The 285,060-nt window shown below is 31.0% G+C and overlaps 10 protein-coding genes, 1 long non-coding RNA gene and 1 other non-coding gene across 16 annotated transcripts; 6 read left to right on the forward strand and 6 right to left on the reverse strand.

The window, feature by feature from the left end:
• Window positions 1-15,985: 15,985 nt before the first annotated feature.
• LOC135139388 (E3 ubiquitin-protein ligase CBL-B) lies at window positions 15,986-63,362 on the forward strand. Its single transcript, XM_064069600.1, has 7 exons — window positions 15,986-17,022; window positions 48,211-48,357; window positions 48,434-48,703; window positions 48,760-48,982; window positions 55,634-55,798; window positions 56,643-56,717; window positions 61,888-63,362. The coding sequence occupies exons 1-7, from the start codon at window positions 16,481-16,483 to the stop codon at window positions 62,626-62,628; spliced, it is 2,163 nt and encodes a 720-aa protein (XP_063925670.1). The 5' UTR covers window positions 15,986-16,480; the 3' UTR covers window positions 62,629-63,362.
• A 7,753-nt stretch (window positions 63,363-71,115) lies between these two features.
• Window positions 71,116-90,230, reverse strand: LOC135139191 (glycerol kinase-like). Of its 2 annotated transcripts, none has more exons than XM_064069325.1 (11): window positions 90,010-90,230; window positions 89,352-89,586; window positions 89,205-89,300; window positions 88,930-89,147; window positions 88,661-88,879; window positions 72,378-72,488; window positions 72,245-72,323; window positions 72,010-72,187; window positions 71,605-71,954; window positions 71,466-71,552; window positions 71,116-71,407 (listed from the first exon to the last, which is right to left on the reverse strand). In XM_064069325.1, exons 2-11 carry the CDS (start codon window positions 89,581-89,583, stop codon window positions 71,298-71,300), a joined length of 1,680 nt encoding a protein of 559 aa, XP_063925395.1. In that variant the 5' UTR covers window positions 89,584-89,586; window positions 90,010-90,230; the 3' UTR covers window positions 71,116-71,297. The 2 variants fall into 2 exon arrangements, with proteins under 2 accessions (XP_063925395.1, XP_063925396.1); XM_064069326.1 differs by having other exon boundaries at window positions 89,352-89,602.
• Window positions 90,231-96,808: 6,578 nt separating this feature from the next.
• LOC135139279 (solute carrier family 53 member 1) lies at window positions 96,809-106,459 on the reverse strand. Of its 2 annotated transcripts, none has more exons than XM_064069460.1 (8): window positions 106,292-106,459; window positions 105,933-106,110; window positions 98,906-99,298; window positions 98,595-98,856; window positions 98,177-98,547; window positions 97,972-98,122; window positions 97,555-97,919; window positions 96,809-97,503 (listed from the first exon to the last, which is right to left on the reverse strand). In XM_064069460.1, exons 2-8 carry the CDS (start codon window positions 105,999-106,001, stop codon window positions 97,105-97,107), a joined length of 2,010 nt encoding a protein of 669 aa, XP_063925530.1. In that variant the 5' UTR covers window positions 106,002-106,110; window positions 106,292-106,459; the 3' UTR covers window positions 96,809-97,104. The 2 variants fall into 2 exon arrangements, with proteins under 2 accessions (XP_063925530.1, XP_063925529.1); XM_064069459.1 differs by having other exon boundaries at window positions 106,167-106,459.
• A 7,115-nt stretch (window positions 106,460-113,574) lies between these two features.
• On the reverse strand, window positions 113,575-197,721 carry LOC135139189 (uncharacterized). Its single transcript, XM_064069324.1, has 7 exons — window positions 197,463-197,721; window positions 188,205-188,325; window positions 182,725-182,845; window positions 117,930-117,998; window positions 117,542-117,684; window positions 117,144-117,488; window positions 113,575-117,091 (listed from the first exon to the last, which is right to left on the reverse strand). Exons 2-7 carry the CDS (start codon window positions 188,277-188,279, stop codon window positions 113,825-113,827), a joined length of 4,020 nt encoding a protein of 1,339 aa, XP_063925394.1. The 5' UTR covers window positions 188,280-188,325; window positions 197,463-197,721; the 3' UTR covers window positions 113,575-113,824.
• A 6,029-nt stretch (window positions 197,722-203,750) lies between these two features.
• Window positions 203,751-203,857, reverse strand: LOC135139686 (U6 spliceosomal RNA). The gene has a single exon (XR_010282187.1). It is a non-coding gene; the product is annotated as a U6 spliceosomal RNA (small nuclear RNA).
• A 504-nt stretch (window positions 203,858-204,361) lies between these two features.
• LOC135139192 (tubulin-specific chaperone E) lies at window positions 204,362-206,400 on the forward strand. Its single transcript, XM_064069327.1, has 5 exons — window positions 204,362-204,541; window positions 204,617-204,812; window positions 204,861-205,647; window positions 205,702-205,987; window positions 206,038-206,400. The coding sequence occupies exons 2-5, from the start codon at window positions 204,625-204,627 to the stop codon at window positions 206,331-206,333; spliced, it is 1,557 nt and encodes a 518-aa protein (XP_063925397.1). The 5' UTR covers window positions 204,362-204,541; window positions 204,617-204,624; the 3' UTR covers window positions 206,334-206,400.
• A 10,242-nt stretch (window positions 206,401-216,642) lies between these two features.
• LOC135139389 (fatty acyl-CoA reductase wat-like) lies at window positions 216,643-218,694 on the forward strand. Its single transcript, XM_064069601.1, has 6 exons — window positions 216,643-217,095; window positions 217,147-217,386; window positions 217,503-217,651; window positions 217,763-217,872; window positions 217,926-218,225; window positions 218,272-218,694. The coding sequence occupies exons 1-5, from the start codon at window positions 216,904-216,906 to the stop codon at window positions 217,958-217,960; spliced, it is 726 nt and encodes a 241-aa protein (XP_063925671.1). The 5' UTR covers window positions 216,643-216,903; the 3' UTR covers window positions 217,961-218,225; window positions 218,272-218,694.
• A 5,550-nt stretch (window positions 218,695-224,244) lies between these two features.
• On the forward strand, window positions 224,245-225,716 carry LOC135139409 (uncharacterized). 2 transcript variants are annotated; one of them, XR_010282152.1, is made up of 4 exons: window positions 224,245-224,366; window positions 224,419-224,574; window positions 224,715-225,095; window positions 225,154-225,716. It is a non-coding gene; the product is annotated as an uncharacterized LOC135139409 (long non-coding RNA). The 2 variants fall into 2 exon arrangements; XR_010282151.1 differs by having other exon boundaries at window positions 224,246-224,574.
• A 1,668-nt stretch (window positions 225,717-227,384) lies between these two features.
• On the forward strand, window positions 227,385-237,298 carry Xpd (Xeroderma pigmentosum D). Its single transcript, XM_064069465.1, has 10 exons — window positions 227,385-227,715; window positions 227,763-227,862; window positions 227,916-228,170; window positions 228,220-228,453; window positions 228,504-228,724; window positions 228,778-228,911; window positions 228,981-229,510; window positions 229,569-229,847; window positions 236,688-237,074; window positions 237,129-237,298. Exons 1-10 carry the CDS (start codon window positions 227,711-227,713, stop codon window positions 237,261-237,263), a joined length of 2,280 nt encoding a protein of 759 aa, XP_063925535.1. The 5' UTR covers window positions 227,385-227,710; the 3' UTR covers window positions 237,264-237,298.
• On the reverse strand, window positions 237,292-239,466 carry LOC135139284 (glutamyl-tRNA(Gln) amidotransferase subunit B, mitochondrial). The gene is made up of 7 exons (XM_064069466.1): window positions 239,189-239,466; window positions 238,871-239,132; window positions 238,435-238,750; window positions 238,150-238,385; window positions 237,785-238,098; window positions 237,605-237,728; window positions 237,292-237,544 (listed from the first exon to the last, which is right to left on the reverse strand). The coding sequence occupies exons 1-7, from the start codon at window positions 239,269-239,271 to the stop codon at window positions 237,326-237,328; spliced, it is 1,554 nt and encodes a 517-aa protein (XP_063925536.1). The 5' UTR covers window positions 239,272-239,466; the 3' UTR covers window positions 237,292-237,325.
• A 100-nt stretch (window positions 239,467-239,566) lies between these two features.
• LOC135139540 (importin-7) lies at window positions 239,567-271,893 on the forward strand. Its single transcript, XM_064069813.1, has 10 exons — window positions 239,567-239,770; window positions 239,827-240,138; window positions 246,516-246,821; window positions 246,881-247,319; window positions 253,196-253,596; window positions 253,660-254,148; window positions 264,427-265,060; window positions 270,975-271,235; window positions 271,289-271,432; window positions 271,479-271,893. Exons 1-10 carry the CDS (start codon window positions 239,687-239,689, stop codon window positions 271,541-271,543), a joined length of 3,135 nt encoding a protein of 1,044 aa, XP_063925883.1. The 5' UTR covers window positions 239,567-239,686; the 3' UTR covers window positions 271,544-271,893.
• Window positions 270,407-280,512, reverse strand: LOC135139541 (NEDD8-conjugating enzyme Ubc12). 2 transcript variants are annotated; one of them, XM_064069815.1, is made up of 4 exons: window positions 280,242-280,512; window positions 280,094-280,188; window positions 279,737-280,044; window positions 270,407-270,726 (listed from the first exon to the last, which is right to left on the reverse strand). In XM_064069815.1, exons 1-4 carry the CDS (start codon window positions 280,345-280,347, stop codon window positions 270,699-270,701), a joined length of 537 nt encoding a protein of 178 aa, XP_063925885.1. In that variant the 5' UTR covers window positions 280,348-280,512; the 3' UTR covers window positions 270,407-270,698. The 2 variants fall into 2 exon arrangements, with proteins under 2 accessions (XP_063925885.1, XP_063925884.1); XM_064069814.1 differs by lacking the exon at window positions 270,407-270,726 and having other exon boundaries at window positions 279,416-280,044; window positions 280,242-280,511.
• Window positions 280,513-285,060: the final 4,548 nt, after the last annotated feature.

Below are 285,060 nucleotides of genomic sequence, written 5' to 3' on the forward strand. Positions count from 1 at the left end.
TTTACTAGTTTTTGCGTAAATACGGGTACTAGAAATTTCTTCCGCGTTTTATGACGGCTATTTCAGATTGCGTTAGGAGCATCAACTCGGCTTGAGGAAATAGTTGGCATTCTTGTAATTGTTTCAAATTAGCATAGAATTGGTTCTGCGACGTCAAAATGTGTAATTTTCCTAAAACTACCGAAGTAGTAATCATAAAAAGCCGACATTGTTTGGAAAGCTGGAAGCATTCCCAACATTAGTCGAGGAAATTTATTGCCGTGTGTAATAATACGTGGATAAATGTACTACGACAATTTACAAGATCTATACGTTTTCCAGTATGTTTTCACAAGTAAGAGCTTGTTTATGTTTGCCGATATCGGCGATTGACATACTGTGAAAATTGCTTTAAAAACAACGAGTAAGCTTGGAGTTGAAAAAGCTCGAAGTGGGACAAATTAGTTATTCTCACTACGTGCTGCACAGGGATTTTTCTTTTTTTTTAGTTCCTGTGTTGTTTAGAAATGCTAATTAAGTAAATTTAGATATCTTTGTGACACGATTACGACATAGCCTTTCCACTTCCTAATTTCTGAGAATATTTTTCCCTAGATAGACTAGAATATCATATGATCGAAACAAAATTCTCTTAGGACATTTATTTTTATAATAATGATGTTGGCACTGTAACTATTTGACACTTTATTTGACAGTTATTTGAACCATAACTGTCAAACTAAATAAGAAAGGCGTTGGCGTTCCAACACCATTATTTTAAAAATAAATTTGATGACCTACTAGAGAACTGTTTTCTTTCGATCACATGGGAGACAACGATTTTTAGTTTACGACTTTTTTTTCCGTCATTGTTTTCATCTACCCCTATACACTAAGCAAAAAAATACTATTTGAAAAAATATTGTCACCCAGTATATTGTTATGCAAATTTCCACCCTATTTCAACCATTTTCGAAATTTAACTAAATACATTTTCTTGTAGATTTCGGGACCTAGAACTCAGTTCCGATTTCTTTTATTTGATAATTCCAACCATTTTCCCACAATCGGCCTTTGAAATATCGAAATTTTTGGAATTTTAAAAAATCTGTCATTAACATAAATCAAAAACAATAATAATATGGAAACGAGAAATAGAAAATGAGATATGAGAAACGAGAAATGGGAAACCAGAACTGGAAAATGAGAAATGGAAAGTGGGAAATGCGAAACTAGAAATGCGAAATGGAAATCAAAAGTGCGCAATGAGAAATTAGAAATGTGAAACGAAATACCAGAAACGAATAATGGGAAATGGGAATGAGAAATTCGGAATGAGAAACTAAAAATGCGAAATTAGAAACGCAAAATGAAAAATCAGAAATGATAAATGAGAATTGTGAAATGAGAAATTAAAAATGATAACTCAAATATTAGAAAGAGAAATGGAAAATGCGAAGTGGGAAATGCGAAATGAAAAACGGGAGATGAGAAATACGAAATGAGAAAAGTGAAATGACAAATGAGAAGTTCTGAGTGAGAAACTAGAAATGCGAATTGAGAAATCAGAAATGAAGAATGCGAAACGAAATATTAGAAATGAGCAGTGGGACGTGAGAAATAGGAAATGAGAAATTCTTAGTGAGAAACTAGAAATGCGAAATGAAATAGAAATGAACAGTGGGACGTGAGAAGTAGGAAATGAGAAATTCTGAGCGAGAAACTAAAAATGCGAAATGAAATATCAGAAATGAGAAATGGGAAATCGGAAACTCGGAATGAGAAACTAAAAATTCGAAATGAGAAATTACAAATGGGAAACGAGAAGTGGGAAACGAGAAATAGGAAATGAAACATAAGACGTGGGAAATGAGAAATGGGAATGAAAAATGCGAAATGGGAAATTAGATGTATGAAATAAGAAATTAAAAATGCGAAATGACATATCAGAAATGAAAAAGGGGAAATGGGGAAGATAAATTCGGAATGAGAAACTAGAAATGCGCAATGAGAAAAGCAAAATCAAAAATGCGAAATGGAAATAAAAAGTGCGAAATGAGAAATTAGAAATGTGAAACGAAATCTTAGAAATGAAAAATGGGAAATGGCCAATGAGAAATTCGCAATGAGAAACTAAAAATGCGAAATGAGAAACGCGAAATGAAAAATCAGAAATGAGAAATGAGAATTGTGAAATGAGAAATTAAAAATGATAAATCAAATATTAGAAATAGACATGGAAAATACGAAATGGGAAATGCGAAAAGAAAAATGGGAGATGAGAAATACGAAATGAGAAAAGTGAAATGACAAATGAGAAGTTCTGAGTGCGAATTGAGAAATCAGAAATGAAGAATGCGAAATGAAATATTAGAAATTAGCAGTGGGTCGTGAGAAATAGGAAATGAGAAATTCTGAGTGAGAAACTAGAAATGCGAAATGAAATATTAGAAATGAGCAGTGGGACGTGAGAAATAGGAAATGAGAAATTCTGAGCGAGAAACTAGAAATGCGAAATGAAATATCAGAAATAAGAAATGGAAAATCGGAAACTCGGAATGAGAAACTAAAAATTCTAAATGAGAAATTACAAATGGGAAACGAGAAGTGGGAAACGAGAAATAGGAAATGAAACATTAGAAGTGGGAAATGAGAAATGGGAATGAAAAATGCGAAATGATATATCAGAAATGAAAAATGGGAAATGGGGAAAGAGAAATTCGAAATGAGAAACTAGAAATGCGCAATGAGAAAAGCAAAATCAGATATGCGAAATGGAAATAAAAAGTGCGAAATGAGAAATCAGAAATGTGAAACGAAAAACAAGAAATGAAAAATGGGAAATGGGGAATGAGAAATTCGGAATGAGAAACTAAAAATGCGAAATAGAAATGAAAACTGCTAAATGGGAAATTATATATGCAAAATGAGAAATTAAAAATGCGAAATGAAATATCAAAAATGAAAAATGGGAAATGGAAATTTCTGAATGAGAAACCAAAAATGCGAAATGAGAAAACCAAAATCAAAAATGTGAAATAGAAATGAAAAATGCGAAATGACAAATTAGAAATATGAAACGAAATATCAGATATGAAAAATGAGAAATGGGGAATGAGAAATTCGGAATGAGAAACTAAAAATACGAAATAGAAATGAAAAGTGCTAAATGGTAAATTATATGTGCAAAATGAGAAATTAAAAATGCGAAATGAAATATTAAAAATGAAAAATGGGAAATGGGAATTTCGGAATTAGAAACCAAAAATGCGAAATGAGAAGAGCAAAATCAAAAATGCTAAAAGGAAATGAAAAGTGCGAAATGAGAAATTAGAAATGTGAAACGAAAAACAAGAAATGAAAAATGGGAAATGGGGAATGAGAAATTCGGAATGAGAAACTAAAAATGCGAAATAGAAATGAAAACTGCTAAATGGGAAATTATATATGCAAAATGAGAAATTAAAAATGCGAAATGAAATATCAAAAATGAAAAATGGGAAATGGAAATTTCTGAATGAGAAACCAAAAATGCGAAATGAGAAAACCAAAATCAAAAATGTGAAATAGAAATAAAAAATGCGAAATGACAAATTAGAAATATGAAACGAAATATCAGAAATGAAAAATGGGAAAAGGAGAAAGAGGAGTTCGGAATGAGAAACTAGAAATGCGCAATGAGAAAAGCAAAATCAGAAATGCGAAATGGAAATAAAAAGTGCAAAATGAGAAATTATAAATGTGAAACGAAAAACCAGAGGTGAAAAATGGGAAATGGGGAATGAGAAATTCGGAATGAAAAACTAAAAATGCGAAATAGAAATGAAAACTGCTAAATGGGAAATTATATGTGCAAAATGAGAAATTAAAAATGCGAAATGAAATATCAAAAATGAAAAATGGGGAATGGAAATTTCTGAATGAGAAACCAAAAATGCGAAATGAGAAGAGCAAAATCAAAAATGTGAAATAGAAATGAAAAGTGCGAAATGAGAAATTAGAAAGGTGAAACGAAAAATCAGATATGAAAAATGAGAAATGGGGAATGAGAAATTCGGAATGAGAAACTAAAAATACGAAATAGAAATGAAAAGTGCTAAATGGTAAATTATATGTGCAAAATGAGAAATTAAAAATGCGAAATGAAATATTAAAAATGAAAAATGGGAAATGGGAATTTCGGAATTAGAAACCAAAAATGCGAAATGAGAAGAGCAAAATCAAAAATGCTAAAAGGAAATGAAAAGTGCGAAATGAGAAATTAGAAATGTGAAACGAAAAATCAGAAAAAAAAATGGGAAATGAGAATTTCGGAATGAGAAACCAAAAATGCGCAATGAGAAAAGCAAAATCAGAAATGCAAAATGGAAATGAAAAGTGCGAAATGAAACATTAGAAATGTGAAACGAACAATCAGAAATGCAAAATGGGAAATGGGGAATGAGAAATTCGGAATGAGCAACTAAAAATGCGAAATGGAAATGAAAAATGTTAAATGGGAAATTAGATGTGCAAAATGAGAAATTAAAAATGTGCAATGAAGTATCAAAAATGAAAAATGGGAAATGGGAATTTCAGAATGAGAAACCAGAAATGCGAAATAAGAAAAGCAAAATCAGAAATGCAAAATGGAAATGAAAAGTGCGAAATGAAACATTAGAAATGTGAAACGAACAATCAGAAATGCAAAATGGGAAATGGGGAATGAGAAATTCGGAATGAGCAACTAAAAATGCGAAATGGAAATGAAAAATGTTAAATGGGAAATTAGATGTGCAAAATGAGAAATTAAAAATGTGCAATGAAGTATCAAAAATGAAAAATGGGAAATGGGAATTTCAGAATGAGAAACCAGAAATGCGAAATAAGAAAAGCAAGATCAAAAATGCGAAATGGAAATGAAAAGTGCGAAATGAGAAATTAGAAATGTGAAACGATATATCCGAAATGAAAAATGGGAAATGGGGAATGAGAAATTCGGAATGAGAAACTAAAAGTGCGAAATGGAAATGAAAAGTGCTAAATGGGAAATTAGATGTGCAAAATGAGAAATTAAAAATGCGAAATGAAATATCAAAAATGAAAAATGGGAAATGGGAATTTCGGAATGAGAAACCAAAAATTCCAAATGAGAAAAGCAAGATCAAAAATGTGAAATGGAAATGAAAATTGCGAAATAAGAAATAAGAAATTAGAAATCTGAAACGAAATATCAGAAATGAAAAAGGGGAAATGGGGAAAGAGAAATTCGGAATAAGAAACTAGAAATGCGCAATGAGAAAAGCAAAACCAAAAAATGCAAAATGGAAATGAAAAGTGCGAAATGAAAAATTAGAAATGTAAAACGAACAATCAGAAATGAAAAATGGGAAATGGGGAATGAGAAATTCGGAATGGGAAACTAAAAATGCGAAATGGAAATGAAAAGTGTTAAATGGGAAATTAGATGTGCAAAATGAGAAATTAAAAATGCGAAATAAAATATCAAAAATGAAAAATGGGAAATGGGAATTTCGGAATGAGAAACCAAAAATGCGAAATGAGAAAACCAAAATCAAAAATGTGAAATAGAAATGAAAAATGCGAAATGACAAATTAGAAATGTGAAACGAAATATCAGAAATGAAAAATGGGAAAAGAAGAAAGAGGAGTTCGGAATGAGAAACTAGAAATGCGCAATGAGAAAAGCAAAATCAGAAATGCGAAATGGAAACGAAAAGTGCGAAATGAGAAATTGGAAATTCGAATTGAGAAACTAAAAATGCGAAATGAGAAAAGTGAATGACAAATGAGAAATTTTAAGTGACAAACTAGAAATGGGAATTGAGAAATTAGTAGTACGCAAGAATTGTGAATGAGAAATTAGAAATGCGAAATGAAATATCAGAAATGAGAAATGGGAAATCGGAAACTCGGAATGAGAAACAAAAAATTCGAAATAAGAAATACGAAATGAGAAATGCAAAATGAGAAATTACAAATGGGAAACGAGAAATAGGAAATGAGAAATAAGAAGTGGGAAATAAGAAATGGGAATGAAAAATGCGAAATGGGAAATTAGATGTATGAAATTAGAAATTAAAAATGCGAAATGACATATCAGAAATGAAAAATGGGAAATGGGGAAAGAGAAATTCGGAATGAGAAACTACAAATGCGTAATGAGAAAAGAAAAATCAGAAATGCGAAATGGAAATAAAAAGTGCAAAATGAGAAATTATAAATGTGAAACGAAAAACCAGAAATGAAAAATGGGAAATGGGGAATGAGAAACTAAAAATGCGAAATAGAAATGAAAACTGCTAAATGGGAAATTATATATGCAAAATGAGACATTAAAAATGCGAAATGAAATATCAAAAATGAAAAATGGGGAATGGAAATTTCTGAATGAGAAACCAAAAATGCGAAATGAGAAAAGCAAAATCAAAAATGTGAAATAGAGATAAAAAGTACGAAATGAGAAATTAGAAGGGTGAAACGAAAAATCAGAAATGAAAAATGGGAAATGTGGAATGAGAAATTCGGAATGAGAAACTAAAAATGCGGAATAGAAATGAAAACTGCTAAATGGGAAATTATATGTGCAAAATGAGAAATTAAAAATGCGAAATGAAATATCAAAAATGAAAAATGGAGAATGGAAATTTCTGAATGAGAAACCAAGAATGCGAAATGAGAAAAGCAAAATCAAAAATATGAAATAGAAATGAAAAGTGCGAAATGAGAAATTAGAAAGGTGAAACGAAAAATCAGAAATGAAAAATGGGAAATGGGGAATGAGAAATTCGGAATGAGAAACTAAAAATGCGAAATAGAAATGAAAACTGCTAAATGGGAAATTATATGTGCAAAATGAGAAATTAAAAATGCGAAATGAAATATCAAAAATGAAAAATGGGAAATGGGAATTTCGGAATGAGAAACCAAAAATTCCAAATGAGAAAAGCAAGATCAAAAATGCGAAATGGAAATTAAAAGTGCGAAATAAGAAATTAGAAATCTGAAACGAAATATCAGAAATGAAAAACGGGAAATGGGGAAAGAGAAATTCGGAATAAGAAACTAGAAATGCGCAATGAGAAAAGCAAAACCAAAAAATGCAAAATGGAAATGAAAAGTGCGAAATGAAAAATTAGAAATATGAAACGAACAATCAGAAATGAAAAATCCGAAATGGAAATGAAAAGTGCTAAATGGGAAATTAAATGTGCAAAATCAGAAATTAAAAATGCGAAATAACATATCAGAAATGAAAAATGAGAAATTCGGAACGAGAAACTACTAAATGCGAAATGAGAAACGCGAAATGAAAAATCAGAAATGAGAAATGACAAATTAAAAATGATAAATCAAATATTAGAAATAGAAATGTAAAATGCGAAATGAAAAATGCGAGATGAGAAATACGAAATGCGAGATGAGAAATACGAAATGAGAAAAGTGAAATGACAAACGAGAAACTCTGAGTGAGAAACTAAAAATGCGAATTGAGAAATCAGAAACGAAGAATGCGAAATGAAATATCAGAAATGAGCAGTGGGACGTGAGAAATAGGAAATGAGAAATTCTGAGTGAGAAACTAGAAATGCGAAATGAAATATCAGAAATGAGAAATGAAAAATCAGAAATGAGAAATGGGAAACGAGAAATGGAAAAGGAGAAACGGGAAACAAAAAAAACGTTAATCGAGAAATAGGAAATGACAAATTCTGAATGAGATACTAGAAATTTGAAATGAGAAATTAGTAGTACGCAAAAATTCTGATTGAGAAATTATAAATGCGAAATGAAATATCAAAAATGAGAAATGGGAATGAAAAATGCGAAATGGAAAATTAGATGTACGAAATAAGAAATTAAAAATATGAAATGAAATATCAGAAATGAAAAATGAAGAATGAGAAATTTAGAATGTGAACTGTCAGAAATGGGAAATGGAAAATGAGAAATTAGAAATTAAAAATGCCTAATGAAATGTCAGAAATAGGAAATGAAAATGAGGGATGAGATGTGAAAACTGGGGTGCTCGAAATTAGAAATGGGGTGAGCGAATTAAGAAATGAAGTGTGTGAAATGAAAATTGAGGTTCTCAGTTTTCATTTTGACCACGAATGAGACCTGAGATGTACAAAACGAGGCGAAAACAGAAATGAGGTGTGCGAAATGAACAATAAACTCTGCGAAATGGATATGGGTTGTAGGAAATGAAAAATGGAGTATGGTGTGTGCGAAACGAGAAATTTAATGTGCGAAATAGGAAATGAGATGTGTGAAATGAGACTTGGGGTGTGCGAAATGGGAAATCGAGTTTTCCCACAATCAGACATCGAAATTTTTGGAATTTAAAAAAAAATTATTTTAAACCCGAACACTTTAAAATGTTGCGCGATGAGCATAAGCATAATAATCAAAAATTTTAAAACCCAAAGTAAAAAATAAACTATATTTCAGATCGCTTCTAAGTGAGATTTACACAATAACATTCTCAGACCACAACTGCAATCATGAACGTGAAACTTACCTTTTCGTATTCTTCAACCTGTAAAACCCCAAAGAAATGTGACATTCATTAAAATAACCTCCCTCATAGAAGTAAATCAGCTGTATTTTATGCTTCATTAGTTTTCTAAAAATACTTATAGTTCAGTGAAAATCTTGGGACCGTAACATAAACGTTTTTAAATTTATCTTCACTACACTTTTTTTCCTAAACTCACGTTATTGATTATGCTGTTTTTGGATTAGAGAAACGAAAGAATCGACACCAATTTTAAGCCATTATGACTTACCATTGGCGAAAACCGCATTCAGTGCAAAACGAAAATGGACCTAAGATCGGTCGTGTCAGCTAAGATAGCAAAAAGGGTGTGAATCTAATTTATGTTGGGATTCATGGGGACTTACTTACTTAGTGTGCTACTATATTTGGCAAATCCTTAAAAACAAACAGGAAATAAAACTAAGCTATGTAGACATCAACGATCATTTTCGCTTAAACCTCAAGCTGTCACTTCTATTATACTCTCTCTGTTATCAAATAATAATCCCTTGATCACTGACAATTATACATCAACTTTTTTGTAGCTGCTGCCAAAAGTGGCATCAGAAAATGCAACAGGTGACAATTGTTTAATTTGTAAACTGACAAAAACAACGAATTTTACCCTAAAAATACACAAAGTTTTAAAAGCAAAACCACGTCTAAATCGCCTGTTATCGGTAGCTGTATTTGATAACAATGAATTAATGAAACGATCTCAACCCTTAAAAACAACTCGACTGTTTTTTCTAAAAAGAATTAACCCCGGTGGGCATATTTATGTTCTTATAATATTCAAAATCTGAAGAAATAAATCCACCTACGTATCTCAAATTTCAACTTTGGACGCATTTACTGTTCCAAAAACCATAAAACAAAGCGTCGCGACAGCCTGACCTAGAACTGTGTTTTTTAATCAAAGGATCGCTCTTGATACAGTCGAGAAACATTGCTTTAGCAAACCAAAATTCCTCTATTTTCTTTATTTATCCGTACAAATCCGATAGACATTAGTTTGAAAGATGCAGCTGTCACAACCATCGTTCCAACTCGATGACAGCCAAACGTACATTTTTAAGCGTTTTGATAGCCCATGCAGAAAATGAGTTAGTCATGTGGAATCTAGAAGAACACAGATTGGAGCACATTAAAACCCGGCTCGTTTCACTCGCTTGAATCCATTATCTGTTCATGTGTATCTACGCAACTAACTTTCAAGCGTTTTGACCTTACATGTAGCAATAAAGTTTTTTTATTTTAAATGTTAACCGCTTTTAAATTAACAATTTAAATGTAAAATGCGCTTTATCGAGGCTACAAAAACCGTAAAAAGCACAATTTTACACTCGCAAATTTAAATTTTTGCATAGATATCATTAATCAGTCAGTTATGCGGTCGATTACGAGGCGTGGAAACCCGCTTGGAATCACTCAGAGGAATCTATAGAGGCAACCCTGGAGTTCACACTTCGATCGCACTTGAACTTGCTTGAAAGCTCGTCGTAAAAAGCGTCATTATTTGGGAATTTATTAGTATTTAATATCATGCTGCAAACACGGATATCTAAACACCTTTGATAAAATCGTTGCCTAAAATTAAAATTTAAAATCGATAAAGCTGTTTCGAGTTTCGAGCAAAAGGGTAGGTGTATCGCGATAAGTCATGCACTTTGGGTTTACTCGGGAATATTTACACGTAAAACTATCTATAATAGTCTTTTGTTATTCTGAAAGGGCTATTAATAACATACAGGGTGTGTCAAGGTTCAGGGACTGATATAAACTTTTTGATGAATGTTAATGGTGGGTTGATGATGATGGCACTCGTGGATGTGTCGCACAAGTTTTGCGAAAGGAAGCTGCAACGTGTTAAAGAAATATTTTTAAGGGTGATTGCTTCCATTAAGAAGACACAGTGAATTATTTTATAAACTTTCGTCAGTTGGTATCAACAAATCTTGCTTGCGATCGGTAGAATAACGTATATACATGGTGCTTCATAAAAAAACTAGCTATATGTTACTCTACAAAAACAGAACAGAATATTTGAAAATAATTTTAGTACTCAAGGAATTACATAACTTTACAGTCTTTAACTTTTTTTTCTATCTGTCACAATTAATGACATCGTGCACTTAGTGACTCACCCTGTAAGTATATTACACATATTATTCATATTTTATTTTTTTAGAATTCGTTTTAATTTTTAATTATAGAGGGAGACATATTTTCGTATTCCACAAGTTGTAATGAAACGTCAAGAAAACATGAAATGAGACATTCATTAAAATGACCCTAATGTACTAGTTGCATAAGCTACCACTTAAGAAGGAAAAAGTATTAATTTAAAGAAATGTAACTGAAGTAACAGAATTTATATACCGAGTAAACATGTTAAAATCCTTTTTTTATTTCATGGGTTTGTTTTTTTTTTTGTTTTTTTGTTGTTATATTTAACAGTTTTAACTCAATAAATAGTTAAATATACTTTTTTCCGTAAATTAGCAAGTATTTGTTATTAATAAATTCATTTGATTAATTTGTATACTGATCTAAAATTTCAAAATTTCTGCTCACATCTCATTTTTAAAACAAAAAACAAACATGTAAAAATTGTCACCTGTAAATTGACATACTAACATTGCTGCCAATAATTCAGAATTGCCAACATAACAATTTGTTTCAGTGATTAACAGTTTCCCAGTCTTATATTAGTAATATAAATTGTAAACTAAACTAAAATAAACAACAGTGTTACTAACAAAACGACTTTATGCCCCGTAAGTTCTAAATCACAAAACTTAGCACAAAAATATGCACGCATATTATGTAGTTTTCTTATTCAGTTATTCAAGAATCTTCTTGGTATCTTAGAAAACAAATATAAATTTCCAAAGTCCTGAGAAAGTCTAAGAATCTTTCTAAATCAATGTAGGATTCAATGAGGGAGCTGCAACAATAATAATATAACGAATGCCAGGTATTTTTACTTCCCGAGCGTAAGCTAAGGAAGTATAGTAATCGAGTCCATCGGACGAATGGCCACTTTTATATTTTCTCGACGTTTCATGCCCCCTAGCACGTTAAGTGCCAAAGCAGACACCGGTGTCCGACCATTGGATTCTGAATGGGGCCAGAGCGGTCACCTTTACTTCATATTTTCTACTCTAGGGCCATGAATGACAAATAATTAGACATTATAGAGTGAATATCTCAGATTAATTTTATAGAGTGTGTCCGCTATGTGTGTCTGCTGTGGCGGCGGACACCATTATTGCAAGTAATAAACTCTAAATGTTCTAAGTAGCATAAGCACCAATTTCAAGCAAGAAATAACTGAAGTTGCATCAAATGTGATTAAAACCTAAAGGGGAATCAACGGGTCTGCCGTAAATAAATTGTCCGCTGTTGTGTCCGCCACGGCCTCTTCATATCCTAGACTGTGTCTGCTCTATTAAACCGCTGTGGTCCAGTCATATAAAAACTGCATAAGATATAATGAAGAGCCAAAGCAGACACCGGTGTCCGTTTTGGTTTTTTTGAAAAATATTTGTCAAAATTTTCGAATTTTAACAAGTAACCTATGCAACTATATATAAAATTTTATGTAGAATACGTATTTCTACCAATGGCCCTATGATTATACATGCATGATTTTGGCTTAACAGTTAACGTGCTAGAGTACGAAAAAAGTAGTTTCCCGTTTCCGTCTGTCTGTCTGTCTGTCTATCTGCTTGGCTATTAATGTCTATATACACTTTTATTAGTTTATTACACACGTAATCTCCGAAACTGCTGGACCGATTGTCGTCAATTGTTGTATGTATATTAGAAATATCATGTAAATGGCTAAATACTAACCAAAATGTTGCTGATCATCCCCACCAACAATTTGATGACGTCATTCCAAAGAATTCTATGTTTACTTGATTTAACTGTTATACGACAATATAGTCCTATAAGTGTGGTGTACGAATTCGCTTTGAGTATTTCTCTAACCGTCCAAATTTTTGCAAAAACATAATGCATGGCATAATAACAGCTTACCATTAAAGTAACGCATCCCGGTCGTGGTCTAGTGGTTACGAGTCAGGAATGCGGACCGGACCGGACGTCGCGCGTTCGATTCCATACTTGGCCTTACGTTTTTTTTTTCTCTCATTGTGTATTGTCTATGTTTATGGCTTCATAACAAATTTTTTATTGATGAAATTACCCCACTTTTCCGGAAAGCGAGAATACGCCCCTGTTTGCTTGAAAATGAAAAAACTTCTCGGGGGCCCCAAATGTCCTTTTTTTAAGAATGTGAAACCTTCTCGTTGGCCCCAAATGTCTTTTTTTAAGAATGTGAAACCTTCTCGTGGGTCCCAACTGTATTTTTTTAAAATGTAAAACCTTCTCAGGGGTCCCAAATAATGTGAAACCTTCTCGGGGGCCCCAAATGTCCTTTTTTAAAAATGTAAAACCTTCTCGGGGGCGCCAAAACTTTTTTTATGTGCAACCTTCTCGGGAGTCCCAACTGTCTTTTTTAAACATGTAAAACCTTCTCAGGGGCCCCAAATGTATTTTTTTAAGAATGTGAAATCTTCTCGGGGACCCCAACTGTTTTTTTTTTTAATTTAAAATCTTCTCGTGGGCGCCTAATATTTTTTTTTTCACAATGTAAAACCTTCCCGGGACCCCAAATGTCTTTTTTTTTAATGTGAAACCTTCTCGGGGGTCCCAACTGTCTTTTCAAAAATGCAAAACCTTCTCGGGGGCCCCAAATGCCTTTTTTCAAGAATGAGAAAAACTCTCGGGGGTCCCAACTGTGTTTTTTAAAAATGTAAAACCTTCTCGTAGGTTCTAAATAATGTGAAACCTTCTCGGGGGTCCCAAATGTCTTTTTTAAAAATGTAAAACCTTCTCGGGACCCCAAATGTCTTCTTTTTTAATATGAAACCTTCTGGGAGATCTCAACTGTCCTTTCAAAAATGCAAAAACTTCTCGGGGGCCTCAAATGTTTTTTTTTTAAGAATGTGAAACCTTCTCGGGGGCACCAAATATTTTTTTTAGAATGTGAAACCTCGGGTGCGCCAAACCTTTTTTTTATGTGCAACCTTCACGGGGGTCCCAACTGTCTTTTTTAAACATGTAAAACCATCTCAGGGTCCCCAAATGTCATTTTTTAAGAATGTGAAACCTTCTCGGGGGCCCCAACTGTCTTTTCAAAAATGCTAAACCTTCTCGGGGGCCCCAAATGTCTTTTTTTATGTGCAACCTTCTCGGGGGTCCCAACTGTCTTTTTTAAACATGTAAAACCTTCTCAGGGTCCCCAAATGTAATTTTTTTAAAATGTGAAACCTTCTCGGGGGCCCCAACTGTCTTTTTTAAAAATATAAAACCTTCCCGGGCACCCAAATGTCTTTTTTTTTTAATGTAAAACCTTCTCGGGGATCCAACTGTCCTTTCAAAAATGCAAAATCTTCTCGGAGGCCCCAAATGTCTTTTTTAAGAATGTGAAACCTTGTCGGGGGTCCCAACTGTGTTTTTTAAATATGTAAAAACTTCTCGGGGGATCCAAATAGTGTAACATTCTCGGGGGCTGCAAATATCCTTTTTTAAAGGATGTGAAACACTTGCGGGGGTCCCAACTGCCTTTTTTAAAAATGTAAAACCTTCTCGGGGGCGCCAAATATTTTTTTTTAGAATGTGACACCTTCTCGGGGGTCCCAACTGTGTTTTTTAAAAATGCAAAACCTTCTCGGGGGTCCAAATGTCCTTTTTCTAAGAATGTGAAACCTTCTCGGGCGCGCCAAATGTCTTTTTTTTTAATGTGAAGCCTTCTCGGGGATCTCAACTGACTTTTTCAAAAATGCAAAACCTTCTCGGGGGTCCCAACTGTCTTTTTTAAAAATGTAAAACCTTCTTGGGGGCGCCAAATATTTTTTTTTAGAATGTGAAACCTTCTCGGGGGTCCCAACTGTGTTTTTAAAAAAAGCAAAACCTTCTCGGTGGTCCCAAATGTTCTTTTTCTAAGAATGTGAAACCTTCTCGGGGGTCCCAACTGTCGTTTTTAAAAATGTAAAACCTTCTCGGGGCGCCAAATGTCTTTTTTTTAATGTGAAGCCTTCTCGGGGATCTCAACTGACTTTTTCAAAAATGCAAAACCTTCTCGGGGGTTCCAACTGTCTTTTTTAAAAATGTAAAACCTTCTCGGGGGCGCCAAATATTTTTTTTTTAGAATGTGAAACCTTCTCGGGGGTCCCCAATGTGTTTTTTAAAAATGTAAAACCTTTTCGGGGGTCCCAAATGTCTTGTTTTAATGTGAACCCTTCTCGGGGATCCCAACTGTCTTTCTTAAAAATGTAAAATCTTCTCGGGGGTCCAAACTGTCTTTTTTTAATGTAAAACCTACTCGGAAGCACCGAATGTCTTTTTTAAGAATGTGAAACCTTCGCGGGGGTCCCAACTGTCTTTTTTAAAGACGTCGAAACCTTCTCGGGGGGCCAAGTGTTTTTTTTTTAGAATATTAATTCTTCTCGGGGCCCCTAAACTGTGTTTTTTTAAGAAGATGAAACCGTCTTGTTTTCTATTACACCGTATACTTAGTACCTTTTATATTGTTTTTACTCCATAGAGGTTATCACGAAAAAGTAAAATTCCGCAAAATCTAATTTTAGAATTTTTCAGAGAAACAGTATTTGTTGAACTGTACTGAACTGTTCTGTCGAAATAACTTTCACCCAATTTTTTTTAATAACATTAAAAACCTTAAAAGTATACAATTTAATCTTTTCGTTGTTTTTGTTGGTTTAAAATTAAAGACTTAAAATATTAAAGTCATTATATTATGTTGTCCGGTGTATAATCGCTCATCAATACCCAATAACTAAGATTAGCTTCACTGCCACTGGGTGATTTTCTAACGAATTGTACTCGGATACAGTTACGTTTATTACATACCTAAGTACTAATTCTTCTTATTTTCTCTAGGGTGTACAACAAGGGAAAATAACTGTTATTTGTTTTAGACAGAAAACCGATTATATCCGGTCGTCGGTGGTATAATCACACGACAATGCATTCCTTATTTTCTTAAAATTGTAGGAATTCCATACGTCGTTCTAAATTTTAAGTTATTTGGTCGACGATTTTACTTACAAAATACGAAGTTGGATATCCAGCTTAACTTATTTAGAATAGCTTTTATCAATTTTTTATTGTTTTTGGTGGTAAGATGGTGATATTATACGCCCTAAGTAGGGTATTTAAATTTGTGAAAAAAGTCTAATCTTTAATATAGGCAACCAACAATATTAAGTTTCCGGGAAGCTTGGTTGTATAAATTATACGTTGGCCACTCAGCACAATTTCCGGTGCTATCAGGTTGGTACTACACGAAAGTTAGCTGATCGCTTCGTGTATGTTCGTGAGGGACACACCGTTCGTTAAGAACGAGCGACAGAGACGGACTTTTCAGTCGTGTCCGAATAAATACTAAAAAAAATTACCGAATTTAACGTTATCGCCCAGTGATAACATATCAACTTATCACAAAATTAGCACTTTTTTTTGGGAGAAATGAAAACACTATTCTAAACTTTTTTTAAGTTTAGAAAAGATTTCCGTTTTCTTTACTTCATACTGTTTAATACGTGATGTAATTTTTAAGTTCGATGGACGCGAAAATGTATTTTTTCCCCGATAATTACGCAATGTCGGTGTTCATGGTGCGGCGTTTTTGATAAATTTGTGTTATCCGGTCCTGTGCGCGCGTTGTCGCTTGTTGCCAACTTCCGACCGGTTCGAGCGCAAGAATGTCAACGATGTGTGTCGACAGTAGTTGTGAATGTTTACTGTTCAAGTTAATTAATTAAGTGTTTTAAATTAACAATAAGTAATAAAATGTTTGTTATAAAACCTTGTGTGCGATAGTGCTTTAAAATCTGGGGTGTGAGGTCACCGTCACATTTCAAAATGGCAGGCCGAAATCGTCCAGTCCAGCATAAGAACTTTTCTACAATATTTTCCAAGCTACAGGGTGCTTTTTCCGATGCCGTGACCCACCAGAAATACGCCACCGACAAAAGGACTTTGGAAAAAACTTCGAAACTAATGGACAAAGTAGTGAAACTGTGCCAACATCAAAAAATGAACTTGAAAAATTCGCCCCCCTTTATTTTAGATATTTTACCAGACACTTATCAAAGATTAAGATTTATTTGTTCGAAATACGAAGACAATATGATTGCGTTGCATAATAACGAACATTTTCACATATTTATTATAAACCTGATGCGGAAGTGTAAGCAAGCAATCAAATTGTTCAAGGAGGGTAAAGAGAAGATGTTCGATGAGAATTCGCATTACAGGAGGAATTTAACGAAGCTTAGTTTAGTGTTTAGTCATATGTTAAGTGAATTAAAGGCCTTGTTTCCAAACGGAGTGTTCGCAGGCGATCAGTTTCGTATCACTAAGTCGGATGCTGCAGACTTCTGGAAAACCAATTTTGGAAACAGGTAATTTCTATTTTTCATGAATTAGTTAGCAATTACGATAATATTTTACTCGAGTGTTGCGTTGAGAAATTGTCGGAATTGTAAATCTCAACACAACACTTGAAAGATAAGTATTTATTGCAATTCAGTTTATGAATTCCTTGTATGTGCAAAACACTACTTAACTGGCGTCAATGAGTCATGAAAATGAACTTTCCTCCGCCTCCTTCTGAAAAAAACATGCGACTTTAATCCTTTGACCTCCTATTGAAAATTAGTCATTTTCTGGCTGCTTTTAAACTTTGTTGTTTAAATTTACAATGGACTAGGAATGCGAATTTTGCAGCACTTGTTATTTAAATTAAGTCAGCAATCTTTAATTCAAATTTTATAGACGTTTTTCTTTCATTTTATAATAATAAAATCAATCAGTTTAATTGCTTTGCACGCCCATGCTGGTATTTGTAATTGCTTTTTCCTGATAACGGAAATTGTTACGTGAATTTTATCACATACTCGAGTCGGAAAATTAAATTCTTATTAAATGAGGGCTCGACACATACAAAATGTTCATAACAGATTTAAGTTAAGAGTACTTAAATCTACATTTTAAGTATCATATGATCGAGAAAGAAGCGGTCAAGCAACTTTTGAAATTTACTTACTTCCTCTAAATATTTTCTAAAACACATATCTGAGATTCTTCCGAGTATTAAATGTGTAAATATTTTTAGAAATGCGGACTTAAATTCCAAACAATTTCATATTATTTGTAAGTTCTGCACAAAAACACGCACAACGAAAATATTTTTATCAAGTGAAACAGAATTCCAACAAAATCATTAAAGATTTTATTGATTTTAATCAATTTTTGCCCACGTTGTATCAGCTTTATAATAAAACATATCGTCCTTATAAATATATGATTAAATCACTTATTACTTATATCAGATTTTTAGAACAATTGCTCCATTATCTATATTTTAAAATTGTTCTATATCTTGCATGAAATAATTATGTCGTGCTCATGTGACAGCATGTAACTTCGAATGACCGTTGCCATACGGAAACCGCCGCTTTTTACACTATGAGAATCAATACACCTGCAACAGCAGGCAAGAACTTTCCCGTGTGTAATAAAAAGAAGGAAGCTTTGTTTGTGAATAAAAGTAGTAATTTTATGTGAATAAAGTACCCACCGACATAAACACTCAACACAGGTGAATAAACCTGAGTCAATACGTTTCCAACAATTGTCGTAACGGGTCTCCGACGAAAGTTCCCATGTTCCATTGTATCGACCTCGGCCGTAATTATTGTTATTTTAAAAATTGGAAGACGGGCGAAATTAAAACGCTAATGGGAGCATTAATGATCCGAAGAGGGATATTTTTGCTTTCTGTACAAATAACCAGCTTTTGTATGAATTTTTTTGTATCGGGGGCTTTGTTGGCGGCGGCGTGGGGGCAGAGAAAGGGCACAAATTGCGAGCTTAAAATATCGCTAATTGTGTAAGAGTGGGTTTCGAATTTTTTCAAAAGGGACCGCCTGATGGCAAGAATTGCGACCTCCTGTTGTACTAACTACGTTTAACCAAGAAACGCGATTTTTTTGTTCGATCTGTGAGAATGCTAGATGGAACTTTGAGTTGTTTTTAACAAGACGGGGCTACAGCGCAGTCGGTAAGGAACACAATAACGAAGTTTTATGAACGCCACTTTAGTCACGAGTTTATTTAATAACAAAAGAGCAACTTCTGAATTTTTAAATTATTCAGTTTTTCGATTTGCAATTTTTCCGTCTTACAATTTTTGGATTTTTACTTTTTCGATCTTACGATTTTTCGGCTTTACAATTTTTCGAAGAAACAGCGTGTTATGATGATGTTCATGCGCCAAAGTTGCTCGATTTTTAATTTTTCAGTTTCCCGACTTTGAATTTTGTTGATTTTAGCTTGCACTTTTAAATTTTTAGTTTTTTTCATTTTTCAACTTCTCGATCTGCCAGTTTTTCGTTTATCGATATTTAATTTTTAAACAAAAAAAAAACAAATTGAAAAAGTTGAAAATTCGAAAAGCTAAAGAAACCTGAAATTGTAAAGTGAAAAATCGAAAAATTTAAGTTTGAAAACTCACATAAAACTGAAAAATTCAATGTCGAGAAATTGAAAAATGAAAAAATTTAAAAAAGAAAAATTAATAACCCCAAAATGTGAAGACACGAAAAATTAAAAGTTGGAAAAGTGAAAAATTTAAGCAACGAAAAAAGTTGAAAATTTGAAGATATGAAGACCTGAAAAATTGAAAAATTAAAAATCAAGAAACTGATCAATGAAAAACTGAAAAATTACAAAAAAAATTGTAAATTCGAGAAACTGTAAAACTGAAAACTCGAAAACATAAAATCGAAGAATTGTTAATCGAGAAACTGAAGAAAAGGCAAACTAAAAATTTGAAGGAACGAAAAATTAAAAATTTGGAAAATTTAAAATTTCAAACTGGAAAATCGAAACAACGAAAAATTTAAAAATTAAAAATCAAAAAATTGGAAATTCGAAAAATTGTAAAATTGAAAACTTGAAATTGAAGAATTACACATCGAAAAACTGAAGAAGTCAAATTAAAAATCGAGAAAGTGAAAAATTACAAAATCGAAAAATTTTAACTTCAAAACTCCAAAAATTATAAAACTGGAAAACTTAACATCGAAAAACTGAAAAATCGGAGGATTGGAGAAAAAGGAAAAGTTGAAGTATCAAAAAATTGGTAACTACAAAAATATGAAGACACGAAAAATTCAAAAATTAAGAAGTTGCAAAAGCGGAAAATTTAAGTAACAAAATCAAGATTAGAAAAATTCTAAATTGAAAACTCGAAAGCTTAAATTCCAAGAATTGCGAATCCGAAAACAACAGAAATCACAACTGAAAAATGGAAACATTAATAATCGAAAAATGAAAAATTCGAAAAATAAAAGTAAAATTCAAAAAATGGGATAACTAAAAACAACAAAAACTTGAGAAACCGAAGAATTGTAAGATCGTAAAATTGAAGAAACGGAAAATTGACAAAATTAAAAACCAAGAAACTGAAAAATTACAAAATCAAAAAATTTTAAATTTGAAAAATTGTAAAATTCAAACCTAAAATCTAAGATTTGGCATTCAGAAAACTGAAGACGACAAACTGAAAAGTCGAAAAATTAAAAATCGAGAAACTGAAAAACGGAAACTGGAATAATTGAAAAACGGAAAACTTTCAAACATCGAAAATGAAAATTTCGAAAAATTACAAAATCTAAAAATGAAAAAGTTGAAAACTCGAAAAATTAAAATCGAAGTTGTACAAAGCGGAAAACTAAAGAAATCACAACTGAAAAGTGGAAAAATTAATAATGAAAAAGTGAATAATTCGGAAAATTATAAAATCGAAAAATGAAAAGTAAAAATCGAAAAATGGGAAAACTAAAACAACGAAAACTTGAAAAACCGAAAAATTGTAAGGTCGTAAAATTGAAGAAATGCAAAATTGAAAAAGTAAAAATCAAGAAACTGAAAAATTACTAAATAAAATTTGGGAATTCGAAAAATTGTAAAACTTAAAACCCGAAAACTTGAATTTACAGAACTACAAATCAAAAACTGAAGGGGACAAGTTAAAAATTGAGAAAATGAAAAGTTACAAAATCGAAAAATTTCAATTTCAAAAATTCAAAGATTGAAGAAAAAAGACCAAAATATCTAAAAATTTATAATTAGAAAATATGAAGACACGAACAATTCAAAAATTAAAAAGTTGCAAAAGCGGAAAATTTAAGCACCGAATTGAAAAGTTACAAAGTCAAGATTAGAAAAATTTTAAAATTGAAAACTCGAAAGCTTAAATTCCAAGAATTGCGAATCCGAAAACAACGGAAATCACAACTGAAAACTGGAAAAATTAATAATCGAAAAACGAAAAATTCGAAAAATAAAAAGTAAAAATCAAAATATGGGAAAACTAAAACAACAAACACTTGAGAAACCGAAGAATTGTATGTAAGATCGTAAAATTGAAAAACGCAAAATTGAGAAAATTAAAAACCAAGAAACTGAAAAATTACAAAATCAAAAAACTTGAAATTCGAAACATTGTAAAATTCGAACCTCTAAAATCTAAGAATTGTCATTCAGAAAACTGAAGACTTGACAAACTGAAAAGTCGAAAAATTAAAAATCGAGAAACTGAAAAACGGAAACTGGAATAATTGAAAAAACGGAAAACTTTCAAACATCGAAAATGAAAATTTCGAAAAATTATAAAATCTAAAAATTGAAAATTGCAAATGGAAAATTGAAACAATGAAAAATTTAAAAATCAAAATTCAAGGAACTGAAAAATTTCAAAATCAAAAGATTGGAAATTCTAAAAGTTGTAAAATTCGAAACTCGAGGACTTGAAATTAAAGAAACAAGTCGAAAAACTGAAGAATTCAAATTAAAAGTCGAGAAAATGAAAAATTACAAAAACGAAAAATTTTAATTTCCAAACTCAAATTATAAAACTGAAAAATTTAGCATCGAAAAACTGAAAAATGCAATGATTGAAGACAAAAGAAAAATTAAAGTATCTAAAAATTGGTAACTTCAAACGAACAATTCAAAAATTAAAATGTAGCAAAACCGAAAAATTTAACCAACGAACTGAAAAGTTAGAAAAATTGAAAACTCGAAAAATTAAAATCGAAGTATTGCGAAGTGGAAAACTAAAGAAATCACAACTGAAAAATGAAAAAATTAAAAATCAAAAAATCGGAAAACCAAAACAACGAAAACTTGAAAAACCGAAAAGATTTTAAATTGGAAATGCAAAAATTGTAAAACTCAAAACTCGAAAACTTGAAATTGAAGAACTACATATGGAAAAACTGAAGAAGACGAGTTAAAAATCGAAAATATCAAAAATTACAAAATTAAATTTTTTTTTACAAAACTCCAAAAATTATAAAACTGAAAAATTTAGCATCGAAAAATCGAATGATTGAAGCAAAACAAATTGATAACTCGAAACTATGAAAACACGAAAAATTCCGAAATTAAAAAGTTGCAAATGCGAAAAATTTAAGCAACGAACTGAAAAGTTACAAAATCAAAGATTAGAAAAATTCGAAATATTATAAAATTGAAAACTCGAAAACTTAAAATTCACGAATTGCGAATTGGGAAACTACAGAAATGGCAATTGAAAAATCGAAAAATTAATAACCAAAAAATAAAAAAATTGGGAATTCGAAAAATTGTAAAATTCAAACCTCGAAAATCGAAGAATGCAGATCAGAAAATTGAAGAAATGAGACACTGAAAAGTGGAAAGATTAAAAATCAAGAATCTGAAAAATTAAAAAATTACGAAACCAAGAAATTGAAAATTGAGGAGATAAATTAAATAATCGAAAAATTAAAGAAAGGAGACAAAATAAAAAATCGAGGAACTGAAAAATGAAAACTCCAAAAATTTAAGTAACGCATTCTTCAAAATTTAAAAATTAAGCAACGAATACTTCAAAAATCGAAAAATTGACGATATGGAAAATTAAAAATCAGGAAATTGGAAATTCGAGACATTGTGAAATTGAAAACCCAAAAACATGAAATCGAAAAATTAAAATTCGAGAAACTGAAACACGAAAACTTGAAATATTAAAGAAACGAGAACTTCAAAAATCAAAAAATGAAAAATTCGGAAAATTACAAAATCGAAAAATGTAAGATTATAAATGGGAAAATTGAAAGAACAAAAACTTGAAAACCCGAAAAACTGTAAGGTCCTAAAATTGAACAAACGAAAAATTGAAGAATTAAAAATCAAGAAAGTGTAAAAGTCAAAAATCACAAAATCAAAAAAATGAAAAATCGAGAAATTATAAAACTGAAAAAATGACTACTGAAAATCGTTCAAATTAAAAAAAAAAAATATGCAAGATTGTAAATTTCAAGAAACTGAAAAACTGAAAATGGGAAAATTCATCAACGAAAACTTGAAAAAATGAAAAATTATAAAATTGAAAAAACATAAATAAAGCAACTGAAAAATTACAAATAAAAAAATTTGAAATTCAAAAAGTTGTAAAATTGGAAACTCAAAAACATAAAATCGAAAAATTAAAATTTGAGAAATTGAAAAACGAAAACTTGAAAAATTAAAGAAACCAGAACTTCAAAATTCAAAAAATTGGAAATTCGAGAAATTGTAAAACTGAAAACTCGAAATATTGTAAAATTGAAAACTTGAAAACTTAAAAATCGAAGAATTGCAAAACGGAAAACTGAAGAAATGACTACTGAAAAATCGAAAACTTCAAATTCAAGAAATCGAAAACGAAAACTAGAAAGATTGAAGAAACGAAAACTTCAAAAATCCAAAAATTTGCAAAATTGGAAATTCGAGAAATTGTAATATTGAAAACTCGAAAACAAAATTAAATTATTGCAAATCGGGGAAGGAGGAGACGAATAAAAAAACCGAAAAATTAAAAATCCAGAAAATTGGGAAACTGAACAACGAAAACTTGAAAAACCAAAAAATTATAAAATCATAAAATTGAAGGAACGGAAAATTGAAAAAACAAAGCAACTGAAAAATTACAAAAAAAAATTAATTTCGAAAAATTGTAAAATTGAATACTCAAAAATATAAAATCGAAAAATTAAAATTTGGAAAATCGGAAAGCGAAAGCTTGAAAAATAAAAAAAAATAAAATTCGGAAAAATACATAATCCAAAAATTTAAATTTGCAAATGGGAAAATTGAAGCAACGCAAACTTGAAAACCCGAAAAATTGTAAGGTCTTAAAATCGAAAAAACGAAAAATTGAAAAATTAAAAATCAAAAAATTGGAAATTCGAAGTGCAATCGGAAAACTGAAGAAATAATAAACTGAAAAATACAGAAAATGAAAAACGAAAACTTAAAAATTGAACTTTCCAGAAGTGAAAAATTGAAAATTTTGAAATTGAAAACTCGAAAAAAGTGAAAAATTGGAATACTTTGAATACTAGTCTGCAAAGCAGCGATGTAATACTGCGTTTACCGAACAGATGGAGTGTGTTCACCTGTATTTTTTTGTGTTTTAATTTTTATAGTCTTTATGTTTTCTCGACGTTTCATGACCTGTAGAGTGCGAAAAAATAACCTTTCCGTTTCTGTCTGTGTGTATATCGTCTGTGTCAATTTTTATTAGACATTATCTTCAAAACCACTGGACGATTGTTGTCAATTTTTTATGTACGTTAGGACTATCGTATACATGGTAAAACCCTAACCAAAATTGTGTAATTAACCCCACCAACAATGTGATGACGTCCCCTCAGAACTTTTCGTAGTAAGTAGGATTTAAGTTTTATAAAATGGCATACTCCTGTATTTGTGGTTTATGATTCTGCCTTGCGGTATGAACGTAGATGGTGAAACTATTTTCTTTAAGACTTTTAGTGACTAAAGCTCAAATTCCAGACAGACAATTGTTGCGAATCCACTCTCTCTCCAAGTTTCCCCAGCGACTTTATTGGCATTTTTCTCCCAAAATCCTCTCGCCACCCCAGGGGCTCCCGACCCACACTTCGGTAACCGCTGGTTTACGAGAAATTTTAATTATTCCTCATCGCCCGGCTTAATAAACAGCATTTCCCTCGACGCGTCCGCTTATTTTTATTTATTTTCGTACCACTTTTGTTTTCCCCCTATAAGGAGGATTTCATTACGTTCTCAAGTAACAGAAAGGGAAAACGACAACAACAAAAAAGCAATTTCCAAGGACGTTCCATTCATTTTTTCGACGCTGTCTTGCGCAACCAGACGGATGCATGCGTGAAAGAGACCGACTCGACGTGGCGTGGGCATCAATGAAATATTGATTACGTGCACAGACCAAAAATACAATTTCGCTTGAATTTCATATTTAGCAGGGCCGCTGTCTTCGTACGCGATTACTTATTCATGTTGAACACGAAAGGCTGGAGTTTTTCCACGTTCGACGATAAATGAGTCACCTGTTTCGAAGAATGGGGAGGAATTTAATAAAAGCGATTCGAGAAATGGGCCGTGTTCGGGGATTTGTATTTGTAGTTTTTGCGGTGTTGCAGCACGGTTTGTTGCTAAATTTACGGAGAGGGATCGGTTGATTTTTACGCGCTGGGAGTGTGGATTTCGACGTGGCTGCGGCAGCGTAGGGAACGGCGGACGGCGGTGGAAGGCCGGAAGTGTCCCTTGAAGTCATCGACAAATGGGGAATTGTGTATTGATTTTGGAAACGTAGACGGATTACCGAGAAGCTAATTATGTTCACACGTTAAATTTATTATGGTTGATATCTGAGCTGGGATCTCGTATGCTACTAATTATTTTGGTATTCACTAAAATTTGATTATGTTATTATGAGGGGTTGGAGGACACAGTTACCCATTTTCAGAACATTTTGCTCCATTGTAGCTTTATTGAATATAATTCGGCCTTTCTTCCGTTTTGAGGAGACAAAATCAATCAAATTTCTTTTTCTTTTAACATAAATGCATATTTATGCTTAATAGTCGAATTCTTGCGATGTTGATCTACCTTAAATATAGATATGTATTTAATATTGTCCGTAATCGTGCCGACTACGCCATTGATAGCAACACAAAACATGGAACTCTGTGAGGGAGTACAAATCGTCTAAAAACTCTCTAAATAAAGAAAATCCTGCCTCGGAATTTAGATTTATGTATTTCAAAAAATTACATTACTTTAATTTCCAAAGTATTGAATTTTTCAGTCTTTAAATTTTGCAATTTTCGGTTTGAGTCAATTTTTCCATTTGCAATTTTTCGGTTTTTATTTTCTTTATTTTTTAGTTTTTTCTTTCTTAAATTTTTAGATTTTGCATTTTTTCGATTTTTCACTACTTCAAAATTTTCGATTTTCAATTTTTCGTTTCGGTTTTTTATTTTCTTTATTTTTACAGTTTTTGTGATATAAAAATCGGGAAAATGAAATTAAAAAATTGGAAAACGAAAAATAAAAATCAAGAATTTGGAAAAGTGAAAAATCGAGAAAGGGAAAATTGGGAAAATCTAAAAATTAGAAATTGTAATACATATCGAAAAATTGCTAATTTTTGATTTTTTAATTTTTCGAATTCTCGGTTTTACATTTTTCAGTTATTCAGTTTTTCCATTTTTTACGTTTCGATATTTCGATTGTTCAATTTCCTGATTTTTCAATTTTTAGATTTATCGATTTCTGTATTTTCAATTTTTTTGGTTCTTCAACTTTTCGACCTTTTTCAAATTTTGGCGTTTCTAAGTTTTCCTTTTATCGATTTTTCGCCTTTTCGATATTTGAGTTTTGGGATTTTGCAGTATTTCCATTCTTCAATGAAATTCGAATTTTTAAATTTTACACCTTCGATTGTATAGATTTTTGATTTCCTGATTTTTCTATTTTTCAGTTTTTCCATATTTTTATGTTTCGATATTTCGATTATTCAATTTCCCATTTTTTCAATTTCTGGGTTCTTTCATTTTTAGATTTATCGATTTCTCAATTTATCAGTGTCTGTATTTAAAATTTTTTGGTTCTTCATTTTTTTGACTTTTTTCAAATTGTTTTTATCGATTTTGCGACTTTTCCGTATTTCAGTTTCGGGATTTCGCATATTTCCATTCTTCAATTTTTCGAATTTTTAAATTTTCGATTTTCAATTTTGTAGATTTTTGATTTGTCGATTTTTCAAATCTTCGATTTTTCAATTTTTCGAATTTGTTAATTTTAGATTTTTCAATTCTTTGATGTTCCAATTTCTCAATTTTTCTATTATTCGACATCTCGGTTTTACATTTTTTTAGTTATTCAGTTTTTCCATTATTTATAATTCGATATTTCGATTGCTCAATTTACCCAATTTTCAATTTTTGGATTCTTTAATTTTTCAATTTCTGTATTTTCAATTTTTTGGTTCTTTAATTTTTCGACTTTTCGATATGTCAGGTTTGGTATTTGGTAATTCCATTTTTCAATTTTTCTAGTTTTCGACTTCTTCAGTTATTCAGTTTTACATTTTTTTTTTGTTTCGATATTTCGATTGTTCAATTTCCAAGTTTTTCAATTTTTGGATTCTTTAATTTTTAGTTTTATGGATTTCTCAATTTTTTAAAGTCTGTATTATCAATTTTTTGACTTTCCAAATTTTGGCGTTTCTAAGTTTTGTTTTATCGATTTTTCGACTTTCCATTATTTCAGTTTTGGGATTTCGCCATATTTCCATTCCTCAATTTTTAGAATATTTAAATTTTCGTTTTTCAATTTTGTAAATTTTTGATTACTCGATTTTTCAAATCATCGATGTTTCAATTTTCCGAATTTGTTAATTCTAAATTTTGCAATTCTTTGATGTTCCGATTTCTCAATTTTTTTGTTTTTCGACTTCTCGGTTTTACATTTTTTAGTTATTCAATTATTGTTTTGAATTTTGATTGTTCAATTCACCACCTTTTTTCAATTTTTTGATGTCCCGGTTTCTCAAGTTTGCTCTTCAGTTTTTTGACTTTTTTCAAATTAAGGCGTTTCTAAGTTTTATTTTTATGGATTTTTCGACTTTTCGGCTTTACATTTTTCAGTTGTTCCATTTTTCCATTTTTTTTATGTTTGCATATTTCGATTGTTTAATTTCCCAATTTTTCAATTTTTGGATTCTTCAATTTTTAGATTTATCGATTTCTCAATTTTTCAATTTCTGTATTTTCATTTTTTTAGTCCCTCAATTTTTCGACTTTTTTCAAATTAAGGCGTTTCTAAGTTTTATTTTCATCGATTTTTCGACTTTTCGGTATTTCAGTTTTGGGATTTTGCAATTCCATTTTTCAATTTTTCGAATTTTTAAATTTTCACTTTTGATTTTATAGATTTTTGATTTCGCGATTTTTCATTTTTTCGAATTTGTTAATTTTAGATTTTTCAATTTTTTGATGTTCCAATTTCTCAAGTTTGCTCTTTTTCGACATCTCGGCTTTACATTTTTGAGTTATTTAATTTTTCCATTTTTTTATGTTTCGATATTTCGATTGTTCGTTTCCCAATTTTTCAATTTTTGGATTCTTCAATTTTTAGATTTATCGATTTCTCAATTTTTCAATTTCTGTATTTTCAATTTTTTCGTTCTTCAATTTTTCGACGTTTTTCAAATTAAGGCGTTTCTAAGTTTTATTTTCATCGATTTTTCGACTTTTCGGTATTCCAGGTTTGGGTTTTTGCAATTCCATTTTTCAATTTTTCGAATTTTTAAATTTTCGACTTTCGATTTTATAGATTTTTGATTTCTCGATTTTTCATTTTTTCGAATTTGTTAATTTTAGATGTTTCCATTTTTTGATGTTCGAATTTCTCAAGTTTGCTCTTCTTCGACATCTCGGCTTTACATTTTTCAGTTATTCAATTTTTCCATTTTTTTATGTTTCCATATTTCGATTGTTCAGTTTCCCAATTTTTCGATTTTTCAATTTCTGTGTTTTCATTTATGTAGTTCTTCCATTTTTCGACTTTTTTCAAATTAAGGCGTTTCTAAGTTTTATTTTCATCGATTTTTCGACTTTTCGGTATTTCAGTTTTGGGATTTTATAATTCCATTTTTCAATTTTTCGATTTTTTAAATTTTAGATTTTTCAATTCTCTGATGTTTTGATTTCTCAATTTTTCTCTTTTCGACCAATTATTTCAATTTTCCATTTTTTTATATTTCGATTGTTTAATTTTTCAATTTCTATATTTTCAATTATTTGATTCTCCAATTTTTAGACTTTTTTCAAATTCCAACTTTTCTAAGTTTCTGTTTATCGATTTTTCCACTTTTCGATATTTCTATTTTGGAATTTTGTTATTCCATTTTTCAATTTTTCGAATTTTTAAATTTTCGACTTTCGATTTTATAGATTTTTGATTTCCCGATTTTTCAATTCTTTGGTTTTTTAGCTTTTCGAATTTGTTAATTTTAGATTTTTAATTTTTATGCTGTTCCGATTTCCATTTTTTCTGCTTTTGACTTCTCGATTTTACATTTTTCAGTTATTCAATTTTTGTTTTGAAATTTCGATTGTTCAATTCCCCACCTTTTTAGTTTTTGGATTCTTCAATATTTAGATTCATCGATTTCTACATTTTTCAATTTCTGTATTTTTAATTTTTTGGTTCCCCAATTTTTCGACTTTTCGATATTACAGTTTTCGGATTTTGCAATATTTCCATTCTTCAATTTTTCGAATTTTTAAATTTTCAGGCTTCGATTTTACAGATTTTTGATTTCTCGATTTTTCAATTTTTCGAATTCGTTGATTCTAGATTTTTCAATTGTTTGATGTTCCGATTTTTCAATTTTTTTTATTTTTCGACTTCTAGGTTTTCCATTTTTCGTTACTCAGTTTTTCAGTTTCCCGATTTTTGGATTAATTTATTTTTATAAATTTTCGATTTTTAGATTTATTTTCCGTATTTCAGTTTTGGAAATTTTCAGGTTTTGGATTTGTCAGTTTTTCGATTACTCAATTTTTTGATAGTTCCGCAATTTCTTGATTTTTAAATTCTTAAATTTCTTGGTTTTTCAAATTTTCGATTTCCCAATTTTTTTTAATTTTTCATTTTCTCGATTTTCCGATATTTCAGTTTTACCATTTTTCAATTGTTCGATTTTCCAATGTCCCGATTTTATAATTTTTTGGTTTATTCAATTTTTCGTTTCGTCAATTTTTCGATTTGGAATTTTTCAGTTTTTCGATTTTTTATTTTTCAATTTCTAGATATTTGATTTCAGTTTTACGATTTTAGAATTTTTCCATTTTGCAGTTATGCATTTTAAAAAATTTTCATTTATTCGATTTTTTAAGTTTTCGATTTTTAATCTTTTCAATGTTACAGACACAGTTTTTCGATTTCACAGTTTTTGGTTTTCCAATTTTTCGATTCGATTCGTTTTTTCTTGTTTCCAATTGTTCGATCAACTTTTTGTGTCTGCAGTTCTTCGATTTGCAATTTTTCGATTTTTCAACGTTTCGAATAAAAAAAAAGTAAAATTGAAAAATCAAAAAACGAAGAAGTATAAATTATAAAATGAAAACTTTGAAAAATCTGAAAATTGGAAATCAAGAACTTAAAAAATTGTAGAAACGAAAAATTGAAATACTGTAAAAGCGAGATATTGAAAATTAAGAAATCAGAAAATCGGAAAATTGGAAAATCGAGGAACTGAAAGATCAAAGATTGAAAATTTGAAGAATTGAATAACGAAAAATTATAAAACCGAAAGAAACATTTCATTGGAAAAATAAAGGAAATGAAAAAATAAAAATTGTGATACAAAATTGGAAAAATGAAAAACACAAATCAAAAACTGGTAAATGCAAAAATTAAAAATCGTAATATCGAAAAATTGTGACACCAAAAAATTGGTCGAAGGTAAATAAATCCAAATTTTTCGAAAAATTTTAAATTATACACACTTCTTGCTTTCCGAGCGTACGCTAAAGAAGTATGCAAATAGGGACCATCGAGGAACGGCTACTTTCATGTTTTTTTTTTTTTTCAATAAAACCTATAATATGAAAAAATAGCCATCCCATTTGAATTGGTTCTGTCTGTCTGTGTCGATATGTACTACACAGACAATCTCCGAAACTACTAGACTGATCGTTGTCAAATTTCATAGGTATTTTAAGAATATTGCGTAGATAGTAAAAGTCTAACCAAAATTTGTGTGATAATCCCCACCAACAATTTGATGACGTCACCTCCAAATTTTGCACTATTAATGCTATTTTAATTTAATAAAATAACGGACTCGTGATGCTTGTGATTTATGAATCAGCTTTGAGTTTTTGTCTTGAGCATCCAGAGTTTCGCAAAAAAATCCAAATTGTGTGCCGTAAAAAGGTCACTTTTTTTTTCATTCATCTATTCTATATAATTTATTTTTAGGAGACAACTTGGTACTGCTTAATAAACGCGTTCTTTCAATATTTAAACAAACAATCGATGTTGAATATTTTTTCCTCGTCGTCGGTGTCTGTACCAAAATTGTTTTTTTTTTATTATTAATTTTGGATGTTTTGCGACCAATAGTTGCTATCCATTAATTTTCACGATTCTAATTATCAACTAAGTTTGTCGATTCTTTGGCACATTCTGGTTTAGTCGTAGCCACATGAGCTACAGTTCCGTAAGTTGAAACTAATACAGGATTTTTTATTTTTCCAAGTAAAACCTCTTTCCATTTTCTTATTTCTTTGCATTTTATCTTTGCTGATTATGTTAAAAATTTCAAGAAAAAATATTTGTCATAACAGTTCTCACTATGTAAAGTTAGTGGTTTAGTTTATGTTAGTTTGTAATGTTTCTAATGTGCGGTTATGGTAATCTCACCATCACTAAAAATTAAAAACAGACATATTTTAAGTCTTTATTGGCGTTAAGGCAGCTTGAAACTGCCACTAATAAATTTTATTAGACACGCAATCTCCAAAGCTATGACCTCGATTTCCGTGGAAATTCACACTCATGCTTGTATATTTGTAGTTTATTAATCCGCCCGTCGAGATTCTTGGAAAAACACACAAAATTCTCCAAGAAAATTTGACATTTCAAAATTTGTCTGCTCTAAAACTTTATAAATGGATTAAGATTACCATGATTATAGTATATCGCTAATCGCAATCGTTCAAAAACCTCCGTGAAAAAACTTGATTGACGTTATCTCAAAATTTTACTAGATAAACCTTATCAAAAAAGTGACAGATTTATCAATGCATCCACATTTTTAACTCTACATTTCAAATTTTTTCCAAGAAAAATTTAAAATTGTACACTAAAATTTTACAGCTTATCTTAGAAATCATAAACAAGTTGATAAATCCACAGGTAAACTTTGTCTATCCGTCCCCACCACAATTTTGATGGCGCCACCTCAAAATTATCCTATTTAAAATGTGTGCAATAAAAAAAAATAATTTCACCCAAATTATTATTTAAAAAATATATATCATGAGCTAAAATTACACTAGATAAAAAAGGCTTCCCACAATTGAATCAGCGCGTCACAAACTGTGGTTTGCTTTGCCACAGCCTCAACCCACATTCTTACGGTTTATTTTAAATATATGGAAGTAGTGATTAATTATACCTCAATAAATTAAATAAACACCGCGTACGAGGATTGATTACTAAATTCTTGGAACGCGTTTCTTATGCTTTTATTATATATGTATATTTTTTATCTATTCTGGACCCCTTTGATATTGTGGATTAAATTCGGCCCCTACTTATTTAAAATTATATTACGCTGCTGAATTTTGATTTTGACCAGAGTTTCCCTTCTACACTTGACCTGATTAATTTCAAAATGAACGTAATTAATTTTATAATAGCGATTTTCAAGCTTCTTCATCCTCATGAAAAAGTTGATTACATGATTCCGAAAAAAATATTAATTAAACCCAAAACAAAGGATATTTTATACACATATAAGTTAATATTGATTTTAACAAAAAACCCCTTCATTAGTTGTTTCTTTTGTTGGTGCTTTGGAGTCTACGGAAAATATAGGTATTCCAAAATAATTCGCCAATTTTAAAATACGTTCCGCTTGAATTTGTACAAAAATAACACCGATTAATTCGATAGTTAACTAGGACCGATATCCTTCTGATATCCTTTATTGTTCCGTCGATCACTCGCTGCGTCATTCAAGAACACTCCTGGAAAGGCGAAACACTCATTCAATCCGCCTATAAAAGGCAGCAAAAACTAGCCGAAGTGAAAATCCTTCAGGACTTAATAATGATAGATCGACGTTTGCGCACTTTCCTTTGAAAAATCTCGCACAAAATCAGATAAAATAAAACACATGTCGATTATTCGAATCAAGATAACTCGAACAAGTGGGTGTTGATGTTGTAAACCGCAGAATTTTTGCTCAAGGCTTAATCAATAATTTGGAGGTAAAAGGATGAGTGTAACTTTAACAAGGGCAATTTTCAATTAATCAATTAGGCACCCCGGCACTCCGTGACTGCTATCGACCTAACTGCATCGTGGATTAAATAAATTTAAACGCCCACGAGTATCGAGGGCCTCGGTATCAATTAAAACGGACGGAGGTTTCGTCGTCGTCGTTTTTTAATTGTTAATATGCGAGGGTCACGGATATGAGTAATTCGATATCGAAATCTTGACGGATATCGACGTTCTTCGGTTTCTGGGAAGCCGTGTAATGACCACTGTGTGCGTGTCGGTGTGCGGGTGTTTTCCGGAAACTCAAAATTTAATTGATCTACCATGAATTCGGTAGGAGGATTTTAGTTTTCGACGATTAAATATTAAGTGGGGCGGTTCTGGAGCGCTGCGAAGGCGGCTTTTAATTCAATTAAAAAACGCTAATTATGTTCAATTTGCCGCGGGGCGAAATTAATCATCTAGGTGCGTTTTCGAATTTTCAACATAAAATTAGGTAGCTCGAGGCCTACAATTCTTGAGGATGTTTTTTATTTACATCTAAATGACGTTAAAATGATGTTTGGACAAAGTTTCAAAATATTTTTTAAAAAGTTATGTAGCAACCCGTCAAATTTAATATTAAAAAAAATATGTTGCCAACACTAAAACAATCCTTGTTCATGTTAATCAACTTGATTTTTACTGGAAAATAAAGTGTCAAATAACTGCAATCCGGACATTATTATTTTACAAATAAATTTCATTTTTGTAGTAAAAGACCGAAACTAATTAATTACTTACTTAAACCTATTTGTTAAATAGTAAAATTCCAAAATTTTTAAAAATCTGCGAATTCAACAAATGTTGAAATTTACAGGATTATTTACTTGAAGTTCTCAATAAATGATCTGATAGAATTGTACTCCTGTACCTGTGGTTTATGAAACCGTGTTGAGTTTTTTACCCTAACCATCTCTATTTTTGGAAAAAAAATTAAAATTGTATATCAACGTTTTACAATTTTACTTTGGAATTGGAAACTCGAATGCTTTGAAATCCCGTAAACGTTTTAAGGTTATGGGAAACATGGTAAACCGTTAATCAAAATTTATCCGTTCTTTTCCCCCAGGAATTGATGTCATCTTACAATTTTGTCCAGTAAATGTTTTTTAAATGTAAAAAGTAACGTGAAAATAAAGCAAATGTGATGTTAAAAGGAACTATTGTTTTATGAAATCGTGTTGAATTTTTATCCTAGAACATCGAGATTTTCGGGAAAAAATCCAAATTGTAAGTTTTGGATGGTTCAGTTTTTCAATTTTTGGATGTTTCAGTTTTGGTATTTTTCAGTTCTACAATTTCTCGATTTTTAAAATTTTTGATTTCTCAGTTGTATTTCCGATTTTTCGATTTTCCGAAATTCGAGTTTTACGATTTTTCAAATTTTTGGCGTTTCTAAGTCTTGGATTTGTCGATTTTTCAATTTTTCGCTTTTTCAATTTATAGAACTATCATTCTTCATTATTTCAGTTTTGGGATTTTGCAATATTTCCACTTTTCGATTTTTCTTTTTCCATTTTTTTAAATTTTCTATTTTCGGTTTTTCAGTTTTTCGGTTCTTATTTTAAATTTAAGATTTTTGGATTTGTCGGTTTTTGAAATCAATTTCTGGATTCGGTTGTTAAATTTCTCGATTTTTGGATTTTTCAATTTTTGATTTTAAATTTTCGATTTTTTAATTTTTATTTTCGGTATTTCAGTTTTGGAATTTTCAGTTTTTTATTCTTCAGTTTTTAGAATCATCAATTTTTCGTGATTTGAGTTTTGGGATTTTTCAATTTCTTGATTTTTCAAATTTTCGATTTCTCATTTTTTTTTATTTTTCGATTTCCCAAGTTTCCGATATTTCAATTTTACGATTTTTAAATTTTTCAAATTTTGGCGTTTCTAAGTTTTCGATTTGCCGTCTTTCGACTCCAATTTTTTGCTTTTTCATTTTATCGATCTATCAATTTTTCGATATTTCTGTTTTGGAATTTTTCAATATTCTCTTCCATTCTCCGATTTTTCAACTTTTCGATTTTTCAATTTCTCACCCAATTTTTCAATTTTTCGAGGATTTAATAGTTCTTTTTTTTAATTATAGATTTTTTAATTTTTATTTTCGGTATTTCAGTTTTGGATTTTTCTGTTTTTCAGTTCGAAATTTTCGACTTTTGAATTTTCGATTTCTCTTACATTTTGGTTTTTTCGATTTTAAATTTTTCAATTATTCAATTTTTCGATGTTTCAATTTCACGACTTCAATTTTTCGCTTCTGCAGTTTTTCGATATTTTAAATTTTAGATTTTTGGAATTCTCGATTTTTGAGATCTTCGATTTTTCATTTTCTGGATTTTTGGATTGTTCAGTTTCCGTATTTTTGGATTTTTCGATTTATTGATTTTAAATTTTCGATTTTTAATTTTTTTATTTTTCAGTATTTATTTTATTTTTAGATTTATCAATTTCTCGATTTTTCGATTTCTCAATCGCTGGATTTTCAGTTTTTCCATTACTCAATTTTTCTATATTTCAACTTTGGGATTTTTCAATTCTTCAATTTCTTGATTTTTCAAATTTTCATTTTTTTGTTTCGATTTCCCGATTTTCCAATAATTTAGTTTTACGATTTTTCAATTTGGTTCTTCATTTTTGCAACTTTTACATTTTTCAAATTTTGACGTTTCTAAGTTTTTGATTTGCCGACTTTTCAATTTTAAGCTTTTTCATTTTTCGATATTTTAAATTTTTGGGACCTTCGGTTTTTTAATTTCTGGATTTTCCGATATTTCAGTTTTGGGATTTTACAATATTTTCATTTTCCTATTTTTCAATTTTTCAATATCGCCCTTTCTCGATTTTTCAAATTTACGAATTTTCAATTTTTTGGTTCATTTTTGCGACTTTTAAATATTTCAAATTTTGGCGTTTCTAAGTTGTCGATTTGCTCTTTCAACTTTTCAATATTTTCTTCCATTTTCCGATTTTTCGATTTTTCAATTTCTCACCCGATTTTTCAAGTTTTCGATAATTTAATAGTTCTTTTTTTTTAATTATAAATTTTTCTATTTCTGGATTTTTCCTGGATTTTTCTGTTTCTCAGTTCGAAATTTTCGACTTTTGAATTTTCGATTTCTCTTACATTTCAGTTTTTCGATTTTAAATTTTTCAATTTTTCCATGTTTCAATTTCACGACTTCAATTTTTCGCTTCTGCAGTTTTTCGATATTTTAAATTTTAGATTTTTGGAATTCTCGATTTTTGAGATCTTCGATTTTTCAATTTCTGGGTTTTTGGATTGTTCAGTTTCTGGATTTTTGGATTTTTCGATTTATTGATTTTTAATTATTTTATTTTTCAGTATTTCAGTTTTGGAATTATTCGGTTCTTGGATTCTTCAATTTTTAGATTTATCAATTTCTCGATTTTTCGATGTTTCAGTCACTGGATTTTCAATTTATCCATTACTCAATTTTTCTATATTTCAGTTTTGAGATTTTTCAACTCTTCAATTTCTTGATTTTTCAAATTTCCATTTTTTTTTCGATTTCCCGATTTTCCAATAATTCAGTTTTACGATTTTTAAATTTTTTGGCCTTCATTTTTGCGACTTTTAAATATTTCAAATTTTGGCTTTTCTAAGTTTTCGATTTGCCGATTCTTCGACATTTCAATTTTTTGCTTTTTCATTTTATCGAGTTTTTCGATATTTTTATTTTCTAATTTTTCAAGATTTTCTTCCATTCTTCGATTTTTCAACTTTTCGATTTTTAATTTTTTTTATTTTTCATTATTTCAGTTTTGGAATTTTTGGGTTTTTGGATTTTCAGTTTTTCTATATTTTAGTTTTGGGATTTTTCAATTCTTCAATTTCTTCGATTTTTCAATTTTTCGGTTCTGCAGTTTCTCGATATTTTAAATTTTAGATTGTTGGATTTCTCAATTTGTCAATACTGAATTTTTCGAATGTTGAATTTCCCGATTTTTGGATTTTTCGTTTTATTGATTTTGAATTTTCGATTTTTAATATTTTTTGTTTTCGTTATTTCAGTTTTGGAATCATTTCAGTTTCTCGATTGTTGATGTTTCAGTTACTACATTTTCAGTTTTGGCATTTTTCAATTCTTCAATTTCTTGATTTACATATTTCAATGTTAGGATTTTTCAATTTTTTGGATCTTTATTTTTGCGACCTTTAAATTTTTCAAATTTTGGGGTTTCTAAGTTTTCGATTTGCCGATTTTTCGACATCTGAATTTTTTGCTTTTTCAATTTATCGATTTATCAATTTTTCGATATTTCAGTTTTGGGATTTTGTAGTGTTTCCATTCTCCCATTTTCGACTTGTCGATTTTTCATCTTTTCGGTTCTGCAGTTTCTCGATTTTTCAAATTTTAGATTTTTGGATTTTCCGATTTTTTAATTACTGGATTTTTCGATTGCCAATTTCCCGGATTTTCGATTTTTCGATTCATTGATTTTAAATTTTTTATTTTAATTTCTTTTATTTACGGTATTTGAATTTTGGAGTTTTTCAATTTTTGATTTCTTCAATTTCTAGATTTATCAATTTTTCGATATTTCAGTTTTGGGATTTTTCAATTTTTCATTTTGTTGATTTTTCAAATTTTTAATTTTTCAATTTTTTAAAATTTTTCGATTTCCAGATTTTCCGATATTTCAGTTTCACGATTTTTTTTTTAATTTCAATTGGTTCTTCATTTTTGCGACTTTTAAATTTTTCAAATTTTGGTGTTTCTAAGTTTTCAATTTGTCGATTTTTTGATATTTCCGTTTTGGGATTTTTCAATATTTTCATTTTTCGACTTTTCAATTTTTCAGTTTCTCACTCGATTTTTTTATTTTTTTTTTTTAATTATAGATGTTTCTATTTCTCGAATTGAAAAACAGAAATTCAATTTTTCGAAATTTAGGTTCTCGACTTTCGAATTTTCGATTCTCGATTTTTCAGTTTTCGAAATTTTAGTTTTTTCGATTTTAAATTTTCCAATTTTTCGGATTTTTTAATTTGGGGTATTTCAATTTTTTGATGTTTCGATTTGTCGAGATTTCGATGCTTTGATTTTTAGATTTTTAATTTTTCAAATTTTTGATTATTCGACGTCCCGGTTTCTCCATTTTCACATTTTTTTCTTTTGAATTTCGGATTTCGATTTTTCGCTTTTCCAATTTTTCAATTCTTAATATATTTAATTTTTGGATTTTTAAATTTATAAATTTATCAGATTTTCGATTTTTCAATTTTTCGATTCTTAAAATCTTTTGATTTCTGTATTTCTTCGCCCTTCAATCAAACAAATCCCGCTTTGCACAATTATAAAATTTGTTCGATGACGTAATCAATTTGGGGGGAGGAGAATGAAAAAGTCTCATTATCGAGTTACCATGCTTACAATGATCTTAAAACTTTTTGCGAGATTTCAAACCATTTAGTTTCTGAATTTCAAGTTAAATTGAATGTTTTTATAGAATTTTGATTTTTTTTCCAAAAATTTGGAACGTCTATGATAAAAACAGAACACGGATTCAAAACCATGAGAGCAGGAGTTTACATGGATTCAAAACCATAAGGGGTTTATTTAAAAAAAATAAATAACATTTAATCATCATCAGTTTTTGGGAGGGCTAGGAACTGATTAATTTTCGTTAACGGTTTTGCTCATTTACGATAATTTCAAAACATTTGCAAGATTTCATAGCATTCGATTCTGCAATTTCAAAGTTTGTTATAATTTTTTTCTTTTTTTTTTTGCAAAAATCTGGTTGTCTACGGTAAATTCTCAACCCAGATTCATAAACCACAAGTACAGAAGTATGTTTTTTGTTTATAGGGATTATCGTAATAATAAAGTTTCGCAAATGATAATTTTTCAAAAATGCTGGATTTGGAGGACTATACTTCAGGGATGAGGATTTTCTTTATTTAACGTTTCTTCTATTTATGGCACTTTGGTTCTTTTTTAACACTCACACGTACTAAGTACTTTTCCTTTTTTTTTTTGCATACGAGTTGTAAATGCTGGACGGTAGATTAAAATTTTAAAAGTTTAGTATAGAAAAAGTCATTCTAATAATAAACTGTAGATGTTTTGTAACCAAGAGTTGCTAACCATTAAGTATCGATGTATTTTATCTGTTATTTGCCGTAAAAATGCCAAAAGAAAATTGTATACTTTAACAATTCGCTATGCAAAGTTGGTGGTTTAATTTATATTAGTACGTAAATGTACGGTAATCTGATTATGCAGTGGGTTTGTAACAACACATATTTTTAGGTTTTTATTTATATTAAAATACGAGTACATATGTACTATCCCAAAGTCTGATTCTTAACAAATCCTGCTTTATTATTAATTAATTAGCGTCTACTTTGAGTTAAATATTTTTACCTCTGGAAAATGGAAATCAAAATTTAATTGATTTGCCATGAATTCAGTGGGAGCGTTTTAGTTTTCGCCGATTGAATATTAAGTAGGACGCTCCTGAAACGTTGCGGAGGCGGCTATTAATTGAATTAAAAAACACTAATTATGTTAAATTTGCATTAGGGCGAAGTTAATCATCTAGTTGTGTTTTCAAATTTCCAACATATTGCACAATTTTTGTCAAGTAACTACTCCTTCGATTGATTTTAATTGATAATTAAAATTACCATGCTTGTGGGCACCAGAAACTACTAAATAATTATAGATTATAAGTAGGTACGGGAAGTCGGGAAATTGGATTGTCAAGTCGATATAAGGATTGGCTCTAAGATCGCTCCGTGTTTATTTCTTATTTATATGAATGAAGTTTCATCCCACTTTATTTCCATACTGCGGTTGCAAATATGTATATATTATAATGTACAACATTTCTCACTTGTTCTTGTATGCGTATTCGTAGGAAATGGGTAACTTTCGGTCGTTTTCTCTGATATGCTAGCATTAAATGATTAAATATTAAACGGGTGTTTCAGATTTCCATCGTTAGTAAAACAGCCTGTATGTTCATGTTGCTTGCGGTTTGAATATATCACAAATTCGCCGCTTTTCCTCGTCTAGCGTACGGTTTTTAATCAAAATGCAACACGCATCCCGGAAATGCGGGAACATTTTCCCGTACGCCACTGTACCAGAATAATACTACAGATAAGTTTTGTCGTAATATTTGGCTTGAAAACGGAAACGCTAGACTAGATACAAAGCGAAAAGGTCAGAGTTATAAAGTACTTTATAAAGATAATAATCAAATGCTGGATTTTCACCTTTTGACTTTCATTGCGCTTGTTCTGTGGGAATTAAACTCGGGAGGGTTTTCTCGGAAGCTTAAATTTGAAGCAATCATGTGTGAGAGCGTGAAAGAAGCTCTTTTTTATGCGGTTCTTTGAAATTGTGGAGATTCACTCTAGGAATTTTCCGGCGAGGAATTTTATTCATAAAGACCAGGTTGAGGTATCGCTGAAATATTAATATAAGGAAAGTTTAAAGAGTGGTTTAAAATCTGCACATAATTGAATTACAGTATTCTGAATTCAATTTGGGGTTTAATTTAATCAACATTCGGCGGCGGAAGTCGTCATAGAATTTTACCGAAAGTTGGTGCTTCCATCAACAAAAGGCGGCACACTAATATTGCTACTAATGTATAGAGTTTTACACGTTAATCTGAGCTAAACCGGTGACGTTCTCGTTACTCCAGCCACCGTTTTTACTTTTTTTTTATCTAACGTTCTATAAAAATTTTGCTTAGGTAACATTGTATGTTTTATGATAACTAATTATTCGGCGTTTGCTCGCCTCGATTTGTTATCAGCAAATCTTTCACAATGAGTAGTTAGTTAATATCTGTATAGTTATTATTAATATATTTTTATTATCGAAATAAGTAGATAAAAATCAAGCACTAATATCGTAAAAAAGGTCTAACGTCGGTATATACGATATGCGAAAAACATTCAAAAAGCAATGTTTCTTATGTAAATTGAAACAAAATAGCTACAATTTACTGGATAAAATATTTAAAAGTAGTACTTTGCAAGTTAAAAACACAAAATGCGTTGAAAAGAGATAACACGACCTCGCAATTGACGTAAAGGCGTCCGGACGGGTTCATTTGTATGTTTAGGGGGAAGAAACTGTACTAGTCGTACTACGATTTCTTCTCAAGGTATTTTCACTCTAGGTGCTTTCAATTTTTAGTTTTTTTTAATCGTGTCAGAAACAAAGTATACTTCCTCAGGAAATTGGTGTTTAATTACTGAATATCCGAGAATATATATAATATACCTTGGTGCAAAACAATTAATTTTTCAGTCTACTTCTATATCTTACATGATAAATATTACAATATAAGAAATCAGGATGAGATTCAACATTTTTCAAGATTTGACTTCTAATAATCTAAACCTTCCGTTTTATCTTCGTTTAAAAATTTTAAACAATAAAATAGTACTTGCTAAGATAAGACTGATTTTGACGAATGATTTGTCCTTTGAAAATAGAGGGCGGGTGGGCGGGGTTGTACTTGATAAGTTAAGACAGATTTTGGCCAATGAAATACCCTCTAAGAAAATAAAGGGAGGGTGGGTGGGGCTAGTACTTGCTAAGATAAGACTGATTCATTCTAGTGATTACTATTAATATTGTTCCGTCTTATTTTAGCAAATACTAACCTCGCGGAGTATATCATTTGCCAAACTTAGTCTTATCTTAACAAGTACTAGCCCCGCCCACCCGCCCTCTATTTTTTAGAGGGCATATCATTTGCCAAAATCAGGTTTATCATGGCAAGTACTACTACTAAATCTTTTTTTTAGTTTTATACCATATGATAAAAAAGTTCGTCAGTTACAGGATCTTCAGTTTTTCCATTACTCGGTTTTTCGATATTTTAAATTTTACATTCTTAGATTTCTCGGTTTTTGAGATCTTCGATTTTTCAATTTCTGGAATTTTCGATTGTTCAATTTCCCGATTTTTAATTTTTTTTATTTCTGGTATTTCAGTTTTGGAATTTTCAGTTTTTGGATTCTTCAATTTTTTGATTCATCAATTTTTCGATATTTCAGTTTTGGGATTTTTTAATCGTTCAATTTCTTGATTTTTCAAATTTTTGATTTCTCAATTTTTTTAATTTTTTATTTTTGGATTTCCGGATTTTCCGCTATTTCAGTTTTACGATTTTTCAAATTTTTGCTTTTTCATTTTATCGCTATATATATCAATTTTTCGATATTTCCATTCTTCGATTTTTCAATTTCTACCCGATTTTTCTATTTCTGAATTTTTATTTTTCAGTTGTTCGAAATTTAAGTTTTCGACTTTCGAATTTTCGATTTTTCTTAGCTTTTAGTTTTTTCAATATTTCAATGTTTCAGTTTTTCGATTTTTCAATTTTTCGCTACTGCAGTTTTTCGATATTTTAAATTTTACTTTTTTGGATTTTTCGATTTTTCAATTTCTGGATTTTTCGATTGTTCATTTTCCCGGTTTTTGGATTTTTCGATTTTTTATTTTTTTATTTTCGGTATTTCAGTTTGGAAATTTTTCAGTTTTTGGATTCTTCAATTTTTAGATTAATCAATTTCTCAATTTTTCGATATTTCAGTTACTAGATTGCAGTTTTGGGATTTTTCAATTCTTCAATTTCTTGATTTTTCAAATTTTCGCTTTCTCAATTTTTATTTTTCGATTTCCCGATTTTTCGATATTTCAATGTTAGGATTTTTCAATTTTTGGTTCTTCATTTTTACAACCTTTAAATTTATCAAATTTTGAGGTTTCGAAGTTTTCGATTTGCCGATTTTTCGGCTTTTTAATTTCGCCCTTTTTTCTATTTTTTTTTTTTTTAGTTTCAGATTTTTCATTTTTTCTATTTTCCATCTTTTCAAATGGCAATTAAATTTTCTACTTTTTTTATATATTATTATATTTTTGATTTCTGGATTTTTCAGTTGCTGGATTTTTCGATTGTTCTCGATTTCCCGGTTTTTGAATTTTTTGATTCATTGATTTTAAATTTTCGATTTTTATTTATTTTTATTTTCTTTTCAGTATTTCAGTTTTTGGATTCTTCATTTTTGCGGTTTTTAATTTTTTCCATTTTTGGCGTTTCTAAGTTTTCGATTTTTCAATTTTTTACTTTTTATTGATTTATCAATTTTTCGACATTTCAGTTTTGGGATTTTTCAGTATTTCCATTCTTTGACTTTACAATTTTTCAATCTCACTCGATTTTTCTGTTTTTTAATTTTTCGCTGCTGCAGTTTTTCGATATTTTAAATTTTACATTTTTGGATTTCTCGATTTTTGACATTTTTCAATTTCTGGATTTTTCGATTGTTCATTTTCGGGATCTTTGGATTTTTCGATTTTTTATTTTTTTATTTACGTTATTTCAGTTTGGGAATTTTTCAGTTTTTGGATTCTTCAATTTTTAGATTAATCAATTTCTCAATTTTTCGATGTTTCAGTTACTAGATTGCAGTTTTGAGATTTTTCGATTCTTCAATTTCTTGATTTTTCAAATTTTCGATTTCTCAATTTTTGTTATTTTTCGATTTCCCGATTTTTCGATATTTCAATGTTAGGATTTTTCAATTTTTTGGTTCTTCATTTTTACAACCTTCAAATTTTTCAAATTTTGAGGTTTCTAAGTTTTCGATTTGCCGAATTTCGATTTTTCAATTTCCCCCTTTCTGGATTTTTCGATTTTTTTTTTTAGTTTCAGATTTTTCATTTTTTCTATTTTCCATTTTTTCGAATTACAATTAAATTTTCTACTTTTTCTACAGTTTTTTGGTTCTGCAGTTTCTCGATATTTTAAATTTATATTTTCGATTTCTCGATTTTTCAGTAACTGGATTTTTCGATTCTTCAATTTCCCGGTTTTTGAATTTTTCGATTCTTTGATTTTAGATTTTCGATTTTTATTTATTTTTCAATTTCTGGATTTTTCGATTGTTCATTTTCCCGATTTTTGGATTTTTCGATTTATTGGTTTTAAATTTTCGATTTTTTATTTTCGGTATTTCAGTTTTTTGGATTCTTCAATTTTTAGATTAACCAATTTTTCGATGTTTCAGTTACTAGATTTGCAGTTTTGGGATTTTTCAATTCTTCAATTTCTTGATTTTTTAAATTTTCGATTTCTCAATTTTTGTTATTTTTCGATTTCCCAATTTTTCGATATTTCGATGTTAGGATTTTTCAATTTTTCGGTTCTTCATTTTTACAACCTTCAAATTTTTCAAATTTTGAGGTTTCTAAGTTTTCGATTTGCCGATTTTTCGACTTTTCGATTTTTCAATTTTGCCCTTTCTGGATTTTTCAATTTTTCGATATTTTTTTTAGTTTCAGATTTTTCATTTTTTCTATTTTCCATTTTTTCGAATTACAATTAAATTTCTACTTTTTCCACAGTTTTTTGATTCTGAAGGTTCTCGATATTTTAAATTTATATTTTTGTTTTCTCGATTTTTCAGTTCCTGGATTTTTCGATTGTTCAATTTCCTGGTTTTTGAATTTTTCGATTTTGTATTTATTTTTATTTTCAGTATTTCAGTTTTGGAATTTTTCAGTTTTTGGATTCTTCAATTTTTCGATATTTCAGTTTTGGGATTTTTCAATTCTTCAATTTCTTATTTTTCGATTTTCCGATGTTTCAGTTTTACGAATTTTCAATTTATTGGCTCTTCATTTTTGCGGTTTTTAATTTGTTTCTTTTCAGTTTTGGGATTTTTCAGTATTTCCATTCTTTGACTTTTCAATTTTTCAATTTCTCACTCGATTTTCCAGTTTTTCAATATTTAAATTTTAATATTTTTTTTTCATTTAGAGATTTTTATATTTCTCGATTTTTCTGTTTTTCAGTTGTTTGAAATTTAAATTTTTGGGCTTTCTAATTTTCGGCTTTTCGATTTTTCAATTTTTTAAATTTTAGTTTTTTCGATTTTAAATATTTCAATTTTTCGTTTTTTGGATGATTGTATTTTACGATTTTTCAATTTTTTGAATTTTTTAATTTGGGGTATTTCAATTTGTTGATGTTTCGATTTGTCCATCTTTACATTTTTCGGCTTCTCGGTTTTAGATTTTCCAGTCATTCATTTTTCGATTTTTTGATTTTTCAATTTTTTTATTCTTGATATTTCAGTTTTTGGATTCTTCAAATTTTAGATTTATCAATTTTTCGATATTTCAGCTTTGGGAGTTTTTAAAATTCAATTTCTTGATTTTTCAGATTTTCGATTTCTCAATTTTTTATTTTTCGATTTCCGGATTTTCCGGTATTTCAGTTTTACAATTTTTCAAATTTTGAATGTTTCAGTTTCTCGATTTTTCCATTTTCAATTTTCCAATTTTTTAATTTGGGATATTTCAATTTTTTGATGTTTCGATTTGTCGAGATTTCGATGTTTCGATTTTTAAATTTTTAATTTCCCAAATTTTACAGTTTTCAATCTTCCAATTTTTTAATTTTTCAAGTTTTTTATTATTCGATATCTCGGTTTTTCAATTTTTAAAATGTTTAATTTTTAGATTTATCAGTTTTTCAATTGTTCAGTTTTTCAATTCTTAAAAATTCAGTTTTCTGAATTCATAGTTAAATTGTAAAATGTTTTTATCGATTTTTTTTTCCAAAAATTTGAAACGTCTACAATAAAAACCGAACACGAATTCAAAACCATAAAAGCAGGGGTTTATTAAAAAAAAACATTTTTTCGTCATCAATTTTTGGAAGATTTTTGAATTGATAAATTTTCATTAACGGTTTTTCTCGTTTACGATAATTTCAAAACATTACAAGATTTCATAGCATTCGATTCTGCAATTTCAAAGTTTGTTATAAAAATTTTATTTTTTTTGCAAAAATCTAGTTGTCAACGGTAAAATTTCAACCCAGATTCATAAACCACAAGTACAATTTTTCAATTTCTCACTCGATTTTCCAGTTTTTCAATATTTAAATTTTAAAAATTTTTTTTCATTTAGAGATTTTTATATTTCTCGATTTTTCTGTTTTTCAGTTGTTTGAAATTTAAATTTTTGGGCTTTCTAATTTTCGGCTTTTCGATTTTCAGTTTCCCGATTTTTCAATTTTTCGCTGCTGCAATTTTTGGATATTTTAGATTTTTGGATTTCGTGATTTTTGAGAATTTCGATTTCCCGATTTTTGGATTTTTCGATTTATTGATTTCAGTTTGAGAATTTTTCAGTTTTTGGATTCTTCAATTTTTAGATGTATCAATTTCTCAATTTTTCGATGTTTCAGTTACTAGATTTTCAGTTTTGGGATTTTTCAATTCTTCAATATCTTGATTTTTCAAACTTACGATTTCTTAATTTTTGTTATTTTTGATTTCCCGATTTTTCGATATTTCCGTGTTAGGATATTTCAATTTTTTGATTCTTCATTTTTGCAACCTTTGAATTTTTCAAATTTTGACGTTCCTAAGTTTTCGATTTGCCGATTTTTCGACTTCTCAATTTTTTGCTTCTTAATGTTATCGTTTTATCAATTTTTCGATATTTCAGTTTTGAGGTTTCTCAATATTTTCAATCTTCGATTTTTCGACTTTTCAATTTTTCAATTTCTCACCCGATTTTTCAATTTTCGATTTTTTTTAATTTCAGGTTTTTCGTTTTTTCTGTTTTCCATTTTTTCGAATTTTTAAATTTTATATTTTGGATTACACATTTTTTCGGTTCTGCAATTTCTCGGTATTTTAAATTTTAGATTTTCGGATTTCTCGATTTTTCAGATATTGGATTTGATTTTTCGATTATTCAATTTACCCATTTTTTGGATTTTTCGATTCATTGATTTTAAATTTTTTATGTTATTTTTTTTTTATTTTCGATGTTTCAGTTTCACGATTTTTCAATTATTTTTGCGACTTTAAATTTTGCGTTTCTAAGTTTTCAATTTGTCGATATTTTAATTTTTGTTTATTTTTATAGATTTTTCGAATTCTCGATTTCTCGATTTTCGATGTTTCGATTTATCGAAATTTCGATGCTTTGATTTTTAGATTTTTAATTTTTCAAATTTTTGATTACTCGACATCTCGATGTCTCTGTTTTTACAATTTTTTTCTTTTGTCTTTTCGGATTTCAGTTTTTCGATTTATCAGTTTTTCATTTGTTCATTTTTTCGAAAAATTATAAAATTTGATGTTGCGAAATTTTATGTATTATTAGGACAATCTATATAATTTTAAAAAATAAAGATAATACCAGTCACAATGTAACAACAAAAAAGTGGCCTATGAGGGAATCGAACCGTCAACTTCCGTTTATTAGCATGCCGCTGCCATCACCTGAGCTGATGTGAGTCTTGAATTTCTTTACGAAAATCTGGACGGCTAGGATAAAAACTCAAGGCGGACTCATAAACCACAAGTACAGGAGTTTGTTATTTTTAAAATTTAAATACCGTTTACCGTTTAAATTTTTTGACGCGACGTCGCCAAATTGTTAGTGGAAATAATCAGACAAATTTTGACAATAATCGATCCGCTAATTTCATGCATTATTTACTTGTGTAATAAATAACAATGTACAATAGATAGACGGAAACGTGAGACCTATGTTTCGATAATCTAAAAACGTGCAGAAAACATGAATGTAGCCATTTTCCTATTACGATACTTCCTTATCTAACTCTCTGGAAGTTAAAGTCGTCTCGGAAGCTGTGAAAATTGTTTTTAGAAGGATAAATATTACTTTAAAAATTACTAGACGATTTTTTGTCCTTGGATGACTTTCGGAAAAACGGTTTCTTTCTAAGATATATAGCACAAACAACGCATCCAATTTAGATTTCTCCTTATTGACTGCCCAACTTTTTCAAAAATATGATTTTGTTGTTTTTCATTACATCCTTCAATTATCCGATTTCTCCAATTTTCGTCAGTTGTCAACAGAGTAGTAAAAATAATGATTAAATACATGACTAACTAAACAACTACGACAGGCAACAACTGTTTAAGGTATTAACCGTTAAAACTATATGTAAATTTTTCTGACCGTGGCGCGTAACTGACCCATGGCCGTGACATTGAACACACCAAAATCACTGAATGTAATTAACATTCAAATGAAAAATTAACAGACAACACTGAAAATTAAATTTGGAAAAAATTGGAATCACTGACCATTTTCATTTTTTTTTTTCAGTACTTTGGTGCCGTGGAAACTTTTCCGTCAAGAGCTGAACAACGTCCATCCGATCAGTTCTGGTTTAGAAGCAATGGCCCTCAAATCCACCATAGACCTCACTTGTAACGATTACATATCAAATTTTGAGTTCGACGTTTTTACCAGGTCAGTATGGGGCAAAATCGTGTGTGTAGTATGCAGTGTTCTAACTGAATTTCATAACACCCTTAATTGCCTTCAGGCTATTTCAACCATGGGCCACTCTCCTGAGAAACTGGCAGATTCTGGCCGTCACTCATCCAGGTTATGTTGCATTCCTGACTTACGACGAAGTCAAATTAAGACTGCAGCGTTACATTAACAAAGCGGGAAGTTACGTATTTCGACTGTCTTGCACGAGACTGGGCCAATGGGCCATCGGTTACGTCACGGCCGACGGCGAAATTCTCCAAACGATACCTCAGAATAAAAGTCTGATTCAAGCCCTCCTCGACGGACACAGGGAGGGTTTGTGAGTATTTTTCTGTTTTTGTTGTTGAAATTTTCGCCGACGTTCGTATTCTGCAGCTACTTATACCCCGACGGGAGGTCCGTCAATCCGGACCTGTCGTGGGCCGTGCAACCTACCCCTGAGGACCACATAGCGGTTACACAGGAGCAGTACGAGTTGTATTGTGAGATGGGCAGCACATTCCAACTATGTAAGATTTGTGCCGAGAATGACAAGGATGTGAGGATAGAGCCGTGCGGGCACTTGCTGTGTACACCGTGTTTGACTGCGTGGCAGATCGTAAGTATGAGGGAATAAGGTCACACCTATGGAATGGTGTAAGAAATTCGCTATTGAAAGTCGTATTGAGATCTCTGGTATTTTGATGCATTTCTTTATCATAACTCTGTATAATAAAACTCCCACAATTTCCCACGAGAAAATTAAACTGTCCAGCAAATCTAGTAGTTCAAATCTTTTTCTCAAAGTGGTCATAATAATTAGTATTATATCAAAAAGATGGGCTAACATGTTTCGGTACCTACTGGTACCATCATCAGAGCTAAATGATGAACAGAAATTAGCGTACCAAAAAACTTAAAATTAATGCAGTTACCCAAAGTACAAAATTTAGTGATTAAATAATTACACAAATTATGCTTAAGAACTGATGTCAACAGCAACCTCAAGGTCTCACTATGAAAAGAAAAAACCAAACATGAAATACAAAAGTAACTTGAAAACATCTACCGAATGTTCTTGAACTTAAATTGTAATCGGCGCCATCTATCGTGTATTATTGAAATAGAATGGTAATAGTGGTCATCTATTGTTCTACAAATACCCAGTAGAAAAATGTATAGTTATTAAAAATAAAAAATGTCTTTAGTAAAAGAAAAAACCAAGTGTAAAAGCACAAGAGGAAGAACCAGACCAGAGGAAGACCGTAACATAGAAAGACTTAGGAAATAAGTAGGAACGAGGGAAGATAGGAAATCTCTAACAGCTTTATAAATTTCAAGAAAATTGAGAGTGGTATTTTTGTTCAAAACATGTAAGACCTTGACATTATTAACGGGATGAAAGGAATGTCCAAATTCTAAAATGTGACTGGCAAAAGCTGAATTTCTGTTAGTTATACCAGTGTTTAAATATTGAGTGACAAAAATGAGAATCGAGTGGTGTCGAAATCCGACAAAGGTAATTGTATTAAAACTTACTTGGATATATGATACGTTGCTGAAGTGCAGATAAAAGGAGAGACCAAATCATGCCTCATTTAGACGGTTTGTTTACACCGTTCCCATGGAAACCGTGCGTCTAGTCGTTGTATTCAGCTGGAATCGGTTGTTTGATTTTAAATAAAAATAATGAATTTAGATGAATATTTAATAAAAAATCGTCCTCTGTCTTACGACGGTAAAATTTTAGTGAAAAATTTATGGAGGGCCACCCGCGATTTATTATTAAAATAATAATAATAGTTTTTTAGTTCTGCAACATTCGGTATATGCCTTTAATTACTTTTGTATTTCATGTTTGGTTCCTTTCATTTCACAGTTGGGCCTTGAGGTTGCTATTAACAGCAGCTCTCAAGCATAATTAGTATAATCATTCAAGTGACATAAGCTCTAAAACAGGCTTTACGTACTTATAACTCAAATTTGCCATTCTTGTCATTTTGACGTAGACTGGAATGTGAATGATGACCTATGTCAAAATTTATTTTTTAAAAGTGTCAATCATGAAAATAAAGCATAGGCTACATCGGTTTTTTTTTTTAAATGACAGAAAAATACTGCCCAAGATTTTCTGGCCCAAACTGTATTAACTTTATTTTTTTGTGACTAATTCCTGTTTATCATTTAACTCTGATGATGGTACCAGTAGGTACCGAAACATGTTAGCCGTCACTTTACAATAAAACCTTAACTTTTCTGGCTTTCAACAAATGTTCCCATCTTTTTGATATAATTAAACTGTCTAGATAATATTTTCATTTTCATAAATATTAATATTGATATTGATATTGCAAAACTAACCCATTAGATTTATCATTATTTTATCACACAGAAATAAAACTTGAAATATCCATTTTACAAAGTAATTCGCCAAATATTGACTTAATAAGAACGCATAAGCCAATAAAAAAAAAAATTGGAAACACATATTGTTTAACTTACTTTGAAATAGTGACTGGAGATTTATTTAGACTCAGGAAATTGATGTTAACACTAAATTTATGTGATGGTATGACTCTTGCTTTTCCTGAAAAAACTATAAATTTAAAAAATGGATCGATCCAAATTGTATGATAAATTATTTAAAAGCCATGAGATATTTTCTAGATAATTAGGTAACAATCAAACAAAAGTCATGTAGCGGATTATTAATTATAGCACCAACAAATTATTATCTAGTCATAAAATAAAAATAAAAATAGCAACTGTGGGATATTCTGTGATGATTCTAATGTCTATTTTAGTACTTAGCTTGTAACCTAGTAAAATATTTTTGTGTGATGACTGTGATGCCCCGTTCTACCTAATGTCGGATTGTGATAATAGTGTGATAAGTGAATATAGCTGACTAATTTTACTTTTTCTGAAATATCTGATATCCTGGTCAGAGATGTAATAGATGGTTAAATATATAAAAAATTTACTGATATCGCCATTAACCAAGTTAATTAACTTATGCTTCAGAAATTCTACCTTCCCAAAATCTTTTCTGCAAATTCTGCAAGCTTTCTCATCATACATGGTGTAGTACCTCAGTATTGGGCCCCTTACTATTTCTGCTCCACATTAGTGATTTCCCCAAATATTTGCAGACTCGTTCATCCTTCATAAGACACACCGCGATGTATGTTTCGTTTCGTTATTCACCTTCGATTATTTCGTTATTCTGGTTTGTATATGGTATTTGTTGTTGAACGCACGCCTTTTTCAGATTGCTTGACGTTGACGTTGCTTTTAGAGCTGAAAAATCTCATTTATAAACTCCGTTGTCAAGTTGCCGTTGATAATAACTTTGATGTTCAACTTTTGTCGCATTTAAAGAGGTTGTAGATGAAAAGTGGAGGATTTAAGTTGATCACTACAAAAATTACCATTTTAGACATATTTTAAGTTTCTTGTTGTCTAAATAAGTACACATATTAAGAAAAAAAATGCAAAGTGGAGCCCCGCCCACCCACCCTGTTTCAATTGTGATACTATCTATCTATGTGTGTAAAAAAGAAAGCCAAAAATTAGGCCCCACCCATACATACCACCCCGATCTCAAGTCTCAGTTGTTATGAATTTTTCATTATTCGTTGTCAGATCGAAGGGCGGAGCTTAATTGCAAGATCTATATTTGTCTACAACAATTTATATTTTGCCTTTTTTCTTAATGTACATAGTATTTTTTGGACAACACGGTACTCAAAAACATATTTTTAATTTCTTGTAAAGAAAAACTATTTTGCAGTTAAGCTCCGCCCCCTTGGTTAATGACGAATAAAAAAAATCATCACAATTGAGATAGGGCGGGTGGGCGGGCTTACATTTAGCCCTTTTGTTTTAATATGTATAGACTTCTTTTCATAACATGAAAATTAAAACATGTTTAAAAAGAAAATTTGTGTAAGAAAATATCGATTTTGCAATTAGGCTTCGCCGTATAATTGCAAAATCCATATTTCCTCGCAAAAATGTACCATTTTAATCTTGTGGTGAAAAGATGCCTATGTATATTAAGAAAAAAAGGCAAAATATAAGCCCCACCCACTTGCCCTATCCCAATTCTGATGATTTTTTTTATTCGTCGTAAGCCGAGGGGCGGAGCTTAATTGTAAAATCCTTATTTTTTACGAAAAATCACCATGTGAAATATGTTTTTAAGTAATTAATTAAAAAAGAAAACTAAAAGAGAATCCCCACCCATCCGTATCGATCTGAATCCTGATAAATTTTTCATTCGTTATCAGACCGAGAGGCGGAGCGTAATTGCAAAATCGATATTTCCTTATACAAATTTACCATTTTAAGCATGTCTTTTGTTTCTTGTTGTGAAAGCAAGACTGCATATATTAAGAAAAAAAAAGATGAAATGGGAGCCCCGCCCACCCACCCTCTATTGTGACGATTTTTTATTCGTCGTGAGCCAAAGGGGCGGAGCTTAATTGCAAAAATACTTATTATTTCTCTACAAGGAATTACCATCTAAGACATGTGTTTTGAGTATCGTGTTATTCCAAGAATACTATGTATAATGAGGAAAAAGAATAAAAAATCGTCACAATTGGGATGGGGTGGGCGGGCGGGGTTTATATTTTGCCTTTTTCTCTTAATATACACTGGTATTTTTTTAACAACACAATACTCAACAACATGTTTTTAATTTCTTGTAAAGAAATAACTATTTTGCAGTTAAGCTCCGCCCTCTTGGTTAATGGCGAATACAAAAAGTCATCACAATTGAGATAGGGCGGGTGGGCGGGCTTACTTTTAGTCCTTGTGTTTTAATATGTATAGACTTCTTTTCACAAAATGAAACTTAAAACATGTTTAAAATGGAAAATTTGTGTAATAAAATATCGATTTTGCAATCAAACTTCGCCGCATAATTGCAAAATCCATATTTCATCGCAAAAATGTACCATTTTAACCTTGTTGTTAAAAGATGACTTTGTATATTAAGAAAACAAAGGGAAAATATAAGCCCCACCCACCCGCCCTATCCCAATTCTGATGATTTTTTGTATTCACCATTAACCAAGAGGGCGGAGCTTAACTGCAAAAATAGTTATTTCTTTACAAGAAATTAAAAACTTGTTGAGTATTGTGTTGTTCAAAAAATACCAGTGTATATTAAGAAAAAAAGGCCGAGGGGCGGAGCTTAATTGTAAAATCCTTATTTTTTTTACGAGAAATTACTATGTGAAATATGTTCTTAAGTAATTGATTAAAAAAGAAAACTAAAAGAGAAGCCCCACCCATCCGTATCGATCTGAATCGTGATGAATTTTTCATTCGTTATTAGACCGAGAGGCGGAGCGTAATTGCAAAATCGATATTTCCCTATACAAATTTACCATTTTAAACATGTTTTAAGTTTTTTGTTGTGAATGCAAGACTGCATATATTACCAAAAAAAGGTAAAATGTGCGCCCTCCCGCCCACCCTGTCTCATTTGTGATGATTTTTTTATTCATCGTGAGTCAAGGGGGCGGAGCTTAATTGCAAAATCCTTATTTCTCTACAAGAAATAAAAAACATAGTTTTGAGTATCGTGTTATTCGAAGAATACTAAGTGTAATAAGCAAAATTAAGGCTAAAAATTAAACCCCACCCATACCTGCACTGATCTAAATAGTAATGCAGTTTTCATTCGTTGGCAGACCTAGGGGCGGAGCCTAATTGCCAAATCCATATTTCCTTACAACAGTTTACCATTTTAAATGTGTTTTAAGTTTCTAAGAATAAAAAAAATCGTCACAATAGGGATGGTGTGGGCGGGCGGGGCTTATATTTTACCCTTTTTTTTTTCTTAATGTACATGTTATTCTTTGAACAACAGGGTACTCAAAAACACGTTTTTAATTTCTTGGAAAGAAATAAGTATTTTGAGATTAAGTTCCGCTTCCTGGTTCACTGCGAATAAAAAAGATCATCACAATTGAGATGCGGCGGATGGGCGGGTTTATATTTTGCATTTTTATTTTAATATGTGTAGACTTCTTTTCACAACATGAAACTTAAAACATGTTTAAAATGGAAAATTTGTATAAGGAAATATCGATTTTGCCCCATAATTGTAACATCCATGTTTCCTGGCAAAAATGTACCATTCTAACCATGTTTTAAGTTTCTTGTGGTGATTATGTACAATAAAAAAAAGGCCTAATATAAGCCCCACCCACCCACCCTGTCTCGATTCTAATGATTTTTTTATTCGTTGTAAGTCGAGGGGCGGGGTTTAATTGTAAAATCGTTATTTTTCTACGAGAAATTAACATAACATAACATTTACATAATCGTGTTATACAAAGAAAACTAAATGTATTAATTAAAAAAAAAGAGAAGCTCCACCCATCCGTCTTTATCTGAATCGTGATGAATTTCTCATTCGTTGTCAGCCCGAGAGGCGGGGCTTAATTGCAAAATCAATATTTACTTATACAAATTTACCATTTTAAACATGTTTTAAGTTTCTTGCTGTGAAATCAAGATCGCGTATATTAAGAGAAAAAGGTAAAATGTGACCCCCACCCACGCACCCTATCTCAATTGTGATGATTTTTTTTATTCTTAGAAACATAAATCACATTTAAAATGTAAATTTTTGTAAGAAAATAAGGATTTTGCAGTTAGGCTCCGCCCCTAGGTCTGCCAACGAATGAAAACTTCATTACTATTTAGATCAGGGCAGGTATGGGTGGGGCTTAATCTCTGTATACATACATAGTATATCCTTTGAACAACACGATAACTTAAAAACATGTTGTTAATTTCTTGTAAGGAAATAGGATTTTGCAGTTAAGCTCCTCCCTCTTGGTTCACTGCGAATAAAAAAAAATCATCACAATGGAGATAGGGCGGGTGGGCGGGCTTACATTTTGCCACACTGTTGACAGATTTTTTTGTTATATGCATGATTTTAGTATTTTATAAATTGTAGGTACACACGTGATAGATCTGTATTTTGAAGGATTTGGTGTGTTATCATCTTCAGATCTTAGATATGTCATACCATGACATAAAAATTTTGGAAATGTAAATGATTAAGATGGAGTTGGTTGAAGTGGTTTAGTCAATGAATGTGTGTATGATCGAATTTTTTTATTCCAAAATTATGTGCTTCGTCTGGTCCCGGTGATTTTTATTGGTGGCATTTATCAATTTATCATTATTGTTGTTATAATGACGTCATGGGTTTTGTAGAGGGGATAATTTTTTTTTTCAGGATTCTGACGGACAGGGGTGTCCGTTCTGCCGGGCCGAGATCAAGGGCACCGAGCAGATCGTCGTGGACCCGTTCGACCCGAAGAAGTCCCACAACCGGCCGAAGACGTCGTCGGCGAGCTCCCCGAACGCCGCGAACCTCGACGAAGACGACATGGAGTTCGAGGTAGTGACCGAAGCTCATAACACGAATGACTATGTTGAATGAAAGAACTTTTTTCTACTTTCGGCTGTGCTTTGAATTTACCTGTTTTTCGTTATGTGCTTGTTTTAAGCTTTATTTATACACTGGGTTTGTTTCGTCTGTGTTTTGGAGATCACCGCCGCCGAGACGGCGAACTTACTTCGTGCATGCCACTTTAAGCTTCTTTTCGTTTGTTTTCCCCTACGTGTTTACATTAACTCAACTGTGTTTTGATACAATTTTGTATAAAAGCGATAAGGGTAAGGAGAGGGAAAAGGTGGTGAGTTTTTAGGTTTACAGCTTATACACGATATTGATTTTATGTACTTAGTACCGAAGAGTATTACGATTTAGGGCCGACTCTGTTTTATTTTTAATTTTTTTCAAAAAAAAGGTTTTAATGGAAAGTGTGTTAATTTAAGTTACATTACTGGTAAAGTTTTATTTTGTAAAAACATGGATTGCAATAGAGATATTTTCGTATTAGTTGTATTTATTTTTGCAGATGGTTTTGTTTGTTTTTCCGTTTGTAACGGTGTTGCTTTATTTTGTGACCGCTTTCCTTTATGCGCTGAGGGTTGAAAGGTAAGTATGCGCTTTTTTTTATCTATCTGTTTTGTGTACACTGACCACAGCGATTTCCATGATCCCACTTGCAGTAAGTCAGTTGCATGTTGCACATTCGTTGTTTTATAAATAGCGGCTTGACGTTTTGGAGATATGTAATAACGGTTTGAGATTTCCTGACACGATCAGGACAGATCTCAAAAATGTTGTTAATGAAAAACGTGGAACGTACTGTTTTTTTGACTATTTTATTTTGTAGGATGTTGGAGATTTATGGACGTGTACGGGAAGTAGCTTACATGCTCTGGCTCTATCGCCTAGAGGGGAAATTTCAGTAAGTCATGACATAAAAATTAACTAGATACTAAATTATTCCATCAAACTTAAACCGCAATTTATTTAGAAAAGTAGAAGAAAAATGATGACGGGAACCACAGGTTTCTAATATTAGTAGTTTTCAGTTTACAGCAGCCTAAAATAGGCCAGATATACACGTGACGTCATACTAACTTCCACCGGGTTGGGATGTTCATTGTAGTACACGTTAAAAATTGCCCTATTTACTATTTTCGACGTTTATAAACATGCTTGAAACTCAGCAAACGAACAAAATAGTTAAAGTAGATTAATTTTTTTCAAACATCCTGTATAATAACAGATACAAGCATTTAACTCTCTATCCGTACTGTGGATTTTTATGTGTGCCCGAATATGGTAAAAGACTGAACAAAATTTGTATCTTCACGAAATTATGCCGTCATTTCACAGCATTTTACAAATAAATTGATAATAAAATATTGTACATCAGGTTTCGTGAATTTTGCCACCACAATAATTATCAATTATAATCTAACGGTCTTAATATAGTTTTCAATTTTTGATGTCTAATAAGTAGGCAACCAATTATTCGAGTCGTAAAATTCTTAGGTAATAAAAATTCGCGACAATTTTCCAAAGTCAACTAACCTACTGTACTTTATAATTACCGTATGGAATAAATATTACATAAAATATTGGTCCAAGGTTATTTCGACACTGTTTATTTATTATTATTGTTTTATCACATTTAACTTGTAGTTATTTTTATTTTATTTTAATTTTTACAGACTTGTCTACTTTTCAGGTCAGATTTTCGTAGACTTTTTGACGCATTTTTTACCAGTTTTTTTTTTTATGTGGGCCCCTATGAACTAAAATTAATACATGCGTGGATTGTTAAAGTACAGGTCGTCTTACAATTTGCTCGAATAAATATTATTTAAACGTTAAAAATAACATTTTTTTAATTTGTGGTTTATGAATCCGTGTTGATTTTTATCCTAAACATCGAAATTTTTGAAAAAAAAATCAAAATTGTAGAAGAATGTTTCAATTTCTCCATTTTTCGGGTTTTCGATTTCTCGATTTTTCAACTTTCGATTTCCAAATTTCTCGATATTTCAGTTTTGTGATTTTTCAGTTTTTTCTTCAATTTTTCGATATTCTAATTTCTGGATTTTTTAGTTCTCGATTGACCGATTTTTAATGTTCCTATTTCTCGAGAATTAATTAGAATTTCCAAGGTTTCCGTTTTTGATTTTTAAATTTTTTGGATTTTTCAGTTTTTCGATTTCTCGCTTTTCAATTTTTCGATTTTTTGATGTCTCGATTTGTGGACTTCTCGGTTTTAGATATTTTTATGTAGATTTTTCTATTTATCGGTTTTTTATTTTAACTTTTTCAATTTAGAACTTTCCGATTTTGGCCTATTTCGATTTTCCAATTTTTCGTCATTTCAGTTTTGGAATTTTTCAATGTCTCAATTTTAAGATTTTCGATCCTTCAGGTTTCGATTTTTTAAAATTTGGATTTTCAACTTCTGTCAGTTTTGGAATTTTTTAATTTCCCAATTTTAAGATTTTCGATCCTTCAGTTTTCGATTTTTTAAATTTTGGATTTTCAACTGCTAGATTTTTCGATTTTTAGATTTTTCAATTTTGCGATTGTAGATTTTGGAATTTTTGAATCCTTTGATTTTTCGATTTCTAAAGTTTCAATTTTTTAAATTTTAGTTTTTCATTTCTCGACTTTTCAATATTTCAATTTTTCAGTTTTTCAATTTTTCAATACATATTTCGATTGATGTTTTAAATTTTCGATTTTTCGACTTCGATGTCCCGATTTTTCAATTTTTTAATGTTTCAGTTTTGGAATTTTTCAAAATTTTAATTCGTCGATTTTTCGATATCTCACTATTTTACTTTTTAGCTTTTTTGATGTTTGGATTTTTGATGTTTTGGATGTTTCGATTTTTCAATTTTTCGATTTTTTTGAATTTTAGATTTTCAACTTCTCGGTTTTTGGATTTTTAAATTTTTACCAATTTTTTTATTTCTAAATTTTCAATGTTTAAATTTTAGGTTTTTCATTTCTCGACTTCTCAGTGTTTCAATTTTTCAGTTTTTCAATATTTCTATTGATGTTTTAAATTTTAGATTTTTCGACTTTGATGTCCCGATTTTTCAGTTTTTCGATTTCCCAATTTTTTATTGTTTCACTTTTGGGATTTTTCAAAATTTTGATTCTTCGATTTTTCGTTATCTCGATATTTTACTTTCTAGCTTTTTTTGATGTTTCGATTTTTCGTCATTTTAGTTTTGGAATTTTTCAATTTTTAGATTTTTGATTTTTCAATTTTTTTATGTTTTGATTTCTGGAGTTTTTTCGATATTTAACTTTTTGATGTTTCAGTTTTTCGACTTTACGATGTTTTGATTTGACATGTCGATTTTTTGGTTTTTAAAATTTTGATTTTTAGATTTCTCGATTTTTCAAGTTTTCGATTTCTCAGTTCATCATTTTGATTTTGAAAACTTTTCAATTTCTCGATATTTTAATTTTTCAATTTTTCGATTTTTTTTAGATTTCGATTTCTAGCTTTTTCAATTTTACGGTATTTTAATATTATAATCTTTAGTTTTTTAGATTTCCGGATTTTTCAGTTTTTTGATATTTCGATTTCCCGATTTTTAGTCATTTCAGTTTTGGAATTTTCAAATTTTCGATTCAATCTTCCAATTTTTCGATTTTAAAAATTTTGGATTTATGATTTCTCGATTTCTCGGTTTTTGATTTTCAGTTTTTCGTTATTTAAATGTTTCAGTTTTCTTAATTTCTCGATATCTCAGTTCTTTAAAATTTCTATTTTTCGAATTTTTAAATTTTTGGGTTTTTCAATTTTTCGACTTTTTAAATTTTACGTTTTTCGATTTCACGATTTTTTGATGTTTCGATTTTACATCGGGGTTTTCAAGTTTTCGATTTTCTAAGTTTACCATCATTTCAATTTTGGGAACTTTTCAATTTCTCGATGTTGTAATTTTTCGATTTTTCGACGTTTTTTGATATTTCGATTTCTTGGTTTTTGATTTTTCAATTCATTTTCTAGTTATTTCAGTTTTTCGATATTTTAATTCTTCGATTTTTATTTCGATTGCTCAGATTTCGGTTTTTCGATATTTTAATTTTTTAAATTTTTAAAATATTGGATTTTTCGATTTCTCGATTTTTCAGTATTTTTGATATTTCGATTTCCCGGTTTTTGATTTTTCAAATTTTTCAATTTTTAACTTTCCAATTTTTCAATTTTGACTCATTTCGATTTCTCAATTTGTCAGATTTTCGATTTCTCGGTTTTTCGATTATTCGAATTTCAAATTTTGGAATTTTTTATTTTTCAATTTCTTGATGTTTCGATATTTTAGCTTTTTTTAAATTTTAACTTTTCGATTTCTCAATTTTTCACCATTTCAATTTTGGAAACTTTAATTTCTGGTTATTTCAAGTTTTCGATATTTTAATTCTTCGATTTTTATTTCGATTGCTCGGATTTCGGTTTTTCAATTTTTCGATTTTTTAAATTTTACGTTTTTCGATTTTACAATTTTTTGATATTTCGATTTGACATGTGGGTTTAAATTTTGAGAACGTTTAAATTTCTCAGTATTGTAATTTTTCGATTTTTAAATTTTAGATTTGTCAATTTTTCGATTCTTCGACGTTTCGATTTCTCGATTTTTCAACTTTTCGATATTTTAATTTGTAATTTTTAGAATGTTAGATTTTTCGATTTCTCGATTATTCAGTTTTTTTTTATTTTTCAATTTTTAGATCTTTCGATTTGTTTCATTTTAAGTTTTTGAATTTTTAACTTTCCGATTTTTCAATTTTGGCCTGTTTCAATTTCTCAATTTTTTCGTTATTTTATTTTGGAATTTTTCAGTTTCTCGATGTGTCAGATTTTCGATTTCTCGATTTTTGGATTTTTCCACTTTTCGATTTTTCAATTTTTCTATTTCCAAATTCTGGATTTTTAATTTTTTCAACTTTTTGACGCTTCGATGTTTTAACTTTTTTTAAATTTTAGTCTTCTCAATTTTTCAAGTTTTCGATTTCTCAATTTTTGAGCATTTTAATTTTAGGAACTTTTTAATTTCTGGTTATTTCAATTTTTCGATTTTTAAAATTTTTGATTTTTCGATTTCTCAGTTTATCGTTTCAATTTTGAGAACGTTTAAATTCCTCTGTATTGTAATTTTTCGATTTGTAAATTTTAGATTTGTCAATTTTATGGACGTTTCGATTTCTCAATTTTTCAATTTTTCGATATTTTAATTTTTTTCATTTTTAAAATATTAGAGTTTTAGATTTCTCGATTTTTCAGTTTTTTTTTGATATTTCGATTGCTCGGGTTTTGATTTTTCAATTTTCCGATTTTTCGATTTTGGCCTGTTTCGATTTCTCAGTTTTTTCATTTTATTTTGGAATTTTTTAATTTCTCGATTTGTCAGATTTTCGATTTTTAGATGTCTGACTTTTCAAGTTTTCGATTTTTCAATTTTTCAGCATTTCAATTTTGGGAACTTTTTAATACCTGGTTATTTCAATTTTTCGATTTTTAAAATTTTTGATTTTTCGATTTTTAATATTTTTTGGTTTCTCAATTTTTATTTCCCTTGGAATTTGTGCAAGCTGCGGAAGTAGAACCTACGCCACTGATTACGGGATTTCTTGGACTATATTTCAGGGGCGAGGGAAGTTCTACCGAAATAATCTTTTTTTTTTGCAAAAATGTGGATGCCTAGGGTAAAAACTCAACACGGATTCATAAACTACAAGTGGAGCAGCATGCTATCTTATAAAATTTAAATAACATTTACTTTTTTTATTTTAAAAGTTGGAGATGACGTCATATTTTTGGTTAGCGTTTTACCATTTACACGGACGCGGACAGATGGCAGACAGACAGACGGAAACGAGAGATCTTGTTTACCATACTACCTTAGCTTACGCTCGTTAAATAAAAATGCAACATGACAACAAAAAATATTTAGACCACCAGAGAGTTTTTATCAAAGTTTTAAACCCGCCTTTGATTTCCATCCGAAGCTCTTTACACATTCGCCCCATAAATATTCACTACACACCACCCCCCAATCCTCGATACACTCCCCGTTTCTGTGCAGGCCTCCGCCAGCCCCATGATCTCCCCCGGCAGCAGCCCCCGCTTCGTGCGGCGCAGCGTGACCCCCGGCACCATCGGCGCCATCCCGCCGCCGCTGCCCCCGCGCAAGAACTCGCCGACGCACGAGCAGACCGTGCTGCCCACCACCTCCAGCGTGCCCCTCCGCAACGGCCTGCACGTCGCCAACGGGCACAAGTTCGCCCCCAGCCAGATGAACGAGGCCCAGTCGGTGACCAACCTCTCCCAGAACACCATCGAGGTGCCCCAGATCGCCAAGAGCAACTCCATGATGGAGATCCACCGACACCCGAGTTCCGAAAACGAAAACGTCGTAGAATTAAGCTCCCCCGAGACCATATACGGTGTAGTTATATCAAATTGTGATAATATTATAGATAGCGGTAAGAGTCAGACTAGACATTTGAGTTGTCCTTCGTCGAGGAACAAGCCGGTGGGCAACCAGCCGGTCAAGTCGAACACGTCCCCGAACATCCACCAGGAGCAGGGGAACCACGTCTACGAGAACGTGAACCTGAAGCTGCCGCCCAAGCACAAGGAGCGCATCAACCCGCTGGAGAGGGACGCGACGGTCTCCTACGAGAACTTGAACATGGACTATATTAAAAAACTCGTGAGTGAGGGGTACTCGAGGGATGCGGTCATCAAGGCATTGGGGATTACGAGGAATAATGTCGATATGGCGTGTGATATTTTGCACGAGTTCGGGACGAAGTTGGGATAGCAGAACTAATGGTCGGAGTAGTTCGATGTTACAGGTTATTGGCAAATTTTAGGGAGCGGTAGTTCGATGGAATCGGGGTTTTTTAAAGGGGAAGGCGGTTTCATGAAGTTTCCACTGAGCTGAGAAGCTATCGGGGTGGTCCTTGAAATTTTACGCGCCATTTTGGGGATTCAAAATGGCGGATCTGTCACATGTTGGTGATTATAACTTTAGATCATTGATAAATTTATTTATTTATTATATGATTCAAGGTTATAACATAACATAGAAGCACGATTGTGACAGTAATTGGACACTCATAACAGAATAATTAATACGAATCTATAAAATTAATATCTGAGCTGCAAAAATACAACTGGCAACACTGCTAGTGTCAGTTTTAGTGATTTATTCAATGCAAAATAATTTAAGGTGTCATTTCATTTTCAGTGACAGTTTCTTTTCATTTTAAAACTTCAAATTGACAGTCCGTGACAAGGAGCTGTCAAACGTTGTAGTGCCGATTTTAACAGTTGCTGTCAAACACTTTGCGTTAAGGTTAAGTACCAATACGATGTTCTAAATAGTCAGATGTTAAAGCTCTCTCAAAATGACAGCTATAGATGTTAAAAACCGTTTTTTATTCAATGTGTTCTTTTTTTATAAACATTAGCAATTATTAGTTATTTAATGGAGTCAAGATTTCCTTAAAACTCTCAAACCTTTTAATATACGGCTTCTAATGTCATGGAAAAAGTGTCAGTTTTTAAAATAAAATTGTTAAAATAAGGCTGTTTTTGGTAAATGACTGAACAATAATGAGAGTAATCACTGGAATGAAGAGGGGGTGGGTGGGCCGGGCTATTGCTTACTTATAAAAGACTATAGGAAAAGTTAAACTTAGCCCCACCCACCCACCCGTTCTCCCATTTTTGTCTTCTGAAATAGGAAATAAATCTTATAGCAAATAGTATAACAAAAAAATACGATGAGCGATTTTTTAACAGGCTATATTTTATTAGTCCCCATTCTCACTCTACAAAAGAACATATTTAACCCCGCCCACCCACCCCGCCTCTATTTCAGTGATTTACTTTATCTAGTCTGAATGAAAGGTGGATCATATACAGAAAAAGGATCGTTAGAATGACAACAGGGTGGGTAGGCGGGACTAGTACCTGCTGAGATAAGACTGACGTGAAAATTACATACCCTCTAAGAAAATAGAGAGCGGGTGGGCGGGGCTAGTATTTCTTAAGAGAAGGCTGATCTTGGTAAATGACTGAACAATCTTAAGAGAGGGTGGGTGGGCGGGGCGATTGCTTGCTTATAAAAGACTGGTATGTGTTGTAGTACGGTTTTACATTTATATTTTCTGCTGCAGTTGTCGGCATGGTATTGGTAATATTATTTATTCAAGAAATTTATGGAAAATTAATTTATTGGATTAAATGGTATTCTGTTCTAGAATTCCAAAATTTCTGCTCTTTCTAACAAAAACTGACATCAGTTTTCAGTTACACGAAACATCTGAAAAAAATAATTAAAACAGTCAAAACAAACCGTTTTTCAGAGTTGCCAACGTTGCCAAATTTACGATTGACAAGTTGTGTGTCATTAGAAGTGGCAAAAAGTAGTCACCCGATATCAGTTTTAGTGGAAAATAATTTAACGTGTCATTTCATTTCCGTCTTTGATTTCATTTTCATTGACAGTTTCTTTCCATTTTTAAACTTCAAATTGACAACCCGTGACAAGAAGCTCTCAAAGTTTGTAGTGCCAATCTTAGAATAATTATTAAACCATATAATCTTTTTTTTTAACTGAATGCAACAGTGGCTAAATTATAGGTTACATTTGGCATAGATATGTCAACACCGTCCATGTTGAAACACGGTGGTTCGGTGGTGAGGTGAGGTGTGGAAACTTCATTCATGGTTTTTGAGGTTATAAATTGTGAGTTTCAAATTTTTTACAACTTTCTGGAGTGTACTAGCGTTCAGATATTTTTTGTGGTAGTGTACAGTTGCGCCGCCGCCCCCCCCCCCCCCAAAAGTGCAAGATTTTTCGTTGTCATGGAATTTTTTGAATTTTTAAATTTTTGAAAGTGTGGCTATCACCAGTGGCGTAGCATTTTGAATAAACAAAATGTCAAATTTGACAAACGTTGTTATTCGAGCGCCCATGATTTGAACATACATTTACAATAGAGAAAATTATCGTGTACTTTTGGAAGGCCGCAACGGTACATTAGATCTAGTGATTTTGATAAAATTCAGTTGGTATTTTTTAAATCACTACAAGAACTATGTTTACAACTCAGAAGTCAAATTAATCATTACATTGCTGCCAACATAGATTTTTTAAATCCTTAGTAAGTAATTTTCAACAGTGAGGCCAACATTGAGACACTTTGACGATTCACAAATTTTCTAACTATGTATTTCACTGATGTTTAAAGATGTAACCATAACTGGAATAACCTCACAAATACTGGGTGACTATAGTGACTGAAGCAATTTTTCGTGTTGGTAATTCTGAATTGTTGGCATCAATGTTAACATGTCAGTTCACAGTTGTCAGCTTTGACAGAAGCGTATTACAAACGCAAATGTTCTTCAAGTATTCTAATTTTCAATTTTTCGATTTTTTCGTTGTCCAATTTTTCATTTTTCGATTTATATTACTTTCTTTAATTTTTAATTTTCTAATTTTTCAATTTTTCAATTTTCGGATTTTTAAATTTTTGGCGTTTCTAAATTTTCGATTTCTCAATTAATCCACTTTTCCACTTCTCTATTTCTTGATTTTTTGGCTTTTCGACTTTTAGATGTCCTGATTATTCCATTTTCCAATTCTTCGTTTTTTGAATTTTCAATTTTTCGATTGTTAAAATTTTCGATTTATTGATTTATCAATTTTTAGATTTTTAGAATTATCAATCTTCAAATTTTTCGATATTTCGACTTCTCAATTTTTAGATTTTCCAATTTTTCGAGATTTAATTTTTGGGATTTTCAATTATTTGATAGGTTTTTATTTTTGAATCTTTAACACTTCAATTTTCCGATTTCTCGATTTTACAGTTTTTCAATTTATCAATTTCTGGATTATCGAGATTTCGATGTTTTGACTTTTCCGTTGTCCAATTTCCCGATTTTTGGATTTTTTAATTTTCCATTTATCGATTTACTTTTTAAATTTTCCAATTTTTCAATTCATAATTTTTCGATTTCGCGATCTTTTGACGTTTCTTTCGATTTCTCGATTAATCCGTTTTTCGACTTCTCTATTGCTCGATTTTTTGACGTTTCGACTTTTGGATTTCTCGATTATTCCGTTTTTCAATTTTTGGATTTTTAAAGTTTTCGATTTGTCGAAATATCAATTTTTCCATTTCGGGATTTATTGACCTTTCAATTTTTCGATTTTCAAAATTTTTTCATTTTGACAATCAAGTGTGCCATCATAAAATTTTAAACATGTTGCCAACCTCACAAAAAAATCACAATCATTAATAGTCACCCAGTATTACCAAAGGCATTTACGCAGTACGTTGAACAAAGACCGGTCCAAGTTTATTGGTATATTTTTATGGATTTATATAGATTCCTTGTAAAAAAGGGAAAAAACTGGGTCATAATTGAATTAGAAATTTAAGACCTGTAAGTTGGATTCTTGTCAAAAAAATATCACTTTATGACATGTGGTTGACACTGAAGAAAGCATTGTATTTGTACGGTTCGTAATTAAATAACAATATTTGACATTAAACAAACTGACATATTTTCATTTGGACTGACTTTCTAAAGAATAATTTACAATGCTAAAATTTCCAGCGCCATTTTTTTTTTTTTTTATTTCCACTGATGATACCAAGACTATTAATGTTCATGTTTTTTGTCAGGTTGGCAACATAATTAAAATTCCACAAATTCAATAGCTACCATAATTGGCAACCTAAAAATTTGCTTCAATCATTAATATTGTCTTTGTCATTTCTATTCATGTAATAAAAGTTTTCGGTTGATTGACTATGGCTTTTAGTTAGAAAATTGTCTGAATATGAACGTTGCCAAATTTACGATTAATGAGTTGTGTTTCAGTAGAAATGGCAAACTATAATCACCTGGTATCAGTTTTAGTGATTTATTCTACTGTAAATTAATTTAACGTGTCATTTCTTTTCATTGACAGTTTTTTTTTTTTTTCATTTTTAAACTTCAAATTGACAACCCGTGACAAGAAGCTCTCTAATTTTTTAGTGCCAACCTTAGAATAATTATCAAATCCTATAATATTTTTTAACTGATTGCAATAATGGAATAAATTAAAAGTTACGTTTGCCATATGTATGTCAAACACATTCCATGTTGAATCACGGTGGTTCGGTGGCAGAAGTAAGGTGTACAAACATTATAATAATATTAAAAATAAAAATCACTGATAGAAAACACAAATCGCGAGATTTTTGAGGTTATGAATTGTCAGTGTCAAATTTTTTAGTTTTCTTGACTGTACTAGCTTTCAGATATTTTTTGTCGTACTATACTTTAAATCTAGTGATTTTTGTTGGATGCGTCATTTAAATTCAGTTGGCATTTTTTAAATCTCTACAAGAACTATGTTTACAACTCAGAAGTCAAATTAATCATTACATTGCTGCCAATATAGATTTTTTAAATTCTTAGTAAGTAATTTTTCAACAGTGAGGCCAACATTGTAACATTTTGACGATTCACAAATTTTCTAACTATGTATTTCACTGACGTTTAAAAATGTAACCATAACTGTAATAACCTCACAAATACTGCGTGACTACAATGACTGAAGCAAATTTTTGTGTTGGTGATTCTGAATTGTTGGCAGCAACGCGATAAGATGATGACTTTTGTCCTAAATTTCACTTTAACTATCAGATATGCCATAATAAAATTTTAAATATGTTGCCAACCTGACAGAAAATTCACGATCATTAATAGTCACCCAGTGTTACCAAAGACATTTACGCAGTACGTTGACAAAGACACAAGATCGGTCCAAATTTATTGGTATATTTTTATAGATTTATATAGATTTCTTATAAAAAAGGGAAAAAACTGGGTCATAATTGGTAACTTGACAATCTTGAAAATTCGACATTTGAGATATGTCAGTTGGATTCTTTCAAGAAAATATCACTTTATGACATGTGGTTGACACCGCGGAAAGCATTGTATTTGTTAGGTTCGTAATTAAATAATAATATTTGACATTAAACAAACTGACATATTTTCATTTGGACTGACTTTTTCTTAAAGAACAATTTACAATGCTAAAATTTCCAACGCCATTTTTTTTATTTCCACTGATAGTACCATGACTATTAATGTTTGTTTTTTTTTGTCAGGTTGGCAACATAATTAAAAATTTGCTTCGATCATTAATATTGTCTTTGTCATTTCTATTCATGTTATAAATTTTCGGTTGATTGACTATAGCCTTTAGTTAGAAAATTGTCTGAATATGAACGTTGCCAAATTTACGATTAATAAGTTGTTTCAGTAGAAATGGCAGACGATAGTCACCCGGTATCAGTTTTAGTGATTTATTCTACTGTAAATTAATTCAACGTGTCTTTCATTTCCGTGTTTCATTTCATTTTTATTGACAGTTTTTTTTTTTCATTTTTAAACTTCAAATTGACAACCCGTGACAAGAAGCTCTATGTATGTCAAACACCTTCCATGTTGAACCGCGGTGTTTCGGTGGCAGAAGTAAGGTGTAGATAAAATTAAAAATAAAAATCACTGATAGAAAACACAAATCGCGTGATTTTTGAGGTTATTAACTGTCAGTGTCAAATTTTTTACGGTTTTTTTGACTGCACTAGCTTTCAGATATTTTTTGTCGTACTATACATTAAATCTAGTCATTCTGATAAAATCACTTGAGGCTATTTTTATTGGATGCGTCATTTAAATTCATTTGACATTTTTTAAATTTCTACAAGAACTGTTTACAACTCAGAAGTCAAATTAACCATTACATTGCTGCCAGTATACATTTTTTAAATCCCTAGTAGGTAATTTTTTAACATGATGACACTTTGACGATTCATAAACTTTATAACACAACTAAATTGTGTATTTCGCTGACTTTTAAAAATGTAACTATAACTGTGATAACCTCACAAATATCGAGTGACTATTAATAACCGAAACAAATTTTTGTATTGGTAATTCTGAATTGTTGTCAGCAATGTTAACATCTCAGTTCCCAGTTGTCAACTTTGACAAGAACGGATTACAAACGTGATAAGATAACTTGTGCTCTAAATTTCATTTTGACAATGAGGTATGCCATCATAAAATTTTAAATATGTTGCCAACCTGACAAGATCGACGATTTTTTTCTTCCAACAGCCACATTTCACCAAGGAAATATCTGAACGTAACCTGTGCCAGGTTTAGATGTTCCATTTGAAGGTTACATATTTTTTTTTTTAACTGAACATGTTTATTTTTATAGATTTACATCTATAAATTCTTTATAAAAAAGGGGTTTCTTGATCAATAGTTTTCAAGACATTTACGTTTTTATGGAATAAGTGGTCATATTTACAAAAAAAAAAAAAACACAGCTACGCCATTTTTAAAGATGGAGGCTTGGAATTTTAGCAAAAAACGTTTTCGTCACGTCCCATGGGTGGACAAAAAAAACTGGATGATAATTGGTAAATAGATAGTTTGAAAGTTGAAAATTTTAAGCATGCAAGTTGGGTTCTTGTGTCAAAAAATAATCATTTTATGACATGTGGGCGACATCGAGGAAAGCATTGCAAGGTTCTTAATGAAATAATAATATTTGACATTAAAGAAATTGAAGTATTTTGTTTTTAAATTTTATTTTTGAAGAAAAATTTACAATGCTAAAATTTCCAGTGCTCTAGTTTTTTATGTGATTTTTTTTTGTCAGGTTGGCGACATACTTAAAATTCCATCAATTCGGTAGCTGCCATTTTCTCATTCATTTTTAGGCGCGATGATGTCAAAATTGACACCTGTCTATCTTCAATGACCTGTTTATTCACATATGTAATAAATCATACTCACCCACGTTATAAGATACCATAATTTTGAAAACGTATGGCGCAGCTTATTCATAAGTTATTTTTCCCTCTCTATGTTTTTCTCCATATTATTAAGTGTATCTATTTGACATTCGTATGTTTAAAGTAATAAAATCTTGCTCTCTTTAGGTATAAAATTTTAAACACGTGAAAAAGATAACCAGATCTTTTTCAAAATAATTTCCCAAAAAAATGTGACGAATTTTCATTTTAATCGTGATGACTTCTAATTTAGAAATGACACCTTATTGTTATACCGCATGATCAGAAATGACTGAGACTGTGGCAATCCTGTATTTTTGGTGGAAATTGGTATCATGATGTTTGCTCTAATTTCCGGTTGTCAGCTGTCAAGATTGACAGATAAATTTATGGCAGGTCACGATTGACATATCTGTCACACAATGACTTCCGTTGTGCCAACATAAACGCAAGAAAAATTTACATTTATGTTGAAAAAGTTTTGCCAACAGACTCAGTCATTTCTGATACCGCGCTTTTTGTTTTCTAAAACTATAGTGCAATGGAAATGAAAAAATGATGCAATGGAAAGATGACAAATTGTCGAAGTTTAATAAAAATATCCAAGGATCACTGTTGGCAGCTTTTCAAGCAAGTGGCCCGATTTTGTAAACTTCATTGCGCCGTTTTTCCCCAAACTAGGCAATTTTTGCCCGATTCTTCGGACTGCGGCTGCTTCAGTTCCCAATTCAGTCGAGTTTGCCGATAGCGTTTGTGATGTAAATGTCCAATCCTTATTCTAAATCGATGTTACGCAAATCAATTTTCTCGTCGTCAATGTTACTGTGTTCCAGCTATAGATTCACAGTACCCGTTAAATTTCAGTTGGTGGTTTGCGAAAAAAGAAAGAAAGACTCGAATCGAATTGTTATTTTTTATAGAGTCTTTTTAGCGAAAATGAAATATTTTTGTTAAGGATGATGAATGTATTACTATGAATTATAAATGTCAAAACCGTTGGACTAGCCAATACTTATACGCAATATTTTGCTATGCTTTAAGGAGTATTTTAACATATCTATGTATTAATCCTTTTATGAAAACATACGCTTCGACTTTCCTTTACTAACGTACGAACGCGCAAAGATATAAGTCTGATCTTTGTTTAATACTGAATAGTACAATTTACAGCCGTATATTTTACCTCCGCGGAATTTTACGGTACTAGTTACTGATTAATTCCTAAACATTTTTTTACTGTAATTATAAAACTTGTAAATATTGTTTCCTCAGGAAAGCGTCAAACCAAAGTCTGTATATAAATGATTGAAATGAATTTATTATATGTTTTTATTCATGTAAATATTTCGCTATGTAATTACAATTAAAATAAATAACACTCAATTACGAACACTCTTTGCAATAAAACACCCATCCACAAGTAAAAAGCGTCCACTTTATTGTAACCCCAAAGAAGTTAAACTTCATTAAGTACGTAACAAATCATACAATATCAACAAAAAAGTACATTGTCCATTACCGCTATTTGTAAAACGATGTAAATATCAAAATTATCAGGTCGGCAAAAATCTACAGACTTTGTCATGAGTATCGATCGTTAAGCTTTAGCACCACTGGCAGCTAGGTATTCCGACAAAGCTAGAAGCCCGAAGCTGCCAATGAGGTACAAACTTCCAGGAATGCTGGCCAATAGTCTGTATTTTTCCTCTACAACAAAAAATAATTGGTTTTTTTATTACCAATCACAATTGACTAAAGAAAATACCTGTCATACTCAGCGTCTTCTTAGGTACCGCCCACCCGAGCGACCTCTGGACGGCCATTTTCCACTTCGTGTATCTTGAATCCCGTTCTTAAAATATAAACACAATTAATTAATTCTACAAGCACACTCAAAAACTTACCGTCTTCAGTCGTCGTGGGCAGAAACGTGTCGCTCGGAACCACATCCCTCTCCTCCGACTCCAAATCCCACACCCCAATCCCGCTAGCTCGTCCCGCCGCCATCGCCACCCCCAACGCTGTTATATCCTGGCTCTGCGCCCTAATAACCGGAATGCCACTGATGTCAGCCTGCAGCTGCATCAACAAGTCGTTTCTAGTAAGTCTACCATCAACATTCAGCTTGGTTAGCGGTATACCGCAATCTTTGTTCATAGCTTCTAAAATATCTCTAGTTTGAAAACATATGGCTTCAAGGGCGGCTCTAATAATGTGCTGTTTGGTCGAGAATGCAGTGAGACCACAAATGATCCTGTAAACACGAAAATAGTTTTGTTGGATTTGCGAAAATAAAGAAACTTACACACCCTCTAGCATCTTTACGCCAGTAGGGGGCGTACAAGCCGGTGAAAGCAGGTACGAAGTAAACGTCTCCAGTGTTGAAGACTTCTTTGGCTAGGGACTCGGTGTCCTGGTGGACGTCTTTGAGGAAACCCATGTTGTCTCGGAGCCAGGATAAGGCAGAACCGGCGACGGCAACGCTACCTACGTACAATTTGGTAAAACGTTTGTCTAATTAAATTTTACGTTGGTAGGTCGTACCTTCCAATGCATATACTGGAGGCGAATTGCCGAATTTGTAGGCCACTGTAGTTACTAAACCGTGACTAGATTGCACCCTCTGGTAAAACATACAACGATGAGAAAATTATTTAAGTCGCATGGTGAATCTTACATTGGTTCCTGTGTTGTACAAGAGAAAGCATCCGCTGCGGTACGTGTTCTTAGCTTGACCTTCTTTAAAGCAGTTTTGACCAATCAGAGCCGACTGTTGGTTGCCTAAAATCTGAACTATGTGTAAAAATTACTACCAAAAGAAGTCGTTCTTATTACAATATCAATAATAATTCCTTTAAAAAAGGGGATTTGTAATTATAATGAATTAATATTGTTACTGAATAATGAGTAAATTGTAATGCATTACTTTTTAAAAGTAATTGTTCCAATCACTGGTTGAAAACAACATTGAACCACAAAGATAATGTCGACATCTCGAATTTTTCAAACCTGGTAGGATTCTTGAAGCGGAAACATCAAGATTATCGGCCAAAGAAGTCAAAAGAATTAATAAAAAAAAATTTTAAATTCATCGAAGACGCTGCACATTAAAATTATCTTTGAATCAAGGTAAGTCTTTTCTTTTTTTTCATTATTAAAATTAAACTCGATTTTTTTTATTTGTTTTAGACTTTTGTGATAGTACGCATCGCATGAGCATGCAGAACAGACGAATTCTGTAAAGTGGAAATGGCTGGTGTTACTAGAGAAGATAGAGAAGCGTCATAGTTTAAATTAAATGACGGTTGAGGACTCCTTGACTTATGTTGGCAACAGTGTTTGTTTCTAACTAGGAATAAAATAAACTACAATAGAAAAAATGTCATATTTTTAACGACGCGTTTTACTTTCGACAAATTGACACTAGATTTACAAAAAAAAAAAAAATAATAATTACAAGCTGCTTACTGTTTCCTTCACTTTAATTCAGGTCACACGAATTACAGTTCGTCGTCTGAAAACTTGTTTGATCTACAGACCAGAGCTCACTCAGGCCAATGTCGACTCTAAGCGTTCGGAAACGATTTTATTTATAAGCCATGATCCGTGATCCTAACCGATTTCGACCATAATTTCTTGCTGTTTCAATTTTCGAAGTCTCAGTTTTTCGAAATTTTAGTTTGGGGACTTTTCAGTTTACTCCTTTTCAATTTTTGGATTTTACAATTTTTCAATTTCTCGGTTTTCAGTTTTTCTCTTCAATTTTACGACTTTTAAATAATTCGATTTTTCAATTGATTAATTTTTCAGGTTTTTTGGTTTTTAAATTCTTCTATTTTTTCAGCTTTCGATTTTTCAACTTCACTTTTTTGATTTTTCGATTTCTCAATTTTTCAGTTTTTTAATTTTTGTTTTTGGACATTTCAGTTTTGGTATTTTTCAGTTTGTACTTATTATTCAATTTTTCGATCTTACGATTTTGCAGGTTTTTGATTTTTCAATTTTTCGATTGTTTTAAGGTTTCGATATTTCGACTTCACTTTTTTGATTTTTCGATTTCTCAATTTTTCGATTCTTTAGGTTCTCAGTTTTTGGATATTTCAGTTTTGGAGTTTTCAGTTTTTCGATATTTCAGTTTTGGGATTTTTCAATACTTATGTTCTTCGACTTTTCCATTTTTGACTTCTGGATTTTTCGATGTGATTTACTTTTTCGATTTTTAAATTTTAGATTTCTCAATTTTTTTGATATTTTAAGTTTTAAATATTTAAAATTTTAGATTTTTCGATTTCTCCATTTTTCATTTTAGCCCTTCCATATTTCAATTTTTCAAATGTTTCGATTTTTCAACTTCCCGGTTTTAGATTTTTCAGTTTTTTGATATTTTAATTTTTCAATATTTAAAATTTTAGATTTTTGGATTTCTCGATTTTTCATATTTCCATATTTCAATTTTTCAAATATTTCGATTTCTTAATCTTTCAATTTTTCGACTTCCCAGTTTTAGATTTTGTTTTTCAATTGTCGTTTTTTCAAATTTTCGATTTTTCAATTTTTCAAACTTTAGATTTATAAATTGTCAATTTTTCAATTTTTCAATTAATCGATGTTTTGATTTTCCCATTTCTTGACTTTCGAAGGTTTCGATATTCTTAAATTCTTTTCGATTTTTCAGGTTTTTCAAGTTTTTTATTTCTCATTTTTTAGTTTTTTAAGGTTTCGATTTTTCCAGTTCACTTTTTGGATTTCTCGCTTGCTCACTTTTTCGACTTTTTAGGTTCTCAGTTTTTGGATATTTCAGTTTTCGGATTTTCCAGGTTTTCCATTTTTCAGTTTTCCGATATTTCAGTTTTGGGATTTTTCAATATTTCAATTTTTGGCTTGTGGAGTTTTCGATGCGTCGATTTTTTTACTTTTTGGATTGCTTAATCTTTCGATTTTTCGACTTTTCGTCGTTTTAAATTTTTCGATTTTTCAATGTTTTGATTTCCCGATTTAGTTTCCAATTTTTTTCATTTCAGTTCTTCGATATTTCCGTCTTTCATGTTTTCGAATTTTTCAAATGTTTTGATTTCTTAATCTATCGATTTTTCCACTTCCCGGTTTTAGATTTTCTGTTTTTCAATTGTCGTTTTTCCAAATTTTTTTACAATTAATCGATGTTTTGATTTTCCCATTTCTTGACTTTCGAGGGTTTCTTCAATTCTTTAATTTTTCGATTTTTCATTTTTTACTTTTTTTAAGGTTTCGTTTCGACTTCACTTTTTGGATTTTTCGATTTTCCAGTTTTTAAATATTTCAGTTTTAGGATTTTTCAATATTTCAATTCTTCTCTTCTATTTTTGAATTCTGGATTTTTCGATGTGTGTACCTTTTTACTTTTCCCATTTTTCAATTTTTCGATTTTTAAATTTTAGATTTTTCAGTCTTTTGATATTTTAATTTTTAAATATTTCTTAATCTTTCGATTTTTCGACTTCGTGGTTGTAGATGTTCTGTTTTTCAATTTTTCGATTTGTTAATTTTTCATTCCCGATTTATCGAGATTTGATTGTTCAGGTTTTCGATTTATAAGTTTTTCCAGTTTTCCAATATTTTTCGTTTTTTGATTTTTCCGCTTTTCCAATTTTTCAACTTTTAACATTTTGTTTTTCGATTTTACGACTTCATCACTTTTCGATTTCTCGTTCTTTTGATCTTTCAATCTCTCAACTTTTTAATGTTTCGAAGTTTTAAGTTTTTTGATTTTTCGATTTATCGAGATTTGGATTTTTCGATATTTTAATTGTCAATTTCTCAATTTATAAATTGTTCAATTTTTAACTTTTCGACTCCACGATTTCTTGATCTTTTGATTTTTCGATTTCTCGGTTTTTCGATATTTCAGTTTTGGGATTTTTCAATATTTCAATTCTGCGAATTTTTGGATTTTTGGCTTCTGGAGTTTTCGATGTGTCGATTTTCCGACTTCCCGGTTTTAGATTTTCTGTTTTTCAGTTGTCATTTTGTAAGGTTTTCGATTTTTAATTTATCAAATTTGACTTTTATAAACTCTCAATTTTTTTATTTTTCAATTAATCGATGTTTTGATTTTCCCATTTCTTGACCTTCGAAAGTTTCGATTTTCCTGTTCTTCAATTCTTTAATTTTTTGATTTTTCAGTTTTTCGGCTTCACTTTTTTGATTTTTCGATTTTTCAGTTTTTAAATATTTCAGTTTTAGGATTTTTCAATATTTCAATTCTTCTCTTCTATTTTTGACTTCTGGATCTTTCGATGTGTGTACCTTTTTACTTTTTCCATTTTTCAATTTTTGGATTTTTTAAATTTTAGATTTTTCAGTCTTTTGATATTTTAATTTTTAAATATTTCTTAATCTTTCGATTTTTCGACTTCCTGGTTTTAGATGTTCTGTTTTTCAATTCTTCGATTTGTTAATTTTTCATTCCCGATTTATCGAGAGTTGATTGTTCAGGTTTTCGATTTATAAGTTTTTCCAGTTTTCCAATATTTTTCGTTTTTTAATTTTTCCGCTTTTCCAATTTTTCAACTTTTAACATTTTGTTTTTCGATTTCTCTATTTTTCGATTTTACGACTTCATCACTTTTCGATTTCTCGTTCTTTTGATCTTTCAATCTCTCAATTTTTTAATGTTTCGAAGTTTTAAGTTTTTTGATTTCTCGATTTATCGAGATTTGGATTTTTCGATATTTTAATTGTCAATTTCTCAATTTATAAATTGCTCAATTTTTAACTTTTCGACTCCACGATTTCTTGATTTTTTGATTTTTCTATTTCTCGGTTTTTCGATATTTCGGTTTTGGGATTTTTCAATAGTTCGATTCTGCGAATTTTTGGATTTTTGGCTTCTGGAGTTTTCGATGTGTCGATTTTTCGACTTCCCGGTTTTAGATTTTCTGTCCTTCAATTGTCATTTTGTAAGGTTCTCGATTTTTTAATTTATCAAATTTGACTTTTATAAACTCTCAATTTTTCGATTTTTCAATTAATCGATGTTTTCATTTTCCCGTTTCTTGACCTTCGAGAGTTTCTATTTTCCTGTTCTTCAATTCTTTAATATTTCGATTTTCCAGGTTTCTGATTTTTCAGTTTTTAGATATTTCAGTTTTAGGATTTTTCAATATTTCAATTCTTCTCTTCTATTTTTGACTTCTGGAGTTTTTGATGTGTGTACCTTTTTACTTTTCCCATTTTTCAATTTTTGGATTTTTCAATTTTAGATTTTTCTGTCTTTTGATATTTTAATTTTTAAATATTTCTTAATCTTTCGATTTTTCGACTTCGTGGTTTGATTGTTCAGGTTTTCGATTTATCAGTTTTTCAATTTTTTATTTTTGCCTATTTCGGTTTCTCAGTTTTTCCAGTTTTCCATTTTTTCGTTTTTTGATTTTTCCGCTTTTCCAATTTTTCAACTTTTAACTTTTTGTTTGTCGATTTCTCTATTTTTCGATTTTTCTACTTCATCACTTTTCGATTTCTCGTTCTTGTGATCTTTCAATCTCTCAATTTTTCAATTTTTCGAATTTTTAAGTTTTTTGATTTCTCGATTTATCCAGATTTGGATTTTTCGATGTTTTGATTGTCAATTTCTCAATTTATAAATTGTTCAATTTTTAATTTTTCGATTTTGGCCTATTTAGGTTTCTCAATTGTTCGACTTCTCGACTCCACGATTGATTTTTCGATTTCTCGGTTTTTCGATTTTCCAGTTTTTCGATGTCAATCCCAATAAGGGTAGTTTTGCAAAATCAGCCTGTATGTCGCATCTATATTAATCTATGGTGTTACTGACTATAGAGTGCTATAGAATTCGGCACTCTCAAAATGAATAAAATACCAAATTTCTGATTTACTGTCATTATAATCCTAGGAATGTAAATAATACTATTTTCCGTAATCAAGAGAAATTATTAAACGAATGTTATTTATTTACATGTTTTGTACCTAAGCATCTATGTGTTATTTACATTACCGGCAGCGGGAAAAAGAAATTAAACTATTTGAGTGGTTAGTTCAGGATCTTGCCGCTAGGAGTGCGGCGATATTTCTGAGAAGGCCGAAACTAATTATTAGCGTTCTCGGCTGAGTTTTCTAATTTATGACGACGAATCCGATTTTATCAAGTTATTCGAAATAATAAATGCTATTTTGTCGATTATTTTATTAGAAACTTGTACGTATTTTGGAATTTCTTGTTCTTCAACATCAATATTGGTTGCATACTTCCAATGCATTTTATTATTATTTTTTATGTTTTGTTTCAATATTTACTGCATGGTTAAATTTTTGCTTCCGGAGAAAATATTTCCTGATGACACAGAATTATTAAAATTTTTTTGGGGCAGGTCTGAGATCAAAGATATTACTCGTTTCTGCGATTTTTAAAAAGGAATTTGCCATACCGTTTCCTAATAAAAGAAATTGGGTTCAAAATCCACCACCAATAATGTATTTATTTATTTTAATTATAAAAAATTTGCATCTATTTATTCAGATAAACATGTTTGTGTAGAAATTACAAAATCACCGTCCACTGTTCAGAATTAGAATCAAAATATCACCTGCTGTACTACGTTGAATTAAAATAGTTGGCATCTACGTTGCAACATTGTTATTCAAAACGCTTGACGGTCAAACATAAATAATTGCCAAGAGTTTAAAACTTTTGTACACTTTAAGATTACTAAGAAAAAAAAAAAATTACGAAACTAAGTCGTGTTGTTGGTAGCCTAGTAAGTCTAATTGGTGATTATAAAAGAGTCGCTACAATTTACTAATTCATTTCCGCTAGAAAGTCGATAATGTCGAGTTAAAATATATAATAATATGTGAGTAGGTATTATTAGGTACTTTCACAAAAGACAAAAAATAAACATTTGAACCGATTTATTTACTATTTGTTTATGATAATACGAATAAAGTTAGATAATAAGCTGACGCAATTTCCGCCTAACGTTGCTTTTTGAGTTTATTTATCAATGAAAATTGTAATATCCTCGCCAACCTGAATGAATTATTTATTAGCTCTGAGACACATGCGGCGTTGATTGTATTCCAGAAACAAGGGAAGTTCAGTTTTAATTTCGCTTACAGATTTTTTTTGCCTGAAATTGGTAAAACTGTCACCCCACCCTACCATTTCATTTAATTTCATCAAAAAGTCATAACCTAACTTTCTTGTCCGTTTCAAAGTTGACAGTACAAAAAAATGTATCAAAGACAGGTTTTCAAAAATCCATTACTGTCTTTGATCGTGTTTTTAATTGCTCTTCGGAAGTTGTTCAGTTTTATATCGGGTGTTCAATTGAAAAAGTCACCAAGTTGGCTTTGAATTTTACTTACCGAGCGTAAGCTAAGGCCACTTTTATAGTTTCTCGACGTTTCATGACCCTTACAGTATCCATTTTTATTAGACACGTAATCTCCGAAACTGCTGGACCGATTGTTGTCAAATTTTGTATGTATATTAGAAATGTCATGTAGATGGTGGAATGCTAACCAAAATTTTGCTAACCATCCCCATCGACAATTTGATGACATCATTTCAAAGAATTCTATGTTTATATAATTTTTATTTTCTAGATTTTATATCACAATTTTTAAACTTTTCAATTTTTGGTTTTTCAGTTATCCGATTTTCCGATTTTTTAATTTTCAATATGTGGAATTTTGCACTTTTCGATTTCTTAAATTTTTCAACGTCTTGATTTCCAATTTTTAGATTTTTCAAAGTTTTCATTTTATACTTTTACGTTTTTTCATTTTCGATTTCTCAATTTTACAAATTTTTTTATTCGAAAAACTAAAAAATCAGAAAAAAATTCAAATCGAAGAACTGAAGAACGAAAAACTGAAACACTGAAAAACCGAAAATGCAAGAACTAAAAATCGAAAAAATTAATGAATCATAGACTTGGAAATAAGAAGAAATACATCGAATCGAAAAATTGGAAAACCCTACAATTGTAAAATCGGAAAATAATACAATGGTCAAAATTGTAAAATCGAAAAACTAAAACATTGGAAGATCGAAAATTTGAAAAATCCAATTTCGAAAAATTGAAAAATAAAATATCGAAAAACTGAAAGATCTAATAAATATAAAAATTTCTAAAGGCAACAATTGAAAAATCGAGAAATTCCAAGATCATAACATTGAAAAAGTAAAAAAGTCGAAAAATTTAAAACCGAAAAACTGCAAACCGAAAAATTAAAAATGAAAAATTTCACATTGAAAAAAAGGAAAATTACACAATCAGAACATTGAAAAACCGAAACGAAAATTTACAAATCGAAAAATTGAAGACATGAAAAACTGAAAAGTTAAAAACTCTTGAAACTGCCAAAAAATTCCAAAATCAAAAAAATTAAAAACGGAAGCTCAGAAGAGTTTATATGCCCTAAAATTGAAAAAACAAAAACAAAATAAAAATTGATAAATTACCAATCAAAAAATTGAGATCTGGAAAAACTAAAACTCGAGAAACTCATCAATCGCATAAAAGTAACGAATTGAAAAATTAAACAGAAGAAAGACGGACCGAAAAATTCGAAAATGTAAAAATTGTAAAATCGAAAACTTGAAAAATTGAAAAACTTCACATTGAAAAAAATTAAATGAAAACCCTAAAACACAAACATCGTAGAATTAAAAAAAAATGAAAAAACAAAAAATTATAAGATCGTAAAAATAAATAAAATAAACAGAAACGAAAAATTGCAAATCGAAAACCTGAAAAATAAAAAACTAAAAACTAGATATTCAAATCAAAAATTGCAAAATCTAAAAATTGAACTTGGTGTTTTTGGTTGTATGATTTTTGGTTTTTTAGATTGTTGAATTCCCCAGTTTTTGATTTCCTAATTTCTCGATTTTCCAATTTCTCAGTTTCTTCATTTTTTGATTCTCGATTTCCCGAGTTCTCGATTTCTCAGTTTCTCCCTTTTTTCTGCGTTTTTCGACTTCTTGGTTTTCAATTCTTCCATTTGTTTTTTGAATTTTCATTTTGATTTTTCCAATTCTCAATTTTTCGTTTTTTTAATGTATGATTTTTCAGTTTTTGGATTTTCGATGTTCAATTTTTCAAATCCTCAGTTTTTCGATTTCGCGATTTGTCCTTTTCCCAATTTCTCAGCTTCTCCTTTTTTTTGTTCTCAATTTCCCGATTTCTCAATTTCTCCCGTTTTTCTGCGCTTTTCGACTTCTTGATTTTCAGTTCTTCGATTTCTGTTTTTTGAATTTTCATTTTGATTTTTCCAATTCTCAATTTTTCGTTTTTTTGGTGTATGATATTTCAGTTTTTGGATTTTCGATGTTCGATTTTTCAAGGCCTCAGTTTTTCGAATTCGCGATTTCTCCATTTCCCAATTTCTCAGTTTCTCCTTTTTTTTTTATTTTCAATTTCTCGATTCCCGAGTTCCCAATTACTGGATTTCTCTACTTTTTTTCTGCATTATTCTATTTCTGCATTTTCAATTTCTCGATTTTTTTAATTTTCCTTATTTTCGTTTTATTTTGATTGTATGATTTTTCGATTTTTCAAGTCCTCAATTTTTGATTTTTGGTTTTTTCTATTGTTGGATTCCTCAGTTTTTCGATTACTCATTTTCTCGATTTCCCAATTTCTCAGTTTCTCCATTGTTTTGTTCTCAATTTCCCGAGTTCTCGATTTCTCAATGTCTCCGTTTTTCCATTTTTCATTTTGTCGGTTGTTCGAATTTTAGATCTTTGGATTTTCCGATTTTTAAAATCTTCATTTTGGTTTTCGATTTTTCCAATTCTCTTTTTCGTTTTTTTTTTTCAAGTCCTCAGTTTTCGATTTTTGTTTTTTTCGATTGTTGGATTCCCCAATTTTTTGATTTCCTAATTTCTCGATTTTCCAGTTTCTATTTCTTTATTTTTTGGTTCTCAATTTCTCGAGTTCCCGACGTCTCCATTTTTCTACTTCCAGGGTTGGGCACTATTTGAACTACTTGTAATTGAAATACAGTATTTGAAATACAATTGTATTTTGTAATTTGTATTTCAAATACATGACACAAATGTATTTTGTATTTTGTATTTCAAATACATTTTAACTTGTATTTTTGTATTTTCAATTACTTGAAATACATTTTATCAAACTACTCATTACAACAGTTTTGCGATCGTGTATGTTCGTGTACTTCGAGAAGTAACAGGATATTCTATGGTTGTAACCAAGGTTAGTTAATAGAGAATATAAATCTATTAAATGACTTTGGGTTGTAACAGAGAACATAGAGAAGCGCCATAGTTTAAATTAAATGACGGTTGAGAACTTCGCAATTTATGTTGGCAGCAGTGTTTGGTTCTAACTAGGAATAAAATTAACTAGAAGAAATGTCACAATATTTTTAACGACGCGTTTTACTTTCGACAAATTGACACTAGATGGACATGGAATGTAACATACAGGGCCAACCAAAGACTTCAAATATATATAGACCGGCGATAAAACGAAAAAGCTGAAGCTAACCGGTCGCCATTTTGGATGTGACCGAAACCGCGGGAAGTTTAAAATCGTATACAATCGACTTCATATGAATAGTGAGTTTGCACACTATACACACACAAACTAATAAACTTCAACAACACTATAATTGCTGAATCTTAAATGCACGGAAACACGATCAAAAGAACCAAAGAAACTGTGATCACATCCACGTCACAACTGAAAGTGATACATAAAAAAGAAATAGGTTATGGGTATGGGTAGTTGCGGTGTTATTAGTGACAGAAAAGTAACAGCAATGGCGGCGATTTCTGTTGACAGAACTGCTTCACGAAATACAATAGAATTTAGGGTGACAGCCAGTCTATATATATTTGAAGTCTTTGGGGCCAACTTATAAAGATAGTGAAAGAATTCTGACAGTTAACTTTAAAATTTTTATGAACGAGCTTCTATCAAAATTTTATTTTTGCCACTGTTCTGAACATATTTTGTATTTTTAAAAGTATTTGAAATACTATTTTGTATTTTGTATTTCAACTACAAGACATAAATGTATTTTGTAATTTGTATTTCAAATACATTAAATTGAAGTATTTTGTATTTTGTATTTCAATTACAGTGGAAAGTGTATTTTGCCCAACCCTGTCAGGGTTGGGCACTATTTGAACTACTTGTAATTGAAATACAGTATTTGAAATACAATTGTATTTTGTAATTTGTATTTCAAATACATGACACAAATGTATTTTGTATTTTGTATTTCAAATACATTTTAACTTGTATTTTTGTATTTTCAATTACTTGAAATACATTTTATCAAACTACTCATTACAACAGTTTTGCGATCGTGTATGTTCGTGTACTTCGAGAAGTAACAGGATATTCTATGGTTGTAACCAAGGTTAGTTAATAGAGAATATAAATCTATTAAATGACTTTGGGTTGTAACAGAGAACATAGAGAAGCGCCATAGTTTAAATTAAATGACGGTTGAGAACTTCGCAATTTATGTTGGCAGCAGTGTTTGGTTCTAACTAGGAATAAAATTAACTAGAAGAAATGTCACAATATTTTTAACGACGCGTTTTACTTTCGACAAATTGACACTAGATGGACATGGAATGTAACATACAGGGCCAACCAAAGACTTCAAATATATATAGACCGGCGATAAAACGAAAAAGCTGAAGCTAACCGGTCGCCATTTTGGATGTGACCGAAACCGCGGGAAGTTTAAAATCGTATACAATCGACTTCATATGAATAGTGAGTTTGCACACTATACACACACAAACTAATAAACTTCAACAACACTATAATTGCTGAATCTTAAATGCACGGAAACACGATCAAAAGAACCAAAGAAACTGTGATCACATCCACGTCACAACTGAAAGTGATACATAAAAAAGAAATAGGTTATGGGTATGGGTAGTTGCGGTGTTATTAGTGACAGAAAAGTAACAGCAATGGCGGCGATTTCTGTTGACAGAACTGCTTCACGAAATACAATAGAATTTAGGGTGACAGCCAGTCTATATATATTTGAAGTCTTTGGGGCCAACTTATAAAGATAGTGAAAGAATTCTGACAGTTAACTTTAAAATTTTTATGAACGAGCTTCTATCAAAATTTTATTTTTGCCACTGTTCTGAACATATTTTGTATTTTTAAAAGTATTTGAAATACTATTTTGTATTTTGTATTTCAACTACAAGACATAAATGTATTTTGTAATTTGTATTTCAAATACATTAAATTGAAGTATTTTGTATTTTGTATTTCAATTACAGTGGAAAGTGTATTTTGCCCAACCCTGTCTACTTCCCCATTGTCAATTCCCCGATTTTTCAATTTTTCGAATTTTCATTTTGATTTTTCGAATTCCCAATTTTTCATTTTTTCTATTGCTCGAATTTTTTATTTTTCCACTTTCCAATTTTTGATTTTTTTTATTGTATGATTTTTTCATTTTCGATATTCGATTTTCCAAGTCCTCAGTTTTCGATTTTTGTTACATTCCTAAATTTTTTGATTTCTCAAATTTTCGATTTCCCAATTTCTCAGCTTTTTTCGTTTTTTGATTCTCGATTTCTCAATTTCTCCAATTTTTTCTGCTTTTTCGATTTATCAGTTTTGCAATTCTTCGATTTCTCAATTTTTTTGTATTTTAATTTTGATTTTTCCAATTCTCAATTTTTCTTTTTTTAAAAGGTATGATTTTTCAGTTCCTGGATTTTCGTTGTTCGATTTTTCATGTCCTCAATTAAAAATGAAAAATTTCACATTGAAAAAAAGAAAAATTACTAAACATTAAGATCTGGATAAACTAAAACTCGAGAAACTCATCAATCGCATAAAATTAATGAATTGAAAAATTGGACAGAAGAAAAACGGACCGAAAAATTCGAAAATGTAAAAACTGTAAAATCGAAAAATTATAGAATCGTCCAAATTGTAAAGTAGAAAAAATGTAACATTGAAAAATCGAAAAATTGAAAAAGTAAATATCGAAAATTTCAAAAACTACAAACTGAAAAATTGGGTAGTCAAATAAGTGAAAAAGCTTTGAAACCCAATAATTAAAAAATGGAAAAAATCTAAAATCGTAAAACTGAAAAATTGAAAAACTTCACGTTGAAAAAATTAAATGAAAACCATAAAAAACAAACATCGTAGAATTAAAAAAAAACAAAAATTGAAAAAACAAAAAATTATAAAATCGGAACATCAAAAAACCGTAAAAATAAAAAAATAAAACCTAGATACTCAAATCAAAAATTGCAAAATCTAAAAATTGAACTCAAATTTGTATGATTTTTGGATTTTCGATATTCGATTTTTCAAGTCCTCAATTTTCGATTTTTGGTTTTTTAGATTGTTGAATTCTTCAATTTTTTGAATTTTCATTTTGATTTTTCCAATTTTCAATTTTTCGTATTTTCGATTATTCGAATTTTTAGTTTTTCCAATTTTCAATTTTTCGTTTTTTTTTTTAGTGTATGATTTTTCAGTTTTTGGATTTTCGATGTTCGATTTTTCAAGTCCTCAATTTTTCGATTTCGCAATTTCTCCATTTCCCAATTTCTCAGTTTCTCTTTTTTTTTATTCTCAATTTCTCGATTTCCCGAGTTCCCAATTACTAGATTTCTCTACTTTTTTTGCATTATTCTACTTCTGCATTTTCAATTCCGTGATTTTTCAATTTTTCGATTTTTCCACTTCCCAATGTTTCGTTTTTTTATTGTATGATGTTTCGATTTTTCAAGTCCTCAATTTTCGATTTTTGGTTTTTCCGATTGTTGGATTACTCAGTTTTTCGATTTCTCGATTTCCCAATTTCTCAGTTTTTTCGTTTTTTGATTCTCGATTTCTCAATTTCTCCAATTTTTTCTGCTTTTTCGATTTATCGGTTTGCAATTCTTCGATTTCTCAATTTTCTGTATTTTAATTTTGATTTTTCCAATTCTCAATTTTTCGTTTTTTCAAAGTATGATTTTTCAGTTCTTGGATTTTCGATGTTCGATTTTTCAAGTCCTCAATTAAAAATGAAAAATTTCACATTGAAAAAAAGAAAAATTACAAAAAATTGAGATCTGGATAAACTAAAACCCGAGAAACTCATCAATCGCATAAAATTAACGAATTGAAAAATTGGACAGAAGAAAAACGGACCGAAAAATTCGAAAATGTAAAAACTGTAAAATCGAAAAATTATAGAATCGTCCAAATTGTAAAGTAGAAAAAATGTAACATTGAAAAATCGAAAAATTGAAAAAGTAAATATCGAAAATTTCAAAAACTACAAACTGAAAAATTGGGTAGTCAAATAAGTGAAAAAGCTTTGAAACCCAATAATTAAAAAATGGAAAAAATCTAAAATCGTAAAACTGAAAAATTGAAAAACTTCACGTTGAAAAAATTAAATGAAAACCATAAAAAACAAACATCGTAGAATTAAAAAAAAACAAAAATTGAAAAAACAAAAAATTATAAAATCGGAACATCAAAAAACCGTAAAAATAAAAAAATAAAACCTAGATACTCAAATCAAAAATTGCAAAATCTAAAAATTGAACTCAAATTTGTATGATTTTTGGATTTTCGATATTCGATTTTTCAAGTCCTCAATTTTCGATTTTTGGTTTTTTAGATTGTTGAATTCTTCAATTTTTTGAATTTTCATTTTGATTTTTCCAATTTTCAATTTTTCGTATTTTCGATTATTCGAATTTTTAGTTTTTCCAATTTTCAATTTTTCGTTTTTTTTTTTAGTGTATGATTTTTCAGTTTTTGGATTTTCGATGTTCGATTTTTCAAGTCCTCAATTTTTCGATTTCGCAATTTCTCCATTTCCCAATTTCTCAGTTTCTCTTTTTTTTTTATTCTCAATTTCTCGATTTCCCGAGTTCCCAATTACTAGATTTCTCTACTTTTTTTGCATTATTCTACTTCTGCATTTTCAATTCCGTGATTTTTCAATTTTTCGATTTTTCCACTTCCCAATGTTTCGTTTTTTTATTGTATGATGTTTCGATTTTTCAAGTCCTCAATTTTCGATTTTTGGTTTTTCCGATTGTTGGATTACTCAGTTTTTCGATTTCTCTATTTCTCGATTTCCCAATTTCTCAGTTTTTTCGTTTTTTGATTCTCGATTTCTCAATTTCTCCAATTTTTTCTGCTTTTTCGATTTATCGGTTTGCAATTCTTCGATTTCTCAATTTTCTGTATTTTAATTTTGATTTTTCCAATTCTCAATTTTTCGTTTTTTCAAAGTATGATTTTTCAGTTCTTGGATTTTCGATGTTCGATTTTTCAAGTCCTCAATTAAAAATGAAAAATTTCACATTGAAAAAAAGAAAAATTACAAAAAATTGAGATCTGGATAAACTAAAACCCGAGAAACTCATCAATCGCATAAAATTAACGAATTGAAAAACTGGACAGAAGAAAAACGGACCGAAAAATTCGAAAATGTAAAACCGAAAAATTATAGAATCGTCCAAATTGTAAACTAGAAAAACTGTAACATTGAAAAATCGAAAAATTGAAAAACTAAAAACTGAAAAATTGGGTTGTCAAATAAGTGAAAAAGCTTTGAAGGCCAATAATTCAAAAACGGAAAAAATCTAAAATCGTAAAATTGAAAAATTGAAAAATTTCACGTTGAAAAAAATTAAATGAAAACCATAAAAAACAAACATCGTAGAATATAAAAAACAAAAATTGGAAAAAATAAAAAATTATAAAATCGGAACATCGTAAAATCGTAAAAATAAATAAAATAACAAACAAAAACTAAAAAAATAAAAACTAGGTACTGAAATCAAAAATTGAACTCAAATTGAAAAATTCAAAAGTTGGAAAATTGAAAAATGAAAAATTTGATAATTGAAATGTAGCCACTTATTGCAATTTTTCGTTATGTACTTGCATAATCTTAATAATATACATATCAAAAAAACAAGTCTCGTTATTCAGCTTTTTCTAATCTTTGTTAAAATATCACATAAATTGAGTTTTCATTTAAAGTTATAATCAATCAACATATTTGATAACCACGCAAATGCTGATCAATGTAATTAATCAAAACCGACAGCCACTTGCTGATTAACGTAATTTATTTTATGATTAATAACACAACAAAAAAACGATTACGTATTTTATTTCGTGTCCAGTGATTGTGAAGCAATTTATGAATGGAATTTCCAGACCTAGATTTTTCCATTTGACGTACAAATGCACCAAACACACGCAACCTTTTATCTTTGAACCATGTACCAAAGGAGCGACAAAAATTTGGAAAGCATACACTTCATTTTTCTTAACAGATTGTGTATCTACTTAAGGCTAATAACACTTGAAGACCGTTATCACAATAATCGCATCTTCGTGGCGTCTCAAAACTTTACACTTTAATTATCTAGTTTACAGCAGATTCTGAAGTGAGAAACCAGGGACAAAAATTTTGATAAGAACAAAATATGTTGTGATAACCAAAACAGAAAAACGCGCATACGATAATCGATTGCGAATCAAACGGGAAACAGGTTTAAAGGTTATTTTACACAGTATGTGCATTAATTCAATTGCGAGAAACAAACCAAAGTCATTAGGATTTTTTTTAGTATCTTTTAGAATCAACTGAACAATTAGCTTATGCAATGACTTTACAGCAACTATTATTGCCATATAATGACCATAATAACTCATAATATTGTCGTAAATTTTTATAGTCACACAAGTTAACAATTTTGTTTGTTACCTTGTCTAAACTGAAAATAATGATCACGCAAGGTTATTAAAAATTAAGCATATGCGGTTGTGTTTGCTTTGGAATTCTATATACAGATTATTACTATCATAAAATCCATAATCCATCTTCTAATACCATCGTCGATAAATTACGCATTTCGTGACTATCGCTAGTCTGAAAACATTGAAATATTCCTATGTCACTTACCCCCGAAATCGGCACCCCTTTCAAGGGAAAATCGTCGCCGAAAATCTTCCCATAAATCTCCGAGCTGCTCCGAATTTCCGGCAAAATTTCCTCAGGAATCTTGAACGTGTGCAACAATATGGGGTCCCAATGGAAGGTTTCTATGTTCATTAAAAAAGTCCTAGAGGCATTTGTGACGTCAGTTAGGTGAAGACCGCCGTTCGGACCTCCTGTTAAATTCTGCAAACGACGTAATGACTCTAGTACTTTTAGTAGCGACGATTGCGTACCCACAATATCCAGGTGTCCACGGTACCAAAAAGACACTTCTTGGCTTTAATCGCCTTCTTCACTTCAGGCACATGATGCATCAACCATTTTAATTTGAAAGCACTAAAGTAGGGAGAAATTGGAAGACCACATAGCGGCTTAAAATAGTTTTTATTGTTTTCAGGTACCTTCGCCAAAATTATGTCTACTGTAGAATCTGTCCTAATATCATTCCAAACTGAAAACAATTACGACTGTCTTAATTAATAACCAATTATTGTGATTTTAAAGTTACCTATAGCGTTATAAAGTGGTTCTCCAGTGGTTTTATCCCAAACCACCGTGGTTTCCCGTTGATTGGTAATTCCAATAGCTACAATCTCTTTACACTCTGTAATTGAACATTAAACTAAATGACGCAACATTGTCTCAAATTTCGTACTTTTCTCGTCTAACTTATTAACGACATTTTTCATGCACGTTTTGACGGCTTGGAGGATTTCAGTGGGGTCCTCTTCAAACCAGCCCTCTTGAGGGGTTTGCTGGGTCACGTCTATGGCATCTCCAGCAATCTCCTGTGCATGTTGACTACGAAAAACACAGAATTGCACAGTTTTTGTCCCCGCGTCTATTACACCGATCAAGGGGGCCCCGTCTCCAGAATCGGATACCATGTTCTATGAGGGGCAAATTCTACGTGATAATGATAGAGTACAAAACGCAACTAAACAAGATAAATCGTCGTTTCAACTTTAACGAATTCGTTATCGCGGCAACATCAAAAAATTATGAATAATTGAACTTTAACATCAAAAAATCGATAGCACTACGGCACGGCGCGGCGCTAGATTTCGCTTTAATTGCAGTTTTTGGACGAACTGTTATGTAAGTTGGTACTTTTTTAATAATTTTAATAACAAATAAAAGCCTGCGTGACTGCTAATTTACAAAGTAATCATTAAATTGTGTTCAGATGGTGCACGAAAACAGTTTTGTAAATGGGTTTACGATGTAAATTGCCTGCAATTTACATAACAATGGTAATTTATGTTATGAAGGTATAAATAAATTGTTGGACAGGACAAACAATATGTTTTTACCTTAGGTTTTAGAAGTGAGCGGTTGAGGTTATCTTGACACAGTGCACGGTGGACACACCTCCACTACGTCACTTTACCCACTTTACTGGATTATCATCGTTTTAGGTGCGGATTAATATTTATACCCATTCGCGATAAGATACGTGTTTATTCACCAATTTCCTAACAATTAACCTATAAAAGCCAATCGCTGGCACAGGACCTGTCAAACTGTCAGGCATGTGTACATTGACGTTTTGAGTCGAGAATCTCCGAACTTATACGAAGGAGATGCTATAGATTAATATAGATGCGACATATAGGCTGATTTTGCAAAACCACCCGTATTGACATTGGAGTCCTCAACCGAACTTGTTTGATCTACAGACCAGAGCGCTCTCAAGCCAATATCGACTCTAAGCGTTCAGAAGCGATTTGGTTGGTTTGGACTATAATTTCTGCGAGAAATTGTCGTTTGGTCGGTTTTTATAACGACTAAGTGAATATTTTTAGTACATATTTAGATGATTTTACATATTTTGTTTAACTAAAAAAAATTAAAATAATCGAAAATTCGAAAAATCGAGAAATCTAATAATTGAAAAACCGAAACCTTAAAAAATCGTAAACCCGAATCATTGAAAAATCGAAATATCGGACAACTCAAAATCGAAAAATGAAACATCAGAAAATCGAAAAAATGTAAAATTCAAAAAGCTAAAATTTAAAAACCGAATAACGAAAAATTAAATGCCAAATCCATATTTCCTGCAAAAATTTACCATTTTAACGTGTTTCAAGTTTCTAAGCATAAAAAAGGTCATCACAATTGAGATGGGGTGGGTGGGCGGGGTTTATATTTTGCCTTTTTTTCTAAATGTACATAGTAATCTTTGAACAACATGATGCTCAAAAAACATGTTTTTAATTTCTTCTAAACAAACAAGTATTTTGCAGTTAATAAGCTCTGCCTCCTTGGTTCACGGCGAATAAAAAAGATGATCACAATTGAGATAGGGTGGGTGGGTTTAATATTTTGCTTTTCGGTTTTAATATCTATAGACTTTTTTCAGAACGTGAAACATAAAACATGTTTAAAATGGAAAATTTATATAAGGCAATATCGATTTTGGAATTAGGCTCCGCCTCATAATTACAAAATCCATATTTTCTTGCAAAAATGTACCATTTTAAGCATGTTTTAAGTTTCCTGTTGCCCAAATAAGTCTACACATATTAAGAAAAAAAGACAAAACGAGAAAGAAATCGAAACTCCCAAATTTAAAAATCGGATAACTGAAGAATCGAAACATCGAAAAACTGGAAAATCGAAAAACCGAGAAATCGAAAAATCAAAAGATCAAGAAATCGTAGAGTTGAAAAGCTAAAAATTGAACAATGTATAAATTGAGAAATTGACAAGCAAAATATCGAAAAATTGAAAAATTGACAGATTGAAAGATCAAAAGAACGAGAAGTCGAAATGTGCTGAAGTTAAAAAATCGAAAAATAGAGAAATCGACAAACAAAAAGTTAAAATTTGACAAATAGGAAAAGCGGAAATATCAAAAAAACGAAAAATTGGAAAACTGGAAAAACTGAGAAACCGAAATAGGCCAAAATAAAAAATTGAAAAACTTATAAATCGAAAACCTGAACAATCAAATCTCGATAAATCGGGAATGAAAAATTAACAAATCGAAAAATTGAAAAACAGAACATATAAAACCAGGAAGTCGAAAAATCCAAAGATTAAGAAATATTGAAAAATTAAAATATCAAAAGATTGAAAAATCTAAAGTTTAAAAATCCAAATATTGAAAAATCGAAAAAGTAAAAAGGTGGACACATCGAAAAACCAGAAGTCAAAAATAGAAAAGTCGAAGAATTGAAGTATTGAAAAATCCTAAAACTGAAATATCTAAAAACTGAAAAATCGAAAAATCAAAAAAGTGAAGTCGAAAAATAGAAACCTTAAAAAATCGAAAAATTGAAAAATCAAAAACCTGAAAATTCATAAAATTAAAGAATTGAAGGACAGGAAAATCGAAACACTCGAAGGTCAAGAAATGGGAAAACCATCGATGAATTAAAAAATCGAAAATCCAATCGAAATATTGAAAAATCCCAAAACGGAAATATCGAAAAACTGAAAAATGAAAGAAAAACTATAAATGAGAAACTAAATCGGAAATTCAAAACATTAAAAAATTTAAAACGACAATTGAAAACAGAAAATCTAAAACCGGGAAGTCGAAAAATCGAAAGATTAAGCAATCGAAAAATTGAAAAATCAAAAAAGTAAAAAAATCGACACATCGAAAACTCCAGAAGCCAAAAATCGAAAAGTCAAAATATTGAAAAATCCCAAAACTGAAATATTGAAAAACTGAAAAATGGAAAACCTGGAAAATCCGAAAAGTGAAATATCCAAAAACTGAGAACCTAAAAAGTCGAAAAATTGAGCAAACGAGAAACTTTAAAAAAACTAAAAAATGAAAAATCAAAAACCTGAAAAATCGAAAAATTGAAGTATTGAAGAACAGAAGTATCGAAACCCTTGAAAGTCAAGAAATGGGAAAATCAAAACATCTATTAATTGAAAAATCCAAAAATTGACAGTTTATAAATGTCAAATTTGAAAGTTGAAAAATCGGAAATTTGAAAAAACGACAAGTGAAAAACAGAAAATCTAAAACCGGGAAGTCGATAAATCGATAGATTAAGAAATTAAAGCATTTGAAAAATTCTAAAACTTGATAAACTGAAATATCGAAGAACTTAAATGAAAAATCTAGAAATCAGAAAATATAAAATTTTAAAAATTGATAAATTGAAAAAACGACAATTGAAAAACAGAAAATCTAAACCCGGGAAGTAAAAAATTGAAAGATTAAGAAATCGAAACATTTGAAAAATTGAAATATGGAAGAGGTGAAATGAAAAATCGAGAAATCGAAAAATTTTAAATATTGAAAAAGTAAAAAGTCGACACATCGAAAAATCCAGAAGTTAAAAATAGAAAAGCAGAAGAATTGAAATATTGAAAAATCCTAAAACTGTAATATCTAAAAACTGGAAAATCGAAAAATCAAAATAGTGAAGTCGAAAATAAAAAAATCGAAAAATTGAAAAATAAAAAAATTAAAGAATTGAAGAACAGGAAAATCGAAACACTCGAAGGTAAAGAAATGGGAAAATCAAAACATCGATTAATTGAAAAATCGAAAAATTGAGAGTTTATAAAAGTCAAATTTGAAAAATTAAAAAATCGAAAATTTGACAAAATGACAATTGAAAAACAGAAAATCTAAAACGAGGAAGCCGAAAAATCAAAAGATTAAGAAATCGAAACGTTTGAAAAATTCGAAAACTTGGAAAAAATTGAAATATCGAAGAACTAAGATGAAAAATCGAGAAATCGAAAAATCTAAAATTTTAAAAATAAAAAGATCTAAAATTTAAAAATCGAAAAATTGAAAAAGTAAAGAAATCGACATCGAAAAATCCAGGAGTCGAAAATGGAAGTCGAAGAATCGAAATATTGAAAAATCCCAAAACTGAAATATCGAAAAACTGAAAAATGAAAGAAAAACTAAAAATGGGATACTAAATCGGGAAATCAAAACATTGAAAAATCGAAAAATTTAAAACGACAATTGAAAACAGAAAATCTAAAACCGGGAAGTCGAAAAATCGAAAGATTAAACAATCGAAAAAGTAAAAAAATCGACACAGCGAAAACTCCAGAAGCCAAAAATTGAAAAGTCGAAGAACCGAAATATTGAAAAATCCCAAAACTGAAAAATGGAAAACCTGGAAAATCCGACAACTGACATATCCAAAAACTGAGAATCTAAAAATTCGAAAAATTGATCAAGCGAGAAATCCAAAAAGTGAACTCAAAAATCGAGACCTTCAAAAAACTAAAAAATGAAAAATCAAAAAATTAAAGACTTGAAGAACAGGAAAATCGAAACACTCGAAGGTCAAGAAATGGGAAAATCAAAACATCGATTAATTGAAAAATCGAAAAATTTACAGTTTATAAAAATCAAATTTGAAAAATTAGAAAATCGAAAATTTGACAAAATGCCAATTGAAAAACAGAAAATCTAAAACCGGGATGTCTTAAAATCAAAAGATTAAGAAATCGAAACATTTGAAAAATTGAAATATGGAAGAGATGAAATGAAAAATCGAGAAATCTAAAATTTAAAAATCGAAAAAGTAAAAAGTCGACACATCGAAAAACCCAGAAGTCAAAAATGGAAAAGTCGAAGAACAGAAACATTGAAAAATCGAAAAACTGAAAAATCCCAAAACTGAGAATCTAAAGAATCGAAAAATTGAGAATCAAAAAATTGTGACATTTTCGAAACTCAACTAAATACATTTTCTTGTAGATTTCGAGCTCTAGAACTCAACTCCGGCTTCTGTTTTTTGATATCTGCTACCGTTGAAATTTCGAAATTTTTAAAATTTTCAAACATTCCCATTTCGTAGTGATTTTTTCGAAAATGTTGCTTCGTGACCATCAACATGCTATATTTTTGGAATCAGCGTGTCGAGATCTCCGTCCCTGATTTTTTTCATAATTTTTAGACAACTTTTTTAAAATTGAAATTTTTTGATGGTGGTCCCCCCTTCCTCAAATTTCGCAAAAATTTTGACATTTTCGAAAGTCAATTAAATATATTTTCTTGTAGATTTCGAGCTCTAGAACTCAAACCCGGCTTAGGTTTTTTGATATCTGCAAACGTTTTTCCAGAATCGACCGCTGAAATTTCGAAATTTTTTAAATTTTTCAAAAATTCGCATTTCGCAGCGTTTTTTTCGAAAATGTTGCTTCGTGACCATCAACATGCTATATTTTTGGAATCAGCGTGTCGAGATCTACGTTCCTGAATTTTTTCATAATTTTTAGACAACTTTTTTAAAATTAAAATTTTTTAGTGGTCCCCCTTCTTCAAATTTCGCAATAATTGTGACATTATCGAAACTCAACTAAATACATTTTCTTGTAGATTTCGAGCTCAAGAACTCAAATCCGGCTTCGGTTTTTTGATACCTGCAAACGTTTTTCCAGAATCGACCGTTGAAATTTCAAAATTTTGGAAATTTTCAAAAATTCCCATTTCGCAGCAATTTTTTCGTAAATGTTGCTTAGTGACTATCAACATGCTATATTTTTGGAATCAGCGTGCCGAGATCCACGTCCCTGAATTTTTCATAATTTTTAGACAACTTTTTAAAATTAAAATTTTTTAGTGGTCCCCCCTTCTTCAAATTTCGCAACAATTGTGACATTATCGAAACTCAACTAAATACATTTTCTTGTAGATTTTGAGCTCTAGAACTCAAATCTGGCTTCGGTTTTTTGATACCAGCAACCGTTTTTCAAAAATCGAAGGATTAAGAAATCGAAACATTAGAAAAATTGAAATATGGAAGAGATGAAATGAAAAATCGAGTAATCGAAAAATCAAAAATTTTAAATATTGAAAAATTAAAATACCAAAAAATTGAGAAATCTAAATTTTAAAAATCGAAAAAGTAAAAAGTCTACACATCGAAAAATCCAGAAGTCAAAATTGGAAAAGTCGAAGAACAGAAATATTGAAAAGCCCAAAACTGAGAATTTAAAGAATCGAAAAATTGAGAAGCAAAAAAGTGAAGTCGAAATATCGAAACCTTAAAAATATCGAAAAATTGAAAAATCAAAAACATGCAAAATCGTAAGATCGAAAAATTGAATAACAAGTAAACTAAAAAATCCCAAAACTGAAAAGTCCAAAAACTGAGAAATTAAAAAATTGAAAAATTGAAAAATCGAAAAATCAAAAAAGTGAAGTTGAAAAATTGAAACCTGAAAAAATTGAAAAATTGAAAAACGAAACTAAAATTTCGAAAAACTGAGAATTCGAAAGTTGAAACAGCAAGAAATTATGGTCGAAACCCGTTAGGATGTGTATCAGATCACGGATCATGGCTTATAAATCAAATCGTTTCCGAAAGCTTAGAGTCGACATTGGCCTGAGTGCGCTCTGGTCTGTAGATCAAACAAGTTCTCAGACGACGAACTGTAATTCGTGTGATCTGAATTAAAGTGAAGGAAACAGTAAGCTGTTTCGTTTCATGCAGACTCGACCGATATCGGCTTTCGCCTCGGGTCGTACCGCCCTCAACCCTCGAGGGGCAATCTGGCCACTCGAGACATATGTGATTTTAGTTCGTAGGAATAACTTCTAAAGAACACTTGTTTTGTTACTGTCTTAATATATACGCTAATTTAAGTCCACTGCGTATTTCTTTACTGCGAACTCATACCGACGGATAGTAACAAACATAAGCAGCTTGTAATATTCTGGTAAATCTAGTGTCAATTTGTCGAAAGTAAACCGCGTCGTTAAAAATATTATGACATTTTGTCTAGTTAACTTTATTCCTAGTTAGAAACAAACACTCTTGCCAACATAAGTCGAGGAGTCCTCAACTTATGACGCTTCTCTATGTTCTCTGGAGATGCCCCCAGATTAGTGCATTTTCATTGGTTACTTGAAGTCAGTGGTGCCACCACAAAGTGAAATATAATGTGTTATGTAACCCATCATACTTTTTGTGCATTTTTACTGTCTGGTGGGCGAATCCGAGAAATTTGCAGTAATAAGTTAATAAAACTCTACAGTTCTACTTTTCATTCGAAAAATGTGGGTCGAAAAACAAAACTATGGAACAATTGATTAAAAACGTTTTGAGTTGCAGTTGGCAATGATATAACCTGTGCGGTTGGTGTTTCTGGTGAAATTATGACTCCTCATGGAGAAAATAAAATTTATTTAAAATACTTTACGCTACATAATTATCACTCACTACATAAGGCATCGCACTTTATCTCCTCCTCCTGATAAAATTTCAAACTTATCTCTAAGTACCGTTCAATTTCGTAAACATCTCCATAAGTCACAATTCGCCAACACATTGAAAGCTGATATAAAATTAAGTTAAAACGATATATAAAAGATCACATAGGAATGCTTTCTGTAGGTAATACTGCTTCCATTTTCACGAAAGCCATAAGTACATTGAGTAACCGTCACTCGTCTGTTACCCGTCCTAGACCTGCATCGTAGACAACGGAATCGACTTAAAATTAGCGATGGACTCTTCCAAAAGCAGCGGCTTCTTCTCCTCCTTCTTCTTCCCAGCCTTCTTATTCTTGCCTCTGTTAAACACGCCGTCGTCTTCGTCCATCATGCGGATTATTTGCAACTGGTCGGACGAGTCAATGGGGGCCACGGAAATGTCGCGGACGGCTCTGAATTTACCGCAGTTATTCAAGTGTTCGTTCTCCAGACGGAAGAAATTCCAAACGAATCGTCGGAAGACTTCTAGAGGCGACAAAATGGAAGTCATTAGGTCTCCACTGACAAGGCCACTTTCGGTCAAATACAGAGATAAAGCCCAGACGAAACGGAGGACGAAGTCTTCGATTATAGCAAAGTAGTAGAACGACTGGAAAACATTATTTAAAAAAAAAAAACATAAAGAAAAATGTGTACAAACCGGAGACGAGTAAACGATTTCTTCGCGCAAGAACTTATTTTCTCCAGCCGCTTTGTCGAAAAGGCCCCAATCCATTTTGATGTCCCAAGTGTAGGCGTAACAGGAACTGATTATAGAGGCAATTATAAACAGGAAGAGGTAGGGATTTTCGGTTTGGTCTTCGTAGCTACTTTTGTAGTACGACCGCAGGGTTGAAAACACCACCACAAAAAAAGTTGTTGAGTATTTTCCGGCGTTCACTAAGTGAGGGAAAGCTTCTTTGGTGTCGTAGTAACGACGTAGGCACTGAGCGAAACGTATCCACGCTGGAATGCAGTTGATTATAGGCCTTATGATAAAGTTCCTTTCCATACACTCTGTAGTATCTATAAAATTACATAAGGACGAATTTCCTTACAAGTGAGTGAAAAATTGTACCTCCTGCTTCCGACCAGTCATCTCCATGAGAATAATAGAAACAAATTAAAAACTGGAAGTCTAAAAGTGCGTTGGCAAGACTGTTCAATTGATCGGCCAGCCAGAAATCGGCAAAGCCGACTCGGAAAAAAGGGGCACCAAACATGCGACCCTACAATTTTGTTTTTTTTGTGTGTGTGTGTGTTTAGCGTCAAGTCTTACTTACACAAATCCTCAGGAACCAAAATCTCGCGTCGTGCCTAAATACCTTGAGAGGGTTTATCACAAACAAAACCATAATGACAGTCAAGGCTAGAGGATTCACATACGGTGGTATACTAAGACTCATACTATAAAGAAAACTGAGCAAACTTAACGTCCAAACAACACCAAGAATGGCCGCTAGTTCTATTAGGTGTTGCTCGGATAAGTGATTTCTTGGATCCAGTTCAAAAATAAGTACGTGGTTGACTCCGGATGATCTCCACCCGTACACATTCACCCCTATTAGGAACAAAAATTCGATTATTAGAAGCGGTCCTCTGTATAACCTGAAGGCGATTTTGAGGTTTTCGGTGGCGCCATCGTGGAAGATTGCTGAAATAGTGAGTTAACGCGACTTTAACAACCAAGGGGGGACATACCGGATAGCACCACTGCGATTAATAAGACTATAAACGACCCTGAGAAAAGACCGACTTTGAAAGTCGTCCATGGTGATTGTTGTTCGCCGAGAGGGGGCACTCTTAGCCTCTTCATAGCCTTCTGTCTGTCGCCACCTTCCAGTTCATTGGTCACAGCGTTTTCTGTGTCCGCGATAATTTTGTCGATGTCTTTGTTGGTGTAGAAGTGCGACGTTTCGACGTTGTCTTGGCGCCATTTTGCTCCAACGTCAGTAGACAACAACTACACAAAACAATAAATAAAAATCTAGTTCACCTAAGTAAAAACAAACCTTATCGTGCTTTTTGAGTATCTTCCTAAACCCTGTAAAGTTAAGCGTTTGGTAGTTTTGCAACAAGATCAAGCTCAAGTAGAATTCGCTAAAGGCCAACTTGAGTTCTTGCAATTTTCGCGCAGGAATGTGTCTTTTCGTTTCGGGTTCTCTCCGTTTTCCTTGTCTGATGGTGTCCAAAGATGCTTTCAGTTCGCTGTTCAAGTTTGCGAATTTTCGCGTGGCTTCGGCGAACTTTTCCGAGTAGAAAGTGTTGATTTTCTTCAGTTCTTTGTCACAGTAGTGGAAAAACTGCTCGTCGAAGTTGGCGAAGTGGCGAGTGAGGACTTCGGGTTCTACGCTTTCGGCGGATGGGGCCTCTTCCACCGCCATGTAGAGCATGGCCTTCATTTCCTGCAAAATTCGAATTTGGCGCGGGTTAGTGGGGAGTTTTAACCTCAATTTGTGGTTTTGGGGCTGTGTGAGTCGGGCGAAGAAAATTAATTAATTTAAATTGAATTCTATTTCAAAAATTATTGACAGTTGATATTTGATAATGTAATGAACGTTAAAATTGCAACCGTTGTAAATTTTACAGATCGTTAATTATACGAAACATACATAAAATCCCTGTTCTAATAATAATATATTAGTAATCTAGGAACTTTGATACCAAGCAACTATAAGTACCTTCGTTTCATTTTATTAACAAGTGTTTGATTAATGATCATACTATGCTCATGTGGCCTGTGATGATAACCACTCTTGCAAACAAATAATTTAATAATCAAATGTTTAGGAATATTGAAATTTCAGCACAATCTTTGAATATGATACCTGATGATGAAAAATTGGTCGAATTTCAGGGGCGAGGGAAGTTCTGTCGAACAGCTCAAAAAATCGCGCCTCTTTGAAAAAAGCGGTTCGTACTAGTGCGGACAAGATGAAATATATTTAAAGCACAAAACTGATTAAATGGAGACATCCAGAAATCGAACAATTGAAAAATTGAAATATCAAAATGTCGACAAATCGAGACATTAAAAATTTTTAAAATTCGCAAATTGAAAAACCGAAAAATTGAAATCGGAAAAATAGAAAAATCGAGTAATCTAAGCAAGAAAAATTGAAATATCTAGAATTTAAAAAATCGATGTATTAAGATACCGAAAAATCGAAAAATCCAGGAATTGAAAAATTCCCAAAATTGAAATGTTGAAAATTGGTCGTATTTTGTATAGATTTATATTGTGCAAACAACGATTCTGGAAAAACCATTGGAGTTATCGAAGAAATACTTAAAAGCGGGAGCGACTTCTGCGGCCCGAAATCTACAAAAAGATGTATTTAGTGAAATTTCGAAAATTTTGTTGAAAAATGGTCGAAAATTGGGCGAATTTTGCATATTTTTATATATTTCAAATGACGATTCTGGAAGAACCATTGGAGTTATCGCAGAAATGAAAGCGGATATGACTTCTGCGGCCCGAAATCTACAAGAAAATTTATTTAGTGAAATTTCGAAAATTTCGTTGAAAATGGGTCGAAAATTGGTCGTATTTTGCATAAGTTTCTACTGTTCAAAGGACGATTCTGGAAACACCATTGGAGTTATCGAAGAAATGAAAGCGGGAGTGACTTTACGGCCCGAAATCTACAAGAAAATGTGTTTAGTGAAATTTCGAAAATTTCGTTGAAAATTGGTCGAAAATTGGTCGTATTTTGCATAGATTTCTAGTGTTCAAAGGACGATTCTGGAAAAACCATTGGACTTATCGAGGAAATAAAAGCGGGAGTGAATGCTGCGTCTCGAAATCTACAAGAAAATGTATTTAGTGAAATTTCGAAAATTTCGTTGAAAATTAGTCGAAAATTGGTCGTATTTTGCATAGATTTGAACTTTTAAAAGGACGACTCTGGAAAAACCATTGGAGTTATCCAAGAAAAGGAAGCGGGAGTGACTTCTACGGCCCGAAATCTACAAGAAAATGCACTAAGTGAAATTTCGAAAATTTCGTTGAAAATTATTCAAAAATTGGTCGTATTTTGCATAGAAAAACCGAAAAATTGAAATTGGAAAAATAGAAAAATCGAGCAATCTAAGCAACAAAGAATTGAAATATCTAGAATTTAAAAAATCGAAATATAAAATTTCCGAAAAATCGAAAAATTGAAAAATTCCCAAGATTGAAATGTTGTGAAATTTTAAAAATCGAAAAACCAGCATGCTGGGAAATCGAAAATGCCAAAAACTGAAAAACTAAATTATTAGAACATTTAAAAATCGGAAAATGGAAACATAAAAAAATCGTAAAATCGAAAAACTGAAAACCCAAAAAAAAACGAGAAATCGAAAAATTGTAAATTTAAAAATCGAAAAAATCCTAAAAATGAAATGTTGAAAAATTGAGAAATAAAAAAACTGAAAAAAGAAACATCGAAAAATTGGAGAATTGAAAAGTTGAGAATTTAGAAATGCCGAAAATATAAAAATCGAAAAATTTAAAATTGAAAAATTGAACAAATCCTCAAACTGAAACGAAAAAGCCAAAAATCAAAACATGGACAAATTGGAAAATCGAAAAATCGATAAGCCAAAAGTCGAAAACTGGAAACATCGCGAAATTGAAAAATCGAAACATCGCAATTTCGATAAATCGGGAAATTAAAAAACTGAAAAATCAAAAAACTTTAAAATCGGAAAATCAAAAATTTTAATCAAAAAACTGAAAAATTGGTAATTCTAAAATTTAGTACGAAAAACTGGGGAACCGAAAAATAGAAAATTCGAAATTCCTATAAATCAAAAAATCAAAAATTTAACGGCTCGAAAAATTGAAAAATCAAAAACCTGCAAGATCGAAAAATTGGAGAATTGAAAAACTGAAAAATCTAAATCGAGAAATTAAGAACTCTAATGCCCGTTTGCACGAAGCTTGACGTAAGCTTTGCTTAACTAAGAAGTGTTTAATTTTAAGTGGGACTTAAACTGTTTGTCTATTGCACCATCGTTGCTTATCCGTGACTTAATAAAGCAATGCTTAGTTGGTGAGTTTAATGGAATGCGGACTTCTATTGGCAACACTAGCAACTGAGGTATCTTCAACGCATGATCGTAACATGCAAAGTGCAACATGATTGGCAACAGCGACCGAGCATGCGCTCTTTCATTTCTTGTTGTTAAGAAGAACTTTAGAATTTAAGCCGTCACTACCTGCCGGCTTAAAATAAGCCCCTCTTAGAACACCCTAAGAAGCGGTTTCATGTTGGTGCAACGGTTTTCTGTTTTTAAGTATTGCTTAAATTTTAAGTATAGTTGCAATGCGTTGGTGCAAACGGACATAAGAATCGATTAATGGAGAAATCGAAAAATCGAAAATTTAGAAACGCCGAAAATTGAAAAATCGAAAAGAAGAAAAAAACTGAAACCTGAAAAATCTAAAAATTGAGAAATCGGAATATCGAAGAAAGAATCGCAATGTGTACTGCAGAAAAAGGCTGAAACATCGAAAAATTGAGAAACTGAAAAATTAAAAAACCAAAAATTTAACAATTCGAAAAATTGAAAAATCAAAAACCCAAAACATCGAAAAATTGAAGAATTTTAACATTGAAGATTTAAAAATGCCGAAAACTGAAAAATCGAAAAATTTAAAATCAAAAATGGAAACAATCTAAACAGAAATGTCGAAAAATGGGAAATGAAACAACGGAAAAATCTAAAAATTTAAAAATTGAAGAATCAAAGATTTTAAACATCAAGACATTTGAAAAAAACTAAAATTTTAAACATCAAAAAATTGAAAACACTAAAATTGAAAAATGGAGAAATCGAAAAATCAAAAATTTAAAAACTGGGAAATTTGAAAAACCAAAAACGTAAAACACTGAAAAATTGGAGAATGGAAAAATTCAAATTTAGAAATGCCGAAAATTGAAAAATTGAGAAGTTCAACTGAAATATCGAAAAATGGGAAATAAAACAACTGAAAAATCGAAACATCAAGAAATATGAAAATACAAAAATTGCAAGCCGAGAAGTCGAAAACACGGACAACCGCGAAGTCGAAATTTCGATAAATCGGGAAATTGAAAAATCGAAAATTCAAAAAAACTGAAAAATTGAAAAATCAAAAAAACCGAACATTTAAAAAATCAAAAAATTTAAACATCAAACAATTTAAAAATCTAAAAATTGAGAAATCGGGAAATCGAAGAAAAAATCGAATCTGTATTGAAAAATACTGAAACATCGAAAAATTAAAAAATAAAAACCTAAAACATCGAAAAATTGGACAATTAAAAAATCGAAAATCTAAACGCGAAAACTCGAAAAACCGCGAAATCGAAAAGTCGGAACAACGAAATTTCGATAAATCGGGAAATAAAAAAATTCAAAAATCAGAAAAACTGAAAAATCGAAAAATTTGAAAATTGAAAAATCAACAAAATTGCAAAAATCGGTAAATCTAAAATTTAAAACAACAAAAAATTGAGAAACCGGAAAATAGAAAAATCCAGAAATTGTATAAATCGAAAAATCAAAAATTTAAATGCTCGAAAAATTGGAAAATCAAAATCCTGGAACATCGAAAAATTGAAGAACTGAAAAAACTAAAAATCGAGAAATTGAGAACTTTAAAAATCAATCAATTGAGAAATCGCAAAATCGAAAATTTAGAAACGTCGAAAATTGAAAATCGACAATTTAAAAATCGAAAAATTAAAAATCCCCGAACTGAAAAATCTAAAAATTGAGAAATCGTGAAATCGAAGGAAGAATCAAAATGTGTATTGAAAAATACTGAAACATCTAAAATTTGAGGAACTGAAAAATGGAAAAATCGAGAAATCGTATAAATCCAAAAATCAAAAATTTAAAAATTTGAAAAATTGAAAAATCAAAAACCCAAAACATCGAAAAATTGAAAAATGGCAAATAAAACAACTGAAAAGTTGAAAATTCGGAAAACCGCGAAATCGAAAAGTTGAAACATCGAAATTAAAAAATTGAAAAACCAAGAATTTTAAATATCAAAAAATAAGAAAAAACTAAAATTTTAGACATCAAAAAATTGAAAAATCGGTAAATCTAAAATTTAAAACAACGAAGAATTGGGAAACCCAAAAATAAAAAATCGAAAAATCGAAAATTTATAAACGTCGAAAAATTCCAGAACTGAAATATCGAAAAATTGAGAATCGAAAGTTGAAAGTCTGAAACTGAAATCGAAAAAACGAAAATTCTAAAAATGACGAAATCAAAACATTCTTCTACAATTTTTCTTTCAAAAATCTCTATGTCTAGAACAAATATCGGACTTATTTTACAAGTCCAGGAATGTTACTTTTTAACATTTAAATAACGTTTATTCCACAAAATTGCCAGATGACGTCATCAATTCCTGGGCGAGAACGAATAGATTTTGATTAACGATTCCCATGTTTCCAATAACCTTAAAAGGTTTGCACGATTTCAAAAATTAATTTTGCAATTTCTACGTTAAATTGTAAAATATTATATAATATTCAGTTTTTTTTTTTCCAAAAATTTGGATGCCTATTGGAGGAGTACGTTATTTTATAACATTTAAATAACATTTACTATTGTAAAATTTGGAAATGACGTCATTTCATTCTTGGTGATGATGATAAAAAACAAATTTTGGTTTGCGTTTTACCATCAACATGATATTCCTAGCATACATACGGTCCAGTAATTTCGGATATTATATGTCTAATAATAATTCACACCGACGGCGGACACACAGAGAGAGATATACAGACAGACGGACGAAAACGGGAGGCGTATTTTTTCGTTCTCTGAGGTCGTGAAACGTCGAGAAAATATAAAAATAGCCGGTCGCCCGATGGAGTCGATTACAATACTTCCTTAGCTTACACTGGGGAAGTAAAAATATATAGGTACAGGATTTTCATAAATGATTCATCTAAGTGGGCAGTGATTTGTTCCGCTTCTTTCACATGCAAATGTCATAGGTCACTAGATGTAGGACACATTTATGAAAACCCTGTATATGTACAGCAAGACATACGTGAGAGGCAAAAACCAAATTCCAGTAAGTAGCTTTTTATTTAGTGCTTGATCATTAAATGCTTATGTGGCCTGTGATAATACTGTCGCAAACAAATTCATAATCACGCATTAAAAACTGCCCTCATTTGGTACAAAAATGCTCTCATTTAAAAAAAAATACCATGTAACAAATACAGTTAAAAAATACATACTTAACATTCTAGAGAAGAAAATAGATACGTAATTTAAACTGTTGCGAAACGATTGTCATTTTTATTTCTAGAACATCTTCGACGCTTTCTTCCACGGATTTTAATATGCCATCAACTTGAAATGCTTCGATAATCAACTAGAGACCTGTATCATGTATAGTAAATTATAGCTTTATCTATTCTCGCTAATCATATTTATCAAGAAAACTAACATAATAACTTGTACTACACCTTCGAACGAAATTTGACAACGTTGAATCATTTTGAATGCATGTAAATTTAAATGAGACAAAAACTGTTTATCCCATAATAGGTTCAAAACAACACTTTAATTATCTTCTTAATTATCATTGTTACTACCGTTTAAGTTTCACACTCTAAAACTGAAGTGCTGTAGTTTAAACCCATTCATCATGTGTCAACAGTAATTTTCACGTCGTGTTGCTGACAAACAAAAATTTTCCAAAAAAATCGACATTTACGCACCACTTTGAACAAAAACATTGTTGGTAATTATTACTATAATTTAAACATCGCGCTTTTAACTTAATTCGACGCGTCTTCCCCAGAGGGCGACCCATCCCTAACCTCAATCAATTCGCACTTCTAATCGATCAATTTTAAGGACAGATCAACGTAGGCGTTGTATCTAGTTTCGAAACGTACTATAGACACATGATTTCGAATTAAAGTCAAGGTCTGCGGCGCATTGCGCAATTTTTGCATAAGAGTGACTAGTCAGCGTTCGTCACGGTTTTTGTGATCCCTTTGTGCAAAAAATAAACACTTTTGTCCTTACCTCGTAGTTTATGTACTGTTTCCTCCATTCTGGGGTGATGTGCGCTGATAAATGTTCTGCGAATTTCATATTTGGAGCCTAAATAATCCGGGGACGAGCACTACCGAACTGACTGGTTAATTACTGGTTACAGTTGCTTTTATCATTATTTATCGTGAACTTTTCATTAAATTCAATGCTAAAAGTAAACAGTTATTCGTATTTATTTATCACAATTAGGTCTAATAAGCACACAGATTCTTTCATCTTGCTCCGATTGTATACACATTATACACATACTTGAACATGAACAGATAAGAGATTTTGCATTAGACAATAAGTATCAATTAAAATTATCGTTATCATATCGTTAGTCTTACATGCGGAAACTTAGTGGAATTAATCGAATGACCGAGACTGGCTTGAATGTGAAAACGCACATAACCTCACATTTATGAATTATGATCGTGAGTAATGTTTACACGACAATTCTGTTCCATAAATAAAAAATGATTCCACGGGTTTATGGGAGATTTGCGCGTGAAATGGTTGTTTATCCGAATTGTTAAATTTGTTATAGGAAGTTTAAGTACCGAGACAATTAGTTCAAGAGGTTTATAGGTGTAGGAGAATGTTTATTTCTACTTTATTTCCGTGCTAAATTATGGGTGCACTATTCAGTTTAAATATTTGCGAATAACTACACACTTTACGATGCTATAAAATTATAAATTATGTGCAGTTAACTGCCGTGTACAAAGAAAAATTCTCATTAAATATTTAGTAAGTGGTAAATAGATATTTATAAAACTTTGTGATGTCACCAGCTTGCAGCAGGTCAAAAGTGTTATTTAGCAGCATACTGATAAATGTGTTAAATGAGATAAAGGAATTTTTTTCCCTTAATTTTATTATATAGGCAACCAACTATACATCTATGTGTACGGCTGCCATTAGTATGCACTGTGAGAAAATGGTTTCCTTTATCAACCGTTCAAGGTGTTTTTAGACAAAAGGGAGCCTTGAAATTTTTCTTCACGTTGGACAAACTGATTCATTGACAAAATGATTTGTCTGTTCGTCGCCTACGAACTTGTTTGATCTACAGACCATAGCGCACTCAAGCCAATATCGACTCTAAGCGATCCGAATGATACAATTTACATTTCAAATTGTATTATTAAATGGTAAAACGCTCATCAATATTTATCACCAACAATGTAATGAAAATAGTAGATGTAATTTAAATATTATGTCCTCCATTTACGGTTTATGAATCCGTGACGTCAAGATTTTTGGAAAAAAAATCGACAACATTTTCAAATTTATGGTTACTGGCAGCATGTTAAATCGTTAGTCAAAATATATCCGTTCATGTCCCCAAGCAGTTGATGATGTCATCTTACAATTTTGTCGAATAAATGTTATTTAAATGTTAAAAAGTAGACTTTTCAATTTTTCCATTCTTCAAATTTTCAATTTCTCGTTTTTTTTTTTATTTTTCGATTTTTCAGTGTTCTGATTGTTCAATAATATATTTCTCAATTTGTGTCCTCTTCAATTTTACGATTTCTAAAATTTGGATTTTTCAATTTTTCAAATTTTGACGTTTCTAAATTTTCAGTTTTCCGATTTCACTTCTTCAAATGTTCAATTTTTCGATTTTTCAGGTTTTTGATTTTTCAATTTCTTGGTTTTTTAGGCTTATGATTTTTCGACTTTGCTTTTTTAGTTTTTCGGTTTCTCAATTTTCCAATTTTTTAATTTCTCAATTTTTTGAATATTTCTTTCAATATTGAGATTGCGGTTTTTGACTCCATTTTTTGATTTCTCAATTTTTTACTTTTTGGCTTTTCAATTTTTGTTAAACTTTAGATTTTTCAATTTTTCGACTATGTATTTTATTACTTCGATTTTTCAATTTTTCAACTTTTCGATATTTTAATTTTTCGATTTTTTAAATTCTAGATTTTTCGATTTCTCGAGTTTTCAGTTCTTCTATATTTCAATTTTTTAATTTTCCGTTTTTTAAATTTTCGATTTTATAATTTTTCTTTTTTAAAATTTTTCATTTTTTTGATTTCTCTAATTCAGATATTTCGATGTTTTGATTTTTAAGTTTTCTACTCGCTTTTCGACTCCTGGATTTCTGGATCCTCTAATTTTTCGATTTCTCAAGGTCTCAGCTTTTGAATTTTTCGATGTTTCGATTTTTGGGTTTCTCGGTTTTTCGATTTTTTACTTTTGGGCTTTTCTTTCTCAATTAATCTATTTTTGATTTTCCCATTTCTCGACTTCTCAAAGTTTCGATTTTTCAGTTCTTCAATTCTTCGATTTTTTGACTTTGCTTTTTTGGTTTTTCGGTTTCTCAATTTCCCAATTTTTTAATTCTTTAATTTTTGGATATTTCTTTCAGTTTAGGGATTTTTCAATATTTCGATTCCTCGACTTTTCGATTTTTCAATATTTTATTTTTTGGATTTTCAGTTTTTCATTTTTTAAACATTAGATTTTTCAATGTTTCGAATGTTTTATGTTTCGATTTCTGAATTTTTCAACTTTTCGATATTTTAATTTTTCGATTTTTAATATTCTAGATTTTTCGATTTCTCGAGTTTTTAGATTTTCTATATTTCAATTTTTTTATTTTTCGTTTTTTAAATTTTTGATTTTCCAATTTTTCTTTTTTTTTAATTTTTCGATTTTTCAATTTTTTGAGTTCTCGAATTCAGATATTTCGATGTTTTGATTGTTCAATTTCTTGATTTATCAATTTTTCAATTTTCAACTTTTCTTCTCCGCCTTTCGACTCTGGGATTTCTCGATCCTATAATTTTTCGATTTCCCGATGTCTCAATGTTTGAATTTTTCGATTTTTGAATTTCTCGGTTTTTCGATTTTTTAATTTTGGGCTTTTCAAAATTTTCATTTTCCGATTTCTGGAGTAATCTTTCTTTTATTTTCTCTGTTCTCGACTTCCTAAAGTTTCGGTTTTTTACTTCTTAAATTGTTAAAATTTTCGATTTTTCAGGTTTTTGATTTTTCAATTTTTCGATTTTTTAAGCTTACGATTTTTCGACTTTGCTTTTTTAATTTTTCGGTTTCCCAATTTTCCAATTTTTTAATTTCTCAATTTTTTGGATATTCCTTTCAGTTTTGAGATTTTTCAAGATTTCGGTTTTTGGATTCCTGGATTTTTTGATTTCTCAATTTTTTATAATAATAATAATAATAACAGGACTTTATTAAATAAAAGGCGAAGTCTAGCCATAGGCTATTCCACTTACTTTTTACTTTTTGGCTTTTCAATTTTTCGTTAAACTTTAGATTTTTCAATTTTTCTACTTTTCCATGTTTTAATTTTTCAGTTTTTAAAATTCTAGGTTTTTCAATTTCAGTTTTCAGTTCTTCTATATTTCAGTTTTTTAATTTTCCGAATTTTTAAATTTTCGGTTTTTCAATTTTTTGATTTCTCGATATATCTAATTGAGATGCTTCGATGTTTGGATTTTTGATTTTTCGATTTCTCGATGTCTCAGTTTTTGAATTTTTCGATGTTTCGATTTTTGAATTTCCCGGTTTTTCGATTTTTTACTTTTGGGCTTTTCAGTTTTCAATTTAAATTTTTTTCAATGTCTCGATTTTTCAGTCATCCGATTTTTCAAGTTTTGAATTTTTTTAAATTCTGAGGTTTCGATTTCTCGATTTGTCGTCGATTTTTCAGTTTTTGGATTTTTAAATTTTAGAATTTCGAATTTTTGATTTTTTATTTACTGATGTTTGGATTTCTCGATTTTTCGATATTTTAATTGTTCAATGTTCTAAATTTTTGATTTTTAGATTTTCGATTTTTTGATTTTTCAGTTATTCAGTTTTCCCATTTTTCAATTTTTCAAATTTTGACGTTGCTAAATTTTCAGTTTTCGATTTCTTCATTAATCTATTTTTGATTTTCCCATTTCTCGACTTCTCAAAGTTTCGATTTTTCAGTTCTTCAATTCTTCGATTAAATTAAACAATGCAAAACTGAAAAATCTACTAATGTTTAAACAAACATTAGATTTTTCAGGTTTTTTTCGATTTCTCGAGTTTTCAATTTTTTAATTTTTCGTATCTTAAATTTTCGACTTTCCAATCTTTATTTTTTTTAATTTTTCGATGTTTCAATTTTTTGATTTCTCGAATTCAAATATTTAGATGTTTTGATTGTTTAATTTCTTGATTTATCAATTTTTCAATTTTTAAATTTTCTTCTCGCCTTTCGACTCCTCGATTTTTCGATCCTCTGATTTTTTTATTTCTCGATGTACCAGTTTTATTATTTGTCTGTTTCGTTTTTTGGATGTCTCGGTTTTTCGATTTGTTACTTTTGGGTTTTTCATTTTTTTGATGTTTCGATTTTTCAGTTATTCGATTTTTCAATTTTCCAATTTTTTAAATTCTCGAGTTTCGATTTCACTTTTTGTCGATTTTTCAATTTTTAATTATTAAAATTTAAAATTTTTATTTTTTGATTTTTTGAATTTTCAGTTCTTCAGTATTTCAATTTTTCAAATTTTGACGTTGCTAAATTTTCAGTTTTTCGATTTCTCAATTAATCTATTTTTGATTTTCCCATTTCTAGGCTTCTTAAATTTTCTTTTTTTCAGTTCTTCAATTTTTCGATTTTTCAGTTCTTCAGTTTTTCGATTTTTTTGATTTTTTGACTTTGCTTTTTTGGTTTTTCGATTTCTCAATTTTCCAATTTTTTAATTTCTCAATTTTTGGATTTTGTTTCAGTTTTGGAATTTTTCAATATCTCGATTCTTCGACATTTCGACTTCTGGATTTTTCGATTTATCGATTTTGTATTTTTTGGGTTTTCAGTTTTTCATTTTTTAAATAGATTTTTCAATTTTTCGATTTTTAAAATTGTAGATTTTTGGATTTCTCAAGTTTTCAGTTCTTCTATATTCAATTTTTTGATTTCTCGAATTCAGATGTTTCGATGTTTTGATTGTTCAATTTCTTGATTTATCAATTTTTCAATTTTTAACTTTTCCTCTTGCCTTTCGACTCCTGGATTTCTCGATCCTAAAATTTTTCGATTTCTCGATGTCCCAGTTTTTGGATTTTTCGATGTTTCGATTTTTGGATTTCTGGGTTTTTCGATTTTTTACTTTTCGGCTTTTCAATTTTTCGATGTTTTGATTTTTCAGTTATCCGACTTTTCAATTTTTCAATTTTTTAAACTCTAGAGTTTCGATTTCACATTTTGTCAGTTTTCAATTTTTGATTTTTAAAATTTAAAATTTTCGAATTTTTATTTTTTGATGTTTGGATTTCTAGATTTTTTGATTTTTTGATTTTTCAGTTCTTCAGTATTTCTGTTGTTCAATTTTTCAAATTTTAACGTTGCTAAATTTTCAGTTTTTGATTTCTTAAATAATCTATTTTGATTTTCCCATTTCTGGACTTCTCAGTTTTGATTTTTCAGTTCTTGAATTCTTCGATTTTCGACTTTGCTTTTTTGGTTTTAAATTTCTCAATTTTCCAATTTTCTAATTTCTCAATTTTTGGATATTTCTTTCAGTTTTGGGATTTTTCAATATTTCGATTTTTCGATTTTTTATTTTTTGGATTTTCGGTTTGTCATTGTTTAAACATTAGATTTTTCAATTTTTCGAATGTTTTATATTTCAGTTTTTCAACTTTTCGATATTTTAATGTTAGGATTTTTAAAATTCTAGATTTCTCGATTTCTCGAGTTTTGAGTTCTTCAATATTCCAATTTTTTAATTTTCCGTTTTTTAAATTTTCAATTTTCTAGTTTTTCAATTTTTTCTTGAAAACTGAAAAAAAAAACCCTCTTTCGATTTCTCGATGTATCAGTTTCTGAATTTTTCGTTGTTTCGGTTTTTGGTTTTCTCGGTTTTTCAATTTTTTACTTCTGGGCTCTTCAATTTTTCGATTGTTCAATTTTTTGAATTCTGGAGTTTCTATTTCTCGATTTGTCGATTTTTCAATTTTTGATTTTTAAATTTAAGATTTTCGAATTTTATTTTTTTGATTTCTCGTTTTTCTGATTATTCAGTTTTTCAGTATTTCTACTTTTCAATTTTACAAAATTTTTAGTTTCCCGATTTCTCAATTAATCTATTTTTGATTTTACCATTTCTAGACTTCTCAAAGTTTCGATTTTTCAGTTCTTCAATTCTTCGATTTTTTGATTTTTTGACTTTGGTTTTTCGAGTTCTCAATTTTCCAATTTTTTAACTTCTCAATTTTTGGATATTTCTTTCTGTTTTGGGATTTTTCAGTATTTCGATTCTTCGACTTTTCAATTTTTCGACTTCTGGATTTTTAGATTTTTTATTTTTTGGATTGTTAGTTTTTCATTTGTTAAACAGATTTTTCAATTTTTCAACTCTTCTATATGTAGTTTTCAGTTGTTGTATATTTTAATTTTTCAATTCTCTGAATATTTAAATTTTCAATTTTTCGAAATCTCAATTTATCGAGATTCGGATGTATTGATTGTTCAATCTTTCGATTTATCAATTTTTCCATTTGTAACATTCCGATTTTTCGATTTTGGCCTGTTTATAATTCGAAACGTCGAAAAACTTGAAAAACGAATCATTCAAAAACAAATTGGAAAATCGAAAACTTAAAAATGCTGAAAATTGAAAAATTGAAATATAGAAAAACTGAAAACTCAAGAAATCGAAATTCCTAAAATTTTAAAAATTGAAAAGTTAAAATATCGAAAAGTTGAAAAATCGAAGTATAAAACAGTCGAAAAATTGAAAGTTTAAAAGATGAAAAATTGAAAATCCAAACAGTAAAAAGTCGAGAGAGACGAAAAATCGAGAAATTGAAGGTTCGAAATACTAAAAAATCCGAAAACTGAAATATAAAAATATTGAAAAATACAAAAAAAATTGAAGAATTGAAAATATCCAAAAATTTGGAAATTAAAAAATTGAGAAATCGAAAAGTCACAAAAGCAAACCCGAAAAATCGGAAACTTAAAAAATCGAAAATTTTGAAGAACTGAAGAACTGCAAAATCGAAACTTTGAGAAGTCGTGAAATGGGAAAGAAAAAAAAATAATTAATTGGGAAATTGGAAAGCTGAGAAATCGAAAAATCTAAAAGTCTAAAATTTAAAACATTGACAAATTAAAATATTGTAAAACTGAAAATGGGGAAATCCAAACATCAAAAAATAAAAAATAAAAATTCGAAAATCTTTGAGACATCGAGAAACCGAAAAATCAAAAAATCGAGAATTCGAGGAGGCGAAAAGTCGAGAAGTGGAAAAATCGAAAAATTGTAAAATAAATAACCAAAATTGTGACAAAAAATATGTAAAAATTAATACAAAATAGAACACAATGCTTCTAAAACATAAAAATAACTGCACTTTATGTTTGTAAATAAACGCATCTAAATAATAACTATTTCCCGTAGAAATTCTGAACCCTTAGAGTCGATATTGGCCTGCGCACATTTGGGTTTGTAGATCAAACAAGTTCTCAGGCGATGTGTTGTGCAAGTAATTTGAGGTAATTGCAAATTGACAATCCTTTAACGAGAAACTCTCAAATCTTTTATTTTGCTTTTGGAATAAATGATTAAATTTAGATGTCCAACCCGCCCCAAATAAAACACATATCTGATATATTTGAGTGTAATTTATTATCGAATATATCTCTTGTTAGAAAACAGTTACTTTTGTTAATATAAGTCACCCTCAATTAAAATTACAAAAACCTTCAACAACAAAATTCATCAGCATAAAAGTATAGCAAAAATACATAGATAAAACTGACTTTTACAAATATATACAACTTTATACTTCATAAATATCTACGTTACTATAAATTGAGCGACCACGTCTTCACCTACATTAAAAATTGCACAGACCCATCACTTCTGCTGCTTGCTCTCCGCCACAACGATATTCGTCACCGAATGGTCAGCCGGATTGAACACCCACTGCTTAAAACTACTCTCCATTCCGCCATTGGTGGAAACCTGCACCACGTGATCATCCTCGTGCTTCCTGGGCGGCACCGCCGGCCGGCTCCCCCCACTCAGCACCGGCAGCCCCGACGGAATCTTCGAGTTGCTCCTTATAGACGTCACCGTCACGTTCTTGCTCGGGGGCTTCACCTGGTACTTGGAGTGCGACACCATGGGCGTGGAATGCACCGTCGACGACATCAGCTCCATAATGTCCTTGTCGTTGTCGATATCCAGGTTCCGGGAGTCCCGCCTCTCGGGCGAAGTGGGCGGAGTTTTGGCCGTAGTCGCGATCGGAATGCGGGATTTGGGCGTGGTTTCGGGCTTGGGGCCCTTCGGCGGACTCTTCTCGAAGTTGGATCGCAGGAGCTCGATCTGGGATTGGCGCTTCTCGGGGGTTTTGGGGGATTCGTAGCTGGACGTGGTGAACCGCATCTCTGGAAGCTTTTTCAGTTGTTCTTCGGCGATTTCGTGGATTTTGTGGAGTTCCTTCTCGGCGTCGTTGTCGGTGATTATTATGCTCTTGAGGTCGGGTTTTGGGGGAGGTTCGAAGCGGTTTTCGAATTTTTGGATGTTGGACTCGAAGTTTTTCACGTTGGACTCGAAGTTGCGGACGTAGTCTTCGAATTCGTGGTCGAGGTTGCGGCCGTTGCTGTTAATGTTGGGGATTATTTCGATTTCTGATATGTTTGTGGAAGGGTTGGTATTGTTGGGGGTTAGGACTTGGATTTCGGTGATGTAGGTTAAGGAGGAGTTGTTTTTGGGGGTGGTGTTGTCGACTTCGTCGTCATACGGTTTGGTTTCAAGGGGTTCTTCTTTTGGCAACACTGGTTGCAAGTCCACTGAGAATTTATTCTCGTTGGGTTTGGGTTCAGGTTCACTGGGTATCTCAAGAGTGAGTGAAGATGGTCCATGGATCATCACGTCGTTGTTGAGTTTGTTGATTGCTTCCGTTATAGTAACGTTTTTGATGATATCTGGAGTACTGATAGTGACTTTGGAAGTGTCGTGGTCAGGTCTGATAGTACTATCAAGGGCTGTGGTATAGAGTTCGCTCACCTCCTCACTTTTCTCGCCACCATGCTCATTCACACGCATTTCCAAACTGTGAAGATTTTCTTCATTTTGAGTGTGAAGATTGTTAACTGTGATATTACTGACGTTCATTTTAGCGTCGTCTGATTTCGGACGTTCAAGACTACCCAAAGAGTGTCTCGAAACCTTTATGTCGTCTGAAATGTTGGTATCATCTTTACCAATATACCCAAAATCGTCTTCATCTTGACTGCACGCGATCTTCTCCGTAAAAATAAAATTCCTGGTTAAATCTATAAGATTCAAGTAGATAACATCCTCAACGGGATGTGTGGTGGTAGTTTTACTTTCGTCACTCTTGTTAGAAAGTTTGTCTTCACTAGTTTTGACTGTGACTTCCTCTTTATCAGGTACATAAGAAGAACTAGCTTTTTTGGGCGAAGACAATAAAAAATCTTTCTTCTCAGGTACAGCCGGTTTAGTGACTTTTTTCTCCACTGTCACGGTTTCCATCGACAATGGTGGTTCGCTTGGTTCGAGCAATGGAGGTTTTCTTTGCCTCTTTTCAACCGTAAGAAGTCGAGGATTGTCATCTAGAGTGATTTTCTCCTCGACTCTCGTGGCAGCTGCTATGGCACTTCCGTTTGCTTTATTCCCACTAGTTTCCAAATCGAACGTGGGCCAAATCTGGTTTTTGATTTTCTTCTCGGGCTTAACCGGAGGAGCATTTTCTTCTTTGATCGTTTCAGACAACTCCATCGACTCTCTCTTGATTTCGTTGATTTTGTTGACTAAAGCGTCAAACTCGACCGTCTTTTCTCCCAGTTCGAAGTTCATATTGTCAAGCGACAAGTTTTGGTTCGAACTCGAAAAACTCTCGTCTTCTTGGTTCAGTTTCAAGATTGCGTCCTCAAGGTTCCCCCATTCAGTCGACTTCTTTAGTCTATTCCTCTGGAACGTGTTCAAACCGTCCAGAATCAACGACAATCGCGGTTCTTTGCTCATCATAACCTTCCCGAAGATATCCTCCTGCGAACCCATATCGTCTTCAATTCTGCCACCTTTTCGCTTCTTGGTCAAGGTTGGTATGCTTGTGTCGGTAATATCGAGACTTTGCGCCCGCTCCAAAGTACCGCTACTGGACTTCCTCGTTCTTTGAATCTTGGTTAAATCGCCAGTACTGGCAGTTCTTCTATTTTGTCGATCTTCGTTGTCTTCGGCGTGGTGGATGGTGATGTCGCTGGAGTTTAACTCAATCGTATTCACTGAAGACTGATTATCAGTTTCGAGGTCCGAGTCAGAATTGTAGTCTTTCACGTTAGCTTTAGCTCTCAGTTCAACCTCGATTTCTTCCTCCAAGTTTTCGATGTTGGTTTTGGGGAGAGCTTCTTCGAAATCGTCACCAATGGCTTGAATTTCGTCCAGATTGTCCTTGGGTTTCTCGGGTTCTTTTGGTTTTTCTTCAGGAGGAGCAGGTGCTTTCCCTTTTGTCTTCTTCGGGGTTTTTTCCACTTCGTCTCTGTCTTCAGAGCCTCGTCTGTTGGTTCTAGCAGCAACTGCAGCGTTCATCATGTAGTTGGGGATTTCTTGAGGAATCCCGTTGGCGTCCCGTTTTACTCCAGACCCGTTCAAAACGTTATCCCTAACGAAACTATCGTCACTCCTTTCTGGAGTCACTTTTCTTTCTCGTTTCTTCACCTGAGGCTTCTTGTCGTCAACCTCGTCAACCCCGACTGGTTGCTTCTCTAAATTGATGTTGTTGTCGTTTTGCGATAATTCCGCGCTCTTTGGACTCATCTCCGGGGGCAAAACTCTAATCCCGAACTTCTGTAATTTGTTTTCGGTTTTCTGGACTTCGGCTTCCACTCTAGCCGGTTTTTCGTTCTTCGCCTTCAAGTTGTTTTGGTGGTCGGCGAGAATCTTCTGTTCGAGTTGGCTTTTCAGCTGTTCTGGGGACATTTGGGTTTTCGGGGGGACTTTCTTGGCTCTCGGTTGGACGTTCTTGGGGGATTCCGAGTCTTTGCGTTCCAGTGTGGTCATGTTGCTTCTGGATTTTTGTAAACTGGAGTAGTTAGAGGAGCCGGAGCCTGTGTGGTCGTCTGTGGCAAAGAGGCGTCGTTTTGACGTGCTGCCAACCTGAAAATAGTCACTTAAACAAAAAATTGTTCTAAATTGGGGTGGTACGTACTTTGAAAAGGTCTGTACATGAGGAGCTTCTGTAGACGGGGTGGCTGGGTTGAGCCCCTTGGCCACTCCCCGTCTGGTGGATGATTTTTCCACCTCGAGCTTCGATTATTACTTCGTAAGGACTAGCATAACTTAAGATGGTTAAGGCATCTTCGTAGACCATGTGTTCGAAACTAATGGTGACGCTATTGATTCTATCACCAGGGTTTAGTTTTCCTGATTCGGAGGCGGGACCTCGATGCAAGACATCTTTAATATAGATGCCTTCTTTCATGTTTCCGCAAATGTTGAAACCCAGACCAGTGAAGTCGTGGCTTCGTAGAGCCACCACTTTGACTGCGTTTCCCTGCAAGCCAAGATTATAATCAACTTAAGTCAAAGCGACTCTGTTCGACTTACATCAATGGCACTGTCATCCAAAGTCTTCTTCTTCTCGGACTTCGTGGTAAGTGCGCTCAGTGGTGACCACTGGGCCCATTTCGCTTTGCTCCCGTCTAGCTTATCTTTGTCTAAGGCTTTCGCGATGGGAGTAAAACCAGGATCTGTGAAAGAATGCAAAAGGTCTAATTAAAACAACGAACGCGATTTTCCGCCGAGTAAACAGCATAGTCCTTCATGCACCACAAGGTCAGCAATTCTTTCGTACATTCCATCAGTGAATCAGTCGTAGAAATGCAAATTGGTGTCGGCGTTTGTAAACAAAACACACATCGGAGGCTTTTATGGGATAGCAGGCAACAATCGAACCGATCTAGTGACTTAAGTCATTAGCGCTGTTAACACTCACCTTTGAAACCTGGATTGTCGAACGCGTATTCGGCTTTCCCTTTTTCTGGGTCGGTTTCGAGGATGAGCTCTGGAAAAGAAGCAAACATGAGTAAAAGTCATAGTGATTATATTTTTTGCAATTTCACAATACAATAACTGATTAAATCGTATGTTCTAGAATTGAAAATTTTGGGAATTTGTAAACATTTCTGGGGGACGTTTATTTCACTCAAGGTCACCACTTAATCTTCAAAATATGCTTCGCATTAAACTAACAATTATAAATTAAGAAATTTGACAATACTCAGTTTTGGGTCTTCGTTTCTGACCGCTTTGTCAAAACTGCAGCCTTAGAAACATAAAAACTGACACAAGTTTTCCTCTTTTCGGAATCGGAGACGATCTGGGCATATTTGAATGTGTTTGGGAGACGCAGAATGTTAAGAACTCCTTGATGGATAGCCGACTTCCAGAAATTTGGCCAAGAGACTGTTTTTAGCTTAAAACTTGGTCATTTTTTGTACTTCGAGACGATATGGCCAAACCTGACTGTATATGGGAGACCCAAATTACTCAGAACCCTACTACATAAATTGAACTCTAGAAGTTTGACGGGCAAACTTTATTCTAGGGTCTGGGTTTGAGCGTGTTTTGTTTCCGTAGTAAAGCTATAGAAAAATTGATAAAAAGTTAGAAATAAACATCCAGAATGTTTAAAACACCCTGATAATGACCACTGTCACAAATTTTTCAAAAAGACCATCTTTAGCTTAAATTTAACAGTTTGTTAGATATCTCAGGCATTAGATAAATTAGCAAAATGGACCAAAGTACCATTTTCTGAGATTTCGAACACTTGCGTCAAAATTGTGATCTTCAGAACAAGAAAACTAAGCTGAATTGTCTTCTTTTCATACTCTGAGACAATATGGGCACACCTGAGACTGTTTGGGACATTAAAATAGTTAGAACTCGGTTTATATTTCAGCTCCAGAACTTTGGCGATAGAATCACCTTCTAGTTTCAGTATTTTGATATTTTTTGTGATTACGGTGTATAAACATTTTAGAAAAACGTGCAACTTGCTAAAAGTAATATTTTTCTTAGGTTCTGATTATCTACACCAAAGTGACAGAGGCTAGAACATGAAAATCTATCTGGATTGTGCCCTTTTTGATTAAAAAAACTCCAGAACACAGATCAAGTCCAAAAATCTATGTTCAAATTTCAAAGCTTTCCAGCAATTTTGGGAATGTTAATAATAATTAGAGCTAACTTTGTTTAAGATCTTAAAAAACATCTACTGGAAAATACAATAATTTGATGATGGAATTTGAACCAAATGAGGTCCTTTTTGGAACTTGAGATGATTTTGACACATTTCTTCAGTCAAATTTGGAAAACTTTCTAGCAATTTCGTATTTGTTGATGATCTAAAACGCAAAAAAAACGGCGAAAAATATAGAGCTTTCATTGTATAAGATCTTGAATACCTCTCAGAAGGTACATCAATTTGACGACGAAATTTGAACTAAATGATCTCATTTTTTTTGGGATCTAAGATAATCTAGGCATATTTCAACCTGTCTGAAAGTCAAAAAATGTCCAGAACTTACTGATAGTTTAACTCTAAAAACTTGACGAAAATCTACTTTCTAGTTTAAATTTGAAAGTTTTCTAGCAATTTCATGTTTATTCGTGATTTGAAAAAATTGTCGAAAAATATGCAGCTAAAATTGTCTAAGATCTTGAACACCCATCTGAAGTTCCAGCAGCTTGACGATGAAATTTGAACCAAATAATTATCACTTTTTTGGAACCTGAGACAATCTGGATATAAGTAAACTTAACTCTAAAAACTTTATGAAAAAACTACTTTTCAGCTCAAATACGAAAGCTTTCTATCAATTTCGTGTTTGTTGATAAACAGAAGAGCAGGAAAAATTGTCGAAAAATCTAGAGTTAATATTGTCGGATTTCTCGAACACCTATGGGAAGTTACAGCACTTTGACGACGGAATTTGGACCAATGATCTCTTTTTTTAAAGCCTCATTTCAGCGTATCGAAAGACAAAATGCGCAGAACTTGCTGTTGGAAAATTTAAATTTAAAAATTTGACGAAAAAAGTACTTTCTAGTACAAATGTAAAAGCTTTCTAGCAATTTCGTGATTGTTGATGATCTGAAACACGGGAAAAATGATCGACAAATGTAAAGCTAACATCATCTAATATCTTCAACATAGATGTCGGAACAAACTTAAATTTAAAATTTTGACGAAAAAACTATTTTCTAGCCTAAATTTGAAAGCTTTCTAGCAATTTCGTGATTGTTAATGATCTGTCGGCAAATGTAAAGCTAACATTATCTAGGATCTTGAACGCATATCGGAAGTTTGGTGATGAATTTTGAACCAAATGATCTCCCATTTGGAAGCTGAGATGATCTGGATACATTTCAGCGTGTCCGAAAGACAAAAACGGCTAGAACTTACTGATCGTTTGTTTAATTCGAAAAACTTGATGAAAAACTCCTTTCCAGCTCAAATTTGAAAGCTTTCTAGCAAGGTCGTGTTTTTTGACAATCTGAAACGCTAGAAAAATGTCAAAAAATGTCGAGCTAACATTATATGTATCAGATCTTAAACATAGGTACATCGGAAGTTTGGTGATGAATTTCGAACCAAACGACCACCTTTTTGGAACCTGAGATGATCTGGTTATATTTCAGCGTGTCGAAAGAACAAAGTGCTCAGAACTTACTAATAAACTAACTTAATTCTAAAAACTTCATGAAAAAATTACTTCCCAGCTCAAATTCGAAAGCTTTCTAACAATTTCGTGTTTGTTGATGATCTGAAAAGCAGGAAAAATTGTCGAAAAATATAGAGTTAATATTGTCTAAGTTCTCAAACACCACTTTGACGACGGAATTTGGACCAGTAATCTCTTTTTTGGAACCTCAGATGATCTGGTTACATTTTAGCGTATCGAAAGACACAAAATTCACCGAAATTGCTACCGGCAAACTTAAATTTAAAAATTTCACGAAAAAACTATTTTCTAGAGCAAATTTGAAAGCCTTCTAGCAATTTTGTAATTGTTGATGATCTGAAACGCGGAAAAAATTGTCGACAAATGTAGAGCTAACATTATGTAAGATCTTGAACACATATCGGAATATGGTGAGGAATTTTGAATCAAATGATCTCCTGTTTGGAACTCGAGATGATCTTGATACATTTCAGCGTGTCTGAAAGACAAAAAGGGCCAGAACTCACTGATCGTTAGCTTAACTCGAAAAACTTGACGACAAAACTACTTTCCAGCTCAAATTCGAAAGCTTTCTAACAATTTCGTGTTTGTTGATGATCTGAAATGCGGCAAAAATTGTCGAAAAATGTAGAGCTAACAATATCTAAGATCTTGAATACATGTTGGAAGTTTGATCATGAATTCTGAACCAAGTGACCTCCTTATTGGTACCTGAGATGATTTAGATACATTTTAACGTGTTTGAATGACACAAAATGCGTAGAACTTACTGATCGTTAGCTTAACTCGAAACACTTGACGAAAAAATTACTTTTCAGTTCAAATTTGAAAACTTTCTAGTAATTTCGTGTTTTTTGTTGACCTCAAAGTCTGGAAAAATATTCGAAAAATATAGAGCTTACATTGTCAAAGATCTTGAACACCTATCGGAATTTACAGCAGTTTGATGATGGAAATGATTTTCTCTTTGGAACTTGAGTGATTTGGACACATTTAAGCGTGTTTCAGAGATTCAAAATGCCCAAAACTCGCTGATAGCTACTTAATCTAAAAAAATTTGACGAATAAACTGTTTTATAACTATGTGTTTGTTGATAACCTGAAACGCCAAAAAAATTCAGGAAAAATAGGAGGCTAACTTTTTTGAAATTCTGAGCCATGGTCAAAGTTACAGTAGTTAGAAATTGGAATTTGAGCGAAATAATCTTCTTTTTGAAACCTGAGATAATTTGGATAGACCTGAGAGTGTTTAAAAGACTGAAAATGCTCAGAAATCGCTGAACGAGAGCTCAACTACAAAATTTGACGAAAAAAAACTACTTTCCAATACAAATTTGGAAGTTTTCTAGCAATTCCATGCTTACTGATGATTCAAACTCAAAAAAACTGTTGAAGAATACGAAGCTAACATTGTATGCAATCGTGTGCACCTGGCCAAAGCTGCAGTACTCAGAAAATGGAATTTGAGTCAAATGACCTTCTCTTTGAAATCTTACAGCATTTAGGCACATATAAATGTGTCTAGGAGACCCAAAATGCCCATAACTTACTGATGGCTAACTTAACTCCAAAAAATTGACGAAAAAACTGCTTCCCAGGTCAAATCTGCAAATTTTTTCGCAATTTCGCAGGAAAAATTGTCAAAAAATATGGAGTTAACATTGTCTAAGATCTTGAACACTTATCCGAAGTTATAGTGGTTTGATGATGAAATTTGAACCAAATGATCTGCTTTTTGGAACCTGAGATGAGCTGGACAAATTTTAACGTGTCTGAAAAAGAAAGAACTTCAGAATCACCTTCTAGTTCAGTATTTTGATATTTTTTGTGATTAAGATGTATAAACATTTTAGAAAAACATGCAACTTGCTAAAAGTAATATTTTTCTGAGGTTCTGATTATCTACACCAAAGTGACAGCCAGAACATAAAAACCGTCCCGATTGTGTCATTTTTGAAGATACAAAAAACTCCAGAACACAGATCAAGTCCAAAAATCTAAGCTCAAATTTCAAAGATTTCCAGCAATTCCGTAAATGTTGATTAGAAACGCAAAGAACAGTGTCGAAAAAGGTAGACCTAACAGTGTCTAAGATCTTGAACATCTATCTGAAGTTACAGCAATTTTATGATGGAATTTGAACCGAATGATATCCTTTTTGGAACCCGACATGTTTTAAGAAAGACTCAAAATGGCCACAACTTACTGATGGCTAAATTAACCCTAAAAACTTAACGAAAAACTACTTTTCAGCTCAAATTTTGAAGCTTTCTAACAATTTTGGGTTTGTTGATGATCTGAAACGAGGAAAAATTGTCAAAAAATATAGAGCTAACATTGTCTAAGATCTTGATCACCTATTGGAAGTTACAGTAGTTTGACAATGGAATTTGAACCAAATGTTCTCTTGTTTGGAATCTGAGATGATTGATTTCTAGCAATTTAGAGTTTGTTGATCTCAAACTCTGGAAAAATATTCGAAAAATGTAGAGCCAACATTGTCTGAGATCTTGAACATCTATTTGAAGTTAGAGCAGTTTTATGATGTAATTTGAACCAAATGATCTCCTTTTTGGAACCTGATAAGTTTTAAACACATAGTTACAAGAAAGACACAAAATGCCCAGAACTTATGGATGGCTAACTTAACCGTAAAAACTTGTCGAAAAACTACTTTTCGGCTCAAATTTGGAAGCTTTCTAACAATTATGGGTTTGTTGATGATCTGAAATGAGGAAAAATGGTCGAAAAATATAGAACTAACATTATCGAAGATCTTGAACACCTATTGGAAGTTACAGTAGTTTGACAATGAGATTCGAACCAATTGATCTCCTGTTTGGAACCTGAGATGATTGATTTCTAGCAATTTGGAGTTTGTTGATGATCTCAAACTCTGGAAAAATATTCGAAAAATGTAGAGCCAACATTGTCTAAGATCTTGAACATCTATTTGAAGTTACAGCAATTTTATGATGGAATTTGAACCAAATGATTTTCTTTTTGGAACCTGATATGTTTTAAATACATAGTTACAAGAAGACACAACATGCCCAGAACTTATCGATGGCTAACTTAACCCTAAAAACTTGATGAAAAACCACTTTTCAGCTAAAATTTGGAAGCTTTCTAACAATTATGGGTTTGTTGATGATCTGAAATGAGGAAAAATTGTCGAAAAATATAGAGCTAACATTGTTTAAGATCTTGAACACCTATTGGAAGTTACAGTAGTTTGACAATGGAATTTGAACCAAATAATCTCTTGTTTGAAACATGAGATGATTGATTTCTAGCAATTTAGAGTTTGTTGATGATCTCAAACTCTGAAAAAATATTCGAAAAATGTAGAGCCAACATTGTCTAAGATCTTGAACATCTATTTGAAGTTAGAGCAGTTTTATGATGTAATTTGAACCAAATGATCTCCTTTTTGGAATCTGATAAGTTTTAAACACATAGTTACAAGAAAGACACAAAATGCCCAGAACTTATGGATGGCTAACTTAACCATAAAAACTTGTCGAGAACTACTTTTCAGCTCAAATTTGGAAGCTTTCTAACAATTATGGGTTTGTTGATGATCTGAAATGAGGAAAAATTGTCGAAAAATATAGAGCTAACATTGTCTAAGATCTTGAACACCTATTGGAAGTTACAGTAATTTGACAATGGAATTTGAACCAAATGATCTCTTGTTTGGAACCTGAGATTGATTTTTAGCAATTTAGAGTTTGTTGATGATCTCAAACTATGGAAAAATATTCGAAAAATATAGAGCCAACATTGTCTATGATCTTGAACACCTATTGGAGGTTACAGTAATTTGACAATGGAATTTGAACCAAATGATCTTTTGTTTGGAACCTGAGATGATTGATTTCTAGCAATTTAGAGTTTGTTGATGATCTCAAACTCTGGAAAAATATTCGAAAAATGTAGAGCCAACATTGTCTAAGATCTTGAACATCTATTTGAAGTTAGAGCAGTTTTATGATGTAATTTGAACCAAATGATCTTCTTTTTGAACCTTTTATATTTTAGACACAGTTCAAGAAAGACACAAAATGCCCAGAACTTACTGATGGCTAGCTGAACTCCAAAAATTTAACGAAAAAACACTTTCCAGCTCAAATTTATTGAATTAAATAAAAGTTGAGCACCACGTCAGATTTTTCAGAAAATGGAATTTGAGTCAAATGACTGAATGTTTTCTGAAACATTTGGGTGAGCATATTTGCAAAATCTGCACCACTACAAAAATTCGAAAATATCATTTTATAGCGACGAAACCATCAATAATCTTTTGTTAATTTCAAAAATAAGATATAAAATATCGTTAAAATTCTCTTGCCGGGATTTTGTTTACATGCATCTGAAGTATACGAACGCTCCAATAATGCTCACAAATTCTACTTCTACAAGACTAGACAACCCCGCATTTCGCATAATTCGTCTCCGCACTCCCATCCGTGAGATTTTCGTGGATGATACTAAATTTGAATGTACGTTCGGCCGGTAAGTCTGAGAGAGCGCCCACGACCGTTCTTGTTTACATGGAATGTTAATTGCCTCAGGAGGAATACAGCTTTGGTCGAGTTGGACGGGTCCTCGACAATATAGGCCGGCTTGATCGACGACCGCAGGATTTTTTCATAAGTCATGATAATTCGACCGGTTGGAAAATCCGTGTCGTAGAAGACGTCCGCGCGATGCGTAAGGATAATGAAACAATGGACTTAGGTAATCGCGCCCTTGAGCACTACGAGCTTTTGCTATTAAGAGCAGCAATTAAACGGCTCGAGCGTTAGCGAGTAATGAAATCGCGAATAAATTGACGCAGGGAAAGGAGATCCAGTTTATTAGGTGGAAGAGGCGAGATTTTCCTGCCGAAATGGACTGGCAAAACGGGATACGGGCCAGCGGGTAATGTTAGTTTTACTACTTAACAGGTGATTAAATTTTATTAAATGTTATACAGTTAGCTGCTTTACAAAATCAACACACTGTACAAACGTTATTCAAATGAGGGTTCGTTTTTATATGTTTGGTGAAGATGGTGACCAGCTGCACAAAATGTACTTTTATTAGTTACTGGTTTAAATTCAAACAGATAATTTTTTTAGTGATGGTTTACTTTCGACATTCTAATCGTTTCTTAATACAAATTGTCTGAATGCATTAAATCAGGTAACGATGTTTAAGAACCATAATCTAACCTAGATATCTTATATAATTGGTGCATAAAAAATTTCTTCTATAAATTTTAATAATCGTAGTCGTACTATCGAAAGTTCTTTTTTTAATGGCAGGTTATTTACAGTTTTTATTATGAATTGGTAGTTCTTTCGCAACATCCGTGACCAAATTAAACAAACCATATTTCTTTTATGTCGTTTTAATGCAGTATTAGGTTATTGTCCAGGTCACTTTTAAAGCGCAACAGATGTTTATTTTTGTTTTATTAATAAAAGTGTGATGTGACCCTGTTTAAGACAATTAAAACTAAGTCATGTTATACATAAATCATTCTCTATTGTCGATCTTGTAATTAATTTTCCGTGCGCAAGCGCATATCCGACTTAATGATGACCGAATCGAGAAGCTTGTAAACAATTTTTTGTTTTGAAATCTCACACTAAGAGTTTGAAAGAATTTCATGACTTGTTTTAATGTGTCTATTAGTACTCTCAGCACGCAACATTTGGTCATATTCTACTTCATAGTAAAAACGGGTTATTGTTTTTTAAATTTTGTGAGTCACGGAAAAATAATAACATTCCTTTTGTAAAAAATGGGCTCAGATTACACTCGTTATCCCGTTTTTTTTAGACAGACTCCACCCAAGTCCGTGGAAACGTCCACGATGACATCACCTTAATGTAACTTTTGTTGTACTTTGACAGTAGGTCAAAGGTTTGGCATCATCGTTATTTCTAAATTTGTAGGAAATTACAACTACTACAAGCAAAACAACACTTTAATTCTTTAATCGTGTAGGAGATTTAAGTTGAATGCAAATTTATGCAGCAACATGAGTCACGGAGTTCCACAAGGGTCTACTTTAAAGCACATGTTGTAATCAACGATTTTCTGAAACTAACTTCACACAGTTAAATTGTTTTTTAAAGGCCGAACCAGAATTGTATTTGTATTGTCTTTATATGGTAACGTTTCAAATTTCAGTTGGTGTAACCACATTCCCCTAAATATAAATGTCAATTCACGTCAATCAGTAAGGTTATAAAAATGACTTTTGTCTTGTAAACAACAAGGGATTGCAACATTTTGCTGTCTATCAAAATCCATTTTCAAAAGAACAAAGCTTTTTGACTAAAATTCATCACACCCTTATCAGGCCCGCCTAATCTCATTTCGCCTTCGAAAACCGAACTTATCCTTTAGCTTCGCAAATGTCAGTTCCGTTTGGTCACCCATCGAATTTCTCAGCAAGGTGTGTCTGCCGACCCATTCCTCCATTCATTTAATTAAATCACCTCAAGGTCTCCGCGAATATTTCCATCTAGCTGTAAAGCGACCATTGCTGATTGTTTATGAACCTAACGTGCTCAGCAGCATTCATAATTTCCTCACAACACAATATTCGCCTGCATTCCAATTATCTCATGTCGGCTTTCCGGCAATTAATGCAAAATGTATCGGCGGTTATTATCGTTAATGGCCGATGACGCAAGAGCAGTGACAGTGGCGTGCCCGAATAGGAAAGCGACGCAATATTGTAAAAGTCGGGTTACGTTCGGGTTTAAAAATTTTAAATTTGGCTTCCGCGAAAACTTTTTTTGGTTATTGGTTTATGTTTTAAATTAATTAACGCTTATTATCGTCATGTATTGTTTTATTTTAAGTTCATTAGTTTCGTCTAGTAACCATTGTCAAACCTTTTCATCAAACTTGTACCTACCTAGTAATAGTAGTTGTCTTAAAATAAAAGAAGTGTACTTTTTGCAATTAACAAATTAAAACAATAATTTTTCATATTTGGGGATCTCTGAAATATCTAAAAAACAAAATTATACATTCTTCAAATAAAGTATAGAGGTATATGATCGAAAAAAAAGTCCTCTAAAATAATGATGTTGCAACACCAACGCGTTACCTGTTTAGTTTAACAGGGACAGTGAAATAACTGTCAAATAAAGCGTCAAATAGCTGCTATACCAACATAATTATTTTTAAATTATTTCAGAGCCCACCAGACGACTTTTTTTTCCAACATATTTCCTAGTTTAGGCTCGGGAGGTAAAAAAATGTATCAATTATATTTAACTGTTTTAAAATTGTAAATAACAATTTTTTTTCAAAATTTGTGTTAAATTCAGTTTAAAAAAAATCTCTTAAAAATTGAAAAAAATTGTTACTGCAAATGAAACATAAGATGTTTTAAAAATAAAACAGAAATGGTCCTTGCGATTCTTATAAGCTGTTTCAAAAAGAAAACAATGTCCCCTCTGCCAGATTCTTTTAAACTGATTTAAAAATAAAATGAAAAGAATCCTCGAGATTCTTCCAGGCTGATTTAAAAATAAAACACAAGGGGTCCCTGAAATTCTTTCAAACCGTTTCAAACATAAAACAACTGGATCCCCGAGATTCTTTCAAACTCTTTCAAAAATAACAATAACATGGATCCTCGAGATTTTTCCAAACTTTATCAAAAATATCACAATAGAGATTCTTTCAAACTGTTTTAAAAATAAAACAACATGGATCCCCGACATTCTGTCAAATTTGTTAAAAAAATAAAACAAGCATCTCCGAGATTCTTACACTCTTTTAAAAGAACCCTCGAGATTCTTTCAAACTGATTCAAAAATAAAACAAAAGGGATCCCAGACATTTTTTCAAACTATTTCAAAAATAAAGTATAAGGGTTCCTAGAGATTCTTTCAAACTGTTTCAAAAACAAAACACCGAGAATTCCTCAACTTCTTTCAAAAAGAAAAGAGAATTTGTCCCCGAGATTCTTTAAAACTGAATTAAAAATAAAACAACAATGTCCCGGAACTTCCTTCAAAATTAACACAACAGGAACCTCCGAGATTCTTTCAAACTCATTCAAAAAGGAAACAGGGGTAGTTCCTGAGGATTCCTCAAATTCTTTCAAAAATAAAACAGAAAGGGTCCCCGAGATTCTTTCAAATTAATTCAAAAATAAAACACACGGGATCCCTGAGATTCTTTCAAACTATTTCAAAAATAACACTACATGAATCCTCGAGATTTTTCAACTCTTTCAAAAGTATCACAATAGGGGTCCTCGAAATTCTTTCAAACTGTTTCAAAGATATCACAAAAAGCCCCCCGAGATTCTTTCAAACTGTGTCACAAATAAAACAACAGGGGTCCCCGAGATTCTTTCAAACTGATTCAAAAATACCATAACAGGGATCCCCGAGATTCTTTAAAACTGATTAAAAAATAAAACAGCAGGAATCCCCGAGATTCTTTAAAACTTTCAAAAATACCACAACACGGATCCCTGAGATTCTTTAAAACTCTTTCAAAAATATAACAACAGGAACCCATGAAATTCTTTCAAACTGTTTCAAAAATACAACAACAAATTTTCCCAAGATTCTTTCAAACTGATTCAAATATAAAGCAATCTCTGAAGTCCCTGAAATTCTTTCAAACTCCTTCAGAAATAACACAGCAGAAATCCCCGAGATTCTTTCAAACTCATTCAAAAAAGAAACACAGGTAATTCCCGAGCACTCTTCAAATTCTTTCAAAAATAAGACAGAAGGAGTTCCCCAGATTCTTTCAAACTTTTTAAAAAATATCACAACAAGGACCCCACAGATTCTTTTCAAACTGATTCACAAATAAATTACAAGGTGTCCCTAAGATTGCTTCTGACTGTTACGAAAATAAAACAACAGAGATCCTCGAGATTCTTTCAAACTCTTTCAAAAATACCCCAACGGGAACCCCCGAGGTTCTTTCAAACTGATTAAAAATTAAAACAACAAGAGTCCCTGAAATTCTTTCAAACTCCTTCAGAAATAACACAACAGAAATCCCCGAGATTCTTTCAAACTGTTTCCAAAATAAAAACAAGGGTTCCTGATATTCTTTCAAACTCATTCAAAAAAGAAATGCAGGTAATTACCGAAAATTCTTCAAATTCTTTCAAAAATAAGGCAGAAAAGACTCCTGAGATTCTTTCAGACTGATTTAAAACTAAAATAGAAGGTGTCCCTGGGAATCTTTTAAACTGTTTCAAAAATACCACAAGTACACCCGAGATTCTTTCAAACTGATTCAGAAATAGAACAACAGGAGTTTTCGAGATTCTTTCAAACTCTTTCAAAAATACGACAACACGAACCCCTGAGATTCTTTCAAACTGTTTAAAAAATATCAACACAGGCTACACACGAGATTCTTTCAAACTGATTTAAAAATAAAAAAGAAAGGGTCCCCGAGATACTTTTAAACTGATTAAAAAATAAAACAACAAGAGTCCTTGAAATTCTTTCAAACTCCCTCAAAAAGAACGCAACAGAAATCCCGGAGATTCTTTAAAACTGTGTCAAAAATAAAACAACAGGTGTCCCCGAGATTCTTTCAACCTGATTCAAATATAAAGCAATCCCTGAAGTCCCTGAAATTCTTTAAGACTCCTTAAAAAATATTACAGCAGGAATCCCCGAAATTCGTTCAAAGTTATTCAAAAAGGAAATGCCATGAATTCTCGAGAATTCCTCAAATTCTTTCAAACTGTTTCAAAAATAAAACACCACGCCTCCTCGAGATTCTTTTACATTGTTTCACAAATAAAACAACAGGGATTACCGATATTCTTTCACTCTTTCAAAAATGCCCCAACAGGAGTCCTCGAGATTCTTTCAAACTGATTCAGAAAGGAAAAGCAAGTAGTCCTCGAGAATTCTTTCAAAAATAAGACAGGAGTTCCCGAGATTCTCTCAAACTGTTCAAAAAATACTACAACAAGGACCCCACAGTTTTTTTTCAAAATGATTCAAAAATAAAATACAAGGGTTTCACAAAATTGTTTCAGACTGTTTCGAAAATAAAACAACAGGGATCCCAGAGATTCTTTCAAACTCTTTCAAAAATGCCACAACAGGAATCCCTGAGATTCTTTCAAACTGTTTCAGAAATAACCCTGAGATTCTTCCAAGCTCATTCAAAAAGTTAATTCCTGAGAATTTCTCAAATTCTTTAAAAAATAAGACAGAAGGGGTCCCAAAGATTCTTTCAAATTCATAAAAAAATAAAATACAAGGGGTCCTTAAGATTGTTTCAGACTCTTTCAAAAATAAAACAACAAGCGTCCCCGAGATTCTTTCAAACTCTTTAAAAAATACCAAAATAGGAACACTCGAGATTCTTGCAAACTGATTAAAAAATTAAACAATAGAGGTCCTCAAGATTCTTTCAAACTCTTTAAAAAGTACCAAAATAGGAACAGTCGAGATTCTTTCAAACTGATTCAAAAATTAAACAACAAGGGTCCTCTTTCAAAAATACCACAACAGATTATTTGAAACTGTTTCAAAAATATATAACCCCAGGAAATTGAATTCCTCAAACTCTTTCAAAAATAAGACAGGAAGAGTCCGTGAGATTCTTTGAAACTCATTTAAAAATAGAAGGGGTCTCCGAGATACTTTTGAAATGTTTCCAAAATACCACGATAGGGACCCCCGAAATTTTTTCAAACTGATTCAAAAATAAAACAACAGGGCTCCAAGAGATTCTTTCAAAAATAAAACACCAGGAAATTGAATTCCTCAAATTCTTTCAAATATAAGACCGAAAGAGTCCGTGAGATTCTTTCAAACTAATTTAAAAATAGAAGGGGTCCCCGAGATACTTTTAAACTGTGTAAAAAATACCACGACAGGGACACCCGATATTCTTTTAAATTGATTCAAAAATAAAACAACAAGGGTCCTCGAGATTCTTTTAAATTCACTCAAAAAGGTAGTTCCTGAGAATTCCTCAAATTCTTTCAAAAATAAGGCAGAAAGGATCCCTGAGATTCTTTCAAACTGATTTAAAAATAAAATAGAAGGAATCTCCGAGATTCTTTTAAAATGTTTCAAAAATACCACGACAGGGACCTCCGAAATTTTTTCAAACTGATTCAAAAATAAAACAACAGGGGTCCTCGAGATTCTTTCAAACTCTTTCAAAAATAAAACCCCAGGAAATTGAATTCCTCAAATTCTGTCAAAAATAAGACAGAAAGAATCCTTGACATTTTTTCAAACTGATTTAAAAATAGAAGGAGTCCCCGAGATATTTTTAAACTGTTTCAAAAATACCACGACAAGACACCCGAGATTCTTTCAAACTGATTCAAAAATGCCATAACAGGAACACCGGAGATTTTTTCAAACTGTTTCAAAAATAAAATCCCAGGAACCCCAAGATTCTTCCAAACTCATTCAAAAAGTTAATTCCCGAGAATTTCTCAAATTCTTTCAAGGAGTCCCCTAGATTCTTTCAAACTGTTTAAAAATATCACAACAGGGATCCCTTAGATTGTTTCAAACTTTTTCTCAAAAATACACATTAAGAACCCCCAAGATTCTTTCAAACTGATTAAAAAATAAAACAACAACAAGAGTCTCTGAAATTCTATCAAACTCCTTCAAAAATAACGCAACAGGAATCCCCGAGATAATTTCAAACTTTTTCAAAAGTTTTCAAAAGTAAAAATACCAGGGTTCCCGAAATTCTATCAAACTCGTTTAGAAAAGAAACACAGGTAGTTCCTGAGAATTCCTCAAATTCTTTCAAAAATAAGGCAGGAAGGGTCCCCGGGATTCTTTCAAACTGAATTAAAAATAAAACAGAAGGGGTCCCCGAGATTCTTTTAAACTCTTTGAAAAGTACCACAACAGGAACCCTCGAGATTCTTTCAAACTGATTCAAAAATAAAACAACAAGAGTCCCTGAAATTCTTCCAAACTCATTTAAAAATAACGCAACAGAAATCGCCGAGATTCTTTCAAACTGTTTCAAAAATGGAACACTAGAGTTTCTGAAATTCTATCAAACTCCTTCAAAAATAACGCAACAGGAATCCCCGAGATAATTTCAAACTTTTTCAAAAGTTTTCAAAAGTAAAAATACCAGGGTTCCCGAAATTCTATCAAACTCGTTTAGAAAAGAAACACAGGTAGTTCCTGAGAATTCCTCAAATTCTTTCAAAAATAAGGCAGGAAGGATCCCCAGGATTCTTTCAAACTGAATTAAAAATAAAACAGAAGGGGTCCCCGAGATTCTTTTAAACTCTTTGAAAAGTACCACAACAGGGACCCTCGAGATTCTTTCAAACTGATTCAAAAATAAAACAACAAGAGTCCCTGACATTCTTCCAAACTCATTTAAAAATAACGCAACAGAAATCGCCGAGATTCTTTCAAACTGTTTCAAAAATGGAACACTAGAGTTTCTAAATTCTTTCAAACTCATTCAAAAAAGAAACGCAGGTAATTCCAGAAAATTCCTCAAATTCTTCCAAAAACAAGACAGAAAGGATCCCCGAGATTCTTTCAAACGATTTAAAACTAAAATAGAAGGGGTCCCCGAGAATATTTTAAACTGTTTAAAAAATTCCACAACAGATACACCCGAGATTCTTTCAAACTGATTCAGAAATAAAATAATAGGGGTCCTCGATATTCTTTCAAACTCTTTCAAAAATACCACAACAGGAAATCCTGAGATTCTTTCAAATTCATTCAAAAAGTTCCCGAGAATTTTTCAAATTTTTTCAAAAGTAAGACAGAAGGGGTCCCCGAGGTTCTTTCGAACTGATTCAAAAATAAAACAATAGAGATCCTCGAGATTATTTCAAATTCTTTCAAAAACACCACAAAACGAACCCCTGAGATTATTTCAAACTATTTCAAAAATATAACCCCAGGAAATTGATTTCCTCAATTTTTTTCAAAAATAAGACATAAAGAGTCCCTAAGATTCTTTCAAATTGATTTAAAAATATATTAGAAGGGGTCTCCGAGATTCTTTTAAATTGTTTCAAAAATATCACGACAGGGACACTCGAGATTCCTTCAAACTGATTAAAAAATAAAACAACAGAAATCTTCGAGATTCTTTCAAACTTTTTCAACGACAGGAACGTTTGAGGTTCTTTCAGAAATAAAAGCCGAGGATCCCCAAGATTCTTTTAACTCTTTCAAAAAGGAAACACAAGTAGTTCCCGACAATTCCTCAAATTCTTTCAAAAATAAGACAGAAGGGTTTTGCGAAATTCTTTCAAACTACTTCAAAAGCCAAACACAAGTATTTCCCGAGAATAATTCAGAATCCCCCTCCAGTTTCTTTCAAACTGATTAAAAAAAAAACAGAGGTCCCCGAGATTCTTTAAACTGTTTCAAAAATACCACAATAGGGAAACCCAAAATTCTTTTAAACTAAGTCAGTACTACCAAAAGACTAACAGAAAACATGATCACACAGCCATGGATTTTTAATAGTTTGTCTTTGATTTGGATTATCAAATCAAATTTCCAAATTGAAGGTAGTCCGACGAAACGAAAATTCTATCAAAGACAAATCTTTCAAAATTTATGCGTGTCTTTGATCGCGTTTTTTATTGCTCTCTCAGACAGAGTTATCCAAATTGATTGAGAGATGTGGTACTCCCTGAGCTTGTCAACCTTATGACAGATTTATGTAAGGTTATGTCGCAACAATTTATACCCACTTTTAAACTTTGATAATTCAAAATGAAATTTTTAAAGGTATGCTGCAATTATAAGTGTAAGGAAATGACAAGTCTAAAATTAGAAATCTTCAAATCTGCCAAATAAAAAATCTAAGAATACGTCAAATCTACCACATAATATTTTTCAACAACTTAATAAACCAAATTGTCCCGGTTCACATTTACGAAGCTACCAACATGAATTATTAAGAATCGATTTACGTAGGCCAATTAAACACTGTAGTACACGCAAAAAAACCTTTCAAAAGCGCCAGTCCCAAGTAGACTTTAAACCTTCAATTAATTCAAGGTATTTAAATAGTCGTGGTATGGATAATGAAAGAAAAATCACGTGCAGTCATCAAACTATTGCACATTATGAGTGTAGTATCCAGTGACGTCAGAAATAGATTGTACTTTGACCAATAAAAAAAAATAAAAATTTTTTAAACACTATCAGCTTAAAGTATAGTCCGCCAAATAGTGAACCTTGGCTTTCTGTTCTCACTATTTCGCGGACTCTACTTTACATATAGGTAGTATAATAAAAATATAAAAACACTGTAGGTAGTATTATTGTAGTGTAAATCGCCTTAGTATTTAGCATTGTTACACAGTCATCAAGCGTCGGTAGTTTCCGCACACATCATCGCCTGCATTCCATTAAGCGCCTACTGCTTCCTTCCCGATTAATGCAGAATGCATCGGCGATCACTATCGCTAATAGCCGATGATGCAAGAAGGGCGACAGTGGCGTGCCGGAACAGTGACGTGACGTTCCAATCGGTTGGGGATTCATCAGCGCGGCACGATACCTGCAGGTGGTGCCGTGGCAAAAAGACGGATTCTAATGACGCTAATAACACACTGCACCGAGATGATTCAGTGGTGTGTTATTAAGAGGTCCCGGGAGCTTAGCATGTTTTATGCGATTGCTAATGGGATTTTCTGATTGGATTGATTAAATGCGATTGTATGGAGAGTGAGGATCCCGGGGCGAGCGCGATTATAAGCCGCTTTTTCTAATGATTTCGTGTGAAACATTGATTTGGATTTTTTGTTTCTTCGGATTATATTTATTGCCGAAGCGGGGGGTATTGCAATCAGAGGGGAAAGCGGTTATTATGCGACGGATTAGGAAATACGACAGCTAATCGAATCGCTGTGGAGGATGCATTGACGCAAACGTTGACTGTAAGCTTATTGTATTTCTATGCGTTACGATGCGCAAAGAAAATAGGAAACAAAGCTGACCTCTAAACGAGCTTCGAGAGAGAGTTAGAAAAACAATACATTCTTGTTTTGGTCTTGGAAGTGATGCGAATCCGACCCTTTGAACCGTTGCAAAGCTATTAACCTTTTTTATGGATGTGCAAGGTCGTGTGAAGTACAAAGCTGTTCTATATTAAATTTGGTCTACGGTCAGCAAATCACGTCAAGATGCGTCAGAATGATCTTGGAATTTCGCATGTTGTTCTCACAGAGGCATTTGAATATAAAATGCGCATCTGCATACATTTACATAGTACCAATTGGACCAACGTTACCGGAACAACATCCGGGAAACTTTTGAAAGCATTTTTTGAAATAAAATCCACAAACTTGATTTTTATAAGGTTGAAAATTTCTGAAAATAAAGTATGTTTCGTTCAAATTGGGTCAGGAAAACAGTGACTTTATGTATATGAGTGGCTTTAAAAAAGTGAATTTACTTCGAAAATCCACACTGAAAGTTACAATTTCTTTTCAAAAGAAATTTTCATCAAAATTTAAGAGTTTTTATCATTTAAAATTTACGTCCAGCAGCTCGGAAAGAAGGAAGAATAAACTACCAACAAAAAACACAAGAAATGTCTATAATTCCATTGATTAGCTGTGACATACTTTTACATAAAGCATAAATACGCTATAAACTACACAATTTTTTGCTGTCAATTTTTATTAGGCAGATAATCTCCAAAACTACTACTAGACACAATTTTTCGTTTATTCCATTTGTTTTCAATTTTCAGTCACTGATTTTTCAATTCCTCGATTTCCTAATTTTTAAATTTTTCAACTTTGCAACTTCTTTAATTTTCAATATTTCGTTTTTTCAATTCTGCACTTTGATTTTAAAATTTTGCAATTTTTGATCTTTCGATTTTTCAATTTTTCAAGTTCTTGATTTCTAAATTTAAATTTTTCATAGTATATTTTTTCGTTCCATTTTTGATGCTTCAATTTTACAATTTTTTCATTTCTTTGATTAGAAAAATTGGAAAACTCAAAAATTGTAATATGAAAAATTATAGAATCGTCAAAATTGTACAGTCAAAAAACTGTAACACTGAGAGATTGAAAAATTGAATGAATGAAAAATTTTAAAATACTTACAATAACTGAAAAATGCAAAAATTGTAAAATTGAAAACATGGAAAATCCACAAATTCAAAAATTTCACATTGAAAAGAAGAAAAAATATAAAATCAGCACATTTAAAACCCGAAAGATTAAAAAAAGAAAGAAAATAAAGAAAACTACAACACCAAAAAGTTTAAAAATTGAAAACTAGTGAAACTGCAGATCGAAAAATTGCACAAAAAATAAAAAATAGAAAAAAAAACGAAAAATTGAAGAAAGTAGAATTGAACAATCCAAAAATTTAAAAAATAAATAAAATAAAAAACAAACAAAAGATTGCAAATTGAAAATGTGAAGGAGTGAAAAACCAAAGAGTCAAAAAACTGAAGAATTAGAAATTGAAACCTCGAGAAATTTGATATTGAAAAAATGCAAACTTTAAAAACTAGAACATCCAGAAGTTGGAAAATCAAAATTTTAAAATTTTAAAACGAAAGCGTAATATCGTAAAATTAAAGAAACAAAAAAGACAAAATTTGAAAGTTATAAATGGATAAATTAAAAAAACGAAAAACCGAGTAAATTAAAATCGATAAAAGAAGAAATGATAAAGTCGGAACATTAAAAATTCGAAAAATTGTAAAAATAAAGAAATTAGAAAACGAAACGAAAAATTGGAAATCGAAAATTTGAAGAAATAAAAAATTAAAAAATTAAAATGCAATGTGAAATTTCTCAATTGGTGAATTTTTCAAACTTTCAGTTTTCAATTTTGCGATTTTTCAACTTTTACATTTTTAATTTTTCTTTTTTTAATTTCAATTTGCATCGATTTCCAACTTTTCGTTTCGGTTTTTTATTTTCTCTGTTTTCACAATTTTTCCATTTTTTAATGCTCTGATTTTATCATTTTTTGCTTTTTCAATTTCGATTTTTTCAATTTCAATTTTTTTTCTTCAATTTTATGATATGTAACTTTTCGAGTTTTCCTTTTAAAATTGTTCCGTTTTTTTTTTTATTTCTCAATTTTTCGATTTGCAGTTTCACGAGTGTGTTTTCAATTTGTTAATTTTTCGCGTCTTCAATTTTGCCATTTCCAATTTTTTGTTTCGGTTTTACATTTTCTTTATTGTTTAAATTTTTTAGTGTTCTGATTTTATAAGTTTCCCTTTTTTCAGTTTTTAAATTTTTCAATTTTTCTGTTTTCAATTTTTCGATTTTTCAACATTTACATCTTAAAATTTTTCCTTTTTTAATTTTAGATTTTTTTAATTTCATTTTTGAATTTTTCGTCTTTTTATTTTAAATATGTATGTAATAATAATAATAATAATTTTTAAAATTGCTTACGTTTCCAATGTTACAATTTAAGAATTTTTCTATTTTTCAGTTGTTGGATCTTATTTTTTTTTTTCACTTATGCTACATTTACGGTTTTTCGTTTCTTCAAATTTGCAATTTTTCGTTTCGGCTTTTTATTTTATTTATGTTTACACTTTTTCGAATTTTCAATGTTCCCATTTATCATTTTTGTCATTTCAATTTTATTTTATCAGGTTTTTGTTTCTTTAACAATACGGTATGCAACTCTTCGAGTTTTTTTTTCAAAATTGTTCAAATTTTGATTTTCCAGTTTCGAGTTCCGAGTTTTAAATTTTAAAACTTTAAAATGAAAAAACTCAAAGAGTGATTTCGTAAAATTAAAATCGAAAAAACAAAAATGATAAATCGGAACATTGAAAATTACAAAAATTGTAAAAATAAAGAAAATAAAAAACCAAAACGAAAAATTGGAAAGCGAAAATTTGAAAAAATGAAAAATTAAAAAATTAAAATTCAAAAAATTGAAAAGCAGAATAAGCGAAAAAGATTTAAAATCCAATAATTGAAAAATAAAAGAATTCTAAAATCGTAAAATTCAAAAAGTGAATTTTTTTTTTAAATTATTATTACATATTTAAAATGAAAACTAGAAAAATTGCAAAACAAAAACTGGAGAAGCGAAACATTGAAAAATCATGAAGTTAAAAAATTTTAAATTAAAAAATGTAAAGTTGAAAAATCGAAAAACTGAAAAACAAAACGTGAAAAATCCACAAATTGAAAGATTTTACACTAAAAAAAAATTGAAAATCAGCAAATTGAAAAACCAAAAAATGGAAAAAATAAAGAAAATAAAAAATCGAAAAGTTTAAAAATCGAGAAATTGAAAAACAAAAAATTTAAAACTAGTGTAACTGCAAATAGAAAAATTGTAGAAAAAAATCAAAAATAGAAGAAACGAAAAATTGAAAAACATAAAAATGTTAAAAATAAAGAATATAAAAAACCGGAACGAAAAATTGCAAATTGAAGATGTGAATCAGTGAAAAATTCGAGTCAAGAAACTAAAAAATTAGGAATCGAAACCTCGAGAAATTTTAAATCGAAAACCTGCAAAATATAAAAACTGAAATATTCAGAAGTTGGAAAATCAAAATCTGAAAAATTTTAAAACAAAAACTCGAAACAAAAAATTAAAGAAATGAAAAAGCGAGAAAATTAAAATCGAAAAAACAAAAAAATTATAAAGTCGGAACATTAAAAATTCGAAAAATTGTAAAAATGAAGGAAATAAAAAGCCGAAACGAAAATTTGAGGGAACGAAAAATTGAAAAATCATTAATTAAAAAAAATTAAAAAGCAGAAATTAAAAAATGTAAAAGTTGAAAAATCGAAAAGCTGGGATCCGAAAAAGTGAAAAATTCGCAAATTGAAAAATTTCACCTCGAAAAAAGAAAAAATGTAAAATCAGCACATTGAGAAACCAAAAATTGAAAAAATAAAGAAAATAAAAAACCAAAAATTTGAAAACTCTTGAAATTGCAAATCGAAAAATTGTAGAAAAAAGAGAAAAATCTAAAAATTTTAAAAATAAAGAAAATAAAAAGTCGGAACGAAAAATTGCAAATTAAAAATGCGAAGCAAAGAATAATTAAAGAGTCAAAAAACTGAAAAATTAGGAACCGAAACCTCTAGAAATTTTGAATAAAAAAATGCAAAATATGTATAAAAACTGAAATATCCAGAAGTTGGAAAATCAAAATCTGAAAAATTTGAAAATAAAAATCGAAAATCTAAAAATTGTAAATCGATGAATTGAAGAAACGAAAACGTGAAAAAATTAAAATCGAAACAACAAAAATAATGAAATCGGAACATTGAAAATTCGAAAACGTGTAAAAATAAAGAAAATAAAAAACCGAAATGAAAAATTGCAAACGGAAAATTTGAAGAAATGAAAAATTGTACAATTGAAAAAGTGAATTTTTTTTAAATTATTATTATTATTACACACATTTAAAATGAAAACTAGAAAAACTGCAAATCAGAAATTGAAGAAACGAAAAATTGAAACATGATATTAAAAACTAAAATTAAAAAAGGAAAAATTTTAAAATGTAAATGTCAAAAAATCAAAAAATTATAAAATCAGATCACTAAAAAATTTAAACAATAAAGAAAATATAAAATCGAAATGAAACATTAAAAAACGCAAAATTGAAGACATGAAAAATTGAAAAATCGAAAACCAACTCGTGAAATTGCAAATCAAAAAATTGCAAAATGTAAAATTTTGAAAATCGAAAAACTGAAAAATTTAAAAAGGAAAACTCGAAAAGTTTCATATCATGAAATTGAAGAAACAAAAAAAATAAAAGTTAGAAAAATAGAAATTGAAAAATTGGAAAAATTGTGAAAATAGAGAAAATGAAAACCCGAAACGAAAAATCGCAAAATTTAAAATTGAGAATTGAAAACTCGAAAAGTTGCATATCGTAAAATTAAAGGGAAAATTGGGAAATTGCAAATCAAAAAATTCAAGAAACGAAAAACTGAAACAATTAAAACTGAAGAAACAAAAAATGACAAAATCGGAACACTGAAAATCGAAAAATTGTGAAAAACTAAGAAACCGAAACGAAAAATTGCACATCAAAAATTGAAATCAAAAAATCTAAAATTAAACAAGGAAATATTAAAAATATAAAAGTTCAAAAATCGAAAAATTGAAAACTGGAAGTTTGGAAATTCAAAAATTTAAAAATTTCGCATTGCAAAGATGAAAAATTACAAAATCAGAACACTGAAAAAATTGAAGACTTGACAAATTGAAAAAGAACTCGTGAAATATCGAAATCGAAAAATTACAAAATGTAAAAACTGAAAAACTAAAACATGAAAATAGGAAAAGTTGCATGTCGTAGAATTGACGAAACAAAAAAAATTAAAAAATGGAACTTGAAAAAACAAACAATTGTAAAATCAGAACATTGGAAAATCGAAAAATTGTACAATTGAAGAAAATAAAAAACAAAACAAAAAATAGCAAATCGAAAAATTGAAGAAATTAAAAATTAAAGAATCGAAAAATTGCAAAATTCAAAAAATGAAAAACTGAAACATTTAAACTTGAAAACTCGAAAAAATCGCAAATCGAAAAACTGAAGAAGGAAAAAAAAAGAAAAATTGAAGAACTCAAGTCAAAAAAGCTGCGGCGGTGTTATTTACGTCACTGGTTTTTACTTTATAGAGGTTATCAGAAAACAAAAATGGCCGAACAAAGGACATGTAATCCGCTCTCTAAATTCATTATTAAAACCAGAAAAGTTTCCTTAAATTTTGGAAAAAACCGTCGTCTAATAAGAAAATATATACATGATGCAAAATTTCGCCACAAATTTCATAATAAAAATAAACCTGTCCCAATTTGCTAATCGCACGTTTCTCATCCTAATACTAATAGATCGCTAATAACCTCATTACCTAATACCCATTTTTAGAAAATCTTAGTGGGAAGAAGTGCAATTTGTCGAAGGTTATACAACATCCTGCCATCAAAATTTCATCAAACCAAATCAAAATTTTCTTAATATAACTAATAATAAAGATGACCAAATTGAACCTTCAGCACGAAGGAGAAACCTAAAATTCTTTCTCTCTCTTCGGTACCTTACTGCGACAACTTCATCAAACAAACATCCCACCAACCCACGCCCGTTTAGAGCCCCTTTCAAGAAGCCAAAGCAAGTACGTCCACAATGGAAATGCGTTTTTTCATCTCGTACCAACTCTATTATCATCCTTCTTAATTTACATTCAAGTAAGTAGGCGAGACAAGCGTCGGCATAACTTTGAAGATAATTCGCTTCCAGGTAAATGGGAAGTATGATTAAAAAGTCGCCCACTTGTCCATAATTACGTAAGAGAAGCACCCGACAAAAAACTCTCCGAGCCTTCTATTTCGTTCGAGCGTTGCGCCATCTCGCGGCCCAAGGCCACACCGTCGACCTATCTGTCAATTATTCCCAATGATCAGCCGAAAGCCGCGAATGCAACGAAAGTAATTCAACACATGATCGGCTTACATAATTAATTTTAATTGCCATTATTTCGTGATAGAAATGCAAATACTGTTACGAAAGAGAACAATTGAGCCAACTGTATGTGAAGAATAGCAAAAAATGGCGACACGTAACCGGCGAAAATTATGAAACATAATAAAATCGCTTCGATTTGTGAAGTAATATTGTTCGTTCACCTTTGCTTGCGGTTATTTTTTTATTGGCGGATAATAATTATATTGTTGACAGCCTTCGAATAAATGCGGCGTTGCCGGATGCATCGATTGGAATTTTGACTAATTTAGTCGTCACTCGTTGAAAAATATCTGTCACATCTGTCAAATTAATTTTAATTATAAAATCATTTTTTGACAAATCGCTAGATTTGTCGAAAATTCGGTAGACTTGACAACTCTGCACGCTAGTTGCGGACGTGCTCAACTTTGACTTTGTTGTGCGAAGACCTTGCGAGCTTTTTGCATTGTGTGCTTTTATGGATTAGGCCGGATTTGCGCGTGACGTAACGGGATGGACGCAACGGAAGGCGTAACGGAATCGGACGCCTATAATGGAAAATTTCATTAATTCATTTGTGGAGGCTCATTTGCATTTTCTTAATGGTGTGTGGTTGAAGTGTTTACAAAAATGTTGCACAAGCATTCTGGGAATGTCGTAGATTCGCAGAATATACTAGTGATACGCGACGTAAAAAACTGAAACTGTAGGTTAACCACAAGAAAACATGAAAACGTTGAAAATGTTGAGATCACGGTTGACATCGTCAAGACAAAGTGAATTAGAAACTAGAAAAGAAAAAATTAGGAAATAGAAAGAACTTTAATTAAATCTTCAGTCTTAAAAAAAACTAATTACATTTAGACCAGAAACAATTAAGTATAAAGGACACTGATGTACTGAGGCGTGAAACCGATGCGTAGAAGTAATGATTAAAGACGACAACAGGTTTATAAATACACTGGAACTCTGATTTTCCATTAATTATCTTGCTTAGATATATTACAACGACGCAATGGCCACTAGACGACGATGACGTTGTTATTATTATTTATTTTTAATGTCGTTGTTGCAATAATAAAGTACTGAAACAAACTAATGAGAATGACAGAAAAATGAAGGTTGTATACTATCCTCAAACATATTTGGCGTTTATGACTTCACACCAATTTGACTCCCATTATAATTCAATAGGCCGTCACAACCGGATGTCTTAAACACCCGCTCACCGATACCTACCTGAAAAGACCTTTTCTGGTAAAAGCACAGGGCAGGACTGAGTTTTGCATTTACCGACAACTGCGCCTTTCGAGTTTTTTATTTTAAGTAAAAACAACGTAACTTTGTACTCAATCATTTTTTATTACAGCACAACTATTTACTTATTAACTACTACTGCTTATTTATTGATCGAAATAGTCACTGTCACCATCACTCGACTCTTCTAAATTAATAATTAACGGTGTTATCAACCGTGCCCTGTACTGGTCTTCTTCTTTTGTGGAATGTCGTACACAATTGGCCCACATTTCGGCAGTTATTTTGGAAGCTTCTTCCCTAATTATGTCAATTGTTGCACTACTAAATTTTGGTGCCGTATTATTCCTTCTTATATTATTTTTCATTTGCGACCAGATTAGTTCGATGGGGTTAAATATACAATGGTACGGCGGAAGTCTAATCACCCTAAATCCACGATCTCGCGCCATAGCATTTATTTTATATTGTTTCTCAAATTTTCGAGTGTGTAACACTTCTAATAATTGTGTCTTTGTGTAATTTTCTTCAAAGTATAAATCATGTTCTGTAAGGAAATTTTGAAATTTGAAAATTTTAACAAACAAAATTACTCTGAGTCCGGTCCTTCGCGTTTCGACCGTCCCTGGTACGTCGAAAAGGTCTTTTCAGGTAGGTATCGGTGAGCGGGTTTAAGACATCCGGTTGTGACGGCCTATTGAATTATAATGGGAGTTAAATTGGTGTGAAGTCATAAACGCCAAATATGTTTGAGGATAGTATAATTTATTTATTTTATTGGTCTGGATAAGTAGGAAAATCACAGAAATTATTATTGTTTTGCACATTATACATAAAATGTTCTCAGTAAAAATTTAAACTTATTTCCCTTGCATCTTAGAGGCAACAGAACAAATCCCGTTTTTTTTTTTTTGGAAAAATTATAACATTTGATTTTGCACATTTTTAATGGTTAATGCAAGGTTTAAAAAAAATTCTTAATTATTGTTTAACATTTCCCCTAATTTACTTCAAATAATGCTCAACTGTACACCCTTCATATTTGACGCAGAACAAAATTAAAAAAACGCTAAATGGAAACATCAACAAATTGTAATAACGAAAAATTGAAAAACTGAAAAATAAAAAAAGAGAAATCGAAAAATTTTAAACTGAAAAATCCAAAAATTGAATAATCTCAAAAGTGAAATATCTAAAAAATGGGAAATCGAAAAACTGAAAAATCTAAATATCAAAAAATTAGAGAACAATTTAGAAAGCGAAACACGAAAGCATCGAAAAATCGAGACTTCAAAAAACGGAAAAATCGAAATAGCTCAAAATCCAAAAATTAAAAACTGGAAAATTTACAATCTAAAAAAATTGATAAACCAAAAAATTGAGAAATTGAACAATAGAAACATAGAAACATCAAAAAATCAAAAATTTTGCAAATCAAAAAATTGAAAAATCAAAATATGTTCAGAAGAATCTCAAAATTCAATAATACAAAATTGAAAATCGAGAAATCGAAAATTCGAAAAACTGAAATATAAAAAAGAGAAATCGACAAATCGAAAAATTTAAAACTGAAATATCGAAAAATTGAATAATCTGAAAACCAAAATGTCTAAAAATTGGGAAACTGAAAAACTGAAAAATCGAAACATCGAAAAATTGGAAAAACATCCAGAGATCGAAACACGAAAAGATCGAAAAATCGAGAAGTCGAAAAACTGAAAAATCGAAATGACCCAAACTCAGAAATTAAAAACTGAAAAATTTAAAATCAAAAAAATTGATAAATCAAAAAATCGCGAAATTGAACAATAGAAACATCGAAAGATCGAAAAACTGAAAAATAAAAAAATTAAACACTTTAATAACCTAAAAAATGAAAAATCGGAAAATATAAAACTAGGACCGAAATATCAAAGAATTGAAAAATCTAAAATTTAAAAATTGTAAAAATTGGCACAGAAAAATTGAGGAACTGAACAATCGAAAAATCCAAAATTAAAAAAATACGAATAAATATTAAAAAATTGAAGAATGGAAAAATTAAAAAAATAAGAAATGGAGAATCAAAAATAGAAAAATTGAAAAACTGAAAAATCGAACAATCTAAGATTTTAAAAATCCAGAAATTGAAAAATCGAAAGTTGTATACAGGAATCTCAAAATTCAATAATAATAAATTGGAAACCGAGAAACTGTAAATTCGAAAAATTGAACTATCAAATAACTGTAAAATCCCAAAACTAAAATATTAAAAAATTAAAAAGCCGCAATGTGAAAGATCGAGAAATCAAAAATTGAAAAAAAAAACTGAAAACAAAAAATTTTAAATTGAAAAAATCGAAAAACTGAAAAATAAAAAACGAGAGATCCAGAAGTTTAAAAATTTTACATTGAACAATCGAAAAATTGAATAAACTCAAGACCAAAATGTCTAAAAATTGGGAAATCGAAAAACTGAAAAATCGAAACATCGGAAAATGGGAAAAACATCCAGAAATCGCAACACGCAGAGATCGAAAAATGGAAATGGCCCAAAATCCAAAAATTAAAAACTGAAAAATATAATATCTAAAGAGATTGATAAATCCAAACGTGGGGAAATTGAACCATAAAAATATCCATAAATCGAAAAATTGAAAAATCGAAAAACTGAAAAATCAAAAAATTTAAATTTTTAAAAATCGAGAAATCAAAAACCTGAAAATTCAAAATTTAAAAATTCTGAAAACTAAAACAGAAAATTGAAGGAACTAAAAAATCGAAAAATTGACGAATCGAAAAATTAAAAAAAAATTGAGAAATGGAACCTCCAAAATAGAAAAATTGAAAAACTGAAAAATCGAAAAATCTAAAATTTAAAAAAAATCCAAAAATTTAAAAATCAAAATCTGTATACAAGAATCTCAGAATTCAATAACAAAAAAATTGAAAATCGAGACACTGAAAAATAGAAAAACTGAAAAATCGAACAACCAAAAAACTGAAAAATCCCTAAACTAAAATATCTAAAACTCGAAAAATCGTAAGATAAAAAACCGAAAAATCGAAAATTCGAAAAACTGACAAATCGAGAAATTTAAAATTGAAAAATTTAAAAATTGGGAAATCACCCAGAAATCGAAACACGCAAAGATCGAAAAATTGAGAAATCAAAAAACCGAAAAATCGAAATGGCCCAAAATCCAAAAATTAAAAACTGAAAAATTTAAAATCTAAAAAAAAAGATAAATCAAAAAATCGGTAAATTGAATAGAAATATCGAAACATCGATATTTTGATAAACTGAGAAATCGGGAAATTAAAAAATCTAAAAACTGAAAAATCAAAAAATGAAAACTTAAAAATCAAAACATTAAAAAACCGCAAAATATAAAACCAGGATCGAAATATCAAAAATCTAAAATTTAAAAATTCTGAAACAGAAAAATCGAAGAATTGAAAAACAAAATTTTAAAAATCGAACAACAAAAAATGAAAAATTGAGGAATTGAAAAATCGACAAATCTAAAATTTAAAAAATCCAAGAATTAAAAAATCGAAATATGTGTAGAAAAATCTCAAAATTCATAATATAAACATTGAAAATCGAGAATTTGAAGAATCAAAACAATGAAAAATCCTAATATTAAAAAATTGAGAAATCGAACAATCGAAAATTCGAAAAACTCAGAAATCGAAATTTATACAATTTTGATATTTGCTTTCAAAATCTCGATGTCTACGTTAAAAATTCAACACGGATTTATAAACCACAAGTCCAGGAATATCTTATTTTATAAAATTTAAATAACATTCGTTCCACAAAATTTTGCTTCTGATAACCTTAAAAGTTTTGCACGATTTCAAAACATTCAATTTTGCAATTTCAAAGGAACTGAAAAATCGAAAAATCCAAAATTTAAAACATCGAAAAACATTAAAAAAACTGAAGAATCGAAAAATTAAAAAATTGAGAAATCGAACAACAAAAATAGAAAAATTGGAAGACTGAAAAATCGAAGAATCTAAAATTTAAAAAAATTTAAAATCGAGAAACTGAAAAAGAGAAAAAATTGAAAAATCGAACAATCAAAAAACTGAAAAATCCCAAAACTAAAGTATCTAAAACTTGAAAAATAGTAATGTTGTTAAATTTTTTTTTTCAAGAATCTAGATGTCTATAATAAAAACTTAACACGGATTCATAAAGCGCAAGCAGAAGAGTACGTTATTTTATAAAATTTAAATCAATTTTGCTACTATAAAATTTGGAGATGACGTCATTTTATTGTTGGTGAAAATAATAATCAGACAAATTTTGGTTAGTGTTTTCCAGCTACACTCCGGTTTATTATTGAATATAGGTTATCTCATGCTATTAGATAGAAGTTTCCTTTTCCTTGAAGCACAATCAAACAAATCCAGTTAAAAAAAATGTTGATACCATTCACGCCGTAAGGAAAAAGTGACCCATAATTTTTTTTTTGCTAAAATCTGAATTCTATGGATAAAGTATCACGGCGGATTCATAAACCACAACTACAGGAGTATGTTATTTTACAAAATTTGAATCGCATGAGAAAACATGAAAGTAACGAATCACCGGATGGATACTATTAGTCCCATTACAATACTTCCTTGCCTCACAGATAAAAATTATAATAATAATAAACACAATCAAGTTGAATTCATAAAATTATTGTTGGTGACAAATTTTGTTTAGCGTTTTATCATCTATATGATATTCCTAATATACAATATAATTTTTTTTTTTACAAAAATCCAATCAATTAGGAGACTATCTGTCTAATAAAAATGAACATAGACAACAGACAGATACCCGGACGGAAACGAGAGACCTATTTTTTCATATTCTAGGAGTCACGAAACGTCGAGAAAAAATAAAGCCTTGGAAAGTAAAAATTACAACGTCATCCCAAATTTTTGCAGCACAGTGACGAAAATTATCATACTTCGCAAGGAATAATTCTTATAAAATTTACACATTCATGTTAATGTTTAATCAAAACAGTTATTGTTACAAGGTGTTGTGTATATTTTTGCGTCAAATCTAATTAGAAATGACTTATCATCAAAATAAAATATTCTGAATAAACAGAACATTTTTCAGTGACTTTGCACTTTAAAAAATACTTTACATACGACAAATATAGATAAATACACATTTTTTCAAAATATTTAGCAACCAAGCTGTGAATACAAAAGTTTTCTAGTTTTTTCTTATTTTAATTTATTTATAAATCGTTATCAATCAAAATTTATCTGATCACCCCTATAAAAAATGGATTGAGGTGCACAGTCGAGCATTTGTTGTACATGCAAATATGTAATTAATAATTCCTCCGGATTTTCTTTTTTGAAAAACCTCCAGCATCTTTCCCACCAAACAATAAACAACAATGAAATTTCAATCCAGTTCCCCATTACCATTCCAACAAAACAATAACCTTTTTAACGCAAATGTAAAAATCGAACCACACACTCAAACAATTACCTAACGGTGAGCTTTTATGCGAAACGAACTACTTCCAACAAAACCCATGATTTTTTCAGGCGCGATTTCCCATAGCTCGGTCCCATTGCTACAAAACGTTACCTAATGCATATTTTCTGGTGGTGAGATCAGCGTGTGCCTTTCACAGACCCATTCGTAGTCTAATCACGCGATCCGAGAATAAAGACACGCTTTGAATGCATCCAGCTACCACAAACATGGCCAGCGAGAGCGGTAGCCATACTTTACGCCGTCTCCGGTATTCCTGGTTATTCACGCCTGCCATAACAAATCCACCACCCCGTGAATAACAATTATTAAACCCGAAGATGGCGCAAAGAATGCGTCGTATACGCTCGAATATTCATTCGGTAACTGTAACGCAGACGGTAGAGTCATAAATTACGCGGATACTGTTACGGTGCTAAGAGGATTTTGTTGTTTTTCACGGCGGGACGCACGATTACGCTGTGCAGAGATCCATAAATCAGAGGATGCATTTTACGGATTTCATGTGTGTGATGCGGGGTTTAAGGTGGACGGCTGCCAAGTTGTAACCCAGATTTTTAAAGTGCGCAAGGACGTTTGTGCGAAGGATGTGGACTTAAAATTGTATATGGAAGGCATGGGTTTAATATGCAACGTCGGGTTTTCTTTTCTTAGAATGATAGTTTGTATGTATTTAACTTACAGAAATACCTGTTGTGTCACATAGTTGCGGAATTACTATAACTCACAGCCTTGCTGGCTTATTTTTAACATACTTGTCCGGTGGACAAAAACTTAAGGCTGTTGCTACAATGACGCCGACAAGAAATACTACTTACTTAAGCTACGGAAAAAGTCACTGATAAAATGGTGCCTTGACGTGGCTGCCGTAAAAAATCGATTGCTTTTCGCTGTTACCGTATTTTATAATTATAAGTGTGTTTTAAATGGGAAAAATGACAATACCAAACAAGCGTTCATTAATTTTTTTTGAGTCACCTGCAAACTCATCATATTTTGCACATTTTAGATAGGATTTATTTGGCAAAATTTTGAAGTGACGTCGTAAATTTTTTGGGGGGATAAGAAAATATATTTTGATTAAAAATCTACGATGCTTAAAACTTTAAGAAAATCTGGAGGTTTCAGGTAAAGACGCAACACGAATTTATATAATACACGTGTAGGACTACGTGGCGTCATTACATTGTTGGTGGGGATTATTATACAATGTTTTGTTAGCATTTTAGCACCTACATGATATTCATAATACACATATAAAATCTGACAACAATCGGTCTGGTGGTTTCAGAGATATAGCAGCCAGTCGTCCGATTACAATACTTCCTTAGCTTACGCTTGGGAAGTAAGAAAGTCTGCTAGTAAGCCATGAATTCGATCAATTTTTACTTCCCGAGCGTAAGCTAAGTGAGTATAGTAATCGACTCCATTGGGCGAATGGCCACTTTTATATTTTCTCGGCGTTTCATGACCGCAAAAGTACGAAAAAAGTAGTCTTCCGTTTCCCTCTGTCTGTCTGTCTGTCTGGTGTCTGCATCCACTTTTATTAGACACGTAATCTCGGAAACTACTCGACCCATTGTTGTCAAATTTTGTATGTGTATTTTTTGATTTTTTATAATTTTTAACGCGTTTAGTTTTAATCACAATTATTTTACAAAAATGTTTCTGCAATATTTGCTACGTGTTGTGTATAACGGATATCTTAATTTTTTTATTTTTTTTAGCAAATTAGGAACGGTTCACCCCATTTACTCGAAAATTCGAATTATTTCGAACTACAAACATAAATTCTCTCAAATTAATCATGTAACTACTAAGAGTTAAACTGTTCTTTAAATTACTCTTTTGCACTCATGACCTTTTTCGATGGCTTTCGCGCATTCACCAGGGCGCGGGAGGTCGAACTTCCCGCACACGTGTATTTTACTTTCCGTTGCCATGGTAACCTTAAAATAGTCGAGTATTGTCAACATTGTGACGTATTTACGGCGCTGTCAACGTCGTTGTTTATAAATGACTTACAATTGTTAATCTCTTCAGTTTAAATGTTAATTCGCTGTAAAAAATATTGTATTCAACACGTTCGTGAAGCCTGTTTCCCGCATTCACGCAAATGTGCGTTCATGCGGGAAGCAGGCGGCTATCCAGAACTATAGTCTTTGCCGTTTCTATTGAAACACCACTTGTTAATCTAATTGCTAAATTTTAAGCAAAATCAACAGGTGGTGTTTCAATAGAAATGGCAAAGACAATAGTTATGTAAATTACTATTCTATTGTTCGTACTTTCCAAATTTTATAATTGATAACGGCTTCGGATTTGTTTCAAGCGCGAGGGAAGTTTTGTCGAAATAAATTTCGACATTTTTTTTTTAAATGTAAAAGCTTCTCGGGGGCCCTAAATGTATTTTTTAAGAATATGAAACATTCTCGGAGCGAACAAATATCTTTTTTAAAAATGTTACACCTGCTCTGGGGCGGCTGATTTTTTTTTTTTAGAACGTGACACCTTCTCGGGGGCCCCAACTGTCCTTTTTAAAAATGTTAAACCTTCCCGGGGGCCTCAAATGTATTTTTTAAGAATGTGAAACCTTCTCGGGGGTCCCAACTGTCTTTTTTAAAAATCTAGAACTTTCTCGGGAGCGCCAAATGTTTTTTTAGTATGTGACACATTCTCGGGGGTCCAACTGTCTTTTTTAAAAATGTAAAACCTTCTCGGGGATCCCAAATGTCTTTTTTAAAAATGTTAAACCTTCTCGGGAGCCTGAAATGTATTTTTTTAAGAATGTGAAACCTTCTCGGAAGTCCCAACTGTCTTTTTTTAAAATGTAAAACTTTCTCGGGAGCGCCAAATGCTTTTTTAGTATGTGAAACCTTCCCGGGGTTCAGAACTGTCTTTTTTTTAAATGTAAAACCTTCTTGGGGGCGCCAAATGTATTTTTTAAGAATGTTAAACCTTCTCGGGAGCCTGAAATGTATTTTTTTAAGAATGTGAAACCTTCCCGGGGCTCCCAACTGTCTTTTTTTAAAATGTAAATTGTGTTTTTTTTATGTAAAACCTCGGGGGCTCCAAATGTTTTTTTTTAGAATGTGAAACCTTCTCAGGGGTCTCAACTGTCTTTTCTAAAAATTTAAAACCATCTCGGGGGCGCCAAATGTGCTTTTTAAGAATGTGAAACCTTCTCGGGGATCCCAACTGTCTTCTTTTAAAATGTAAAACCTTCTTGGGGGCATCAAATGTATTTTTTAGGAATGTGAAACCTTCTCGGGAGTCCCAGTTGTCTTTTTTTAAGAATGTGAAACCTTCTCGGGGGTCCCAATTGTTTTTTTTTAAGAATTTTTTTTAAGAAATCTTTTCGAGCGCCCTAATGTCTTTTTTTTTTAATGCAAAACCTCGGGAGCCCCAAATGTATTTTTAAGAATGTGAACCCTTCTTAGGGGTCCCAATTGTGTTTTTTTTATGTAAAACCTCGGGGGCTCCAAATGTTTTTGTTAGGAGGTGAAACCTTCTCAGGGGTCCCAACTGTCTTTTCTAAAAATTTAAAACCTTCTCGGGAGCGCCAAATATCCTTTCTAAGAATGTGAAACTTTCTCGGAGGCCCCAAATGTCTTTAAAGAATGTGAAACCTTCTCAGGGCCCCCAAATGTCTTTTTTTAAGAATGTCAAACCTTGTCGAGGCCTCAAATGTCTTTTTTTAAGAATTCCCGGAGGTCCCAACTGTCTTTTTTAAACATACAAAACCTTCTCGAGGATGCCAAATGTAACTTTTTTATATGAAACCTTCTCGGGGGTCCCAATTGTGTTTTTTAAGGTTTCACATTCTTAAGAGACATTTGGGGCCTCCGGCAAGGTTTCACATTCTTAAAAAAGACATTTACCGCCCCCGAGAAGGTTTTAAATTTTTAAAAAAGACAGTTGGGACCCCTGAGAAGGCTTCACATTCAAAAAAAAACATTTGGGGCCCCCGAGGTTTTACATTAAAAAAAAACACAATTGGGACTCCCAAGAAGGTTTCATATAAAAAAGTTACATTTGGCGCCGTGTTAAAGATTCTCGGGGGTCCCAACTGTCTTTTTTTAGGAATGTCAGCCTTGTCCTGGGCCTCAAATATCTTTTTTTAAGAATTCCCGGAGGTCCCAACTGTCTTTTTTAAAAATACAAAACCTTCTCGAGGGCGCCAAATGTAACTTTTTTATATAAAACCTTCTCGGGGGTCCCAATTGTGTTTTTTAAAAATGCAAAACTTCGAGAGGCAAAAATGTATTTTTAAGAATGTGAACCCTTCTTGGGGGTCCCAATTGTGTTTTTTTTGTGTAAAACCTCGGGGGCCCCAAATGTTTCTTGTAGAATGAGAAAACTTCTCAGGGGTCCCAACTGTCTTTTCTAAAAATTTAAAACCTTCTTAGAGGCGCCAAATGTCTTTTTTAAGAATGTGAAACCTTCTCGGAGGACCCAAATATCTTTTAAGAATGTGAAACCTTCTCGGGGCCCCCAAATGTCTTTTTTTAAGAATGTCAAACCTTCTCGGAGGCCCCAAATGTCTTTTTTTAAGAATTCCCGGAGGTCCCAACTGTCTTTTTGAAAATACAGAAGTTTCTCGAGTGCGTGAAATGTAACTTTTTTATATGAAACCTTCTCGGGGGTCCCCATTGTGTTTTTTAAAAATGCAAAACCTCGAGAGGAAAATGTCTTTTTTAAGAATGTGAAACCTTCTCGGAGGACCCAAATGTCTTTTAAGAATGTGAAACCTTCTCGGGCCCCCCAAATGTCTTTTTTTAAGAATGTCAAACCTTCTCGGAGGCCCCAAATGTCTTTTTTTAAGAATTCCCGGAGGTCCCAACTGTCTTTTTGAAAATACAGAAGTTTCTCGAGTGCGTGAAATGTAACTTTTTTAAATGAAACCTTCTCGGGAGGTCCCAGTTGTGTTTTTTAAAAATGCAACACCTCAGGAGCTCCAAATGTATTTTTAAGAATGTGAACCCTCCTTGGGGGTCCCAATTGTGTTTTTTTTAATGTAAAACCTCGGGGCCCCAAATTTTTTTTTTTAGAATGTGAAACCTTCTCAGGGTCCCCAACTGTCTTTTTGAAAATACAGTAGTTTCTCGAGTGCGTGAAATGTAACTTTTTTATATGAAACCTTCTCGGGGGTCCCAATTATGTTTTTTAAAAATGCAACACCTCAGGAGCTCCAAATGTATTTTTAAGAATGTGAATCCTTCTTGGGGGTCCCAATTGTGTTTTTTTTAATGTAAAACCTCGGGGCCCCAAATGTTTTTTTTTTAGAATGTGAAACCTTCTCAGGGTTCCCAACTGTCTTTTCTAAAAATTTAAAACCTTCTCGGGGGCGCCAAATGTCTTTTTTAAGAATGTGAAACTTTCTCGGAGGTCATAAATGTCTTTTAAGAATGTGAAACCTTCTCGGAGCCCCCAAATGTTTTTTTTAAGAATGTCAAACCTTGTCGGAGGCCTCAAATGTATTTTTTTAAGAATTCCCGGAGGTCCCAACTGTCTTTTTGAAAATACAGAAGTTTCTCGAGTGCGTGAAATGTAACTTTTTTATATGAAACCTTCTCGGGGGGTCCCAATTGTGTTTTTTAAAAATGCAACACCTCAGGAGCTCCAAATGTATTTTTAAGAATGTGAACCCTTCTTGGGGGTCCCAATTGTATTTTTTTTTAATGTAAAACCTCGAGGCCCCAAATGTTTTTTTTAGAATGTGAAACCTCCTCAGGGTTCCCAACTGTCTTTTCTAAAAATTTAAAACCTTCTCGGGGGCGCCAAATGCCTTTTTTAAGAATGTGAAACTTTCTCGGAGGTCCCAAATGTCTTTTAAGAATGTGAAATCTTCTCGGAGCCCCCAAATGTCTTTTTTAAGAATGTCAAACCTTGTCGGAGGCCTCAAATGTCTTTTTTTAAGAATTACCGGAGGTCCCAACTGTCTTTTTTAAAAATACGAAACCTTCTCGAGGGCGCCAAATGTAACTTTTTTATATGAAACCTTCTCGGGGGTCCCAACTGTCTTTTCTAAAAATATAAAACCTTCTCGGGGACCCCAAATGTATGTTTTAAGAAAGACAAACCTTCTCGGGGGCCCCAAATGTCTTTTTTTAATGTGAAACCTTCTGGAAGTCCCAATTGTCTTTTTTAAAATTGTTAAACTTTCTCGGGGGCGCCAAATGATTTTTTAGGATTGCGAAACCTTGTCGGGGGTCCCAACCCTCTTTTTTAAAAATGTAAAACCTTCTAGGGCGCCCCAAATCTTTTTTTTTAAGAATATAAAACTATCCCGGGGGTCCCAACTGTCTTTTTTAAAAATACCAAACCTTCTCGGGGGCGCCAAATGTCTTTTTTTAATCAAACCTTAGCGGCGGTCCTAGCCGTGTTTTTTAAAAATGTAAAACCTTCTCGGGGGCCCCAAATGTTTTTTTTTAAGAATGTGGAACCTTCTCGGGGGTCTCAACTGTCTTTTCTAAAAATATAAAATCTTCTCGGGGACGCCAAATGTCTATATTTATGTGAAATCTTCTCAGGGGTCCCAATTGTGTTTTTTAAAATTGTAAAACCTTCTCGGGGGCCCCAAATGTTTTTCTTAGAATGTGAAACCTTCTCGGGGGTCCCAACTGCCTTTTTTAAAAATGTAAAACCTCGGTGGCCCCAAATGTCGTTTTTTAAGAATGTCAAACCTTCTCGGGGGTACCAACTGTCCATTTTTAAAAAGCTGAACCTTCTTTTTTTCTGTTATACTATGACTAGTACCTTCTATATTATTTTTACTAGAGGTTATCAGCAAAATCAAATTTTATAATTTTTCAGAGAATTCCCCAAGGTCCCAACTGTCTTTTTTAAAAATACAAAACCTTCTCGAGGGCGCCAAATGTAACTTTTTTATATGAAACCTTCTCGGGGGTCCCAGTTGTGTTTTTTAAAAATGCAAAACCTCGAGAGCCCCAAATGTATTTTTGAGAATGTGAACCCTTCTTGGGGGTACCAATTGTGTTTTTGTTTTTAATGTAAAACCTCGGGGGCCACAAATGTTTTTTTTTAGAATGGGAAACCTTCTCAGGGGCCCCAACTGTTTTTTTTAAATTTAAAACCTTCTCGGGGGCGCCAAATGTCTTTTTTAAGAATGTGAAACATTATCGGAGGACCCGAATGTCTTTTAAGAATGTGAAACCTTTTCGGGGCCCCCAAATGTCTTTTTTTAAGAATGTCAAACCTTGTCGGAGGCCTCAAATGTCTTTTTTTTTAAGAATTCCCGGAGGTCCCAACTGTGTTTTTAAAAATACAAAACCTTCTTAAGGGCGCCAGATGTAACTTTTTTATATGAAACCTTCTCGGGGGTCCCAACTGTGTTTTTTAAAAATGCAAAACCTCGAGAGCCCCAAATGTATTGTTAATAATATGAACCCTCCTTGGGGGTCCCAATTGTGTTTTTTTAATGTAAAACCTCGACGGCCCCAAATGGTTTTTTTTTTAATGTGAAACCTTCTCTGGGGTCCCAACTGTCTTTTTTAAAAATGTAAAACCTTCTCGGGGACCCCAAATGTATGTTTTAAGAATGACAAACCTTCTCTGGGGCTCCAAATGTCTTTTTTTAATGTGATACCTTCTGGAGGTCCCAATTGTCTTTTTTAAAATTGTTAAACTTTCTCGGGGGCGCGAAATGGTTTTTTTTTAAGATTGTGAAACCTTGTCGGGGGTCCCAACCCTCTTTTTTAAAAATGTAAAACCTTCTCGAGGGCGCCAAATGTCATTTTTAAGAATGTGAAACTTTCTCGGGCTCCCCAAATGTCTTTTTTTTAATGTTAAACCTTCTCGGGGGTCCTAACTATCTTTTTTTAAGAATGTCAAACCTTCTTTGAGGCCCCAAATGTCTTTTTTTAGGAATATGGAACCTTCCCTGGGGTCCCAACTGTCTTTTTTAAAAATGTAAAATCTTCTCGGGGGTGCCAACTGTGTTTTTTAAAAATGCAAAACCTTCTCTGGGGCTCCAAATGTCTTTTTTTAATGTGAAACCTTCTGGAAGTCCCAATTGTCTTTTTTAAAATTGTTAAACTTTCTCGGGGGCGCCAAATGATTTTTTAGGATTGCGAAACCTTGTCGGGGGTCCCAACCCTCTTTTTTAAAAATGTAAAACCTTCTAGGGCGCCCCAAATCTTTTTTTTTAAGAATATAAAACTATCCCGGGGGTCCCAACTGTCTTTTTTAAAAATACCAAACCTTCTCGGGGGCGCCAAATGTCTTTTTTTAATCAAACCTTAGCGGCGGTCCTAGCCGTGTTTTTTAAAAATGTAAAACCTTCTCGGGGGCCCCAAATGTTTTTTTTTAAGAATGTGGAACCTTCTCGGGGGTCTCAACTGTCTTTTCTAAAAATATAAAATCTTCTCGGGGACGCCAAATGTCTATATTTATGTGAAATCTTCTCAGGGGTCCCAATTGTGTTTTTTAAAATTGTAAAACCTTCTCGGGGGCCCCAAATGTTTTTCTTAGAATGTGAAACCTTCTCGGGGGTCCCAACTGCCTTTTTTAAAAATGTAAAACCTCGGTGGCCCCAAATGTCGTTTTTTAAGAATGTCAAACCTTCTCGGGGGTACCAACTGTCCATTTTTAAAAAGCTGAACCTTCTTTTTTTCTGTTATACTATGACTAGTACCTTCTATATTATTTTTACTAGAGGTTATCAGCAAAATCAAATTTTATAATTTTTCAGAGAATTCCCCAAGGTCCCAACTGTCTTTTTTAAAAATACAAAACCTTCTCGAGGGCGCCAAATGTAACTTTTTTATATGAAACCTTCTCGGGGGTCCCAGTTGTGTTTTTTAAAAATGCAAAACCTCGAGAGCCCCAAATGTATTTTTGAGAATGTGAACCCTTCTTGGGGGTACCAATTGTGTTTTTGTTTTTAATGTAAAACCTCGGGGGCCACAAATGTTTTTTTTTAGAATGGGAAACCTTCTCAGGGGCCCCAACTGTTTTTTTTAAATTTAAAACCTTCTCGGGGGCGCCAAATGTCTTTTTTAAGAATGTGAAACATTATCGGAGGACCCGAATGTCTTTTAAGAATGTGAAACCTTTTCGGGGCCCCCAAATGTCTTTTTTTAAGAATGTCAAACCTTGTCGGAGGCCTCAAATGTCTTTTTTTTTAAGAATTCCCGGAGGTCCCAACTGTGTTTTTAAAAATACAAAACCTTCTTAAGGGCGCCAGATGTAACTTTTTTATATGAAACCTTCTCGGGGGTCCCAACTGTGTTTTTTAAAAATGCAAAACCTCGAGAGCCCCAAATGTATTGTTAATAATATGAACCCTCCTTGGGGGTCCCAATTGTGTTTTTTTAATGTAAAACCTCGACGGCCCCAAATGGTTTTTTTTTTAATGTGAAACCTTCTCTGGGGTCCCAACTGTCTTTTTTAAAAATGTAAAACCTTCTCGGGGACCCCAAATGTATGTTTTAAGAATGACAAACCTTCTCTGGGGCTCCAAATGTCTTTTTTTAATGTGATACCTTCTGGAGGTCCCAATTGTCTTTTTTAAAATTGTTAAACTTTCTCGGGGGCGCGAAATGGTTTTTTTTTAAGATTGTGAAACCTTGTCGGGGGTCCCAACCCTCTTTTTTAAAAATGTAAAACCTTCTCGAGGGCGCCAAATGTCATTTTTAAGAATGTGAAACTTTCTCGGGCTCCCCAAATGTCTTTTTTTTAATGTTAAACCTTCTCGGGGGTCCTAACTATCTTTTTTTAAGAATGTCAAACCTTCTTTGAGGCCCCAAATGTCTTTTTTTAGGAATATGGAACCTTCCCTGGGGTCCCAACTGTCTTTTTTAAAAATGTAAAATCTTCTCGGGGGTGCCAACTGTGTTTTTTAAAAATGCAAAACCTTCTCGGGGGCCCCAAATGTCCTTTTTCTAAGAATGCGATACCTTCTCGGGGGTTCCAACTGTCTTTTTTAAAAATGTATAACCTTCTCGGGGGCCCCAAATGTCTTTTTTTAGTGTGAAACCTTCTCGGGGATCCCAACTGACTTTTTCAAAAATGCAAAACCTTCTCGGGAGCCCGAAATGTCCTTTTTTTTTAAGAATGTGAAACCTTGTCGGGGGTCCCAACCCTCTTTTTTAAAAATGTAAAACCTTCTCGGGGGCGCGAAATGTCATTTTTAAGAATGTGAAACCTTCTCGGGGCTCCCAACTGTCTTTTTTTTAAATGTAAAACCTCGGGGGCCTCAAATGTCTTTTTTTCAAGAATGTCAAACGTTCTCGGGGGTACCAACTGTCCATTTCTAAAAAGGTGAACCTTCTTTTTTTCTGTTACACTAGTACCTTCTATATTGTTTTTACTAGAGGTTATCAGCAAAATCAAATTTTATAATTTTTCAGAGAAGCAGTATTTCTGAAAATAGAAAAACTGTATTTTCGTATTCTATAAGCTATGGAACGTTTAGAAAACATGTGGTAGAAATGATACTACAACAATTTTTCGTTTAGTCATCGCTACGAAAGTAAAAAAAAATCCTCAAGGTGACACTTTTAGTTTCTTAGGAAAAAATATTTTAGCCACTATAAATTTCATCAAAAACGTAATTCATTACTTATTTCATCCTCATTCCTCTAAATGTTAATAAACATTAAAAATGCTAAGAAAATTAAATATATCTAAAATTTAATTTTCTTGTGAGAACTTTAGGAATTAAAAAAAAAGTCGACGGTAATCGGATTTAAACTGACGCGCACAGATACCTACAAGTTGCTAATATTCGGCCACATTTTTGTAAAGTAATTGTGATCAAAAATCAAAGGCGGATTCATGAACCACAAGTGTAGGGGAACATTAATTTATAAATTTAAATAATGTTTCATGTACAAAATTTTGAGGGGCGACAGCAAGATGACAGACGACAGAGAGACGGGCAGACGGAAACGGGGACCTACTTTTTCGTACTGTAGGGGTCAAGAATGAACATCTGGAGAAAACATGAAATTAGTCAGTTGTCCGATGAACCCTATTACAAATTTTCCTTAGGTTAAGCTCCGGAAGTAAAAAGATCGCCGAATGAAATTTTAGTAAAAAAATGTCCAAATAAATCTTGTTCATATTAAAATCCATTGCTGTTATTGACTTAACAATGAAATTGTAATCTGAAAGTTTAAGGATGAAAAATCATGCATTTCCCGTATCACACTCTGTATATTTTTACGGGTTTGGTTTCTTTGTGAAAAAATAACCACAAATACTATGAAGTAAACTCAAAAATATTAAAAAATACAGGTTTATTTGAATAATTTGATAAATCTGACAATTTTCAAATTTAAGAACCTTTGTATAAACCAATTAAATTTAAATATGGGGAAGTTAAGAATTTTTAAATAAGATAAATTTTCACAAAAATGCAATCTACGAAATTGGATAACCAGTTTCTGAGATAAAATAAATCGTAACTTATTGTTTAAAAAATTGTAAAAACAAAAGCAAAATTGTGCAATACTAAGTGAATAACAACTTTTTTAGAAAACCATTGTGTCCCCTTTACGACAAAATTTAATATTCAATAAATTCTGGTTAGCATTTTGCCGTCTTTAAAGTACAGTTAAAATTTCAAAGTAATTGGTTCCGTAGTTTCAAAAGCTGCGTCGAAAGCTCCACAAAGAGATTACTTTCATTAATATTAGGAACAAACGTGTACAAATACTAGCAACAAAAACAAATAAATAACAATATTATTAACAAATAACAAATGTCTGCTTTAACAGCAAATAAATTGATCATTGCCACATAAAGATTATGTAGTTGGTTAAATTCGTTCAAAAATTCTACATTCTGTTTTTACATACAGATAATGTAATCATTTAGGTGCTAAAGAACCATTACAGAATATTTAATACACACAATTTGTTAAAATATTTGTAGAATTATCTCTTTCTTTTACAAATTACGACTTCCTCAGCCGGAAACACGTGAGTCCCTCTACTCACTGGTATTTTCTAAACCCGATTAAGCGCACCGGGATAAATCGGCCTTCAGACCCTGTGCGATCCAAGTCCTGCCTGCCGTTTGTGGCGGCTTTCCGCGGCCTTTGCTGAGGGCGCGTTCACACGATTTTCGGAATGCGGTTCGCACATATTCGCCGTGGACGCGGTGTGAATAACCCAGCATATTTGGGTTTAGCTGTAACTTTCTTATCGGTAATTATTTAACCGTGACTGAGGAGGTTTGGAGAGTTTTATTAAATGCGATGCGCGCTTTCGGTTGCGAAACGTGGACGGAAGCAACATTTATCACTTCTTGTGACTCTTCCGAGCCGGCCCATCCATAATAATTAAGCCGTTGAGAGTTATGCGAAGCATTCCGTGATTTATAAGCTGATAGCGGCGAGATAGCGCGGAAGTTGCGAGGAATTTCAGAGATTTTTGAGTTTGATTGTGCGTTTACGATTTGTTGTCCAAGCGAGAGTTATTTATGTCTGAAATTTAAAAATGCTGGTCTTCTTCAAAAAAATTATGACTTCATATTATAGTATTGTTAATTCACTCAACATTTTAATTTTACAATATTTTTGCAATTTATGGTGGTTAGCCGTTACAGGATGTAGCTATAGGATGGATAAATAATACTTTTAATGTATCAGAAAAAATTACAGGTTTGTCGACAATTAATAGATGGATAAGGCATTTGCGGATGATTACCTTTGTGGGTTACTTGATGGGTCCTTCACCTCACTGTATTTGTTTAATACATGTCAATATCATGGATAAATAAACAGAATTTGATATTCCATTAGAAAATGAAAATGATCATTCCAGTATTTGAAACACTTTTCGCCTTTATACAGCATGTTTGAAAAAACTTTTATCAAGAAAATATATGTACAGAGAAAATAACATATATTATGTTGATTGTTTAGAAATTTTTGAAGACCCTTTTATTATAGATATCTTAAATAAAGCAGAAACACTATTTTATTTTATTTATTTGGAAATTATTTAAACTTCTACTACTAATTTTATGTCCACGAATACTTTAACATAACAAAAAAACCAAAAAAATATTTTTCGAGAAATTATCGCTATGGCTTAGACTGAAGATAAGCGAAAAATAACTGTTTGAAATAGGTTAGAATTGAAAAACTAAATATATATACAGGGTGTGCCAACAATGGGCGGCGAAAGATTACACTCTGATAAAACTCATTTTGAGTTGTTTCAGGAGAAGGTTACACACCATAATTGTATTTTTTAAATGTAATACGAGTACTTTACATATTTTGACAAAAAATGTATTGGAATTTGTTTGTAAAAAATTGATCATATTTAAAAATTTTCAGTTTCACCATATTTAAATATGGAGATCTAGAATAATTATGGACAAAATTATTAGTTGTCTTAATAAATACATAAAAAGTTGAAAATTATTTTAATTTATTTATACACGCTACTTAATTCCAGTTTTTTCATATTATTCAAATGAAATCCGTGTATTTTACAATATTTTTGATTTTATCTTTAAGTAAATTTTCTAATACAGATAAATCTGGTACTTAAAGACAAGTTCAAAAATATTACAAAATATGTATTTGCAAATTTAACCATTCCGTATAATTAGCGTCCAACCTTGTTCGATTTTTTCTACGCATATTTTATACAAGCTGCTTAAAAAGTATTGTGCAAATTTTCAAATGTCCATCTTTGAAAATGTCGAAGTAGTGAATATTTAAATGTGACATTTTTTTTTATAAAAATGAAATTATATTGAAAATTGTTTACTATCAACTCTTGTATCAATTTTGAATTTCTTGATAAAGAATCTAATTCTTCAAAGATATATATTTAAAAAAATACAACTTTGGAGTGCAACTTTTAATTAGAACATCCTATATATTTGAAAATGATTGTAAACTGTGGTCCTAAATAACTTTTATTAGAAAACATCAAAAAATATTTTTTCAACAGCAAGAATCAGAATTGTAGATATACATATGTACCAATTCTTCAAATTTTCGATTTCCCGATTTTTTCAATTTTCGACTTCTCAATTTCCCATGTGTCAGTTTTTTATTTCTCCAATTTTTTCGATTTGTGACGTTTTTAAATTTTCAATTTTTCGATTTCTTGGTTTCGGATTAATCAATTTTTTGATTTTCCCATTTCTTGATTTCTCGAATTTTCGATGTTTCAGTTTTCAGTTTTGCAATTCTTCAATTTTGTATTTTTTAAATTTTCGATTTTTCGACTTATCGATTTCGCGATTTTCAGTTGTTCGATTACTCAATTTTTTGCTATTTCAGTGTTTGAATATTTCCATTTTTTTATTCGTCAAGTTTTTGAGTTCTCCAATTTTTCATTTCTCGATTTTTTCATTTTTCCATTGCTCAATTTTTTGATGTTTCACTGTTTGAATTTCTTGATTTTTCAATTTTTCGATTCTTCAAATTTTCAATTTTTCGGTTTTTTCATTTTTCGACTTTTCAATTTTCCAATGTGTCAGTTTTACTCTTTTCCAATTTTTCAATTTTTGACGTTTTTAAATTTTCAATTTTTCGATTTTTTGGTTTCCCATTTCTCGATTTCTCGACTTTTCGATCTTTCAATTTTTAGTTTTCCAATTTTTCATTTCTTCAATTTTTCAAGTTTTTGAATTCTCATGCTTAGTTTTTGATTTTTAAAATTTTCAATTTTTCTACTTCGATTTTTCGGCTTTTCGATTTCTCGATTTTTCAATTTTTCAATTTCTCGAGTTTCTGTTTTTCGATTATTTAATTTTTTGATATTTCACTGTTTAAATTTTTCAATTTTTCGATTCATCAAATTTTTTATTTATCCATGTTTTCATATTCCGATTTTTTTATTTTTCAATTTCTCAATTTTCCGATATGTCAGCTTTACGATTTTTAAATTTTTCGACTCTTGAATTTTTAAATTTTTTGATCTTTCAATTTTTCAATTTTTTGACGTTTCTAAATTTTCAGTTTTTGGATTAGTAGATTTTTTGACTATTTCCCATTTCCCGATTTCTCGAATTTTCGATCTTTCAATTTTTAGTTTTCCAATTTTTCATTGTTGCAATTTTTCGATTTTTCAGGTTTTTGAATTTTCAGATTTACGATTTTTCAAATTTTCAATTTTTTGATTCAATTTTTCGACTTTTAGATTTTTCATTTTTTCGATTTCACGAGTTTTCAGTTGGTTGATCACTCAATTTTTTGATATTTCAGTGTTTGAACTTTTCAAATTTTCGATTCATCCAATTTTTGATTTCCACATTTTTTCATTTCTCGATTTTTTCATTTTTCGATTTCTCAATTTTCCAATAAGTCAGTTTTACGATTTTTAAAATTTTCGGCTCCTTAATTTTTCAATTTTTTGATTTTTCAATTTTTCAGTTTTTGACGTTTCTAAATTTTCAATTTTTCGATTTCTCAGTTTTTGGATTAATAAATATTTTGATTTTCCGATTTTTGGATTTCTCGACTTTTCGATTTTTCAATTGTTCAGTTTGTCAATTGTTCAATTTTTCGATTTTTCAGGTTTTTGATTTCGATTTCTCGATTTTTCAGTTATTCGATGTTTTACTTTTGGGATTTTTCATTTTTCTACCATTTTTCAGTTTTTTCGATAGTTCAATTTTTGAGATTTTACAGTACTTCGGTTCTTCAATTTCTCGATTTTTGGATTTCTCGATTTTTTACTTTTTCGATTTCTCGATTTCTCGACTTTTCTATCTTTCAATTATTCAGTTTTGATCAATTTTTTGATTTTTTAAGTTTTTGATTGTTCAATTTCTCGATTTTTTAATTTTTGATTTCTCGATTTTTCGATGGTTCAGTTTAGAGTTTTTGCGATATTTCAATTTTTCAATTTTTTGACGTTTCTAAATTGTCAGTTTTTCGATTTCTCAATTTCTCGATTAGTAGATTTTTTGATTATTTCCCATTTCCCGATTTCTCGAACTTTCGATCTTTCAATTTTTCAATTTTTCAATTGTTCAATTTTTGGATTTTTTGATTTCTCGATTTTTCAACTTTTCTATTACTCAATTTTCCGATTCTTTAAGTTTTCGATTTCTCAATTTTCCGATGTATCAGTTTTTTGACGATTTTCCAATTTCTATATTTCTCAGTTTCTAGATTAATCGAATTTTTTGTTTTCCCATTCCTCGATTTTTCGATTTTTCGATCTTTCAATTTTTAGTTTTCCAATTTTTAATTGTTGCAATTTTTCGATTTTTGAGATTTTTGAATTTTGAGTTTTACGATTTTTCAATTTTTCGACTTTTAGATTTTCCAATTTTTCCATTTCTCAAGTTTTCAGTTGGTTGATTACTCAGTTTATTGATATTTCAGTGTTTGAATTTTCCAAATTTTTAATTCATCAAATTTTTGATTTCCATATCTGTTTATTTCTCGATTTTTTTCATTTATCGATTTCTCAATTTTCCGATAAGACAGTTTTGCGATTTTTCAAATTTTCGACTCTTCAATTTTTCAATTTTTGAGTTTTTCGGTTTTTCGGTTTTTCAGTTTTTGAAGTTTCTAAATTTTCAAATTTTCAATTTTCCGATTTCTCAATTTTTGGATTAGTAAATTTTTTGATTTTTCTATTTCTCGATTTCTCAACTTTTCTATTTTTCAATTTTTCATTTTGTCAATTGTTCAATTTTTCGATCTTAAAGTTTTGGGATTTTTCATTTTTCTTCCATTTTTCAATTTTTTACTTTTTCGATTTAGCAATTTTAATTTTTTCGATTAAATTTTTGATATTTCAATGTTTAAATTTTTCCATTTTTCGATTCATCAAATTTTTGATTTCTCTATTTTTTTCACTTTTCAATTTCTTAATTTTCCGATGTCAGTTTTACAATTTTTCAATGTTTCGGCTCTTCTATTTTAAAATTTTTCAATCAGTTTTTGACCGTTTCTAAATTTTCAATTTTTCGATTTCTTAATTTTTGGAGTAGTAGATTTTTTGATTTCCCCATTTCTCGATTTCTCGACTTTTCGATATTTAAATTTTTCAGTTTTTCAATTGTACAATTTTTCCACTTTTTAGGTTTTAGATTATTGGATTTTTCGATTTTTCAACTTTTTGATATCGATTTTTTTCAGTTTAGGGATTTTTCTTTTTTCTTCCATTTTTCAGTTTTTGCGATATTTCGATTTTTGGATTTCTTTTTTACTTTTTTCATCACATTTAAAAGGAACATCGTATATTTATACGTACTTTAACATTTTCGATTTTATTTTTAAGTAAACTTTCTAATCCAAATAAATCTGAGATTAAAAGATAAGCTTAAGTAACCTTAAGTAAGTTTTCTTTTAATCTTGTCTTTAATTAAAGACAAGTTCAAAAATATTACAAAATATATATATATATATATATATATGTATTTGCAAATTTAATCACCCTGTAGAAATAGCTTCAAACCTTGTTCTGTTTTTTCTACGTTTATTTCATACCGGTTGTCTAAAAGTTGAGTATAAAATTTCAAGCCTTCATTTTTAAAAATGTCGGGGCAATGAATTTTTTAAAATGTCAATTTTTTTGTTCATGAAAATGAAATTACAAAAAAATTAAAATAATTATTATAAACTGAAGCCCTAAATGAATTTTATTTGACTGTGTCAAAGAATATTTTTTCAATGGTCCAAAATAAATGTTGCAATTTGTCGCCACCCTGTACACATTACATTATAATTTATATTTTCAATATACAGGGTGAATCATTAAACGTGCGGTCTTTGATATCTCAATTGTTATTCAAAGCAGCGTACTTTGAGCAGCATATATTAAAATTGTTTTCATCTATACAGAGTGTTTTAATTTTGAGACTTGGCACATAACGTAGTTTTTTTTTTTTAATAGATCACTCTATATATTTTTATATATTCTCATTAGTGTCTCTCTAGGTTTTACAACCATTGTAGTTAATGTTTTAAATTCAGATGCGACGTTGCCATGTTATTTCAATTTTCTTAATTTTTTAGCAATACAAGGGTCCGAAAAAAAATGTCATTTTTAAGAGTTGTCTTGCAATATTTTTATCTTGCAGAGATAAACAGAGGCAATTGCTTTATTGTAGTATAAATTAAACAAAACTTTAATATACAGGGTGTTTATAAAAAAACTAAAACCTTAAAATTTTCAAAATCGACATTTCAACTAACTCTATTTTTCGTTCTCTTTCCTTTCATATCAGTATGTCTGGTAAAAAAGTAAAAAATCGCAATAACCATCAACTGAGACTATAAAATCTAAGGAGAGTTTAATTAGAATATGGAAAAATATATAGGGTGCTATATTTGAAAAAAAAAAAAATGTGGATTATGTTTTAAAAACAGAATCGTCTGTATTGAAGTATTGAGGAGCGCGCTTAGTGACTCACTCTGTATATATTAGAAATTCTACTAAAAATCTACATGAAAAACATATCAGTTTTTTGGAAATCAAAATAATTTTTTTCTCATGTTGGCACAATAACGAGTGACCATTTTTATTTTGTAAAAGTTTACGGTTTTCTAAAGCAGTTTTGATTATTTTTAATTTTTTGGAATCACAGAACCATAAACTGAAAAAAATATAGATTAATTAGTAACTTTATTTAAAAAAAAATCAATCTTAACATTTTGACTACAAAAGTCAGACTAATTTACCGTGCATTCTTTTTTAATTTTTGACTTCAAAACTCCAAAATTTATCTTATTATTCGATCTACATTTTTTAAATTTGCAAAACAATTTAAATCGAGTAACTTTAAATGATTGAACAGTGTTGCCATTTTTTTTGACTCAACATATTGTGGCGACTTTTTGCATATTCCGTCAACTTTAACCGCTTATGAATAAACTCCACCTTTCCTCAAAACCCCAAAACGCAAAAATCCAAACCAACCTCGCGAAAATTCCAAGCTCGTCATTCGCATAAATATTTGCGCACCTCTGGGAACGGCACTTCCTCAAAATCCCATCAAACGCAACCTTTGCCGATGACTAATAAAGGCTGGCTCTTCCTACGTCCGATTTTTACATAAATGTGGGCCGATTACAGCATTTCTCCAACCATCATACCCAAACAATGAAAACGGGCCGAACTTGCCCAATCCGCATTTCCAATTCAAATCGCCACATCCACACGGAAAATCGCTAATTAATTACCGTCCGTGACGAGCAATTAAGTGGCCACCGCGCGACCATCTCGCGGGTCCGTTCTGGGCCGTTATTGCCCAAGATGTGGCACACATATTTTCCAAACGACATAACGCTGTTGCGAGATTTTTGTACGGAGGGAACGGGTTTAAAAGACGATTAGCATAGCGAAGAGCTCTCGACTTGTTAAATTTAGGGTCAAACAACAGGTATTCGATGGGATAGATCGATGGCCGTAAATTTACAATTATTGCCGAATGAATGGCGCAATTCTAGACAAATATTACCTGGAGGTGTTTGCCTATCTCGTTATTAGCGCATGTAACAATAAAACAAAAAGCAAACACATTCTTGAAAGTCGGCGCTGGGCGAACGGAACGGTCAGTACTGGCCTGGATTTGGGAGGTTATAAAAGCCGTTTTACGGCACGCACTGTCTGGGGCGAGAAATCGAGCTGTTTTGGAAGCAATAAATGCTCAGAGTATCGTGAGGACGAAGAAGAAACTGAAAATAACACAAAAGCTGAAATCATATGTGGTAAACATAAAGGAGCCCTAGTTCTTTATACAATCTTCAAACATCTAGAAAAAAATTAAAATCAACAAAAAGCAAATATGCAACTTAGCACAACAAAATTAAATAAAATCAGTGCTCAATTCAGCGTCTGGAACATATCCGAGGTACTTATAAGTTAAACAAATGTTGTTTACAAAAAAGAATTAATTTGTTAACAATAAGAATTTACAAATATGTGCGAAATTTTATAAAGTGGAAATACTAAGTAGGTACTACAACAAAATAATTATTATAATTTTTCTTCTTTGAGTAGGTATTTCTGGTGAAATTTGCTTACAAATTACTCTGGAATTAAATAAAGTAAGTATTACAAGTGATTGTATTGTAAATCTGTAACTTTTGAATAATTCAATGCTCGAACAGCCTTCCCGGTAAAGATCCTCGTTACTACGTGCTGCTTTGAAAATTACATAAATGTCAGGGTTGTATTGAGAAAAATAGTTGTTCGTCAGAAATTGTCTCAGCGAAATGATGAAATAAAATCATTTTATAAAGTGGAAGACAGCTAAATATCGACACAATACATGGTTATTTCAATAAAATTAATCAAAGAAATATATTAAATAGGGCCCTGTTCAGGGTTTGACGACTCTGTATTTGATCGAAGGAATTTAATTATTAATGTTTTTACTTATAAAGGGCTTTAAGCTTTTTTATTTTTAGTGTGTAAAAATTTATTGACATAAAAAAAATGAAAAATCCTATAGATTACGTTTAAAAATTGTGTTTTGTTTTTGAATCATTGCCTCAATAGTAGTTTTTTACCTCAAAACTGGGTTACCAACAGTATTATTTAGTAATATTGAAACACGAAGCATGTAAATCTGATAACAGTGCCTTACTCTACGTGTAAAGTATAAAATGTTATCTGCAATTTTCTTTAAAATCAACTTAATTAAAAGGGAAAGGTTTTTATTTGCTAGTTAGAATGCGTGTGGTAATTCAATTTACCGTACACATATGAGTGTTAAAAGTTGAATGAGTGCGGTAATTTAACTGAAATTAATTGAATAACTAATTAAATTTATTATTTATATATTTTATATTTTTTTATGTCAAATTTTTTGTGAGCATGTAAAATACAACCAAACTGTTAGAATAGTTCCGTGGTTGATTTAAATCATTCTTGTTTTTTTTAATTTTGTTTTCTATTTCTCAATTTTTCGATATTTCAGTTTTTGGATTTTTCATTTTTTATTCTTTAATTTCTCAGTTTTTCGGTCATTTAATTTTTCTATTTTCAATTTTCAGTGTTGGGGTCCTTCAAATTTGTCGGTTCTCCAAATTTTCGATTTTTCTATTTTTTTTATTTTCGATTTCTCGATTTTCCGATGTTTCTGTTTTAGTTTTATGAGTTTTCAATTTTTCTCCGTTATAATTTCTGAATTAATTGATTTTTTGATTTTCCCATTTCTCGATTTCTCTACTTTTCGTTTTCTTGATTTTTCTCTTATTGATTTCTCAATCTTCCGATATTTCAATTTTGGTGTTTTTAAATTGTTTGATTGTTCAATATTTCGATTCTTCAAAATTTTCGATTCTTCGAATACTAGATTTTTCGATTTCTCGATTTTTTGCTTTTTTGATATCTCACTTTTTCGATATTTTAATTTTGCAATTTTTTAAATTTAAGGTTTTTCAGTTTTTTGATGTTTCGATTTTTCCGCTTTTCGGTTTCAGAATTTTCTATTTTTCAATTTTTCGTTTTTTTAAATTTCTTTTTCGATTTTACAATTTTTCAATTGTTCGATTTTTCGATGTTTCGCCTCGTTAATTTTTGGATTTTCCATTTCTAGATTTTTTGATTTATGAATTTTGCGATTTTCAAATTTTTCATTTTTTCCATTTTTTTATGTTTCGATTTCTCCATTTTTCAATTTTTCCATATGTTAATTTTTCAATTTTGTAAATTTTAGATACATATTTCGATTTTTTAATTTACACATTTCGATTTTTCAATTTTTCATTTTTTTTGGTCTTTCAATTTCTTGACATCTCCCTTTTTCGATTTTTAAAATTTTTCGACTTTCCGTTTTCTCCATTTCTCGGTTTTTCGATTTTTAAATTTTAGATTTTTCAGTTTTTTGATGTTTTTATTTCTCGATCTTTCGATTTTTCGACTTCTCAGTTTTAGATTTTTCTATTTTCAATTTTTTATTACTCAATTTGTCGATATTTCAGTGTTGAGGTCCTTTAATTTCTCGATTCTCCAAATTTTCGATTTCCCGACTTTCCATTCCATTGTTTCGACGTTTCACTTCTTGTTCTTCAATTTTTCGACTTTTCAATTTTTCGATTTTTGAAGTTTTCGAATTTTCGACCTAGTCTTTTCTGCTTTTCGATGTCTCGATATTTTGTTGTTGTTTTTTCAATCTTTGGATTTGAGAATTTTGAGATTTTTCAATTGTTTGATCGTTCAATATTTCGATTCTTAAATTTTTCGATTTTTCGACTTCTGGATTTTTTGATTTCTCGATTTTTCAATTTTTCGATTTTTTAAATTTTCCAAGTTTTCAGTTTTTCGATTATTAAAATTTTTCTACTTTCCGCCTTATGGATTTTTAAATTTTAAATTTTTCGGTTATTTAATTTCTGGATTTTCAATTTTCGATTACTCAATTTCTCAATATTTCAATTTCTCGAGATTTCGATTGTCCAATTTTTCGATGTTTCGATTTTTAAGTGTTTCGCCTCGTTAAATTTTGGATTTTCGATTTCTAGATTTTTAGATTTTTGAATTTTTCGATTTTTGAATTTTTCGATTTTCAAATTTTTCATTTTTTTCGGTTTTTCAATTTTTCTATATGTTAATTTTTCAATTTTGTAAATTTTAGATATTTCGATTTCAGGTTTTTCGATTTCTCGGTTTTTTGATTTTTAAATTTTATATTTTTCAGTTTGATGTTTCTATTTCTCGATCTTTCGATTTTTCGACTTCCCAGTTTTAGATTTTTCTATTTTCAATTTTTGATTACTCAATTTGTCGATATTTCAGTGTTGAGGTCCTTTAATTTCTCGATTCTCCAAATTTTCGATTTCCCGATTTTTTTTGTTTTTCGATTTCTCAATTTTCTGATGTTTCTGTTTTAGTTTTACGAGTTTTCAAGTTTTTTGTTCCACAATTTTTCGATTTTTAGCATTTCGATTTTTAAATCTTGCAGTTATTGACGTTCAAAAATTTTCAATTTTTCGATTTTTGAAGTTTTCGAATTTTCGACTTCGCTTTTTCGACTTTTCGTTGTCTCAATTTTTTCTTGTTGTTTTCTCAATCTTTGGATATTTCAGTCTTAAGATTTTTCAATTGTTTGATCGTTCAATATTTCGATTTTTAAATTTTTCGATTTTTCGTCTTCTGGATTTTTCGATTTCTCGATTTTTCAATTTTTCAATATTTTAATTTTTCTGTTTTTTTTTTAATTTTAGATATTTCGATTTTTTAAATTTTCAAAGTTTTCAGTTTTTCGATTTTTTGATGTTTCGATTTCTTGCCATCGCCGTTTTTCGATTTTTCAAATTTTTCTACTTTCCGACTTCTGAATTTTTAAATTTTTTCAGTTATTTAATTTCTGGATTTACAATTTTAGATTACTCAATTTTTCAATATTTCAGTGTTGAAGTCCTTCAATTTCCGGATTCTCCGAATTTTGGATTTCCCGATTTTTTTATTTTTCGAATTCTCAATTTTCCTTCTCTATAATTTTTCAATTTCTAAATACATATTTCTATTTTTGAATCTTTCAATTTTTGACGTTTCTACTTTTCAATTTTTCGATTTTCAAGTTTTCGAATTTTCGATTTTACTGTTTCGACTTTTCGATTTCCCGATATTTTTCTTGTTGACATCCCAATCTTTGGATATTTCGATTTTCTAATTTTTCAATTTTTTTATTCTTTTATTTCGATGATTCAATTTTTCATTTTTCGAATTTTTGATTTCTCGATTTTTCGATTTCTCGATTTTTTACTTGTTCGATATCTCATTTTTTCCATATTTTAATTTTTCAGTTTTTTAAATCTTAGATTTTTCAGTTTTTTGATGTTTCTATTTCTCGATCTTTCGATTTTTCGACTTCTCGCTCTTAGATTTTTCTGTTTTTCACTTTTTCGTTTTTCAAAATTTCTAATTTTTCGGTTTTTAAATTTTTCGATCTTTTGATTGCTCAATTTCTCGATTTTTAAATGTTTCGATCGCCCAGTTTTCGAAGTTTCGATTTTTCAATGTTTCGCCTTGTTAAATTTTGGATTTTCGATTTTTCGGTGTTTCGATTTTTGAATTTTTCCATTTTTGAATTTTAGATTTTTGAATTTTTCATTTTGTCTATTTTTTGATGTTTCGATTTCTCGATTTTTTAATTTTTCGATACGACCAGTTTTCAATTTTCGATGACTCATTTTTTTTGATATTTCCTTCAATTTCTCGATTCTCCAAATTTTCGATTTCTCGATTTTTTTTTAATTTTTGAATTTCTCAGTTTTCCGATGTTTCTGTTTTACTTTCATGAGTTTTCAATTTTTCTCGTCTACAATTTTTCGATTTTTAAATATTTCTCAATTAATCGATTTTTTGATTTTCCTATTCGATTTCTCGACTTTCCAATATATGGATATTTCAGTTCTTCAGTTGTTCGACTTTTCGATTTCTCGATTTTTTTTGTATTCTTAATTTTTGGAAATTTCAGTTTTGAGATTTTTCAATCTTTTGATTCTTTCATATTTCAATTCTTCAATTTTTCGACTTATGGCTTTTTCGATTTTTTAATATTCCGGTATCTCAATTTTTCGATATTTTAATTTTCAATGTTTCTATTTCTCGATTTTTTTATTTTTCTGTTCTTCGATATTGCAATTTTGAAAATTTTCGATTTTTGCATTTTAGATTTTTCAATTTTTCGAATTTTTAAGTTTTAGATTATTCAGTTTTTTGATGTTTCTATTTCTCGATATTTCGATTTTTCGACTTCTCCGTTTCAGATTTTTTTGTTTTTCAATTTTTTGGTTTTTAAAATATCTGACTTTTCAGTTTTTCGATTTCTTAATTTCTCGATTTTTCGATTTTCCAATTTTTGATGTTTCCAGAATCTAATTTTTCAATGTTTCGATTTTTTAATTTTTCGGACTTTTTAAATTTTGGATTTTAGATTTCTCGATTCTTTAATTCTTCGATATTTCTATTTTTCAATTTTTCGGTTTATGAATTTTAGATTTTTTATTTTTTTTTCGATTGTTTGATGTTTTTTACTTCATTTTTCAATTTTTCGATATTTTAATCTTTCCATTTTTGAAATTTTAGATTTTTGGATTTTCCAGCTCATCGATTTTTTTATTTTTAAATTTTTCGATTTTTTAAATGCAACATTGTTCGATTTTTTTAAATTTGACATTTTTCGACTTTTCAATTTTCCGATTTTTTGATGTTTCGATTTCTTGACATCTCAGTTTTTCGATTTTTAAAATTTTTGGCTTTTAAATTTTAGATTTTTGAATTTTTTTCGACTGTTTGACGTTTCAATTTCTATATTTTTCAGTTTTTCGATATCTTAATTTTGCAATTTTGAATTTTAACATTTTTAGACTTTTTAATTTTTCGATTTTACGACTTTTTGACGTTTCATTTCTTGACTTCTTGACATCTTACTTTTTCGATTTTTAAAATTTTTCGATGTTACGATTTTTTGATGTTTCGATTTCTGGGCATCTCAGTTTTTCGGTTTTAATTTTTTTTTCGATTTAACTGTTCAATTTCTGGTTTCTTAAATTTTTCGGTATGATTTTTAAAATTTTTGATTCTTCTAGTATTTGAAAAAAAAAAAAATTCAAAAACATAGTCAAAAATATTTGAGTCCTTTCGGAAGAATAGCAAAAAAAATCTAGGTTGGTAGTTTGGAAATTTGGAATGTTGCCCAGGTAAAGTTTAAAGGGTTTTTCTTGTCTTGGTGTTGTGAGTATAAACACGTGTCAAAATTGACCGTAGAATTTTTTTGTAATTTCACCAATAGGCAATTGTTTAAACAAAAATGAATTGCATTCGACGCCACTGTCTCCCTCAACGAGTATAGTTGGTGTAAGACCAGTTAATTAGCGATCTTCTGATCTGAAATGTTGTGAAATCTGGACAAATTTGGCAATGTTCCGGTAAAACACGTTCCAGTAATTCGGTTATTCAGGCTCACTTATAATATTTTTACACTTCATATCATTCCATTCAAAATTTATAATTTTTTTGACAGAAAGGACCTAGTAAATTATCATCACTTAAATTAATTAAATTAATAACGGGGGATCGCATGACGGACGCAAAGTGATCCAAATATGGAGATTTTTTTGTTATTGTCATTGTTCATGTGAATGTTAAGCTGCAATACTTATTATTAGTAATTATTATGGGTGTATTTAGAAAATTGTGTTTTTAAATTTTATTTTTAAAAACACATGAAATATTCAAAGAATAATTTGCAAGTCTTTCAGACAACAAACCAATCTGTTTTACTTTTCTCCTTGAAATAAAACCACTAATTTCTTTAAATTGCTTATTATGCAACTTCTAGGAACGAACCATTATTTAACCTTTAATCTATTTAAGGAGCGAAGCGAGCTCTATTCAAACCACATAAATTATACCAAAATATTATTATGGTCATAGATAGAAACTCCTATTTAACACATACTGGTTCTCTTTTTACTTGAAACAACAGTGACAAATAAAACCGGAAACATTACATAGAAAGAAAGCATATCCGCTTGAGGGCCCAATTCGACCTTATTTACTGACAGCTAAACTACAAAGCCGACTAGACGAATGATTATTGTTTCCACCAGAGAATATAATCACCTCTCAATGTCGTTTAAAAATGTACAATATATAATTTATAAAAATTATTTAAATGACAATGACAGTCCAGAAAAGTTAAAGTTCACGTTACGTAATGACCACATTATTCACAACACGAAAATAACCCAAATTAAAAATATAAGTTGACATTTTCTCTCAGATTATGTTGGAAGTTTTGAACGTCAATTGAAAATAAAGCTTCTAATTTGCGGTTTCGCGATTTTGGTGTTTTAGATCGCTCCAAAGCGCTGTTCTCCAGCAATTTTGCTAAAACGTACCACCGATATCGAATGGTATGTGGTAATTCCTAAACCGCATAATAAACGTCGTTACCGCATTGTTTCTAGAAAAATATTACCTCGATCACCTCTATAATTATCGTAAATTAGCTCTGCCGGTTTCACTTTTATAAAACAGCCGGCGTTATCTGATTTCACACCAAACGTTGAATGCAACTGCCTAATTTGAGAAAATTATTCCCTTTTAGAAATGTATCAATTTTATTATTCTCGTAATTGACGGTATAATGACCTGTGAATTCCGAAAATAGTCATTAGAGAAAAACAGTTTGTGTGGTGTAATTAAATTAAACGCGAAAATTCAAATTATTCCTAATTTCGTAGCGCAAATTGAGCATAAACGTTAATTAATTTGAGCACCGCTTGTTTGTCACGATTGCCTCAGACTTGTTTTTGTCTAACAGCGTAATGTAATATGTCATAATCTTGTTTCTCTTCATTAATGAATATATTAAACAAAAAGTGGCTTCTCCTTCTACGTGACTGCTAATCTTCCATTTGTACAATTTATGTATTACGAGTGTAATTTTTCTTGCCGCTGGAATGTAAGTAGGTATGTATTAAAATGTTTCCTTTTATAAATTATGCCGCGTTTTTTTGTTACATTTGCTCAGTTTCCTGCTCGCTTAGCATAGCAACGAAGCATGTTATCTGCTTTTTACGGGTTAAAATGTGAGTTCTGGAAAATCCGAACCAACTGTTATTAGACTTCAGTGGGTCTAATAACTCAGGTTTGCAGTGTGGGTGTTCTGAAATGTTTAGAATGAATTTTTAAACACCGGATTTGTATTTATAGTGTTAATTTTTAAATTTGCAAGTCATTAGATGGGAAAGCAATTATTTATACGAATCCTACGCATTTTTGAAGATCGCCTGCATAGTTTGTTTAATTTTAACTTTTTTTATTGTAATCGAGGCCATCGGGCGACTGGGTACTTTCATGTTTTCTCGACGTTCATGACCCCCACCGCACGAAAAAAAATTTTCGTGTCCATCTGTCGTCTGTCCGAGTTTTTTAGACGAGATAATCTCCTAAACTTCGGGACCGACTGTTGTCAAATTGTGTATATATGTTAGGAATATCATATAGATGATAAAGCGCTAACCAAAATTTGTCTGTTCATCCCCGTCACTCCTCCATTTGTGGTTTATGAATTCGCGTTGAGTTTTTATCTGGGAAAAAAATCGAAATTCTCAATTTTTCGGCTTTAGATTTCTCAATTTTTCAATATTTCAGTTTTAGGGTTTTTCAATGTTTCTTCTATTTTTCAATTTTTCGGTATTTCAATTTTGGTATTTTTTGATTCTTCAATTTTTCAGTTTCTGGATTATCTAATTTTTTAGTTTTAAAATTTTTAATATTTTAGCTTTTACGATTTTCAATTTTTCAGTTTTTAAATATTTCTGTTTCTATTTTTCAAATTTTTAAATTTTCGATTTTTCAGTTTTTAGATGTTTGAATTTTTCGATTTTTCAATTTTTCGATTTGTCGATTTATTGAGATTCCGATGTTTCCATTTTTTGACTGTACAATTTCTCCATTAACCGAGATTTCATTGTTTTGATTTTTTTATTGTTCAATTTTTCATTCTTTCATTTCTTCAGTTTTTCGGTTCATTAAATTTTCGATTTTTCGATTTTTTCCTTTTTCGATTTCTCAATTCTCCTATGTGTCAGATTTTTCAATTTTTCGTGCCATTAATTTTTAAATTTTTGACGTTTCTAAATTTTCAATTTTACGATTTCACAATTATTATTACTGGATTATTTTTTTTACATTCCCATTTCCAGATTTCCAGACTTTTCAATATTTCGGTTTTTCTTTTTTTCAGGATTTATCAATTTTCCGATTTTTTTGACTTCGATTTTACGAATTTTCGACTGCTCAATTTTTTACTTTTTCGATTTTTCAATTTTAGGATTTTTTAATTATTCTTTCATTTTTCAATTTTCTGATATTTCAGTTTTGTTCGATTCTTCAATTTCTCGATTCTTTAAAATTTCAATTTCTTCATTTTCCATTTTTCGATTTCTCAATTTTCTGGTGTTTCAGTTTTACCTTTTTCAATTTTCGATTTTATAATTTTTCAGTTTCTGACATTTCTAAATTTTTCAAGTTTTCGACTTCTCAATTTCTGCATTAATCCTATTTTTGTATTTATATATGATTTTTTAGTCTTTCAATTGTTCAATTTTTCGATTTTTCATGCTTCTGATAATTCAGTAGTTCAATTTTTAAAATTTTCGACTTCGATTTTTTTACTTTTCTTCTATTTTTCAATTTTGGTATTTTTTAATACATATTTCAATTTTTCAATTTTCCGGTTTTTCGACTTTTTTTGTTTTTAAATTTTTAATATTTTAGCTTTTTCGATTTTCAATTTTTCATGTTTTTAAATATTTCTCTTTCCATTTTAAGATTTTTAAATTTTCGATTTTTCAGTTTTTTGATGTTTGTATTTCTCGATGTTTCGATTTTTCGACTTCTCGATTTCAATGTTTTGATTTTTTGATTGTTCAAGTTTTCATTTTTTCATTTCTTCAGTTTTTTGATCCTTTAAACTTTCGATTTCTCGACTTTTTCATTTTTCGAATTCTCAATTTTCCCAAGGGTCAGATTTACGATTTTTCGATTTTAAGATTTCTTAATGTCCGAATTAATCTTTTTTCTTTATTTTCCCATTTCCCGATTTCCACACATTTCAATATTTCGATTTTTCTTTTTTTTTATTTTTTAATTTTTCGATTTTCAGTTTTGGAATTTTTCAATTTTTCGAATCCTCAATTTCTCAATTTTTTACTTTTTCGGTTTTTGAATTTTTTGATTTTTAAGTTTTTCTATCTTCCAATTTTTCGATTTCTCGATATTTCGTATTTTTAATTTTTCAAATTTTCAATTTTTCGGTTTTGCTCTATTTCAATTTCTCACTTTTCTAATTTTTCAATTTCTGGATCTTTTGATGTTTCAATTTCTCGATCTTCTGATGTTTCTATTTTTCGATTTTTCGGTTTTCCAAATTTTTGATATATCGATTTTGTAGTCTTTCAATTTCCCAATTTTTCGTCGTTTCACTTTTTGAATTTTTCAATATCATAGTTTTTCAATACAATTTTCCGATTTTTTCAATTTTTAAAATGTTGGATTTTCGATTTTTCAATTTCTCAATTTTAATTTTTTAATTTTTAGAGTTCTTGATGTTTCCATTTCCCGATTTTTCAAATTTTTTATTCTTCGATTTTTCGATATTTTAATTTTTCAGTTTTTTGATTTTTTTATATTTTACATTTTGCGGTTTTTCAATTTGTCGATTTTACGATTTTTTGAAGTTTCGACTTTTTGATATCTCGGTTTTTCGATTTTAAAAATTTTTAGATTTCTCGATTTTTCAAGTTTTCGATTTCTCAATTTTTTAACATTTCAATTTTGACGGTTTTTCAATTTCTTTATATTTTGTTTTCAGACATTTTAATTTTTCGACTTTTCGGTTCTCAATTTTTCAATTTTTGAAATTATTGAGTTTTCGATGTTCCAGTTTTTCGATTTTTCAATTTTTCTATATATATATTTTTTTGATATGTCAATTCCTCGATTTACTCATATTCCGATGTTTTAATTTTTCCATGTTTGGATTTCTCCAATTGTCGGTTTTTCAATTTTTCGATTTCCAAGTTTTTCGTTATTTTAGTTCTGGAATTTTTCAATTTCACGATTTTTCAGTTTTTCGATTCTTATATTTTTCGATATTTTAATTTTTGAATTTTTAAAATTTTAGATTTTTCGTTTTCTTTTTCGAATTATCAAGTTTTCGACTTCTCAATTTCTGCATTAATCGTATTCTTGTATTTTCCCATTTCTCGATTTCTTGATTTTTCTATGGTTTGATTTTTTAATCTTTCAATTGTTCAGTTTTTCGATTTTTCATGTTTCTGATAATTCAGTTGTTCGATTTTCTAAATTTTCGAATTTGCGACTTCGATTTTTTGACTTTTCGATGTCTCGATTTCTCAATTTTTGGTTTCTCAATTTTTCAGTTTTGGGATTTTACAATGTTTCTTCTATTTCTCAATTTTTCGATATTTCAATTTTGGTGTTTTTCAATACATATTACAATTCTTCAATTTTTCAGTTTCTCGACTTTTTTTGTTTTTAAAGTTGTAATATTTTAGCTTTTTCGATTTTCAGTTTTTCAGTTTTTTGATGTTTGAATTTCTCGATCTTTCTATTTTTCGACTTCTCGATTTAAATGTTTTGATTTTTTGATTGTTTAATTTCTTAATTATTCATTTTTTCATTTCTTCAGTTTTTTTATTCTTTAAACTTTCGATTTCTCGACTTTTTCATTTTTCGATTTCTCAATTTTCCCAAGTGTCAGATTTACGATTTTTCAATTTTAAGATTTCTTAATGTCCGAATTAATCTTTTTTTTATTTTCCCATTTCCCGATTTTCAGACTTTTCAATATTTCGATTTTTCTTTTTTCCATTTTTTAATTTTTCGACTTTCAGATTTGGAATTTTTCAGTACTTCGAATCCTGAATTTCCCAATTTTTTACTTTTTCGGTTTTTGAATTTTTTGATTTTTAAATTTGATATTTCGTATTTTTAATTTTTCAATTTCTCAATTTTTCGGTTTTGCCCTATTTCAATTTCGAAATTTTCTAATTTTTCAATTTCTCAATCTTTTGATGTTTCAATTTCTCGATCTTCTGATGTTTCTACTTTTCGATGTTTCAGATTTTTGAATTTTTGGATGTTTCGATTTCACGGTTTTTCGATTTTTCGGTTTTCCAATTTTTTGTTGTTTCGATTTTGCAGTCTTTCGATTTCCCAATTTTTCGTCATTTCACTTTTGGAATTTTTCAATACAATTTTCCGATTTTTCAATTTTTAAAATGTTGGATTTTCGATTTTTCTATTTTATTTTTTTAATTTTTAGAATTCTCGATGTTTCCATTTCCCGATTTTTCGATTCTTCAATTTTTCAATATCTTAACTTTTCAGTTTTTTAAATTTTAGATTTTTTCGATTTTTTCCGAATTATTAAATTTTTAATTTTTGAGCTTTTCAATTTTTCAATTTTTCGATTTTTTATATTTTACATTTTACGATTTTTCTATTTTTTGATTTTTAAAATTTTTAGATTTCTAGATTTTTCAAGTTTTCCGATTTCTCAATTTTTCAATTTTTCAACACTTTAATTTTGGAATTTTTTCAATTCCTGGATATTTCTGTTTTTAGACATTTTAATTTTTCGGTATTTCAATTTTTCGATTTTACGATTCATTGATGTTTCGACTTTTTGAAACTTCGATTTTTCGATTTTTAAAATTTTTGGACTTTTCGAATTTTAGATTTCCCGATTTTGCAAAATTTTCGATTTCTCAATTTTTCAACGTTTCAATTTTGGGAGTTTTTCAATTTCTGGATGTTTCGGTTTTTTGATATTTTAATTTTTCGATTTTTTTGGTGTTTCAATTGCTCCATCTTTCGATTTTTGAACTTTTCGAATTTCGACTTTTCGGTGTTTCAATTTTTCGTTTTTTAAAATTTTTGATTTTGCAATATTTCTATGTACATATATATTTTGTTCGATACCTGAATTTCTCGATTTATTGATATTCCGATGTTTTGAAATTTTCGATGGTTCGATATTTATATTTTTCAGTTTTTAGAGTTTTTAAACTTTAGATTTTTCAGTTTTTCGATTTCATGATTTTTTGTCTTCTCGGATATTTGATTTTCCAATTTTTCCATGTTTCAAATTTTCAATTTCCCAGTTTTTCATCATTACGGTTTTGGACTTTTTCAATTTTCCTATTTTTCGTTTTTTTAAATTTTCCGATTTTTCAGTTTTTTAGATTCTTGGATTCTTCAGTTTTTTTATTTTTTTGGATGATTCGATTTCTCGATTTTTCAATATTTTAATTGTTTAATTTTAGATTTTCGATTTCTCGATTTTTCACTTTGTCGATATTCATATTTTTTAATTTTTCGAGTTTTTGAATTTTTGATTTTTCAGTTTTACGATTTCATGATTTTTCTACTTTTCCATTTTTAGATTTCCCGATATTTCAAGTTAAGATATTTCTCACTTTTTCAACATTCCAATTTTAGGAATTTTTTTCAATTTTTTAATATTTACATTTTCAAATTTTCGATTTTTAAATTTTGTTGATATGTCAATTTCTCGTTTTTTCGACAAGCATTTTTTCTCGTTGGTTATCTACTTTAAATATGTACTTCAAATTGTACGGACCGTTGAAATAACCTTCCACCGATTTTTTATCTGTTATTTTACATATTTTTAGTTACCTAAATTACGTTTTTTATTTCAGACCATTAAATTTTTAGTAAAACTAATTTATTCATGCCCCCCACAGAGCTGATGGCGTCATCTCAAAAAAATATAAAAAATATTCACTATTTTATTGTTTGTAAATCAGTTGACATTTTATCTTCTCTAAGTATGAGCTCATACTATAAAATCCAAAACCAATTACGGCGCAGTACGATCCCAGCCTTCATCGGCGCAGTTGGTATACACCGAAATTTGATACTATTTTCATCAATATTTAACTCTTCCGTGTTACTAATTAAAATCTTCGTTCTCGATACAGAATTGTTGAGTTGTTATTATAATAATAAGTATACATTTTCCGTACCCGACAGACACTCTGCGTCCCCTCCCCTTATCACAAAACCTCAATCCAACCAGATCATTGTCCGCTTAACAATCCCGATCAGCGCGTAACAATTCTCCGAGAAAACAAGAAAAGCTTCTTAACTCTCGTCCATCCGACTTTTCCCATTCATCCTCGCCAATGGAAGTGAAAGATGCACAGTCCATACCGGCAAAGGAAAACCGTCACGGTGCACTGACATGACAGCCGTTCCACTGACTCACATTCCGATAATTGCGCGCTAATTGCGCTCTTATCGTCAACTACACGCAAAACAAGCGACAGGACTCACCTTTGGGCTTCCGGTACTTCCGCCACAGATAAAACAGGCCTGCCAACAGCGCCGCCGTCAGCACCACCGACAAAATCACCGCCAGCGCTATCGAACCGGGGCCGTAGCAGGCGCCTTCGTCCTGGGAACAAAAGTAGAAAATTAAATCACTGCGTGTAATTTATAGAGTAATTAAAATCGGTGGTTTAGTATAGAGGACAGACGGACGGAACTGAAGACAGACGGTTTTGTAACAATAAAATAAATCGCGTCGATTCTGGGCCAATATTTTAATATTTATCACGAGGCGACGGATCCAATTTGCCGACTTCCCGTACCTAAATCAGAGTCAGTACTTATCCCGAAGATACGGATTTAATTTGCCGACTTCCGTTACTTAGGGTGATTGCGTCGGTTAGCCTGTGACTGGTATATATTACTTCCCGAGCGTAAGCTAGGTGAGCTAGGTCTCCCGTTTCCGTCTATCTGTCTGTCAGTTGTCTGTCTTAATCATAGTAAATCAAAATTTATTCACTTATTCCCTCCCAAAAAATTGTTGACGTCATCTCAAAGTTTTACCATATAAATCCCCTTTGAAATATGCAAGATATTACGACTCTATTGCGGTTCATCAGTACACTCATAGGTAGTTAAATCAAGAATGACACACTCCATTTTCCCCATATCTTTATTTTTACTTATTATAAGGGTTATCATCAAAAAATAAAATTCACAAAATCAGATCTTATCATTTTTAAGGAAATCTGGATTTATTTATCCTCGACCATTTTTCGTTTTTCCTTTTTATTCGATTTTACAATTTTTTGATAATACGATTTTTCGTTTTTCCATTTGCAATGTTTGGGTTTCATTAATTGTGGTTTAGACTCTTTAATTTTTCAATTTCTAGACTCCCAAATACTTTAATTTTTGATTTGCAGTTTTTCAATTTTGCAATTTTTCGGTTTCTCAATTTTTAATTTTTCGATTTTAAAATTTTTCGTTTATTCAGTTCTTCAAATTTTAAATCTTTGATTTTTCAATTGTGCAATTTTTGAATGTCTCAATTACCCGATTTTCGGATTTCTTTAATTTTCAGTATTTCGATTTTACATTACATATTTCATTTTTTCGATTTTGCACTTTTTTGATTTTTCAGTTTCTCAATCTTTAATCTTTCGACTTTTTAATTTTTCAATTTGCAATTTTTCGATATTACATTTTTTAATTTTTCAATTTTTCAGTTTCTCAATTTTTAGTTTTTCGATTTTTCAAATTTTCGTTCCCTCAATTTCTTGATTTTTGTTTTTCATTTTCCCGATTTTATATCACAATTTTGCATTTTTTCATTTCCTTTATATTATTCAATATTCCTTTTGATTTTTAGGTTTTTCGTTTATTCAATTCTTCAAATTTTCAATTTTTGATTTTTCAGTTCTTCGATTTTCCAACTTTTAACTTTTTAATTTAGCAATTTTCGGATTTCTTTAATTTTCAGTATTTCGATTTTACATTATTTCATTTTTTCAATTTTGCACTTTTTTTATTTTTAAGATTCTCAATCTTCAATCTATCGATTTTTCAATTTTTCGTTTCTTCAATTTTTCGAGTTGTAATTTTTCGATGACTATTTTTCATTTTTCGATTTTTCAGTTTCTCAATTTTTAATTTTTCGATTTTACAATTTTTCGTTTCCTCAATTTTTCAAGTTCTTGATTTTTATTTCTCATTTTCCCAATTTTTTAATTTTCATTTTCCCGATTTTATATCACCGTTTTGCGTTTTTTCATTTCAATTTTAAAATTTTTCGTTTATTCAATTCTTGAAATTTTTAATCTTTGATTTTTTATTCCTCGATTTTCAAATTTTTAAAATTTTCATTTTTGCGATTTTTGAATTTCTCAATTATTTTCGGATTTTTCGATTCTTCAATTTTCAATATTTCGATTTTCCAAAACATATTTCGTTTTTTAGATTCTGCACTTTCTCGATTTTTAAGTTTCTGACTCTTTAATCTTCCGATTTTTCAATTTTTCGTTTTTTTAATTTTTCGATTTGCAATTTTTCAATATTATAATTTTTCGCTTTTCGATTTTTCGGTTTCTCAATTTTTAATTTTTCGATTTTCCAATTTTTCGTTTCCTCAATTTTTCAAGTTCTTGATTTTTATTTCTCATTTTCGCAATTTTTTAATTTTCATTTTCTCTATTTTATATCACCGTTTTCCGTTTTTTCAATTCTTCAAACTTTCAATCTTTGATTTTCCAGTTTTTAAAATTTTCATTTTTGCGTTTTTTGAATTTCGCAATTATCGGACTTTTTGATTCTTTAATTTTCAATATTTCGATTTTTCAAAACATTTCATTTTTTAGATTCTGCACTTTTTCGATTTTCAAGTTTCTCAATTTTTAATTTTTCTATTTTTCGTTTCCTCAATTTTCCAAGTTCTTGATTTTTATTTTTCATTTTCCCAATTTTTAATTTTCATTTTAAGGATTTTATATCACAATTTTTCGTTTTTTCATTTTCTTTAATTTTTTTTCAATATTTCTTTCGATTTTATCATTTTTCGTTTATTTAATCCGTGAAACTTTCAATCTTTGATTTTTCAATTCCTCGAATTTCCATTTTTAAATTTGGCAATTTTTTGATTTTATCGATATTTCGAATTTACAATATTTCGGATTTTGCACTTTATCGATTTTTAAATTTCTCAATTTTTAGATATTTAAAAGTTTTCATTTTATACTTTTTCGTTCTTTCAATTTTGATTTTTCAATTGTTCCATTTTTTTAATTCGAAAAGTTGAAAAATCGAACAACCAAAAAATCGGAAAAAATGAAAAACTGAAAAATTTCAAAATTGAAAAAGAGAAACTGAAAAATTAAATATTAAGAAATTGAAAATTTAAAAATCGAAAAAAAATGAGAATCCAATAATTGAAAAATCGAATAATTGAAAAGTAAAAAATTTAAAAATTATACATATTGTTAGGGACATTGCAAAATATTTTAATTTTCCAATTTTAGGTTTTCCGATATTCGAATTTTCAATATTTTTACTTTTCAATTTTTCGGTTTTTTTACTAATCGATTTTTTGATTTCTACTATTTTTTTTCTATTACTATTTTTAGATTTTCGATTTTTCCGTTTTCGATTTTAATTGTTCAAATTTTCGATTATTCAGTGTTTCCATTCATTAGATTTTAGACTTCAGTTTTTTTTTACATTTCGAACTTTCGATTTCCCGTTTTTCAAATTTTAATTTTTTCGATATCCAATTTTTCAATCTTTTTACTTGAAAGTCAAAACCTCGATTTTTCGATTTCTAGATTTTTCAGTTCTTCAATTTTCAACTTTCCGGAAGATTTTTCTGTTTTTTCATTTTCTCGATTTTCTATTTTTAATTTTTGATTTTTCGATATTAATGATAAAATTAAAAATTGAGAAACTGAAGGATCGAAAAATTAAAAAAAAGAAAAACCAAAAATTGTAAAAATCTAAAATTGAATCGAAATGTTGAAAAATCGAAAAATTGGAAATCGAAAAACCGGAAAATTCAAAAATTGAAAAATTTTATGTTGAAAAATGAGAAATTAAAATCAGATCATTAAAAAGCCAAACAGTTGAAAAAATAAAGAAAACAAAAACCGAAACGAAAAATCGCAAATCGAGAAATTAAAGAAATCAAAAATTGAAAAATCTAAAAATTGGTTACTAAAAACTTAAAAATTCATGAAAATATGAACAAAAATTGAAAAGTCGAAGTGCTGCATGTCGGAAAATTGAAGAAACAAAAAAACTGATAAATTTCAATTCGAAAAATTAAGGAAACGAAAAATTGAAAAAAACTGCAATTAAAAAAAACCAAAATTATAAAATCGGGACACTGAAAATTTGAAATATTGTAAAATTAAAGAAAATCAAAAAACCGAAACAAAAAATTGCAATTGAAAATTTAAACAAATGAAAAATGAAAAGTGGAAAACTCAAGGAATTTTAAATCGAAAAATTGCAAAATGTAAAAATTAAAGAAACAAATAAAATGAGAAAAAATATAAAAGAAGAAAACCTAAATGAAAAATTGCAAATCAAAAAATTGAAGAAATGACGAAATGAGAAATTGGAAAATCTAAGAATCGAAAAATTAAAAATTGAAAAATTGCAATTCGAAAAATTGAAGAAACGAAAAATTGAAACAGTTGAAATTGAAAAGACAAAAAATTGTAAAACCCGAACATTGGAAAATTGTAAAAATAAAGCAAATAAAAATCCGAAAAAAATTGAAAACTGAAAAATTACAAATCGTAAAACTGAAAATTTTCAGTGTGTAAAGACAAATTATCAAATCATAACATTGAAAAACCGAAAAATTGAAGAATTAAAGAAAATAAAAATCGAAACGAAAAACTGCAAATCGCAAGCTCGTGAATCTTCAAATCGAAAAATTGCCAAAACTAAAAATTTAAAAATGATAAAATCGGATTATTGGAAAATAGAAAAATTGTAAACATAAAGAAAATAGAAAACTGAAACAAAAAATTGCAAATCCAAAATCTGACGAAATAAACAATTAAATACGTCATCGAAAAATGGAAAAATGAAAAACTAAAAACTCGGGAAATTTTAAACCGTAAAATTGCAAAATCTAAAAATTAAAAAACAAAACAAATGAAAAATATAAAAATCGCACAAAGAAAAATTGAAAAAATTAATGTTGGAAAAACATAAAATTATAAAATCGGAATATTGAAAAATCGAATAACTGGAAAAACAAAGAAAATCAAAAGCCGAAACGTAAAATTACAAATCAAAAAACTGAAAAATTAAAAATTGAAAACTCGAAATATTGCAAATTGAAAAACTGAAGAAACACAAAAATTGAAGAACTGAAAAATTCAAGTCAAAAAGGCTGCGGGAATGTTATTTACGCCACTGGTTTTTAATTTACAAAGAGTATCAGCAAAAAAAAAACACGCAAAAAATGTTTATAATTTTTCAAAGAAGCGTGATTTATTGGGCTACACTTCAGCGGCGATGTCGCTATAATCTTCGACCAATTATTTGAAATAAATCTAGAAACAAAGTCCGCACAAGTACGGACAATTTTAAATATATTTCAGGTAGATAATCAACGGGAAAAATGATATTATCATTACATGCTTAACTGCAACTCTGTATTTATGTTTATACATCGCAAGAATTCGACTATTAAGCACGTACAAACGATGATTTCCAAGAATAGGCGGTGGCGGATAAAAATATGCATTTTTACTAAAAGAAAATGAAATTTGATTGAATTTGTCTCCTCAAAACATAGGTAGAGAACTAATTATCAATAATTGTTTTAACTTAAGTATACTGGAGACAATTTGCCGACTTCCCATAGCTACATTATTCTATCAAATTATTTTTCAACCAGTGACTAAAAATTAAAAATTAAATGATTTCGGCAAAGTCAAAGTCATAGAAAAATCCTCATAATTCTGTGTTTACAGTACCTGGGCCCGGGCAGGTCCGGCACTGAGCGCCAGCAGTGCTAGCCCCAGCCACAAACTGCGAGAATGCGGTGCCATTTTCACTGGTCGTGCTCTTCAGCGGCCGTTCTTCATTGCGGTTTGGCTGGAATTCAAAATGGAAGTTGTTAGTTTTTGAGCGTATGTAAATAAATTGGTGTTTGTGTAGGGAAGATGGTTTATGGGTAGTCAGGTGGAACGCTGCGAGGGATTTACGTAACTGAGGTTTACACGAAAGGCTGGCTACTCTATTGTTTATAGGTTGTAATGTTGTGTTCTTAATTGTGGCGATTAAGGCGAAGAAAAATCGATCGATGGTGGAATGGTAAGTTTCAAGGTTGGATTTGGTAATATTTATTGCTATTTATGAGCGCGGCGTTGCCGATCGCTAATAAATTGTTGATTTTGGTCGATAAAATTTAGAAAAGATGTTAATCGTAGTACTACTGAGGTTCGAGAAGTTTATGTGTTTTGGCGCCAGGTGTGAGGACTTGGACACGGTTTTGAATTTATGGGTTGCGGTGATTTCAATGGCGGGTCAGGCGTTAGGTTACATGAGAACTCTATAAATGGTGAACGAAATTTTAATCAGGCAGACATTTATTTCGGTTCTGGTGTCTTTTTATTATCTTGGTTTTATTTTTAATGAAATTTCACTTGAAATATGATCCAGATATACAGATATTTCTTTACATTTTTGGGAAATTTTGGAGATGTCGGTGTTGATTAAATAAACCGTTATCTTAAACCTATTTTATTGCGATTTTATCATTTTGGATACATTTTTATAGATTTGTAAAATATACTGCAGATATCTGTGATTTTTAATGACAGCATAAAATTATTTCTAAAAAAACGGGTTTCTATCAAATATTTCATGAATTAGTATTAATGTGACAACCAACTACATTTTTTAGGATTTGCACAAATTAGCGTATTTAAAACCGATTCACGCATCTTTTTTGCGCATTTTAACTAAATTTGCACGTTATTATCCATTCACAGCTTTTCGACGTAAGATAGGCACCGATATTTTTTCTTCATGTTGGACAAACTGACAATGACAAAAAATTTCAGCAGATTTTAGCTGAAAATATTGGCAACAATGTTTATATTTCTGACATATTTCCTAACCTTATATTTGAAATTACATAACCTAAAAAATGTCTTTCTAAAAATAACATTTTTTCTAAAATGTATGTTTAAAAAAATTGACCGATACCTATTGTTTTACTACTAGAAGCACAACAAGATGGAGAACTTTAAGCTTCTAATAAATGAAAGTATTTTGGGAGAGAGATCTTGAGGACAGTAAAAATTTCAGGAATGTGAACAAACTCAAAAAATCTAAAAATATGGGAATTGTGGGGAATTTAGTAATTTACAAATTTTAAAGATTCCAAAAGTTCTAATTCTTTTCACGAAATTCAGTAAATCCCATCCAAGAGTTCCAAAAACTGTAGGGTTTCTTAAAATTCTAAAGATTCTGGACATTCTAGGGATTCTAGAAATCCCAAAGTTTCTAATTAATTTAAACTCGTTTGTACAGAATGTTATGTTTAGAAAACACAACAGTTTGTAATTTTCAAATGAAACATATTTAAGTGCGTCGAGAATTTTGTTTTGATCATTTCAAATATTAAAAACAAAATTAGGTTTCAGAAAAATAAAATATTCCGAAAATTTTAAAGATTCCAAAGAATCCAGAGATTCTAAATACTCCCAAGATTTACAAAATTCCACAAATTTTCGGAAACTTGAGGTTTAATAAAATCCCAAAGATTCCAGAAGTTTCAAAGATGATAAAGATTTCATCTAGAGATTAGTATTTCCAGAGATTTCAAAGTTCCTAGAGATTGTAGAGAATTTAGAAATTCTAAAGACTAAGTAACTTTTAGAGTCTAGCGATTTTAGCGACACAAGATTCTAGAGAGTAAGGAGATTAAATTCTAGAGATTTTAGATATTCTAAAGATTCGACGTTCTAGAGATTCTAAAGATTTCAAAAATCTAGGGAATCCAGAAAAGTTCTAAATATTCCAAAGATTTCCAGAATTCCACAAATTTTCGGAAACTCGTAACATTCCAGAGGTTTCAAAGATTATAAATATTCCATAGAATTTAGAAATTCAGAGTTTCCAAAGATGACAGAGATTATAGAGACTGCACGGAATCTAAAAATTCTCGAAGTTTTAGAGATTCTACAGATTCTGGAGATTTTACGAATTAAATTTTGAATATACAGTTCTGAGAATTTTCGGAAACTCGAGATTTAATAAAACTCTAAAATTCCAGGGATTTCTGAAATAATTGTACTAAAACTCCAAAAAGTTCAGAAGTTTCAAAGACTATAAAGATTCCATGAATCTAGAGATTGCAGAGATTGTAGAGTTTGTAGAGAATTTAGAAATTCTGTAGATTGAACAAATTTTAGAATCTAGCGGTTTCAGCGATTCAAAAAATTCTAGAGATTTTAAAAATTATATCGTATCTACATTATAGAGATTCTAGAATAAAGAAGCCAAAATTTCAAAGATTCCAGAAGTCTCAAAGAGTATAAAGATTTCATGGAATCTAGAGACTGAACGAGTTTTAGAGTCTAGTGATTTTAGCGATTCAAAACATTCTAGAGAATAAGGAGATTATAGCGGATCTAAAAATTCTAGAGGTTTTAAAGATTCTACAAACTCTAAATATTCGACACATTCTAGAGATTCTAAAGATTCCAGGGATTTCTGAAATGAGTGGTATTAAAATTCCAAAGATTCCGAAAGTTTCAAAGACTATAAAGATTCCATAGAATTTCGAAATTCAGAGTTTCCAAAGATGGCAGAGATTATAGAAATTCTACAGACTCTACAGATTCTAAAGATTCCAACGATGCAGGGATTCCAGAAGTTCTAAATATTCCTAAGATTTCCAGAATTCTACAAATTTTCGGAAACTGTAGGTTTAATAAAACTCCAAAATTCCGGGATTTCTGAAATTAGTTGTAGACCAAAGTTCCAAAGATTCCAGAAGTTTCAAAGAGTATAAAGAGTTCATGGAATCTAGAGATTGGAATTTTCAGAGATTACAGAAATGACAGAGATTGTAGAGAATTTAGAAATTCTAGAGACTGAACAATTTTTAGAGTTTAGCGATTTTAGCGATTCAAAACATTCTAGAGAATAAAGAGATTGTAACGAATCTAAAAATTGTAGAGGTTTTAGAAATTCTACAAACTCTAAAGATTCAACACATTCTAGAGATTCTAAAATTCCAGGGATTTCTGAAATGAGTGGTATTAAAATTACAAAGATTCCGGAAGTTTCAAAGATTATAAAGATTCCATCGAATTTAGAAATTCAGAGTTTCCAAAGATGGCGGAGATTATAGAGATTCTATAGACTCTACAGATTCTAAAGATTCCAAGGATCCAGGGATTCCAGAAATTCTAAATATTCCTAAGATTTCCAGAATTCTACAAATTTTCAGAAAGCCTAGGTTTAATAAAACTCCAAAATTCTAGGGATTTCTAAAATTAGTTGTAGATCAAAATTCCAAAGATTCCAGAAATTTCAGCATATAAAGATTCCCTAGAATCTAGAGATTAGAATTTCCAGAGATTCCAAAGTTTCTACAGATTGCAGAGATTATAGAGATCGTAGAGAATTTAGAAATTCTAGATATTGAACAAGTTTTAAAAACTAATTTTTAAATCCTAAAGATTTCCAGAATTCCACAAATTTTCGGAAACTCGTTAAACTCTAAAAATTCCAGGGATTTCTGAAATTAGTTGTACTAAAATTCCAAAGATTCCAGAGGTTTCAAAGATTATAAAGATTGCATAGAATCTAGAAATTCGAGTTTTCAAAGATAGTAGAGACTATAAAGATTGTACCGAATCTAAAAATTCCAGAAGTTTTAGAGATTGTAATTCTCTACGAGATTCTACAGATTCCAGAGATTCTAAATATTCCTAAGATTTCCAGAATTCTACAAATTTTCGGAAACTCTAGGTTTAATAAAACTCCAAAATTCCAGGGATTTCTGAAATTAGTTGTACACCAAAATTCCAAAGATTCCAGAAATTTCAAAGAGTATAAAAAATCCATAGAATCTAGCGATTAGAATTTCCAGAGGTCCCAAAGTTTCTAGAGATTGCAGAAATTATAGACATTGTAGAGAATTTGGAAATTCTAGAGACTGAACTAGTTTTAGAGTCTAGCGTTTTTAGTGATTCAAAAAATTCTAGAGAATAAGGAAATCGTAACGAATTTAATAATTCTAGAGGTTTTAAAGATTCTACAAATTCTAAAGATTCGACACATTCTAGAGATTCTAAAGATCCAAGGATTCCAGAGAAGTTCTAAACATCCCAAAGATTGCCAGAATTTCACAGCTTTTTGGAAACTCGTACAACTCCACAAATTCCAGGGCTCTCTAAAATTAGTTGTACTAAAATTCCAAAGATTCTAGAACTTTCAAAGATTATAATGATTCCATAGAATCTAGGAATTCAGAATTTCCAAAGATGGCAGAGATTGTAGAAATTGTACCGAACCTAAAAATTCTAGAGTTTTTAGAGATTCTACACACTCTAGAGACTCTAATTCTACAAATTTTCGGAAACTCGAGATTTAATAAAACTCCAAAAATTCCAGGGATTTCTGAAATTAGTTGTACCAAAACTGCAAAGAGTCCAGAAGTTTCAAAGATGATAAAGATTCCATATAATCTAGAGATGCAGAGTTTCCAGAGATTCCGAAGTTTCTAGAGATTGCAGAGATTATCGATATTGTAGAGAATTTAGAAATTCTATAGACTGAATAAATTTCAGAATCTAGCGATTTCACTGATTCAAAAGATTCTAGAGACTTTAAAAAATATGTACACTATAGAGATTCTAGAGAATAAAGAGATTGTAAAGATCCCAAAGATTGTAAAGATTCTAAAAATTCTAAAGATTCTAAAGATTCAAAAAATCCTGGAGGTTTTAGTATAGACTAGAGAATCTACACATTCCGCAGATTCTAAAGATTCAAAGCTACAGGCATTCCAGAGATTCTAAATGTTCCAGAGATTTATAGAATTCCATAAATATTTGGAATCTCAGGATTTACTAAAATTTCAAAAATTCTACGGGTTTACAAAAATTGGTTATTCTAAAATTCTAAAGGCTGCAGAGCGTTCAAAGATTTCAAGGTTTACATACATAGATTCCATGGAATGTAGGGATTCAGAGATTTCAGAGATTCCTGAGGTTTTAGTAATTCTAGAGATTCTAGAGAGTGATTACCGCCATTCAAAAAATTCTAGAGATTCTAAAAATTCTATCCATTCTACAGGTTCTAGAGCTTCTAAAGATTTAAAACTTCTAAAGGTGCTAAAGATTCTAAAGATCCTACATGTTCTAAGGATTCCAAAGTTTTCAAAAATGTCAAATTTTCCAAGGTTTTCAAGGATTAGAAGGGGCTCAAGAAATTCGAGGGATTCCAGGGGTTTTAGGGATTCTAGAGACTCTAAAAATTCTAAGCGCTCACAGGATTCCAAAGATTAGAAAGATTTCAAGGACTCTATGGATCCTAGTGTTTCTATGAATTCCAGAAGTTCTAGGGATTCTAGGAGTTTAAGGAATTTTACGGTTTCTAGGCTTTCTAAACATTCTGAGGTTTCTAAAGATTCTAAAGATTCCAGATTTCAACTAGTAAGCGCTTTGCGGAAGTAGAAAATGATCTGTTTTTGTACTAAAAGCTTTGATTCTATAGAACATTAATTTTAGATTTAAAGAAAAATTTTTATTTTAGAATGTTATTGTTTTCTAAAGTCATTTTAGACCTTAATTTTTTTTTCAGTTTGCATGTAATGATTTTTACATAAGCATTCATGTGTATAATCCTGTCATGAAGACACAGAACATCTTCTCAATTAAAAAAGAATACGAGTACTTTTTAAATATGTTTTAGATCTTCTACTCGTACTTTAAGCCACATGTTGTCTAACCAATGACAACGCTAGGTTGGTTGTTCAAGTAGTGATACTGTTCTTTTATTACTGCATTTGATCGCCGATTCTAGTATAGTTAAAAATTTTAATTATGAATTATTACGTTGATCGGTGATTAAAATCGGAGTGGGTTAAATTCAACAATTTATTCCTCAATAACTCAAATTTACACGACTGATTACACAGCGATTATGTACAAAATAAATCCGGCGCAACTTGACTGTACTCTCGTGGAATGAACTGGCTGAATCATAATCGTTCCCGAAGGTGGCCTCTATTTAAAGCCATACTTCTCTTCTAGAAGTTCCGCAGTTGAGCTCTTTCTGGATTGCCCATCGCGACTTCCGCTTCCAGGCTTTTCTCCGTCACCGACAATGAGTCATTATCGCCGTACATACTAGAACCCATAGGCGTCGTACCGGGGCGACGTATGGGTTTCTTTCGTAACAATATTTTATAATACTGGTTCATAAAAAATCTTATTATTTATTTAATAATTTAATTTTACAATCTAATTATTAATATTACACCATATGATCGAAAAAACTGCTCTGGTAGGCTATGGAATTATTTTTATTTTAAATTGTGTAATAATTTTGGACAATAAAAATTGTTCAAGTAATTTCTTAATTACAAAAACGGTTAAATATAGTACATAATCAGCAAGAGTAATCATGTTAGATTAAATTTAGTACAAAAATAAATTACTATGTTGTTTACAACGTACTTTAAGCTATTTTGTTGTGTTTATTTGCAGAATTCTTTGTCTAAAACCTAAATCGCTATGAAAATAAAGAGAGATAGATGATGGCAGACAATGAAAGTTCGGAATGTATTGTACATACTCCTACCTTTTCACAAAAAATAAATAAAAATGACAAATAAGTAATAGCAAAAAATTGAAACCTTTAAAAAAACTACGTAGTAAAATTGAAAGTTATGTTTCATTTCTATTTTTAATCTTTAATTGACATTCTTCTGGAATTTTGACCATCATACTTCAAAATTAACCACACTTTATGAACTTGTGGGTGGGTTCAATTTAATTTATTAGCAACACCTACAAGCACTAAATAAACGAAGATTGTAAAATCTCGTTTGTTAAGATTGACAACAATAAAGACTTTAAACATGTTTTTTAGCACAATTAAATCGTAAATGACAAGCGTTTGTGTTTTATAATCAATCCATTATGCAAAAACTTAAACTTTAGCGCAACAAAACAATAAAAAACGGACGTCACCGCACCAAAAAACAACTATTTACATTTATTTGCAAGGTATTTACTTAAAAACTGAATCAGATTTTTGAGTTGGCAATTCTGAATTGAAAAATGGCGCCAAAAATTTGAATGGCATCATAAAATTTTAAATATGTTGCCAACTCGACAAAAAACATGAATAATAAGTCGGTAATTGGGTATAAAGCTATTTACGTAACGTCGTGTGAAGTGTAGGTAATGACAATAATTAAAGTATAAATAACACAAAAAACATGTTGTTTTATTTTCATAAGTAATGTTTGAAATGACGCATTAGTTTAATTAGTTTAATAAATTTTACTCAACGATAAATTTATACTTAGTGCAAGAAGTAGTTGTAATATATACATGATATTTCCGCCTTGATGACTTAACAAATCGAAATAAACACAGCAACGACTTTAATGTCGTAAAAAGAAATGGGGCGTGCATCCAACAACAAACAATTCAGAGGAATAGTACGACAATGTTATCTAATATGTAATTTCACATATGTATATGCATAATGTTTCTAAAACATGTACACAAACAAACGCTGGCGAGTTCGCAGACGTTTAAATACATATTACTGTGATTACAGTGTCTATTATTTTTGGTCTAACTATTGTAATCACATGAATATGATGACACTTATTAACATGTTAAAGATCCATTAACACCGCAGTTTATATTCAAATATTATGACACGAGGGAAATGTCAAGTTTGTCAAAGAATTTTGAACTGTCAAAAAAACGCAGTCTACATTATTGTTTACAAAATAATGACTGATTAAAAACTAAATCATAGGAATGCATGACAAACAACACTAAGTTCAATACGAAATTACTGGACAATTGATATAGTGTGAGCAAAAAACGTTATAAAAAATTTTGCCTCTCTCCAGCCAATGCCCTCACACATTCACAAAACAATCGCTACACCTGACTGAAATATTGACAAGTGGATCTTTACATCGAGCGTGCTGCGGCGGAAATTTTTTCAAGGCCACCGTCCAAAATTATGTCGGATGTCACAATTAATTTGTAATCTCAGTAGCCTAAGCACAGTAGAAAGTATATTATGTTTGTTTTACTACTGTTTTATGTTTCTTAGTAAATCCATTATAACTGTAGTACGCAGGAATTGCTACATTAGTTAATATGTTTATGTTAGTAGACGTGCCGGTGTTTAACCTTCATTATCTTAATTAAATAATATTATCTTTATTAAGTACATGGTAACATGTAAGTTTACAGCAACGAGAAAATAGTTTTCCATGTATGTAGTTATCAGCGAAAAATGTACCAAAGAATCGATTTTTTCTGACACGTTCATAAGTAATGCTAAAGTCGTGTTTACTTTTTATTTTCCTCCGATAACCTTCATTTTTTAACCTGAATATGAGTAAGCGGTAAATTATTCAGAAAATATCTACACGAGTTAAGTGAGTCGTGTAATTTTTTAATAAATCGGAGATTCTTAATTGTACAATAAAGAACGTCTGGTGACTTCAACGCTACAGATCGCAATCAAGCGACTAACCTTCAGTCAGTTGTCATCGTATTTATAAACTTCATAAAGCAAATATCACCAAACGCGGAACGTGGTATTTTCAATTCACAATTAACGTCACTATTAAAAATAACAAGGCGGAACATATTAGCTCAAACCACCATAAACGATAAGCCGTAATCGAAACTTCCATAAAGTTTTATACTCACGGCATCCAAACAATGCGCAAAAATACAGACACAGAAAGGAAAAGAAAAAGGAAAGAGAAAACCGGACAAGGATCGGCGCTCGATTACGCAACCAAACAAAATCCAGACCCATTAATTTCGAGAACATGACTTTTTTCGAAGCTGTATATATCGCTGTCAAAATTTTCAAAGCCCGACTCACATCATGCAAACAACCTTCACCAATCTACAAATCAAACACAAATACAAAATTCGCACCGGTAGACCAATCACATGTTGTAAATATACAACAATTTTCCCCCAAACCCAACTTACACTGGCGAAACCCTTAATCCTGTCTCGGCGCACTAGATCCCACCAACCCACTGGCACTCATTTTCGCGCAACAATTGAAGATCGCGGACCAAACATGTGACGATCACTCCACGGACTACTTTGTTTACAACCGACAGGTGGACGAACATGCGACTATCTGAGGCAGGTGTACGTGTGTGTGTGTGGTTGTCTGTGTGTGTGCACCTGAGGCTATCTGTGAACTTACTACCTTGAATGACCGACTCTAAACCTGTCCGATTGGAGGATGGTCAGAGGCGGCGGGGGGCGCATTCCGATGCCTGGGAAGGGTGGATTTGGGGTAATTTCGGGCAGTTGGGGCCGGATGTGGGGAGAAAGTGGCCAGCGGATGACGTGTTTATTGCAGGGCCGGTGGCCGTGGGCCCGCATTCTTGCGGGTAATTGGATGTGGATTTGTAATGATGGTTGTGGTGGTTAATTATTGCGCGCTGCCGGAGGGTGGGGGAGGATAGGTGGAGATTTGAAGCGGAGCGGAGCGGGTTGTCGGAGATTTAAGAGGTTAGGCTGGGGATTCTTGGAAGCTGTGTTGGTTGATTGAGATGATAAGGTGTGTGGAAGAGAGTGATGGTCGGCTGGAGGGTAAAAAAGTTGAGGCAGTCGAGGGTGTGATGACGTAGTTGGTGAGGAGGCGAGGCGGTTGTTGGATAGGATAGATTTATACAAATTGCTGAGTAGTGTATTGCTGGTTGCATATACCAACTTTTCGAATATTTCAGAATTACGAAGAAGATGATAAAAATTGTCTGTTTGTTCCCTCTAAACATTCCTTTTGTCTGAAGTTTTGTTAGTAAAATATAAAGCTTAACACTTTCCCTTAAATTATATTTTTAATTCCAGATATGCGTTATTAAAAAAAAAAGTTAGATATAAAATACGTTTTAGTGAAATTTATAATTAGGGCGAAAATACTACGAGAAGAACATGTTAAGTCATTGACAATCTATTTTCTAGATTTTGATCATTTGATCACTCCCGTTTAGGTATATGTATATATTTTTTTGAGATTTGTCTTAATTTTGGTTGTTTATCATTCATTTCACTTCCTTTACAACGTTTCGACGGTAAAATATATTCAATATCAAGTTTTCCCTAAACTGTGTCAGTGACTATATATATAACATCTATACTCACTGACTGTGTTTAAAAATGATTCCTGTTACCTAAAGCTGTTTGAAACAGATTCGAAGCTCTCAAAATATCTGTGAACAAACTTATTTTGTAAAACATAAAGGACTGAATCAGTCTGTTGAAAAATGAACGCGAAAGTTTTTAGAAAATTTGGTCGAAGGTTATTTCGACAGTACTTTCCTCGCTCTTAAAGTACCGTATTCCTAGATTTTAGGAAAACGGAGCGAGTCACTCTTGATTTAATTAATAAACTTGCCTCAATCTTTTTTTTGAGTCACCTGCATAAGTAATTCTAAAAACTGTGAGTGCATTGATCAACCACAACCTTAATCGTTTTCAGAGCATCCGATTTTGCAGTTTCAAAGTTAAATTGCAAAATGTTATAGCGTTTTGATTTTTTTTTTTTCAAAAATCTATATCTAGGGTGAAAACTCAACACGAATTCTTACATCACAAGTGTCTTATTCTATTTAATTAAAAAAAAATCTTATTGTAAATTTTGGAGATGACGTGGTGGTGGGGATATCGAAATTTTTAGAAATTTTCAAAAATTTGTGTTTCGTACCGATTCTTTGGAAAATGTTGCTCCGTGACTATCAACACGCTATATTTTTGAAATCAGCATGTCGAGATCTACGTCCAGGAATTTTTCAGAATTTTTAGACAACTTTTGTAAAAGTGAAATTTTTCAAATGGTCTTCAAATTTTAGCCAAATTTTGACATTTTCGAAACTTAACTAAATACATTTGCTTGTACATTTCGAGTTCTAGAACTCACTTCCGGCCTCGTTTCTTCGATAACTGCAACCGTTTTCTCAGAATCGACTGTTGAAATATTGAAATTTTTAGAAATTTTCAAAAATTCTCATTTCATAACGATTCTAGCGAATATTTTGCCCCGTGGCCTCAAACATTCTATATTTTTGGAATCAGCAAATCGAGATCTACATCCTTGAATTTTTTTAGAATTTTTAAACAACTTTTTTTTTCAATAAAACTTTTCCAATTCTTCAAATTTCGGCCAAATTTTGACATCTTCGAAACCTAACTAAACACATTTTCTTGTACATTTCCGGCCTCGTTTCTTCGATAACTGCAACCGTTTTCCCAGAATCGACCGTTGAAATATCGAAATTTTTAGAAATTTCCAAAATTATAATTTCATAGCGATTCTAGCGAATATTTTGCTCCGTGACCATAAACATTCTATATTTTTGGAATCAGCAAATCGAGATCTACATCCCTGAATTTTTTCAGAATTTTCAGACAACTTTTTTTTTAGTGAAATTTTTCGAATGGTCCCCCCCTTCTTCAAATTTGGGCCAAATTTTGACATTTTCGAAACTTAACTAAACACATTTTCTTGTACATTTCGAGTTCTAGAACTCACTTCCGGCCTCGTTAAACACATTTTCTTGTACATTTCGAGTTCTAGAACTCACTTCCGGCCTCGTTTCTTTGATAACTGCAACCGTTTTCTCAGAATCGACCGTTGAAATATCGAAATTTTTAGAAATTTTCAAAAATTCTGATTTCATAATGATTCTAGCGAATATTTTGCTCCGTGACCACCAACATTCTATATTTTTGGAAACAGCAAATCGAGATCTACATTCCTGAATTTTTTCAGATTTTTCAGACAACTTTTTTTAGTGAAATTTTTCCAATGGTCCTACCTTCTTCAAATTAACGCCAAATTTTGACGTTTTCGAAACTTAACTAAATACATTTTCTTGTACAGTTCGAGTTCTAGAACTCACTTCCGGCGCCGTTTCTTCGATAACTGCAACCGTTTTCTCAAAAAACCGACCGTTGATATATCGAAATTTTTAGAAATTTTCAAAAATTCTCATTTCACACCGATTCTGGCGAATATTTTGCTCTGTGACTACAAAAATTCTATATTTTTGGAATCAGCAAATCGAGATCTACATCCCTGAATTTTTTCAGAATTTTCAGACAACTTTTTTTTTAGTTAAATTTTTCCAATGGTCCCCCCTTCTTCAAATTTCGGCCAAATTCTGACATTTTCGAAACTTAACTAAACACATTTTCTTGTACATTTCTAGTTCTAGAACTCACTTTCGGCCTCGTTCCTGTGATAACTGCAACCATTTTCCCAGAATCGACCATTGAAATATCGAAATTTTTTGAAATTTTCAAAAATTCCCATTTCATAACGATTCTAGCGAATATTTTGCTCCGTGACCACAAACATTCTATGTTTTTGGAATCAGCAAACCGAGATCTACATCCCTGAATTTTTTCAGAATCTTCACACAACTTTTTTTTTTAGTGAAATTTTTCCAATGGTCCCCCCTTATTGAAATTTCGGCCAAATTTTTTTATTTTCGAAACTTAACTAAATACATTTTCTTGTACCGTTCGAGTTCTAGAACTTGCTTCCGGCCTCGTTTCTTCGATAACTGCAACCGTTTTCCCAGAATCGACCGTTGAAATATCGAAATTTTTAGAAATTTTCAAAAATTCTAATTTCACACCGATTCTGGCGAATATTTTGCTCCGTGACCACAAACATTCTATATTTTTGGAAACAGCAAATCTTGATCTACATTCCTGAATTTTTTCAGATTTTTCAGACAGCTTTTTTTTAGTGAAATTTTTCCAATGGTCCTACCTTCTTCAAATTAACGCCAAATTTTGACGTTTTCGAAACTTACTAAATACATTTTCTTGTACAATTCGGGTTCTAGAACTCACTTCCGCCACCGTTTCTTCGATAACTGCAACCGTTTTCCCAAAATCGACCGTTGATATACCGAAATTTTTAGAAATTTTCAAAAATTCTCCTTTCACACCGATTCTGGCGAATATTTTGCTCCGTGACCACAAACATTCTATATTTTTGGAAACAACAAATCTTGATCTACATTCCTGAATTTTTTCAGATTTTTCAGATAGCTTTTTTTTAGTGAAATTTTTCCAATGGTCCTACCGTCTTCAAATTAACGCCAAATTTTGACGTTTCCGAAACTTACTAAATACATTTTCTTGTACAGTTCTGGTTCTAGAACTCACTTCCGCCGCCGTTTCTTCGATAACTGTAACCGTTTTCCCAAAATCGACCGTTGATATATCGAAATTTTTAGAAATTTTCAAAAATTCTCATTTCACACCGATTCTGGCGAATATTTTGCTCTGTGACCATAAACATTCTATATTTTTGGAATCAGCAAATCGAGGTCTATATCCCATATTTTTTTCAGAATTTTCACACAACTTTTTCTTTAGTGAAATTTTTCCAGTGGTCCCCCCTTCTTCAAATTTCGGCCAAATTCTGACATTTTCGAAACTTAACTAAACACATTTTCTTGTACATTTCTAGTTCTAGAACTTTCTTCCGGCCTCGTTTCTTCGATAACTGCAACCGTTTTCTCAGAATCGACCATTGAAATATCGAAATTTTTTGAAATTGTCAAAAATTCCCATTTCATAACGATTCTAGCGAATATTTTGCTCCGTGACCACAAACATTCTATGTTTTTGGAATCAGCAAACCGAGATCTACATCCCTGAATTTTTTCAGAATCTTCACACAACTTTTTTTTTTAGTGAAATTTTTCCAATGGTCCCCCCTTATTGAAATTTCGGCCAAATTTTTTTATTTTCGAAACTTAACTAAATACATTTTCTTGTACCGTTCGAGTTCTAGAACTTGCTTCCGGCCTCGTTTCTTCGATAACTGCAACCGTTTTCCCAGAATCGACCGTTGAAATATCGAAATTTTTAGAAATTTTCAAAAATTCTAATTTCACACCGATTCTGGCGAATATTTTGCTCCGTGACCACAAACATTCTATATTTTTGGAAACAGCAAATCGAGATCTACATCCTTGAATTTTTTCAGAATTTTTAGACAACTTTTTTTTTAGTGAAATTTTTCCAATGGTCCCCCTTTTTTCAAATTAAGACCAAATTTTGACATTTTAAAAACTTAACGAAACTAAACATTTCGAGTTCCAGAACTCACTTCCGGCCTCGTTTCTTCGATAACTGCAACCGTTTTCCCAGAATCGACCGTTGAAGTATCGAAATTTTTAGAAATTTTCAAAAATTCTCATTTCACAACGATTCTAGCGAATATTTTGCTCTGTGACCACGAACACTCTATATTTTTGGAATCAGCTGGAAAAGCTACAACCCCTTTAGACCAATTTTAGACATTTTTGAAACCTAACCGAATATATTTTCTTGTAGATTTCGAGGTTAGAACTCATTTTCGGCCTCGTTTCTTTGATAACTGCAACCTCTATTTTCTTAGAGGGTATCTTATTTGCCAAAATCAGTCTTTTCTTAGCAAGTGCTAGCCCCGCCCACCCGCCGTTTATTTTCTTAGAAAATATGTCATTTGCCAAAAGCAGTCTTATCTCAGCAAGTATTAGCCCCGTCCACCCGCCCGTTATTTTCTCAGAGGGTATATTATTTGCCAAACTCAGTCTTATCTTAGCAAACGGAAACTATGTAGGTTTAATTTATCATTAAAATTCATTTATTATATTTTTTGAGCGCCTATAAGTAATTCTAAAAAATATTAATGCAGTGATTAAAAAAAAAACTGAAATGAGGTCATCAAGTTTTTGAAAAGCATAGGCAAATAAATGTTCATTAGCGACTTACCATACTTCCGTTTATAATACAAATTTTCAGAGCATTTGATTTTGTGGTTTCTAAATTAAGTTGTAAAATTTTAATAATAATTTTGATATTTTTCCAGAAATCTGTATGTCTAATAAGACAAAAATTAAGGCGGATCCATAAACTACAGGTATTCAATTTTAACTATGATTTTTAAATATTACACATGTGTAATAAATTCGCCAACAAACCACAGAGAGACAGATGGACGGAAACGCGAAATCAATTTTTACTTCCTGATGGTGAGCTAGGAAAGTATTGTAGTAAGTTTTACCTGTCGAATGTTTTCTCGACGTTTCATGACCCCAGGATAATAAAAAATTAGGTCTTCCGTGTCCGTCTGTCGTTATGGTTTGTGTCGAAATTACTGGACTTCTTCTTATAAAAAATTTATATTTTTAATGTAGAACAGAAATTTTCAAAATATGACAAGTATCTGAAAAATAAGTTAAAAAAAAAAAAACAAAAAATGTGGAACGCTTCACGATTTTGCGTGTCATCCTTGCGCAGGGGCCATGCTAATCTTCTCTGTATCGTTCCAATTTTAGTATATGTACCGCCGAAGCGAGTACGATGGGTGTTGGAATCTCTTCGTATATAACGTTAGCGTTAGCTGATACGTAGTAGTTAGATGTATCGTTCTCATTTAGTTGGTGGCGCCATCACACCTGCTAAAAATAAAATAAATCAATAACAACCACGATATGTTGCAATACGTTGCCGTCTGCACGTAATTTTACCATTTTCGGTAATTTATAGCAACAAATAAAAATACAGGAATGAAAAAAAAAATTAGCTAATCAATTCTAAGATTAAATTTTTGTGAGATTTTAGTATGCAACCAGAAATACTCCTTTTGGAGAAAAAGTAAACAGTATATTTATTCAAGAATTCTTTAACAATTTGAAACAACGCAATGATTAGTTTGAATATTTTCATAGTGAAAATAGTGTCAATTTTCCACCTAACTGTAAACGTGAAGGTAGCTTTTTCTGTGTAAAGCAACCTTAACTTAACACAATCGTTTATCTTTTCGCTCTCCACCAATAAAACCCGATATTTCCACCACGTGACCCCAATCTGACACTTCCATTGGTAGTGGCCACAAAATGCCGTCCAAATTTCGGGCAATAAAAAAAGTCATCGACCAAATGTCAACTTTTTGATATTTTAATAACGATTTTAAAAACATTTCATTGCAATGAGTTTTCAACATTAGTGACTCCATTCACAATTTCAAATATTACGACCACCAGGTAAGACCCAAATCCGGTGACATAACCCCACTTCCACCCGAAACAACAATCCCGATTCACCCGTTTCTTCACCAGAAACCGCAATGACTAACTCACAGTCGTCCCCATGCAAGCTCGGGGACCGCATAGAATGCGGCAACTCCTTCGGAACAGTCAAGTACGTGGGCCCCCTGGAAGGAAAACCGTCGATTTGGCTAGGCGTCGATTGGGACGACCCGGACCGAGGCAAGCACAACGGCAGCGTAAACGGAGTCCAGTATTTCACGGCCAAGTAAAACCACCCCCCTGCAAAATTTTGCGCTAACACAGCCACTTCCAGTTTTCCCACATCGGGGTCGTTCGTGCGGCCGGAAAAAGTCAATTTTGGAAAGTCGGCGATCGCGTCAATCGAGTCGCGGTACGGCCAGATCGAGGACGAATTCACCGCGAAAATTAACCAGCAGAAACAACTGTTGATCCAGCAGACTATGAACGCCCCGTTTTTGGAGATGGTGGGGTTTGATAAGATTTTTAACAAACAGAGTAACTTCAACACGTTGCGGATCGTGAATTTGCGGGACCAGAATGTGAACTCGGCTGGGGCTCCGCGCAAGTTGGGGGAAAATTGCCCGAATATTGAGGAATTGGATATTTCGAAAAATTTATTGGTGTCGTGGGATGAAATTCTCATGATTTGTGATCAGTTGCCTAAATTACATTGGTTGAATGTAAGTGAGAATCTGTTAAGTGTGCCTGGGTCCCTAGGGAGTGTACAGTACCCAAATTTGAGAACTTTGATTTGTGGTACTATGAGTTTGAGTTGGAGTGAGGTGTGCCAGATTGGGAAAGCGTTTCCAGATGTTGAGGAATTTCGAGCGCCTCTTAATAAGATTGAGAATTTAGATCTCATTGAGGGGATTTTTTTGAAATTGAAGTTGTTAGATTTGGAAGGGAATAAAATCCAACATTGGTCTGAAGTGTGTAAATTGGGTTTTTTACCCCTCTTGGAACAATTAATTATTGAGAATATCGGTTTGTTGTCGATAGAGTTTGACGGCGATGAAGTTCCTGTATCAATGTTTAGAACATTGAAAAAAATATGTATCGTCGATAATCATTTAAATGAGGTGCGTTGTGTCGATTTTTTAATTATTTTTTTTTGTTATTAAATTGTGTTTTAGTGGCACTCAATAGGCGAACTAAACCGTCTAGAAAGTCTGGAACACTTAAAAGTGTCCAGAAACCCTATAACAGGGTCAGAGGATCACGACACCATCCACCAACTAATAATTGCTAAAATTGCCAACTTGAAAATCTTAAATGGCGTAGAAATCGAACCCGGGGAACGAAGAGGCGCCGAGTACGACTACATAAAAAAATACGGATTAGAATGGCTGAAAATTAAAGGCACGAATCAAGAGGAAGAATTTTTGAGGTCCCACAACCGGTATCAAGAACTAATACAAAGTACGCTTATTTAATAAACTGGTTTCATTTTCATTATACTTTATTTTCAGAATACGGAGAGCCCGAGGAATCTGAGCTCATCACCAAACCAAAAATAATTAAAACGTCTCTGATTCACCTAAATTTAGTTTTCGAGGGTGTCGCTATTGAAAAGAAAATGCCTCCGACCATGACCGTCCAGAAACTTATGGTGCTTGCTCAGAAGTTGTTCTGTTTAAAGGAAAGGCCGCAACTTACTTACATAAGTAGTACCGATTCAAACATTGAAATTTCGCTTGATGATGAGATGAAGGAAATCGGGCTGTATTCCATGCAGAGTGGTGATCAGATTATTGTTAAACAATAGTGTGATTTTTTATAAAGAGTTAATTTATTTTGATTATTTAATGCTTGAAATAAAATTTTAACTAAAATTTGTTTGTAATTTACAACCCAAAAAGTTTGACACATTGATATTTGACAGAGTATTTATAACATAACCAGAGAACATAGAGGAGCGTCATAGCGTAAATTAAATGACGGTTGAGGACTCCTCGACTTATGTTGGCAACAGTGTTTGTTTCTAACTAGGAATAAAATTGACCAGAAAAAATGTCATAATATTTTTAACGACGCGTTTTACTTTCGACAAATTGACACTAGATTTACCAGAATATTACAAGCTGCTTACTGTTTTCTTCAGTTTAATTCAGATCACACGAATTACAGTTCGTCGTCTGAAAACTTGTTTGATCCACAGACCAGAGGGCACTCAGGCCAATGTCGACTCTAAGCGTTTGGAAACGATTTGATTTATAAGCCATGATCCGTGATCTTAACCGATTTCGACCATAATTTCTTGCTGTTTCAACTTTCGAATTGTCAGTTTTTCGAAATTTTAGTTTGGGGACTTTTCAGTTGACTCCTATTTATTTTATTATTAAATTTTTGGATTTTACAATTTTTCAATTTCTCGGTTTTCAGTTTTTCTTTTCAATTTTACGGTTTTTAAATATTTCGATTTTTCAATTTTTAACTTTTATAAACTCTTTATTGGTCGATTTTTCAATTAATTGATTTTTCGGGTTCTTTGGTTTTTCAATTTTTCTATTTTTTTAGGTTTCGATTTTTCAACATCACTTTTTTGATTTTTCGATTTCTCAATTTTTTAATTTCTCAGTTTTTGGACATTTCAGTTTTGGGATTTTTCAATTTTTCGATTTTTTTTAAGGTTTCGATATTTCGACTTCACTTTTTTGATTCTCAATTTTTCGATTCTTTGGATTCTCAATTTTGGGATTTTTCAGTTTTTCGATTCGTCAGTTTTTCTTTCATTTTTCAGTTTTTCGATATTTCAGTTTTGGGATTTTTCAATATTTCTGTTATTCGGCTTTTCCAATTTTGACTTCTGGATTTTAATTTCTCAATATTTAAAATTTAAAATTTTTCGATTTCTCGATTTTTCATTTCATCTCTTCCATATTTCAATTTTTCAAATGTTTCGATTTTTCGACTTCCCGGTTTTAGTTTTTCTGTTTTTCAATTGTCGTTTTTTCAATTTTTCGAGTTTTAAATTTTAGATTTTTCAGTTTTTTGATATTTTAATTTTTCAATATGTATTTAAAATTTTAGATTTTCCTGAATCCCCGGTTTCACAATTTGTCCATTTTTTTGCATTTTTCAACTTCACAATTTTCAATTCATCGATTTCTCAATTTTTTGTTTTTTCGATTCGAATTTTCGATTTTCGGATTTTTAGATTCTTCGATTTTGGTCCTCAATTTTCGGTTTTTACATTCCACAATTTTTCGATTTCTCAATTTCTCGATTTCCCAATTTCCGGATTTCTCTATTTTTTGATTCTCAGTTTTCCAAGTTCTCGATTTCTCCACTTTTTCCTGCATTTTTCGAATTTTATCTTGATTTTTCAATTTTTCGTTTTTTCGATTGTATGACTTTTGGATTTTTAGATACTTGGATTTTCGATATTCCTATTTTCAAATCCTCAATTTTTGATTTTTGGTTTTTTCGATTGTTAGGTCCCTCAATTTTTTGATTTCTCAATTTCTCGATTTCCCGAGTTCTCGATTTCACAATTTCTCCATTTTATTCTGCGTTTTTCGATTTCTCAATGTTTTCGATTCTACGATTTTTTAATTTTTTGAACTTTATTTTGATTTTGCGAATTCCCAATTTTTCATTTTTTCGATTATTCGAACTTTCGATTTTTCTAATTGTCAATTTTTCGGTTTTTTGTTTGTATGATTTTCCAGTTTTTGGTGGTCTTGAATTGTAGTTTTCCCGATTTCTCAATTTCTCAATGTCCCCATTTTTTAATTCTGCATTTTTCAATTTCTTGACTTTCAATTTCTCAATTTTCGAATTTTCATTTTGATTTTTCCATTTCTCGTATTTCAATTTTTCAAGTTCTCAATTTTCGATTTTTCTGTTCTCAGTTTCTCGATTTCCCAGTCTCTCAATTTCTCCATTTTTTGATTTTCAATTTCTAGATTTCGTGAGTTCTCAATTTCTCCAATTTTTGCTCTTGCATTTTTCGATTTCTTGTTCTTTACTTTCTCGATTTCTCCATTTTTCGTATTAATTTTTTCAAATTCTCAATTTTTCATTTCTTCGATTATTTATATTTTCGATTTTTCTAGTTGTCAGTTTTTCGATTTCTCAACTTCTTGATTCTTTTCATTTTGATTTTTGAGATTCCCAATTTTTCAATTATTCAAATTTTTCGGTTTTTTGATTGTATGATTTCTGGATTTTTAGATTTTTCGATTTTGGTCCTCAATTTTTCGATTTCTTAATTTCTCGATTATCCAATTTCTGAATTTCTTTTTTTTATTTTCAGTTTCAGTTTCTCGATTTTCCGATTTCTTGATTTTTCATTTCAGTTTTTCGATATTTCAGTTTTTCAAGTTTTCGAATATTTCAAATGTTTCGATTTTTCGACTTCCCGGTTTTAGATTTCCTGTTTTTCAATTGTCGTTTTTTCAAATTTTCGATTTTTCAATTTTTCAAATTTGACTTTTATAAACTCTCAATTTTTCGATTTTTCAATTAATCGATGTTTTGATTTTCCCATTTGTTGAGTTTCGAGGGTTTCGATATTCCTGTTCAATTCTTTAATTTTTCGATTTTTCAGGTTTTTGATTTTTCATTTTTTAGTTTTTTAAGGTTTCGATTTTTCGAGTTCACTTTTTGGATTTCTGGCTTGCTCAATTTTTCGACTTTTTAGGTTCTCAGTTTTTGGATATTTCAGTTTTCGGATTTTCCAAGTTTTCCATTTTTCAGTTTTTTTTTCATTTTTAAGTTTTTCGCTATTTCAGTTTTGGGATTTTCAATATTTCGATTCTTCGATTTTTCGATTTTTGGCTTCTGGAGTTTTCGAAGGATCGATTTTTTTACTTTTTCGATTTTTCAATTTTTCGATTGTTTAATCGTTCGATTTTTCGACTTCCCGGTTTTAGATTTTCTGTTTTCAATTGTCGTTTTAAATTTTTCGATTTTTCAATGTTTTGATTTCCCGATTTAGTTTCCCATTTTTAGTTTTTCTTTCATTTTTCAGTTTTTCGGTATTTCAGTTTTGGGATTTTTCAATATTTCGATTCTTCGACTTTTAGATTTTTGACTCCTGGATTTTTCGATGTGTCGATTTTTTTTACTTTTTTGATTTTTAAATTTTAGATTTTTTTAATTTATAAAATTTTACATTTTTCGATTTCTCGATTTTTCATTTCAGTTCTTCGATATTTCAAATTTTTCCAAGTTTTCGAATTTTTCAAATGTTTCGAATTCTTAATCAATTTGTCAGTTTCTCCATTTTTTGTTCTCAATTTCTGGATTTCCCAAATTCTCGATTTTTCAATTTCTCCGATTTTGTCGGTTGTTCGAATTTTAGATATGTATTTAGATTTTCCTATTTTCCAAATTTTCATTTTGACTCTTTAATTTTTCCAATTCTTAGTTTTCCGTTTTTTTCGATTTTCGGTATTCGATTTTTCGAGTTCTCAATTTTCGATTTTTAGTTTTTTCATTTGTTGGATTCCTCAATTTCTCAGTTTCTTCATTTTTTGATTCTCAATTTCCCGATTTCCCGAGTTCTCAAATTCTTAATTCCCTTTTTTTTCTGCGTTTTCCATTCTCGATTTTCAATTCTTCGATTTCTCATTTTTTTAAAGTTTCATTGTAATTTTTCGAAATCTCAGTTTTTAATTTTTTTAATGTATTTTTTTCAGTTATGGATTTTCGATATTTGATTTTTCGTTTTTTTCAATTGTTAAATTCCTCAATTTTTCGATTTCCCAATTTCTCAGTTTCTCTATTTTTTGTTCTCAATTTCTGAATTTCCCGAGTTCACGATTTCTCAATTTCTCCATTTTTTCGATTTTTCACTTCGTCGGTTGTTTGAAATTTAGATATGTATTTAAATTTTCCGGTTCTTTAAATTTTCAATTTGACTTTTCGATTTTTCAAGTCCTCAATTTTCGATTTTTGGTTTTTTCGATTGTTGGATTTTTGATTTTCCAATTTCTCAGTTTCTTCATTTTTTGATTTTCAATTTCTCGATTTCTCAGTTTGTCTCTTTTTTCTGCGTTTTTTGACATCTCGATTTTCAATTCTTCAATTGTCAGTTTTTGAATTTTCATTTTGATTTTTCGAATTCTCAATTTTTTATTTTTTCGATTGTTGGAATTTTCGGTGTTTCCAATTTTCGATTTTTCGACTTCCCGGTTTTAGATTTTTCAGTTTTTTGATATTTTAATTTTTCAATATTTAAAATTTAAATTTTCCAATTTCTCGATTTTTCATTTCAGTTCTTCGATATTTCAGTTTTTCAAGTTTTCGAATTTTTCTAATGTTTCGATTTCTTAATCTATCGATTTTTCGACTTACCGGTTTTAGATTTTCTGTTTTTCAAAGGTGTTTTTTTCAAATTTTCGATTTTTCAATTTTTCAAATTTGACATTTATAAACTGTCAATTTTTCGATTTTTCAATTAATCGATGTTTTGATTTTCCCATTTCTTGACTTTCGATATTCTTGTTCTTCAATTCTTTCGCTTGCTCTTTTTCTTTCATTTTTCGACTTTTCGATTTTTGGCTTCTGGAGTTTTCGATGTGTCAATTTTTTACTTTTTCAATTTTTCGATTGCTTAATCTTTCGATTTTTGGACTTCCCGGTTTTAGATTTTCTGTTTTCAATTGCCATTTTGTCAAATTTTCGATTTTTTAATTTTTTAAATTTGACTTTTATAAACTCTCAATTTTTCAATCAATCGATGTTTTGATTTTCCCATTTCTTGACCTTCGAGTGTTTCGATTTTCCTGTTCCTCAATTCATTAATTTTTTGATTTTTCAGGTTTTTGATTTTTCAATTTTTCGATTTTTTAAGGTTTCTATTTTTCGACTTCACTTTTTTGATTTTCCGATTTTTCAGTTTTTAGATATTTCAGTTTTAGGATTTTTCAATATTTCAATTCTTCAGCTTTTCTATTTTTGACTTCTGGATTTTTCAATCTTTTGATATTTTAATTTTTCAATATTTCTTAATCTTTCGATTTTTCGACTTCCTGGTTTTAGCTGTTCTGTTTTTCAGTTTTTCGATTTGTTAATTTTTCATTCCCGATTTATCGAGATTTGATTGTTCAGGTTTTCGATTTATAAGTTTTTCAATTTTTTATTTTGGCCTATTTCGGTTTCTCAGTTTTTCCAGTTTTCCAATTTTTCGTTTTTTGATTTTTCCGCTTTTCCAGTTTTTCAACTTTTAACTTTTTTTGCCGATTTCTCTATTTTTCGATTTTTCGACTTCAGCACTTTTCGATTTCTCGTTCTTTTGATCTTTCAATCTCTCAATTTTTCAATTTATCAAATTTTTAAGTTTTTTGATTTCTCGATTTATCGAGATTTGGATTTTTCGATATTTTGATTGTCAATTTCTCAATTTATAAATTGTTCAATTTTTAACTTTTCGACTCAACGATTTCTTGATCTTTTGATTTTTCGATTTCTCGGTTTTACGATTCTTTAAGGTTTCGATTTTTCGAATTTTCGATTATTTTAATTTTTCATTTTTTTTCTCACTGTTAATATTATACAGGGTATCGAAAACAACCTCAACAATTGTCACTAAAAACATTTAAAAATTCATACAAAATAGAACACAGTGTTTCCAAAACATTTTCCCGAAAAAAATCCATTGGGTTAATACGATTTCAACAATATTCTTAGTTTAAGACGTTTTGCTAGTATAAAATACAAATAAAGAATTAATTCTTAGTACTTGCAACGATAATACTGAACAAATTGTGAGTAGTAACTGGAATGAAAATACGCTGTGGTACCTTCTAAATCGTGAACAATTTGATCGATGACTTTATGAAATTCCTTTGGAGCCATTTTGATACCAAAGAAGAGTCGTTTAGCTAAATAGGTATGAGTTGATGAGTTGAAATTGTTTGTATTCGTGCACTTTCATCAACAGGAACATGTAAATACCCTTTGAAGACGTTTAATGTACAGAAATATTTACCATTTTTCACTTTATTGAAAATATTTTCTATTCAAGGAATAGGATAACGATTATCTTGAAGTTGATCGTTGATAGTTACTTATCAATCAGCACACAGTCTAATGTCACCATTCTTCTTCGGATTTGTACTGTAATGAACATTCTTTTTACTTCCCGAGCGTAAGCAAAGGAAGTATTGTAATCGAGTCCGTCGGCCGACTCTCTACTTTTACGTTTTCTCGATCTTTCATGACCCCTAGAAGACGAAGAAATAGGTCTCCCATTTCCGTCTGTCTGTCCGTCTGTCCGTCCGTCTGTCCGTCTGTCCGTCTGTCCGTCTGTTGTCACGGATTTTTATTAGACAGATAATCTCCGAAAGTACTCGACCGATTGTTGTGAAATTTTGTACTTATATTAAGAATATCATGTAGATGGTAAAACGCTAACCAAAATTTGTCGAATCATCCCCACCACTAAAGCGATGACGTCACTTCAAAATTGTACATAGTAAATGGGTTTTCAATTGTATAAAATAACATAGTCCTACACATGTAGTTTACAACTCTGAATCGACTTTTCACTCGAAACGTCCAGATTTTTGGAAAAAAAATCAAAATTATAAAACAACATTTTGAAATTTAATTTTTAATCTGCTAACCAGAATGCTTTGAAATGTTGCAGATGTTTTAAGGCTATAAAGAGCATCATAAATCTTTAGTCAAAAAATATTTGCTTATCCCCTCCAAAAACTTGATGACGTCAGCTCAAAAGTTTGTGGAATAAATCATATCTAAAATGTACAAAATATGATGAGTCTGTACTTGTGAACTATCACTCCATTAATATTTTTTGGATTTGCATATACAGGGTGACTCAAAAAAATTAATGAATGCGTAAATATATTTTATTGATTTAATCAGGAACTACAAAACCGAATGTTCTGAAATCTTGCAGATGTTTTAAGGTCATAAAGAGCATAATAAATGTTTAGTCAAAATATATTTGCTTATCCCCTCCAAAAACTTGATGACGTCAGCTCGAAAGTTTGCCGAATAAATCATATCTAAAATGTACAAAATATGATGAGCCTGTACTTGTCATTTATCACTCCATTCATATTTTTTGGATTTGCATATACAGAGTGACTCAAAAAAATTAATGAATGCGTAAATTTATTTTATTGATTTAATCAGGAACTACAAAACCGAATGCTTTGAAATCTTGCAGATGTTTTAAGGTCATAAAGAGCATAATAAATGTTTAGTCAAAATATATTTGCTTATCCCCTCCAAAAACTTGATGACGTCAGCTCGAAAGTTTGCCGAATAAATCGTATCTAAAATGTACAAAATATGATGAGTCTGTACTTGTGATTTATCATTCCATTCATATTTTTGGATTTGCATATGCAGGGTGACTCAAAAAAATTAATGAAGGCGTGAATTTATTTTATCGATTTAATCAGGAATTACAAAACCGAATGCTTTGAAATCTTGGGAATATTTTAAAGTTATTATAAGCATGGTAAACTTTTGTTCAAAATGTATTTGTTCATCCCTCCTAAAAAAATTGATGACGTCACCCTTAAATTTTGCTGAATAAATCCTATCTAAAATGCAAAAAATATGATGAGTTTGTACTTGTGATTTATCATTCCATTCATATTTTTTAGATTTTCTTAAGAGGTGGTTCAAAAAAATTAATGAAGTCAATTTATTTTATTGATTAAATTAAAGGCAACACTTATTATTAGTATTACACCCCAACCAACCCAATTTGGTAGACACAAAATTTGTTAAAGGAAAAACTCGGTTGAAACATAAGGGTAGCACGCTTATTTACATCGACTTTAACATTACAGACCTGCATTTGTTTTATGCGTTCACTTGATTCCGCGAATGTGAAATACGAGGTAAGCGCCAAATATTCTCGGCCTAACAAAGAAAGAGACCTGATGGAAAAAAATTAAATATTTATATTTCAACATAATCTCTGTTAACTTCAATATATTCAAAATTACGTTCAACTAACAGCTCTATGCGTTTAAAAAAATTATTTGAATCTTTATCACTAAAATGATGTAGTACTGCCGTTTGCACCTCTTTATCCGTCCAAAACGTTTTCCCTCCAAGTCGTTTTTTATCTTAGAGAACAGTTAATAATCGTTCGAAGCTAAGTCAGTACTGTAGGGTGGATGATCAAGTTACTCGAAGTCACAGGCCCCTATAGCAGCTTGAGAAAGACATGCGGTATGAACGAGCGCATTTTCATGAAGCAATCGAACGCCTCTTGTTAATTTTCTCGGCCTTTTTTCCCAAATACGGTCTCCTAATTTATGCAGTAAGTAAGCATAATATGTAGCGTTGACAGTGGTATTTCATCCTTTAAAATTAATCAACAACATGCCTTTACAGTCCCAAAAAATTGTGGCCATGATTTTTTTTGGAAGATTGGTTCGTCTTCAAGGGTTTCTTACCCCATGCGAAATAACTGTGATCATTTTTTTTAGTAAAATGTGAAGGACAAGCTTCAGCAAACACAAAAACCATCCTGTCCTTAATACCCTTTAGAGCAATTCCATCTTTTGATAAGAATTTTATTGCCGTTCGATTTTCAATTTTAAACAGGCATGATGAGTCCATAATTTTTCAAATATTACTCCTCAAATGTATCAAAACTAATGGGCAGTGGGGCTTGAAATTTTACACACATACTGCGGGGACCCTCTAGTCTTTTATGAGTTGTACAAATTTCCCGACGAGCAATCGCAAATATATCAGGCCGAGAATATTTGGCGCTTACCTCGTAGACATGTTTATAATCAACCAATTGTGAATTTCACCGTCAAGAATTAAAATAAAACCCAATGTTTTATATAATAAGCGGAAGTCGAAGCAATAAAACCGACGGTCGTTTTGTTTACAGTTTCTGTGTTTGGCTCTCACGTATGCTGTTACGCCTGTCATCTTAAATTAACAATGTTTATACATACACGATTTTCAGTTGCCTCTGATACGTAGGTATACGTGAGTAAATTGTTTCGTTATTTTATTGATTATTACAAATCAATATTCAAACGACCCAATTCATTTTCCCGAAAATTTGAGAATATAATAATTTTATTCTTAGTATTACACTACATCTATCCCAACTGATATACGTGTCCTTGCAAAAATGTTGATGACGTCATCGCAATTTTTTTTTAAATTCCCACTACAAAAATGTAATGAGAAAAAAAACACAATAGGCATGCAGTCGTCAAGTTTCCGACAGCGAGGGAAGTACTGTCTAAACTCTTTAGACCAATTTTTTCATATGCTGACGAAGAAGTATTGAAGATATCGCTAATATTATTTATTTGAAATTCGTCATCAACAGAGGAATTTGAACCGATGTCGACGTTATTGACAGTTCGTAGATTTTTTTGAAGTAATGTAGGAATACAGTTCCGGTTTTCAATTTTTCGATTCTTCAGTTTTAGTTTTTTTTATTTTGGATTTTTCAGTTTTTCGTTACTATAATTTTTTGATTTGCAATATGTCACTTTTCATTTTTTTCTTTAATTTTTAGATTTTGCAATTTTTTAATTCAAAATCTCTCAAATTTTCTATTTTTAATTTTTCGTTTCAATTTTTTAGTTTTCTTCATTTTTACATTTTTTCCAATTTTCACTGATCTGATCTTATAATTTTTTGTTTTTCCGAGTTCAATTTGTTCAATTTTTCGCTTTTTTTGTTTCTTCAATTTTTTGAAATGCAGTTCTCAGTTTAAAATTTTTCAGTTTTCGATTTTCCAACCTTTGGATGTTTCAATTTTTAGTTTTTGCATTTGCAGTTTCATGAATTTTCAACTGTGAATTTTTCAGTTTTTCGAATATTTAATTTTTCATTTCTTCAATTTTTGACTTGCAGTTTTTCTTGTTTTCATTTCAAATATGTAACAACAGTATTTTTGTAAATATTTCACTTTTTCAATTTTAGAATTTTTCTATTTTTCAATTATTTGATTCTAAAACTTATGCTAACTCTATTCTTCAATTTTTCATTTCTTCAAATTTTCGAATCCCAATTGTTCACTTCGATTTTTTATTTACTTCATTTTTACAATTTTTCGATTTTTCAATTTCAATTTTTTCAATTTTCCATTTCATGAATTTTTGATTTGCAACATAAATATTAAAATATGTGCGATTATGCAGTTGTGCAGTTGGAAATTTTCCTTAATTTAGGCACTGATTACGGGTAATATATGCTGCTTTAAGCACCGTTTTATGTAAGAACTCTAGGCAAACGTTATAATAGATAACAACTAACTTAATAAGATGATAATGTATGTAGCCACAATGCACAAATGTGTTTTTGTACGTATTTGTGTTTAGTGTTAAGTTTAACTCAAGAAAGAAAATAAACCGACAAAAATGACTCTGAGCCAAATACAGGGATTCTACAAAAATCAAACCGTCTTCATAACCGGAAGTACTGGCTTGTTGGGAAAACTCGTTCTTCGGAAATTGTTAACCACATGTGCACCGAAGAAAATCTATCTTCTTATAAGACAACACAAAGGAAAATCGGTGGAGGAAAGACTTGAGACACTCCTAGACAGCGCTGTAACACTCAAATAGTTTGTAATTTTCTTTAAATATAAAAAATGTTTGCAGGACTTGAGACGGGATAAATCGGAATTCAAAGGGAAAATTTTTGCTATCAAAGGAGACTGTGGTTTACCGGGACTGGGCATATCACAGGATGATAGGAATACTCTAGTAAATGAAACGACTTGTATTATTCACATTGCAGCTACTATAAAATTTAACGAGCATTTACGATTGGCTGCATATATTAATGTACGCGCTGTGCAGGATCTCCTTCATTTGGCTAAAGAAGTTCGCGATTTAAAGGTATTCTCGGAATGTATTATACTTTTTCTGGTACTAAAGATGTAGTCGATAATTTATACATACTTTTATATCACTTTTATAATTTGGTTTGATTTAAATAATTTTTTTGACATTAGGCTATTGTGCACGTTTCGACAGCTTTCTCAAACTGTAACCATAAAGATTTAATAAAAGAACAATTCTATGAGCCTGGAATGACAGCCACAGAGCTCTTGAAAATGCTGGAATCAATGAATGATGAAGCAATAACCAACACCACTCCAGAGTAAGTACAAGTTTTCTTAACACTACGATTTTTACCGCTTCGTTTATCTGCTCTCTTGGGAGGGCATTAAATTATCAGTATGACACACAAAATTTCACTCAATTTTTCCAGCGTTCTAGGTTCTTGGCCCAATAGCTACACATTCACTAAAGCTGTAGCCGAAAATATTATCAAAAACGAAGCTCAAGATCTACCGATTTGTATCGTCAGACCGGCGATTGGTAAGTAGAAATTGTTCACCTCGTCAAAAAAGTTATGAGAGAATTGATTTCAGTGATGGGGGCATGCCAAGAGCAAATATTATTCTAGCAGCAGGGTGGTACTCAGCATCCAAAAATCCTCCCTCACCGATCTATAACTATGTAGGTTCTGAGAAGAATTTGATAACAGGAAGTCAGCTCGACCATTACGGAAAATTATTTTCCCAAATGTACACCAGCATGCATACTGTTAATGTGTACTTTTTGATTTTTACTAAAAACAAGTACTACCTTAGGTTCTGTCAGTTCTGGTTCCATCTCGTACCAGCGTATATCGCAGATCTGGTTTGTTTATGTCTTGGAAAAAAACGAAGGTGAGCCTTCTTGTGTACAGACTTTTTTACACCAAAATGTTTTCAGGTTCGTTAAAATGTATCAAAAATTACATAGAATTTGTGACTTGGTAGGATTCTTTAACGTGAATTTGTGGAAATTTGAAACTACGAATAGCGAAGTTATGTGGAAAGTCTTGAACGAAAAAGACCAAGAGTTGTTTCCGTTTAGCATGGAGAACTTGCAATGGAAAAGTTTTTTGGAAAGTTGTGTGATATATGGAAGGATTAATTTCCTGAAAGATCCAATGCATACTTTACCACAAGCCAAACGAAAACGGAAATTCATTATATTATTATATTATTGCATTGTTTTTGCACTTGTGTGTGTCGTGTGGTGTTTGATTTGAATTGTTAAATTGCTATATTATCCATCTTTATACAGGGTGTTATTGAAATACATGGAAACAAAAAATCTGGTGAATGTAGGGAACCTAAGAAGTCAAATGAACGTTTGTTGTTTTAGTAAAATTTTGAAAGGAAAATTTAACCCCTATCCAAACATTCATTCCTCCACTGATAAATAATGGTTTCACGAAAAAATGTGAAACCTAGTAACTGAAAACTGCCGAGGTGTAACTACTGTTGCTATTAATTTATTGCTAGCAACAAATAAACAATGACAATAATTAATGAACTGACAATTAAAACTTCAAAATCATAATTTAATCAACCATAAAATGAAACAAAACGTAACGTATGCAACTAGAGCAAGTTTTCAAAATGTCCACCACCATTTCGTATACACGCTTCCGCACGTCTAATCAATGATTGTTGTCTTGTTCATGTAGAGTTCTCCACACCACAAAAGGTGAAACTCCCACTCGGTAAGACAATCGTCTAATGCTTATACCTGGATCGTTTTCAACGACATTCAAAATTTCTTCTTCGGCATCAAGTGTCCGTTCTGTCCTTTCACGACCACGATCACTAAAACGAGGTTGAAATTTCCCATTTTCTCGTAGACGCTGAACAACGTTAGCAAATGTTTTATGATTTGGCAATCTTCGTTCGGGAAATGCTTCTTGGTATAAACGTCGAGCTTCCAAGGAGTTTCTTAAGGCTTGTCCATACATCAGAACCATGTCAGTCATTTCAGAATTAGAAAAATTCATTTTGTTCTTCCAAAAAATTGCAAAAACGTCAAACAATGTTGGGCTAATGAATGTATTGTCATGTTAACAAGCAACAATTTTACCTACTTTAAATTACTATAGTGATCAAATTTACCTTTAACATTTTTGGAATCAGTAGCGCACACGCAAATTTTAACAGATTTTCAATCAATTTTATCTCGAAAACTAAAGGATTTTTATTAGATCAATATTTGATGCATAAATTCTCTACATCATGACCAATTACCTTAAAAAAAGTTTCCATCTATATATATATCATATATATCCTGTATAGTAAAGACGCAATTTTTTAATCAAGCAAACAAATGTTTTAATTTTGTCAGCATAGATAATTTGTCATTGCGACAGATTCACAGATCATTGCGACATTATTTAAAAAGAATAATGTATATGCAAATCCAAAAAACATGAATGGAATAATAAATCACAAGAAGAGACTCATCATATTTTATACAATTTAGATAGGATTTATTCAGCAAAATTTTGAGGTGACGTTATCAATTTTTTAGAGGGGATAAGTAAATATATTGTGATTAAAACGGTCCTGGTTTAATAACAAAAAAATATTGTTCGTCTATGAAACAAGCTCGTCTTAGACAAAGTATTCGTAAAAAAAATATGTCGTAAAAAAATTTACGTATGCTGGTCCCGACTGCGATTATGGTTTAAATATTTTTAAAAAAATCCTGTTATGGATGTAGAAACATTTGTAACAGCCAAAGAGGTTTTTTTGAGAAAATTATCTTTGAATTTAGACCAAATTGAAATAGACACTGGGCAACAGGCACATTTGGGCAAAAGAAAGAGAAATTAGGGTCACGGCTTCAAATTTTGGACGTGTTTACAAACTTAGACCGACTACAGCAATAGCTAAAACTGTAGAATCTCTGTTGTACATTTAGAGGTAATAGTTATACATACTATGGACAGCAAAGTGAGGAAAAAGCTGTCAAGTGTTGGTTGCCAGTCCAGACCGGGTTCTAGAGGATAGGAGTGCATTAGTCGAAATTAAATGCCCTTCAAAATCGCAAGATTTGTCTCCCGAAGAAATGGTTAGAAAAAAAATAATCAAATTTTCTACATTGACAGACAGAGAATTGAAACTAAAAAAAAATCATAATTACTACTTTCAAATCCAGGGACAAATGCTTGTTACGGGTATTTCACAAGTTTATTTTGTTGTATGGACACCCAAAGGAATAAATATAGAAAAAATTTATAAAGACGAAGAAATATTTGTAAAAAGATGGCAGATAAACTTGGCAGATTTTACTTTGGCGCATTATTGCCCGAAATAATTGATTCAAGAAGAAAGAGGAACCTGCCTTTGCGAGAGATTTTTTAAAAATAAATAAAATTTGTTTCTATTTTTTATGTACTTTAATAATTTATTAGGAGTACATTTTTCATCACCAAGACTTGCATATTTTTATTATAAATATATTTTGAAAATGATCTCTCGGCAAATGAAAACATATACGAGCACTTTTTTCGAGTAAACAATGAAGGGAGAAGTTACTGGGCGTAGGGCTTTTTTAAAACACCTCCTTTCTGGGATAACTAGTAGATACACTTAGCTACTTATACGTGTTAAACAAAAGCTGTATTTTATATATTTTTTATTATTATTATAAATATGTTTATTAGTTTTATTAATTAACAAAGCAAAATATATATTAACAACAACAATATTACAATGAATTTTTAGTAATCATGTGTATTGAATTCAGGATCCTGAGTGGAGTAAAAATATTATAGTTCCCCAGTTTTAATTCGGTTTTATGATAGTACCTCATTGCGTAAAAGTTAATTTCCTTAACAATAGATTACTACGGCCGGTCCTGGCGGCTTGTTATAAAACTGAGTTCCTTGCCATAAATTAAAAAAATCAGCCCAGAACTCTAATAACAATCAGCTTATGGTAGAGGAGGCGATAAGGGTTTTACCTGGAAAGTCGCTTCCGTAAATTTTAGTGGCGCTCCTATCGGCAAAGTACTGAACTAACTGCTCAAATTCTGTCGAATTGATACCCATTTTTTTCAGTAATTGTTAGTTTTTGTTAAAAACTCTGCTAACCAATAGATCATTAATTTTTCTCTGATATTCCTGTTAAAATTATTCGACGTATTTTGCATTAATTTGTGGTATATTTTGATTTTAATAAACACATTATTATTTAAACAAATTGTACCACTAACAAATATTTAATGACTCTGCGCCCTGTAAAAAGTGATGTTTTATCAATGTGCGAATTTTCAAGCGATTCTATGATACTTATGACTCAAAAAACTTGAAAAGAAAACATACGATGGTGCTTTTTTTACGATATTTCTCAGCGATATTTTTTTAATTGATTGAACTGGTCTCTGCGCTCTAGAATATGAAAAAAGCTGCAGTTTGATGTATGATTATATTAATATCATTTTTTCATACAAAAAATCAAAAAAATGTTATACCTCGTCTAGCGAGTCCCCTTAAGGCAAAATAAGTACAATTTCTTAGAAAGATATTTAAACTCCTTATAGGATCAAAGGCTGCCTGGCAGGCCGGAATCACCAGAGTGCAACTTTAAATTTTCAGATTTTTGTTGAAACTCATTTTATTTTAATCTCGTTTCACGATTTCTGAGAATATATCACGATAAATTATTCCACCGAGGGTTGTAAAAATATTAATTTTATTGCCCAAGATTTACATTTAAACATAATCGGCACATTCTAGGGCAAAACGGACCTGCCAAGCCTCGCGTTAGGTCCAACAATGAAAAAGTGAAGAAATGACACATGTGGCAACAGGAAAAGATGCTACATTTGTCTGAAACATAAAGGTATAAAACAGTAACAAATATGCGATTTATGCGAGAGAAATGTATGTATTGAACATTCGATTAGTCGATTACAGAACTAATTTGTGCCAATTGAAAAAATTAATCATTATCTAACACGCAATTATTATTTTCTAAAAATAATAACATACCTTAAACAAATATTTTTACTATTAAAATTACTCGTTGTGATAACCCAAACTTCCCGCCTTAAAAATTTGACCTTGAAACAGTTTGAAAGGCCCGCGAAAAATTCAAAAATTCAAAGTTTGGCCTTGGCTGTGATCGTCTAACAAATGAGAACCTACGTTGTGTGTTTTTTTTTTGTGGTTTTGAAAAATGGCGGGAAGAAGTTCTTTCATACAAGTGCATACACTGTCGAGAGCGCAAGAAATAATAGACAAAATTAGGAGCCTTCCTAAGGAGGAAAAAGAAACGAAGAACGACAGACGCTCGATTTGCCCTTCTGGCGAGTCCGCAGGGCCAAGGTGTCATCGGTCTTCATTCCCCAAAACCCCCTGGGGTTTTATTCACCGACATATTACATGTCAAACACCTTAAGATATGTGAAAGAAAAACACTCGCGAATTGACAGACATACACATATGAAAACCGAACAAACACAAGACCTACACATATGTAAATTGGATGGCAGAACCCGAATCATTATGAGAGTGTGGCGATCGAACAAAACATAGAACAAAATATAGCAATTTCATTTATGAGCACAGCAAAATACCCAGAGGGGGCGTTGTAGCGCAAGTAGAGGTTGGGACTCCTGATCGTCACTGTTCTCCCCCACGACGGTGATTCTATCTACACCAACGCCTGCTCACACGCATCTCTCCATTACGAACGTGCCCTGCGAAACGAGGCGGTTACGATCGCAGATCCGTAGTGGGGTCTCGACTATTGGGCCAAGTCGACAGCGTTAAAGACCCGCGATCGCCCCCTGAAGCTATACAAACCCGCGGATTTGTGCAGGTGCCGCGATTGATCCCGTCAGTTTGAGAAGGAGTCGCGCGCCCCACGTACACTACGAGTTATGTGTTATTTACTTCAATTTCATTTAAATGTTCAATCTCTAGGACTCTAATATTAAATGACAACCGAACAAGTGTTAAAGTTTCAACAAAGAGCAATACACAACATTTAAATTCGCCACACACTCTTACGGAAATTCAACAACAAATAATTCTTAATTGAGATTAAATTTGGACATCAGATAATTTACATGATAGAAATATTCATCAACAAAATATTTACATGAGCAAAACTTAGCAAAGATTTATAAAATAAAGATCTGGTGTGAAATAAGCTTGTGCAAATTAAATATCATGTTAGGTCAAAACTGCAGAGCATGGAAATTTACGTTCAATTCAAATTATATTGCAAAGAAAATTACTGTAGCTAAAATTGTGAGACAAAGACAAATTGCATGAGGTGAAAGATTGTAAAGTTAACAGATTTACACGTGATTAATATTAATTAGTGTCCAGTCAAGTTATTGGTTAAAATTCAAACGTGAAATTATTTAGCTGCATTGTGGGCCATTATTACACATACATTTCCCCAAACAAAACACATAAATAAACATGGCAGACAATCTGCAGTTGCAAAATGGCGTTGGACGAATTCGTCATTCCAAATAATAGGCGTCGAAAATATGCGATGCAAAAATGCGATGAATCCTGTGGCGTTGTATAAACGATGTGCTAAATAAAAGGAATAGAAGGCACGTCCCCCCATGACCCACAATGTTGTTATTTTGTTCAATAGATTCAGTTAAAACATGTGCTCGTTTAAAAGAAACAAAATGGACGCTTCAAAATGGCCGCTGCCTGAACAAAGAACGGTGAAAATAACAACTCGTTTGCCGCCATCCAAAATACAGATTTCACAAATATAGCTAAATAAAGCATGGCCCGAACTAGAAATCACTTCCTGTAAAGCCCTACTGCGATGGATTTTAAATGAAAGATAAAAAAACGAGATTAGTGGAAAAACAAGCGCACGCGTCGAAGTGTCACGAGGTCAGAAGCATCGTCGGGGCAGAGATAACAGAGATGTGACAGCTTTTGAATGCTCCATAAGAAATGCATGGGAGCGAAGTGAACACAGAATTTGACGTAAAGGACGGTTGGGGGCACAACATTTGTGGTGGTAAACCTGATATCCTAACATGTATGTTAAATGTTACTAAATATATTACTAGTAAAAGTGACATAACGAACGAAAACACGAACTCTGAGATAACCTCAATTAAATATGATGCGATGGTTTCAAATTATAAAAGAAAAGTCATGTTAACTGCATATGTATGTATGTATTTATTACAGTTACATACATTTTAACAAACAATATACTATTGGTAAGTACAGGAATAGTTCTATAAAAATAACATCGATAAGTAAACCGATGATTTTCTGCAGTTATAATTAATTATTAATCGATGGAACTGGCAAATGCTCTATAAATGGGACAAAATGATTCATTTCCTCTGTTTTTTAGGCTGCTTCTGTAGTTCCCTATTATGGAATTTCAATGTATAAAATATACGTAATCGCACAAATAATGACAAAAGGTAATCAAGGGGGAGATTACTACATGGATGCTATTAAGGCCAGCTGATTTTTAAGTTGTCTAGGAACTTGAAGCAAAAGTGTATTATGTTCAAATGAACTACTGAAGGCATTTTCTAATTGTTCAATGTAATATGCAAACTGTTCATACGGAACATTAAGATTGCCATAAGATAAAGTTTCAGAATAGTGGGCTTGGAAACGACAATAATGTAGTCTCTAGAATTTCTGCCACATGCATTTGTATATTCACAGCATATCTGAGAAGAGTGTTTTAAGCATGCATCCACTGAGTATCCACATATTTATCGTAAGATATTTTGTTCAGCTAAATCAAACTCTTTGTACTCTATCCTATGTATTTTTAGGGCATTATGAGGTGGTTGGGAATTATTAATTATGGTGGTCTCACTTAAATTGGAGATATCTTCATTAGCAGATAAGAATTGTGGTGTGATCAGATGATTAAAACAGGACTTGCGTTCGTGGTGTATTTATTTTTTATGTTGTCGGTTCAGTATATAAGGGAAAAGTGTTAGAGTCTGTGATTTTGAAAATGAAAAAACAGGTCGGTAGAGAGCGGTGAAACGGTTGTGTCGAAAGGGTTCTTAGAAGGTACTCGAAATCTTCGAAGGATAAGAATTATTGGGAAGGGCGAACAAAAGATAGGTTTTACGACATGCAGGTGGACGAAGTGAGTGAAAGTTTCAGGGTGATAGTGGTTGGAAGTCAATAAATACAGACTATATACAAATATTACATGTTGCACAATTTTGTGGGATTTGTTAGCCCCCACAAAATGTTGCTAAATCAAAAGCACAATTACCAGTTGGGTTGTGCTGCATATATTTTATACAGAACAATAGCTTGTATTTGCTTATATTTTAATAAAGTGTGATGCAAATAACTATTAATAATATGAGGATAAAAATAGTTTTATTAACACCCGCACAGAACTAAAAGTGACTAAAGTCATCTTCGCAATGAAAAGGTAACATTCAATATTGTAACTGTATTTGTACCCCTTAAAGTGTCGTCCTTGAATTTCAACGTTAGGTTGTAATAACAATCGTCGAATGGGCTAGAGGGTACTTTTATTATTATCTTCGCTATAAAATTGTACAGTTTGTGTTGTGTATGCACATTTTAGAGTTTTAAAGGATAAGAAAAGTTAATACAAGCATCTTGAGTAATTTAATGTTTTTTTTTATCCATTTACTATTAATCAGGATGTAAACATTACAAAAGCACCAACAAATGTTAGATGTAATATTTACAATCATTTTTCGAATAAACTTAATGATTGTAATTTTTTTAATCTTGTCTTTTTCCATTTATGAGGAACCTAGTATTTTTGGAAGAAAGATTAACCACTTTTGGTATATTCTTACGATTGGAAATATCCCTGGTAATCAAATAGCCGCGCTACGAAAGTTTCACTTCAATTTAAATAGCGCGCCCGAAAGTGACGGTTTGGGGCACAGTACGTAAGGACTATTGTCGCTTAATTTTGCGAGCTGTCATATCTCTATTATCTCTGGTCGGGGCTTGAATCTCGCCGCGAAACAGGTGTTCAAAACATACCTCTCCAAAGATGCGAAGATTTCGACACGGCTTACCGCCAACAGGAACACAAAAACCTCGTCGTAAGAACGGTGAGAAATCAGGAACACCCAATGGCTCAACGGTGGCTGCTAGGTTTTCCAATGGAACTGGATCAACACTGGAAAAACAAAACACAACAGCAAAAGGCACAGAATAATTCACAATTAAAAATACAACCTGTTGCTCGAAGCGCTCGAAAGGAAATCGACTGTTCTCTCGAAGCGATGAAAAGGAAGTGCCCGATTTTACACGAGACAAAACCACCCGCTTTGCGCACGTCTGTTTCCTTGGGGTGGTTGGTTGCCAACCTCTCCTTCTTCTCACTAACCGTTTCTTGTGCGCGCGGAATTCATTTGAAATTTAAAAATTCGAATTGGATCCTTACATCGTATTTAATAACACAAATACAACCAGCGGGCCTATCGGACCCGGGTTGCTCAGGTACACAGATAAAATGCATTGCCCCGACAAGCCTAAAAAGGCCGCGAATAGTGAATTGTGGTTTATGGTTTTTAAAATACCATGTCACCATGGCTTAGATTTATTACCCCTCAGGATTATATTTAAAGATGTATAAGTACTGAAGGCTACAATGTAGGAAATGATGGTATTTAAAATATGAAAATGTCCGTGACAGAACACTATTAGTGGACCTCTTACCTCTATTTTTGTTTATGCGACCAAAATCACCAACATGAAGTATCAAAAATTACTACTAGTATAACTCAACTAATAACAACTGAAAAAAAAAGTGAAATAAAAAATGTATCGGTATCTGCGCCATTAATTTTGTATCAAGATACAGATATTTTGTGCTTAAATTCGATTTTATCTAGATACCCAAAAATGTATCTAGATACTTTATTTAGATAGAAGTATGTAGATACTGCCCAACACTGTTCTCAACTTAAAAAACGAGAAATTAAAAATAGTACTAATTTTACATCTCTCTGAATTTTCCTTCGTGTTGCCATGGGCGACGGTAACCACAGCAACCACTTCTAGGCCACCGTGTATATTCAAGCGACAATTAAACCCTCAAAGCCCTTTTCCCAACACTAAAAATTTTCCAGCTCTGGTATGTAGATCAAACAAGTTCTCATGCGACGAGTTGTAGTGAAACAAGTTTTTTATTGGCATCGACCATTTAAATTTGGCGTTTGAGAACTCCAATGTCAATAAGGGTGGTTTTGCAAAATCACCCAGTATGTCACATCTAATTAATCTATGACATAACCTCACTTTTTTGTAATCAACATAACCTAAAAGTGTAACCGGGTTTATGCAATTTTGCGACAGTGTTGTTAATTGTTAACAAACATGAAGTAAGAAAAACAACATTGGTGTCCATTTACCCAAACAAGTATTTTAGGTTGAACGTCGGGGGCTTAATTGTGTATTTTCCGTACGACTACATCTACCCTGAACAATATGCATATATGTGCGAGCTTAAAAAAGCCCTGGACGCTAAAGTACAACTTCAAACACAACATAACAAAACCCCCTTATTTTATCTGAATTATAGGGCCACTGTTTGTTGGAAATGCCTTCAGGGACAGGTAAAACAACGACCCTTTTATCCCTGGTGGTTGCGTACATGTTGGAGAACCCCCACGATGTCCGCAAGCTAATTTACTGCTCTCGAACGGTCCCCGAAATCGAAAAAGTAATGGAAGAGTTAAAAAAGTTGCTCCTTTATTATGAAAAACAAGACGGCGAGTACCCCCATCTTGTAGGCTTGGTTTTATCCTCCCGTAAAAATTTATGCATTCACCCGGAAGTACGTGACTATTTTTCGTTGTATTTGTGTTATTTCGTGCGTTTTACAGGTAAGTACGGAACGAGAAGGTAAAATAGTGGACGGAAAGTGCCACTCACTCACCGCCAGTTATATTCGAGAAAGACACAACTATGACGATACAACCCCCATTTGTCAGTACTATGAAGGGTTCTCTTTAGATGGTAAAGAAAGCACCATGCCTTATGGTGTGTACAGCATAGATGATTTAAAACAATATGGCAGAGATAGGAACTGGTGTCCATATTTTTTGTCCAGATTTGTGGTATCAAACCACTATTTTTCAATCACTTTGTTTAAAAAAACGTCTTGTAGATAAACCACGCCAATATCGTAGTTTACAGTTACCATTATTTGCTAGACCCTAAAATCGCTGAAGTTGTGTCCAAAGAACTGACTAAAGAATCTGTCGTTATTTTTGACGAGGCCCACAATATTGATAACGTGTGTATTGACTCAATGAGTGTTAAAGTGAATAAGAGGATCATCGATCGCGCCACTGAAAATATAAATTTGTTGGAACGCACTGTAGCTGAGTAAATTTGAATTTTTATTTGGTTTAGTACTGTGGTAATTTTTGCTCTTTAAGGATGAGGGAAGATGATCATAAGAAGCTTCAGGATGAGTATCAAAGGCTAGTGGAGGGGTTACGGGATGCTAGTGTGGCGCGCGAGACTGACGTCATTTTGTCTAACCCCGTATTGCCTGACGCTATACTGACTGGTAAATATTTTACACTTATGAGAGTCTACAGGATGTTGACAATAAATCGGAATTCAATTTTTTTTTCAGAGGCCGTCCCTGGCAACATTCGTAACGCCGAACACTTCATCAGCTTCCTCAAGCGCTTCATCGAGTACCTTAAAACCCGTCTCCGGGTGCAACACGTCGTCCAAGAGAGCCCCGCCGGGTTTCTCAAGGACATTCAAACGAAAGTCTGCATTGAAAGAAAGCCGTTACGGTTCTGTGCAGAGCGTTTAGCGTCTCTTCTTAGGACGCTGGAGATTTCAGATCTTACGGACTTCAGTCCCGTGATTCTCATTACTCATTTAGCTACTTTGGTAGCTACTTACACTAAAGGTTTCACGATTATTGTTGAACCTTTTGACGATAAAACCCCCACCGTGTCCAACCCTATACTGCATGTCAGTTGTTTGGACTCTTCCATTGCCATAAAGCCGGTTTTTGATCGCTTTCAGACCGTGGTTATCACGTCTGGGACGTTGTCTCCTATGGATATGTATCCCAAGATTTTGAATTTTCATCCGGTGATTATGTCGTCTTTTACGATGACGTTGGCAAGGCCGTGTTTGTTGCCAATGGTAAAATATTGTCATTCTTAGTTTAGTGCTTTAATTATGATTAAAAAATGTGTTGTAGATTGTGTCTAAAGGTAATGATCAAGTGGCAATTTCGTCGAAATACGAAACTAGAGAAGACAATGCTGTGATACGAAATTACGGACAGTTGTTGGTGGAAGTCGCGGCGAATGTACCAGATGGCATTGTTTGTTTTTTCACTTCTTATTTATATCTAGAATCCGTTGTAGCGAGTTGGTACGACCAAGGGGTTATTGATAGTTTACAAAGATACAAACTTCTCTTCATTGAAACCCAGGATTCGGCGGAAACTAGTTTCGCCTTGATGTACTACATAAAGGTAGAAATAATCTTATTTATTGCTATTTAATGAATCGTTTGTAAAAAGTTGACAAATTTGTTTAAATATGAAGCAAAATAAGTTTTCAAAACTCAAAATTTTCTTAACGAAGTAAAGCAAAAGTTGATCTTTTTATCAGATGCCGAGGTTTTGACTGATTAAAGGCGACAATTTTGTCAATTTTGAAAATTTACAAAAAATGCAAAAACTGGCTCGTTTTTTGAAATTCCCTGTGATGCCGACTTGCGTGCAAAATGGATGAAAGCTGTTCAGAATTTTTGAACCGGTTCAATCGTTGTTTGTTTTCACCGCCATTTGAATTTTATCTCCCACATCACAATGTAATTAAATTTTTTGGCAACTTAGTTCTTCGAGCTTTTTTAACCCTCTGTGTATCAATTTTTCGGTTTTTCAGTTGTTTGATTTCTTGACTTCATTTTGATTTTTCCATTTCTCGCATTTCAAGTTCTCAATTTTCGATTTTTCGTGGTTTTTGATTGTTTGATTCCTCAATTTCTCGATTGCCAGTTTCTCAATTTCTCCATTTTTTGCTCTTGCATTTTTCGTTTTCTCCATTTTTCGCATTGATTTTTCAATTCTCAATTTTTCCTTTTTTCGATTATTCATATTTTCGATTTTTCTAATTGTCAGTTTTTCAATTTTTCAACTTCTCGATTTTCCAATTTATCAATTATTCTCAATTTCTCAATTTTTTTTCTCCATATTTTCTGCATTTTTCGAATTCCCAATTTTTCATTTTTTCGATTTTTTGATTGTATGACTTGGATTTTTTGACACTTCGATTTTCGATATTCACTTTTTCAAGTCTTCAAATTTTGATTTTTGGTTTTTTCGATTGTTAGGTTCCTCAATTTTTTGATTTCTCAATTTCATGATTTCCCGAGGTCTCGATTCGATTTCACAATTTTTCCATTTTTTTTCTGCGATTTTCAACTTCTCAATTTCCAATTCTTTGATTTCTCAATTTTTTATTTTTTCGATTGTTCGAATTTTCGATTTTTGGATTTTTAGATTCTTCGATTTTGGTCCTCAATTTTCGATTTCTCGTTTTTTTTCTTAGGTTCCTCAATTTTTTCATTTGCCAATTTCTCAGTTTCTTCAGTATGATTCTGAATTTATCCATTTCCCGAGTTCTGGATTTCACAATTTCTCCATTTTTTCTGCGTTTTTCGACTTCTCTATTTTTAATTCTTCGAGTTTTCAACTTTGTGAATTTTCATTTTGATTTTTCGAATTCTCAGTTTTTCATTTTTTTGATTATTCGAATTTTCGATTTTTCTAATTGTCAATTTTTCGCTTTTTTGATTGTATGATTTTTCGGTTTTTGGATTTTTAGATTCTTCGGTTTTGGTCCTCAATTTTCTTTTTTTTGTTTTTTCGATTATTAGATTCCACAATTTCGATTTTTGAATTTTTTGATTCTTCGATTTTGATCCTCACTTTTCGATTTTTCGTTTTTTCAGTTTGTCTATTTTTTTTATTGCCAATTTTTCCGATTTCTCGATTTCTTCACTTTTTTTTTCTGCATTTTTCGACTGCTCGATTTTCAGTTCCTCGATTTTTCAATTTTTCGAATTTTCATTTTGATTTTTCAAATTCCCAATTTTTGTTTTTTTTTATTGTATGATTTTTCGTTTTTTTTTTATTGTATGATTTTTCAATTGTTGGATTTCTCAATTTTTTGATTTCCCAATTTCTCGATTTTCCAATTTCTCAGTTTCTCAATTTTTTGAGTTCTCAATTTCTCCATTTTTTTCTGCGTTTTTCAACTCCTAGATTTTCAGTTTTTCGATTTCTATTTGTTGAATTTTTATTTTGATTTTTCGAATTCTCAATTTTTCATTTTTTTGATTGTTCGAATTTTCGATTTTTCTAATTGTCAATTTTTCGCTTTTTTGATTGTATGATTTTTCGGTTTTTGAATTTTTAGATTCTTCGATTTTGGTCCTCAATTTTCGATTTTTTGTTTTTCTCGATGATTAGATTCCACAATTTCGATTGTTGGATTTTTTGATTCTTCGATTTTGATCCTCACTTTTCGATTTTTCGTTTTTTCAGTTTGTCTATTTTTTGATTCCCAATTTTTCTGATTTCTCGATTTCTTCACTTTTTTCTGCATTTTTTGGCTTCTCGATTTTCAATTCCTCGATTTTCCAATTTTTCGAAATTCATTTTGATTTTTCAAATTCCCAATTTTTCGTTTTTTTGTTTGCGAGATTTTTCGATTTTTGTTTTTTTCGATTGTTGGATTTCTCAATTTTTTGATTTTCCAATTTCTCGATTTTCCAATTTTTCAGTTTCTCAATTTTTTGAGTTCTCGATTTCTCCAATTTTTTCTGCGTTTTTCAACTTCTAGATTTTCAGTTTTTCGATTTCTATTTTTTTAATTTTCATTTTGATTTTTCGAATTCTCAATTTTTAATGTATGATTTTTCAGTTTTGGGATTTTCGATATTCGATTTTTCAAGTCCCCAATGTTCGATTTTTCGTTTTCTTCGATTATTATATTCCCCAATTTTTCGATTTCTCAATTTCTCGATTTTTCGAGTTCTCTATTTCTCACTTTTTTTCTGCATTTTTCGAATTCTCGACTTTCAATTCCTCGGTTTTTCAACTTTTCAAAATTTATTTTGATTTTTCGAATTCTCAATTTATTTTTTCGATGGTTCGATTTTTCCGCTTCTCAATTTTTCATTTTTTTGATTGTATGATTTTTCGATTTTCGGTATTCGATATTTCAAGCCCTCAATTTTTGATTTTTAGTTTTTTTGATTGTTGGATTTCCCAATTGCTCGATTTTCCAATTTCTCAGTTTCTTTATTTTTTGATTCTCAATTTCTCGATTTTCCCGAGTTCTCGAATTCTTAATTTCTCCCTTTTTTCTGAATTTGTCCACTCTCGATTTTCAATTCTTCGGTCTCTCATTTAATTTTCATTGTAATTTTTCGAAATCTGTTTTTAATTTTTTTTTAATGTATGATTTTTCAGTTTTTGAATTTTCGATATTCGAGTTTTCAAGTTCCCAATGTTCGATTTTTCGTTTTTTTCGATTGTTAAATTCCTCAATTTTTCGATTTCCTAATTTCTCAGTTTCTCTATTTTTTTGTTCTCAATTTCTGGATTTTCCTAGTTCACGATTTCTCAATTTTTCCATTTTTTCGATTTTTCATTTCATCGGTTGTTCGAAATTTAGACCTGTGCTTAAATTTTTCGATTTTTCCAATTCTCAGTTTTTCGTTTCTTTGATTCCATGATTTTTCGATTTTCGGTATTCGATTTTTCAAGTTCTCAATTACGATTTTAAGTTTTTTTAATTGCTGGATTCCTCAATTTTTTGATTTCCCGATTTCTCAATTTCTTCTTTTTTTTACGCTTTTGGAGTACTCGATTTTCAATTCTTCGATTTTTCAATTTTTTTAATTTTCATTTTGATTTTTCGAATTCTCAATTTATTTTTTCGATGGTTCGATTTTTCCGCTTCTCAATTTTTCATTTTTTTGATTGTATGATTTTTCGATTTTCGGTATTCGATATTTCAAGCCCTCAATTTTTGATTTTTAGTTTTTTTGATTGTTGGATTTCCCAATTGCTCGATTTTCCAATTTCTTAGTTTCTTTATTTTTTGATTCTCAATTTCTCGATTTTCCCGAGTTCCCGAATTCTTAATTTCTCCCTTTTTTCTGAATTTGTCCACTCTCGATTTTCAATTCTTCGGTCTCTCATTTAATTTTCATTGTAATTTTTCGAAATCTGTTTTTAATTTTTTTTTAATGTATGATTTTTCAGTTTTTGAATTTTCGATATTCGATTTTTCAAGTTCCCAATGTTCGATTTTTCGTTTTTTTCGATTGTTAAATTCCTCAATTTTTCGATTTCCTAATTTCTCAGTTTCTCTATTTTTTTGTTCTCAATTTCTGGATTTTCCTAGTTCACGATTTCTCAATTTTTCCATTTTTTCGATTTTTCATTTCATCGGTTGTTCGAAATTTAGACCTGTGTTTAAATTTTTCGATTTTTCCAATTCTCAGTTTTTCGTTTCTTTGATTCCATGATTTTTCGATTTTCGGTATTCGATTTTTCAAGTTCTCAATTACGATTTTAAGTTTTTTTAATTGCTGGATTCCTCAATTTTTTGATTTCCCGATTTCCCGATTTTTCGATTTCTCAATTTCTTCTTTTTTTTACGCTTTTGGAGTACTCGATTTTCAATTCTTCGATTTTTCAATTTTTTTAATTTTCATTTTGATTTTTCGAATTCCCAATTTTTCATTTTTTCAATTTTTCGAATTTTCAGTTTTTCCATTTCCAAATTTTTCGATCTTTTAATGTATGATTTTTCAGTTTTTGAATTTTCGATATTCGATTTTTCAAGTCCTCAATTTTCGATTTTTTATTTTCTTCGATTGTTGGATTCCTCAATTTTTTGATTTTCCAATTTCTCGATTGTCCAATTTCTCAGTTTCTTAATTTTTTAATTTTCAATTTGTCGATTTTCCAAGTTCTCGAATTCCCAGTATCTCCATTTTTTTGCGTCTTTCGACTTCTCGATTTTCGATTTCTCAATTTTTTAAATTTTCATTTCGATTATTCGTATTCTGAATTTTTCATTTTTCGATTGTCGCATTTCCGATTTTTCCAATCCTCAATTTTTTTTGAAGTATGATTTTCCAGTTTTTAGATTTTCGTTATTCGATTTTTCAAGTCCTCAATTTTCGATTGTTAGATTCCTCAATTGCTCGATTCTCATTTTCTGGATTTCCCAATTTCTCAGTTTCTCAATTTTTCTGATTCAAAATTTCCCGAGGTTTCGATTTCTCCACTTTTTTCTGCATTTTTCGGCTGCCCGATTTTCAATTCCTCGACTTCTCAATTTTTCGATTTTTTGATTGCACGATTTCGATTCTTGGATTTTCGATATTCGATTTTTCAAGTCCTCAGTTTTTTATTTTTGGTTTTTTCGATTGTTAGATTCCTCAATTTTTTGATTTCTCAATTTCTCGATTTCCCAGTTTCTCAATTTCTTCATTTTTTGATTCTCAATTTCTCGATTTCTAAATTTCCCCATTTATCGATTTCTCGATTTTCAATTTTTCGACTTTTTAATTTTTTGAATTTTCGTTTTGATTTTTCGAATTTTCATTTTTTCCAATTCTCATATTTTCGCTTTTTTGATGTATGATTTTTCAGTTTTTGGATTTTCGACATTCGATTTTTCAAGTCGTCAGTTTTCGATTTTTCGTTTTTTTCGAATGTTGGATTTCTCATTTCTTCGATTCTTCGGTTTTAGTCCTCAATTTTGATTTGTCGTTTTTTTTTTGGATTGTTAGATTCCTCAATTGCTCGATTTTCAGTTTCTCGATTTCCCAATTTCTCAGTTTCTCAATTTCTTGGTTTTCCGAGTTCTCGATTTCTCCACTTTTTTCTGCAATTTTCGATTTCTCTCGAATTCCCAATTTTTCAATTTTTCGATTTTTTGATTGTATGATTTTTGGATTTATCGATTCTTGGATTTTCGATATTAAATTTTTCAAGTCCTCAATTTTCGATATTAAATTTTTCAAGTCCTCAATTTTCGATTTTTGTTTTTTTCGATTGTTAGATTTCTCAATTTTTTGATTTCTTGATTTTCAGTTTCTTCGTTTTTTGATTCTCAGTTTCTCGATTTTCCGAGTTCTCAATTTCTGAGTTTTTTCAGCGTTTTTCGACTTCTCGATTTTCAATTCTTCGATTTCTCAATTTTTTTAATTTCAATTTTGACTTTTCCAATTCTCACCTTTTCTTTTTTTGATTTTTCAGTTCTTGGATTTTCGATGTTCGATTTTTCAAGTCCGCAGTTTTCGATTTTTCCTTTTTTTTCGAATGTTGAATTCCTCATTTCTTCGATTCTTCGGTTTCGGTCCTCAATTTTCGATTTTTCGTATTTTGGGACTGGAAGATTCTTCAATTGCTCGATTCTCAGTTGCTCAATTTTTTATTCCCAATTTCTCGATTTCTCCACTTTTTTGCTGCATTTTTTGACTTCTCAATTTTCAATTTTTCGAATTTTCATTTTGATTTTTCGAATTCCAAATTTTTCGATTTTTTGATTGTATGATTTTTGGATTTATCGATTCTTGGATTTTCGATATTACCTTTTTTCAAATCATCAATTTTCGATTTTTATTTTTTTCGAATTTTAGATTCTTCAATTATCTGATTTCTCAATTTCTCCATTTTTCGAATTCTCAATTTTTCATTTTTTCGGTTGTTCAAATTTTACATATTTATGTTCCGATTTTTCGATTTTTGATATTTCAATTTTTTGACTGTCGTCTGTCGATTTTTATTAGACAGATAATCTCCGAAACTACTGGCCCGATTGTTGTCAAATTTTGTATTTTGTATGTATATTAGCAATAGTATGGTCATATAAGTAGATGGTAAAACGCTAACCAAAATTTGTCCAATTGTGTGTTCGAAACTCATTCTCGTTGTTTATTGTCCACCTATATTTTATAATAATAAAATTATTACTATTACAACAACTCCTCACCCAAAATAATATTCGGACTGTTTTGGTCCATTGTAAATTAATTAATCAGTGCTCTCGTCTGTTTTAAGGGGAGAAAATCATACAAATTTCATTTTCTTGCATGCGACGGCTGACGCTTGAAATCGGAACATGCTTATAGTCGAATTCTTTCGAAACATAAACATTCGAAGTTAAGCATGTAATTACATTAGAGTACATTTTTCCAGTTGGTTATCGGGTTTAAATATTTGGATTTAATAAATCTTGCGCAACACTCAATACACGTTTGAACAGATGCCTTATTTCAGGCGTGCGAGTCCGGCCGAGGCGCCGTCCTACTCTCAGTCGCCAGGGGCAAAGTCTCGGAAGGAGTGGACTTCGACCACCACTTAGGCCGCGCAGTCCTCATGTTCGGCATCCCCTACGTCTACACACAATCCCGAATACTCAAAGCGCGTTTGGACTACCTCCGCGACCAGTTCCAAATCAAAGAAAACGACTTTCTGACCTTCGACGCCATGCGCCACGCCGCACAGTGCGTCGGACGCGCAATCAGAGGGAAAACCGACTACGGTATCATGATTTTCGCCGACAAGAGGTTTTCTAGGTCGGATAAGAGGTCCAAGCTGCCCAAGTGGATCCAGGAGCATTTAAAAGACTCTTTAACGAATTTGTCGACGGAGGAGGCCGTTCAGGTATGAAATGCAGTCGTATTTTTTAGAGTGAGGTCGTCAAATTCGGGATTGTAGATAGCCAAGCGGTGGCTGAGACAGATGGCGCAACCGTTCACCAGAGAGGACCAACTGGGGGTGTCGTTGTTGACGTTGGAGCAGCTGCAGAGTCTCGAAGCGAGCAAAATTCAAGAGCAGGCGCAGCAGAATTAGGGTGGTATTTTTAATAATAAAGAGATAGTTTTGCAGTGGTATTTTTTTATTCATACCAAAAATTATTTACTTAATAGTTCTTTTAAAATCCGGTCGCATTTGGCCATATTTGCTCTTTGTTTGCTTTTAGTGGCCACCAATCCTAGTAAGGCTTTGAAAACTTTGGTTTTGCCGGATTTGTACTGTGTCACGATTTTCTCATTTTCTTCTATCACGTTTTGACACAGCTTTATTAACTCATTTTCGTCGGTAATTTGCATCCAATTATTCTCCTTGATTATCTGTAATGACACACAACATTTTTTTTTAGTTTAGTTTACTTTAGTAATCACTGACATTACCTGTAGTGGATTTTTGTGATTACCGTGAATAATTTCATCCAAGACTAATTTTGCAATGTTCCTACTGATTTGACCCGTTTGTACAAGTTCTACAATTTCTCCAAAATACTCAGAATCAAAAGTTCTAAAATAAAACACACACTAATAGTACAAATACAATTTTATACCATTCAAACTAACACTTGTGAGGGCTCCAAATCCATTTTATGTAACACATTTGTATATTCATTAATCAACAAGTTGGCAAGCAATTTCCCCTGCAGTTTCCTACTTCTACAAGCCCCTTCAAACAACTCCAAAAACGACTTTTCATTAACTAAAATAATTGACTGTTCCAAATTTAAACCAAAATCATCCCTTAATCTGGATCTCGTTTCTTCAGGCAATTCGGGCAAAGACTTTCTCAAGTCGTCCACATTAACACACCCATGTTCAACCGGACCCATCGCCAGGTGCAAAGGGGGCAAATTCGGCTCTGGCATATACCTATAATCCTACCAGATAACCCCCATCAAACCTACCCCTTTTCAAAAACCCCCACAAACCTGCTGCCTCTCCTTATCCCTCATAGCAACCGTAGTTTTATTCACGGCATCCCACGCCCTCGTTTCATTTTCAATTTCGCCCCCAGATTCCTTAATTTTAATTTGCCTATCAATTTCGTACCGAATAGCCCCTGCTACGCCCCTCACCGAGCCTATGTTTTTAGTTTCGGTGCGCACCCCCAAAGGGTCACCCTTTTTGTGAACAGAGACATTCGCGTCAACCCTCAGGGCGCCCTCTACACACAAAAAATATGTACTTGTGGTTGTACAAAGATGGATTAGTACCTTCCATTTTACAGGAACAGGTTCCTATTCTTTGTAAAATGGTTATTAATTCTTTCAATAGAGCGGCCGCTTCTTCTCCGTCTTTTAAGTCTGGTTCAAACACTAGTTCCATGAGCGGAACCCCGGCACGATTTAAGTCGACCAAACTTCGGTCAACGTCGTGCAGGGTTTTCCCGCTGTCTTGCTCCAGCTGGAGTTGTTTGATGCGCACTTGAGTCCTGTAGGGGGTTTTGTGAAAACCGGGGGTGAAAACTTGGAATTCGAGTTTACCGTCGTTGGCTAGAGGGTGTCTTTGTTGCGTGATTTGATAGCCAGACTAGAGTTAAATCAAAAATATTGTGGTTATGTGATTGCGAAAATGGCGCAGTCGCTAGGATAATTTTTTTTTTACAAATTAAAAAATTAACGATTTTTCCAACAATCAGGTAGTACTTACAGGAATATCTGCATAAAAATAGTGCTTCCGGTCAAACGTTGACACCGGGTTTACCCGACAGTTGAGGGCCAAAGCTGTCAAAACGCCATACTCCACACACTTTTCGTTAAGCACAGGGAGCGTTCCGGGAATGGAGCAGTCAAAAAAAGACACGTTTGTGTTGACTGGTGATGAAAAGTTCGTAGGGGCCCCTGAAAAAAGCTTGCTAACGGTGTTGATTTGGGCGTGCACTTCCAAACCCACAACGCTGGTCCATTTGTTGCTGTGGATAAAAAGTACACACAGAATGAGCCCCCTTATATAAAAAAAAAAACATACTCAGATTTATTAGTAATTGAGCGTCGCAGCTCCAAAGAGGGATAATAATCCTTAGAAACGTGTCGACACAAGTTTTTAAGCATTTTGTGTTTCTTTAGTCGTTCATGTCGTAAAATAAAGGAAATTTTAAATGTATGGTGGACATAACCTCAAAACGTCAGGCGCAGTGCAGCCAACCCGATGATTTAGTAACTACACAATTTGTATCACTTTCATTACATAATACAAAATGTGTTGGGTATAAAAAACAGTGAAATGGTGTCGTGGAGTTTCAGAATTGCGAACGATTTTTGTTTGGCGGGTCGTATTTATTTAAACGCTGGGGAAATCGTGCTCGCGTTGGTACTCCTGCCTGCCACCAACCCAAGCGCAGTTGGCTTCTGATCACGTGACCCCATATGTCAAATGTAACCGTGCGGGGCGAGTGACGGCTGAAAATCTCGATTCACCCCGGACATAATTGTAATATAAAATTTAAGTGACCAAATTGTCGTGAGAATGGAGATCCGTAAACTGATCGACCTGCTGAGGGCCACCATCGACCCGAACCAGCGGCAGCAGGCCGAGGCGCAGCTGGAGCAGGTTGGGTGAACATGTGCTCCGGAGTCGGCGGCTTTTTCACGGCTTTTTCTCTGCAGATCCACAAGATCATCGGGTTCGCGCCGTCGCTGCTCCAGGTGGTCATGATGGGCGACTGCGACATGCCGGTGCGGCAGGCGGGGGCCATCTACCTGAAGAACCTGATCTCGCAGAGCTGGCAGGACCGCGAGGTCGAGGGGGGCCAGCAGCTGCCCTTCGCCATCCACGAGCAGGACAGGGCCCTGATCAGGGACAGCATCGTGGACGCGGTGGTGCACGCTCCGGACCTCATTCGGACCCAGCTGTGCACCTGCGTCAACAACATGGTCAAGCACGACTTCCCGGGGCGGTGGACGCAGATCGTGGACAAGGTTAGTTCGGCGGGGTGGAAGCGTGGAGTTTAAGCCCGGTGATTCATGAGGCCTGATTACTTATTGTTTGAATTAACTGGCTATGATAACAAATAATGGAGAAGGTATTCGAGGAGTGGGCGCGAGATGCGAGGGGTTTGTGGAATTTAAATATTTGCAGTAAATTAGTGGAATGGTTTATTGGAGGAATTGATTTTCAACCCAGATTAAATTCTTGAACAGTTTTCTTATCATATCCTGGTTGATATAAATGTGAATGAAAGGTGAAAGGTTATCTTTTTGCTAATTTTAATTTCGAAAAAAAGATGCGCCTCTCACTCAGGTGCTGGAGAATAATTGATATAATATTACAAACCACACTTTAAATGAATGATAACGTTTCACACTAATTACTCATCCCTTTCAGAAACTGATGACGTGATTTCAAATATTTATTAAAGTTCATTGTTAATGTTAAATCGCACATTGTAATGTACATTCATCAAAAAACTGATGACGTCACCGCAAATCTTATTAAATACATCTTGATTGGCCTTGGGATTCATACGGTATTCTAGGTCAGAGCGGAGGGATTTCAATGCAAATAATTTTGCTGCAGATTTTTTGTCCAGTGTTAGTCATTGCTTCCTTATAAAGTTTTGTACCAAGGCTATGCCGTTAAACTTTGCTTACCTTGACTGTGAACTCTTCAATTTATGACATTGTTACGAAATAGAAAATTTTCTTGGCGAGCGGGTGATTCACTTTTTCTAATTACGTGTAACAAATTTGTTATAATTTTTTTATTATATAAAAAAAAAATGTACATTCAATGTAATTAATTATTCATTCGTGTGTTCTTCAAAATATGTTTTGAATTCTCCGCTTATTATAGTATTTAGTTTTTTCTAATCCCTGTCTGTCCTTCAACACGAGCGTACTTACAATAACGTAAAAGGAGAGAGTAAATTATGTAAGTTGCTTTATTTTTAGTACGTTACCAATCACTTTCAACTATGGATTTTTTCTAGCAAAAACGTAAATAATAGGAAATTGTTTGTTGTTTGTAAAAATGATGAGTCATAGGATTTTGGTTACGTTGTAAGCAAGTCACCGTTGCAAGTGTATGCACTGGAGCATTTAAAAATTGCAACATTTTAATAAATGCGACTTAAAATAAATTAATTTTAATGTGAAATTTCAGTTTTTCGTTGAAATTAAATTTTTCTGTTCGCTTGGTGTGGTTTAAGTCGTAATCGTGGAGTTTGATTGATGGTCGTAGCTGCTTTGATGTCGTGCAACTGATGGCACAGATTCTTCCTCATGGTCTTCTTTGACGCCAGATTTGAATGATCGCCCCACATTTGTATAAAATGTTACGAACTTCGTTCCACTGTATCGATTTTGGTATGGTGTATTTTGCGTCATTTGTTGACATGCCATACTTGACAGTGATACTTTGGACAAGGTTTAAGTGGGATTTTATCCTGAAGGATCGTGGGTTTTGTTTGGTTACGGTTCGTCTCACGATGATATGTGCCTGGGTGATAAAGTTTCCAGACGTGTGATTTAGTTATATTTTGTTCGTGGTTCTGATTACTTTTTGAGTGGTTCCCCGTTTGTCTGTTGTCTGTCGTCTATCAATTTTTATTAGACACATTATCTCCGAAACTACTGGACTGATCGTTGTCAAATTTTGTATGTGTATTAGGAATATCATGAAGATGGTTAAATGCTAACCAGAATTTGGCTAATCGTCCCTGCCCCCAATAGGATGACGTCATTGCCAGAATTTACAATAATAATTTCTTTTTAATTCCATAAAATAAGATACTCCTGTACTTGTGGTGTATGAATCCGTGTTGATTTTCACCGTGGACACCTAGATTCTTGAAAAAAAAAAAAGTATAACATTTTTATTTTAACTTGGTGTATCATAAAAAAAATAAAATTCGCAAAATCAAATCTTCTCATTTTTGATATCCAAATTTTTCGATCTTCCTTTTGCTTCGATTTTACAGTTCTTTGATATCATAATTTTCGTGTTTTCATTTTCTTAATTTTCTTTTTCTCGAATTTACATCACAATTTTTCGTATTTCCTTTCCTTTATTTTTTAACGTTTTTTCGATTTTATAATTTCGTTTATTCAATTTTTCAAATGTTCAAAAGTTGATTTTTCAGTTCCTATATTTTCCAATATTTAAAATTTTCAGTTTGGCAGTTTTTGGATTTCCAATTATCCGATTTTTAGATTTCTTTAATTCAATATCTCGATGTTAAAATACATATTTTACTTTTTCGATTTTTAAGTTTCTCAATTTTTAATGTTCCAATTTTTCAATATTCGTTTCTTCAATTTTTCATGTTCTTAATTACCAATTTATGGATTTTTTGAAGTTATCATTTTATACGTTTTTATTTTTTCATTTTTGATTTTTCAGTTTTCCGATTTTGCAGTTTTTCCATTTTTTATTCGAAAAATAGGAACATTGAGAAATAACTAAAAAATCGGAAAAATTGAAAAATCGAAAATTGCAAAAAATGGAGGAACTGAAGAAACGAAAAATTTAAACATTGGAAAATAAAACTCGAGGAACTTAAAAATCGAAAAAAAAAACAAATTGAAAAAGTTGAAAAATTGAAAAATTTAAAGAACGAAAACTTGTAAATATGAAAATTTGAAAACGAAGAATTGCGAATCAAAAAACTGAAGAAATGGCAATTTGAAGAATCGAAAACTTCAAATATATAAAAATAGAAAATTCGAAAAATTGTAAAATTGAAAACTGGAATACTTGAAATCGAAAAACTGAAAGAGACAAATTATTCAAACGAAAAATTAAAAATCGAAAAATGAAAAATTTGCAAAATCGAAAAATTTAAAACTGAAAACTCGAAAAATTATAAAACAAAAAAATTGAAAAATTAGGCATCGGAAACCCGAAAACTTTAACAGTAGAAAAATTAAGATATTTAAAGTTGTGTATATTATCGAAACTCGAAGATATGAAGACACGAAAAATTTAATAATCAAAAAATTGAAAAATCGATTAATTACAAAAAATCGAGAAACTTAAAAATCGAAAAATTTAAAGAACGAAAACTTGAAAAATCATTAAGCTGAAGAAATAAGAAATTGTAAAGTGAAAAATTGTAAATATGAAAACTCGAAAATTTGGAAACGAAGAATTGCGAATCAAAAAACTGAAGAAATGACAAAGTGAAAAATCGAAAACTTCAAAAATAGAAAAATAAAAAATTTGAAAAATTAAAAATCGAGAGACCGAAGAATTAAAGAAATGAAAGACTTCAAATATATAAAAATTAACAATTAGAAAAATTGTAAAATTGAAAACTCGTAAAATTATAAAACAGAAAAAAAATGAAAAATTCAGCATGGAGAAATCGAAAAATTGAACAGAGTAGAAAGTGGAAAACTGAAAAATCGAAAAAGGGAAAAATTGAACATACGAAAAATTGAAAATCTGAAAAGTTGTAAGATCGAAAAATTGAAGAAATGAAATTGAAAAAATTTTAAATTCAAAAAACAAAGAAACTATAAAATCGGAACATTGAAAAATCGAAAAATTGTAGAAATAAAGAAAATAAAAAGCCGAAACGAAAATTTTCAAATTGAAAATTTGAAGAAATAAAAAATTGAAAACTCGAATGATTAAAAATCCAATAATTGAAAAATGGAAAAATTTAAAAATTGTAAAATTGGAAAAGTGACAATTTCAAAAATTATTATTAATATTACAAGGAAAACTAGAAAAATTGATAATTAAAAATTAAAGAAACGAAAAATTAAAAAATCTGAAAATTGAAAACCGAAAAATGGCATATCAAAAAATTAAAAAATTGCAAAATCGAGAAACTTTAAAATCGGAAAAAAATAAGGAAGAAAAAGAACAAATTGAAAACGTTGAAAAATAAAAAAAAAATAAAGGACGAAAACTTGAAAAATCATTAAGCTGAAGAAATGAGAAATTGTGAACTGAAAAATTGTAAAAATGAAAATTAGAAAATTTGGAAACAAAGAATTGCAAATCAAAAACTTGGAGAAATGACAAATTGAAGAATCGAAAACTCAAAAATAGGAAAATAAAAGAATCCAAAAATTAAACATCGAGGGACCGAAAAACGAAAACTCGAAAAATTGTCGAAACGAAGACTTCAAATATAGAAAAATTAAAAAATTCGAAAAATTGTAAAATCGAAAACTTGAAGTCGAAGAACTACAAAGCGAAAAACTAAAGGAGACAAATTAAACAAACGAAAAATTAAAATTCGAAAAATGAGAAATTACAAATTCGAAAATTGTAAAAACAAAGAAAATAAAAAGTCGAAACGAAAATTTGCAAATCCATAATTCGAAGAAACGGAAAATTCAATAATCAAAAAATTGAAAAATTAAAAATAAAACATTGAAAAGTCGAATAAATGAAAAAGTTTTAAAATCCATTGATTATTGAAAACCGAAAAAATCCAAAAATTGAAAAATCTCTCATCGAAAAAAGAAAAATTATAAAATTGGAAGCTCAAGAAATTTTAAATCGGAAATTATAAAGAGTAAAAATTGAAGAAACGAAAAATTGAAAATCGAAAAACAGAAGAAATCACAAGTTGAAGAATCGAAAACTTCAAAAAACAAATTCGAAAAATCAAAAATGGAGGGACTGAAAAACGAAAACTCGAAAAATAAAGAAACGAAGACTTCAAATGTAGAAAAATTAGAAATTACAAAAACTGAAATTGAAAACTCGAAGTTGAAGAACTACAAAGCGAAAAACTAAAAAAGACAAAATTAACAAACGAAAAATTAAAATTGAAAACTCCAAAAATTATAGAACTGAAAAATTGAACAATTAAACATCGAGAACCTGAAAACACGAAAAATGAAAGAAAGGAAAAAACGTATGAGTATTATAACTTGAAAATATGAAGACACGAAAAATTAAAAATTAAAAAGTGGAAAAGCTGAAAATTTTAAGCAACGAAAACTTGAAAAATCAGGAAACTTGAAGAAATGAGAAATTGAAAATTCAAAAGTTGGAAAAATGAAAAAGCGAAAAATTGGAGAAACGAAAAATTGAAAACCTGAAAATCAAAAAAATTATAAAATGGGAACACAAATTGTAAAAATAAAGAAATTGAAAAGTCGATACGAAAATTTGCGAATCCATAATTGGAAGAAATGGAAAATTGTATAATCGAAAAATTGAAAAGTCGAATAAATGAAAAAGTGACAATTTTAAAATGATTGTTATTATTACATATTTAAAATAAATACTAGAAAAATTGCAAATCAAAAATTGAAGAAACGAAAAATTAAAACATCTAAAAGTTGAATAATGGAAAAATTGAAACACGAAAAATTGCAAATCAAAAAATTTAAAAATTTCACATTTAAAATGATGCAAACTATAAAATCAGAACTTTGAAAAACGGAAAAATTCAAATATAAAAAATTGAAAACTCGTGAAACTGCAAATCTAAAAATTGAAACATAAAAGTTGGAAAATCGAAAAAATTAAAAATGTAAACAGGAAGAGAAGCAAATTGAAAAATTAAAGACGACCAATTGAAAAAATATACCTATATAAAATCGAAACATTGAGAAATCGAAAAATTGTAAAAATAAATCAAATAAAAAACAAAAGCAAAAAATTCGGAATCTAAAATTTGTAGAAATGAAAAATTAAAGAACCGAAAAATTGAAAAAACAAAAAATTATAAAATCGAAACATTAAAAATAGAATACAAACTGAAAAGAAAAAATAAAAAAAATAAAAAACCGAAACGAAAAATTGCAAATCGAAAAATTGAAAAAATCAACTTAGAAAGGTGCTCAAAGTAAGGGGATTTGTTGGACTGTACTTCAGGGGTGAGCGAAGTTCTGTCAAAATAACAGCTTCGACCAATTTTTTTATTTGCAAGTAATAGTTTCATTTGATTCCTCCCAATAAATTACACAGGAAAAAAGGAGTAACATTTAGATTAAAATCTAGAATTGCTTGGAAGTCGCATTCATTCGGAATCAGAAATTTAATCAATCTTCTTGCGTGATCATAAATTTTTAACATCACTTGTTATTGTTTGGAGATGATACATGGCAGTCAACGCCACTTTTAAAGTGGAATTAAATTTCAGTTATCAGAACATAAAAGCATCGTCATGCTTATTTTAAGTAAAACATTTAATAAAAGTGTTAATCGTGATACTGAAGAAAATATATGTATAGACACCTGAAAGAATCTCAAATACCAAAAAGATAAAAAATGATTGATGTTTGAAGCCAGGGTGAATTTTTTTCAACAACTTGGCAAATTTTGCTGCATGATATTTTTATTTATTTATTTATTTATTTATTTATTTTTGTAATAATTGTTGCAGATCAGTATATACTTATCAAATCCAGACCCGAGCGGATGGCACGGCGCCCTCCTATGTCTTTATCAATTAGTAAAAAATTTCGAATACAAGAAGGCTGATGAAAGGGGACCCTTACACGAAGCTATGAATCTACTATTGCCGCAGCTTTATCAATTAATAGTTCGTATTCTACCCGACGCTTCCGACCAATCAGTACTTTTACAGAAAGAGGGCCTGAAAATATACTTCGCCCTCACCCAGTATATGCTGCCGCTAGACCTAATAACTAAGGAAGCTTTCGCCCAGTGGATGGAAGTCTGCCGACAGGTAAACCCAAACCTCGACTACGCAAAATATCATAAATAACGCAATTTCTCTCCTCCAAGGTTGTGGAAAGACCCGTCCCACCGGCTGCCCTGCAGCCGGATGAAGACGAGCGCCCCGACCTGCCGTGGTGGAAGTGCAAAAAGTGGGCCCTCCACATTTTGTACAGGATGTTCGAGCGGTACGGTTCGCCCGGTTTGGTCACTAAGGAGTATAACGAGTTCGCGGAGTGGTATCTGCAGACGTTCAGCGCAGGGGTTTTGGAGGTTTTGTTGAGGCAGCTGGATGGGTATAGGTCCGGACACTGGATACCGCCGCGGGTGCTGCAGCAGACGCTGAATTATCTCAATCAGGCGGTTTCTCATGCCTATACGTGGCGGATTTTGAAGCCACATATGCCAGCTATTATACAGGATGTTCTTTTCCCGTTGATGAGTTACTCGCCGGAGGACCACGAACTGTGGACGGTGGATCCGCACGAGTATATTCGGGTGAAGTTCGGTGCGTACTTTTTTTATCTACGGTTCTTGTGGAATTTTTATTTTTAAACAAGGGATCTGTGAGGGTGGTTGCCTATTTATTTCTGTAAAATTCAGGATTGTCAAAAATAACGATGAATTTAGGCATGAATGCATTAGTTCAAAGTGCTATTGTTGGAGAAAATTGTGCTAATTTTGGTACTAATTTTGTGGAAAGTTCACACACACTCTCCTGGTAATTTATTCTAAATTAACTGCTTGAGTGTTAGGAAATTAAGTATTTGTTGTTTATAATTGATACTAAATACCAAAATCCCAATTCGTAATATCGATATTATCTAAAAACTTCAAAGTGTCTATTGAAAAACTGAAAGAGTCGCAGATTAAACGTCGTATTTGACTAGCACATAATAGTTATTATTTCGCACGAGCATGCATTCATTTTCGCATCCGCGTTGACCAATCGCAACGAAGTACATCGGCGCCAAATTCAAACTGGCGCCAATTCGAATATGATTGTTTTCATCGTGTTTATTTATGTATGGGGTTTGGGATTTTTTTAATTGAGACCGATTTTTTAAGTTTTTGATTTCACAATTTTTCACTTTTTCGTTTTTTCAGTTTCACAATTCTTTAAATTTATCTTACATTTTTTAGTTTTTTGAACTTCAATTTTTCGATTAACGACTTTAAATTTTTCAAGTTTTCGACTTTTAATTTTCCAGTTTTTCAACTTTTGAAAATTTCAATTTCTCGTTTCTTCAATTTTCGATCTTACAATTTCTCGGTTTTTGAAGTTTTTGTAGGTTCAATCTTCGATTAACAATTTTAATTTTGCGATTTTTCAACTTTTTAATTTTTCAGTTTTTCTTGTTTTCAGTTTCAAATTTTTCATGTCTAGCTTTTCGGTTTACAATTTTTAAATTTTACAATTTTTCACTTTTTTAAGTTTTCATTAGCATTTTTTCGACATTTTGACTTTAAATTTTTCAATTTTTATTTTCAATTTCCCGTTTCTTTAAATTTTTTATTTTAGAATTTTTCGGTTTTCCTTGTTTCAGTCTTTCGATTTGCAATTTCGAATTTTTCGATTTTTTAAGTTTTTGTTTCTTTAATTTTTAATTTTTCAGTTTGCCATTTCTTCAATTTCTTCAGTTTTCAATTTACAAATTTTCAATTTTAGGACTTTGTAATTTTTCAAATTTTCGATTTTTGAGTTTCTCGATTTTTCAGTCTTTCAATTTTTCAAGTTTTCATTTAAAATGTTTCTACTTTTCAATTTCTCGTGTTTTCAGTATTTCATTTTGCAATGTTTAAATTTTACGATTTTTCACTTTTTTAAGTTTTCATTTGCACTTTTTCGACATTTTGACTTTGAATTTTTCAATTTTTATTTTCAATTTCCCGTTTCTTTAAATTTTTTATTTTAGAATTTGTCGGTTTTCGGGTTTTCCTTATTTCAGTTTTTCGATTTCCACTTTCGAATTTTTTGATTTTTGAAGTTTTTGTTTCTTTAATTTTTAATTTTTCAGGTTGCCATTTCTTCAATTTTGTCAGTTTTCAATTTACAATTTTTCAAATTTTCGATTTTCGAGTTTCTAGATTTTTCAATCTTTCAGTTTTTCAAGTTTTCATTTAAAATGTTTCTATTTTTCAATTTCTCATGTTTTCAGTATTTCAATTTTGTAAAGTTTAGATTTTAAAATTTTTCACTTTTTCCGTTTCAGTTTACAATTTCTCGAGCTTTTAACTTTAAATTTTTCAAGTTTTATTGTTTAAATTTTTCGATTTCTTATTTATCATTTCTTGAGTTTTTCGATTTCAAGTTTTCGAATTTGCAACACTTATGATTTTGTAATTTTTAATTTTCACCTCAATTTTTCAGCTTACAGTTTTTAGATTTTACTTTTTTTCACTTTTTCGAGTTTTAACTTTAAATTTTTCAAATTTTCATTGTTTAAATTTTTCGATTTTCCAAATTTTCCTGCCTTCAATTTTTTGTTTCTTCAGTTTTTCTTCAGTGTTAACATTTTTAAAGTTCTCAATTTTTAATTTTTTAATGTTTCAATTTTTCAATTTTCAGACTCAATGTTGAATTTTTAAATTTTTCGTGGCTAAAAAATTCCCCAGTTTTATAATTTTTCGAATTTTCAATTTAAAATTTTTCACCTTTTTAATTTTTCAATTTTTCGTTTCTTCAACTTTTCTTTACTTTCATCATTTCCCAAGTTTGTCAATTTTGTTGTCTTTTGAAATTTTCAATGTCGATTCTTGAATTTTTCGAGTTTTCGTTTTTCAGTTTCTCGATTTTTAATTTTTGGATTTCTTAATTTGTTGTTTCTTCAGTTTCTCGGTTTCAAGTTTTCGAGTTTTCAATTTTACCATTTTGTAGATCTTTAAATTTTTCAATTTTGCGCCTCAATTTTTCAATTTATAATTTTTAGGTTTTAAACTTTTTAGTTTTTAACTTTAAATTTTTTAATTTGTCAATTTCATGTTTCTCCAATTTTTCGAAATTTCAAGTTTTCGTTTAAATTTTTTGATTTGCAATTTTAAATTTTTTTATTTTTCAATTTTTTGTGTCTTTCAGTTTTATAATTTTTTAAGTTTTCAGTTTAAAATTTTCAATTTTTACATGAACAATTTTTAGATTTTACAGTATTTCTCGTTTTCCATTTTTCAGTTTCTCAATTTTTCGAGTTTTTAACTATAAATTTTCAAGTTTTCATTGTTTAAATTTTTCGATTTGTGATTTAAAATGTTTCAATTATTCGTTTCTTCAATTTTTCAGGTTTTCTTTCAGTTTCTCAATTTTTAATTTCTCGATTTCTTTATTGGTCATTTTTTCAGTTTTTCGATTTCAAGTTTTCGAAGTTTCAACAATTTTATGATTTTTTAATTTTTCAATTTTTCGGTTTCTTTATTTCATTTCTTCAGTGTTTCAACAATTTTATGATCTTGTAATTTCTCAGTTTTTAGATTTTCCAGTCTCTCCATTTTTAATTTTTCAATTTTTCTTTTTTTAATATTTCTATCTTACAATTTTTTAGGTTTTCAATTTTAAAATTTTCAATTTTTCACCTCAATTTTTCGTTTACAATTTTTAGATTGTACAGTTTTTCATTCTTTCGAGTTTTCGGTTTAAATTTTTCAAGTTTTCATTGTTTAAAATTTTCGATTTTCCAGTTTTTTAATTTTTTAAATTTTCGTGCCTTCAATTCTTCGTTTCTTCAATTTTTGTTCAGTTGTAACATTTTTCAAGTTCGCACTGTTAAATTTTTAGATATTTCATTGTTTCGATTTTTCAGACTCTCAATGTTGAATTTTAAAATTTTTTGAGCCGTAAAAATTTTCCAGTTTTAATTTTCAGACTTTTCAACTTTTTTATTGTTCAGTTTTCTGTACCTTCAGTTTTTCGTTTCTTCAATTTTTCTTGAGTTTCATCATTTTTTAATTTTTCGATTTCTCGATGTTGAATTTTTCGAATTTTCGTTTTTCAGTTTTTCGATTTTTAATTTTTGGATTTCTTAATTTGTCGTTCCTTCAGTTTTTCGATTTCAAGTTGTCAAGTTTTGAATTTTACGATTTTGTAATTTTTCAATTTTGCACCTTAATTTTTCAGTTTTTTGAGCTTTCAACTTTAGATTTTTCAAGTTTTCATTGTTTAAAATTTTCGGTTTTCCAGTTTTTCAATTTTTTAAATTTTCGTGCCTTCAATTTTTGTTCAGTTGTAACATTTTTCAAGTTCTCACTGTTAAATTTTTAGATATTTCATTGTTTCGATTTTTCAGACTCAATGTTGAATTTTAAAATTTTTTGGGCCGTAAAAATTTTCCTTTTAATTTTCAGAATTCAACTTTTTTATTGTTCAATTTTTTGTATCTTCAGTTTTTCGTTTTTTCAATTTTTCTTCAATTATATCATTTTTGAATATTTCGATTCCTCGATGTTGAATTTTTCAATTTCTCGTTTCTTCAATTTTTCTTCACTTTTGTCATTGTTTAGTTATAAATTTTTCGATTTTATGTTCTTCCGAAATTTTCATTTTTCGATTTTTGATGTCTTCGTTTTTTAAATTTTTCGCATTTTCGTTTTTCAGTTTCACGATTTTTAATTTTTCACAATTCTTCAATTTCTTCAATTATATCATTTTTGAATATTTCGATTCCTCGATGTTGAATTTTTCAATTTCTCGTTTCTTCAATTTTTCTTCACTTTTGTCATTGTTTAGTTATAAATTTTTCGATTTTATGTTCTTCCGAAATTTTCATTTTTCGATTTTTGATGTCTTCGTTTTTTAAATTTTTCGCATTTTCGTTTTTCAGTTTCACGATTTTTAATTTTTGGATTTGTTAATTTGTCGTTCCTTCAGTTTTTCGATTTCAATTTGTCGAGTTTTCTATTTTACGATTTCGTAATTTTTCAATTTTGCACCTTAATTTTTCAGTTTTTCACTTTTTCGAGTTTTCAACTTTAAATTTTTCAAATTTCAAACCTTCAATTTTTCGTTTCTTCAATTTTTGTTCAATTTTAACATTTTTAAAATTCTCAATTTTAAATTTTTAAATATTTCAATTTTTCGTGTTTTTGTTTTTTCGTGTCTTCAATTTTTCTTCAGTTTTATCATTTTTCAATTTCTCAGTTTTTCAATGTTAAATTTTTCAAATTTTCTTTTCTTTAATTTCTGGTTCCTTCAATTATTCATTTCTTCAATTTTTCTTCAGTTTTGTAATTTTTCAAGTGTTCAATTGTAAATTTTTTCAATTTTTTCATTTTTAATTTTTCATTTTTTTATTTCTTGAATTTTTCAATCCTACAATTTTTCAAGTTTTCAAATCCAACAATTTTTCAGGTTTTCAAATCCTACAATTTTTCAGGTTTTCAACTTAAAATTTTTAACTTTAAATTTTTCAACTTTTGAATTTGTCAATTTCACGTTTCTTCAGTTTTTCGGAATTTCAAGTTTTCGTTGTTTAAATTTTTTATGTGCATAAAATTTTTCCATTTTTCAACTTTTATTTTTCGTGTCTTAATTTTTTCATTTTTCAGACTCTCAGTGTCGAATTTTTTAATAGTTCTATAATTTTTCGAGTTTTGAATTTAAAATTTTTCGCTTTTGTAATTTTTCGAAGTTTTCGTTTTTTAACTTTTGAAGTGTTGGTTTCTTCAAATCTCATTTTCTCAATTTCTAATTTTTCGATTTTTCAATGTATTTCTTCAGTTTTTCGATTTGGAATTCTTCGATTTCAAGTTTTCGAGTTTGTAATTTTACAGTTTTTCAAATTTTCAGTTTTGTGATTTTTTGATTTTTCAGCTTTTCGATAGTTTCTTAATTTTAGTTTTTCGATTGTTCACGTTTTGAATTTTCAATTTTTTGAAGAGGTATATTAGGGAAAAAATCCAAATTCTCCTAGTTTATAGTTTTTAAAAATACCGGCTTGAAAAAATTGAAAAATTAATTGTCGAGAAAATGAAAAATTGAAGATCGAGAAGTTGAAAGATTAAAAACATATCTAAAAATTAAAAATTTAAAAACTAAAAGATAAAAAAAAAATAAAAAAATGGGAAAAACCTAAAAATTCAAAGTCGAGAAATTGAAAAATTAGAAATTAAAATTTTGGTGCACGAACATCATTATAATATGCTGTTTTTTTAAAAAATTGAAAAATCGAATCCAAAGTCGAAAAATAAAACAATTGAAGTAACGAAATAAAAAAAATCAATAATTTGAAAAATTTTAATTTGAAAACCCGAAAAATTGCAAATCGAAAAAATGAAAACTTAAAAATTTTACAATTAAGAAGTTGAAAAATTAAAAATGGGACAACCGAAAAAAGACGTAAAAATTGAAAAATAATATAATACAATTTTTGTGTGTAACAATGTTTCCGTTTTCAGACGTTTTCGAGGATTTCGTTTCACCGGTTACCGCAGCTCAAACTCTTCTTCACTCGTCGTGTAAGAAACGTAAAGACATGTTACAAAAAGCGATGGCCATGGTGACGCAAGTCCTCACCAATCCGGCCAGCGAAGCGCCCCAAAAAGACGGCGCTTTGCATATGGTGGGTTCTTTGGCCGACGTTCTATTAAGGAAGAAGGTCTACAGGGATCAGTTGGACCAACTTTTTATTAAGTACGTTTATCCGGAGTTCAGCAACGAGAGGGGGCACATGAGGGCCAGGGCGTGTTGGGTTCTACACTACTTCGCCGAATTCCCCTTCCGTCAAGAGAACGTTTTGATGGAGGCCGTGAATTTGATGGTGAGGGCGCTGCTCCACGACACAGATCTTCCTGTCAAGGTAAGTGGACTGTCTAATTAACAAACTAAATTCATTAAATTTCACTATCGGCCACCTCTCCAGGTAGAAGCGGCGATAGCTCTGCAATCCCTCCTCAACTACCAGGAGAAATCGCAGAAGTACATCGAGCCCCAGGTCAAACAGATCGCCCACGAACTCCTGACGATCATCCGCGAGACCGAGAACGAGGACGTGACGGGCGTCATGCAGAAGCTGGTGTGCGTGTACACGCAGCAGTTGGCGCCCATCGCCGTCGAGATCTGCCAGCATCTGACGACCACGTTCAACCAAGTGCTGGACACCGACGAAGGATCGGACGAGAAGGCGATCACGGCGATGGGGTTGCTGAACACGATCGAGACGCTGCTCACGGTGATGGAGGAACAACCGGAGATTATGATGCTGCTGGAGCCGACGGTGCTCCAGGTGGTGGTGCACGTGCTGCAGAACGAAGTCAAGGAGTTCTACGAGGAGGTGTTGGCGCTGATTTACGATCTGACGAGCAAGCACATATCGCACGATATGTGGAAAGTGTTCGAGCTGCTTTATCAGGTAAAATTTGAGAGTAAAATAGAAAATTTTTTGCTTGTATTTTGTAACATTATTTTAGTATTTTACTGTGTGTTTCATTTAACGCATAACGTGGTCTCCTATTTTCGTCTGACAAGATTAAAAAAAAAAGTAAAAATTGTTTAACATTTTTCAATTTAACTTTGAAACTGCAAAACCGAATGCTCTGAAATCTTGCGAACATTTTAAGGTTATCGTACTCAGGGTAAAACGTTAATTAAAATTTATTCGTTTATCACCTTTGAAAAAATTGATGACGTCATTTCAAAGTTTTGCCTAATAAATCCTTTTTGAAATATGCAAAATGTTATCACTCCATACTTGTCAATGCATTCATCGTTTTTAGGATTACTTATGCAGAGTGACAAAAAAAAAATGGAATGAGGCAATTTGTTTTAGTAATTAAATGAAGAACGCTCACTTCATTTTTCCGAAAATTGGGGAATACAGTACCGTTATGACTAGTAACTATTACACTTCGAGAAATTTTTTGATATCACAATTTTTTCTTTTTCTTCGACTTTACAATTTCTTTTATATCACTATTTTTCATTTTTTCATTATCTTTAATTTTTCAGTTTTTTCATTATTTTTAGTTTTTTCGATGTTACAATTTTCCATTGTGCACTTTTCCTATTTTTAAGTTTCTACATTTTTAACCTTCCCATTTTTGAATTTTTCGTTTCTTCAATTTTTCAAGTTCTTGATTTCCAATTTTTAGGTTTTTCAATTTTGCAATTTTTTTTTAATTCGAAAAGTTGAAAAATCGAAAAACTCGAAAATATGGTATAAATGTCCATTTTTCAAATATTTAGTAAACATTGGAAGCAATTTTTAATAAATTAACTTTTTTTTTTAATTTTATATATTTTTCGATGATCGTTTTTTAATTTGTTCATAAATGAATGATTTCACTTCAAAGATAATTCATTAAATAAGTTCATTTATTTTCAATGAGGGTAAAGTTTTCGAATTTTCAGATTTAGGATTTGTAATTTTTCAATTTTTTGATCTTACAATTTTTTAGGTTTTCATTTAAAATTTTTCTATTTTTCACTTTTTCGATTTTTCAGTTTCTCAATTTTTCAATCTACAATTTTCGAATTTTCAGCCTTACGTTTTCAAGTTTTCGTTATTTAAATCCCTCGACTTTCGGATTTTTCAGTTTCTCATTTTCTTAGTTTTTCGATTTGCAATTCTTCGATTTTTATTATTCGTGTTTTCAGTTTTATAATTTTGTAATTTTTCAATTTGTCGTTTCTTTAATTTTTTGATCTCATGATTTATCAAGTTTTTAGTTTAAAATTTTTCTGTTTTGCAATTTTTCTTTTCATGTTTTGAATATTTCAATTTGCAATTTTTAGATTTTTCAATTTTTCAGTTTCGCAATCTTTCAGTCTTCCATTTTTCGATTATTGTTTCTTCAGTTTTTCGATTTTTCAGTTTTCTTTGTTTAAAATTTTCGATTTGCAATTTTTTACAAACTTTTAATTTTGTTTACAATTTCCCATGTCTCAGTTTTTTGTATTATAATTGTTTTTTTTTATTTTTCTAGTTCAATTTTGTAATTTTTCGAATTTTTCATGTTTTTATTTTTGAAGTTTCGCGTTTTTTAGTTTCTTAAATGTTAGATTTTTCAATTTCTTATTTCTTTTTTCTTTCAATGTTATAATTTTGTAAATTTTCAAAATTTGGATTTTTCAGTTCCGCGATTTTTAATGTTTAAATTTTTCCGTTTTCCGATTTTTCATCATCGAAATATGTTGAAATTTTCAATTTTTCAGTTTTATAATTTTTTTAATATTCAGTGTTTGAATTTTTCATTTTTGAAGTCTTCATTTCTTCAGTTCTTGGAGTTTTCGTTTTGCATCATCACGACTTTTAATTTTTCGATTTTTCAGTTCATCATTTCTTCAGTTTTTCGATTTGCAGCCCTTGGATTTCAAGTTTTAGCATTTCCGACGTTACAATTTTTAGATTTTTCAGGTTCTAGATTTTTGTTTATTAAATTTTTCACCCCGTCAATTTTTCAATTTAAAATTTTTCAGTTTTTCGTTTTTTCAAATTTTAGAGTTTCCAAGTTTTTGTTTAAATCTTTCGTTTTTGTAATTTTTTGATTTTTTCAGTTTCTGGATTTTTAAATTTTCAGTTTTTCCAGTGCATCGATTTCCAGTTTTCGAGTTTTTAATTTTACAATTTTTCGAATTTTTAATTTTCATGAGTTCGTAATTTTTCAATTCTTCAGTTTTTAGGTTTTCATTTTTCGTTTTTTCAGTTTTTTAATTTTTCACCTTCTATAGAAACGTCTTATCGGGTCTATCAGGAAAAGAAATCCAAAATATCTTAGTTTATAGTTTTTAAAAATTATCAGTTTGAATAAACTTGTTTTTTTTGTTGAAAAATTGAAAAATTAATTATCGGAAAAATAAAAAATTGAAGATCCAGAAGTTGAAAAATCGAAAATCTTTTTGATTTTTCGAGTTTTCAACTTTAAATTTTCACGTTTTCATTGTTTAAATTTCTCGACTCACAAGTTTTTCAATTTTTCGTTTCCTCAGTTTTTCAAGTTCTTGATTTTTATTCTTCATTTTTCGGATTTTTTTATTTCAATTTTCTCAATTTTATAGCATAATTTTTCGTTTTTCATTTCCTTTATTTTTTCAGCGTTTCTTTCGATTTTATAATTTTTCACATATTCAGTTTTTCATATTTTCAATCTTTGATTTTTCAATTGCTTAATTTTCTTATTTTAAAATTTTTCAAATTTAGAATTTTTGGATTTCCAATTATCCAATTTTCCGATTTTCTTAATTTTCAATATGTCCATTTTACAATACAAATTAAGTTTTTTCCATTTTACACTTTCTCGATATTTGAGTTTTTCAATTATTAATCTTTCGATTTTTGAACTTTCAGAGTTTTCAAGGTTTCCATTTAATACTTTTTCGTTTTTTCATTTTTGATTTTTCAATTTTACAATTTTTCTATTTTCTATTTTTTTTTGTTCCAAAAGTTTAAAATCGAAAAATTAAAAATCGAAAAACTAAAAAGTCGTGGGATTTTCCAATTTTTAGATTTAGTCTCTCGATTTTTCAATTTTAAATTTTCACGTCCTCGTCGTTTACATTGTTCAATTTTTCAAATTTTCTGTCTTCTATTTTTCAATTTCTCAATGTTGAATTCTTCAGTTTTTCGTTTCATCGATTTTTCATTTTTGTAATTTTTCAAGTTTTCCATATAAAATTTTTTGATTTTGTAATTTTTAGATTTTTGAAGTCCTCGTTTTTTCAGCTTTTAGAGTTTTCGTTTTTCGGTTTCTTCATTTTAATCTTCGATTTTTTAATTTGTCATTTCTTCAATTTTTTTATTCCAAATTTCAAGTTTTCCATTTTACAATTTTACGAATTTGTGATTTTACAATTTTATGATTTTGTGATTTTCCAATTTTTAGATTTTCAGTTTCTCGATTTTTAATTTTTCAATAATTCTTCCTTTCGTTAGTTTTTCGATTATATAATTTTTTTCAGTTTTACAATTTTTCAAGTTCGATATAAAATTTTTTGATTTTGTGATTTTTAAAAATTTTTATTTTTCGATTTTTTAATTTGTCATTTCTTCAGTTTTTCGCTTCCAAATTACTAGTTTTTCTTTTACAGTTGTTAGAGCCTCTGGCGGGGACCTGTTTCACCCCTCCCCACCCGTAAGGGTGGGAGCCAGAGCCACCCCCACCTTGGAACACAGGGTAGCATTCATTCTTAATTCTTAACTCATACATACACATTCAATTCAATTCTCAATTCGTAACTAACACTCACCTATCTCGACCGCACGGTCACATAATATTCTATTCTAATCATTCTTATTTATCCTAACACTTGTCACTAGCAATATACATTTATCTTACTGTTCGCTGGTCTTTATTCATTTATACAAACTTCGACATGGTCCTTCGAGCCGGATTAGCGACAGAATAACAGTGGTAGTGATAAGTGTAATTCTCAACATATCATTCATCGGCTGGAATTCAGCAAAGTAGTTATCAAAACATCACCTAGAAATCATCCGCGCAGTGTTCAACTATCGGTGACGACCGCGAGTGCTGTGCAAAATCTTCAAGTATCATTCAACGTCAGCCAAGATAATTCTATCCACGAATCCAGGATTCCAGGTAAGCTTTAATTCTGTTTGGTTGGTGTAATACATTTATTCTCGTACTCAAGATGGTGGTAATCCAAGACAATACTTTTGTTAAATTTTCAATTCTTCTCAGCGAAATAGATTCACATTCTAATTTTATATCAAATGTTGCAAATCATCAAAAAAAAGGCCACTTAAAGCGTCGATATGAAGACGTACAGCGAATTTATTCAGAATTACAAATGCTTGTAGTTCAGCAAAAATCCGAAACAATGGTAGTCCCGAATGACACGAGTAACACGGAAACGATGAAACCTATAATTTATAATATCAGAGACGTGCTAAATTATATTCAAAAAATATCCGAATTATATAATGTTCTCATTGAAAAAACTAATCCATTGTGTACTTTCTCGAATTCATGTAAGATAAACACTAACGTACCAACCACGGATCTGGAAAAAACTTGTCAAAATTTAAAGCCTTTAAAGGTACACAAATTAAAAAATGGAGAACCCATCAAAATTCACAAAACCCATTTCAATGCTCTACGTAAATTGCGGTTCACTATTGGTAAAAAATCCCCTCTTGATTCCGTTATTTCAAAAACTCCTAGTATAATATCGAATTGTTCAAAATTTCCAAATTCAACACCGAATGAAGATAAAAATAATCCTGTTAATGATTGTTACAACTCCGAAGGCGTATCTCAAATTAATTTAGATAAAACTTCTAATGCAGGGTCATCTACCGCACTAGACAAAGTAAAAAGTCCTCCAGTTAATTCAAAAAACTGTGACTCATTGTTAGTCTGTAACCAATTTGAATGTAGATCTCAATATTTATGTAAATCCGTAGACTCAAATATTAAAGACAATACGTTAAACGTAGCAATACTCGACAAGAAAAAACATTCCGAAAATGCCATACCCAAAATAATAAGTCATTTCAGTAAAAACCCACCGGTGCTTCAAAATACCGCGCTGGGGTTGATTCTTAGCGGCAGTTTTGCATATTTAAAAAATAATACTTCCCATCCTCACAAAATTAGTTCAGCCCAAATTATTTCTCGGTTCTTGGAGGCTGAAACCGTCAAAACCGGAAGCAGGTCATTAAGCAAAGGGTTTAAAAGCGATCTTTGTGCAACCCCTTTTCAGTATACTACCACAGGCCATTCACCCGATGGCTATTTCATGGTCAAACACCGCTTTTCGGAAAATCAGCCGCGGTTAGAGAATTTTACACAAATGCATCCAAAGTGGCTATTATCAGTCGAGAGGAAGTTAGGGCATTCCACAGTCCCTTATTTCGAAAATCTACCTAAATTAGGAAATTCCCCAGAACTCGCTCTCCAACTGCTATTGTTAGCAGAGGGACGTGATCATAAACGTAACGAGGGTTTTATGGTCTCTCAAACGAAGTACCTAGACCTTGTACACCTGAACGTACTTAATGAAAATTCGTTAAATAATTTCATTTACCTGCAACACAATTGTGTTTTAAATCTTCACATTTCTGCCACTAAACTCTGCGTAGTTGTTGGCCGTTTAAATCTTAGTTCAAAAAGTTTAAATATGAATAGCCGGAAGTATAACGAAATTACTGATAAAAACCATCTTGAGGGCGAGGGCGTGTATGCGCTCATTGTCAGAGTTAAAGCCGTCCTGAATTCGCGCCTTTCGAAGCCTCTGTCCAGTGACCGCAATAATTTGGTCGCATTTATACCTGGCCAGTGCCTCTTTCGTCCAGCCATCAACTGGTCCCTCAGGAAAAGACCACGCCGTCGTTCCCATCAACAGGCCATCCCTTGGCACCTCATCCACGCTTACCATCAACACTTCTGGAAGTCGTGGTACCTCGAATATTTGACCACACTGAAAGGCAGGTTAGGGTGGCAAAGGCCATCTTCCAACGTTCCAGGAATGGCAAGATGGGTCCTCGTGAAGGAGGAGAAATTTCCGCGTCTACAGTGGCGGTTAGGACGCGGCCCTCCAACATCATTTTGGAAAGGAAGTGGTGGTGTGTGTAGTGTCGGTGAAGTGCAAAAGATAATTTCGCAATCGCATGCATTATCATTCTATTTAACCATATTGCATACATCTTGTCAATTTGTTATATACATCTCATTGTTGATTTATTTTACTATGTTCTATGTATTCATATTTGTACCATTGTTATATTCATTCGCCATATTATTTACTCGTCGTATTATTCATTGATTTGGTACATTATAATTGTTGTAAATTTATTTTTAGGTATATTGTAAATAATGTGTATTCGCTGATATTGTACCAATGTAATTTGTCTTAGATATCTTTTTTTTAAAGTTTAATGCATTTCTTCAGGTTCATTGCTTTCTGTAACAATGTCCACCCAATTCATGTAATTTCATCTGTATTTAACATTACTAAATCATGTTTTCATTCTAATGTTCTATATAGTTTATTTTTGGTCTTAAAACAATGTAATTGTTTCAAGGCGGGGGGTATGTTAGAGCCTCTGGCGGGGACCTGTTTCACCCCTCCCCACCCGTAAGGGTGGGAGCCAGAGCCACCCCCACCTTGGAACACAGGGTAGCATTCATTCTTAATTCTTAACTCATACATACACATTCAATTCAATTCTCAATTCGTAACCACCAGTCATCTCTCTCGACCGCACGGTCACATAATATTCTATCCTTATCATTCTTATTTATCCTAACACTTGTCACTAGCAATATATATTTATCTTACTGTTCGCTGGTCTTATTCATTTATACAAACTTCGACAACAGTTTTATGATTTTGTGATTTTTCAATTTTTCGATTTTTTTAGTTACGCGATTTTTAATTTTCCATTACATATTTGTTTCTTCAATTTTTTGATCTTACAATTTTTCAGGTTTTCATTTAAAATTTTTCTATTTTTCAATTTTTCACGTGTTCAGTATTTTCAATTGACAATTTTTAGATTTTACAATTTCTCATTTTTTTCTTTCTGTGTTATAATTTTGTAAATTTTCAAAATTTAGATTTTTCAGTTCCTCGATTTTTAATGTTTAAATTTTACTATTTTTCAAGTTTTCAATTTTTAAATTTACAATTTTTCGAATTTCCAACTTTTAATTTTTCCGTTTTTCGATTTTTCAGTTTTATATATTTTTTAATATTCCATGTTTGGATTTTTCATTTTCTCGATTTTTCAGTTTTTCGATTTTCAGTTTTTCCTTGGATTTCAAGTTTTAGCGTTTCCAACGTTACAACTTTTAGATTTTTCCGGTTCTAGAGTATTATTTATTAAATTTTTCACGTCAATTTTTTAATTTAAAATTTTTCAGTTTTTCGTTTTTTCAAATTTTAGAGTTTCTAAGTTTTTGTTTAAATCTTTAGATTTTTTGAATTTTTCAGTTTCTGGATTTTTAATTTTTCAGTTTTTCCAGTTTTCGATTTGCAGTGCCTTCGATTCCAGTTTTCGGGTTTTCAGTTTTACAATTTTTCGAATTTTTAATTTTCATGCGTTTGTAATTTTTCGATTCTTCAGTTTTTAGGTTTTCAATTTTTCGATCGAGAAATTGAAAAATCGAAAATCTTTTTGATTTTTCGAGTTTTTAACTTCAAATTTTCACGTTTTCATTATTTAAATTTCTCGACTCCCAAGTTTTTCAATTTTTCGGTATTATAATTTTTCATTTTTGGATTTTTCAGTTTCTCAATTTTTATTTTTTGGGTTTTTTTCAATTTTTCGTTTCCTCAGTTTTTCAAGTTCTTGATTTTTATTCTGCATTTTTCGGATTTTTTTATTTCAATTTTCTCAATTTTATATCATAATTTTTCGTTTTTCATTTCCTTTATTTTTTCAGCGTTTCTTTCGATTTTATAATTTTTTATTTATTCAGTTTTTCATATTTTCAATCTTTGATTTTTCAATTGCTTAACTTTCCTATTTTAAAATTTTTCAAATTTAGAATTTTTGGATTTCCAATTATCCAATTTTCCGATTCCCTTAATTTTCAATATGTCCATTTTACAATACAAATTAAGTTTTTTCCATTTTACACTTTCTCGATATTTGAGTTTTTCAATTATTAATCTTTCGATTTTTGAATTTTTGAGTTTTCAAGGTTTCCATTTAATACTTTTTCGTTTTTTCATTTTTGATTTTTCAATTTTACAATTTTTCAATTTTTCTGTTTTTTTTGTTCCAAAAGTTTAAAATCGAAAGACTAAAAAGTCGTAAAAAATTGACAAACCGAAAAACTGAAAAAACGAAAAATTGCTAAATCGAAAACATGGAAAATCGAAAAACTGAAGAAACGAAAAGTTGAAACATTGAAAAACTATAATCGGGAGGCTTAAAAATAGAAAAATTGAAAAGTCTAAAACTGTAATATTGGAAGATCGAAAAATTAAAAAATTAAATATGAAGAAATTTAAAAATTAATATCGAAAAATTAAAAACAACAATAAAAAAACTAATGAATGAAAAATTTTAAAATCAAATAATCTAAAATATCTAGAAAAATTCTAAAATCGTAAAATTGAAAAAATGAACAAATTTAAATCTAAAATTGACAAAACGAAAAATTAAAAAATCTGAAAGTTGAAAAGTCGTAAAATTGTAAATCGAAAAACTGTAAAATCCGAAAATTGAAAAATTTCACAATGGAAAAAAGAAAACTTATAGAATCAGAACATTGAAAAATCGAAAAGTTAGAGAAATGAAAAATTGAAAAATTAAAAATTGAAATCTTGTAAAATTTCAAATCGAAAAATTGCAAAATCTAAAAATTGAAACATCCAAAAGTTAGTAAATCGAAAAACTGAAAAATGTAAAAATGAAAACGAAAACTCTATCGTAAAACGAAAGAAAACACAAAGAAATGAAACATCGAAAAAACAAAAATTTATAACATTGGTACATTGAAACATCAAAAAATTGTAAAAATAAATCAAATAAAAAACCGAAACGAATCGAAAATTTGGAGAAAAGAAAATTGAAAAATGGAAAAATTCTAAAATCGAAATATTTTAAAAATTGTTATTACATATTTAAAATGAAAATTAGAAAAATTGAAAATAAAAAATTGAAGAAACGAAAAATTGAAAAATCATGAAACTGAAAAATTTTAAATTGAAAAACCAAAATTTTAATAATCTAAAAGTTGAAAACTTGGAACATCGAAAAATTGAAGAAATGAAAAATTGAAATATTGAAAAACTAAAATCGAGAATCAAAAAAAAATAAATCGGAAAATTGGATAGAAGAAAAAACAAATCGAATCGAAAAATTGGAAAACCCAAAAATTGAAAAGTCGAAAAACTTTAAGATTGAAAGATCGAAAAATTGAAAAATTAAAATCGAAAAATTAAAAACAGAAGAATTAAGAAATCGATTGAATGAAAAAATTTGAAGATCCAATAATTGAAAATCAGAAAAATTTTAAAATCGTAAAATTGAAAAAATGAAAAATGAGTACCTAAGAGAAAAAATTTAAAAGTTGAGAATTGAAAAATTTCACATTGGAAAAAAGAAAACTTATCAAATCAGAACATTGAAAAGTCAAAAAATTGGAAAGGTGAAAAATTAAAATCTTGTACAATTTCAAATCGAGAAATTGTAAAAATAAAGCAAATAAAAAACCGAGAAAAATTGAAGAATTGAAAAATAGAAAAATTTTAAAATCATAAAATTGAAAAAGTGAATTAATTTAAAAATTATTACATTTTTAAAATGAAAACTAAAAAATTGAAGAAACGAAAAATTGAAATATGAAAATGAAAAATCTAAAATTGGAAAACGAAAAATTAAAAAATTAGAAACTACAAGAAACAATTTCATTGAAAAAATTGAAATCCAAAAAATTATAAAACCGGAACATTGAAAAATCGAAAATTTGAAGAAATTAAAAATTAAAGAATCTAAAAATTGAAAAAACGAAAAACTGAAAAAATAAAATTACAAAAACAAAAAATCATAAAATCGAATATGTACATAGTTAAAAACAAAAAACGCGTTATGTTAAAAATTTGTGACTTCCATACATATATGTATGTATAAAAATGTAGAAAGATAATTTTTTCATTGCCTCTTTGGTTTTGCTTTTTTAAAAATCATGGGCTAATCTTCACCTAAAAATTGCAGGTATTCATGAAGAACGGCCTCGACCACTTCACCGACATGATGCCGGCCCTCCACAACTACATCACGATCGACACGGTGGCCTTCCTCAGCAACGAACAGCGCCTCCTCGCCATCTACAACATGTGCAAGGAGGTCCTCAACAACGACTGCGGCGAGGACGCCGAATCGCACGCCGCCAAGCTGCTCGAGGTCATCCTGCTGCAATGCCAGAACAAGGTGGACCAAGCGGCGCCGCTGCTGATCGAACTGGCGGCCTCGCGGCTACTGCGCGAAGTGAAAACCAGCGAGTTGCGCACGATGTGCCTGCAAGTGCTGATCGCGGCTCTCTACTATAACCCCGTGTTGTTGTTTTCCGTGCTGGAGAAGATGCCCAATTTCACGGAGAACTTCATCAAGCAGTGGCTACACGATACGGATTGTTTTCTGGGGATACACGACAGGAAATTGTGCGTTTTAGGGCTGTGCACTTTGATAACGATGGATAATAAACCGAATTGTTTGGTAGAGATGGTGCCTCGCGTGATACCTTCGTTGATTTTGCTCTTTGACGGCCTGAAGAGGGCTTACGCGGCCAAGGCGCAAGAGCAGGCGGAGGAGGAGGAGAGCGACAGTTCGGATGGGGAGATTGAAGGAGGTAGGGATTTTTTGTTTTCTTCAACAAATATTATTTTTTTAAATTATGTTGGCAACGCCTAAGCATTCCTTGTTCGTTTTGACAGTTATAGCCAAAAACTGTCACAGTGTCACACAGCCAATTTTATTTTAAAATTGATATTCATGACCTAGACAACTTTTTTTTCGACAATATTTTGGTACTACGGGATTCTAATAAACACAAAAATTATCTCAATTTTGTTCTTGACACCTACGCCTGCTCAGGGATCTGCTATTCTCATATTATTTTACCTCTAGTAACTAGTAATAGTGAATTGACAAATTCGAACATAAAAGGAAAACGTTGTTTAACAAATTATGCAAAACTTATTCAAGAGTATTAAAAATTGGATTCGATTTTTTTTTAGTAAATTAACTTTTAAAATTTTATTTAGTTTTTCGATGATTCGATGATTTCGCTCCAGAAATAATGCATTAAATTATTTCATTAACGCTCAATGAAAGTAATGTTTTCGAATTTTCACTTTTAGGAAATGTACTTTTTCGTTTTTTCAAGTTTTCGTGTTGAATTTTTCAGTTTTTCGTTTCTTCGATTTTGGAAGTCTTCGTTTCTTCAATTTTTAGTGTTTTCGTTTTTTGATTTCTCAGTTTTTAATCTTCGATTTTTTAATTTGCCATTTCTTCAGTTTTTCGATTCCAAGTTTTGAGTTTTCCATTTTACAATGTTATGAATTTGGGATTTTCCAATTTTTAGATTTAGTCTCTCGATTTTTCAATTTTAAATTTTCACGTCTTCGTTGTTTACATTGTTAAATTTTTCAAATTTTCTGTCTTCTATTTTTCAATTTCTCAATGTTGAATTCTTCAGTTTTTCGTTTTATCGATTTTTCATTTTTGTAATTTTTCAAGTTTTCCATATAAAATTTTTTGATTTTGTAATTTTTAGATTTTTGAAGTCCTCGTTTTTTCAGCTTTTAGAGTTTTCGTTCTGATTTTCGAAATTTTCATTTTTCGATTTTTTAATTTGTCAGTTCTTCAGTTTTTCGCTTCCAAATTTCGAGTTTTCCTTTTACAGTTTTATGATTTTGTGATTTTCCACTTTTTAGATTTTCAATGTGTGGATTTTTAATTTTTCAATTCTTCGTGTCTAGGTTTTCGATTTTTGATTTTACAATTTTTCGAGTTTCCAACTTTAATTTTTCAAGTTGTAACTTTTTAATTATTCAAATTTTCGTGTCTTCATTTTTTCCCAATGTTGAATTCTTCAATTTTCAAGTTTTCGGTATAAAATTTCTCGATTTTGTAATTTTTCAATTTATGAAGTCCTCATTTCTTCAACTTCTCTCGATTTTTATTCTTCGATTTTTTAATTTGTCATTTCTTCAGTTTTTAGATTTTCACTCCCTCGATTTCTAATTGTTCGATTTTTCATTTCTTCGATTTTTCAAATGTTCGTGTCTTCAGTTTTTCAGTTTCTCGATGTTGAATTCTTCAATTTTTCGTCACTTCAATTTTTGAGTTTTTTAATTTTTCAAGTTTTCGCTATAAAATTTTTCGATGTGGTAATTTTTCAAAATTTTTATTTTTCGGTTTCTCCATTTTTTTTCTTCGTTTCTTTAATTTGTCATTTCTTCAGTTTTTAGATTTTACAATTTTTCAGGTTTTCGTGTTAAAATTTTCTATTTTTCAACTTTATTTTTTCAAATTTTCGATATAAACTATCGATTTTGTAATTTTTCGAAATTTTCATTTTTCGATTTTTGAAGTCCTCGTTTCTTCAGCTTTTCGAGTTTTCGTTTTTCGGTTTCTCAGTTTTTATTCTTCGATTTTTTAATTTGTCATTTCTTCAGTTTTTCAATAATTCTTCCTTTGGTTAGTTTTTCGATTTTATAATTTTTTCAGTTTTACAATTTTTCAAGTTCGATATAAAATTTCTCGATTTTGAAATTTTTCGAAATTTTCATTTTTCGATATTTTAATTTGTCATTTCTTCAGTTTTTCGCTTCCAAATTTCGAGTTTTCCTTTTACAGTTTTATGATTTTGTGATTTTCCAAATTTTAGATTTTCAATCTCTGGGTTTTTAATTTTTCAATACTTCATGTCTAGTTTTTCGATTTTACAATTTTTCAGGTTTTCAATTTGAAATTTTCTAATTTCAATTTTTCGAGTTTCCAACTTTTATTTTTCAAGTTTTCATTGTTTAAATTTTTCGACTTTTCAGCTTTTTAATTATTCAATTTTTCAATTTTTGAAGTCATCATTTCTTCAACTTTTATTAGAGTTCTCGATTTTTATTCTTCGATATTTTAATTTATCATTTCTTTAATTTTTCGTTTCTTCAATTTTTCATTGTTACTATTTTTCAGGTTTTCGGTTTTAAATTTCTATTTTTTAAATTTTCATGTCTTCAGTTTTTCAGTTTCGCGGATGTTGAATTCTTCAATTTTTCGTTTCTTCGATTTTTGAATTTTATAATTTTTCAAGTTTTCGATATAAAATTTTTTGATTTCGTAATTTTTCGACTTTTGAAGTCCTCGTTTCTTCAACTTTTGGAGTTTTCGTTTTTCGGTTTCTCGATTTTTTAATTTGTCAATTCTTCAGTTTTTCGAATTTATAAATTTTCATGTTTTCGGTTTTAAATTTTCTACTTTTCATTGTTTAATGTTTCGATTTTTCAACTTTTTATTTTTTCAAATTTTCCTATCTTCAATTTTTCAGTTTATAATTTTTCAAGTTTTCGATATAAAGTTTTCCGATTTTGTAATTTTTCGAAATTTTCATTTTTCGATTTTTGAAATCCTCGTTTCTACAAGAGTTTTCGTTTTTCGGTTTCCCGATTTTTATCCTTTGATTTTTTAATTTGTCATTTCTTGAATTTTTCGGTTCCAATTTTCGAGTTTTCCATTAAAAATTAAACATCGAGAAACTGAAAATCTAAAAATTAGAAAATTACAAAATCAAAAAATTATAAGATTTTGTAATTTTCCAATTTTTAGATTTTCAGTTTCTCGATTTTTAATTTTTCAATTTTTCGTTTCTTTAATATTTCCAATTTAATTTTTCACCTTAATTTTTCAATCCTTGATTTCTTTAGTTTTTTCAGGTTTTCAATTTTAAATTTTCTATTTTTCGCTTTGCAATTTTTCGAGTATGGAAATTTTCAAGTTTTTATTGTTTAAATTTTTCGATTTTTCAACTTTTTCGTTTTTCAAATTTTCGTATCTTCAGTTTGTCAGTTTTATAATTTTTCAGGATTTCGATACAAATTTTTCGGTTTCTCGATTTGTAATCCTCGATTTTTAATTTGTCATTTCGTCAGTTTTTCGATTCCAAATTTCGAGTTTTCCTTTTACATTTTTATAATTTTGTGATTTTACAAATTTTAGATTTTCAGTCTCTCGATTTTTAATTTTTCAATTCTTCATTTATTTAGTTTTTCGATTTTACAATTTTTCAGGTTTTCCATTTTAAATTTTCAATTTTCAGTTTCATGATTTTTCATTTTACAATTTTTCGAGTTTTCAACTTCAGATTTTCAAGTTTTCATCTTTTGATTTTTTCGATTTTTTAACTTTTTAATTTTTCAGTTTCTCAATGTTGAATTCTCCAATTTTTCGTTTCTTCCATTTTTGACTTTTATAAGTTTTCAAGTTTTCGATACAACATTTGATTTTGTGATTTTTCGAAATTTTCATTTTTCAATGTTTGAAGTTTCTTCAACTTTTAGAGTTTTTGTTTTTCGGTTTCTCGATTTTTATTTTTCCATTTTTTAATTTGTCATTTCTTCGGTTTTTCGATTTCTTGTTGCGAGGTTCCTATTTTATAACTTTTCAGTTTTTAGATTTTCAGTCCCTCGATTTTTATAATTTTTCAATTTTACAATTTTTCGAAATTTTCATTTCGATTTTGGAAGTCCTCGTTTCTTCAAGTTTTAAGAGTTTTCGCTTTTCGGTTTTTCGATTCCAAGTTTCGGGTTTTCCAGTTTTAATTTTTCAATTCTTCATTTCTTTAGTTTTTCTAATTTATAATTTTTCAAATTTTCAACTTTTTAATTTTTCAAATTTTCATGTCTTCAATTTTTCAATTTCTCAATGTTGAATTCTTCAGTTTTTCGTTTCTTGACTTTTCAGTTTTGTAATTTATCAAGTTTTTGATATAAAATTTTCCGAAATTTTCATTTTTCGATTTTTGAAGTCGTCGTTTCTTCAACTTGAGTTTTCGGTTTCCCGATTTTTTCGATTTCAATCTTCAAGTTTTCCATTTAAGAATTTTATCATTTTTCAATTTTCAATTTAAAAATTTCAATTTTTAATTTAAAAATTTTTCAGGTTTTCGCTTTTATATTTTCTATTTTTCAAATTTTCGTGAATTCGATTTTCAGTTTTTTATAATTTTTCAAGTTTTCGATATAAAATTTTTCGATTTCATGTTTCGAGTTTTCTATTTTACAATTTTATGATTTTTCAATTTTTAGATTTTCATTCCCTCGATTTCTAGTTTTTTCTATTCTTAACGTTTATTTTTCTTCTTTTTAGTGACATTTCCAGGAGAACCAAGATATAAATCTGAATTTAAATTCAGAATATTATGGACGTTTTATAGTAAAATTTTATTATTTCTCTTGAAGATATTTATCATTTTGTTTTGATTGTAATGTGTCAATTTTGGACTTTGAAATGGGAATGGGACACAGAAATGGAGTAACACAAAATGTATATTTGGTTGCATAATTTAACTTTTATTTTTTAATTTTTAAAGATCATTGAAAAAACATTGTAACTAACACGTTTGTTAATAGCCTTCATTAATCAACTCATTCGTTAAATAACTATTACATTATATGTAGCTACATTATTTATAATCATTTATTTAAATTTAAATTGACATATTTTCCCTGATTTCAGTCAATTTCAGTCACACTCCTTGATAAAGTAAAGCGCCACAAGATACATTAATGTTGAAAATAAAAAATATGAACTGTAAATATTCGAATAGATTATTTTAATGTTCTTTATGTTTATTTTACAGTTGCCAAGTTTTAGTTCATTTGAATGGAGAGGCTTAGAAATAGAAGCCGAATCTGTTATTACTTATTTTTGAAGAACGTAACGAACGATAAAAAGTTCTCTATTATTATTACTATTCAACGTGTCATTAAATGCAGCTTTTACTTAGCAAAGGTGTTTTTTGGTAATTAATTTAAAGTTTGTACCAAAATTGCACTTTTAATTTTAATTGTTAATAATAAAATTCTAATAAATAAAGAAGTGCGATGAAGAAACATAAATAAAGCAAAATAGTTGTTTAATTAGTTTCATTAGATATCCAACGAAAGAAAAATCAGGATTAAAAAAAAAACAGAAAAACCTTTTTGAATATTGAGTTTGATGTCATTGTCGGTTCAACTGTTTAAACTACAAATCCAAAATTTACAGGTTTGTTTGGTTACCAACGTAACATTGATTGGACTGTTCAGACCGACAAAAACACGTCATCAGTTTAGTATGTTTATTACAAAAGTAAGAATTTATTTATAATAACAATTACAGAACAGAATAACAGATAAATATGGGTATAATAAGATCACATTTTATATTTTTATAGTAAAATACACTATCTTCAATTGGCGATAATTTTCTGACGTTTCTATGAAGGCTTACGACTTTTCGAAAATGTACATAATCCTAAAAAACAATCTGTTAAAAGTTGACTTGTCGGGGATAAAGAAACAGCAACCTTTTTTATTATTTGAATTGAAATAAGCGAGGTCCAAACCAAATTCGATTTATTAGTTTGTCAATTACAAGCGTGGTTAGTAGTCAAACGATAGAAAGAGATAAATATAGTTTTTATTTCCGAGTAATAGTATTCTAAGCTGGCCATGTTGACGTGAGTTTAGACACATCTTAAACACTTTTTTATTTCTTCTCAGAAGTACTCAGTTCGGACGAAGACGAAATCGACGAACAAGGCCAAGAATACCTAGAGAATATTTCCAGACGGGCCTTATCAGCCGGCCAAACCGCCGGAATGGCCATCACAGGTACAATTAACGACATAGAGGACGATTCAGACGACGACGACTCGGATTTCGAACCAAACGAAGAAACCATGCTAGAAGCTTACACCACACCTTTAGACGAAGAAACTTGTCCAGTAGACGAATACGACGTATTTAAGGAAGTCATGACTCGTAAGTAGTTCAGTCCGCGGTCCGCTCACTCTCACGCCCGCTTTCCGTTTCAGGATTGGAGCGCGTCCAACCCGATTGGTACAACGCCCTCACGGCCAACTTAACCGAGCAACAAAAGAAGAATCTACTAGACATTTGTGTATTAGCAGACCAGAGAAAGGCAGCCAAAGAAAGTAAAAGGATCGAGCAGTCTGGAGGTAACGAAAACGTCGGTTGTGACAGGTGGTAAACGGGTTGTTTCAGGTTTCATGTTTACGCACCACGAAGTGCCCACATCGTTTAAGTTCGGAGCTCCGAAGCCGTCATGAGCGGAAGTGTCGGTTTGAAAATCCTACTATGACTGAGTGTAAAATTGACTGTTATGAGCAGTGAAGTGATTATTTGTACAGTTGGTAATCTTAATCTTTTTTAATTTTGATTAAGTGCCTTTTTATTACACGGATGTAAACAATTTGAATTAACTAATATAGATTTAAATGAAATCTGTTTATTTCCGATGTATTCTGTAATTTGTGTTAAGTCTGTGGACTGTGTTTGTCTCTTTTAGGTTAATTGATATTCTTTTCTCTCGATTAGGGAAACCAATGTAGTAAAATTACATTTCTATATACATATATGAGGTGTTAAGTTATTGCATTTTAATAAAGCATTGCTTCGATTTTTGTAGTTTTGTTGAAAAGTTGAAATTTTTCAACTTGTTTCAACACTTGGAAATTTAATTTTGTCTGCGTTTGCCGCTCCTCTTTATAGCAACCTTCACTAGACGTCATATGAGCGTTTCGTGCCAAAAACTGACGTCGAGCCTAATTATGATTCATATTTCGGTAAGGCGGAAAAGTCAACGCCCACTCCTACTTGTCTAAATTTTTTTATTACTTTTTTATAACGACGATTTGCATTTCTGATAATTTTTATTTGGAATAAAACTTTAAAAGCTGTCATTAAAAATTTATTGCTGTGTCAATGACACATCAAAAAATTTAAACAATTCTCTACTTGAAACACAATAAATAGGTGTTGATATGAAGTAAATTTACTGTGAAATGAAGTAGGTCGGGGCGATTGAACTTAAATTTAACTTTCTGCATAAAAACAAACGAAAATGAATAACAAGAAAATTTGTCGCAGATCTTTTGTGACGTCATCGCGACATGCGATCGATTCGAGATGTGGGGAGCAGAACTACGCGAAAAATCCTACAGAGCTGCAGTCGTAGATAATGTCATATACAACATTTTTTATATATTTTTTTAATAATAAGGTGAGGTGCAATATGATCGGAAAAAACTCCTCTAGTAGGCCATGAAATTTATTTTTAAAATAATGATGTTGCGAACAGTGTTTGTTAAATAAACTTAACTAGAAAAAATGTCATAATATTTTTAACGACGCGTTTTACTTTTGACAAATTGACACTAGATTTACCAGAATATTACAAGTTGCTTACTGTTTCCTTCACTTTAATTCAGGTCACACGAATTACAGTTCGTCGTCTGAGAACTTGTTTGATCTATAGACCAGAGCGGATTCAGGCCAATGTCGACTCTAAGCGTTCGGAAACGATTTGATTTATAAGCCATGATCTCTGATCTGATACACATCCTAACCGGTTTCGACCATAATTTCTTGCTGTTTCAACTTTCGAATTTTCAGTTTTTCGAAATTTTAGTTTGGGGACTTTTCAGTTTACTCATATTTATTATTCAACTTTTGGATTTTACAATTTCTCAATTTTTCAATTTCTCGGTTTTCAGTTTTTCTCTTCAATTTTACGATTTTTAAATATTTCGATTTTTCAATTTTTGACTTTTATAAACTCTTTAAACTCGATTTTTCAATTAATTGATTTTTCAGATTTTTTGGTTTTTCAATTCTTCTATTTTTTCAGGTTTCGATTTTTCAACTTCACTTTTTTGGTTTTTCGATTTCTCAATTTTTCAATTTTTTAATTTCTCAGTTTTTGGACATTTCAGTTTTGGGATTTTTCAGTTTACTTGTTATTCAATTTTTGATCTTACGATTTTGCAGGTTTTTGATTTTTTAATTTTTCGATTTTTTTATGGTTTCGATATTTCGACTTCACTTTTTTTATTCTCAATTTTTCGATTCTTTAGATTCTCAGTTTTGGGATTTCTCAACATTTATGTTCTTCGACTTTTCCAATTTTGACTTCTGGATTTTTCGATGTGTCGACTTTTTACTTTTTCGATTTTTAAATTTTAGATTTCTCAATTTTTGGTATTTTAATCTTTCAATATTTAAAATTTTTAATTTTTCGATTTCTTAATCTTTCGATTTTTAATTTTAGATTTTCCGATTTCTCGATTTTTCATTTCAGTTCTTCGATATTTCAATTTTTGAAGTTTTCGAATTTTTCAAATGTTTTGATTTCTTAATCTATCGATTTTTCGACTTCCCAGTTTTAGATTTTCTGTTTTTCAATTGTCGTTTTTTCAAATTTTCGATTTTTCAATTTGTCAAATTTGACATTTATAAACTGTCAATTTTTCGATTTTTCAATTAATCCATGTTTTGATTTTCCCATTTCTTGACTTTCGAGGCTTTCGATATTCCTGTTCTTCAATTCTTTAATTTTTCGATTGTTCAGGTTTTTGATTTTCATTTTTTAGTTTTTTTAAGGTTTCGATTTTTCGAGTTCACTTTTTGGATTTCTCGCTGCTCAATTTTTCGACTTTTTAGGTTCTCAGTTTTGGGATTTTTCAATATTTCGATTCGACTTTTCGATTTTTGGTTTCTGGAGTTTTCGATGTGTCGATTTTTTTTACTTTTTCGATTTTTCGGTTGCTTAATCTTTCGATTTTTCGACTTCCCGGTTTTAGATTTTCTGTTTTCAATTGTCGTTTTAAATTTTTCGATTTTTCAATGTTTTGATTTCCCGACTTAGTTTCCCATTTTTAGTTTTTCTTTCATTTTTCAGTTTTTCGATATTTCAGTTTTGGGATTTTTCAATATTTCGACTGTTCGACTCCTGGATTTTTCGATCTGTCGATTTTTTTACTTTTTCGATTTTGAAATTTTAGATTTTTTTATTTTTAAAATTTTATATTTTTTGGTTTCTCGATTTTTCATTTCAGTTCTTCGATATTTCAATTTTTTCGAAGTTTTCGAATTTTTCAAATGTTTCGATTTCTTAATCTTTTGATTTTTCGACTCTCCGGTTTTAGATTTTCTGTTTTTCAATTGTCATTTTGTCAAATTTTCGTTTTTTTATTTTTTCAATATGACTTTTATAAACTCCAAATTTTTCGATTTTTCAATTAATTAATGTTTCGATTTTCCTGTTCCATTCTATAATTTTTTGATTTTTTAAGGTTTCTATTTTTCGACTTCACTTTTTTGATTTTTCGATTTTTCAGTTTTAGGATTTTTCAATACATATTTCAATTCTTCGGTTTTTCTATTTTTGACTTCTGGATTTTTCGATGTGTCTACCTTTTCAGTTTCTCGATTTTTCAATTTTTGGATTTTTAAATTTTAGATTTTTCAGTTTTTTGATATTTTAATTTTTTAATATTTAAAATTTTAGATTTTCCGATTTCTCGATTTTTCATTTCAGTTCTTGTATATTTCAATTTTTCAAGTTTTCGAATTTTTCAAATGTTTTGATTTCTTAATCTATTCATTTTTCGATTTCCCGGTTTTAGATTTTCTCTTTGTCAATTGTCGTTTTTTCAAATTTTCGATTTTTCAATTAATCGATGTTTCTTGACCTTCGAGTGTTTCGATTTTCCTGTTCTTCAATTCTTTAATTTTTTGATTTTTCGGGTTTTTGATTTTTCACTTTTTAGTTTTTTTTAAGTTTCGATTTTTCGAGTTCACTTTTTTGATTTCTCGCTTCCTCAATTTTTCGACTTTTTAGGTTCTCAGTTTTTGGATATTTCAGTTTTCGGATTTTCCAGGATTTCCATTTTTCAGTTTTGGGATTTTTCGATTTTTCGATTTTTGGCTTCTGGAGTTTTCGATGTGTCGATTTTCTTACTTTTTCGATTGCTTAATCTTTCGATTTTTCGACTTCCCGGTGTTAGATTTTCTATTTTCAATTATCGTTTTAAATTTTTCGATTTTTCAATGTTTTGATTTCCCGATTTAGTTTCCCATTTTTATTTTTCTTTCATTTTTCAGTTTTGGGATTTTTCAATATTTCGATTCTTCGATTTTTGAATTTTCGATTTTTGAATTTTTCAAATTTAACTTTTATAAACTCTCAATTTTTCGATTTTTCAATTAATCGATGTTTTAATTTTCCCATTTCTTGACCTTCGAGTGTTCCGATTTTCCTGTTCTTCAATTCTTTAATTTTTTGATTTTTCGGGTTTTTGATTTTTCAGTTTTTAGTTTTTCTAAGGTTTCGATTTTTCAAATTCACTTTTTGGATATTTCAGTTTTCGGATTTTCTAGGTTTTCCATTTTTCAGTTTTTCTTTCATTTTCAGTTTTCCGATATTTCAGTTTTGGGATTTTTCAATATTTCCATTCTTCGACTTTTCGATTTTTGACTCCTGGATTTTTCGATGTGTCGATTTTATTTTTTCGATATTTCAATTTTTCGATTGCTTAATCTTTCGATTTTTCGACTTCCCGGTTTTAGATTTTCTGGTTTCAATTGTCGTTATAAATTTTTCGATGTTTCAATGTTTTGATTTCCCGATTTAGTTTCCCATTTTTAGTTTTTCTTTCATTTTTCAGTTTTTCGATATTTGAGTTTTGGAATTTTTCATTTTCCCATTTTTCCATTTTTAGTTTTTCTTTCATTTTTCAGTTTTTTGATATTTCAGCTTTGGGATTTTTCAATATTTCGATTCTTCGACTTTTCGATTTTTGGCTTCTTGAGTTTTCGATGTGTCGATTTTTTTACTTTTTCGATTTTTAAATTTTAGATTTTTTAATTTTTTCCAAGTTTTCGAATTTTTCAAATGTTTCGATTTCTTAATCTTTTAAATTTTCGACTTCCCGGTTTTAGATTTTCTGTTTTTCAATTGTCATTTTGTCAAATTTTCGATCTTTTAATTTTTCAAATTTGACTTTTATAAACTCTCAATTTTTCTATTTTTCGATTAATCGATGTTTTGACTTTCCCATTTCTTGTCCTTCGAGTGTTTCGATTTTCCTGTTCTTCAATTCTTTAATTTTTTGTTTTTTCAGGTTTTTGATTTTTCAATTTTTCGATTTTTGAAAGTTTCAATTTTTCGACTTCACTTTTTTGATTTTTCGATTTTTCAGTTTTTAGATATTTCAGTTTCAGGATTTTTCAATATTTCAATTCTTCGGCTGTTCTATTTTTGACTCCTGGATTTTTCGATGTGTCGATTTTTTTACTTTTTCGATTTTTCAATTTTTCGATTGGTTAATCTTTCGATTTTTCGACTTCCCGGTTTTAGATTTTATGTTTTCAATTGTCGTTTTAAATTTTTGGATTTTTCAATGTTTTGATTTTCCGATTTAGTTTCCCATTTTTAGTTTTTCTTTCATTTTTCAGTTTTTCGATATTTCAGTTTTTGGGATTTTTCAATATTTCGATTCTTCGACTTTTCGATTTTTGACTCCTGGATTTTTCGATGTGTCGATTTTTTCAATTTTGCGATTTTTAAATTTTTCAAATTTTAAATTTTTCGATTTTTCATTTCAGTTCTTCGATATTTCGATTGTTTCCAAGTTTTCGAATTTTTCAAATGATTCGATTTCTTAATCTTTTGATTTTTCGACTTCCCGGTTTTAGATTTTCTGTTGTTCAATTGCCATTTTGTCAAATTTTCTATTTTTTGATTTTCCAAATTTGACTTTTATAAACTCTCAATTTTTCGATTTTTCAATTAATCGATGTTTTGACTTTCCCATTTCTTGACCTTCGAGTGTTTCGATTTTCCTGTTCTTCAATTCTTTAATTTTTCGATTTTTCGAGTTCACTTTTTGGATTTCTCGCTTGCTCAATTTTTCGACTTTTTAGGTTCTCAGTTTTTGGATATTTCAGTTTTCGAATTTTCCAGGTTTTTCAGTTTTTCAGTTTTTCTTTCATTTTTCAGTTTTTCGATATTTCAGTTTTGGGATTTTTCAATATTTCGATTCTTCGACTTTTCGATTTTCCACTCCTGGATTTTTCTATGTGTCGATTTTTTACTTTTTCGATTTTTCAATTTTTCGTTTTTTAAATTTTCGATTTTTTAATTTTTAAAATTTAAAATTTTTCGATTTCCCGAATTTTTATTTCAGTTCGTCGACATTTCAATTTTTTCCAAGTTGTCGAATTTTTCAAATGTTTCGATCGTAATCTTTTGATTTTTGGACTTCTCGGTTTTAGATTTTCTGTTTTTCAATTGACTTTTATAAACTCTCAATTTTTCGATTTTTCAATTAATCGATGTTTTGATTTTCCCGTTTCTTGACCTTCGAGTGTTTCGATTTTCCTGTTCTTCAATTCTTTCATTTTTTGATTTTTCAATTTTCCGATTTTTTAATGTTTCTATTTTTCGTCTTCACTTTTTTGATTTTTCGATTTTTCAGTTTTTAGATATTTCAGTTTTAGGATTTTTCAATATTTCAATTCTTCGGCTTTTCTATTTTTGACTTCTGGATTTTTCGATGTGTCTACCTTTTTACTTTTTCGATTTTTCAATTTTTGGATTTTTAAATTTTAGATTTTTCAATCTTTTGATATTTTAATTTGTCAATATTTCTTAATCTTTCGATTTTTCGACTTCCTGGTTTTAGATGTTTTGTTTTTCAATTTTTCGATTTGTTAATTTTTCGTTCCTGATTTATCAAGATTTGATTGTTCAGGTTTTCGATTTACAAGTTTTAAATTTTTTATTTTGGCCTATTTCCGTTTCTCAGTTTTTCCAGTTTTCCAATTTTTCGGTTTTTGATTTTCCGCTTTTCCAATTTTCAATTTTTAACTTTTTGTTTGTCGATTTCTCTATTTTTCGACTTCATCACTTTTCGATTTCTCGTTCTTTTGATCTTTCAATCTCTCAATTTTTCAATTTTTCGAATTTTTAAGTTTTTTGATTTCTCGATTTATCGAGATTTGGATTTTTCGATATTTTGATTGTCAATTTCTCAATTTATAAATTGTTCAATTTTTAAATTTCGACTCCACGATTTCTTGTTCTTTTGATTTTTCGATTTTAAGTTCTTCGATATTTCGATTTTTCAATATTTTGGTTTTACGATTTTTTAAGGTTTCGATTTTTCGAATTTTCGATTATTTTAATTTTTCCCTTTTAATATGATACAGTGTATCGAAAACAACCACAAACATTGTCACTAAAAATATTCATACAAAATAGAACACAGTGTTTCCAAAACATCTTCCCGAAAAAAATCCATTGGGTTATTTCAACAATATTCTTAGTTTAAGACGTTTTGCTAGTATAAAACACAAATAAATAATTAATTCTTAGTTAAACAAAATATGTAAAATCATCTAAATATGTACCAAAAATGTTGACTTAGTCGTTATAAAAACCGACCAAATCGCTTCTGAACGCTTAAGTCGACATTGGCCTGAGCGCGCTCTGGTCTGTAGATCAAACAAGTTCTCATGCGACGAGTTGTAGTGAAACAAGTTTTTTCATTGGCTTCGACTATTTAAATTTGGCGCTTGAGGACTCCAATGTCAATAAGGGTGGTTTTGCAAAATCAGCCTGTATGTCGCATCTATATTAATCTATGGCAGTACCAACCCCTTCCTTTTTTAGTTTGACAGTTAACTATCTGTCAAATAAAGTGTCAAGTGCCAACGTCATTATTTTAAAAATAAATTTCATGAATCATGAGCATGACCCACTAGAGGTCTTTTTCGCCCACAGGGTAATAAGTTAGGTAAGGTCTAAATTTGGAGACTAATCCTGGATATTCAACTAACAGTTTTAATAAATTCAAGCAATTAGAATGGGGCTAATTTTCCACCAAGTTTTTTTTTATCACAATCCTGCCCATTTTCGCTTATTAACGCAACACCAAAACCATTATGGGTTAATAACACATCTGGTTTATGCTCAGTTCATGACTCGTGACGTCATGTGAACTACCTAAATCTAGATCTAGTTAACTTTCACCAAGCCAAAATCACATACACACTTTGTAAGCTGATAATAGAAATCAGTGTAGGAAATCGCATTTGCATGAAAACAAAGGTGCCAAAGTATTTGAAAAAAGCATTGCTCGATTTCTTTATGGTTTTATTATGAAAATTATCTATATCTTAATTAAATCAGTTACATTTTCACTGAGAAGAAATTACAACACACCGTAAGGTGATAATGGAGATATGATCACAAATTCATAGATCCAACAAGTCTGGAAAAACGCCGACAAAAAAGCAAACAAAACAACTATGATAGCTTTAATAAACGAAATTAGTAATTAGGAGCAAGAATCACTTAGTGTCCTCGTCAACAGGCATAAAACAGTAAACTTATAAATAAGTTCTTTACACATATGAATCACTTGAGACAGCGGTCGAAATAAGTACTGCCAACATACCCTCCCCTCATCGCCTTCTGCACGTTCTGCTCGAACAATCTCCTGTTGGTGGTGAGCACTTCAGCGGCTTCTTTGTTAAGAGGGTCCTCTGGATTCGGTTCCAAGAACAAGTATTGCAAGCCATACACGATGCTATTGATGGTAAGCACCGGCTTCCAGTCCTCCCGCAGGATGTTCAGACACACATTCCCCTGCTGGTCAATATTCGGGTGGTAGACCTGCGTCTCGCACTTCACTTTGGGGGGCTCGTGCGGGTAGTTGGGGCCCACTTTGAAACTAAACACGAAGCGACCAGTCTTGTAGAACCCCTTAAATCACACAATTAGAGACAACCCAGCAAATGCACCCCTCTCGAACCTCGTCAGGGCAGATCACCAGCTTGAATGACAGCAGGTCGTCGGGATCTGGGAACTCGGTTGTGCAAGTCTTCGGGAGGTTGAGCTCGTTTATATCTGGAAAAAAGCGAATTTTGACGTCTTTTGCGGCTAAATTGGAAAAAGTGAACCTTTTGTGATTCTCAACTGGGCTGCAGAGGCTTTCTTTTGATTTCCTGGTCGTGGCGAGGCTTCTCCATCTTTCTTCTGTTGCTTCAACGAGAATAATTTTATCATATTTAACTAGTTTGGGTGGGTGTTAATTTCTTAAATTAGCGTAATCGTCGGTCTTGTGCTATCACAATTTACAAAAACATGAGAAAAGTGAAATTTCTTCGGCTGCTTTTTGTATAATTTTTCACATCTGTCAATGTCAAAACTGTCAAACGGACGAGGTTAGATTTTGGGGCGCTCGGCTAAAAGTGGCGCTAGTGTCGTGCAGGTGCGCACATAATTAATTACCATATTTTTTATTTAATTACTTTGCATATCTTTATGGTTATTAACAACTTTGTTTAAAAATACGCAGAAAAATAATGCTGGTAGAGGAGGGTTTGATATTTCTTCAATATACCGTCGAGTTCAAACATCCACACGTTATGTTGCGCACCTACTTTGAATTTAATTTCAAATTTTCATAATTTTGTTGATTCATGGTTATGATTCAACATTTTTTCTGCCCTAGAAACGTTTCACACTTGAATGAAAGCTGATAACGAAAAACTAGGAGAAAAACTTTCATTAATAAAATAACACTTGCAATTAAATATTTTCACTTGTAATATGTAATTGTTTTTAATATGCTTCATTACTAGTTTTTAAAATCGTTACTGGATACAAGGTAAGCTTTAAAATATTCAAAATAGTAGAAATTACGAACATATCTATTTCAGGTGGAAGATTAGACGACTGACAAGTTTGAATTAGGCGCCATTTGTTGCCCTAAACGCAACCAGCAATTCTTCCTAAAAATAAGTTGGTACTGAAGACTACAGATAATTTATGACTGGCAGCCGACAATAGACCTTCAACACAGAATAATCATTTTCCGCATTCTTTTGAAATATTAGAATTAATCCTAGGTTAATGTAAATCTATTAATTATATTTTACAAGTGTAGCTACTCAATTTAAACACTCTGTTTAAAATGTTCGCAGTTAATTTTAGGTCCATTGTGTATTATTTTCGAATAAATTTAAAGGAATCTGGTGTTGTGATGCTGAATAAACTTGAAAAAATCTTTTGAGCTTTTAGTGTTTTATTTTTTAAGAATTTGAAAAAGCCTTGAATACCGCAATAGTTTTTTTTTTTTAATTCGGGGGACTCTTCGGTACCCATGGTATATTACTTTGGCAGCACATGGAGATTTTTTTTTTGTAAATTATTTAAAACAATTTTGGTGTTGTATTTTTGGAAAAATCTGACCCGACCTGTTTTTGAGTTAATTTTGGGACTCAGTTTTTTTTTGAAAAATTTTTGAGGTTCTATGTATTCCTGTTTGGAAAGAATTTGAAAGTATTTTGGAGCCTCTAATGTTTTTTTACTTTCCGAGTACAAGTTTTAGAAATATTGTAATCGAGTCCATCGGCCCAATAGCCACTTTCATATTCTCTCGACGTGTCATAACCTCTCAAGTACGAAAAACTGGTCTCCCGTTTCCGTCTGTGTGTCTGTGTGTCTGGTGTCTGTATCCATTATTATTAGATACGTAACTCCGAAACCGCTAGATCGATTGTTGTCAAATTTTTTATGTATATTAGAAATATATACAGGGACATTTTTTTAACTCTGAACATACACCAGAAAGTCCCTACGTTCAATCTTAAAAAAAACACATCAATGTAATGAAAGTATACAACCAAGATTACATCAAACCTACGTGATTAATAGAAAAAAATTAAACTTGCCAACTTGTCAACTTGTCAAAATATAATTTGGAAATTTAAGAAATGAATACAACAGAAGAAAACGTAAAAATATTAAATTGGTACTATCGCCATGTAATCAGTCGAATTGTGGGTAGGTACGTGTTATTTTTTTGGTCAATTGCTCTAAAGATTTCGTGTAAGTAATGTGTTATTGCAGTTGGATGTGGGGGAGTTCCATCCATTTGAAACGAAACCAATCATCAAAACTTAAATATTGAATTTGGTGCACTGTGGTAACGAAGCAGTCTTAAAAAGGAATTAGAATTCAAATTTTCTTCAATAAAAAATGGACCAGGTTTAAGGTTTGGTTTATATTTCCTTCCAACATTTTAGCCCTACGGTTATATTGTGCTCTTGTCAAATTTTGCAGACGAGGATTAGCATTTGACTAATAGCTGTAAAGAAAGGAAAAAAATACGAAGGGACAAGGGAGTTAACAGGACTAACCGAAAATTTTGGGAATAGACTTTACCATCTAATGATAATAATGCTTCATGTGTAAATACGATGTTTTGTAAAATGTTTTTATTGTTTTTTATATTAAATACTGTTTCTCAAAAATCCGTTCTTTTAATTTTACTTCTGGACTGAGTTATTGATGATTTGGTGAGTTTATAACATTTGTATTTAAACTGTTTTAAAACTTTGCGGGGATAACATAAGATGTTTAATTGTATATTAATACTTCCTCAGATAGGACATAATTTGATCTGTTTCTCTAACGATGTTTATATTCGACGCATCCGTGGGTGTTGACACAATTGGTCTATTGGCGTAATTGACTGAAAAAAGATCACGTACAATTCTGTGCCGACGATACCAAGTTAAAATTTGTGCTTTCTCTTCCGTTGTATAAAACATTGTTTGTATTCTCAAATTTTCAAATTGTATTTTGACAAGTTGACAAGTTTAAATCATTTTTTTTTCTAATTATCACGTAGGTTCCATGTAATATTGGTTGCATACTTCTAATACATTGACGTGTTTTTTTTCAGATTGAACATAGGGATTTTATGGTGTATGTTCAGAGTTAAAAAAATGTCCCTGTAGACGGTTAAATGTTAACCAAAATATTTTTAATCATCCCCATCATTTTTTTGTGTTCTTATACTATCCTGCTATTATAGGTAGATACTTTTTGGAAAAAAACCGGACTATGCTTACTTAATAAATTAGTCGTCTCTTCTGCATTGAAGAGACAAAATCAATCAAATTTCAATTTCTTTTAACACATATGCATGTTACGTACTTCAATGCTGGCGCTGATACGATATGATATAATGATTGAATTCTATATCAAAAACTTAACACCTGGTGTCCTCCAGATTTTTTAATGCTTCTCCGAAAACAAAACACTAGGAACCCTCAAGATTCTTAAAAACCATTTCAAAACCATAATACCAGAGTCCCCGAGATTCTTCAAAACTTCTCAAAAAAAAAAAAAACACCAGGACCCCTCAAGATTCTTTAAAACTTTTCCAAAAATGAATCACTAGGAACCCTCAAGATTCTTAAAAACAATTTCAAAACCATAACACCAAAGCCTCCGAGATTCTTCAAAACTTCTCCAAAAAAAAAAAAAAAAAACACCAGGAGCCCTTAGATTATTTAAAACTTCTCCAAAAATGAAACACTACAAGCCCTCAAAATTCTTGAAAACCATTTTCAAAACCATAACACCAGACCCCTGAAATTTTTTTAAATTTCTCCAAAAAAAACACCAGGAGCCATTTCATTCATGAAAACCATTTCAAAACCATAACACTAGAGCCCCTGAGATTCATTAAAACTTCTCCAAAAAAAGAACACCAGGAACCCTCAAGATTCATGAAAACCATTTCAAAACCATAACACTAGAGCCCCCGAGATTCTTTCAGATTTCTCCAAGAAAAAAAACACCAGGAAACCTCAAGATTCTTAAAAACCATTTCAAAACCATAACACCAGAGTCCCCGAGATTCTTCAAAACTTCTCAAAAAAAAAAACACCAGGACCACTCAAGATTCTTTAAAACTTTTCTAAAAATGAATCACTAGGAACCCTCAAGATTCTTAAAAACCATTTCAAAACCATAACACCAAAGCCTCCGAGATCCTTCAAAACTTCTCCAAAAAAAAAAAAACACCAGGAGCCCTTGGATTGTTTAAAACTACTCCAAAAATGAAACAATAGGACCCCTCAAGATTCTTTAAAACTTCTCCAAAAATGAATCACTAGGAACCCTCAAGATTTTTAAAAATCATTTCAAAACCATAACACCAAAGCCCCCGAGATTCTTCAAAACTTCTCAAAAAAAAACACCAGGAACTCTCAAGATTCTTAAAAACCATTTCAAAACCATAACACCAGAGTCCCCGAGATTCTTCAAAACTTCTCAAAAAAAAACACCAGGACCCCTCAAGATTCTTTAAAACTTTTCCAAAATTGAATCACTAGGACCCTCAAGATTCTTAAAAACCATTTCAAAACCATTACACCAAAGCCTCCGAGATCCTTCAAAACTTCTCCAAAAAAAAAAAAACACCAGGAGCCCTTAGATTGTTTAAAACTTCTCCAAAAATGAAACACTACAAGCCCTCAAAATTCTTGAAAACCATTTTCAAAACCATAACACCAGACCTCTGAAATTTTTTGAAATTTCTCCAAAAAAAAAACACCAGGAGCCATTTCATTCATGAAAACCATTTCAAAACCATAACACTAGAGCCCCCGAAATTCATTAAAACTTCTCCAAAAAAAGAACACCAGGAACCCTCAAGATTCATGAAAACCATTTTAAAACCATAACACTAGAGCCCCCAAGATTCTTTCAAACTTCTCCAAGAAAAAAAACACCAGGAACCCTCAAGATTCTTAAAAACCATTTCAAAACCATAACACCAGAGTCCCCGAGATTCTTCAAAACTTCTCAAAAAAAAAACACCAGGACCCCTCAAGATTCTTTAAAACTTTTCCAAAAATGAATCACTAGGAACCCTCAAGATTCTTAAAAACCATTTCAAAACCATAACACCAAAGCCTC

The sequence above is a fragment of the Zophobas morio genome, unplaced genomic scaffold (assembly GCF_036711695.1).
Source record: "Zophobas morio isolate AGI-343-1 ecotype UQ-CSIRO unplaced genomic scaffold, CSIRO_AGI_Zmor_V1 ptg000031l, whole genome shotgun sequence".
NCBI classification, from domain to species: Eukaryota; Metazoa; Arthropoda; class Insecta; order Coleoptera; family Tenebrionidae; genus Zophobas; species Zophobas morio.

Coding starts and splice junctions, on each gene's coding strand:
- LOC135139284 (XM_064069466.1), bottom strand. CDS start 239,271: ATGCTTAAAAACTTGTGTCGACACGTTTCTAAGGATTATTATCCCTCT. Junction 238,386..238,434: donor CTGTTCCTGTAAAATGGAAG/GTACTAATCCAT, acceptor TTTTGTGTGTAG/AGGGCGCCCTGAGGGTTGAC. Junction 237,729..237,784: donor GATTTGGAGCCCTCACAAGT/GTTAGTTTGAAT, acceptor GTTTTATTTTAG/AACTTTTGATTCTGAGTATT.
- LOC135139279 (XM_064069460.1), bottom strand. CDS start 106,001: ATGAAATTCGCAGAACATTTATCAGCGCACATCACCCCAGAATGGAGG. Junction 99,299..105,932: donor AACAGTACATAAACTACGAG/GTAAGGACAAAA, acceptor CGAATTTTGCAG/GAAATGAAGGCCATGCTCTA. Junction 98,123..98,176: donor TTTGGTTCCTGAGGATTTGT/GTAAGTAAGACT, acceptor ACAAAATTGTAG/GGTCGCATGTTTGGTGCCCC.
- LOC135139189 (XM_064069324.1), bottom strand. CDS start 188,279: ATGGCACCGCATTCTCGCAGTTTGTGGCTGGGGCTAGCACTGCTGGCG. Junction 182,846..188,204: donor CCGGACCTGCCCGGGCCCAG/GTACTGTAAACA, acceptor TTTTGTTCCCAG/GACGAAGGCGCCTGCTACGG. Junction 117,999..182,724: donor GAAGTACCGGAAGCCCAAAG/GTGAGTCCTGTC, acceptor CTTCTTTTCCAG/AGCTCATCCTCGAAACCGAC.
- LOC135139541 (XM_064069814.1), bottom strand. CDS start 280,347: ATGATAAAATTATTCTCGTTGAAGCAACAGAAGAAAGATGGAGAAGCC. Junction 280,189..280,241: donor CCAGTTGAGAATCACAAAAG/GTTCACTTTTTC, acceptor GCTTTTTTCCAG/ATATAAACGAGCTCAACCTC. Junction 280,045..280,093: donor TGGTGATCTGCCCTGACGAG/GTTCGAGAGGGG, acceptor GTGTGATTTAAG/GGGTTCTACAAGACTGGTCG.
- LOC135139192 (XM_064069327.1), top strand. CDS start 204,625: ATGACTAACTCACAGTCGTCCCCATGCAAGCTCGGGGACCGCATAGAA. Junction 204,813..204,860: donor GTCCAGTATTTCACGGCCAA/GTAAAACCACCC, acceptor AGCCACTTCCAG/TTTTCCCACATCGGGGTCGT. Junction 205,648..205,701: donor TCGATAATCATTTAAATGAG/GTGCGTTGTGTC, acceptor ATTGTGTTTTAG/TGGCACTCAATAGGCGAACT.
- Xpd (XM_064069465.1), top strand. Junction 227,863..227,915: donor AAAAAGCCCTGGACGCTAAA/GTACAACTTCAA, acceptor TCTGAATTATAG/GGCCACTGTTTGTTGGAAAT. Junction 229,848..236,687: donor CCTTGATGTACTACATAAAG/GTAGAAATAATC, acceptor GCCTTATTTCAG/GCGTGCGAGTCCGGCCGAGG.
- LOC135139540 (XM_064069813.1), top strand. CDS start 239,687: ATGGAGATCCGTAAACTGATCGACCTGCTGAGGGCCACCATCGACCCG. Junction 253,597..253,659: donor ACACAGATCTTCCTGTCAAG/GTAAGTGGACTG, acceptor CCACCTCTCCAG/GTAGAAGCGGCGATAGCTCT. Junction 254,149..264,426: donor TGTTCGAGCTGCTTTATCAG/GTAAAATTTGAG, acceptor TAAAAATTGCAG/GTATTCATGAAGAACGGCCT.
- LOC135139388 (XM_064069600.1), top strand. CDS start 16,481: ATGGCAGGCCGAAATCGTCCAGTCCAGCATAAGAACTTTTCTACAATA. Junction 48,983..55,633: donor GTTTGACTGCGTGGCAGATC/GTAAGTATGAGG, acceptor TTTTTTTTTCAG/GATTCTGACGGACAGGGGTG. Junction 55,799..56,642: donor AAGACGACATGGAGTTCGAG/GTAGTGACCGAA, acceptor TTTATTTTGTAG/GATGTTGGAGATTTATGGAC.
- LOC135139191 (XM_064069325.1), bottom strand. CDS start 89,583: ATGGTATCCGATTCTGGAGACGGGGCCCCCTTGATCGGTGTAATAGAC. Junction 72,188..72,244: donor TCCAGTATATGCATTGGAAG/GTACGACCTACC, acceptor AATTGTACGTAG/GTAGCGTTGCCGTCGCCGGT. Junction 71,408..71,465: donor GAAGACGCTGAGTATGACAG/GTATTTTCTTTA, acceptor TTTTTGTTGTAG/AGGAAAAATACAGACTATTG.
- LOC135139389 (XM_064069601.1), top strand. CDS start 216,904: ATGACTCTGAGCCAAATACAGGGATTCTACAAAAATCAAACCGTCTTC. Junction 217,387..217,502: donor AAGAAGTTCGCGATTTAAAG/GTATTCTCGGAA, acceptor TTTTGACATTAG/GCTATTGTGCACGTTTCGAC. Junction 217,652..217,762: donor ATAACCAACACCACTCCAGA/GTAAGTACAAGT, acceptor CAATTTTTCCAG/CGTTCTAGGTTCTTGGCCCA.